The sequence below is a fragment of the Aphelocoma coerulescens genome, chromosome 1 (genome assembly GCF_041296385.1).
Source record: "Aphelocoma coerulescens isolate FSJ_1873_10779 chromosome 1, UR_Acoe_1.0, whole genome shotgun sequence".
NCBI lineage: Eukaryota > Metazoa > Chordata > Aves > Passeriformes > Corvidae > Aphelocoma > Aphelocoma coerulescens.
In genome coordinates this window covers 32,750,320-32,998,120 of record NC_091013.1, presented here as the reverse complement: position 1 = coordinate 32,998,120, position 247,801 = coordinate 32,750,320, and the positions used below count along the sequence as shown (strand labels likewise).

General features: G+C 40.4%; 2 protein-coding genes and 1 long non-coding RNA gene across 5 annotated transcripts; 2 read left to right on the top strand and 1 right to left on the bottom strand.

Annotated features, from left to right (window-relative positions):
- Positions 1-7,101: 7,101 nt before the first annotated feature.
- Positions 7,102-62,733, bottom strand: GABRA5 (gamma-aminobutyric acid type A receptor subunit alpha5). The gene is made up of 10 exons (XM_069006191.1): positions 62,658-62,733; positions 61,185-61,337; positions 53,067-53,188; positions 51,165-51,232; positions 50,833-51,053; positions 34,774-34,856; positions 15,953-16,096; positions 10,038-10,190; positions 8,570-8,781; positions 7,102-7,633 (listed from the first exon to the last, which is right to left on the bottom strand). The coding sequence occupies exons 2-10, from the start codon at positions 61,268-61,270 to the stop codon at positions 7,331-7,333; spliced, it is 1,392 nt and encodes a 463-aa protein (XP_068862292.1). The 5' UTR covers positions 61,271-61,337; positions 62,658-62,733; the 3' UTR covers positions 7,102-7,330.
- On the top strand, positions 14,423-210,535 carry GABRB3 (gamma-aminobutyric acid type A receptor subunit beta3). Of its 3 annotated transcripts, XM_069006162.1 has the most exons (10): positions 14,423-14,523; positions 89,774-89,821; positions 96,937-97,028; positions 97,178-97,245; positions 176,852-177,072; positions 183,041-183,123; positions 184,182-184,319; positions 192,415-192,567; positions 198,354-198,598; positions 210,185-210,535. In XM_069006162.1, exons 1-10 carry the CDS (start codon positions 14,423-14,425, stop codon positions 210,533-210,535), a joined length of 1,500 nt encoding a protein of 499 aa, XP_068862263.1. The 3 variants fall into 3 exon arrangements, with proteins under 3 accessions (XP_068862263.1, XP_068862269.1, XP_068862279.1); XM_069006168.1 differs by lacking the exons at positions 14,423-14,523; positions 89,774-89,821 and adding an exon at positions 96,687-96,766; XM_069006178.1 differs by lacking the exons at positions 14,423-14,523; positions 89,774-89,821; positions 96,937-97,028; positions 97,178-97,245 and adding an exon at positions 205,870-205,881.
- On the top strand, positions 170,020-176,137 carry LOC138106135 (uncharacterized). Its single transcript, XR_011148912.1, has 4 exons — positions 170,020-170,086; positions 170,169-170,266; positions 175,187-175,317; positions 176,007-176,137. It is a non-coding gene; the product is annotated as an uncharacterized lncRNA (long non-coding RNA).
- Positions 210,536-247,801: the final 37,266 nt, after the last annotated feature.

Sequence of the window (247,801 nt, the reverse complement as noted above, 5' to 3'; positions counted from 1 at the left end):
ACACACACGCACACAAGAGAGGGGGAGCAGCAAACCCGGCAGCCGCAGTCAGCCGGCAGCCGGGACTTCTCCCCGACATCACCAGCCCGATGCCCCAGAAGGGGCGGCCGGTGGAAGGATCCCCCCGCTGTTTTGCGGGATGCCCTCACGCCCAAAGCCCGCAATCACTTGCCGAAAGCCCCCCCACCGCCCGGAGCTGGAGATGCTCTCTTCAGACGGAGGGAGAGGGATCGGGCGCTGGTCTCGGGGTGATCGGAGCGACGGGCATCCCGATGTACACACAGGCGCAGATCTATGTAATCGATGCGGCTACTTACACGGACAGATAGACAAACGCAACGCAGTGTGTTTCTATATGCTTCTGTATCTAGGGGGATGTATGCAGAAGTTTGCATGCACTGTACGAATGCATGGATACACATGTATATGCACAAGGTATGCCAGAAAAATGTATACATGTAGAAGAGGTCTACACGATCCTGTAGACCAGGTTACATGGACTTCTGTGTATATTGTGAACTTTAGAGTAAATGAGGTTTTTCTGCTGTGAGAACTCGGAAATGAGACAACAGTCAAGTGTATTCAGGGCAAAAGTAGTTTGGGTTTGGATAACTTTTGTCTTTCTACTCCAGTAGGAACAGCACAGATGTGATTTTTAGGGACTTCAATTCTCTTCCGGTGTGTGGAGCATTGCACTGGGCATCAGGGTAATTGGAATATTTCCCTTTGTTTTCAAAATGGGAAATGACAAAATTTCACTTACACAGTGGTAATTTGAAAACAAAAAACTCTGCCAGAGGTACAGCGAGTCACCGCTTTCCTGTAACCAGAAATCTCGGGAATATAAATCTGTTTCCTTCTCCCTTAGACATAATTTCCATGCTTTGGGGGAGTCGTTTTTAATTGTGACATTACATTTAAAAAAATCTGCTGGAAGATGCAATCTTGCTTTTAGAATTACTCCTACATGATGCCTAGAAGAGCTGGCTGTAGGGAGTTCTGTTCCCGAAGTTAATTTTTGAAGGAACGACCCAGCTTAAGGAAAATCCGTTGTGAGCCAGGGAATTAATTCTCAGTTATTCACTTTAGGGTTTTTTTTCAACCTTTCGGGTTTTGTTGGGTTTTTTATATCCACCCTAAGCGCCTCTTTACTAGATTATACAGCAGTTCTTTCGTGTTTACTTTGGCTAATTGCAGTTACCGTGACTTGCTAATAATGAATTGTTAAAAGGCTTGTGCTCTTTTCCGCCACCTGCAGAGAAATGCGGGTGGAATCCAGGCCGCCTGCTGACCAGAGAAAATGAGGAAGGGAACGGACGGCGAAATCTCGGGGGTTGCCTGGATTTCACCAGGAATAGCTATGCTGACGGTCAAGCAGCACCCCGATGGGCTGATGTGAAGTTTGCGGGAACACAGGCGCTGTGGGGCGGGCGGGAGGGGGGATGGGGCCAACAGGGGAGCGGCCGTCTCTCAGTGACCCGATAAAGTCCCGCAGGCGCCGGTGAGTCCCGGCGGCACGGGGCTCCGGCACCGCCGCTCGGCGACAGCTTGCAGGCACTTGAAGGTTTCCTTAAGGCTGCTGCTTATGCAAACGCCATTTGGGGCTCCGAGGTCGCGGTTCCCACGTCCCAGCTCGCAGTGCCCGCGCGTTTGGAAAGCAAGGACGGGAAGCGCCCGTCACGCAAGGAGGGGTCTCCCCTGCGCTGGCCATATAGAAAAATGTGTGTATGCACACACACACTCAATTTGAATAAATAAAAGCTTAGCCCGGCCTCGGAGCCCAGCAGCGCGAACAGCTGGAGCGACGCCGCAGCATCGGGAAGGGTCCGAGCTCTCCCGGGCCGGGGGAGCTCGTTTTGCCGGCAGCGGGAGGGGGCGGCTTGGGGCTGCCGTGCCTCTGCCACCGCCCGGGTGGGCGGCACGAGTGAGCCAAACGGTAGGTGGCAGAAAGACCCGGAGGAGAGACACCCCGGCGGCGATTTACGAAGAGAAATGGCGAGCGCAGGTCCAGCTCCGCATCCCAGCTCTCGGCGGCCCTGCTCCGCGGAGACCCCCGGGCGGGAGGGGAGGGGGCCGGGGGTGGCTTCCCTGCAGCGGCGGCTCCGTCCGGCGCCGCGCCGCCCCTTCCCCGCCCGCCAGCCCCATCCCGCCCTCACCGCATCCTGCCGCGGTGGCGGGATCCTCTGGCGGCGGCGACGGGAAGCGCGAGGGATCGGGCCGGGTCCCCCACCCCGCGCTGCCTCCAGCCGGCGGCAGGGCTCTCGGTTACCCCTGCGCCGAGACCGTGCGCCGTGACCGGAGCTGTATGTGGCCATCGAGTCACTCAGACCTCGAGAAAGACCCTTACAAGTGTCCCCTCTTTCCCTGCAGAGTGACAGAAATCCCCAAGGCTCGATCGGAGCAATATGGTTCTTTGATTATTGCCCCCTTCTCCTCAGGCTGTAAGAAAAAAGAACACGTGATGTTTAAGGTTTTCTTTTTGCTGTCCTCGGTGAGCATGTGTTAATGCCAAAGGGATACTTTAGCACCACTCTTCATTACGCCTCATGCCTCGGTCATCTGCTCCTCCTCTTCATAATCACTTGCTTTTATTCTTTTAAGCACACTCTCTGCCTTTGCTGCGCCTTTTCCAACTGTGTATTCAGGTAAGGGTCATGATTATCCAGCACGTTTTAACAGAAGAACATTTTATCATGCCCTGTAATGATAGTAAAATATTGATACTCTCCAGCACAACAAAATGCATCCACATTTTAACTTACTTTTCATTGCATTTTCACAGAAGGCGACTATCTTTTCAACCTGAGGGATACCTTTGTGGTATGTCTTGTGCATACCACAAGACATATGTCTTGTGGGGAAGTATGAGTCTCTGAAAGTAGCTGTGCAGGGAGCTAGTTAGCATAAATAAGGGGGGAAATGCTGAGGAAGGGAATGGGATTCACAGATCAAATTCCTCACTTGCTAGAACTGGGAACCCTGTCTCTAGCACTGAACAGTTTGGGCACCTGAAGTTTTCTGAGATTCAGTGTTGAAGGAGAGCCCTACTGGTGATTTTCCTGGCACCCCAGTGCTACCTATATACCACGAGAAGCACAGCAGGGAACTGAGGCTGCCCTGAGACAAAAAAGGAAAGGATCTGAAACCTGTCTCTACAGCTCCTGGAGTCCTCCAGCTGAAGGCTTATTAGAGATTTCTAAGATGTTTGAGCCAACTTACTCTTACTGAAGGTCTCTGTTGCTCCTGCTGGAGCCTTGAGGTAGGAAGTTGAGCCTCAGAGGTCCCGACACTTTCTGTGTGCCCTCAGTTCTATCCTTCAGCACAGGGCTCTCTGCTCTCTGGCTCATGGGCAGGATAGGGAGAATCCCTCCTGATGCTGCTGTGCTACAGCTTTTCAGCAGCTCTGTGTAGACTTCTGGCAGAAGCATGGGCATCCAGGGCAGGCAGGGCTGCTCTTCTGGGGCCAGACCACCCCAGAGCAGTTGTCCTGAGGTCATAAAAAACACCAGCCCACAGTGAATGAAGAACTGAGCCTGGATCCACTGAGCCCAAAACTGCCTTGGGTGGCTGGTTCCAACATTTATTATATGTGGTAAGTTATATGGGGGGACTGCCCTCTGTGTAGTAATTTTCCTACCTACAAATCCAGCCTATCATTGTTGGTCCAGTCCATTCATAGTCCAATCTATCAGTATTTCTCAAAAACTCTCCAAATTCATCTAACTGAAATTAGTTGGTATCTTCAGTCAATATTCTTCCTTTTTACTTTGTTTGGCTAATTTAAGCAGCAACTTTTAAGACATTATGACTGTGACAAGTGATAATTGCTTTTGAGGATGGCACTGAAAAGGAAATAATGCATTACAGAATGGGACACTTGCACTTGAGTCTAAGTTAGGGGCAACCTAGGAAGATCCTTTAGAAGTCCTTTGTGCTTCAAAAAATCTAACTTCCAATCTCCCTATCTTCTCAAAATTGAACAAATTGAACTATAACAACAGAGTGGAAGATGCAAAATTGGTAAAGTGAGGATGTCATCTGAGAGTCACCATACTTAAGTATTTGTAGGGACATAAAAACATATAAAAGATCAGAAAGAATTCAAGCAATTTTATCATTTCAGTGTCAATTCCAATCTGAGAAGCAAGGGTATTAGGGGAAATAACATCCTTATTACAAAGAACTTTATCTCCAGATAAAAAAACCAAATAACTGTGCAAGTGCTACATTAATCTTCTCTGCATAGAATGAATAGCAAAGCAGTTTCATTCATTTTTCTTCAAAGTTTAACTTAGATGTTGGGCAAGAATTTTTGAAAGATGAGATTATTTCATAAAATCATTACTTCCTCAGTTTTGTACGAGTATGTTCAGTTATTCTACAGAGGGAATATTCCATTTAGAAAAAAAGCAGAACACAAGATAACAGAAGAGGGTTCAGCTTTAAAAAATACATTGTTGCTTCAATTCATCCTTGAAGTAAGCTGGCAGAGCTCAAATATCAGAAATTAAAAATCTCTTCCATTGTGTTTGACTTGTTCTTTTATTCCTAATGGGTGCAAGTAAGGAAATTTGGCAGCAGCCTGCACACACTTCCTCTACACTGCTGAATTGCTGTAATTCACTTCTCAACTCATTTTTCATTAGAGTATACACGAAAAACTCAGTGAGAAGTAATTCCTATTTATTACTCCCTTTGGCCATGACTAAGCTGTGAAGTAGCCGTGTCTTGCAGGGTCCCAGTTCACCCATGCTGGGGAGAGTGACACAGCTCACTCCACTCCTGAAAGCCCAAGCTACTTCCAGGGGATATCAGAAGAGGTTGGCGCACATCCAGACACCACCCCAGCCTGGGGCACAATGAGGTGTTTTGGTTCAGCCAGGACCTGGGAAATGCTTCTGTCTCCCACAGTTCAGATGCCATCTCAGTGAGCACTGATCTCCCACACAAACAGTTCCACCGACTGCGCAGAGATTTAAATTGTGAGGTAATGTGTAACGCGAGGCAATAGCATTTAAGTATTCCAGCATGGAGTCTATTGGCTTATTGAAGCATCCTCCAAACTATGGAACAACACCTAGTGTTCATGCACAAGCCCATGCTGCAGGTAGACCCATATTTGTCATGGAAGAGTCTTCCAAGTCATGGAAGATGACTTTCCATGTAAGTAAAATAGATCAGATTTAGAGGTCCTTTCACTGAGTCCCTCAATGGAGACCAGAAAATAATGCTGTCATACAGAGTAAGAGTCAGACTTGGGTGTAAGCAAATAAAACTAAATACAGAAACTGGGGCAGACTCCAGAATTGTCCTGGAGAAGATGCTACCCAAAGATGGCTCTGAGCTTCTCATTCACGCAACTCAGTCATGTAATTCTCCAAGTTTCTCACCTGAAATAGCCAAGGGACTTTATAAAGTTTTGGCTTCCAATAAGCACTGCAATTTTTCACGGATTTTGCTCCCTGAAGGGCCAAAGAGATCCCCCAAGCGGATGATGAACAAGGTGTGTGGCTGCTCAGAGACACACAGGAAGCCTACATGAAAACAAAGATCCACCTCCTCACCTTGGCTCAGGCTAGCACTGAATAGATGGGCGTGCCTCCTCCCTTGCTCCTGTTTATCAGCATCCAGTACCTGGCTCAGTCCCATGGCTTCTCCATTGCCCTCAAGAATTTGTGAATTTCTCATTCCACAGCATCAAACAAAAAGCTGCAAAAAGGAATAGATGTATGAGATTTTTTCTTGGTAATGTTTAGGAATGGAAAGGTGGAAGAGAAGACACAAAAGAAGCCAAACAACTCCCTAGTCCCAGACCAGACCCTCACCTCAAAGTGAAGCATGAACTCTCCACTCTGTCGCCAAAAGATCATGGGACTGTTGCTCCATAGTGAGATAGCACCTAATTCTGCACCAACTCGATTCACTGTCCCCACTCAAGACATGTCCCTTTCTGGGCAACAGAGAGGATATGTCACATGTGCACACATGATTGAGTGTGTGCATGTGTGCTTTCCAGTTAATTTTTCAGCTTCTGTGGTGTGATTTTTGGTCTTTCTAAAAGGATAACCAGTATAAGAATGACATTTTGCAATCAAATGTTATATGCATTTTTTATTTAAACATTAAGATTTAATTACAAAAGCTTCTGGAACAATTAAAGGATGCCAAGGAAGAAAGAGCTGAAAACTCAGACTTGCGTTTTTTCATTCATTGTGAAAGCAAAACACATTGTCAGCAGCAAGGGGTTTTATAGAAAAGTTTCAGATGGACAGTACAAAGACCTTTCTGTCAATATTGTCTCTGAAACACCTTGCTGTAGTGAAGCACATCTTTTTTTCTGATCACACTTCCTAGTGTTGGCTGATTGGTTTTTGCAGTGGGAAACAAGTAATAATTATTGCAGAATTACTGTAATTCTCTTCTGTTAATCTCTGCTAATAGAACACAGTCTTCTTCTTGGAAAAATGTCCAAACATAATTTACTTTACTCTGATTAAAATGTCTACTGCTGTTCTTAGAAGTTTTATTTGCACAAGTATGTTCCTAATCTATGTTAATTTCATGCAATATAATTCTTAAGTTTTGGAATAAATACTGAAAATCTTTAGAGAGAATTCCTTGGAATGCAAAATCCAAACAAACTTTGTATTTTCATTTAAGGGCAAGATTCCATCATCTTTATTTACACAAGTAGCATCCTGCTCCCTATGTTATTTTGCTGCAAGCTAGAGTCTCAAGCAGTGAAAATCATCATAGTGCCATTAGGATTTACTGCATTGTATTAAACTTCCAATGAAAATTGGGCTGAGCAGTTTTGTCTGTGGAATAATGCACTACCTGTAACTAGTAAAGGTTCTCAAACATAGCCCTACACTTAATAATTTGGCACATTTACAACTGGCGTTACTCAGTAACTTATCAGATGACAATAGTGGAGCTCTTCTGTAAAATATAGGTTAAGCCCATATTTGTATGACTGTACATCTGAAGTATAAAAACCACGATATGTAGTACACTTGAACAGTTAAAAAATATAACTTATTTTATTTGTAAACTATCAATGCAAGATACTCAGCAGCAAAGAAGCCATGTTCAATGTCTTCTGATCTTTTATAAAGATCCGTTGCTGTAAGTAATATAATCGTCTCCAAAACATCTGAGGTTACATGTAGAAACAATCAAGGCAATATTATTTGTACATATTATTAAACATGCAAAAAATTTCCTGAAGAATATTGCCCAAACGTAGAAAGTCATCTGGATCTCAAATTTTCCTTGGTAGCATCTGCTTTGTAAGTATGGCTCACATGTGGCTCCAGAGTACTTCAGTTTATTTTGGAGAATTGGCACCTTTAATAACAGGCTCCCTATTCAAATATGTGGCCCAGTAAACTAAGTTAAAAGTTCCAAACAGCACTGGAAAAATTATCCGGGACATTTTGTCAATCTTACTGATGCTGTTGTAAGTCTTTTTGCTTTCAGCAGGCTTTTCTTCTGCAGGCTTCACTGGAGCAGATGTAGTGTTTGAGATGACAGATGAGGCTGAGTCCTTTGGCATGTTTGGTGCAGGAGTCATCTTCCCAGTGCTGTAGGTATTAGTTGGTTTATTTCCCAGCAAGTTGCGCTCTTTTTTCTGCAGTGTAAAGAACAAAATGTTATACCACAAGAACAGAAAGTGGAAACACATTCTCAAGATACTGACTCAGAAAGCTGAACACCATAATCAAGCGTGCTAGTAAATGCCTGTTGGCTATTCTGACTGTCTATCAAACAGATGTTTCTGCCTTGATTTTGTAGCCCCTACTCAGGTGAGACCTTCCCTGATGGAGAAAGCTAAGACTCACTGGCTGGACCCACATCCCACCTGGCATGTGCATTAACAGCTTTTGTCAGTGAGATGTGGTCTTGCATCTGCACAGGTTGCTGCCCCACAGACAGCTGACAAGATGTGAACCTCATTTCCCCAGCTGCTGCAAAGAGTGTGGGGAAGGGCTCATTGCCCCTGCCAGCTTGCCCTCTTTATAAGGCTCTTTTGGGATGCCTGTGGGTACGAGCTCTCTCTAGGAGATGATTTACTAAGAGTCAGTCCTATCCCAAAAGTTCATTTCAGCATGAAACTCACAGGTTTTTGTTTTCACAGAACCAGTCTTTGGTTCCTTTTTTCACTGTGGTGGGACTCCGACTCATGGAGCTCAGTGTGAGCTTTGTCATTTATTTAGGAGAGCACACACAAATAAGGAGAAACTTATCTGCAGAGATAAGTTTCATAGCGTATGTCCGCTATTATCAGAAGTCTAATCACTGAAATCCCATGCCCCATGTACTCAATGCCCAATGTGCTTCTGTAAACAGTCCTCTTCATATGGATGATAGAGACTGGTAGTTTATCTCCGTGAAGAGAAGGCACCGTATTTCCTTACAAATGTTTCTCTACAGGAAGGTAAAAGTATGTCATGAGGTAATTAAATACCTTTCTCACAAAGAAGCTGAAAATTGACCGTTCAGTTATTTCAACTATGCTGAATACCTACTTTTTATTTTAGGTATTTAAAAAACGTAAGTTAAACACCTTGATTTTCGCAGCTTCCTGGGCTTTTTTGCCATCCCATGCCCAACTCCTCTTAGTGAAATAGTTGACTGTTGCAAATTCAATCAATGCAGAAAATACAAAGGCATAGCAAACAGCTATAAACCAGTCCATTGCAGTAGCATAGGCCACTTTTGGCAAAGAGTTACGGGCACTGATACTTAAGGTGGTCATGGTGAGGACTGTTGTTACTCCTGCAAAGAAAAAAAAATAAGAGTTTGCTAACCCTTATGAGATCCCAAATGAGTTATGAGCAGATCCCAATTCAGCAGGATACCTAAGAAGGCCACATGAAATCAATCAGTGTTTGCATACCAGTTTGACAGAGTAAGAAAAAATGAAAGCCTTCATCCTCAGATGTTTTACTCTATGAAGTTCTGGTTAGTTCTAGCTGTAGCGTATTTAAATAAGTATTTTTAGGGCAAGATAAGCTCAGGGTTTATAACTGTCGGAGTGAAGTGGGATTATATATTTTGTTTTCTTATACAGAGATTGCATGTATCAAATTGCTGACTGTTACTGGTTTCCTTGACTGTAGCTCCTCCTTTCCCGTATGACAGTAAATGACAAAACAGCCGCTGCTTTCATCTGTGGAAAGATTTCCCCAAGAGCAAAAAACTTAACTCTCAGTTACAGCTTTGTAAACCTAGTGTCAGCAAAGTCAGCAAAGTGATGCTACTACCTGTATTCTCCCCATACAGCTTGCTGAGCTGATTTTTGAACAAAGCTGCCAACTGACTTGAGGAGGCTTGTACAGAAGAGTGACTCCTTTAAAATAGCTGAAGAAAGTTTTACTTAATAAACTGTTCCCACTCCCCTTGTTTTTCATCTAGTAGAAATTTTGTATTTCATCAACCTTCACTTAAGAAAGTGCTTATTTTCTGCAATCTTCTAGTGATAAATCAAGTAATTTAATGACACCCTAAAGGTTTTTTCCGTAACAATTTCTTCAGTAAATACACATTTTCTAAATGCAAAGTCATATTAATTTGTTTTATGGTAGTAGAGATAATTGTCACTAATTAACCTCTACATGGTTTTCCCAGATAAACTTCCTACAACGAAGATAAACAAAATGTATTGAAGTGATATCTGCTTCAAATGCTTAGCTAGGGTATACATTAAATATGATAATCCGTGTATCTTTTCTAAACCATCCAGTATCCATCCAAGTGGAAAAAACCCAACACAAATCACACCAATCTGATTCTTCTTTCTTCTGTCCCTAACTTTCACATAATTGATTGACCAATTTCTGTCATAACTTTACAAAAACAGCCCAGACAGGGCTTTTAAACCTATTTTGAGTTTAAACCAGAAGAGAATGAGAAAACATTTACAACATCTCAAGCAGAAATAAACAGTAGTGAACTGTGTTTTTGTAACAGCAAATCACTTTCACAAGCCACAAAGATCCTACCTGTGTTCTAGGAGAAAGTGGGATACTCACCAAAGACAGTTCTAGCAGGGACAGATTCTCTGTTTAGCCAAAATGACACTTGCGATAAGATCACAGTCATAATGCAAGGAAGGTACGTTTGGATGACAAAATAACCAATTTTTCTTTTCAGATGAAAATGGGCTGTCATAATAGTATATTCACCTAGAAGAAGAAGAATGTGCATGTGAGTAAAATAAGGCAGGCTTATTGATTTAGAGACTGAAAGAGACCAGCTCCAACCCCCATTTGAGGATACCACTCAGCCATTCTTAATTGCATGAAAAATGTCTGGATTTTTTCACTGTGGAAAACCAAGACTTGAGACAGAGGTGCTGCTAGATCCTCATAGTCTTCACATTCAGTCTCCAAAGCAGAAGACAATGACTGCTATTTCTATTACACTGAAAAGCTGCAGTTCTCCTATGCACCTGGAATGTTGTGATGTTCACAGGCTTAAAAAATCTGGTGTGCTGGCACTGCCTCAACACTGTCTGGTTTTGACTCTTGTAGCATAGTAACAATTCAAACTCTCCGTAGCGTAGTAACAATTAAGGCCCTCGACTCTTAGAAACCTGATTTAGCAGCAGGATTTAACCTCATTAGGGAAACTGTTATGGCCAAGCCATCAGTTTTCAAGAATGAAAATGTGTCCATACACTCCTTCTGCATCACACTTCAGGGATTGGCAGTCCCAGAATCTTCTGCAAGAACTGCCACTTTGTACATGGATCCTGGGATGTCTTCCTGATCTGAGTACCCAAACTCTTCAGATTGCTGCACCAGGAAAAAAAAAAAATCCCTCTAGTGCATTCAGTGTTTCTAGAATTTGGAACACTTTAGCCCTTGGAAAGATTATCTGTTTCTGGATAGATATTGTGTCCTGTCTTTTTCACCTGTGCAATGAATATTGTACTGCCTGCATGTAGAGCTCCCTAAAACTTGCCACAGCAGTGCTAAATTCCATTTCTTTTTCATATGCCAAATTCACAGCATTGCCTTAATATGCCTTTTATCGGCTTCTCTGAATTTCAATAAAAGCCTAAAAAAATGCACTCAAAAATCGACAGACCAGCTGTCACCTTCCCTAATGTTTCAGAAAAAATCAAACTTCAACCAGTTCTTTCAGATTGTTCCTAGAAAACCATATAGTTGTTACTGAGGGCTATTCCTGGTGGTAACTGCTCCCTGGTTCTTTCAGAGTGTTTCTAGAAAATCAGGTAGTTGTTACTGAAGGCTATTCATGATGGCAACTGCTCCCAAATCCAAAATCTTGCTAGCTAAAAGCATGCTACTATTTGCCTAGGAAATATAACAATAAAAACAAAATATAAGAATAAAAAACAACCCATCCCTTCAAGCCCTAACAGTTCTTCACTGATATCAAAGTAATTTAAAAGCATGCATTCAGTTGGGTACTGATGAATCAGAGTAATGCCTGTTTTGAAATATATGTTGTCCTCCAAGAATAAAACAACTATAGCTATAATCTCTGTTGCAAGACTTGACTGTTAGTCTCTACAGAACATCTACAAAAGGAAAATACCTAACAGACTGATTCTGCCTTAAGTGAACAGCCTGAGTTGAGCTGTGGCCAGCATTACTAAGCTATTAGATTTGGCAGATTACTTCTAAGTGACAATATGGCTAATTAGCAGGGAACAGGTTTTCAGGGAATGGGGTTTTGCAGGTACAGCTGCACTGATATACTATGCTACAGGAGCTCTGCTATTCTGCATCAAGTTTACAGACCTTGCTCATGCTGAGGATATTAGACAGAAAGTGAAATAACACGGAAATACCTTAACTGACATCCTGCCCAAATCTTTATGTCTTTCTCTGGAGTCTGATTTTCTGGTGAAACGGTTCCCTGAGTGATGTGGAATGATGTGAAACTGGGGAGAAAACCCCTGCAAAGCAAAGCCTAATTCCCTTCTATTTGGTGTAATTTTGAACCAGGCCGAACATGCAGTGGTCTCAGGAGGAACCCCCCTTGCTCTTTATTTAGGAGTATTTAGTTTGTGGATTACCCATAAAATATGACAGGAGCAGCAGGGTCTGCCTGCCTGTAATCTTTTTCTCAGTTGCTACTGCACTGGGATGTGTTTGAGTCACAGTTTCCCTGCTCTCTACAGAGTGACAATGTGCATTATTGATTTTGACAGTATGCTCTGAGAGCTGGCATAAAAAAAAGAATCTACATAGCTTCAGAAGAGCAACAGGACCCTCTTTTTTTTTCATTTTTAAAATACAGAAAGTGAATGCCTACATTCTGATGACCCTCCACAGCTGATTTTTAGCTTACCATTTTCTTTAACCTATCAAAGCTCTTATCTCCACTGAAATAATCACAGCATCATGATTTTGTACTAGCTCTTCTCCCAGACAATATATTCTTTGATTTACCATGCTGTCATTTTCAAAGATGCCTATACTAGGAATACTTCCTCCAGGAGACTTAGGGCTTAAGAAAACCCCACAGCTTGGTTTTTAATGCCTTGGGACTGCTGCTTAAAGTAAAGCTAAAAGCTGCCTGAGCTGGCCTGTTGTTTATAGAACAAGATACTGGCTCTGTTGGAATGGCAAAGCTCCCTTTTACATCTGTAAGGCCTCTGTTTATCCTTAGACCATGAGCTTTCTTGAGCAAGAGCTAATTTTTGTTATAGGTTAGTGTAGCACTTAAAAGAGAATCCTGTTCCTGATGGGGTCCACTCATCACTGCAGAAAACAAATTATTGTTAGTAAACAAAACCAAACCTAGTTTCTAATGAAAAGCCCTAGAGCAGAAATGGCTGCACTTCTTCATGGAGCTGTGCTACTGTGCTGCTGCTGCTCTTAAGGGGCTTTTTATGCTTTAAAAGCTGCTACAGTATTTTTTGGTATCTAGTTGATGGAGTTCTGGACATCACGCTTACAGATTTTCCAGGATCTTACACATATTATTCCATTGCCATTATGCTGAGATTCAATTGAATACTTTAAAGAGGCTAGACCAGCCCCCAGGCTTGTTTGTTTACTGGATATACCTGGACTCAGTTCTACCAATGGCTGTTCTGGCAAGATCCTGACATTATGTCTGTGATGGCACCTCCCTAACTATGCTGACATCCAGAATATTCTGGCCCATAAAAATTGCATGTTCCCTTTTATAGTGATACTGGGGAAAGATTCATCTCAAGAAAAAATCAGAATTATTTGGTTCAAAATGAAGAACTGAATGATTCTTTTATTATTTAGGCTTTGGATATTACAGAGCTCAGGCTCCAGCTGGCAGTATATAAAAGAGTGGGTTTATGTTTTGTTTTGTGCCACTGCAGATCCTAAGTTAGCTATGAGAGATTCTGGGTATGGGGAACAGAACTGGGCAACCTGATTTGTAGAAAGCAGCAAGATCCACTTGGACTCAAATCTCATATCTGATTGTTTTCAGTACTTTTACCACCAGGACATAACAGATGTTGGTTCTGTTGGAAGCAGTGTGAGTAGACAAATGTCTTTCTTTCAGGTGAATAACACTAGGGGATGTTAGCGCAAATAAACCCAAAAACCCCAAAAAAAGGAACAGCCAAAAACCAAACAGGTGGCACATGACAGAGCTGTTTTCTGTGGCATGGCTAAAATGTTCCAAATTTCAAGATTGGCTACAGAATTAGGAATGCCAGGGTATTTTTTTCTGAGAAACCAGCCAAACAGCAGCTTGCCTACAAAATCAGCAGAGTCCCAAGGAACTGGTACAGGTCTGGCACTTCCATTTAAAAAAAAAACCTGCTAGAAAGAAGAGCATAAATCACCTATGACATACACAAACATTTCATCTATGCAACTGCAAGGGCTGCATAGTTTGACTTGTGTGTCACACAAGGCACAAAAGATCCAAGCAGTTGGATTATGCAATAGCTATTTGGTTTTTCTTTTTCACGTTCAACAATTCAATAGAAGGAAGAAATGCCTTCGATGGCCATTCCTAAGTAATGCTGATTACTGGCCTCCTACGAGCTTGATGAAGTCCAGAAAATCCATCGTTGACTGATGCTTTCCCTGTGCAAAATCGGATTTTTGTATTTTGCTAATCCCCAGTTACAATCTGTGTCCTGCTCTTTGTGATCCACCCTGCAATCAGAATCCAGCCAGCCCAGATGTAACCCAGGACATTAATATAAAATCTTGACGTTGGAAGCATAGCATTTATTAGCATAAATCTTAAATACGTGAGGGAGGTGTTTACTGTGCAGAAACTTTGGGATTTGTCTGAAGTGTTTCCTTTGGGCTGAGAAGCACAAGGAGCTTTCACAGGCAAAGCGGCAAACTGGAAGTGGCCTGGAGCTGACACACTGGAGCACTCGCTGCCTGGGCTGGATGGTTTTCTTGCTCTGAGGAGCAGGACGAAGTTGTAGGAGATGCTCCAGTACATCCTTTGGATCTTTTTCTTGGCAACAATGAAGGCGAGAGGGGAGCTGCCATTCATTGCAGAAAACAACGCGGCTATGATGGTGAACTGGTAAGGAAAAAAGTGCCTTTACTCTTTAATGGGAGATAGTGTACTCATTCTTTTTCTGCAAAAGTGACCGCTCTGTCTATATGTTTCTCTTGACTTTACAAACCTTTGCTTTTAGCATCAGCTTTATGTCTCTGAAATGGGCAAGGGAGGGGGTGAATGGATGGAGATGGCAGTCAAATTTAGCGGCTGCCCAAGGCAGGCCTTTCGTCACTTTGTGTCCTTTCTGGAGCACAAACGGCAAGCTCAGATGCCCTCTCTTTATTTTCCAGTTGGAGCACAAAGCTTTATGCATCTTCATGTTTCAATTCAACTAACTTTGTGTGCAAGTGTATGTGTACCTGTTTTCACGTCTCCTAAATTTATCCTAAAGATAGTAAGAGGTCCTTAATTTAATCTATACTTCGTCCTCTGCAACTCTGCCCATCATTTTTCACCGGGGACACAGTATATCACCAGCAGACTCTGCTGGGATATACTGCAGGAATTGCTCCCAGGCATGTTGCTGCAGGCTGCCCCTTTCCCCAGCCCAAGCCCCTGGCAACCACCAGCAGTGGAAATCCCCCTTTTCCTCATGGCAGGCTGTTTCATTTCCACCTCTCCCCCCGCCCTTCGCTGGATGCCACTAATGCTCTCCAGCCGAGTGCATTGTGTAACCTGGTTAAGCCCCCGTCCTACTGAGTGCACGTGATCCCTTGTCCTGGCCTCGACCCCCCCGGGAGTCCCCCCCCCACCAATGCACACCCAGGGCTGCCCTTGCGTGGGAGCCTTAAGAAGCAGGGGGGCATGGCTCACGTGGATGCCCGGCCTGGGATTAAAGCTTCTTTGTCTCCCTAATGCTGCCACATCTGGCGCCTCCGCTTGCAGCCCGAGAGGGAATGGGAGTCCTCGGGGTTTGCACCTCCTCTCCGGCCACGTGGTCCCCCGGACACGCTGCAGAGCCATGCCACGCCATGCCACGCCATGCCATGCCACAGTCCCGTCCTCGCCCCCCCATCCCCATCCCCTTCCCCCCGACGCGGTTTCATCAAGCAATCATTTTAAAGCGATGATTGAAACGGATCAAATGCGTGGGTGGTGTTTGCCTCCCAGCGTGGTTCCTCCCACGGGGAAATAAGCCAGCAATAGCGCTGGCAGCCTCAGCAAGGGCGATCGCCAAGAAACTGCGTGCAGCTTCTCTGGCACTCCTGTAAATAGCAGGAACTTGGATGTATCTTCAGCCACAGTCGTGCGATGTACCTTATAGCCAGCACATAACCCTCTCACAGTGTTTAAATGCCTCTACTAAGTGGCCGTGAACCTGCACAGGATCTCCCTAGCACTCCGCATCCCACAGATGCTTCCCTAGCCTTATTGCAAAATAATCAGAGCCTGTGAATCTCCCCTCCTGCTCCAGCTATCAGCAATCGTGGGATGGGAATATTCCCCCTACCTGTACTGGTACTGATGTTTTCCGTTCCCACAGTTTGTCCCATCAGGTGGTACTGGTTAAGTCGTGAGCCATCTTCGGCCACTACCACAGATGTTGTGGTGCTATTAGTCCACACATAGATCACTTCAGAATTGGGGTAAGCATCTGCCAACAAAGGGGAAAGAAGACAGTAAGGAATAAAAACCACTGTGTAATATTTTAGTGGATCCTTAAATGATAATGACAGGGAGAGAGAAGAATGGAGGAGTGAGAGTGAATGGAGAAAAACAAATAAAGATTATATAATCATGGTCCCGTATGCCCAGCTCAAAAAATATTAGGTTGAAGCCTTCCAATATAAGAGATGTGTGGGATGGTTTGTGAAAGGCTGGAACAGTGGAGGTATAAATATAATCCATCACAACCACTCAGTTTGGGAAAGAGCAACTCAGACCTATACTCACCTCACTAGTGGTTCCTAAACCCCATCAAGCTGCAAAAGGTATTTTGCTGAAGTTCCCCCTCAAAAGGACTCAGACACCTTGAATGCCAGGACAACAGGGACCTTCTGTGTCTTGTCCTGTCTCCAGGATAAAATTCTAAGTGATGCCATGTGCAAGCGCAGAGTCTGGTGTGTATGCACTGACTGGAATATGTATGTGTGGATGAGGGCACAGGCCTTGCATGTGTATAAAGGAAGCTGGAATGTGTCTGCCTGTGGCTGTGATGCTGAAGAGCAGACACAGTATGCAGGGGTGAGAATGCCTGAAGGAGAGCAGGAATGGGGCAGGGAGCTGCAAGGAGAGGGTAGGTGTTTGTGCATAGCAGAGCAAATGGGTGGTGCTGTGGAAACACCTGCAGAACTGCAGATATGTATGTGATTTCTCTCACGTTCATTTAGAAGTTCCAGGAATTAAATGTAGTCGCGGTACTGCCAACTCCTTCCTTCCTCTATAATGCTGCTGTAACTTTAATGCCCTAACACCCAGAGTGATGACAGTGTTATAACACAACCTCAGTTTTCTTTTACAGACAGCCAATGCTGGGTTTAGTTTTTAAGCCTTCTCTGCAGATGGTCTCAAAAACCCCAGGAGTCAACTCGATATTTAATTATATTTTATTTAAGTAGCTCTCACACTTTTTAGAACTCCTCTATCATTGAAAGCTTTCAGGTCACATTCCTGCAACCATGTTACAGTAGGCTAGAGTACATTGTACTAAAATCTCTGGAAAGCAGGCAAGGACTACTCTCCAAATGGAAGGTGAAAAGCAGGTAGGCTTCGAAGTGGTGTGAAGTCAAATATTAGTATCTCACCTTCTGCACTTTTTAACTTGGAAGGTGGGAGTGCAGAATGTTTCTTTCTGGAAAAAACCTGACATCCTAGTTCAGGAGACAACATATGGTGGCTTTCCAGATCAGGACTTGAGAATCAAGGACAGCAGGCTAGGTTGAAGGATATGTACTCGCTCCATCGGACTGCATGTTTTGTTTGCTACAGCAAGTGAACTGTCTTGGAAAGGTACAGCTCCATGGAGGACTTATACAAAATTCATAGGCATTGGGTCACAGGCAGTGGGTCAACATGGGCTTCTGAGGCACTGAAAGGGCAAGAAATATGCTAAGGTGATCCCTGGATCCATACAACCAGGAATGTCAAGCAGAAAATGGGAAGTGATCTCAGTTCAGGCTAAGAGCACCCGTGTAGCATGATGAACTTCACTTGAATGCTAGACCAGGTAGCAGGGAAGAAAGCAGCACCTTCTTTGCACTGTTATTAATGTTACTATGTCATATATGGGAGGCAGGACACTGGGCTAGATACACCTTTGCTCTGACTGTGTATGGCTATTCATCCACATCTGAGAAAATACACAGAAATAATGAGGACAGAGAGGGGGAGAGTTCAAAAGAAGGTTACAAGCATCTCCAGGGACTGGAAAGTAAGTCGTGATTTGACACTTTACCAGCTCAGCTTATTCAGCTCACTGACAAAAAGCTGAGACGTAGCTCAAGCTCTGAGTATAGATACTTGCATACAGGAATCTGAAACCAGGGTGAATCTCTTGGACTAATCACAAAAGTTGCCTTAAAGATGGTTCCAGGCAGGTTCAGATGGAGAACAGGGCAGAACTTCCTAACTGGGTAATTATACAATGGATAACCTTCTGAGAAAAAAAAAAAAAAAATTAACTACTGTCACTAGGAAGATAATGGTAATTTGAAATAATTTTTTTGTCACGTATCTGACAGTTGCTGCTGTATCCAGGGCTGTAGCTGGTCCTGGGTTTGGAAGCTGAGGATCTACAAATTTTTCATCCTTTGTTAGCCATGCAGGACTGCCCACATGCTTTTCTTATGCTTGTATTTGTAGCTCTGCAGTAAAATTACTGTAATTACATGTCATGATCTGCTTTGAAAGGCTAAGAAGGAATGTCTTCCCTATTTCAAAATATTTGCATCACAAAAAGTAATGGAACTTCACCTTCCCTTTCGAGCTGAGATACTTCATTATCTCTGAGATGACTACAAGTTCACAACGTGCTGTAAATAGTTTCAAAGCCAGATCTGGAGCAGATAAGTGGGAGGGGATAGGTCCATTTTAAAAAATTACACAGAAACCCCTCCTTTTTTAAATGCTTCTCTACTACATATTGTTCATGTGCTGAGATCCCCAGGGAATGTGGGATTTGTTTAGGTAGATTTGGGATGTCAGAGAATTTGATTTTTACCTATGCTACTTCCTATGCAAAAAAAACCCCTCCAAATAACAGCATTGGATTTTTTTTTTTTTTTCTGGGATGATCTAGCTGTATCCCAACTCAGAACTTTCCTGTCTCTGCAACGATCCCAAACACAAGGATAATTGGGTTTGTCCTTGTTTCCTGATGATGACACACATTAATTCATCCTGACTAGATGCTTCCCAATGAGAGTACTGTAACCAAATTCACTCAAATTGCAATCACACAGGAACTTAGGCCTGTAAGGCTTAATGAGCATTCAGATGCTTTGGTTCTCTGCTCTGCCTGGCCTGAGGGGAGGGGTGTCCAAAAATAATTCAGCACCTCTGCTGTGAATTGCAGCCTTAACTGGGTGCTAAAACACATGCACTTGAACAGGGTTGGGGGCTCCTACACTGCAGAAGTCTGGCAGCTCTTCTTGTAAAATATCTGCAATTCAGATAGAGGCCACAAGCTGCCAAAACTCCAGATCTCAGAGGTATACCTAAGCAATACTTCACGAGGCTGTTTTCTTTTGAAACCATGTCAGGGAAGGGAGCTGCCCATCCCAGGTCAGCTGGTGAGAAGAGAGACCACTCAGGCAGGCAAGAGCACAGCATGAGGCCAGTCCCTGCATGGGAGGAAGACTCTTGGCTGTAGGTCCCTTCTCACAGGATCTGTTGTGAGGCTACAATACAGAGAGCTGTGTCACTGCTTGGCCAGGAGTAGAGTATCCCTGGGAGAAGGGAGAATAGCCCACCTGAAAAAAATTCTTGTGCAAGGGCAGGATGGTTATAGCCAGGGTGTTAAGACACAAGAGGGTAACAGATGTGTTCCTGTGGAGCCCAACACAAACCATTGCAACCTGCAGTGATTTTATCTCCTCAGGAGAAGTCTGTCACCTTAGGAATAACATGAATTTACCCCAGTCTAGATATATTCTATTGTGATGGATCACATATATTATATGATCCTCATCTATCTTCCATGCAAATATAATAAAATATGGTGTTTTAAGAAGCTCTATTATAAGATTTTTTACTTTGTGCCTCCTTTCCTTACTACATATCACGTTCTGACAGGAAAAAGCCACCCCATGCACTTTGGTGTGGGAGCTGACCATCTCTTTTCTGGTCATCTAGATAAACCTCCAGAGGAATAAGCCTGTGTACTTTTAACAGGTAGCTGTCTTCCTACTGCAAACCTTGTGCCATCTCTTCACAGAAGCCTGCAACTCCAGTTATCCCGAACTTGACAACCAGAAGCTCCAGCTCTGCGGCTGATGACCCCTGCAGTGTAATTAGGCATAGTCATATTGAAAGCTGAAACTGTGGGTGTAGTCTAGAATGATGTTATTCTGCTATTGGGGTAGAAGTACTAATGGAGAGATGGTATTATCCACTGTCATACCAAATTTTGTAAAAACACTCATTCACTTAAGCGAAGCTGCCAGGAGATTGCCTACTAGCCATGCTTGCCAGAGCACTGAAGAACTTCGGGTCTTGTCTAGAGATATGAGAAACATTTACCAATAAAAGGAAATATGGAAATATATCACCTCCTTTACATGACACACAGGGTGGGGATGTCTCCCAAAGGGTGATAGAAAAAGGTAGCAGCAGGTCTGGGATAGCAAACTGAGAAAATGATGCTGGTAGTTTTGCAAAAGCAAACTCAACTTCAAAGCCACTGCAAATCCAAGTGAGACTGCTTGGTGTTTATTCTACTTTAAGCAAGTGCATTTGTTCTGGATTTATGAATCCAAATAATTAATCTTGTGCTCTTTACAATCATTTTTTTATCTTGTCAAAGAAAGGAGGAAGCCTCATTAAAGTATCCTTTCTCTTCTAAGCTCACTTCTTTGAAAAATAAAACAAAAGATAGCAGTTGAGATGAACAGCTAAAATTACAAAGTATAATGTTATTAAATGTGAGAAAATGACAACAGACATTTATTTCTCCTGGACAATTGATAATGGCTACAAGCTTATCACCTATCAGAATGATGAAAGAAATAATATCTTCTCTTATACATTTATTGATGAGCAGATCTATTTTTCTACATTCTAGCATCCAACATACACCACACAATATAAAAACAGTAAAGATGTGCCTTGCTCTTCTCCCACACTTGTCCTGCTCCTGTATGTCTGGCAAGGAAATCCTGAAACGGCCTTTATTATGCCAGTGAACAGTGGGCAGGGGAGAGACCACAACCAGAGAGGAATTACATTAAGAAAAAGTCTAGCAAAGCACAGAAGTTAGTGGGTAAGACCTGGAGGATCCCGGACATTTGCCTTGGCATTGAGGACAGCCCTGTTTTCATTTGCAAATAAAACTGTGTGAGCAGTGCAGAATCCTCCCTTCCATTCAAAAAAGCAACTCAGAAGCAGGGAGTTTTCTCCTGCCACTGCCCCCCCCCCACAGGGCAGTGGTGGCAGCTGTGGCTACTGAGAGATGCTCTCCTTCTCGCTTTTCTTTCTCCTCCATATCTGAAAGAAACTCCAGGGAACAAAAAAAGTGGTGGTGGGGAAGAGTGTTTCTTGTCACCTTAAGTCAAATAAATCTAAATGTGGATGGATAAACCCAAACTTCGAGTCTATGGGACCCAGATATATTTCTAGGACTGATTTTTTTAAGCTGTAACCCCTGAAAAATATCATCACGCATATCTGCCAGTAAGTTTTCATTCCTGCACTACAGGGCACAAAATAATTGAGAAGCAAAGAATCCCTCTCCAAAACACCCCCTAAACCTTTTGAGAGACCTCATGGGAAGCATAAAGCAGTGCCTGTGTAGTTATGTTAAGACAGCCTGTGCAGCGTGTACGGGTGCCCATCCAGCACGCTTGAGGTACTTTCCACAATTAAACAGGCCATCCACAAGCCATGGCTGGAACTTTCCTTTCAGAACTATGCTAGTTGGATGCTGAATTAACTTAAAGAGATACTGTAGAAAGATGACTTCTGGTTTGCTTTCTATTTGATCCGTTCCAATTGTGCAGTTACATTCTAAGCCTTTATTACTGTGACTTTTAGTACATGCCACAAGGATTGTCAGGCTGCCTAATCTTGGGAGTATTGCTAATCCCTGTCAAAGCCTGTTGATTGGGGAAGATGTGCATAAATTGTCAGCTTTTTTAGAAACTCTAATTACAGTCTGAATACACATACAAATATCTATCTTATCTAACCATTAATGTATTTGACTCACTTAGAGGCTGTTATATAACTCACTAGTGATCCAGATTTACAGCCTCTCAGACTCCTGCAGGCAGCAAAACAGCCCTGCTACTAAACCATCATGTACCAGTTTGAATTCTAACAGTCACGCTGGATTTCTTGTGGCTTGTGCATGAATACTTTGTAGCCCATTACAAAGCATCTGTCAACAGTTGTGCCTATGTGACTCAGGCCAGATTTGAGCTCCATAATTGGAATTTCCCATTAAAATGACTTTATAAGAATGACTTGATGTACAAATGAGATTATTCTATAGGAAGAGCAAATGAAAAAAAAATCTACCAAAAATGTACTTTTAAATATAAAAATAACAAGACATGGTACTAAATATGCATGGTCTAGGTCTTGGGGAAAATAGCTTTTTATAAAAATAACATTTTAATGTAAAATAGCAATTAAAATACTAAGAGAAATATATTCACATATTAAATGATTAAGAGCCTAAAATAAAGAGTTTGCCATAGTGTGATGAATTCTGCTGTTCTTGGGAGAATTTTAGGGTCGTGGAAATTACTTTAGGGACCTGAAATCATTAGAATTGAGACTGATCATTTAAACTGGCATGAGTTTACAGCGCATGGATAAACAGCATGCATGATTTTAAAAACACCACAGACAAGAAGTGTAATGTGTACGAATACATGGGACTATAAATTCATGTAACACAGAGTCACAGAATGGCTGGTGGATACCTCTGGTGGTCATCTGGTCCCACAGCCTGCTGAAGCAGGGACACCAAAAGCATTTTTTCCAGCACCATGTCCAGTCAGGTTTTTAATATCACCACGATCTTCAAATATCTCTAGCCAACTGTCAACCTCTCCAGCCAACCTGTTCCAGTGTTCAGCCACTCCCACAGTAAAAGCATGTTTTCCTCTGTTCAGATGGAATTTGATGTTTTTTAATGCCCACTGGCAGAATAAGGCCCTTATTCTGCCAGTGGGTACTGCTGAGCAGTGCCCAGCCCCCTCTTCTTAATGTCTCAGTCCCTAACCCCTGCTATTTATATAGATGGATTAGGACCCTCTGAGCCTTCCCTTCTCCATGCCAAACAGTTCAAGATCTCAGTCTCCCCTCATAGTAGAGATGCTCCAGCCTTTCAGTGGCCTTTCATTGTGGCCCTGCATCAGACTCTCTCCATTAAGTCTATATTTTTCTTGCACTGGGCAGCTCAGATTGGGCATGCACTCAGAATGGCTCCAGATGTGAGCAGAAGTTAAATTCTAAGAATGAAACTTTTTTGGAATGACACAGTATCATTGTCTGTGACAATAGAGGGCATCCAAGGAGGAAATTATTCATGAAAACTGATGAAACTCATGGGCATATTCATGAAAAATTATAGGACACCACTGGCTGTGAAACAGGCAGTAGAAAGTCCAGTCATACTAAAATGTTTATTTCTGTCCTCCCTGGATTTAAAATAAAAATAATATTTTGTAACCTAAGTAGTATTTTATATGTTTTCCTGATACAGTTTTATTCGATCTTCTTGTCACATTCTGCAGGGAATAGTATAAGATGTTCTGAAAAATGTGCCAGACAGGTCTCAAGAGACTTCATTACTAAGCAACACTAATATACTCTACTGATCATTGCTAAAAAAATAAAGCCGAAAGTTAGATCAAAATGATTCTGTTTCAGAATATAATTTATAAGTCACCTCAGGAAAAGGTGGGAATAGAAATGTGGCTGGGAAATGAAATGGAAGCACAGACTGTACCCACAAGGTGGTGAAACACATGGAACTGAAGATGTCTGTCAAATTCATTTTGAGACACACAGTTTTGCAAAAGCCATTTTCTTTGGCTTTTCTAAGCAAGAAATCAGGTGGAAGGTCCTGCGTAATTTTAGAAGTTCCAGTTAATGGAAGAAAAGTCTAAATATGACCTGACTTTGAGGTCAAAAATATAAAGCAAAGGAAAAAAAACCCAAACTGAAAGCAACTGTGATTTTGGAGGTGGGATTCATGATTAGCATAGGCAAGTCTGCTGACTGCTTTAATACAATAAATTGACTGTTTGCAAGTTGGTACACTAAATCACAGTCATACTGATGATGGATGTAACACAAATACTAATGAACAGTGTTGTCCTAATAATTCAGTCAGGCACAGCACAGGATGCTATTGCAGCATTTAAGAAGAGCCCTGAGCTAGGAGCTGTGCAGAGTAACACAGAATGTCTCCTAAGAATGATAACCAGTGACAGTAGCTCTTTCCTGCCCCATCATGCTCACCCATACCATGGGGGAGCAATAAGAGGGATGCATTTATTTCCCAAGCATTGGGATTGCAACTGGGAGTGACTACTTGCTGTGAAATCTGACACATAAGCATTAAAAACCAGGCATGGCACACTGAATTGAACCGTGTGTTTTGGGACTGCAGGTTCTCAAGGCTCCACTCAGAAGAAAAAAAAAAAAAAAAAAGCAGTGAAGAAAATGTTTTTCCATGGTGCAGCCTGGAGTATGCCAAACAGCAAGCAGATGTGTAGGTGTAGACAACTAAACTCTGCCACTCATGTTGTGGGATGCCTGCCATTGAGCTGACTGGAAGAGGTGTCTAAACAGGGTGTGCTGTTACTCATCCAGTGCTCCGAGGTACCAGCACATCAGGTCACCCGCCCAGGGTTCCTACTTCCATCTGAGAGTTCTTGTAAGGGAGCATTATGCCTTCCTTCTTTTTCCTCTTCCCATTTCTTCCTCTCACTGCGGTCAGTAGTTGTAATACAACCTCTTTCTTTATTTTCAGGTTTAGTGGCAGCTGTCTCAGTCTAGAACTAACCTGAGAACTGATTTTACATGAAATTTAATGGTGGCTACACAATTGCGTTTCATATGGAACTTGTCAAAAATCTGGTGTGCCAGCCTCTGATGCTTTTTTTCCCCCTTTACTGACTGGTATAAATATTCCCTGTAAGAGGACTAGAGCAACAGAACAGTAGGATGTGCTGAGATGATATTTTAAATGCTAAATATCCTAGGAACGTTTCTGACCTTATGTTGGTCTTTCTAGGCCAGGCATGTGGTAATTCCAAACCAGCCAGCCAATTTGAGTGCTGTACTAACATTTAATGAACTTTGAATTTACCATCACAATATTCAGCACGTATATTAACTGCTTCATTAGGAAAAACAGCATGGTTATGAGGATGATGTTAAGACATTTAATTTACTTTTTGTAAGGCAAACAAAAGTATCCTCCAAAGTGTGGCTGATACCATTACTCACTTTCCATAGTACCTTTACAAAGATTAAGCACCTTTGCTTAATCTTGATTGCAGTGGTCCCCTCATTTTGGAAGGTGCCATTTAGTATCAGCAAAGTTAACACAACCAGCTCCATAGGAGTGTCACTGGAGTTTGAGAAATGCAAAGTGAAATTTAGAAAATACTCCAATTGATCTTTTTGTGGAGGGTGCCTTCACAAACATGGTATTTTTGGCCACATGTAACATCATAGAATGAAACTGTTACCTCACTGTAATCTACAGACATTCTTCTCATCCACTTAAGTGGCATCAGGGACTCAGCTATCGTAGTTAATGTATCTGCTGAGCTTACCATTCAAAGCACCCTCACTTGTAAATTTGTATGGCCTGAAACCAGCTGAGAGTGATTGGAACTACCCACAGAGCTAAATATATACCTCTGTTTCTGAATCCTATCCCTTAATGAAGACATTTACAAATCTCAGAAGTACTGCTACATTAGTAACACTGTGTGAATGTGTAATCAATAGGTATGTGGAGATACCTAGGCTGAAATGTTTTTATTCAAACACTTTAATACTGCCTTGAAATTGCAATCACAAGAACTTATTCCCTATGCCAAAGGTGCAGTCATCTAAACCTCAGAAGATGGATTACAGACCTCTGTTGTGGGGCACAGTACAGCCCTGTATTTCACAGAAGGGGATAAAATCTCCCCAACCTCAGTGATGGATACGAGGAGCCTCTCTCAGGCGAGCTGTTGCTGACCAGAGGCACTGCCATTCTGCCTGCTCTCTGCTAGAGTACCCAGGCACACATCCTCTCTTTGGGAACTGTCACCTCCTAGCCCCTCTGGAGACCCAGATCCAAAGGTGCTCACAATCTCATTTTCTCTGTACACAAATAAAACATCTTATTTATAGCCATCAACTGACCTATTTTAGGGGGTGATTAACCTGAGCCTAAAAATATCTATTCCTCTCCCCTAAGATGGTGAGAGCAATCAGCTCAGCTGTATATATTTATCCTACAAAAATAAAAATGTAGGAGGGAGGAATCCCAGGTTTGCTGACATATTTAGCTCTGGGATGTTTTCAGCAAAATGGCTGGCTGCTAGCACAGGCTTGCCATAAGGAGATTTCCAGTGGCAATGATGGGGAAGGGGGAAAAAACGGAAGGCTTATTAGGCTTTCCTTCTTCCCAGTCCTCTTTGCTTCTCCTTTCTTCATGGGGGACAACATGAAACAACTGTTTCCTTTGAAGAAGCTTACTGGGACTGCAGCAGCACTAGATGACAGCTTGGACTAGCCTGGCTCTCTGTGCAGGAGAGTAGGCTAATGTGGGATCCAGCAATTTAGGTAGAGGACTTCCTGGCCCACCAGAGACTGAAGTGTCATAAAGGAGCTGCCAGACTAGAAACTGAAATCCAAGTTTGAGCAGTGTCTTGTAGATTTTTTCCTCCCCCAAAAACCGTAGGCAAGTAATTTTGTCATTAATGTACTGCAGTAGCACTGGGAAGCTCTAATTGAACCTAGGGACCCGTAACGACAGAGGCAATAAAAGCAAGTAATGAACCACTCTGTCTTTGCTCAGAAGAGACTGTAATTGCTCTTTGCTTCCTTTATGCCCACCTGCAAAATGCAGGCGGCAGAGACCTACCAACCTCACATGGGGATCATGAGAATGAGTTCAGAAATGTTTATGAAATGCTTACAAGCCATGGAAACAGCCACCTTAGAAAATAAGAGACATTAAAAACCTGGCTTGTAAAGCAGTGGAGCAGTAACTACCCATTTGTCACATTTACAAATAATATCCCATTTGCCAGTGGTATAGACCCATGATCCATGGCTGGCAACTGTAAGCCTGGCGCTGCCTTTTGGGGCATTATGAGACCAGCAATGTCTTTGCAGGTTTGCACCCAAAGGCCATTTGAAAGCTGAAGCATATTAAGCAGTCTCTGCATGTTGTTTTCTATTGCTGACAACTCAAATTGATCCCCTGTAATCAGGCAGTTGTGAAGCCTTTAAATTTAGGCTGTAATCTCCAGAGTGGGAAACGTGCTGATGCTTGTACCATCAGCAAAGCACCCCGGATCTCCATGCGGCTCCACCACAATCCTGTCTAGACCGCTTTCACGTGAGATAAAAACACCACTGCTGAGTATCTCTGCACCAACTCCTACCCCTGCCTGAACTTTTGTTTCCTTGAGCTCAAAACCACCACCAGTCAAATTTTTCTTCCCCAAAAAATGAGTATGTGAGTCACCTCATGATGAGGAGGCTGCTCCCAGGGCAGGTGGAGTGCAGGCTTTCGGTGCTGGCTGCTTAAGGGACTCTTTGCAGCTGCTCCAAAAGCTGCTGCTGGCACCCCCAGGAAGCACTCCTTACCTATCCAAAAAAAGGGGCTTCATTAAGGGTGATCCTACCTGCGTGGAGACTGCTCTGGGCTGGGAGGGACCCAAGCCCTTGGCCGCTGCACGTCAGCAGATTTTGCAGCCTCGGCTCAGCGCTGGCTGCAAGAGAGATGGGGAAGACAACAGCTTTTGTTCTTTCTGACCTCCCTTTTTCCCTCTGTTATGAAGCTAAGAGGGAAAAACTCACTGGCTTCTAAGCAGTGGGTGACCAGAAGTAGGCAGTGATTGACCCAGAGCTGGGCACTGTTCCATGGGAAAGCCATCACACAGCCAGGGGGCTGGGCTGCCGTTTTAATGTATTTTAAAAATTATCTCAGTGCAGACATACAGTAACCATGTATATATGACAAAGTCTTTGAAAAATTAGTGACAGTGACTGCAAGTGCTTGAAGGATATACCAACAGTTTCTTCAGCCCTTTCTAGGAAGTCCTGGATGTGTGTCACTGTAATGGGTGAAGAAAAACTGATCTGATCATTTCAGGGAGCCTTTTTCCCTTCTGTTAAACTAAAAGGTAGACTTCTATGGCAAACCTACCCGACAAGTGATAAGTTATGGTCATACTCATTTGCAAGTTCTGATGCAGACTGTTCTGGGGTCCGATAACAACAGCTGCTGCAGAAACCCACCACATGGTCCAGGCCCAGAAACCTGTGTTTTAATTTCTATATAGATTCCTGTTAAGAAATCTTCTTAGATCTCTGGAATGCTTGAATATTACAGTATCTTCTTTTATGCACCACTGCTGATGAATTTCCTGCCCTTTGAGTGTTCTTGGCTGCATTGCTCCAACCTGATTGTGGGCCTCAATGCAAGGACGAAGGTACTGGCAGCACTAACTGCCCAAAATGCTGGACTAAAGAAGCTATATTGCTATACATGCATATCTGAAGTGACTACAGGCTATGATGCAACACCTGTGAGAAGGCTTAAGTATCTGTTGTTATAATCCACTGTACCCAATGCAGAAGAAACCGCACAGTTCATACAAGATGCTTGAAGAAACAGTAGAGTCCTCTCTATACTGAAGAGCCCTACTGACTGTTTCATTGAGATCCTTTGAAAAATGGGACTTCCAGCAGAAATAGCTAAAATAATGACTAGGAGAGATACAAAAGCTCACCACCAATATAATGCAACACTTAACTAATCTACAGCAGTGACTGTTTCTTCAGAACAAAGAATGGGTTTGTATTTCTGAGCTAGTAATGCAGAGAAAAATGAATTTCTAAGTTGCTCTGACTGGGGTATAATACACTTACCTACATCTGAGATAGCACTGCAGAAAAATAAGAACTTCTAAAATATGATTCATCTCATCCTTAGGCAGGTATCAAAAGTAATTCTAATGAACCTCACTGCAGAAGTATGTATTTCTTTCAGTGGCCATAGAGGGACTCTAGACAACTAACTGGGCCATATTTTTCTATCTGAAATTGTCACAGATCAGTCTCATCCGTTCCCTAGAGCTTTGCTGTCAATACAAGTTTTGATATTGGCCAAATCCCTGTGCTCATTCTGCACTAAAAGATTTAATTTTTTAAACAACACGATCCCACAACAAGTCATCTGTCCATGATTCCAAGGAAAACAGAGGCAAATAACAGCAATACTATTAGGTGGTCTCCACCCCCTCCATTCATTCTAAGGGTTGTACAGAAAATTAGTTCAGGCTAGATGCCTGTGCTTTAATAGCTAGCTATACTTAAGTAGAACTACAGCAATGGTCCAAGACAGTTTTCTAGATTGCTTTTTTGATGCTGTCACAAGCATGTCTTTCATTGTGTCTGGAGATCTAGCTTCTAAACAGCTAAAAATTAGGGGAAAAGTATGCCAACTAAAGAGGTGGTTGGTAGCTGGGGTTCATATAGGGTTGAAGGAGAGAGATGAAAAATACATCAAATGTCTTAAAAGTATTTAGTATTAGTATTCACCTAACTTCACATGATTTTAGTCATTCAACATCCACTGCAATGGAGCTGTCTAAGGAAGCAGTGGTAAACCTTAGGAAAAGGTAAGAGGAGATATTACCTTAGTGAGCAGAACACCACCAAACCTATCCATTCCGTATTAGCTGACTTCTGCCTTAAACTGTAAAATCAAAACTTAAGTCTTGAACTTGGCTGCTCAGCATTTCACAGCGGACCTCCCTGGCTCTCTCTACGTGTCCTTTCAAAAGGAAGGCACTAACACATTCCAGCAGAGTCAACAAGCTATGCTGACTGTCTCTGCTCTCAGGAACAGATTCAAGGAGCCTCTTCCGTCTGGCTGTAGGGACAAGTAACAGAAAAGCTCTGCCTCTATATATGAGACTGCAGTTCCAGCTGTCCCTGAGAGCAACCTATGAAAAGCTTTGTAAGAGCCATTTCCACTTTACAAAGTCTCTTAAAATTAACATTTCTCTTTATTTATTATTCATTTAATTATAATCATATACAAGACTTTTACACACAGGTTTTGAGAGGCCAAATACATTCTTTATCACATTTTACTAACCCAGAATTAAAGCCTGTTTAGAAGGACACTGTTTTCAAGTTCTCCCTCCATACTTGCAGTTTTCCTGCAGCTGTTGCAGGTGCTAATGGGGAAAAGTACAAAATCAAGAAAAACCCTTTAGGAGCATTCACCTCAGTGCCTTCCCTGCATTGTAAGGAAATATCAGGGCAATTTTCTTAAAATAACTTTTTTTGCAGAAATTTCTCAGTGGCTACAAGTGAATGGATAGCTTGTGAACAGTGAGTGCCTTAATGTTCAGTGTTGCAATAAAATCCTGGGATATTGGTGAAGTTACTGTCTCCTCATTACTGTGACTTCACCATGCTTATTAGAGGAAAATAATTTGAGCGTATCTCCTGCTACAGAAATAGCCTGTGCACCTTCCTTCATCAAAAGTCATAATGTGACTTAGTTTGAGGTGTAAAAAGGAAGATGTACATAAGCTATGTTAGCTACTGTCTCCAGACACTACAGATTGTTTCCTTACCAACAGCTGGCAAGCTCGCTGGTTGATCAACAGTGATCACCCTTTGCCATCTTCGTGGCTGATTTAAAATTCATCAGGAATAAACACAAGACCTCTTTTTCCTGTGCTCATGTGCTTGGGGATCTCATTATTTTCAGAATATTCATTAAACTCTCTACTTACTCTAAAAATAGTATGGGGTGGTTTTTTTGCTGCTGAGTGACTAGTGGGCAGCTGCTTCATGTTTTATCCATTCCACAATACAAGATCTGGTAACTCCACGTACTCAGGTACTGTGTCTTCAAGAGACAGCTGTCATAAATAGACTCGACCTTACAGTATTTGACATTGTCAAAGTGCCAGTTAACAGCAATTAACTAATTCATCCTCAGGGCAACTCCATGAGCTAGGTAACACTGATATAATTAACACAGTAAAATGAGATTTAGGAGTTAAGTCAGTTGCCTGGGCAGAGGCCTTCATGGTCTAGTGGATTAGACATCTGCCTCTCCAACCAAAGAAGTTGAGTCTGATCCTTTTTCTGACACTGATTTTCTGCATGACCTTAGGGAAAGTCAATTAACTTCTCTGTTTCAGCTGCCCTAGAGATGATGATGCTTACCTACCTGGTGACACATGGGCATTTGGAAACTGTGCTAAATTATTAACGTATTCTTAGGGACCGTCAGTGGAAGAGGTGAAACATTAAAGCTAGGAAGCTTTAAAGTCCTTGCTATTTTATCTAATTCTTCCTCCTCAGACCAGAAATAGGCTGGGGGTAATTTCTTGGTTTAAGTGCTTGCTCCTAGTGAAACTGCTTCTGGCATCAGGAATTTTCATCACATCCTGTTTGACCAATAGAGTTATTTAGAGTACAGATCAGCACTAGAATTGCAATGGAAAGCTATTTTAAATTTGGCCATTGAATAGAACAGCACCCTTCCCATGCTACCATGAGGTAATGAACAGACTGTCACAGCCACCCTCATCAAGCACCCTGGATTCAAAGGGAGCAGAGCCTGCTGCAGAGACCCTCAAGCCTGTGCTCAGGCATCATCCCCAGTTCCCTCTAAACGAGACTTCTGCAGGATAATTTCTACAGGTGTCCTGACCCCTAGCAGGGATACAATCCCACAGGAAAAGTACCTGCATACATGTACCTCCTGGAGAAGACCCACCTGATCTTGCCATCTTGGAGCAGTGGGGAGCGGTACTTAAGAGAAGGACAACTAAAACCTGCTTTGTTCAGTTCATTAGGCGCTGTCCCCGAACTTCTGTCCTTTTCATGACGTGCCATAGAGTGTTAAAAAATACCACCTCTGTAGTGGACATTTGAACTGCCCAGCAGGTATCTAGGCTGCTGGCATGCACAGGTAACTTTATATCCCATTTTGTGTATTTGACCAGGCTTTTAATTATTTCTACAAAATATTCTGTTGCTACATATAATGCTTCCTAGCCCATAAAATCTCCCACAATTCTAATGTAGCAAGAAACCAGTCAAATGGGACGTAAGAATTCAACATTTACCTTTATTTCCGTGAGCAAGATTAATTCTTCTTCTCTTTAATAATGAAGGAAACATCAGGCACTTTTTGCCTCTTGCTTGATGAATTATAGCAAACCTAGTGAACACTCATGCAGCTAGAAAATTAATAACCTGCTCCTGCCTCTGCTGCAACACTGATCACTTCTCAGCATCCTTTCTGCTGCATCTTTTCTGCCGTGAGCCAGCTCTTTCGTTTTGCTGCCCTGCTCTCTTCACCCTCAGACTGGTTAGCACCAGTTTCTTGTCCACCCTCCCAGGTCCACTGATAATGTGTTTAACATTTACTTTGATGCTATTCCTTGAGGCTTTTCAAAAAAAACCTTTTTGGAAAGAAGACCGTTAAAAACGAAACCCTTTGGGGAAAGACAGTGAGGAAAGCTAAAGCAGAAAGAGTATGTGCTTATGCATCATATTCCCCTGTAGGCTTTGTCTTGCTGCAAGCCTGGAGATGACTCAATGCAAACCCCTACTGCTGTAAATAGGGAATAAATATTGTGCCCTCGTAAAATATACCTGGACTAATTCAATAAACCCTGATTTGCTGGCTGCTACTTGTACAAAAATATGCATATTAAATCCCAATAAATTACTAGGGAGCTGTAAGATCAGTAATACAGATATTCCCAAGGCTGAAAGATTCTCTATAGCCTGTCCCTATATATTTACTTTTTGCAGAGGCCAATGGTGTGGCTAGCATGGACCAAATGGTTCCATGTCTACACATTGTGAAAGAACTTCAAGGTGACTTGTAATACCTTGTAAAAGTATTCTCAGATTTTATTCTGAGAATGGCAAGGAGCATAAACTAAAACTCTATTCACCCCTCACAGGCCTAAAATGTAAGCCCTTAGCGCTGGCTTTGAGACAGATTACAGTTACCTGTGTGGTAAGAGGTGATTAACATGTAACACATTTGGCACTAGCAGGACATGTAATTATATTCAGACAGATTACTGGGCACTCCTTCTAAGCATTTGTAGCTTGTAATGTTACCTCATGCACTCACATGTTTGATTGGGATGCCTTTTTTTTTTTTTTTCACATGTTTGATTGGGATGCCTTTTTTTTTTTTTTTGTCATACTAGGTGGAGAGTTAGAACCTGTACTTTTCTGCATCTAATCTACTAATACATGGAAACATCCATTTAACTTTAGGGTTGAGCTTCAGATCTCTGCTGCATCAGGCTCTTCATTTAAATATGTATCTTTTAGTATTATATTACATATTTTGCAAGATTTCATAGAACTATGGAACAGTTTTGTAGTCTAGACTAGAGATCAACAGATGTAACTTCATCTATTGATAAAGGATATGTAATTCCAGGAAGGATAAATTCTTTTTCTTTTTCTTTATCTTATTAATTCTTTCCATATATATTAATATATATTAGTATATTAATTATTTAATATTTCTTTAATTATTTATATATAAAATTCTATATTAGTATATATTAATTCTTTCCCTGTATATAAACAATTACAGTTTTCTGAGAGATGTTTTTCCATTTTCAAGGTTGGAATTAAATGGGTGATTTGCATACACATTTCTTTAAGTGGAGTGTAAAGGTGTACAGATGTTCAGATTTATACTGGCTTTGCTGTAAATTAATGCTGCTGAAGTCAATGAACACACCTGAACCTGCAGTGATCTTGTAAAATACTGGTGGCTATTTGGATGAAACAGAATCTATCTGGATTGGAAGAGGGAAAGGAAATAAATTCATCATAAATTTGGTAATGTGGTAATAGTTACTGTAAACAGTGTTTTTACTTCTTAGTACGATCACTAGAAGACAATGTATAGTCAGTATTAAATCAGGGCAGATACAGACGATAAAGGCAAATCTTAATCTTGCTAGGATTAGTGACTCTAAATTGATACAGCTGAAAAACATTGCAAAATGTTGAAGTTAGGTGGCTTCAGGGGCTAGCAAAATGCCTTGCCTGGTAATTACCAAAAGTCTTCAGAGACAATGATTGCACCTGGAAACTCTGATTTGATTACCAAAGAAAAGAAAATCTACTGTAGTAGCCTCATTTGTAGTTTAATTAAGAGCTTTGTTTTTAAATATAACCATCTGATTCCCTGGGGTTATTTTTAAAGTAAGCTTCTGGCAAGGCAGCAGTGTGGTGGATTAGAGGCTTGGAATTGAGGCAAAATCATCATTCAGCATACAGTTTAGAATAATGTGTGCATATATACAAATACATGTGTATGAAATATCATGTACCAGGATACAGGACTGGATTTATTAAAGCCAAATGGAAAGATATTTACTTTTTTAATATTCTAGATCTCTTTTAATATATGTGATGCAGATATTGCACTGTAGTCTGATTCATTTAAATACCATAATAATTGCACATCAATCTGATCAGTCCACTGAAAGCTCTGTTTTACTACAAATGTAAAACCAAGTTATCAATTTAGCTGTCTGCATCTAGAATTCCATCTAACAGTGACTGTTACGCTTGATGTGGATATATAAGACATATCACCCATCAACTCACCGTTTATCATGGAGTATGCAGGCATGAGTTGAAAAGCAGTAGGTCCAGATAAAGCAGTTATGGGAAAGGAGCAGCAGGGTAGAAGCAAGGGGGGGGAGAATGGGGATGCTAAAGAACCGTGTGAAAAAGGGAGGACTGGGGAGGAGGGTGAAAGATCTGTACAAGACATGTCTGAACATAAGAAGCCAGAAAACAGTATTTTTCTAGTTCTTATTCCAGAAGAGAACTTACAGCTTCCAAATTTTAATGGGCAAGCATGTGCATCCATGGGGAAATCTTCAAGCTGCATGGGACATTCAGCAGAGATGGTCAATCTGTGGGGGAGTAAAAAGAAAACACATCATTTTTTTTTCCCCCTGCGCTTTCCCTTTAGGCCCCTCACTGCAATACATGAATGCTGACACAAGCACACCTTTCCTGACGGCTCCTTGCTCCTGTTGAAATCACAGCACCCCCCTGTTAAACTGAATGTGAGATAAGCCAGGTGGACCACTCTGTGTGCATGCCTGAGGCCTTACCTAGTAACCCTGGGACACATGAAATCATTTTATTTATGTAGGCTGTCTTCATAAGGTCATTCTTTCTTATTAGTACATGAAGAAACTCCTGTGATGGAGCTTCTGCCGTGTACCTTATACTTACCTGCTCTCATGACATACTACAACTGGGCTAGGAATTTGACTCCTGGGTATAGCACTGTTACAGACATAAAGAATCACTGACTTTATATGTAGATGTAACTATTTAAATCCATAAAATAGATATTTATAAATAAAAGTGTATATATATATATATATAAAGTATAATATAACTAATTATAGCTATATATAAAGATATATAATCAAGGACATATATGCACCACTTTATATAGCACTACAGTTAACTTCTGTGGAAATCACAGGGTATTGGGGTAGTCCATTTCAGTTCAACAGTCTGTTAACTACCTGGGCATCTTGTCAGGCAAAAACAACAGGGTCATCTTCCCCAGCATACTGCCTAGGGAAGCAATTCTATCCTGGACTCCCCAGCCACTATGTGGAAATACTTCATCTAGACTGGACATAGGGTAAGGAAGGAAAAGCCCATTAGGCAAATACAGATGTGTCCCATGGATGTTCTGCATGATTGACAGATCAAGCTGAAGACTAAGAAGTCTGAGGTAAATTTCTGAGCAGTGCAATATCAGTTATATTGATATCAAATATCTCAAGAGAGCCAAAACTTGCTTCTAGCACAAGGAGAATCTGTTTTGTTTATGCCATTTTGATATTTGCATAATACAGATAGTTTGCTTAGGATATTGAGGATGAAAATCTCATTTTACAGTATGAATATCTTTATGGCTTTCTTATTTTATGCTGTTATTCCACCTCAGAGGCAACCGACCAGAGACATCCAAAGCTTTATAGACTGCCTGGTGCTGGGGTGGCACAGGGCTCTGCTGGAGGGCAGCCTGGTTCCTAACCAAACTGTTGCTTGGGGAGTGAAAATCTCCAAAGAAATTCACAACACCCTACTACCAGCATGCAAAAGTACACTTTCCTATCACTACAGCAACATGGAGCCATATATACTAGCTATATATAGTCACCACTTCCCATCAGCAACCCAGAATGCCCCAAGAACTTCTATCCAAAGGGATCGTAAGGGGTAACAATCTGTCTCTGTACAGATGGCACAGTGTTCAGCCAGTCCAGTTCAATACAACACAGTGATGCTTTGCCAGGGCACTACAGCTACACAGACAATAAACTGGGGGAAACGCCTCCATTCTGCTAACACACAGAAATTCTGGAGCTGCACCAGTGGCTGAAAATGGCAAAAGAAGCAGAGAAAATGCAATAGTATCATTGGCTGGATATCGTATTCTGAGGATGAGATGGGAGACAGGAAGAGAAAAAGGCAAACTGCACACAGTGATAGAAAATGTAAAGATAATATGCCATAGAAATAAAAAGAAAAAAGAAATCCAGAACAGAGATAATTTACCATTTGGTAAGAACAGACAGGAGGCTGCAATATAGAAAAGAAATTGCTGAGGCCTGAGATACCTGCACTTAAACAAAACTGTTCTTGAACTTTATTTTTGTAAAAGATATTTTAAGATCACTCAGATATGGAGTCGTCTGCAGTGGAGACTGCCCCTGGGCACCAAAGCCAGCAAAGCCAAAGTTACCAAGAGTGGTGTGTAGATGAATTTAACAAGCTGGTTCCAGTAGTATCCTGTGCAGAACTTCCACCCTTTTCACAAAAATCACTCTAGTGGGAACTTGAAAGCAAGGCTGCCATCCCTCCAATACATCATTATATTTTTCATGTTAAGCACTGCAAATTTAATTTTCTTAATAAATTCAGAAACCTTGCTCCAAGAGCCCATAAGAAAGTGGCGTGTTTTGCTGCAGTCCATCTCCTGTCTCTTTGTCTACCAACAGTTTAAGCATGTCATTTCAGAGCCTGACAACATTTTAATATATACACTTGTCATCTACAAACATCAAAGGAGGGGATGCCTGTATCCATCTTACAAAGACAACAGGTGTAGAATCAGGAAGTGAAGGAATATTCAATGTGGAATTATGCATAGGACCTTCTGTTTCATCTTGCTGTCTTATGAATTGTATCCTGCTGCCTGCATCTCTGGAAATAACCCTTGTGTGTAATGAGGAAGGTCGTAGACATTCATCAACTATAAATGTGGAAGAGAAGTAAAGATGAGTTGCACAGAGACTGTGACCTAGTGGAATTTAATTAAGTCCCTCTAGAAATTATTTTTGCTTGCCTTAAATAAAAGGGTAGCAGATAAGGCTGGAGGGCATCTTGCTGCCACTACCTGACTCAGAAGCCACAAAGACTATTGTGGTGCCAGGGCTACTCCTCTGTCCCCTCTGAATTCCTCCTCCAGCAAAAGGCAGAATATCCCTTAAAAGGGTGATGCCTGCTGCAGTCTTCTGGGTCTAGCCTGGCGATAGGGACAATCAAGTTTAGGAGCTGTTAATGTGCTTGGAGACAGCCTTTCCTTTCATTATCACAAATTCTTTGGATAAAAAAGTTCCTTTTGCTCTCTATCAATGATACCTGCATGCTTCTTTTCCCGTGCCTCTATCCTAGGACCACTCCTAGTCTGGCCATCTTGAACAAATTAACTAGCTCTACTTATTTGTTACATGCTATTAAGAACTACATAGTTGAGCCTCTTTCAAAGTGCTCAGTGAACACTCTCCTAGAAACCTCTCACAAAAGTGTGCATTACCCGAGGTTTTTGAAGTGTCTTGTAATGGCCAAAGTGGCAAAAACTTGACAGAAAACTCATAAGAAAACTTGACTGTGGGTTCTGATTCACAGCACAAATGTCACCACCCTGAATTTCTGTAGGTGCTCTGTGCCCAACAGGAATTGGTTTTCATAACTATGTGAGGATCTGAAAAACAAAGCCACTCAACTGACTCCTGGTTCAAAGAGACTGGATTTTCTACTGCATACAGAAATAAAAGTAGCACAGCATACATCTACACACTGAGGGTGGAAGCATGGGTCGTTGCATACAGATTTGGTCTGAGATGCAGAGTACAAACTATATATTCAGATCATAGCTCCAGGAGTCACAAGGAAATTGATATCTGGGTCTACTCCTTCAAATATCACCTGCAGTGATATTTGCACACTTTGACTTCTAACATTGTGATAAAGCTTAGGTACCCTTTGTAAACTCTAGTTTACATAGCTGATAATTACACAGTCCTTGGTCACAGCCAGCATGGCTTCATGGCTTCATGCTTATCAAACCTGATTTCCTTTTATGACAAGATAACCCACCCAGTTGATCAAGGGAAGCCAGCTGATGTAATCTTTTTGGATTTCAGTAGAACTTTTGCTACTGTCTCTCACAATATCCTTCTGGACAGAATGTCCAGCACACAGCTGGATAAACACATCACGGGATGGGTGAGCAACTGGCTCACAGGTCAGGCACAAAGGGTTACAGTGAATGGGGTGACATGAGACTGGTGACCTGTCACTAGTGGGGTTCTGCAAGGCTCTATCTTAGGTCCTGTGCTCTTCAACATCTTCATAAAGGGCTTGGATGCAGGACTGGAAGGGATACTAAGCAGGTTCACAGACAACACAAAACTGGGAGCAGCTGTTGCCTCCCTCAAAGACAGGGAGGCCCTGCAGAGAGACTTCAACAAATCAGAGGGCTGAGCAATCACCTACAGTGTGAAGTTCAACAAGGGAAAGTGCCAGATTCTGCGCCTGGGATGGGGCAGAATGTACGGACAGACTGAGGAAGGAGACGCTGGAAAGCAGCACCATGGAAAGGGACCTGGAGGTCCTGATCAAGTTGAACATGAGCCACCAGTGTGCCCTGCCAGCCAGGAGGGCCAACCATGTCCTGGGAAGCATCAGGCATCACCAACCAGGCAAGGGAGGGGATTGCTCTGCACCGGGGTGGCCTCATCTTGAATATTGTGTGCAGTTTTGGGTGATGCAATATAAGAAAGATATTAAAATATTAGAGAGCATCCAAAGGAGAGCAACAAAGATGGTGAAGGGCCTTGAGGGGATGCCATATGAGGAGTGGCTGAGGGGAGACCTCATTGCAGCCTACAACTTCCTTGTGAGGGGAAGAAGAGGGGCAGGCACTGATCTCTTCACTGTAGTGACCAGTGACAGGACCCAAGGGAATGGCCTGAAGCTGTGTCCAGGGAGGTTCAGGTTGGATGTTAGAAAAAGGTTCTTCCCCCAGAGGGTGGTTGGGCACTGGAACAGCTCCTCAGGGAAGTGGTCATAGCACCAGCCTGACAGAGCTCAAGAAGCATTTGGACACATGGTGTGATTCTTGGGGATGGTCCCATGTAGGGACTTGGAGTTGGACTTCATGATCCTTGTGGGTCTGTTTCAACCTAGCATATTCTGTGATTACAACAAAATTACTCCCAGTTTGCATTTATTTAGAGAAAAGAAAGGAGGCCTGGGCACGCATACATGAAACAGCCTTTGCCTAATCCTTTTAATATGGTGACTCCAGAATGATCTTGCTGTGCCTAGTGCAGCACAGTTATCTGAGCTAGAGACAGTCCCCAAACCAGGATTCTTCTGTCACAGCACACACACTGCTCAAAAGGCAGATCTTTCCAACAGAAGCATTTAAAAGCTTCCCTCCTCCACCATCATTCTGTCTTAATAAAAGCCCTATGGGATTAATTTCACTCAAAAAGAGTCTATGACAAGATTATAAGCAGCTGTTAAAGGTCCTTTGCAATAGGAGGATGAAACTCTGATTTTATTGAAAATAATGGTAAAATTCTCCTTCACTTGAATGGGGCCACTATTCACCCAAAAAATGTAACAAACCCTGATTATAGTTGCCAATTTATTAATGACAGAATTTTGTTTTCATAATGCTCCAAATACTCACACTACTATCCAAGTGTTAATCAACCAACAAAATGCTATTGTGTACCTTAGCTATCTGCAAAAAAAATGTTAGGTCTACAAATTATTTAATCTGTCACCTATAATTGTACATGAAAGCTTTATCAAAGCTTCATTATGTATAGCCTTTACTTTAAGAACATAAAGTTTTACTGACATTCTGTTTCAAGACACATAAAGCAAATATCCATCTAAGAAAAGCACAATTCAAGCAGCAAGATTTGTTCACTTCAGAAAGTCACCTTCAACCATTTCCACTGGGGAATTAAGCATGACAGTGCTTTCAAGAGATTGTTCCTTTATAGCAAGCAGGAAAAGAAGGAGGTGTTAAAGTCAAGATGTGGCAAGGAAATAAATTCAGATATTAGGGAGACAGACATTTGCAGTAAGTGTGCTTCACGGTGAGGTGAGAAACGCTCAGTACAAGTCCCCGAGACCAAAGACACCTTGTTCTGCAAGACCCTGTTTTAGGGCGCTGCAGAGACCCCCCCAGCTGTTCCCGTGATCGCCTCAATGCAAGGAGCATCTGCTCCTACTTGTGGGAAAAGAGGGGGGAACTGAGTATCTTTCTCCTACCCTGTAAGTGCAGAAAACACTTTCTGATGTATTATCTGCAGCTGCCAGGCAGGAGGTGAGGGCAGTCACCTGCCCAAGGAGCCCACAGACAGCTGCAAAACTTGCTTTTACTTATCAGCTACTAACTTTAATATGAAAACAAATTAAAACAGAGAGCTCTAGAATCAGAGGGGAGCAGAAAGGCCGTCACCAGTAGCTTCTGGGAGAACTTAATTCAAGATAAATGTTGAATAATAAGAGTTACAAGTGAAAGGGACACAGGGAAACTTTTGCTGGCGCTAAGGTGCTGTGGCCAGAGAGATAAAAAGCTTTTCTGCCTATTTGCTCTAATCCCCAAACCAGCTCCATCTTCTTAGTTGCTTATTTCTGTGCACTACCCTTACCCCTGCTTAAAGGGAGCATTTAAATACTGTGCTTTGACCCCACCTGTGTTGGCAACCAATACCTCCTGTGGGGCTTAAGTGAGCCCAAGTGCCCTTCCCAGCATGAGACCAGCCCTTTTCCTTAATAAAAGGCAAAATATTTGCTTGAAACTCATCTTAAACTTACCTCAACCTATCTCCCCAACATGCCAAAAAAGAGTTAAGTGGATCCAGCCTTTAGCCAGGCTATATCCCACTCCAGTGGGTTTGTTGACTCCCTGAGAAGGAAGACTTCAGGGCTGGGCCAGATCCTTTTCAGGAGCCAACTGCAGGAGAAGCTTCCCTGGGTACCTGCTCCAGCACAACCTCGGCAGAACGATTTGAGCCCTTGTGGTACCTCCAGTATGCACGCTGACACACATGGGGCCGGAGAATAACAGAGTTGATGGTTTGGGTTGTTTTTTTCAAACTGTGAACACATGGTTAGGTTTGTGAAATTACTCATTTGACCTTGACTGATGACACAACTATTCAGCTGTTCTCCCACTGTGATGTCTTGGGAACACTTCAATAACCAAACTTTTATTTCTTTCAAAGGGCTTTAAACCAAGACTTGTTTCAGGCCTCAGCACAGTAAGTGTATAGTCCAGGGAACTGATGTCTCCCTGTGTTCCTTAAGTAAATATAACATGCCAATATAAGCATATCTAATATATTGCATATATATATATGCGCATATATAAGCATATGTATACACACACAGAGACAGACATATATGTATATGAAGACCTTTCTTGGTTCTGAAGCACTTGCTATACAGTGCTAACAAACCCTATTGGTGGTAGTGGGTTACAGAACACCATAGAGAAGTATTAGAATGGGGACAGATGTTCACCATGGTAACACAATGGCTGTAAGAGTCACCCTGAAACCTGCCCCTGGCTGGGTGATTGTCTGCAGCCTGGCTCGGGGAGAGAGAAGTAATTATTCTTAGTAACGCAAACACTTCTTTGCTCATGAATTTCCCTCACTCTGTTGAAAAAAAGGCCAAAATACAGATTCAGGGCCTTGATCTGCATGTCCACATGGGATGTGAAGACAGTTCACCACTGGTTCCTACTTATAAACACTCATTTCTTTGAAATACACCATATAAAGTGAACAGAGAGCAGAAAGTAAAGCTAAGACTAGAGTGAGGTGGTCTGCAGAAAATTCTGTCTTAGCCCATTTTTCCTTCATAACCACTCTGCCAAGAATACTACCATGTCCCAGCTTTCCTGTGATGCTGAGATGTGCTATCTTTATTGGACACTGAAATGTCCTTTAAAATGCTACACGGAAGGGCCAATGGAAGACTAAGAGCTCCAGTTGCTGATGCTTCTGGGAGCTGTGAATACATAATTCAGATGCATGGCGTACTTGACAGCAAAACTCTCATTTTAAGCAAACAAAATCCTCAGCATAGCTTCTGCTGAAGTGTGAAACAAGAGACCTTATTCGCCTAGATTAACTGTGCTGAACTAAGTTTTTGTGAGATGATCTGAGGTAGACAGAATTGATCTCAAAAGCTGTGCCACTACTGGAATGACCTCCCTGTATGTGGAGTACCTTGACATACCCAATGCATACTCTTAGACAGGGGCAGGGGAGGTGTTCCGCCTCCAGACACAGGAAAACCAGAAAAAGGCAGTGAAATAACCAGTGGGACACACAAATTATATTATTTGGATTTGGGAGGTTATAGAAAGAATCGCAAAGCAGACGTTTATAGTAGAGGTAATACCTTTCATTCTACAGTACTTATTTTAAGTGCATAAAACCAGTGGATGAAGCAGTGAGTTTATGCTTATCCAACCTTGCCATGAAAGTTATCTAATGAAGTCGATAAGCAAGATAGAACTTGCTGGAAAAAGCTCTGGTTTTTTATCAGACTAACTGGTGCAGTAAAAACCCCAACCTTTTTGACAGACAATTCATTCTTTAGGTTCTCTTCCTATAAGGTTTACTTTCCTAAAGAAACTTTGGATCAAAATGGCTATGCAGATCTGAATGCTCTAGCACTTATCACACACATCTACTGGATAGTTTCACTTAAAAAACTCTCCAAACTTTCTCTTCTTTATGGTCCCTTATCCATGATGAATTCTCTTTTGGCACCCCATAAGGAAGGCTTCCAAACTTCTCTTCTGCAGAAGCTTCCTTTTTTAGTGAATTCTAGAATTAAAACCTGAAAATCTAACTAGCTCCAGCAATGCTGAGAAGCTGATGCAGTTGTTGATGCAGGTAAAATGGGAAAAAACATCTCAACCAGCCCACACTTCATTTTGCCATGCCACACATTCCCTGAGTATGCATGTGCTAGACATTTTGACTATAATCTCCTTATCCACGTAGCTTTTTGATAGCATGTTCAGCAAAGAGCTAACTGCAGTGAGTACAGTCCTTCTTGAAGTGCTGTGTAAGACTGAACTATGAACTTCTTTTTGGCTCTCAAGAGAGGTCAGTCCCAGTTACTGGCAGAACCAGCCAGCAACAGCAATACCTGGTGCCAGTCAACTGCACATCCAATCTTTGCTTTCAGTGGAAGAAAACCTAAGGACTGTGATGGACACAGTGCAGTCATCCTCCAATTTTGGTATCACCTGCCAGGCGATTTGATCAGTGCAGATTTTCTGATTGGCCAAAAGGGCTTTTGTTTTTCCATTTCTGCCTATCGGTATGGGATGTGTTCCTCTGTGGATGAAGGCTACCTCACTGCACAGACATTCTCTTGCTTTCTCCCAGTTCATACACCCTTTATATTTCTCTGGACAGGCACAAACTACATGAAGTGTTTTCTACTGAGAAAAATTAGCCGGATTTAGAAAGTAAGGGAGGGGAGGGATGAAGAGGAGAAGCAGACACCAGATGGGCAGTACCAGCCCATTCGGGGTCTCTCACATCTAGACTGGGATGCACAGACATGGCAGGGTAGGTAGGAAGTTTTATGATCTGGCAACCCGAAATACAGACCTGAAATCTTTGGTTATTTTCCACAGTTCAGACCCAGAGCTCAAAAACACCACAGTTTCCTTTCAACCACTTGCATTTAACCCCAGCCTCCTCTTAGCCGTCTCAGATCCACCCCCAAGGTCACTTCTCATCATAATCTCCTGCCTTTTGTGTAACATTAATGCTCCCCACACTTCTGCAAAAGAGGGAAGCAGCAAGTGATTGGGATGAGAGGGTCTTTCACAAGGAAACGTGCACATCCCTATGTGTATGTACCTCATCTGTACCTGAAGAAGGTTGTTTAGCCATCCAAGCAGGACATTATTATCTGGGGGGTTTTGCCTTGCTTCTGAAATGCTACATGCTCCTGATCAATACAGCCATGAAGGGCCAGGCAAAGGGTCAGACTTTGGGTGTTTACTGCTCCAGGAACAGAGCCCTATGATTCCTGAGCTGTTTAACACCATAAATAGCCATAGAACAGGCCTCAATTTACCATCTGTTTGCTACTTATACCACCACCAGTGCTAGCATCTGTTACAGCATAATCACCTGTTTGTTACAGTTCAACCTCAGAGGAGGAAAGGCTGAATCTCCTAGTGACATTTGTTTCTTGAGCTCATCCTAGGGTGCACTATATTCCCTCTTACACCCACCTCGACAAAAGCAGAGAACTGAACCCAATTTATGTGTGTTCAGATGTGCTATGCTTGCACAACCTGGGGCTTTCTGTTACACAGAGAGAAAACTGTGCAAATCCTCCACAAAATAGTTACAGGACCAGCTTCTGGCCAGAACATCCCATAGCTTTAGGTGGCTGGCACACTACCCATTTCCAGGCTACAGGAGTCTGGAGGTGGGAAACGCCAAAGGAAATAACTAAGTAAGATGGGACTCCTGTGATTAAACAAAGATATCAGTTATGCTGTACTCCTTTGTCTGCTACTGTGAAAAAAAATAAGGACCCCCTAAAATGTGAGTGGAGAGAAATAAGCCTTTTTTCACTTCACTATTAAACTAGACATCTGAAATAATGTAGACTTCTAACTCTAAGAAATTCTCTCTCCCATATTGGGAGCAAATCAGAGCCAAGAGGCTCGGCTGCAGTCACCAACACTACAGATGAATAGAATTAGGTGAATCCCACCCACCCTGCCTGGTGCATTACACCACAGTGTATTTTAGACTACTCAGTGGCAGTTAGATGTTTCAGCACAAATATAATGTACTTCAGAGGATGCTATTTCTGATTAGGCAGATGACAATTTTAATTTCTGTGTAAGTGAAATGACCAGGGAGTCCACTGTAATGTTATCCTCCCCTGATAACAAAAAACGACAGCAGAACCCTAACAATTCTTCAGCATCTACCAGGTACTTTCAAAGCCCCCAGATTCAGAAGCAGATTGGGCAAGGACAGAGTCACCAAAGCAGCTGTGCTTTCCCTGGGTGCCTGGGGGGCACCTGTCAGAGCACGGCTTCCCTCTAGGTTCTGTTCAGTCACCACGTCCAGGCATACCCACCCTGCTGGTTCATGCCTCTAGAGCATGAACACAAAGGGAAACACAAAGGAATCTGTCAGAAAATGTGCCAGCTAACCCCAAAAGGAAGATGGGTCCGCCTCTGAGCTCAGAACAGACCTGGAACTAAAGTTGGACCTTTTGTAGCCCCTCAAAGTCCAAGCAAGCATCCCCCTCATCCAAGGACAGGCTGATTCTGGTTTGGGTTTCGCCTTTTGATCAATTTTGCCCTTGCTGTGAGAGTTCCCATCTCTGTGATGGAGATCTCTGCGGGGCTCTGCCCACTTTTATTACCAGCAGAATAGGCCATTGTCACACACTCTACATAGGGACTATATTTGGACAGGTCATAATTGCCTGTTTTGAATGTATTACACCACAGTCTCCTCTGATGCCCTTCTCTCCCCGTGGGTAATTCCTGCCCTGGATTTTTCAAAACAACAAATCTTGGTTCCTTGAAGGACAACTTTTGAGAAATGGGGCAAGGTGCAACAAAAACAGAGTGATGGTAACCAAGAAACTTTGTGTTTTAAACAAGAATCCTGCTGCTATCCTCTGGGAAGGGCCCTTCACTTCATATATCCTGATGTTTTCTTGCTCTGTCAAAATGAAAAGCAGCTGAGAGTCCTTGCCACCACGGCAGTTTTTCATCACTCTGCAAGACTCAGCCCAATGTAAAGAAATTAATTTTCTTTTTCTTCCAGCTTCAGGCAGTTTGAAGCTTGAATACAAAAGAAAATGCAGCAAACCTAACACAGGGAAAGGAAATGCGTATTTGTATGTCTTCATAGCTTCTAATTAGTTTTGTAAGATTTATACAATGCCTAAAAAGCATTGACAGATCCCTTTCTGTAAATATAAATGGATGTATAAACAAAATCTTTCCTGTGAAATAAGGAATAAAGCATTCAGATTGAACAGAAATTCTCCCATCTAGGCATCTGGCTGATGGAAAACTAAGGATTCATTTTAAATCATAGACTTGCTGGTCACTTGTTGCTCAGGAGCACACTATCAAACCTACATCTGGCAAAGCCAGAGCTTGAGAACCCACACATTTCTCATAGAATAATTTTCCCTTAAAAACCAATGAAAAAAACAAAACCTGACTTTCCCATTAGAAGTCTTGAAAGCAGCACCGTATCTTCTGGTCAACTGGTTTTATGATCAATAGCTCTACAGCATAAAATATTTTAGTTGCTAATCCAAGTCCTTCATAGAAAAGCAGACTTCGTGCTAACAGGCACCCAGGACGTGTGTTCACTTGCACATACAATTTTAACACTGAGTGCTAATGTAAGAATCAATATTTTCAGCCTAGGTGAGCCTGTGTGTGCACTACAGCAGAGCAAGCAGCGTGATTATGCTGCCATCAAGTGGACACACATTGCTGAATTGTAAGTATCTTTCTGGAGCTGTAAAGATAACAGTATCTCAGGGCTGTACTAAAAATTTTGGAGTTTTTTAACACCATGCTGAAAAATGTCTGCATTCTCCAGCTGGTAAATTATTCATATGCAAATAATATATATTTTACTGTAAACTCTCCCAGGTTCTCTGGCAACCTTCAGTCATCATAAGAATATGGGAAAAATCTGTCTGTGCACTCCTCAGATATATGACTATGCCTTTTTTAAAATCCCAGATTATATCAGATGCATGGAAGCCCCAGTGGTAAAAAAAGGAGTTTGGGGTCCTTTCAAATTAACAGTGAGAATGGGGCTCTAAGGAGTGCCCTTGTGACGGCACAAGAAAGAATTTTCACTATCTGCAAGACGATAGAAAACCATTAAAAAATGCCTAAAAGCCAGCGGTGAAAAATTAATTCATGGTCCAAAGGTTTAGCTCTAGTTAGCATGCTCTACTTCATACAATTTTTGGCTTCTTCACAGCATTTTTTTGGCACTCTACTGCAAAGTTTATCAAAGCTTCTGCCTTTACAGCCAATTCGCATGGAGAAAAAAAAAAATGCAGCTCACTGAAACATGATGGTTCTCTTCTTAGCCTGAAAATGTTGCTTAAATCACTGTTCCAATTTTTCGGAATAGCTTCATGGAAAAAAAGAATTTTATAATTTTTACAGTAATTATTTCTCAGATAAGATAAAATAAATATATTTTAAGTTTTTAAAAGGAAAGAATCCATTTTTTTCCTCCATTCACAAAGACACTTTTAATATATATTAGCGAAATATGAAGTATCTTTTCCAGCGTTTTTAATACCAGCGCTCTTACTGAAAAAAAAAAAAAAATAGTAAAAAATTTTAAAGTGCAGCTACGGACAATACTCCCCTCTAGGGGCAGAAATGGAATTTGCAGCATTTCATTCAGCAGCGCTTCATTTGTAAATCACATTAGCGAAGTAAAACTAATAGGTCCTCCCAAGTGAAAGACAACCAGAATTATTAATTCATTCCCCACAGAGAACTGCTGTCTGTGAAATCTGTCTAGGGGACATGTTGTGTTCCTATATTCACGCAGAAGGACTTTAATGCCACACATATACAGAAGCTCGTTTATCAGATTTCCCTAGCAACACACATCAACTTCTGACCCAGACAACGTATCATCAAATGCGATATGCAAGGAGTACATTTTTCTTTCTAAGTAAACACGTGTGTCATGGAAACGTATGTCCTGACAAGTGCTAAAGATGGAAGTTTGCTCAGCTGATCATACTTGGTATATTTGGAAGTGAAATAGGATGGAAGGTCAGCATCGGCTCGGCTGCTTTCCTCCCCTTCATTCAGGCAGCCAGATGCAAGGTTGCAAAAGCAATTCAGGCATCTCTGTCAATGACAGAGGGTCCAATCCTCCCCACACAGAATACTCCTACGTACAGTCTGGGAAGCTCGCAATTCCTCCTTGGAAACGAGGAGAATGCAGAGCTAACAGAGGGTTGTCTACACATCCCCAGATCCTGAGAACTGAGTAAGCCTGATGGGAGCTACAGGAACTGGGGCTCAAGCCTCAGTTGAAACTCAGTACCTTCACAACACACTACCACTGAGACAAGCAGCTCTCCCCCAGAAAAGCCCAGTGCTGTCTATCTTCTCAAGGAAAGCCACCCTAGGTAACTCTGCTGGCTGTTACTTTTGTTAGGACACTCAAGGAAGCTGAAGGGGCTGGCTGCTTGTCACAGTCACCTCTGAACAGGCTGGGATGGGATCCTCAAGCCACCTTGCAGCACAGCATGGCTTCTAAAGGAGCATAGCTCCATGCATGTTACAAAAGCAGGCTCCTGACTCATGTTTAATCAGAATAGCATAGACACTTTAAAGTTATTACTTGCAATAGTGGAAAAGCAAGCTGATTTAAAAGCTTTGCACTCTATTTCTTATCCCATATACTGTAGTAAGTAGAAATTTTATTTCCACAGACAATATTCTAACAAAAAAATAGTTAGTTGCATGTTTTTTTTCAAGTTACAAAAGCATTCTGTTTCTTTCTGTAGTCTACTAAATCATCAATCCCAAAAAATCAGGGGAAAAGGAGCTGAGTGGGATGATGAGAAAGCCTGTGTCAAATCTATATTTTTCTCCAGCTGCATATGCTGAGCTGTTCCTCAGTAGGGTACCTGTGGCACCTGTCAATACTGTGCCATTTTCACCAGAGAGGCACCAGGACAGACTAACTCAGGTTCAGTGATGAGCTCGCCTAGGTCTATTTCACCCAGGTCTCACTCTGCCAGCTGTTGTGGCTTAGCTTCTCACCTCATGAATCAGGGCTTCACTTCATTTCTTTAACACTGCAAAAACCAGTGCTTGCACAGAAATTGTGCAATCTGCCCCATGACATAATGTTTTGTTCCAGGCTGAATGTGAGTCTGATCTGGGCTTCACTTACACAAGTAATTTACACAGAAAATTGGGAATTGCCACTATGGCAATCTCTGGAGTGGTACTTAGGTAGTCCATGCAGCAGTGAGACTGATTTTAAGGCTGGCATTACTAACTTTTTTGTGAAAAGAAATTTCTCTAATAGCTATTTGGACTTTTAAGTGTGTCCATGTATCCTCACTTTTTTTGGTTTATTATTGCCATGGTCACTAATTTGGTGATCACATAAGATCACCAAAGTAAGAGTAAGAACAGCAACACACATAGTAGAAGAAAAAATTAGGATGTTTTTCTCTTCTTTTAAACATGACTTGTATCATGTCTAAGTCTTTTTAGTGCTAATGCAGTTACAACTGGGGTGGTCTAAAGCTGTAAGGAAATACGTAAGGATACCTTTTTCTTCCAGAAGAAGGGATTTAAGACTAGGGCCAAAAAAATAAAACATGTCTAAAACACCTGAAATAAAACCTGAGAAGCTTCAGGTCCCTGTGTACAGAAGCATAACTCTCCTGAGCCTCAACAAGTCTTAACCACTGGGCCTGAGAGCGAGCTTGGGACTCGCCCTCCCAGCATGCAGGACTGTGTGGCCCCACAGCAGGACGCAGCACTGGCCACAGCTCAGCTTCCCACACGTGGTTGCGGGTTGCCTGCTGAAAACCCAGTCATCTCAGTGCCCAACTTCAGGCTCCTGAGCACTTTGCTGGGGCTCGGGCACCACTGGGCTTGTGTATGGAAAACTCAGAATAACCCTTTGTTGCTCAGTAGGTTTTTCCTTTTATCTCTTCCTTAAGTTGTCCATGTGACTATGGTCTTGGAGAAAACCCTGCTGAAGATGGACAGCAGTCTTAATTATTACAGGCTAATTACCTTTAATGAGCAAATTGCGATAGACCGATGTGGAATTTGTCCTGAAAAGAATTTCAGACACCTAAAATCATCAATATTATATCTTCTATGTTATGCAATGATGATGCTTGGCAGTATACTCAAATCAGATGAGGACTACAATTCTGAAGATCCAAGACATCAATTTGCTTCTCTGTAATATAATGTCCCATCTTTGTTTGCAGGATTGTACTTGCTAAAGCAGCTTCACAATGCTGCTTGCTTATGTCATTTATCCCTATGATCATTTGCCTTTTAGCACTATTACTCAAAATAATAAAAAAATAATATAACAAAAGCTCGAAGGGTTCAAGATGTACTGCCCCAGAACAAAGTCTCGGTTTCTGATCTTGGATACTGTTCTGCAGTCTGCACTAGAGCTGCAAATACAAACAGTAATAGAGAACAGATCGTCATAAAAAAGCTGAACTGAATCATCAAATCTGTTGAGAATATGCTTTCCATTTAATCAAAAGAAATATTTAAGCACTAGCAGTATTCAGAAGCTACAAATTAATTTGTACTGGTAGGCAGCAATTATGTTTTCCATTTTTCTTGATATTCACATAAATATGTGTGAAAGACTGGTTCCCTGTCTCTACTAGGAGTGGAGAAAGTGATGCTCCCCACAAGTAATTGTAGTTATCTGGGACTCAGCAGCAAAAGAAATCAATCCTGGCTATTACCTCATGGTGTACAGGAGAGTGCCATCATCCTCCAGGCGCAGAAGTTTGTTTGGGGTTGTCATATTGTGAGCAATAGACTTCTTGCCATTGTGGAAAAACGTGTCTGGGGTCCAAATCTTGCTGGCGAGCAAGTTGTTAAGAGGGAGGCGTTGCATAGGTCCTTTGAATCGCAGCCTTTCATCTTTCCAGCTTTGTCGGAAAAAAACGTCAATGGTGTATTCCTGGCACAAAGAAACACTCAAGGTATTGCAGGATCTGAATAGAAACCATGGTTCCAAAAATGACTTTAGCAAAGTAAATACAACAGAGTTGGCAGACGCGTGCTAACTTACCATTTCAGTGTCTGACACAGGACCAAAACTGGTAACATAGATGTCTGTTTTCACCTGAGTTATTCTCTCTGTAATAAACATAGGTTCCACATTAGTAATTGCTTTAAAATGCAAATACATATTCGTGATGCATTTTTCTATTAATTCCTGAATCACTCAAAGATCCCCAAACGACTGAAATTAAGGGGATGCTTGAGGAGGCATTTTATCCCAGATCAAATGCAGTTGTTGACCTTTGGGAATCCAGGCTCCATTCTTACAATCAGAAAGAAGGTTGTCTGACTGTCTGACTGACAGGTTTTGATCATAGAAACACAGAATGGTTTGGGTTGGAAGGCACCTTAAAGGTCATCTCGTTCCAACCCACTGCCATGGGCAGGGATGCCTTCAACTAGATCAGGTTGCTCAAAGCCCCATCCAACCTGAACACTTGAACCTTGAACACTTGCCTTCAACACTTCCAGGGATGGGGTCCCCACAGCCTCTCTGAGAAACCTGTTCCAGTGCCTCACCACCCTCAAGGTAAAGAATTTCTTCCTAATACCTAATCTAAATCTACCCTCTTCCAGTTTAAAACCATTACCCCTCATCTTATCACTGCACTCCCTGATAAAGGGTCCCTCCCCTTCTTTCCTCAAAGCACTTTTAGGCAATGGAAGGTTTCTATAAGCTCTCCCCAGAGCTTTCTCTTCTCCAGGCTGAAGAACCCCAATTCTCTCATCATGTCTTCACAGGACAGGTACTCCAGCCTTCTCATTATCTTGGTAGCCTCCTGTGGACTCGCTCCAAGAGGTTCATGTCCTTCTTATGCTGGGGTTCCAGAGCTGGACACAGTACTCAAAAAAGCAGATGGGAAGAATCTCCGGCCTCAACCTGCTGGCCGCCCCTTTGATGCATCCCAGGATGCACTCGACTTTCTGGGCTGTCAGTGCACATTACCAGCACTTACACAATACCTACCACAGGATGAGATGAAGTGTATCTTGGAAGGACCTACTCCCCTCTGCTGGCTTGGGTGATCTGCCTGATTTCAGACATCTATCAGAGATGTCCAAAGCTAGGTAAAATTATTTCTACCCTCAAGTCTCTAAGTCCTTCTGGCATCTTTTCAAATCCAGGTCTAATTTAATTTAAGGGCAGAAATTTCAGAAGTTCGTTATGTAAGATAAAAGCATCAAGCCCTATTTTCAAGCATCTCTGTGTAAAGTGAGAGGAGAAGGAGAGAAAGGGATGAAAGCAATGTGTTGGTCTCACAAGAGGAAGGGGTGGGGGTAGCCAGATTAAAAAAGGCCAGGAAGAAACATAACAGATGGTTTACACATGGGTAGAAAATGAGAGAAATCTGGGGGAAAGAGAGCTGAAGGAGGGCTCAACAAGGTTAGGATGGCAACCACTATTCACATGTTACAGTTTTAAAATAGCTGCTGTAGAGGTTATCAAAAAGACGTATCAATAGAAATTTGCTGTACTTGTCTAAATATGGATGGTTTGGGGATCTGTTTTTAAAAGAGATACGCATTACCAACATAATTTTATATAGGCTGACCAGTAAGGGAACCTTGCAGGAACCTGCTAGCATAATGTCTTGCTCACCTTAGGAAGTACCAGAAAAAAGAACCCAAACTGTATCCAATTACAGAAAAAAATGTATCACAGATGCTCTCCTAACCCAACCTCAGATGACCTGAGTGACTGAAAGAACACGACTTTCAGTAATTTTTTCTTGTGCCCCATTTGCTAGGAGACAAATCTACTTTCTGGACTTAGTTTAGTTAATCAAACACAAGTCCCCTGTCAAGGCCAAGAGCATCTTGGCCCAAGATGAGAGGCCACTTGAGAGGGCATCACGTAGACGACAGTCCCGTCTAGAGGGGGAGCGGCCGAGCCAAAGCATCACCGTACCTCCCAGTCCTGGGCGCAGTCTGTTGTCGTAGCCGTCCAGCAGACCATCCAAGATCCTGGTGAATATAGTGATGTTGTCATTGGCGTCCTCTTTTACTGATGGTGTTGGCGTTTGTGAGAAGCTGTTTTATGCAAACATAAGGAAACATGTCAGAAGTCATGCTGGTTTCAAGGGGCTTCAGTCTCAAGGGAACTTTGTGGTAGAGCCTCCAAGCCTCTGTCCTCTCCTGCTGCTCCTGAATAGCACAGGGAGCTGCAGCCATTTATTTCATCATTACTGTAAACTCGTAAATAATTCTCCCTGGAGGAGAACCCAAAGAAGGACCCATGCCACGGAGGTAAAACCCTGGGATGCAGGATCAGGGGACACCTGAGCCCTTTGATCTCTGTCCATAATGTATAGGTAGATCCCTGTCCCCTGTTCTATGCCGTCCTACATCAACCCCACCACCTCCCCAGGGCTGGCAGGGCTCCATTCATGGCAGGGAGCAAGGTCAGCTCACAGCGCTCACAAAAACTGTTACTGGTTTTCCCCAGGTTAACTCTCCATCCTTTGGGAACTCTATCAGCTGGCAGGGGAGCTGCATGAGCAGCATAAGTTTGCCTGAGGATGCGCCTTCACCTCTGCCTGAAGGTGCTGTTCAATCCTTAAATGCCAAACAGCTTCTAATTTTCAAAGTTTCTGTAATTTATTGCCAGAACAAAGGATGAACTCTAACCTTATTTGAGGATAACAAACTCCCACTACATTCAAAAATCCCATTGGGATATCACTGGGGTATCTGAAAAACATACTGCTGTACAGAAAACACGGTTCTTCACTCCTCCTCTCTCTTTTGCATAATTTAGTTCTCCCTTGTAGTATGCAAATAACAGCAATGTGTAGTGGGCCTCATTCCATATCTTTTGGGCTAGATCTGTTTTTATTCTGAATTCTTTTTTATTTCATCATTTTATCCATGGCTCAGACCTAGGAAGCTGCTCACAGCACAGCTAACGACTTGCATTTTTAAATCTGTTTGATTTTCATTTAAAGATGCTTAGGAGAATCCCCTGCTTATTAATGCCTTTGCTTACCTAAAGAATAGACATGGGAGATTATCCATAAGCATGCTTCACCTGCAGCAAGCAATGAGCATCTCTTAAGACAGCTCACACTAGGTGCTTATTCAAGATTCAGCCTCTGCTGAGATCACCAGCAAATGCTCCAGCTGTGACAGGACACACCGCCCCACTAGGAACTGAACCCTGCCTCATGCACCCTGCCAGCAGGCAGGAATAGCTTATACTCAGCAACCTGAACTCCATGGGAGACAGTCATCCAGAGACAAAAAACCAAATAAGTAAAGAGAATCCATGTTTATTTACTACCAGTCCCCAGGGAAATAAATCAGTAAATAAATAGAGAAGCTCAGAGTATCTCTCCGAACAGCTTTCCTTGCAGAATGCTTGTAACATATGTGTTTGCCTCACCTAACAGAATAGGATTCATAGAAAGAAAGACAAAGGGACCTCAAACTGGTTTTATCTGCATAAGGTTTCCACTAATGAGACTTCACTGACACCCCTGTAATGCATCTGGAAGTTTTAGTGACACCAGACCTAGCCCAGAACAAGCTGCTCTCAGCCACGTATCCCCTCACAGACATGGGGACCCCCAGTCCTGTGCTCGGTCCCCTTACAGTTTGTATGCTTCTGCTGAAAGAGGAAAGGACTGCAAAGCCTCAGGACATGGGAGTAAGGCCGGGTGGAGGGAGCATGGGTCTGATTCCCTGAAACACAAAAGCCCATGAAAATGCCTGGCTGGAGAGGTTTCTTATGGCCTAAGTGCAGTTGGCACTGCTGCAACCCTCAGCAAGCTCCACACTCCAGAGCCCAAGGCCACCAAGGATCTCCCCTCGCTGCAGGTGGAGGCATAGTCACAAATCTTGCCTATTTTTCATCTCCATGGTCAAAAGACCAAATTAATTCTGTTTTCTATGCTGTGACCACAACCTCTAGTGAGCAAGAGAGGCAGACAAGGTTGCGGACATGTTTGACTATAATGAAAGACAGTTAATCCAGCAGATATAAACGGATTACAGAAACATTAGACATGTTTTCAGGCTGGACCATTCCAGAAGAAAGACTGTACTCTCTTTTGTCAATTGTAATTTAAGGGATTCACCATTTAAAAGTGAATATTCACAGGCAGCACCCTAACAAATGCAAACAGGAGACAGAGACTTACATGTAGCAACCATGACTAATGCTTTGATAAAATCCTGTATAAAGCATGAAAATCCAGTACACCTAGAATACTATTTTCAACTTTTCTCATCTATTTTATCTTCTTTTTTTCATAAAAAAGAGATATGCATCATGCTGTCTGCCTGCTACACCATATCAACGTAGGAACCCATTTTCATTTTCCACTGCATCTGACAAAGAAGCAGAGAGATCAAACTTCATTTCATTCCTACAAGTTTCATGAGAAGCTGTGACTAGACAAGGGGAGAGCAATCTAAATTAGTGCCTCATTAAGTAAAAATGTGAGGTTAGCAGTCATCTATTCCCTCTGGCTTGCTGACTGGGCCACTCAGTATGCATGTAGCTCAGAAACAGCCTCAGCAAGACCAGCCCCGCTCCTCTCTGATAATTAAGAGATATGGAGGAGACTTGCAGGGTCATTATGAAAGATCCTGGGAGAAAAGGACAGTAGAAGTAAAATGTAGGTGTTGCAATGGGAGATGGGAACAAGGGATATCAAATGTGGAGCTGGGATTATTGCAAAGATACAATGCTGGGGGCACAGGACACAAAGCTTCACTAGTTTCTCTGCTCTTGAAAAAGCTTGTTATTTTTAGTGCTTATGACTGAATTCAAAGCCAATTGAACTCTGAGGGAGGATTTCCATTGAACTATTTTTGTGGGGATGGGACAAAATATACTTACTTCTCATAACTGTTCCTCTCAATTTAACAAGAGTAATCGATGCTGCTTCCTTCTACCTCAGCTATGTACGTCTTTCACAGGAATAGTACACACACCCCATATACTGAAATACTTTTATTTCTCCACAACTAAAGCTAATTAATAGAGGAAAAAGATGGAGAAACAACTATGGTGAAGACTAGTACAGAGTCACTTCTGCAGAACCGCAATCTAATTTAGATTTGGCAGATCACTTCACCCAAAAAAGAAGGCATCTGATTCTGAATTTCAGTGAAATGCCAGTATTATGTGAAGTTGCATTTGTAAATGGATTGCTGTTTGCTCTTATGAAAGTGTTACTTTTTCTTTCTTAACAGAAAGTTAGAGTTTCATTTCTGTTACTGAGATTGCTCGTGAAATGCATGTTTTGGAGTAAGGGCTGAGGTTGTCGTGACAAAAGACATGTAAACTCTACTTGCAAAGTTACGTGCATATATTAGATACTATACAGCTCAATGAATAGAGAGAAATAGGTGCTACCTGCCCTAAACTAATTATTTCCACACTGCTAAAGATTAGGCTCTATCAACATATTAGTAGGTAAGCACATTATTGCCTCTGTGCAGTGAAAAATGTTTTTATAGCAGAAATTTTCAGTTACGGATAAAAATAAACCTAGAAAAGAATCTTAGGGAAATGCTAAGAAAATTCAGAGATAATTGCATTTAAAGCTCATTATTGAACATAAACTAAACCAACCAGGAATACTTCTCATCACATTTATTTAATATTGCAGTTTCAGGGTAAATGAAAAAAATCAGATGCCACAGAAGGGGCTCATTAGAGTAAAATATAGTAACTCTCTAAAGATGCTCAGCTACTTCTTCTGATTACTTCATCATTTACCACTTTCAACATCATTGTCTTTTTTGCTACCTAGTTAAAATCATGGCAGGTATATTCATAAGTTAGTTGTAATAAGAGGAAAATGCATGGTAGATATTTAATGGTTTTCCCAAAACTTCTTTAAAAAAAAAAAGGTAAAAATTTCTGGAAAAATAACTGAAGAGTATTTTGCTATCAAAAGATATACTTTACTCTCTCTCTTTTAAGAGAAGTGTTTCCAATAACTTGCTTTAATAGGATTGCAATTATATCTGAACTTCAGACAAATGAACAGTTTGTGGAAAAGACAGTGGAGAACACAAACTTTTGGATAAAGCCAGCTGGCCAGACATCAAAGGAAATAGATCTACATTTTCTAAGTTAGCTTCTTGCCACCCCTTCCGTATGGATTCTTGAGATCTAAAAATGTTGATTTTGTGAATTTGTGCACTGAAGACTCAATTCTTTCATATCAGTTTAGAACAGAGGACTGATTAAAATGATGAAATTTTAATACTACTTTCAGATTCTTAAAAAATAATTTAATTCATTTACTTAGCAAAAGCAGCATTTTACTACCTTCTGGAAAGGAGCAATTTGTGAGCAGTGCAGTGAAAGCCTGTTTTTCATAGGGTGACATCTTACAGTCCTCCTCCCCAGCACCCTAATGCCCTTTTCAATGTCCTGAACTGCGTTCCAGGGTCATTAAATGCCTCCCAGTACTGTCAGCTCCCCAGGTCACTGACCTGCAGCTTCACTGGGAGGCACTGCGTGCCAGGGCTTCTCCTGCACCAAGTATGAGCTGGATGGCCTGAGAGACACTCCTGCTCTTTGGCCTGCTCTTTGGCCAGCTGGCAGGCCAGAGATTCTGAAGCTGTTCGGCTGTTCAGCAGTGGGATTGGCTGATAACTGTCTGCCTCCTGCAAGCAGTTCTACGTATCAATTTAGTTTTCCAGTTATTAAAATTGTCTCATGGGTTCAAAAAGCTATCTGGAGATATGGAGAATGAAAGGAAGACAGAATAAAAAAATAAACAGACAAGCATGGCTGCATAAGGATACAATAATTCTTACAAAATTAGTCTTTAAAAATATGAGAAAGAACTCCCTAGCATCACAAGTATTTGGAATGAGGTATCCCAGCAGAAGTAACTGCTTAGGGCTGCAGAGACTAACTTGAAATAACAGCCTGAAGGAGAGGTATGTTTTGCCTAAATAGCAGGATTATGGTCTTAGTGATAACGGCTGTGAGCTGGAGAAGAAGTATGTGAAACTACGGACACGCCATGGACTGAATTCTTCAGAGTGTACCAAGCAATACGGGGTTGGCTACACATAATTGGGATCTTCTGTTCTCCGTGTTTCTGCTATTATAAATATTATTAGCAGATGGCAACTATACTGCGGGTACATGAACAACGTCCATCCCTGTTGGTTTTGGTTCTCAGGCAGATTTCTGAAATTGCACGTCCAAAATGCAAACACACCAGGACTGTGCATCACCAGTGTGACCCCATGGATGGCCTGGGACTTGCAAAGTAAGAGCTGGGCAGCTTGGAGCCACCCATGGGCTACCTCATCACAGGGAGATCTGTGTGCAAGCAGCCACACATGGCACCAACCCTCACAGAGCTGCCACTACCTGGGTGTCCCAAGGGCTCACAAAAGCAGTGTTTTATCTCACTGAAAATACTCTTCATGCTTGTATTTGACTTTTAATCATTCTCTAGCTTTATTATTAATGTTTACTTTTGAGACAATTGTGAGCTACCTTGAAATGCTTAAGTAAAATACCTTAACTTGTTAGAGTATTATACAAGTCAAGGCTGAATTTAAGCAGGCTTGAAAAAGCTTTGACTTGTGCTGGACTGTTTCTGCAGAAGTAGATTCTGAAAACTGTTAAACCAAAAACAGGGGGGGAGGGGACTTCACAACCTCTTCTCAGTTAGTCTATATCTTTGAATTTTAATTCAGTGATTTTTCTTTAGATAGCTGCTACCAATTATGTCTACAGTCCTCCTCTACTGCCTACTAATGTGGATAATTCTCGATAGTCATTACACATTTATGTTAAACATTAATCACAGTCTTTTGCTGAGATTTCTCAAGTAGCCTAGTAGATTGAAATACATAATTTCTGTTTATTTTGCCATGCATTGTGCATCAAAATCCCCCAAGGTGTCTTTGGCTATCTCAGCAAAAACCGTATTTATGATTTAATATAAATATGGAATGACTATGGAGAACTGTAGAAAAATATCTGCCTTCATCTGTAATGTCCTACAGTATTTTGTTTTTTAATTTGTGCTCCTTTGACCAATCATTTTTATCTAGCACATTGCAAAACACACTGCAATATAACAGCACAGTAGAAACATGGATGAAGCTAATAAAGAAGGACCTGGTAGCAACAGTGTTATCAGTATTAAATTCCTGCAGTTAATACAACAGCCTACATGTTAATTGTACTGCTCTGTCCTGAAGTCAGTCCCAAAGCACTTAACAAATTACACTCTGAAACTGCTTCTGCCTCTGAAGCAGAAGCGCTGGAGCATCCTCTGTCTTTTGAGCAGGGTCAAAATTCAGCCCTAAGGCAGTGTGTGAATGGTGCAGTGAATTGGAGCTGCTTATCTCTGCAGGCCTGGACTAAAATTACTAGATCAGAAATGGGGGGCGAGGGGGGTGGAGTGGGGGGAATTTATGGGATGATCTCATTTTAGTGCACAGAAGCTTTTCGACTAACTTGCAGAAAACAAGTGTCCTAGTTTCCTCTAACTCTCCTATTCTGGTTATCTGCAGGTTACAGGTCACACTGATTTCTACCTGGGACTTTGATTCAGTATTTGCTTTGCAGTTGAAAGGGAGTTAAATCTTCTCAGTTTTGGGTTGTTTGGTTCGGGTTTTTTTGCATCCTTGTCTATCTGTTAGAGGAGAAACACACTTAGAAAACCCACACACCAAGCAGGTCACACTCAACTATTGCAATATGCTGCCTTCTGCAGGAATGAGAAACTTCCAAGAAGGACTTACGGTTACAGTCACCACAATTTTCTCAATGTGGAAATACTTTGTCAAACTACAATAATGTAAAGACAAGTTTAAAGCCAGTCCCACTCTATCACTTTTTTCTTAAATTCTGTCACAAAATCCTGGGAGACTTTAGCCTTAGACCATGGTGAAAGCAGGACCAGATTTTTCCAAGGGGAATAAATGAGTGTGCAACTCCTTGCATCCTTTGTAGAGTGCAGTCCTACAACTGTTCATATAAACCTCCCAGGTCACAGGCTTCTGCCTACCTACACAGGACATGTTCTGGATACCAGGCTAAGCTTCCTTTGCTTACAGCATAGACAGTCATCACTCAAAGTTTGGTCTTTCTCCTTGTTCCAATCTGGAACAAATCAGTTTGCTTGAAATCCGAAACTGATTTGCATCTCCATTTTGTATCTTCTTATAGCAAGGAATTGATGGGTGTGCTTGTGAATCAGCATGTTGGGAGGATTCATTTTTTTCTGGTGAAATCATAAATAATTGTTCTCCTCCACAAAGAAGAATCAACCTACGTTTCCCAAGCACTTGCAAAATGCTTTTTCCAGATCCCATTGTATAGCTCATATTTGGAAAGTTCTTAAGATCTCTGGGTATAAGAAAAACATATAAACAGAGGGTTTCTGACTTTATTTTTCATTTTCTGAGAGCTACAGTCAGAGTATCTCTTTGATACAGTTTTCAGAATATCACCATCAGGAAAGCATCCAAAGCAAAAAAAGGAAACAGGATTCCTTGCTATATGCTTTGGGGAAACACGATTTCTAATTATTCTAACAAGTTTCAAACTCAGACATCCTTCTAAGCAGTCACTATCTTAGGTCACTCAGGAAGAAAGCCTGTACCAGCTAGTAACATGCATCAAGTCCCACTGTTGCAGTTTTGGGGGATTTTTTGCACTACTGCCTATAACCAACACTCATCAGGTGAGCAGGAAAGTGCAAGACCCTCACATCACAGACACAGGGGCAGAGGGCACCACAGACCCCGGCTGTGCTAAACCCCGGACAGAGCACTCAGCAGCTGTAGGCCTGGTCTGAGCTTCGTTTGCCCCACAAGCCTTTCTGCAACAGCACTGCAGACAGAAAGAACTGATACAAGAGAGCAAATATGAACAGGAGATCAAATCACTCCCTTCCCCCTGACACCAGAACCTTAAGATGAAATGCAAAGCCAGCTTGTTTTGTTCAGCTGCCCTGTACCACACGGAGCCAAGGTTTCTCATTTCCTTAAAAAACCCAGAGCAGAAATTCAAATGCAACTGGCAACTCACCCGAAGTGGCTGGCTAAACTCATGGAAACGCAGAAGAGGAAGAAGTTTTTGATCATGATAAAGTCAGAGACCATCCCATTGTCCATTCCAGAGGAGAAGAGGAACGCAGGTGGTGGCTTTGGTGAAGGTGCAGCTGTTCACTCTGTTCTTACACTGCAACAATACAAAAAATTGATAAATTATTGCATGGACAGAGAGCAGGATAGCGGAGTTCAGCTAACACCGCATCTTTTGCTATCTGCGTTTTTCACAAACTTATCTAGGCTTATGTAAACATCAGCTGTTTATGTAAAATTGTGTATTTTCAAGGACATGTTTTACCTTCTGCTGACAGCAAACTGCAAAACAGAAAAAATTCTTTGTGGCCCAGCTTTTCCCTATATTTATCTGTGGTACAAGTAACTAAAGAAATAGCCACCATTTTCCAAATGCCAATTTCAACCCTTTACCTATTTCAACAACTTCCACATGCCTGCAAACCCAGGGCTGTGTGCAGCCTCCGCATCCTTTCCTTCCATCGCAATTTTTTCCCATTAAATACCCGGCTTCCCTTTCCAAAATCCCAGTTGAAATGCCAAGAAACACCTACTGCTTCTTGGAATTCATGCTGCTGATGCACGGCTTAGCAAAAGGAGGGTGGGTTGTTGGGGGGGGGGGGGGAAAGGGTAAAAAGTGACCTTCCTCTCAAAGGCACATAAACCTCACGCTAGCACGAAGAACGACAGTAATGTAGCTGCTCCAGCGACTGCTGCTTTTTGGATACCTGCCTCAGCGACCAGATCACCAATTTCAGCATTGTGCACTAACGTTTTCCTCTGTGCCCTATTAAAAACAAACAAAAAAAAACCAAAACCACAACAAAACCCCCCAAAAGCCAGCAAAACAAAAAACAAACAAAGCACCCAGAACCCAACAAAAACCCCAAAACAGCCCCCAGAAACACACCCAGAGAGGAATTGCCTGGATTTTCCACCTGAACCCTGTGCCCCCGTGCTACATCGCTCAGCAACTTGTTTTCCCACCCCGCCGGCGCCGCAAGGCAAAACGCCCGAACCAAAAGCCGCCCCCCGGGGCTCCCCCGCCCGGCCCGCGCTGCCCCGCACCGGGTCCCGCTCGCTCCGCACCGGGCACTGCGGGGCCGCCGCTCTCTGCCCGCAGCCCCGGCCCGCCCGCACCTGTCCGGCGACCGTCGCTCACTCGCCGCCGCCGCCCGCGCACTGCGCCCGGGGCGACGCGCACCGCTCCGCTCCGCGGAGGGTGGCACCTGCCCGCCCGTGCCCGTTCCGCCGCTCCTTCCCGTCTTCCCTCCCCAGTCCCCACGGCACTCCGGGATTGCCCCCGCCCCGCCCGCCGGCCGAAGTTTCCCGCGGCCATGTGCGCGGCGCGGGGCGCGGCGGTGCCCGCCCGTGGGGCTGACCGGGGCTCCCTGCCGCCCTCCACCTGCCCGGCCGGGCGCGGCAGCCCGGCGCTTACCAGCCGCCGGCGGGGGGACGAGGACGAGGGGGCAGTGTTTGCCCGAAAGTTGCGGAGCGGCAGCAGGAGCGGAGCGGGAGCGGCGGCGCTGCCTCCCGGCCGCTGGCAGGCGCGGCCCCGCCGCAGCGCCGCGCCCGCGCCGCCCCCGCGCGGAGCCCGCGGCCGGGAGCGCGGGGCGGTGTGCGGGGCGCGCCCGACCCTCGGGCACCCCGGCGGGGACCTCCCGGCAAGGGGCCGCTCCCGGACCCTTCGCAGCCCCGGGAGGCTTCAGCGGCTCCCCGAGCTCTCCGCACTGGTCTCCCGCGAGCAGCCCCCGCCGAGCGCCCCCGGGGCAGGGTTCCGGGCGAGCCCGGCCGGCACCGACCGTCCTCGGGGAGAGGGAGCCTCTGCCACAGCCCGGGCGTGCAGGTGTGGTGTGACCGTGGGGCAGGGGCACGGCCGAGGCTTGCCGGTATATAGGCTCGTTGCACCACACGTGTATGAGCGTACTTATGTATACACACATCCCTACATATCCAGATCTTAGCTCTACTCTTCCAGTGGACCTGGCCTAAACCATTAAATGCTGAAGTGGTAGGTTTATATCCACAACATAAACTCTCTTTTTTACATCCTCATTATTAGACATCCATAGTTTATCTATCAGTATTACAAATTCCAGGAGACCTGCAATAACTTCGAGGTATCCTTGTGATTGTGCGTGGTGCTATTCCTGAAAAATGGATGCACTGTTTCACAGCTTCAATGATAGGAGCATTACACTCGCTCTATGTTCAAGTCACATATATAATGTGCTTGCAGGTGCATTTTGAACTACGTGAAAGATGAAATGAGTTTTATATAGTCCCAGTTCCTGGGGATTCCTTGAGATGAATGCAACGTTTTGCAGCATGCGCATGTTACAGCTGATAATACATGATTTCTGTATATACTGCTGTGACTGTATTTCAAAGTAACACTCCAAACTCAGTTATTAAATTATCAGATCCAGTGAGGTAGTGTATGTCTTTCAGGCAACGTTATGGATCAATGAAGCACTAGTTTTTTCCCTGTATCCATATAAAAGCTCTATGAAATTAATACCTCCACTGAAATCAATATTAGTTCTGTAGCTCATTGCCACAGAGGGTGCTGCTCTATGTGTGCCTAGTTCCCAGTCTGCACCATCTGAGTTGAAAACTGGTCCTTAGAAATTTCAGTTTACATTTTTTCCCACCTAACAAAATCAGAAATGTTGCCCCAGGGAGAATTTTCTATGTAAACAATGAATCATTTTCCTAGTATCAATCGAGTAGCATTTTCTTGGGCAGTTCTTTGTAATTCCCCTCTTCAGCATTCCCTTGAGACTTATCAGGGATTGAATTAGACGATCTTTTAAGGTCCCTTTCAACCCAAACCGGTCTATGGTTCAATGGCTCTATCTGGTGCTTAGCTGTGTTCGAGTTTTATAGCAATGATTTATGATCTTGAATGCAGAGCCAATGACATACGTTGTTCTTCGTTGTTCCTTAGTGACTTCAATAAATATGAAGTTGTGAATGAATGTTGCTATCAGAACAGCTTTCCCAGTGCTTAAAAATATCTGAGTTAAGTAGTATGAAGCGCCAGTAGTTTCTCATGATAATGTTCTTTCCTAGGAGTGTTTAAATCATATTTTTGCAATGCATTGATTTCTAGAACAAACTATTTATATCTCTATATAGGTGATGTTGTAAAAATACGCGATCTTTAAATAATTGTACAAAAGAGATATGTAGGAATATTGGCCTAGACTTTGGTGCAAGTGGGTGACAGCTGTGTGCTTCGGCCTCTCGCTCCAGCTCCTTAACGAGCAGAACTGAGTCCCCGTTCCTCCGACTCCCTAGATCTTCTCCGCGAAGCCATATGCTGCGGATCCGCTTCTCAGCACCAAAGGGAGAAAGCGTTTAGGAGCTGGGGGAGCAGAATAGCAAGAAAATGTTTAAGGAAAGCTTAAAGAAAAATGAAAGATAAACGAGAATGATGGAATCACAGAACGGTTTGAGTTGGAAAGGGGTCTTAGACATCACCTAGTTCCAACCCCTGCCACGGGCAAGGACACCACGAAAGCGCCTTACTCGGCGAAACACTGAGCTGAGAAGTGCCGGTGTCCCGCATAGCGGTGCCACCCACGCCGCGGCGAGCCCACCCGCTCCTCCCGCCGTGCCACCGTCCCCGGGTGGGCGACCTCGGCCAGGGGCCGCTGTTCGTGCCGCGGCCGCCGGAGGGCAGCACAGCCCCACGCAAGCGGCGGCCCCGGCGGCGGGGGACGGGAGCGGGGCCAGCCGGGCACCGCTCGCTCGGTGGGCACGAACCGGGCTGGTCAGACACTGACTGCACAGGTCTGCGGGCTGGATCCCGGCAGGACAGCGGCTTTGGCCTGTGATCGCAGTTACTGCCGGCAAGAGACAGGTCGCTGCTATGAAGGCGACGGTATTGCACGTCCTCCGCTGTGTGTTTCTTCAGACACTCCCTTGTGATTCACACCCTGTTTGTATCCTCAGCCTTCTTGTCACGTTTTAAAGGATACGTTGAATTTAGTATGTGAATCAAATGCTTTCTATTAGGGTCAGGGAAATGTTTTATTTGGTTGATTGTTCTCTGTGCGGGCGTGTAGCAAAATACCAACATGGCCATTCCATACAGTGATTTTCTTTCAAATTTGGGAGAAGTTTGTGTGGTCCGTCTCTGACAGTTCTCCCTGTTTCATTAAGTAATGTTGCTTATTTGCAGAGATGAATGCATTGGAGGTCGATCGTCCTTTACATGGGACTGAAACAATAGTGCAGGCAAATTGGACTGTGGTTTGAAACTATGGCACATGCTCAGGAGCTCACTGGGAAATACACGCCAGCCCCTCACTGCAACGCTCTGTTAGAAAATGGCCTGTTTTGCCAGTAGCCAGAGGTGTCTCTATAATTGATCAGGTCATTCCTTCTTCCAGGAGAGTTACAGAGAACTCATGAAATTGCACGGAGGTGTGACATGCTGTGGGAATTGCTGCAAGTAGCCTCTTCAGAGGCATTCTCTTCTACCAAAACAATTCAATTCCATCATCTAGGTGGGGGGGGGGGGGGGGGGGGGGGACTGCCTATTCTCTTGAAGTCTTTTACCTTTGGCCTCCTAGCTAAGATTCCACAAAAGGCAGCACTTGGAACAGTGACTTTGGTGATACAAATCCTTTTCCAATAGAGAGCAGTCTGAATTCATCAATCATTGAAGGAACCCCTAATCATCAGCTAATACAGACTCAGCCACTCAGTGCAGAGACTGGATCTGAGCAAAGGGTGAAAGTCTTGTTTTCACTCCCTTCCTTACTAGTGTCTGTAAAGACTGAAGTCAAGACTCTATTGAGCCCAGGTGAGACACACCAGAGTTCTCCAGTATAAGAGAGACGTGCACATGGTGGAAAAGGTTGAGCAGAAGACCAAGAAAGTTATTAAAGGACTGGGGTGTCTCCACTATGAAGGTGAGGCAGAGAGAGCTGAGATTGTCTGGACAGGAGAAGAAAAAGCTGAGGGATCTTTATCCATGGGTGTAAATACCTGAGGGCAGGTGGCTGAAAAAGAGGGAGACAGACTTTGCTTAGTGCTACTGACTGACAGTAAGTCCTATGAGGAGCGGCTGAGGGAGCTGGGGTTGTTCAGCCTGGAGAAGAGGAGGCTCAGGGGTGACCTTATCACTCTCTACGACCCCTGAAAGGAGGCTGTAGCCAGGTGGGGGTCGGCTTCTGCTCCCGAACAACCAATGACAGGATGAGAGGAAATGACTTCAAACTGCACCAGGAAAGGTTTGGGTTGGACATCAGGAAGAATTTCTTCACAGAAAGAGTAGTTAAGTATTGGGAAGAGCCGCCCAGGGAAGTGGTGGAGTCACCATCCCTGGAGGTGTTCAAGAAACGACTGGATGTGGCATTTAGTGCCATGGCCTAATTGACAAGGTGGTGACCACTCAAAGGTTCGACTTGATGATCTTGGAGGTCTTTTCCAACCTAAATGATTCTGTGACAGGAAAAGGTATAGTGGGCACAAATTAAAAAAATTACATTCCACCTGAATACAAGAAAATAGGTTTTTACTTTGAGGGTGGTCAAACATAGGAACAGGTTGCCCAGAGAAGTTGTGAAATCTCTGTCTGTGGAGACAAAACTTGAAGGTAAATGATTCTGGGAAACCCGCTGTAGCTGACCCTGTTTGAGCAGGAGGGGGGCCTTGGTAACCTCCAGAGATGCCCTCCAGCCTCAGCCATCCTGTGATCCTGTAAGCTATGAAAACTGTGCCATCCTGTGAAACTCTCTGTTCATTTCTCCAAACCATTTCACAACTGTGTCTAGTAGTGAAATGATACAAACAACCTTGCTGATGTGAGAGGTATTAGAGTCTGATAGACTTTGAAGCATTTGGTGAAATTCTGAATGATAAGGAGGGATATTGATAGCCTTTTTTTCCCTCATGTATGCCCCCTCTATAATGCCATGAACACCATAAGACATGACCAGTTTGCTGCATTTCACTTGTCTGCTGGGCCATGCCACAGACAGAGCTGCATTTAGGACCTGATGTTTTGGTGGTTTGTTCTGTGCATCCCAGTGGCAGTAGGGAACTACTTAACTGAGTTTTTTGAAGTGTGGCTGGGGGCAGAGTAACACTGGGAAGGATTGCTCAGAGATAGAGTTGGTCCCTTTTTGTGTAGCACAGAAGACATCAGTGGAGCCACTGCCCAAAAAGGCAGATGCCTGCCTGCTGTGTTCCAGCAAAATTTCAGCTGATTGTGAGAAGCAACATATTTAGCAAGGGACACTGATGCCTCTGTGTGCTGTTTGTTGTGATTCCCCAATCTGCAGGTTCAAAGGTGTTAAAAACTTCATCTAAATCTAATCCTGATGAGGGTGCTTTCTGCACGGATTCAGTTTAGAAATGAATGAAAGGCTGCATTTTCTCTTTGGCAGTTCATCCTGTCTGCTATGGGCAGCCTTCAGTCCATTTTCACATATTAGACTAACACCCGAGCAAATGTTCAGGGTGTGCCTGAATAGTGTTGTCATGGATTTATAGAATGTCCTAAGATTCACTGTTTCTGAAAACCACTCTGGGCACCTTACAGAGGTCCCTACTCCAAGACTAGAACCCCAGATGCTGGCAGCCTTACTTCTCAAAAGTGTCTGCCAAGAAATGTAATACCTTTGTATTAGAGACTTTGCCCCATTAGACCAGCAAAATGTTTCCTAGAGATACCTCCCACACCCAAAGAAGTGGAGAACATTTCCAACATTTTTTAGCCCATTTTAAGGTTTTAATGCTCTGACTCTTGGGTCGGAGCATTAAAGCAAAGATTGTTACTTAAAGTGACATCCCTGTCTTTCTGTACCCATATAAAGGGGTTCCTTTTCCTCCAAACCCACTTTGTTGTTTGACTCCTTACAGTTCCTTTGTCCCATACCCATTCTCTCCTCCCTACAGGTTAACCCAGCTGGGGGGCTGATGGTGGGGTTCATGAGGCCTGTCACTGCCCCTGCAGTGCCTTTGCAGGGAAATGTTACACATGTTTTGACCATTTGTTTATATCAGTTCAGCTTGCCACTGAGATGGACCCTTTTCGCCTCTGCCCTGGAAAAGAGAGAATTTCCTCCACACCAGTGGATAGCAATGAAAACTCAGAGTGAAGGGTCAAACCTCCTTACAAATATTTTTCCTGTGGAAGAATTGTGGTTTTATTCACATCCTTGCTAGGTTCAGATGTGAAATCTGTTCCCTGTTCCAGCAGCCTACCAAAGTCTGCCCTTGAAAGACAAATAATGGAAGCCAAAGGGATTTACAACACATCCTGGTTCATGGTCTTAGATTTGGGAGGCAGAGGGGCTAGGTAACAAAAATCTCTCCTGCATCACACAGTCCAGAAATTTCCGTAGTACTATGAACTGTGACTTTCTGTTTTGCTTTCCTCTTGTGTTGTAAGAATGCAGGCTATTTTTTCTGGGTATCCATAAACTCCATAAAACTCTTCCATGAGTTTTATATCCCATAAACAAGGGCCTGCTGTTATCTCACCTTGAATCTTCCCCTGGTTTCTTCTCTTGTTGGCACTGTGCTTTTAGCAGAGATAAGTTTGTGGACACAAGATTTTTGCACACAAGTGAGCATCAACTCAGAAAACCCATGAGCCAGAATTTTATGACCCTATCATATATAAAATACCTTAAGTTAATTTCTTCAAAATGGTTAAATTTACTGGTTAGTATTTTAGGTAGGTAGAGTAGCAGTTATACCTACAACTGAAAAATAATGGGTCATTAGGGTAGCATTTTCCATAATCTGATGGTTTGGGTGCAAATTTACTGTAAGTAAGACACTGCATGGTGCACTCCTTGTGAGGATAGAGCACACCTTTAATGATACAGTGGAGCAAATACCCATCCAATTAAGAAAGTGCTTTGTGGAGAATAACCACAACAATTCAGCTTCATGAATATGATTCCTAAAGAAATCTTAATCAGGCTTAAACTGGAGCATGAGAGCTCTGCATCAATATTCAAGGCTTTATGCATATGCTACTGTACATCTAATTCCTTCGTAAGAGGAAGGAGAGAACAAATCTTAGAAGGAGCTACACAGAAATTCATTGAACTAAGAGGAAAGGATCAATGTTGATAAATTCTTTATTAAGCATGTATTTAAATATTCATAATGGATGGAAGGTGAGTGTACTAATGGACAATGTAGGACTATAGTAAAATAATGTATTTACTGATGTTAAGAACCAAGTATTTGAAGTTCAGAAATTAGTTAAATACAGACAAGAGGTACCAAAATCTATTTGAGATTCAGAATAAATCTGTGAATTCTATTATACATACATATGCATGTATCCCTCTCTCTCATGTTTAGGTTATAAACTCTACATATTTATGCCTATTGATACATGTATGTACATATCAACTGTCAGCTGGGTTTTGGCTGTGTAAATACTTGGATGAGATTGGATTAGCATGTTTTAGGTCATTGTGATGAGCTCAGGTCTTTTTTTGGCTGCTGTAGTTTCCGTATTTACTGCATTTCCCTGTGTTGTTTATATGAGTGCTGGGCACACTGACAGAACTCATTATTTCTGTTTCTGATCAATATAGGTAACTGTCAAAGATGCCAACAAATATTAGTATCCACTTCTGTAAAATTTCACATAAGCTTTCAAGTCGCCCTGTTCATGATTCATTACAATAATTAGCTGTTGCTACAGGAAAATACATTAATGCATACCATTTGGAAAGCTGTAGACACTACTTACATTTATTTTGGGATTTGCAATGTACTGATTTTGAGACTGAATTTATTGGCAAAGGTTAGGTGGGAATAAATGTTCTCAGCAGTTCCGAATTCCATTAAATGTGACTTCTGTTGTATAGATTCAAGTACTATAATTAATAAAATTTCAAGAAAAATTAGTTTTTAAATTGTTTTGTCTAGAATTAACTTTTGAAAGTGAACAGAGCTGTTAAAAAAAAAAAAAAGGAAATGACCTGACAGTGCCTTGTTTTGGAAAAGATATTGATTTCAAAATATTTACAGGATGTTAAATATTAATGATTGAACTATAGCAACCATTATAATATACCACATGAATGCAGGTGCTGCCAGTCCTACAGCTTTGTAGGAAATTACTTTTTCAGTCCCAGTGCAGTAGAATTCAGAAACATAAAAATAGTAACATATATTATGTATATCATTCAGTAAGCCAGATTTTCATGCAGTATAAATTGGCCAAGTGAAGGGCAGCAGAACTACACCCATACATCAGCTGAGGTTATGCCTGGAGTGTGACCCAGTAATTATGACTCAGTCAATGAGAGTTTGTTTGAATCTGAAGAATGAGATTTGGCACAAATATTAAATAGAGGCTTTCTTTTTTTTTTTCATCACAAATTTATTCAATGAAAAATGCAGGTGGCTTGCTCACAAAACAACTGCAGTGCAGGCTCAAATTTGCCAATTTGTATTAGTCGATAGAAAAAAGTAGACTAAAACACCAGAGTTAATCAGCATTTTGGTTTTAATATTTCTGAAAACTCAGTGGGATGGAAGAGGAGGCTATAATTGCAGAAAGACTTAAGAACAGCTGGGAGGAGCTATCATATAACCCATGCTTTGGACATTCTCTTGCGCTGTGAGAAAGTCAAATTAACTCTTTGCTGTGGGCAGTCATTTTCTTTTTGGACTTTGGGAATTTTTTGAGGGTTTTCCTTGTTCTCTCCTCTTAGAGTGTTCCAGTTTTACAGAGGTGATTGAGTGTTGAGCATATTTAGGATGGAGCAGATTCAAGTTCATTCCTAGGTGCAGAGTGTTTTTCTTGACAGCTTGTGCTGTACTGGAGGGACAGGGATGCACATCTATTGTGTCTGGTCCTTCTTTAAAGTCCACAACAACTCTATTGGCTGCATATTTATGAGAAAGAAGACTGTTTGCTTAAGTAACATAAACTGGATTTATTGCCATGCCTTTCATCTTCAGCAGCTGAAAACTAGAGGATTAGTTTGGGGCTATATACTTGGAATGGATCACAGACTGCTGGTCAGTTTCTGTGAGAAACTTTACCTGCTTATCTCAATAGATCACTTGCAGATGCAAGGAGCTAACAGCCATGTTAATTTTAGCAGCCAAAAAGTGGGAATGGTCAATGAGCACAGCATCTCAGTTGCACAGAAGAGATCAAAAGAGTAGCTTCAAAGAGAAAACAGTGACTTAAATAAAACATGACCACTAGAATGACTGAAGTTTGATCTACTGGTGTTTTCCCAGTTTACTAAAAAGAACAAAACAAAAGCTGTCAAATGTTAATCAGATGCTTTTTGTGTCGAGTTCTGGGGCAGCATCCTGGATATGTCCAAGACAGCAGGAGGGAATGAGTTTCAGGTGAAGAATCCAAGAAGAGAAATTAGGCCTGTGTCATGTTTCTTTTAACACACTCTGGTCGGATCTGTCTTTTATCTCAGCCCTTTGTGCCTCACATTGGGTGTCCAAAAGGCCTCTCACGATTTAAGCCCCCTTCCCAAACCCAGGTCAGCCCCCCTTAGGGTAACTCCCCTAGCTTATATGCCACTCATGACATTCTATGGTGTGGAATATTCCTTTGGTCAGTTTGGGCCATCTGTCCCAGCTATGCTCCCTTGCAATTTCTTTTGTGTACCTCATCACTGGCAGAGCATGAGACAAGGAAAATGTCCCTGACTTAGGATAAAAACAACTTAGCAAAAAACCAAAACATCAGTGTGTTATCAACACCGTTCTCATTCCAAATACACAGCACAGCACTGTAACAGCTACTGAGAAGAAATTCTACCTTTGCTGAAGCCAGGAGAGCCTGTCAGTTAGTTTTTCACTCTTAACTGTGTTTCATCATAAAGTGCCATTTTTTGGAAATCAGATTATGGTGCTTTTATCACAGCTTTTTGAGTTCCAGCATTTACATCATGGAAAAATAAATTACCCACCCTGGAACCACCAGCAGCCTGGTAGCTAAGGCATTCATCCAGGTTTGGGTGAGCCCTTTCGTAAGCACTGGACTGAAGTATTAGTCTCAATGTGAAGATAACTCCGAAATTCTGGCAGCTGACCTTTAACTGTATGTCTTATTTTATGGATGACCAGCTTGGGCTGCCCAAGGCTTATAGAGCACTTGAAATGGTAGACAAAGTTGGTGAGAGCCGTGGTTTCTCAGCACCTCTGGATGCAAGGCAGTGCAATCTCCAGTAAAGTGCTCAGGGTTGCAGGCCATGAATTTTAATCCTTACTCTGCCGCTAATTCACTGTGTAGCTCCAGGCAAGTCCCTATCTCTTCAGCTGTAAAATGGGAATAATAATAATGGTTTCCTATCTTTCGGCAGCGATAAATTCGTCTGTGTTCTTGAGGCATGCAAATACTACAGTGATGAGTGGCCCAGAAAAGACGGTGAAAAAATGAATAATTCTGTATTTACAACAGGCTTTGGGTGTGCAGTAAATAAGGCACTGCTAATTGGCTGGTGAAGATTACTTTTCTAAGTAGCTGCTTATTCAGTAGGTGCTGTGTAATCAGTACCTACTTATCCTGTGTAATGAATGATAAAGGGTTCCTTGGGGGAAAAAAGGGAGGTAAAGACAGATTTCAAGAAAATCTTAATACTGATTTACAGGAAAGTACAGTTACGATTTCATCATCCATTTAGGTTCTAGTGTTCTTCAATTCCAAAGCTCTTGATTTTTGGCAGACATCATAATTTTCTTCTGAGAGAATTGTCATCTGTGCAGGCACATGTTTAGGTGTAGTGACCTGCCCCCTGCCATAAGAGAGCGAGGATGCGTTACTCAAAAAATGACATTGTGGCTATGGACATGTATCATTCTTCATGTGCAATTATTTCTGTCTGAAAAACAGGAAAAACTATCTAACGTGGTTTTTTGGTTTTTGGTTGGTTTTTTTTTTGTTTGTTTGTTTTTTAATAGCTGTTGTGGTCTCACCATTATATTCACGTTCTTATATTGCATTTTTCTGAGTTCTAAGATTAGTTTCAAGGTAGGTGACTTGTACAATACAGTGCCTTTCTCTTTGTATACAAATAAAATTCCCCATAAGGGGTCCTCTCTTAACAAATGAATTTCTGCTGTTGAAAGAAGCAAGAAAAACAATGAAGGCCACTGTACATGGTGGAACGCTAACACTTCAAACTTTGGTAATCTGAGCATGTTTATCCTACAGTTTAACTGCTTATTAGACCATTGCCATCACATCTGTTAAAAGCATGTGCAATCTGCAAAACAAGCTGCCAAACATCCCTTTTCAATTACATTGTTCAGAGGTCTCTGTGTTATCTTTCTGGCTGGGTAGATGAGGGAGAAGAAGTGCCTGTTGTCTCCCTTATCTTTAGCAAGGCTTTTGACACTGTCTCCCATAAGAACCTCACAGGTAAGCTCAGAAAGTGTGGGTTAGATGAGTGCACAGTGAGAATGAGCACACAGTGAGATGAGCACATGGATTGACAATGGGATGAAAGGCAGAGCTCAGAAGGTTGTGACCAGTGGCATTGAGTCTGTTTGTAGACCTGCACAAGCAGTGTTCCCCAGAACTCAGCACTGGGACCAGTCTTGGTCAACTGATTCATCAGTGACCTGGATGAAGGGATAGAGTGTGCCCTCAGCAAGTTTGCTAATGATACAAGACAGGGAGGGATGAGTGACACACCAGAAGGCTCTTCTGCCACTCAGTGAGACTTGGACAGGCTGGAGAGTTGGGCAGAGAGGAACCTAATGAAGTCCAACAAAGGCAAATGCAGGGTCCTGCACCAGGGGAGGAACAGCCCTGGGCAGCAGCACAGGCTGGGGCTGACCTGCTGGAAAGCAGCTCTGCAAAGAAGGGCCTGGGGGTCCTGGTGGACAACAAGCTGTCCATGAGCCAACAGTGGGGCCAAGAAGGCCAATAGTGTCCTGGGATGCATTAGGAATAGTGAGGCCAGCAGGTCAAGAGAGGTGATCCTCATCCTCTAATCAATCCCAGTGAGGCAGCATCAGTATTACTGTGTCCAGTTCTGGACTTCCACATTCAAGAAATAGAAGGAACTACTTGACACAGTCCAGTGAAGGGCTATGAAGATAATTAGGGAATAGATCATCTCTCTTATGAGGAAAGGCTGAGGGGTCTGGGACTGTTTAACCTGCAGAAAAATGAGAGGGTATCTTACTGATGAAAACAAATTGACATTTGTATTGATAATACAAGTGTCTTAAGGCTGGGTGCCAAGAGGATGGGTCCAGACACTTGTCAGTGATGTCCAGCAACAGGACAAGAGCCATTGGGCCCAAATGGAAACACAGGAAGTCCTCTCTGAGTATGAGAAAAAAGTCTTTACTTTGAGGGTGACAGAGCACTAGAACAGATTGCCTAGATTGTACAGTCTCCTTCTGAGGAGATGTTCAAACCTGCCTGAATGCAATCTTGTTCAACATGCTCTAGGTGGACCTGCTTTAGCAGGGGGCTTAAACTAGACAATTTCCAGAGGTACTTTCCAACCACAACCATTCTGCAGTTCTGCAATTCTCTATTTTGTACTTGTGTATATGATGTGTTAGTGCAGCAGTCCCCCAATGGGTCTCCTTTGAGTATAGTTTTGAGTCATACTTACTTTTCTCTATAGAAGAAAATCTATGCTCTGCCAGGACAGAGTGTGCATAGATTTGTTAGTCTGATCTGCACCCCATTTGGTGGTGCTATATTTAAAATTAGGACATATCAAATTAGAATCGTGATATTTGCAGTAGTCTTGATATAACAGGAAATCATCCACTGCATAACACTTACAGCCCTTCAGTGTATCTAATAAAGGAGCATGTTTTATTGTAATCTAGCTCTACACATTTCTAAACATTTACTTGATGTTCTTATCTGTGATATTTAAGATCTATTTGAAATAATAAGAATACACTGCATAAAACAATGTACTATATGTCCTCAAAGGATATTTAAATTTATATCTTAAAATACTTTTTCTCTTGCTGCTTATACTGAAAACCTTCACAAGCAAGTATTTTGGAGAAAATTATTTCCATAAGTGTTTCTTTATAGGCCCTGATCTTATGACCTACACACATAATTCACTCTAGGCATGTGAATTTTTGGCAACTGAACCTACATGCAAAATTACAGCAGTGATTAACTCAGTGGAAACATATTTGCAACACTTTGTCCTTTAGGTTTTTACTTTTCACTTAACGAATGGTGCTGCCAGCTATGAGCAGGATATAAACAATAGGCACAGAATTATTGTTAGGGATGGCTGTTACCTCTGGTCACTTATGAATTAAACATCTGCTCTCTCACATTGAAAACATTTTTAAAATAGTTTGCATATAAAAAGGAAGACTGTAAAAGAGATTTCAGTGAAGAAATCTTCAGCGTGTTGTGAGCATGGCAGCCTTGCTGCTCAGTAAAACTTTGCCAAAAGTACATCACTCTTTGCATTGTTGTCTGAAGGAATCTGATGGCCTAAATTTCATTTAGTATCTTTTGCTTAGTGTTTGCTGTTGGGTATGTCTACACCTTCAGAGGCGCCTAGATATTCGAAAACATGGCAAAGTAAATGGAATGTGGATTATTTGAATGTGAATTTTCATGTGGGTTCCCACATGAAAGAGAAGCCAAAAATGTCCTTTTACTTTAGCTGCTGATGAGCTCATTGGAAAAAGTCTCCTACCATGCTCTCCCATGAAAATTGTGGCCACTGAAATAATGCTACTGTTGAAAAGTACGAGATGAACACAATTGCAACAAGTAGAATTTCAGCAGGGACTGTGCTAAATGCAAAGAATTCAGTCTAGAGAATAGAGATTGTAACCTGGCTGTACTTGGAGTTAAACATAAAACTCTCATCTTCCTGGAATAGGACCCTGATGCTTGTAATCAAAACCAAATTGAAACACTGATGTCTGTTTCTTGGTGTCAGGGAAAGAGATTAAGGGGAAGGAGAGATCACTGTCATCTTTCATATCACAGAATATACTTTGAAAAGGTCAGAGTGACACCAGGGAAAAACCTGAATGAAGAAAGAACGTACCATCTACCAGTACTTCAGCACCAGATGCAATGTGGAGCTGCGAGCAGCACCACAAGCAAGGTTATAATAAAAAAGATGTCTTAACAGAATCTGTGGTGGCCAGCAGCAACTATGCAATTGTGGCTTATTTAACCAGTTATGACTGCACACAGGTTTACATTTTAAAGGCAAGAATTAAGTGTGGAAAGGAGCTTGATGCTGTAAGTTTTGCTGTGTAACTGTTTTCGTTGAGATGCATGGAGACACTTGAGTGTGTTTGGAAGGCCAGACCTAGGTGACAGCATGAAAACCTGAGCAATGCTCCATATTATATTAATAGCCTGAATCATTCAGAAGATTTCCTATCTTTAAAAAAAAAACAACCAAACAAACAAGAAAGCAGACATGACTGCTGCTACATTGCTGTTAGGCCTTCAGATGCCTACATAAATAATGACAGCCTTCCCTGTCATTCTCTCTCCTGCATGTAGGCACTCCATGGTATTGGTAACTTTACTAATGTGCGTAATTTCATTTCAGTCTTATTTTTAATTATTATCATCCTCACATTTTTTTCTTAAATGTATTTCTCCAGTGGCTAAAAGATTAATGATTACCCTCCCATTAGGGAGGAACAAAAAGACAGCTTCGGCATTATTTATTTATTATTCTTTTTCTTAGCTGGAAATTGAATTATCTACTCCCTATTTAAGATCCTTCTAGTGAAAATGTCACTTACCATGAACGAAATGCTCTTTAATAGCAGCAGTACATATGTTCTTTAATAGTAACAGGACATAGCTAGCTAGCAGAGCAGAATAAGAGAAGAGAACAAAAAGCAAGCTTGGGTGTAGAACTCTGCACATCTACACATGGAAATAGATAAGAACCTTACAAGAAGACATGGGTTAATACTCTGTGCCCAGAAATGTGGTCAAGTCTTTCTCAGTGACACTCCTAAAGGGTGGGATACCATCCAGAGGGACCTGGACAAGCTCTGGGAGTGGGTCCATGGGAACGTAATGAGCTTCAGCAAGGCCAAGTGTAAGGTGATGTACCTGGGTCAGGGCAACCCCTGGTAACAATACGGGCTGTGGGATGAAAGGATCAAGAGCAGCCTTGATTCTCCAGCCCTGCCAAGGAGGACTTGTGGATGCTGGTGGATGAGAGGCTGGACATGAGCCAGCAGTGTTCACTTCTAGTCCAGAAAACCAAATGTATCCTGGGCTGCATCAAAAGCAGCGTGGCCAGCAGGGTGAGGGAGGGGACTCTACCTCTCTATGGAGTGCTGTATCCAGTTCTCGGGTCCCCAGCACAGGAAAGGTATGGACCCATTGGAGCAGATTGAGAAGAGGTTACAAAAATGATCAGAGGGCTGGAGTCCCTCTCCTATGAAGACAAGCTGGAAGAGTTGGGACTGTTCAGCTTGAAGAAGAGAAGGCTCCAGGGAGAACTCATTGTGGCCGTTAGGAGTGTCACTGAGAAAGATGTTACCACATTGCTGAGGGTACACTGAGGATTAACCCATCTGTTCTTGTAAGGTTGTCTGTCCTAGATGTTAGATGAATTTTTTGGTAAAATCTTCTGACTTCTGTTAATCAATATATGAAATAACTGCCCTAAAATATCCCATGCCGCCCACGTTATAAAGATTTCTTCTTATCTAATTCTAGGGAAAATTATCCAGAATTATCAGAATATTCTAAGGAAAATTACTCCTGTTAGCAGATGGTACATCAAGATCCAAAGATTATTTGAGTTCCCCAGAGTGCAGGCTAACCAAATTATTTACGGTGGTTGGTAGATGCTGCTATCCAGTACCACAGTATGGTGGGTGTCTTTTCAATGAAAAAACAAAGTAAATTTGTTGATCCATTGAATTTATTAGCAAAATGACTCCTGAATTCATGCTATGCCATCATGCAGTCTCCTCCACGTTGTCTTTCCTGAAGTCTGGATTTATGCAAGTATTTTAGCTCTTTCTATCTCTCTGAGCTGCATGCATGAAACCAAGATTTGCACCGTATTTTCTTTAAATTGGGATATCACCAGCTCCCTATGTTTGCATTCCAGCTTCCTATGCAGAAACGGCCAGAGTACTCAAGCAATTCCCATCGTCCTCACCACAATTTTCTGTATCTTCATACTTTAGCATGCTTCTAATCACTGAAGTGTTAGGCAGAAATTCAGGGCTAAGTGACCACTCAGAGGCTGCATGCAGCAGAGTTGTACTCTGGCATTTAATACTTTTTGGAGAACAATACGAGAAGATTTGGGGCCTGGCATGCCCCCAGATTCAGCAATGTGTCCTATGACATTGTGTAGGCTCCAGCTTTCTGGTCTTAGGGGAGCAGTATTAAGGAGAATTCCTGGTTTAATCTGGGGTGTTCTTTGACTATCAACAGATGAAGTCACATAAGACTTAAAAACAGTTCCACTCTCATGTGGATAAAACAACAGACACTCTGGTTTTATCACAGTTTAAAGCTGGTGGAAATCTCAAGCACTTTTATTCATTCATAAGCATCCACAAGAGATATTTCCCAAGGGAAGGTTTGACCTAATGCTAGCCAGCCCTTGGGACAAGGAGGGTGACTGCAACATGTGAGGTGTGTGTGTATGTGTGGGGGCACATGCACACCTGTGTGTCTGCTCCCACACTCTTTCAAGGTGGTCCTGCATGTTACCGAGGACTGTGTCAGCATTGCACTCCCATTCCTGGCCTATCAACCATCCTTCAAGATGGGAAAATAAAACCTAGCCATCTTCCACACTGGCCAAACCCCTCGAAAAGGACATGCCTGAGAAAGGTGCAGCATCTGGCACGTCTGCCATGTCCAATGGAGCTCCAGAGCTCCCAGTGGGCTGTGCAGCTTGCCATAACCTCCAGAGGATGCATGTTTGTGTGAGGCACAATCTGGCCCATCATTTCATATAATCCCCTTAATTTAGCAGAAAAATAGTTAGTTGTTACTTAGAAAAATACTATCTTTTTCTAAGTATTACTGCTTTTTATTTATTTTTCACAGTGGATTGTGTGCATAAGTGTCAATGAAAACAGATCAGAAAGAAATTACTAAAAGGAAAAAAAAATTCTGTTACAAGAGCTAGATTCTTCTTTCCAGAAGGGCAACTGGAAAATATGCTAGAATGTACCACATGGAAATGTAGAAGCTGTCAGCTCCCTCATTTCCTCTTTCCATCTAGTATTAATTACTGTGGACTTGCAGCAATTACACTTAATATGGAAGGGATTATATTAAGGAGGGAATAAAGGCTGACAAAGTATGTGTTTTGTTCAATTTGATACTGTTTTAAAGAGTGAGGTCTTAAACTTTCTGCAAGTTGTTAGGTTGCATTAACTGAAGAAAAAGCACAGAAATTTTTTAAGCATAATATGACATTGATTTCTATAGCAAAAAGGAAATTTGGTCTGAAGTTCAGAGAACTATAGCTTACTTTCATTATGGATATTTCTACTGAGAGATTCTGTTCAGATTTAAAACTGCTGCTAAGTGTAGCCAGTGAAATGGCAAATGTCTATACAGTTATAAGGACATAAGAATTGGAACACAGGAACAGACCAAAACATCCTATTCAGTGATTCCCCCTAAACTTACAGAAAATGAGTAAGAAGAGGACAAGTACTTATACAACCACTGAAAGAGAGAGGAATCCCCTTGTGCTGAGCAGCAAAGAAGGACTGGGAAGGCTGTGAGAGGGTCCAGCCTCTCATTCCCTCCTGCTATGGTCCCATTCTGCTCTGGATCTCAATCAGAGGTCCAGCTCTGCCTGAGGTCCACGTGATAAAATTTCAAGGGGTTTAGGAAGGTAAAAGAGAAAAAAAATAAAGCCAGGCTGGTAGTTTGGGAGCAATGAGAAACTTTGTGGTGATAAAGGAATAAGTATCCCATTGGCTGAAGGGTACCCAGCATTCCAGGGAAAGTCAACTCCTCCGTAACTCTCAAATTCTAACAATGTAAAGCTTAGAGTTAAATGTTAATTGATATGTAATCGTATATAATAAACGTAGGTATAAGAGTTATGCATGCCAACTTAAGGGTATTAGGATGTCTGAAATACTGTAAAATAGATGTCTAATTGATTTATTTTTTCTAAAGCACTGTTTAATGTAGAATTGCTTTCTAAATGGGAAAATATAATTTATGTTTCCTAGAAGTTACAACAAAGTATTGGGCATAGGAGACTGATATTCTCATCCCTATCTGCCAGGGAAACCTTATAACCAGGACTCACAGCCTGACATTGATAAATGATTTAATTCTGTAGTGTTTGCCCCATATTCCTCAAGTGGGATATGTAAAAGGAGATTAATAACTACTCTTCTCTCTGAGGTTTCAGACATCCCAGTTTTACAATGTCTAATATATATGTAAACACAGCATTTGAAAACTTTGGGAGAAAAAGACTAAATATAGTTGAAAATTATGTTAGGGCCTTTTAGCCAGCTTGCATGCATGGTACAATTTATAAAGATGATGATGAACAAAGCCAGGCAATTTGGAGATTCTAGTGGATGACTAAACACAGATTGAATATGAATAAAGGGGTATGAATATGATTTTTTTATTGTTGCTTACAGGCAATAGAGAAGTATTTCAGGAATATAAAGAGTTTATAAATATAAAGAGTTTACAAAACACTTGATAATCAAAACAGAGGTGTTTAAGTGTGTGCTATGGATTTCATAAGTGTTTTTTTCAGACTCACTTCACAGTGTCTTCAAATAAAGATGGAGGGAATTTTGAAGTATCACTTTAATAAAAAGATATAAATAATTTTATCCTTAAAAAGCTTTTTGGTTTGTTTTTTTTTTATATTTAGCAATGTCAAGATGAGCTCTGAGACCATTCCAATGTCACTGGATGTTTATTTTGCATTAAAAAAAAAAAAGTTTTAGCTGCTAAAGTTCAACCAAGCCCCCTTAGAATAAAGTACTACTGCAACAGATAGGGGGATGTCCCAGTATATTCAGAACAGTTTAAGAATTCATATTCACATCTCAAAATCCTGTACAATAAAAACAGTGTTAGTTCTTCTGATTCATTTTTAAAGCAAAGAACACTTCCATATTTTCCAATTTATAGAACATTTTCAATCTTTCATAGACTCCCACGACTATTTAACTACACTTTACAGTTCTCTCACCCTCACACTTGATGTGAAGTAGGGAAAATGCAAAGATGCATAGGCTTCTTTACCAGCTTGTTTCTCTTTTAAATCAAAACTTCTGATGATTAAAGAAGAGCAGATAAAAGAAAGTACAGCTCGAGGCTATGATATAATGCACTTAGAGATCCCAAAGGCAATTTTCTTAACATCTACAACCAACCCTGAAACATAACAGAGAAATATAAATGTTAGGGCTGGGCTCTTAAATTCAAGTTTCCTGACACACTGTGGCTGACAGCCTTTGAATTTATAAAGACCTCCTATCTAAACAATCAAAAGAGCTAAAGATCACTTAAAATAATTATTTTGATCAGTACTTGCAAAGCAGTAGCAACCTATGAGAAAGTATTACCATGTACATATCCAGGGGATTATTTCATCTGGTCATATGTGGTTTCATCATCTTAAAATTGTTCTTCCAAGCATAGCTGGAGACTAGTTTTATCTGTAAAGTGTGTGTCAGGGGATTCATAACCCATTTTAAGTATTTGTGTATAACTGCATGCACTTAACATGGTTTAGAATGGATAAAGAAATTATTCTCCCTTATGATATTTTTTCAAATGACCGAAATACTCGAGTCTTTCATGGAAATGCCTTTTCTTAGTTCAGGGTTCTTTTCCATAGCATTATTACAAAAAAAATATTTTTGGTTTTCTGTGGATGCCAAAAAATCCAAGGAATGAGCCCCAGAAATTTCTTTGGAGACCAAGGGCACCTTAAATTTTAGCAGCAGAAGTACCTGAGGAGTATCTAATGGGCCCTGTCAAATAGATGTGCTCATTGGCATGGCTGTTGCACAACAGCTCTGAGTTCAGCAAAGAGCATGTTAGCAACACCTGCTTTCAGTCAAAACTGTCATGATGTTGGGCCAAGGTGACCTCTTAATTTTGTAATATGGGTCATTGAAAAACATGCACAATGTCCACTAGGATGCCTGAATGAGAACTTAGGGCTCTCTTCTGCCTCTGTGTACTTTGCATGGAAAACTCAATCCCTCTGTGGGAAGATACCCTTCACAGTCATGAGGCTTTCAAGAATGACATCAGCTATCCTTACTGAATTAATTTTTATTTTCCCCAGACTATTAACTATCATTCTGAAAATTTAAAAAAAAAACACCAAAAAAACAAACAAACAAAAAATACCAACCCCAAAACACTTATAAGGAATTGAAGAGCTTGAGAGAGTAGGCTTTGTTTAAAATCATAATTGCTTCTTGAACCAAAATTGACATGAACCCAAATATACATTAAAATTCAATATACATCACATATTTTATAATACGGATATGCTTATTGAACATATATTCTGGTCTGTGAAATGTAAAGAGGTTTACTTCTAAAGGATTTTATGAGTACTAGCTGCATCTGAAATTTTTCCTTTCTGAGAAAATGCGTGTTTTACAACAGCCCTCTAATACCTCAGGAGGGCTAGGAGGGACACTGGCAAACTTTTTATCACCCTGGGATGTGTGCAAGTGTTTCAGAGGATCAAAGTATAAAAATCAAAAATATGCAACTGAATGAATTTCTGAAGTAAAAGAAGTAAAATCAGTGGTTTATTTGTGGAGACTGTAGTAATGAAAACAACAGACATTTTAAGGTGTGAAAGTTATTTAACTGTGGGCTCACAGTAAACCAGAAACATGTATTTCTGATTGCATTGAAGATAATCATTCCCATACTGAATCAAGCCAAAGTTGTGTCAGTTTGCTGTTGTCTGACAACGGGCAGTAGTAGTACTTTGGGAAAGACATACAAAACAGGACAGATAAAACCCAACTCTTTCCCAGCTATAAACTTTCATTTTCAAGCAGTCTGAGGTTTATGGACTTCCTCAGGCAGAGGGTGCATTCACAACATTGATCTTAATATCTATTGATGGATCTTCTTCTCATGCATTTGTCTAATGGATTCTTGAGCCCATTTATATCTTTGACCTCCACAGCTTCCTCTGGCAATGAGCCCTACAATTTGATTATGCATTGTGTGATAAAGGACTTCATATTGTTTGCTTTAAACTGACCGCCTGTTCATCTGCGTCCTTCTCTGTTTGTTATAATATGCGCAATAGCAAATAATCATTTAGGCAGACTATGACTTTATATACATCCATCATCTCTCTCCTCCCTCAAATGCCTTCCAGACTTAAGTGTCTCAGCCTAAACCTTTTTCTTTCTACCAATACCATTCCATACTTCTAATCATCCCTGTAGCTCTTTCCTGTGCGTTTATTGAGCTCTCAAGCTCTTCGAGATGCAGGAGAACAGCACGAAGCTTTGAGGGTGTGGGTAGAACACAGATTTCTACAATACTGTGCTGATCCTATTTTGTTCTATTAATTCCCTCATTGTTCTTAGCACTTGTTTACCTTTTTGAGCTCTGCTGAGCATGGAGCTGGAACCTTCACTAAACTATCTGCAATGACACTGAGATCTTTAAGGATAATGGCAAATTTAGGCACTGGTCTTGTGTGTATTTTCATGGCTTTCCCTATGCCTATTATTTTTATATTTGGAAATAGAATGTGTTAAAAAGAAAAGAGCAAATAAATTCTGTGGACTAAAATAATGCTATAGAAACTGCAGAATTTGAACTAGAACTAGACAGATTCAAAAATATCAGTGATTAAATGGGAGTAAACAGAAGTCCACAACTTGACAGATTCTCGCTTCATCCTTCTTATCTTGCTCTGAAATGCTAGCAAACAGGTTTGTAGACTTGCTAATTCATTGGCATGTTTCTGAGCAGTGCTAAACTTCCCATCTCTGGCTGATGTCAAAAGGAGTCAAGACTGGCTAGCCCTCATAGAATTGGACCTGAAGCGTATTGTTCTCGTAACTGTTTATACTATGTGACATTGTCACTTCCATACTATTTGGGGAGTTTGATGCTGGGAAAATGAATTTTTAGAGAGGTTATGAAAGATCAAGGATGCTATAATGTCATCATAATTACATGTAACTTGGGCATCAGTATTACATAAAAGCATATTGAATGCTTACTTAACATAACATTTGAATAAATCATGTTTAAAATCATGTTCACTGAAACATTTATTTCATCTAGAGCTACATAGTTTAAGCTTCTCATACATAAACATTTTCGGCATTATTTATGAAAACTTGGCTTGCATCCACTTAATTTATATTTTAAAAAATAAGAGATAGCTATGTGAATCTCATATTTATACTGAAAACCTCCATCGTCTGCTGCTTACTGAAGTTTCAGCAGATCTACAATGGTAATTCAATAACTGTGTCTACAATATCCTGGGAGTTTTAAACACAGTTTCCCATTTTTGCATTTGACATTTCAGTCTGTACTTTCTTACTTTTCTTGATAGGCTTCTAGGTACTAAAAATAATTACTTAGTGCCTATCACGCTATGTGACAGTGATGCCCTTGAATACCTAACATGGTTAGCAAGGGTTGAACCTCCTAGGAAAAGTGAATTTTATTGACTCATTGGTGCAGTTGCCTCACTGCTTCTGAAGTTTCTGGAGGAAGAGTTTGCAAAGTGGGTTGAACAATCTTGAGGTAGAAGCCCAGAATCGGCTGTTCTAGAGAGGAAGATTTACAGTTGGGTTTTGCTGTTGCAACCAACAGCTACTGCACCAAAGTCAGGTAGAATGGGGTTCATTTGGCCTCTGCTGTGTGTGCTGGGTCAACCAACAACTCTATTTTCTTCATTTCACGGTGAATAATGAGGTGTACATTCCCCGAGTGGAGAGTGAGTTTAGCATCACGTTTGTTTTTCTTCCTGTTTGTAAATAGCTTATGTGAGATGTACAGAATTCTTCCCAGAGTAGAAAAAGCAAGTTGTTTTTTTTTTCTCAGTAGTGGCCCTCCATGTTCAGATGCTTTCAAATCTGAAGCTAAAATATCTCACTTCCTTACTGTTAGCATTGTCTTACAAGCTATAAAATTAGTGTTTGTATCTATATTTTCATGCTGAATCACTTTGTTAGATACATAAGGTCAAGAGTACTTGTTAAGCATCCTGTGATTCATTAGCATTGGAGTATAGAATCATAGAATTTTTTGGGTTGGAAGGGACCTTAAAGATCATCTTGTTCCAATCCCCCTGCCTTGGGCAGGGACACCTTCCCCTAAACCAGGTTGCTCAGAGCCCCACCCAGCCTGGCCTTAAACACTTCTAGGGATGGGGCATCCACAACATCCCTTGGCAACCTGTTTCAGTACCTCACCATGGTCATAGTAAGAAATTTTTTCCTAATATCTAACCTAGATGAACTCTCTTTTAGTTAGAATCCATTTCTCTTTGTCCTGTCACTAAATCCTCTTGTAAAAAGTCCCTCTCCATCTTTCTTATAGGTTCTCTTCAGGTACTGAAAGGTCGCAATTATGTCATCCCAAGGCCTTCTCTTCTCAAGACTGAACAAACCCAATTGTCTCAGTCTTTCCTCATAGGAGAAGTGCTCCATCCCTCTAATCATCTTGGTGCCCCTCCTCTGGACTCGCTCCAACAGGTCCATCTCCATCCTGTGCTGATGACCCCAGAGGTGGATGAACCACTCCAGGTGGGGTTCCACACTGCTTTGGATGCAGCCCAGGACACAATTGGCTTTCTGGGCTCCAAGTGCACATTGCTGGGTCATGTCCAGCTACTCATCCACCAGCGCTGCTTTGTATTGTGACCTTAATCCAGAAGGGATGATCGTTGTTTAAAATTTTACTTACATTTGGATAAAAGACTCCAGCAATTCCAGAAATAAGGTATTAATTTATCAGCTTTTCTGTTTCTTTGCTGCCCACTTAACATTAGCAGAGATATTCTTCATGGAGTTCCAACCTAAAAACATCTTTATCTAATGAACTTTTGTAGGGCAATATGCTCAATGTACTGAAACAGATCTTGCCTTCATTCCCATTAAATCCCATGAATGTAATATATCTTAGGCAATACTACCTACCCAAAAGTTAGATATCTTGCTAGCTATGGGCTATATGTTCATAGTTATTAGATACTTCTGGAGGGTGATTCATTTACACTATTTTAGTCTATTTCAGCCTCTTGAGTTTCTTTCAGTCTTTGGACCTGCTTTTGCTGTCCTCACTGATTATTAAAGTAGTCCCTGGTAACTGGCTCAGACTTACACATTTAATCTCTAATGCTTACATCAGCAAGCAGGAATCCCAACCAGAGGCATTCTGAGTCATGGTATCATCCAGAAACTCTGGGGTCTTTAAAAAAACACACAAAGTTCTAAGTTTGCAGTTCAGGGAAGTCCTAACATTTCAGCATAGGTTACTCATAGCATGTTTTTCTGTATATATTGAGTAGGTCTTCAAGAGAGCTGGAGAGGAAAAAAGGGGGAAAAGATAAGCTACTATTTCTGTTACTTTAATAATCCTAAATGCAAAACATTAGCTCTTTCTAGCAACAAAAACTCTACCAGCAGCAATACTGAAACCATATGCCCTCCATTTGATTTACCATCAACAACTGCCTGGCTGCACACAGAGCCTCTTTGCTTAATAGTGGCTCTAGGCAAGTGCATGTATAATATTCAAAGCAGTTTTGTTCTTTCATTAAAGTTGTGATAAGGATGCAAAGCATTTTAATGGGAATAATCAATTATATAATGATATTCATATACAACAAAGTCTTTTTAATATAAGTACTTTTAATGTGCTGCTTTTGTCACGGGGGAATTACTTTTGTAATACTTTCAGAAGCATGTCTTCTATTGGTGACAGGCAGACAGAGCCATGCTAGGGGACTCCTGAACTCCATTTGCTCCTCATTCACAAGAAAGCATTTTTCAGTGCAGAGATCACATGATTTTACTACTCTGCTGAAGAAGACAATTTCAGCATTAAGATGTGTCTACATTTTTGCGAGAGAAGAAAAAAATGGAGTGCATGATCAGTCTGAATAAAAGCTGACTGTGAAACTTCAACACGTAAAAGATTAAATCTGACTCTTTCCTGTTACATTTGCCTAATGGTTTTCCTGATCTCCCTTTGCTGTTATAATCTCTCTACCAATAAGGAAACTAGAGTCAGTTCTATCCTGCCACTGTCATTTTTGATGACAGTTGTCAAAAATTATAAACACAGGGTGGCCACACATGACATTTTGCACGGTTCTTAAAATTTTCACAAATCTACTAACTAAAGAAAGCTCTTATTATATTCAAATTTCTTTTTATCCTATGATTATGGATATATTTAGATAATGAGATAGAAACCAGATACTTATTCCATCTATACTGTAGATTTTCATTTAGAAGTAGTACCCTCTTCCACCCATAGCTAATTTGCTGTAAGTCACATGCCAGTTGTCATGGTTACAGGTTGAGCTGTGTCTGTCTCCCAGGTGTCACTGGCTGTTTGGGAGCATAGTCCTAAAGGATGATAGAGGCTGAGCATGCTCCCTGACTCTCTGTATCCAGCCTCTGCAAATGCAGAGTGGTTGCTCCAGTACCTTGCAGCAGGTTGCAAAGTGCCCTTTAGAAAAGAGCCCAACCATCTTCTTGTCTCAGCATTGACCATGTGACTCTACCAATATGAGATCCCTAACTATAATCAGGTGTTATATTTGGGTCAGTGTTCAGGCTTCAGATGCTACTTCTCTGCTCTTCCTCCCCTTCTCTTTCCTTTGCTGAGCTCAAGAAATTACCCGATGGGGGTCACAGAGGAAAAGACAGCTAAGAATTGTGGAGAATAAACGAAACTGTACTTGAGAATATCAGCCAAACCCCAACAGAGCATGCCCAGGTGTGGTTGTAGGCAGACAATACTATGATCTTTAAATCCAGAGCAACGTGGTTTGTGAATCTTGATGCCAGAACAATCAAAAGAACATAAGATATTGTGAAATTGGGAGTAGGATTAATCTGAAGACTAGACATAGGTGTCTACCCAAGACCTGGGTGTTCCCATTATGTCAACAGAGATCTAGTCAACTCTCTTAATGTAGCCTTTGTATAGAAAGCTGGGGATCCTTCTCTAGGGTGGAACCTGACCTGAGAGTTTCAGCCCAGTTCCCATACACAAGCATTCTGAGCCATTGGAATTCTCCAAGGTGTTCCCATGGAACTCCAATTAACTCTCCAGTAGAGTGTGGGTCTCGTGTAGGTCCTGTGTGGTAACTGACAACTCTATGAAGTGTCCCAGATAACTCAGGGCACCTTAAATGGACCAGATGTTGCTCATCCAAGCTGAGCCCAGCCCAGCACTACCAGTTGTGTTTTACACACTGGCTATTTCAAGGAGATCTAAGACATGAGAGAGGCCCTACATCTCCTTACCCAATGCCCAAGAGAGTTGAGTATTCACAAAATTCATCTGTTAATATCCTTTAGCCAGTGCATATTTAATGTGAAAGGCATAACCACTCCAGGAACAGGGACCAAACCCAAACTTTTCCCATGTAAGTGGAGCTTAATGCATCCAAACTCAGGGTCATTTACCCCATGCTTTTAGTTGCTTCTCTTTAACTTCTCTAAGCAGACAGGTAAAGTAATGCAGAGAGACATAAATCAGATTTTAAGATACAAATCAATACTTATTATGGAGTGCCTCTTAGATTCATCACGCTTTCTCAGAAACTACTTTGCTAAAACTTATATTTTATTGCTGATCCTAGCAAAGCCAACACATTTCAGACAACATTTCTTGCTCTACCTCAAATCAGTAGCACTATTTCCAAAGAGTACTTTTTTCCCACATGTTCAGAAACAGTCCAACAAAAAAGTTCAGAAAAAAACCATCTTTTTCCTACTTAAAGAATGCAAAATGCATTCTGCAAAGTCACATGGATTTCAGTTGAAAAAGCTTAAAAATAGAGACTCCAGCTTCAAATTTTCAATATGTCTTTTTTTTTATATGAACCTCAATGTTTAATCACAGATAAAAGTATTCAAAATATCAGAGGTAAATTATTTACTCACATTGCATACATTGCATTAGACTTCAATGCATACTTTTAGTTTTATTTATTAAAAAATAATGAAATAACTGAGTGGGATAATGTTCATCTGGATCAATTGGAAAGCATTGCTGAAAATTATTCACATAACTCTATCAAAAACATATCTTTTCATTGTGTTTTTCACAGAAGCAGTTACTATTTTTTTCTTTATTCATTTCTTGGCAACAGAGTCATGGATCTATAATTAAAAACCCACTTAAGCAATTTCCAAAGGATTATTACAATCTTGTCATGTGAGGGGTTGAACAAGTCAATTTATAGGTTATTTTATTCCCCGTTTCTAGATTCTACAGTGGTGGTCTGAAAACGTTTAGGGCCATCAACAAGAGGGTTTTTTTGCAATGGGCACATGGCATGAAACTAATATTCTCTTTTTCTCTCTTTTTAGGAATGCCGTTGAAGAAAACAAAAAATTATATGCAATTTATGACACAAGGTGAGTTACTAAAAGTACTTTAAGAGTGTGATTATTATCTGTAATAGAATGTATATCCTTCAAAATATTAAAAACTATTATTAACATTTTTTCCTGAGCCGCAAAGTAATCTTTAAGGCAAAATGAAAAATATTTTAACCCATCATACACAATTCCGTATATACCTAATAATGTTTCCCCTTTAAATATAGTGATTTCCCCTCTGTGTACAGTACATATGACAAAGACATACAGTTGCACAACCAGCCTAATTTATGAGTTATTTCACAGATGGAATATGGCCCACGATCCTGATCTGTGTATTATGAGCTTAACTGTGTCTGCTTCTGATGCCAATGTTTGGGGAATAAGAGCAAAGGGCTAGCTGGCACAGCCTTGGGAAAAGAGGATGCATTTAGAGAGACCAGCAGAGCACTGTGTCTTGGCAGGAGAAGGCTGCAGATGCAGCCTCTGTATAAACACACCTCCGCATTCTGAAGCCTTTCCTTTCCCCTCATCCTTCCTGGACTTGTTTCTGTTAAGGGCACTCCTCAGCATAAGCAAAAAAGGATTTGTTTCCTTCTCAAAGGATAAGAGTAAGACATACTTCAGATTTTCACTACCTATAGCTTTTTCTTTGTTACCTTGGAGTTTCACTTCCACAACTGTGTCTAGAAAATGAAATAATTTCCCTTCACTTCCTTCTCATTGCTTATGCTGTTTCATGTGGAAGTGTTTGCATTCCCTCCCCTTGGTGGTTTTTTTTTTTCATCTTTCCTCTTTTCCTCTGTTAAAATTCAAAGGGACATTTGTATGGAAATGCCAGGAACCAATATCTTTTGTTTTAGCTAGTCCTAATACAGATGCATCAGTTAGGACCCTGACTTGGTCTTCCTTTAAATATACATAATATTAAATATAGGCAATTCAAAGAACTCATGCTTGTCTTCTTCACTCTGTATAATCTCCTGCAAAAGGAGGCTGGGATATTAACTTGGAATTCTGGCTGTTGTTAGCAAAAAATTGCATAAACAATAATTATATCAAATGAGATTCATAAAGGTATTAATAAATATGAAGACATAAATATATGGGCTACAACCTTCTGGTTTTAATTAACCTTAAAGAAAAAAGGTAACTGCTGCATACTGGTTTTTTAAGAATAATGTGCTCCTGAAAAAGGGATTTAGATGAATCCACTCAAGTAGAAACTTAACAAAGAAGTCCTATATAAAATAGCACTTCCTCAACTACAGTTACAGTAAAAAAAAAAAAAGCTGTAACTCAGTTACTTGTCTGTTTTTCTCAAAAGACTCTATTTTCATCAAGACAGAGACTTAAAAGAATAGTACTTCTAATGCACCACAGGCTTTTCTAATGTATTTGTGTTATTTCAGTGCATAATCATTAATCTTCATGATGAAAAAATGTGAGTTATAAAGAGCCATGATTATTTCTTCCTCTGCCAAACTGTCAATGGATTTTTATTTTGATGTGTCTGACTCACTATGTGCATAATCCAGAGGTTTTGCCGCATAAGGAATGGAATGATGCAGGAATACACTTTTAAAGTCATTCAGATAATTCAAATTTTTATTCTATTTTCTTGAATATGAAGAAAAAATACCCATCTGAAATTTAAACAACAGTTCAAGACAATTTGGATCATGCCTCTTATTAAAGGCAAATTTCCCCCATTATTCATATGGATTAATAACTTATTCTTTATGTGGCCCACTGAAACATTCAGATCTCCACTACATCAGAACTGTTGACATAACACCATTAATATTTCTGTATAATTAAATGTAAACCAGAAAATTATGCAACCAAAGCAAATGGATTCATGCAATGCTGCTTTCAATCTGCCTGACAGAAATGAGGACAATGAGTATAAACTCACTGTCAGTTAAATAAACTGTTGAGTATTACCCAACATCAGCAAATGTTACATATGGTTTCTGATAAATATATATAGTAAATGAACATAATCTTGTTTTCCTCACATAGTATGTCCAACAAACACTGCTCATTATCTGAACAGGCAAAACACAGTGTAAAAAACTGCCAAAGTGCAGAGTATTCCCTAAGCCCTAATGCTTCCCAGCATCCTCCTGTCACTCTAAAGCTCTGCTCCTGCTGAGATACTGCAGGACAGAAAATAAGGAAGTTGAGCTTTCTGAAAGAAATACTGATTTCTATTGTATGGTATTTTGACAAAAATGATCCTCGACTTGTGATTTCATAAAGTGAAAAAGAAGTCAGATTTAGCAAAAAGAAAAAAACAAAAAAAAAAAGAGTTGAAAATTTTCTTGTGGATTTTTTCCCAGCCAGTTTTATTAATTACACCTTCTCAGCAGGTTAAACCAGCAGGCTAATAAAATTGCTGTAAGGCAGAGTAGGTAAGCAGCAGCATGGGTCTCAGCCTAGTAAGATTAATGTCCTGTGCTCCTCAGAAGGCAACATTTCAGCTGTAGCAACAATTCTGCCCACTTTCTTTTAGTTTCAGTCTCTCTTTTGTATCTCTGAACCCTTTGTGATTGCAGTTTGCTTCAGGATAAGACTGGATCTTTGTCAGAATCAGTTAAGGACAGACAAGACAGAAAGGAAAATGAAAAAGAAAATATTTGATAAGTGATTCTGACCTCAATGTGTAAGTGGAGTTAAGTTCACTTTGTCAGGTAAACCCCCAGTACCACTTTCCAGCACAGGAGATCAGTGATGTATTGCATGGTGTGATCAAATACTTCTTCCCTGATTCCCAAGCCAGGCATTCTCCTACAATCTGGTGACTGATAGTGGTAGTACTGCAAATGCATCAGTTGTGAGCAGTTCTCTCCTCTTCTCTAGCCTTCCTGTCATTGCCTCCTCTTCTGTATCTCCATTAGTACTGAAAATGATGAAGGAAACTGGAATTTGTTCCAAAATTTTGAGTTGCTTCTCATTCTAATCCCACTGCCTTCAACCATTTCTGTCCTTTGACAGGGGCTGAGTGTGCTCTGTTCCAGCTCCTTCTGAAATAAGATGATGGATGCATCTACATAGCATTTTACAGCAGACCAGGATTGTGCTTGCAACATGAATCATTTGATCATTCCCACTTACTGTGCTTTGGTTCATGTCTCAGAGCAGTCTCAGAATACATGAACACGACTCCTCTCAAACTAAGTTGAAAAATGCACCCCAGCAGCACATTGCTTTAGCTGCTAATGAGCATTTACTTTAGTGGACCAGATTTCTCAACTTTTCCTAATGGGATTAAAAAAAAAATCAAACACAAAACAAATGGGTATGGCATGGATATCAGATCCTCAGCAAGAGTTTTGCTCTAGAGATCAGGCCCTGTGTCTGCTAACCCAGAGTTTGTTGATGAATCCATTATAATCCAATTTACCCCAAGGACTTTTTTCACATGTAGTCTTGGCAGTTGTATTCTTCCACACATATTTGCATTGGACCAAGGACAGTCCTTTTGCTCCTTCACACATAACGCTTGCCTTTGCAGTTTAGACTTACCAATTGTTCAAGTGGCCTTTACAATATTGGCAGTGCTGAGGAAGTAAAGAACATACACTGTGCTCACCTTATTGAACAAAATTTGATCAGGAGCATAGATCTTAACTTTCCAGTGGCCCAGAGGCTGTGACATTCACCAAAGTTGTAGAAAATGTGATGAATTTTAGTCCCTGAACTACAATGTTTAAAGCCTCTTATTTTACAGGGATAGTTTTACTGGGACAGAAGGACTGTACATCGAAAAAAGAGAAAGAGTGAGAATGAGCAATTATGAAGACACCCAAAAGGAGGAGAGAATTGGGTTCTGTTCCTTATACCACTGAACATTGATTTATTTTATCCAATAATTAATGAATCACTAGATTATTTACGAAATAACAGTACTTCCCAGGCAACAGCCAAACCACTAGGCCACAGAGTTAACTCCTTCCCTCTCCCTTACTTAACTATTTGCTGAAAAGTGCAACATTGCAAAAAACAAAGGTTTACCCTGAGGTCCTGCAGTCTGGGCTTATCTCAGGAGATACATCCTTGGGATTTTCTTGGATGGACAATCTACAAGTTGTGATTGGATGCTTTTTTTTGCTTTAGTGAATAAAAGTGCCCAGACTCCTTCCAGGCATTCCTTGAGATAACCTGCTTGCCTTTTGAAAGGAGATGTTTCGGAGTCTAATTCCAGAAGCAAAGTCAGGCCGGTGAATTTTGAGGGAGGACAAGGAGTCTAATTCTGTGCCCATTTTTTCCTTATTGGCCACATTAAATAGATTCCCAAAAGTCTGGGCTTCCACTATGTCCTTGAATACTCTGCCTGGTGCAGGTCTTGGGTGGGTCTTATCCCCAGTCCATTGCCACAGAAGTTTTGTTCTGAGCCTTTTCTCCAGACAAAACCCACAGTGCTACTTTCACTGCAAATGCCATGTCACAGAGAAGTCAAGATGATTTTTACCTTTCATGAAATTCATTGATTGGTTATAATTTTTAGCATCCTTTGGTTATTACTAAGCCTAATTGAATCCAGAGTCCCAAGGAACAAATGCTCCATAACCCACTAAATATTTCCTTGTTCCATCAGTTCCATCCTAGATTATCTTTATGCTGCTCCCAAGTAAGTGGAAATGGCTGCTCTGTAAGATCAAGAAGACAAATACTTAAATGAAGTGTGATAAAATATGACAGACTCTACAGCACTGTTGATTCATTCCTACCTCAGATATGTTTCCAAAGTACCAGGATAGCACATTAATCAGAAATATTGTTCTCTAACTTTTTTAATTTCTGTTATAAAACTGACAATCTATTTAAGAAAAGTTATTAGTGCTTAAATGTGCTTTTAAACCATGTTAAATTCTTCATGAGAAATATTTTCTTTGGTGTTAATACTTTCTTTCAGAATTTAGGGGGACAGAATTGAATTAGTACCCTTCCTTAAATTCACTTCCTCTGAAGTCTTTGAAAGAACTGGTCTTCAATACTGCCCATTCATAGCATTAAAAAAACATTAGGACCCAGGGCCTTAAAATTACTTACATAGTTACTTATTATTTGAATTTTCATTTTTGAGCCCTTGAGTCATGTATGCTTCGTGCCACAATTCTCAGGCTTTCATCATAAGCCTAATAAGGTTTCTAAATGAAAGCTAAGATTTTTACTTACTTTATAATCATAGTAATTATGGTACTATTAAAAACCCAAATATTAACATGAAATCACAAGATTTGGCAACACTCAGTTTCTCTACATTTTTTTGCATTGCCTATAGAGTTTAATATTATTTTTAAAACTGAGCCTGCTCCTTCTTTTATTTGAATCTTTATTAATAACTGCAAAAGCAACAAGGTCAGAACAATGGATTGCATTTGTCTTTCTTTTCAAGAATTTGTTGAGGAGAGCGAAAAAGCCACCCATGTTTTCTCACCTGTACATAACACCACAACATTACTCAACGTCCACCCTTTTCATTGCAGTTTCTCAAAGGGAAGAAAATATGTGGAAGGAAAAACAGGTGGTAAGAGAAAAAGTGCAAAAGAAAGACATAGCTGTTCTCCCTTGGCTACTGAAATGTTACGCTTTGTCATGGACCAGTGGCCGCTGATAGCAATGCAATGAGAATCAGAAGCTGGCCAAGGGCATGTTAGTATGTTCATAGAGCATGGTGAAGAGCTCCAGTGGTGAGGAGCTGCCTCTGGAACCAAAACCAATATAGCTAAGTCAGCATTCTGTTTCCACGCCAACTAGTCCTGCTGAAAAAACTAATTAACCTGGAAGAAGATTAAAAATAATAACAACTGTGCTGCCTTCACCCAACCAATGCTTTATACAAAGTTAACAACATCCAGAAGCTGAAAGGGGACAACTCTCGCCTTACATCTCTTTGATACCAGTGCCGTTTCCCTTCATTACTGTCCCGTATGACAAGCGTGCCTACACGTGTTTTGAACCCAGTGGAGATTTGCCTGGCAAAGCATGTCCATATTGGTCAATGCTGGTGGCACCCTCGCAGGCACGGCTGAAGGGACCCTCAGGCCTGTCAGCTGTACATGCACATCCCTGGCCATGGCAGGGACGCATTCAGGCCCTTGCAGGTCACGTCAGGGCTCCCAGGCCAGCTCCTTCTCCCGCCCCAGCGGCTCACTCCGGGCATCGCTCCCAGGATGGGCCACGGGGTAGGTGGGCAGAGTACCCCAAAACAGAGAGGCAGGCCGAGGGGCAGGGGAGGACAGAAGCACGGCGTCGGGCAGCCGCCTCTCATCCGGCTCCGGGGGGGACCCTGCGGGCTGCCCTGCCCCCGCAGTCCTGCTCCTACCTCGGGGAGATGGAGCCGGCTGCGGGGAGAGCCCGCGGGGGCTGCCGGCGAGCATCGCCGCCTTCAGGCAGGTACCGCGGGGCCGGTGCCGTGCCAAGGTCGGGCGTGCTGCGAGGCGGTGCCCGGGGAGCCACCGCCCCTCGCTGCCGGCCCCGACCCCGCCAGCCCCGCTCCCCCGGCGCCCCACCTCGGGCTCTCCGCCCGGGGGACGGCGGCGCCCTCCCTCCGTCCCCTCCCCTCCCCTCCCGGCTGGCGGGAAGGCGGCGGGGCGGCGGCGGGCGGAGGGGAGGCGGCTGGCCGGGCTCCGGCGGAGGGCAGCTTCCTCCGGGGCTCGGCGGCGTCCGGCCGCGGGGCGGGCGCAGCCGGGTGCGCGGGCGGCTCCCGCGGGCCGGGTGGTGGTGCTGGGGCAGGGAGTGGGGGATTTTTTTTTTTGGGGGGGGGGAGGGCGAGGTGGGGGAAGAACGGGGACTGTCGCCTCCGCCTCTTCCTCAGCGGCAGCCGGGGCAGCCGGATCGCGGCGGCGGCTGCTGCTGCTGCTGCTGCGCGAAGGGAGCGTGGAGCGGAGGGATGTGGGGCTTTGGGGGAGTCAGGATCTTTGGGATCTTCTCTGCTCCCGTCCTGGTGGCCGTGGTCTGCTGCGCCCAGAGGTAGGTGCCAGTGTGCCCCGGCGGCGGCGCGGGATGCGTTTTCCAGGGGAACAAGCTGATGCGCTCCCCCCGCCCTCCCCCTCTGGTCCCGCTCCCGCTGTCGCCCCTGGCCCTTCGCACCCCGGCTTCTGCTCCTCCCGCCCGACACCCCCGTCTCTCTCTCCCCACAGTGTGAACGATCCCGGCAACATGTCCTTCGTGAAAGAAACTGTGGATAAATTGTTGAAGGGCTATGACATCCGCCTCCGGCCGGATTTCGGAGGTGAGTCGCCCTACCCGGGCTTGCCGCCTGGAGATTCCCCCCCCAGCTGGCCCCGGCGCTGCCGCCTCTCCCGCACGGCGGGTCCGGCCACCGCGCCCCCGCTGCTGCGGCACCTCTCGCTGCCTGGTAAAGGTCTGGTCTGCTCGCAGGTCCGCCCGTCTGCGTGGGGATGAACATCGACATCGCCAGCATCGACATGGTTTCCGAAGTCAACATGGTGAGTAGCGGGCGAGCCCGGCCGGCGCCGGGGCTGTGGCCCGGGTCACGGCCGCCCGTTCCCCATCCCTCCTTTCTCACGAAGTCGCTGCTGCCTCGGCGGACGGCGGCGGGGGCTGCGCGGGGCTCCGAGCGCTGCCCTCTTCGCTTGAAAACTTTATTTCCCTGGAGACGCGCTTTCCTCCTTCCCCCCTTTTTCCCTCTCACTGCCGGCGGCCGTCTCCGCGAGTGTGCCGGGCCCCCGGTTTGCGCCAGCCCTCCCTTCTCCTCCCCCTGTCCCCCCGGGCGGCCGGAGCTCGCTGGGGCTCCGCCGGCGGCCTCGCAGCCGACGAGATGCGGGGCGGGCTGGCGGCGGCCGGCGGGCTTCCCGGGCCGGCGATGGAGGGCCGCGGCTGTCGGCATCTCCCTGCTTCTTGCTCGATTCAGGGGAAGAAAACCGAACAGCCCAGCTTGTCTGTGGGTAAACTCTGACATGTGCGAGTGCTTTAAGGCTTGTTGAGCACCCAGAGCCCGCGCGGTTGTGAATGGACTTGGGAGGAATTGTAGTCTAGTCTTGCCTCGGAAAGTGATGCTGTGCGGGGCTGTCGGGTTCACCGATGGACAGGGAGGTGTTTAGTGCCTTTCTGCGTTTTGGTCCTCTCGTCTGTATACTTTGATGATTCGAGGTTAGAAGCTATAATTTCTGTTTCTTGGCCTAATCCTAAATCTGAGGTGGATTTTTCATGATCCTGAGCAATTTACTCCTTTTCTCTGCGTCTCAGCTTTTTTTTCCTTGTATTCTTCCTTTCGCAAACCACGTGTAGAAAGACCAGCCCACTCTGCAATGCTGTAGTTACATTTGTAGCATTAAAAGTAATATTTACACATTTGGAATCTGAGCTCTCTTGTAGTACCTATAACGCTCACACTGCGCTACCTCTCCTTCAATGAACTGTTGCAAGCTGGTGTATCTAGGCTTGATACGTGATCCCTGTATTTTTATTAATCCTGCCACTACTTTCACACCCTCTACTTGAAATTCTGAGAGAGAAACTTCTCATCTTTTAAAAAATGCTTTTGACAGAGATAGAGTTACCTGTTTGCAGTTAAAAGTGTCACCAATGCCAGCCTTTCTACTCATTCAGGCGGGAAAAAAATGAGATAGTTCTTACTTACAAGAGTTTGTCTTAGGCTTCATGCAGATTCAGGCAACTGCAGAGATGCCTCATGTATTTGACAGGCTTTTCTGTACCTGTAGGATTGCTTCTCAATTAAAAAAATGGGAGCTAAATGAAAGCTTCTCTCTGAAGAGCAATTGAAAAGTCTGACTTCAGTATCCCCACTGCCACCTTCCCCACCTCTGGATATGTTCCAGTCTTAGGGAAGCATTACATGACTCATTAAATTAATATATAACACTGTGTATGTGAAGTGCCAGAGAGGCAATAAATACCAGAGAAAGGCATACTGAGATTGGAAAGAAAATGAGGGGATGTATGCTGCTTTTTGTGCTTTTTCTTTTTTCTTCCCAGCTGCAGGAAAGCCTGTTAGGTTTAAATAACAACTTGTCCAGCCCACTATAGCAGGGGTATAAGGAAAAATAAGTAATTACACTGCGTCTTGTGCTAGGCTGGGTAATCACATCCTCAGTGATACGGGAGCTCCTCAAGAAGATGGGTGCCATCCTCTTCCCCCAAACAGTGTGTCAGTGTACTACCAGTTGCTTAAGTTTCTAGCTGCCCCAGGAGTCGGTGCTCACTCTTGCCCATTAGCTGCCAGAGCAGCTGTAGAGAAGTGTTTTTTTCTGTGCCCCGTTGTGGGGCAATGCAAAGTCTTAAAAAATCAATACAGATCTTGCAACAGAAACAAATAATGTGTTTCTGAAGAAAGTTGCTAAAGTACTTTTGTTACGAAAACTGTTCTAGTTTACTTCAGCAAAAATGAGCAGGAAGGGTTTCTGGTTGGTGAACACCTTACTACAACCAGAGTTTCTCCTGAGTTTGTCTCACCTCCCTGGAAAAGAAGTCATTGACTAAGCACAGCTATATTCACGTACTGCCTGAGTTGGTTACTTCTACTTGTTTTAAGTAACTATACTGGTCTGCAAGGATTCTTGAGTATGTATCAATGAACAGTGAATAAGGATGAACAGAAGGAGCTTTTCAAGATTACTCAAGTATTTATTTTAAGTAGTAATTTGGATGGGAAAAAAAGGACACTGTTAGTCTGAAGACCTGAGGCATAGCTGTTGAACTTCATGCTGGCTGCCAACTAAACTTTTAAACTTTGACATATTCTTTCATTTAATTCCCAGCAGTTTTTGGGAGTGTTGACCTTTAGCCTCATCAATTATTGAAATATCTTACAAGAACTTCTCTGTATGAACTGTGGTAGTATGGACATTAATTCCTTCGAGTTAAATCTAGACATTGGTATAACATTGTATAAATTAGCTTGTTAAAATTTACCTCTGTATTAAAAATAAAATATCCAGAGATTTAACATTCTTCAATTTTATGGACATAAATAAAATGTCATTACAGCAAGTTTTATTATGCTACCTTATAGGCAGCCTGTAAGGTAGCTGTCAGTGAAATGATAACAATTCTTTGTAACAGGAATTACAGCTTGTATCATGCTCTTTTCTATTCATAACCAAACTGTAGGTTTATATATAATATATTCCTCTATGAATCTTTATTTGCTAGTTATTTATTAAGCTTTCCATAATTTAAAAAAATTGTGTGGTTTTAGTCTTTGTGTTGAAAATCACTAAAAGTCCTTTGCCCTATACATTGACTACCTGTAGCTATATTTTAGAATAGATTTACTGAATAGCCATGCACATCTTGGATTACATGGAATGATTAACATTTTTCTTTATTTTTGATGCTGAAATGCTAATCTGGAACAGGAGGACAGATGCAAGTATCAGGATTGCAGACCATCAAATTGTTTTACTGAAAAGTTATAAATAAACAGTTTCTATTTGATTTCATAACATCTTGAAAATATTGATTAGCATTATTGAAATTGTAAACATGTATGATATAAAAATCACATGCTTTGATATTTACACTTAAAGTTACATAGATATGGTAGCAAGGGGGAATTAATGAAGTTGCATATGAGAAGTGCATTGCTCAGGGAAGGGCTGCAGTCTTTTAATGACCTGCACATATAGCTGTATCTATATCTCAGTGTGCTTTACTCCTCTGCTTAACCTGTACATTCTTTCCCATAATTATTTGCCTATTTCACAAATTATGTGTGTAAATGGATACTTAAGCACCTACCTATTTTTGTGCCTACCTCCAATCATTTCATTTAAAGTCACTGTAAATTGTACCGAAATATAAATCTCTAAACAAAATACTGATCAATAATAACAACAGATGTAATACTGAGAATATACAGTAAGTCATCTTACAAATAAAGAGTATGGAAGATTAATGATGTCAGATTTCAATAATTTAGCCATAAATTTTATTATTTTTTATGGTTCAGGTTGATTCTGTGTTGTTCTTGCTGTGTTTTGCTTAGATGATGTGAATTGAAAAAGAAATAGTTCTTGTGCTTTTACTAGTTTGTCAGCCTATTTCCAATCAGACAGTGTCCACAATTTGCAATGTTTTTTGTAGTCTGATTCTTCTTCAATGTTTGATCTGTGAATAAAATGCGGTAGTTCCAGGCACTCAATTTTCAAGCACCTAAATACTTCTGTATTTAGGAAGTTAAATAATCAATGCCTTGAATCTCCAAATAACCCCTCTTTAAAGTCATTATTATAGCTGGAAGACTAAAGTACTGTGCTTTCATTTTACTATAATTTTAGAATGTGTTTCATAGTTTATGGGAAGTAATGCTATAGAGTGGAGAAAACAAGGGGATCAGTGCAAAAATGAACATTTCTTCTTAGAGATAATGTTTTGCAGACAACAGGAAACATGCTACTACTCTCTGAAGGGCTGTCTGCATTCTCTTTGTTTATAGAGAGGACTTCAGAGCTGTTCATCAAGGGTTTCTCAAAGGCTCTAATTTTGATAAAATTAAACGAGGAAAACCCAGGAGGCATCATTTGCTATATAGTTGTCCTGCTGTTTTGAGAATACTGTAGTCACAAAATTAGTTTGACTTAAAGTCAGATCTTAAAACAGATGAGTTGTTGTTTCTGAAAAAGATGTCATCTATTCTATGGGGTCACTCTAAAAAAGATGTAATCTGTTCTATGCTAACACTGTAACTTTTATTTTTACGTATGTGCCTTTATAAAACTGCAAGTATGCATACAGACTTCATTGGGTGCCTGCTGATTTTCAAAGCAATTTTGACATATTTCTGACAAACTGTTTTAGTTGCTGCCCTAAGGTCGACTGAAGTTACTACTCATTGAGACTAAATAGTGTCTATTTTCCTTGAGAGTGATACACAAATAATTATTTTTAGGTGAATTAATTCATGCTTCACCTGAAGTACTGAGGGTGCAGAACATCATGCTTCGGTTAATGAGATCTGTCACATCTTGCTTTAGATATTAAAGAATTTGCTGGATGTGGTTTATGTAAATTGAGATTTACAGCATTAGATGTCTAAGTGAGAGCTGGATTGCTAAACCCCACAAGTGCAGTTAATGGAGATCTAGAACAGAACGTGGATGATTGGGCAAAGGTGTCTACTGTCATTTTGGTTTCACAGTATCATACTTGCCCTCCAGTTTCCAGTCCAGGTTGGTGCAGGTCTCCTGTGAGTCCTCTGCCCAGGTATTAGCTCCTGAAATTTAAACAACTGAGTCTTGTTCTTGTCAATACAGGTGATGGAGTCAAGAGAGCTGAAAATAAAGAAGGCAATGTAATAGTGCTTCTTAGATATCTTAGGTGCCTCAAGGTATCTTGTTTGGACTCCAGCTGCCTCTCTAGAACTGAAGTGAACATGATCCTTTATCCTTTAAACGAGCATAGATCCTTTGCTGTACCTGCCAGCTGTATGCAGGGGTCCTGCATAATCCAGGCAATCCAAATGGCACCAGACACCTCTGCTTAGGTAAGTTAATTGTTCCTTAGATGTACAGCCAAAGCTTCTCCTCCAGATTCCCTCTGGAATCAGAAGAAGGTGACAGTCACTAATTTGTAACAGGTATCTTAGGTGTCTGTGTGGTTGTTATTTTTAAAATGGAAGGATTAATCTTTCTGGGAGGTGTCCTTGTTTCCTGAATGGCTATGCAGAGAGCCAAGGCAGCTTGGATAGTTTTTGAGTAGGCACAGTGAAATGTAACCTATGTTTTCTACTGTAAATGGAGCTTATATTTCCTGCCATAAACAGATACTTTCTAAACACTTTGCAAACACAACCTTAATGTTACCTCCTGCAGGAAATCATAACCAAGTTGTGACATACTTAACTTTGAAGATTCAGATGGAGAAATTAAAGGAGTTTTTCTGATACAATGGTTACATGATCATATTGCAAACACAAGTTTTCTAGCTAGAAGATTCCCGTGTGTAGTGCTTATTACTAGTTCACAAATCACAGGAGTATAAAATAGAATATATAACTTTGTATTCTGATTTTGCTTTTATATATTTTATAATTTAATGTATTTAAGGAGAATAGTAGATCATACTATGGCAGAAAGATCACATACGTAATTTTGCATGCATGTATATAGACACGTGTATGTATTTGATAGATAATATAGGGGGGGGGAAAAAAGGAAGAAGAAAGAAGTAGTGCCCAAGCAGGGAAGGATCTCCTGTGGCCAGCATAGCCCTGCAAAGAGTGCTGTCACTGTGCTGATGACAAGCCAGTATCCATCCACTATGAGAGGGGCATGGCAACAGGCACTGATTCTGGAGGATAGTCTGTCTCTCAGGTTACCTGCTCTCTAGTTGCCAGCTGGCCATGGGATCATCCAGCCTTGTTTCCTCCATTTTTCTTCCTCAGGACAGTACCCATGAACTCCCCCAGCCTGCCTCACTCTCTCTCTCTCTCTCTCTCTCCATCTCTGTCATGTTTCATAGTTCGTATTGACAGAGAGAGAGAAGAGTGCTTGTAGCAGATGGCATGATAGGCAAATGACTCCTGTTTGTCCAAGGGAATTGATGACAGGCTTCTGCTTATCTGCAATGGAAAGCAGCTACTCTGAAGGGGAAGGAATACCTGCTTATGCAGAGACAGGGAGGTAGTTAATGTTGCTGGGAGGTGCCAATAAACTATTTAAAAGCCAACTCCAACTGCCAACATTGAATCATCCAGACTTGGATGATGAAATAGATATGATCTGTGATGACATCAATCTGGAATAATTGCAAATAGTCTGTGGACAAAAAATTATGTGTACAAACTAGAGGAATGGCCCTGTAAAAAGAAGGAGCAAACACGAAATGCTGCATTATATAAGGAACGATGAATCCCTTATTTAAAATGATAAAGATTTGGCTAAGCAGTAGGACACTAAAAAAGGCCTTACTGGACCAGAATCTAAAGCAAGCAAAAAAGTCACAGGTGCAGTATAAGTGAAAAAAGACACATCTTACCTTGGGGTACATAAATAGAAGTGTCATTCACAAGACACAGGGTTTGCTTTGTCATTAGTTAAGCCTGAGCAAGAATGCTGTGTCCAGTGTTTCCTCACTTGCTTTTAGGGAGATGGAAAGAAACAGAAGGTGTAAGGAATGGAAAAAAGGTTTCTAATTAATATAATTACAACACAGGGCGTATGTGGTGATGTTGAAGTAAATGGGTTTGTTTAGCAGTGAAAAATAGTATGGGGAGAAGAAATAAAGTTCCCAATATATAGGATGCTGGTGGTGAAAGAATGATGATCAGTTTCTCTGTAGAACCAATTGAATTAAGACCTGAAGAACTTAAGTAAATGAAGGAATTGATTTCAAATTGGTTTTCATCTTGCTACATTTTTTGTAGCTTTGTTTCAGGTTGTCAAGAAGAGATTAGATAAATACCTCTTCCAAAGGTGTGGCTCTTGCCTTTGGAGAGGCTGGGCTAGCTGATGCTTTGAGATGTTCTCCAGCACTCTGTTTCTGTGGATCTCTGCTCTCATTTAATTATTATTTCTTCAGCACTCACAAACATGTTTTGGTGTGGTTTCGGATGTTCCTTCTGGTATCATGCTGATGCCACCAAAGATGAGAAGTTTCCCATAGGTCATTTGTAACAAATGCCAATGCCATAAGTATATGCCTTGCCATCTGAGATGTCATTAGTCACCAACACTGTGTATGTCTTCATAGTATCTCCATAGTACCTTTGCATCGATTGCACCAGGTGTCACATGTATGTCATTTCAAATATACATAGTAGTCATAGAAAAGTTACTAAACTACAAGGTTGGGACTTCTGTGCATGTGACCATGATATATTTTTACTTCTGCCGAAAGACCTTTATAATGCCCAGGTAATGAAGAAGTGCACTAATTTAAGTTAACAGGAGTTGAAAATTCACAGAAGCTTTATGGATTTATACCTACTTTATACCTAGCAATTTTTTTACATTCCCTTGAGGACAGAAAAAAAAAGAGATAAAGGAAAGAGAGATATTTATATGAAGATCTTTATTAGTGCACTGAATTCTTATTCAGATAATTTAATGTCTGTAGTGATACAGAAAGCTTAGCAATTTGATAAAGGCATGGCAGGCAATGTCATGCTTGGCAGAAGACAACATACAAACATAGAAACTTCCATGACACATCTGACACAGAGGTTCACGGAGCCAAATGTCCTGACTCTGCTACTGGCTGGTGGTGGATGCTAGGGGAGGAAACAAATGAACACGTTACTACTTCTCTGGGGTACTTTTACAATCTCCAGTGATTTGTAACTTGAGGAGAGTATCTTTCTTTAGGTGTCACCAGAGCATTGGGATGATTTAGTAACAATTCACTTTTCCCTACAGTTTTCCTTTTAATAAAGATGTGATTATATAAAGGATTTAAACTTGTGTAGTATCAAGTGCAATCCATCAATACTGAAGTATAATAAAAACTTTCAGTGGAAGAGGTTGATAGTACTTAGCTACCATTAGGGGTTTTAGCTTATCCAGGACAAACTTTCTTCTTTTCTCCCCTGTGACACAGAGTCATAAAAAATAGCTGGAAGAAGAATCATCTCAAAGCGACAGTTTATTTAATATTTGTAATTGAATGTCACAGTTCCTCGTAGCTACAGATATTGCAAGGAAAAAAATCCCCAAGTCTGGGCATGTCTAATTCATTATTCACTATTACGGATTTGAACCAATAATTTTGGCAAAATAATTTGTTCTCTCAGCAGTTAGGAACTGGTTACAGGTCGCTGTGATAATGTAATCTGCAATATGAATGTAATATTGCATGCAGCAGAGAGGGAAGGTAAAACAGCTGTGCTGGGAGGTCTGCAGTTACACTGGATAATTGGCAGTTCAGTAGCAGTTAATGACTTTTTTCTTTATACTAATATGAATGTTGAATTTTCATTAGTTCATGAGTATGTCTCCATGGCACAATACAGCACTCTGCAGAGATGCCAGAGATACCTCTGGTGCAGCTAGAATTTCTGGATGCTGCAAAGTTATGCCAACACAGAGCTCTGTACAGGATGGTTGCACTAGTGGGAGTTAAGTCCTTGAATAAGACTTGTCTCACAAGCTTTAAATAGGTTATCTGGTGTACAACCAGCATCCAGCCAGAGCTGATCATCAGAGTGCCCTTCAACAGAGAGAAGCACTTCCCTAAGAGAGTATTTTTTCTTCTAAAACAGGTATTTAAGACAACAAGGATGACTGGCCCTCCTGAAGTGCCTGTCTGGTGGTACTAATAGGGTAATGGGATGGAGAAGACAATGAGAGGAGTTGACTGACTTAGGATGGATGCTCAGTTTTCAGTTAATGTTGGAATGATTTCCACCTATTGCTCCTTCTTTACCTGCCTTTTTGAAGATCATTAGAAGACAGCCCTAAACTGGTACACAGCTGAGCTTTAGTTGACTAAGTGGTATTAGCCAGCAGGTTAATGCACTGCATGTAAATTCTGTATATGATGCGAACTGCAGAGGGTTTTTCATGTAGATTTTGTGTGAGTCCTGAATCAAAATACATGTAGGACAGAGAAGATAGCCTTTAAATCAAGCTCAAATCCATGTGATTAAAAGTAGGTCATCCCTTTTTCTTTGAACTGAGATACAAGATAGCCCCACTTTCTTACTCTGCTGGCCTGTTAACCCTAAAGTTACTTGAAAGGAAGAGCTTCATTCCCATAACTATGTCCTGTTCACATGAGGGATATTTTAAGGTTTCCCATTCTGGTTGTTACTTACCCATCACAGCTTTAGCATGTGAGCTCATTGCTTAGTTGCAATGTCAAATGTTGAGCTTTAATCCAATTCAGGTGCACCTGAGCTCGGCTGGGCAGGACCCTTCATGCTTTTGGACTGGGCTGAAGTACAACCAGAAAGCTGAGGGCTTTGCCTTCCAGGAGCTGTGCTTGGCTATGTGGGGAATCTGAGACCCTGTCACATTTTTCAGTGGGGAGATAAGTCAGGAAGAGTAAGAAATTGAATCTTCCAGATTTAGAAGGCTAAGATGTAAAGTAATTTTTCTACTTAATCAAATGTTATTTTGCAAGCTGATGACCATTTTTCTTGGTGTTTTCCAGTGACCATTTTTCTTGGTGGCTTTTATGCTACTGTACATTTTAGAATGCACTGAAAATCTGAAGTTGAAAATAATAGATGATACAAAATTGCATTTAAATTATCAATATTACTGGGTAAGCCAGTAAGTCTTGTTAGTTGTTAAAGATACAAAAGATTAATTTAGGCCTTATTTTCATAATATAACACATTGACATTGTCTTTTTTCTCTGCATTAGCAGTGATTTGCTTTAGCTTCTGACCTCCTGGGATATTCAGGTAGGAATCCTATGCTATTCACTTGGACTTTCTAAGAATTTTCCAGTCATGTACAGTAGGTTTCTATTTGGATTACAAAAATATCTCCCTAACCAACTGGAACTTTATGTAGGAAGATGTCTTCCGGACTTGCAGAACAATATATATATAACCCTTAGTTTTGGTTTTGAGCCACGGACTATGGCTCTGCTAAATTTAAGAGTTGTCGTGCTTCTGATGATCTGTAGAATGTTAAGACTTAATGTGCTTGAGCACAGCACCTGTGCTCCGACATGCACTTGTATGTCAGCCATTAGCATGGATTTGTCCCAGCAGTTTCCAGGTTTGGTACTCTCTGGAGGGCAGCACATGCCAGCTCCACTGCCAATTGGCACCTTGGATGCAGCTACTTGTGCTGTGAAATAACTTAATCTAGATAGAAACAAATTGTGCCATGCAACAACACTTGTCCTTCAGACAAGAAAACTCCCTGGCTCACTTCATTTGTTTGGTTAGATCTATCCAGAAAGTGCAGTTCGTTGCATCCATGTGAGGTTATGTGGCCATCCTTTCTAGTGGGAGAGCTGTGACTCTCCAGAGAGTGATACAGCTGATCTGACTGGCAGATCTGGATTAGAAGATAGCTCATGTAGAGCTCAATGAGCTTGTAGATAGTTCATTGTGCCTTGTTTCTTTCCATTCTCTGCACAGTGAGTGTGGCTTGAGCCAAATACCCATCTGTTACCCTTCTGGCAGTAAGTGAAGTGGATGCCACCTGCATGACCTCTTGACTCTACCCAGCTGTCAGAGCTCTTTTCTTTTCTTTGAGAGAATAGGTGGACAGATACACCCTTCATGATGGGAAACTGCTGTTGCAGACTTGTTTGTGAGGGGTGAACTCTGTCTCTTGGTCTTGCTTGGCTTCATGCCCCTTGACAGCAACTCCACACAGTTCAAATGCATTGTGTGTTGACCTGCATGACTGAGCAGAAAGCTGTGGCAGGTGAGCGACAGCCACCGACAAAAAGGAGCTTGAGGTTGAACACAGGGCAGCTACACTGGGCAGTTTACATGCACTTAAATTCAGTGGAGATGTTGTTCACTTCAGTTTAGATAGATAAGTGTCTATAGGGGAAGGATTTCCAGAGTACTTACTTTGTGAAAACAAACTAAAGAAAGTACCAGAGTCCCATAAGCAGCCTTTGTTAGATACCTAGAGTGTAGGTGCAAATTAATTGCATGGAAGAGGTGAACACTTTACCTGTGGGACAGAGAAAGCCAGGTTGTCCTTGGGCAGTAAGGGCTTATGGAATGTGTAAGAAGTAGTTAGCAGTACCTGTGTGTGTTTGTGTGATGAACAAGAGGTGATTAAGAGAAATCAATTTTAAGGAGGAAATATCTATTTCCTTTTAATCAAAAATGGTGTCTTCTTTGGCATTTTTTCCTTTTTTTTTCCCCCAGAAAAATGGTTGAGGTAGCTTGGGAATAACTTAGCTATTTTAAAAATGCTGATTATCTGCCTACAATTCTTTTTATAAACCATCCCCCTTAAATGGACAGGGGAAAAAAAGAGGAATAAAAAGATGGGCAGCGAATTAGCAAATGCATTTGAGGTATTTGATCAGCTTATCTTTCCAGTAGACCCACTTTAGTCACATGCTCATATATTATTAACCTGACTGCATCAAGGCTGATACCATATGTCTTTCCCAGCATACCCATTTATGTGGTGTTGGGTGCCTCTTGAATTGGATGCTGGTGCTGTAATTTGGAAAGGGAAGCCCAAAGTTTACATAATGTAATCTTGTTATCCATTAGTATAATATTCTTCATTGGTATTATAAATATCTGTTTAATATCATCATGAGTGATCTGTAAGGTGGGATACCTTCCAACCTGGTATTCTATGATTTCATGATCTTTACATTAAAAAGAAAAGCTTCTAACCTCCAAAGAAGATCCCTTTTGCATAGCCTTCCTCAATAAATCATCTAGCCCTAACACTTGTGGTGTTAGGCTTTTCTTTCATTAGTCACATCTTTAAGGTTCTCATTTACATTCACACATCTATTCCTCTAGTTTACTTAGAGGGACACATGTATAGTGTCATTTAGTAACCTGCTGGCATAAAGGTTTCTGTATGTGCAAGGTGGTTTAACTGAAAAAAGAATTATTCTACTGAGATGTAAGTATATCCATTAATTTGACTTCTGGTGCTCACTGAGAAGCTGTCTTTAAGACAGAAGTCACAGTCATTTACTGCTACTTTTCCCTAAAAGTCCCTGAATGATTTCTGTTAATAGCTCGAGCAAGTGACCAAATCTCATGAGACTCCTGTATGACTCTTTTGCAATTTTTCTTTTTCATCCCTCTTGACTCCTGATTATTCACATCTTTTGTGCTGTAAAGCAGGAGGTAGCCTTCTTTTCATCATTATTTTTATAGTCCTTTTCCTAAGATATGAGGTCTACCAAAAAAAAAAAAAAAAAAAAAAGAAATCTGTTGTGGGGAAAGCCAGAGCCATCCTTCTCCCTGAAAACACTGCTGAATTACAATTCAAACAATACAAACATAGCTTGCTACTTTCTGGCACACAATTAGCTAGCCCTTCTGAGCTTGACTGTAGCTGAGCTTGATACTGGAAAATGTGGTAATAAATAAGTTCTAAAATTCTTGGCACCTCTATATGCTGTTTGTTTTTAACATTTACAGAGCAATATTGAATGTCATCTGTACCCTAATATGTGTGGCACTGTTGAATCCTATGTCTCTTTATATATTCATGTTATTGTGGTGTCCTTCATGATCATAAAACAAAAGCAAACCTGAAACAAAATGTTATGATGAATCTATACTTAATGGCAGATCACTTTGGAGGAATTCGATTAAAACATGGCAATAATGCAGTAACAGTGCTGAAGATTACGAAGATGGATTTAGTTAATTGCTTCTAGAGGACACGAAATTAAACACTACCTTTCAAAAATGAGTGATAAATCTTCAGATACATGGAAATAATGGGTGTGAAGAATTGACTAGATGTAATGTTGATGGAGGCAATCAAAGGATGAAAGTGTCAGGGTTACTTTTCAATCTGTCATTGATTTATGGTCATCTATCACTGCAACCAGATTTTGTCCTAGCTCTTACTGTGGCAACTAGTATATTTCCATCTTCTTCTCCCTGTTGTCCCTTGCCAAGTCTTCATGTCTATTACTCTCTGGTCATCTTTTGTTGTCAGAAGTGTGATATTTTTTCATGAGTTTGTGCAGCATAACCAACCCCCTGGCAGTTAGGCTGTTTCATATTCTTCAAGATGCCCTTGCCTACAGCCAGCGCCGCAGCCTCAGCGCTCAATGCTCAGCTTCAAGTCCTTTTGATGCCTTAAGAGGCCTCCTAGAAACAGAGACTAGACAGGAGTAAGGGAACAAAAGTAGGTATTTATTTGAAAGGCCTTCAGAGGTACCCCTGGGGAGCCAGAGGCTGTTGCCAAGATGGACGCCAAGGTGGATGACAGGTCATGAGTTCTTCACACTTTTACAGGTTTGGTTCATTTGCATAGCAGGGTTAATTCTCCAATTAAAGCTTCAGTTTAATGATGTATTTCCCCTATGCTTGCCCCCCTTTAGAGGCCTTTGGATTATACTTTTTGGGCCTAGGACAGTCTTGGTGTCCTTGAAGAGCAGGCCTGGAGAAGCTTTGTTATGTCTACCTAGCATGAGAGAGCAGAAATTAACAGGCTACAAGAAACTTCAGTTACACACTAGGCAGTACAGTTTGAAAAATATAAAAGTTAAAACCTTTGACATGTTTCCTTTTCTGCTGGTGTGGCAGAGCTGTCAGTATTTTTTTTTTATGGCATGTTAATGTCTTTGTAAACAGAAAGTGGTTTTTTTTAATGATACCATTACACAATGTCTTACTTGTTTATTTATTTTGACTTGAATAGCAGACATTTGTGCTGTATAAATACATATAAGAAGTGTTAAATTTTTAAAAAGCTTGAGGTACCAGACCTTTGCAAAAAAAATCCTCCAGGTTACTCCTACCTGTGCTTTTGTTAGATTGAGCCATACCATAACCGTGACTGGTGTTAGAGAATGCAAGGAAGGAAGGTGGGAGGGAATTGTTCAGTTTTTAGATTACTGTATGATCAGAGTGGAGTGAAAGTTCAATTTTATTTGGTTATCATCGCTCAGCGGGGATTGAGTATGTTGATTGTTTTACACAAAACCCAGCGATAAACAGGCACTCATTCAGAAGGAGTTGTAGTCTCCATGCCATCAAAATCACGTATTCAATAATACTCCAAGACAGTTACTTTATTGGTTGACTGAAAAAACTCCAGAGGAGACTAGTTCAGCATATTATGTCATATCAGGCTTCTGAGGAACACATTGTCCTTTCGTTTCCAGGGAAAATACAGTGTCAAGTTTGGCTGTTATATGCAGTGGTGCAATTCCAGTGGTCAAAGAGAAGAGGTTTTGGCCCATCTTCTGTTGTCTGTCATACAGAATGGCAGAAGCAAATCGATCCAGCACAACTGCTGATATACTGACCATCAGTTATGCCATTGTCTAATCATAGGATGGCACTAAAGCTACAGGCTTGCAGATCTTCACACCAAGAGTAGAATTTTTAAGTAGTTAGGTATCATCACCTGAATTTTTAGGTACTTTGAAGGGCAAGAAATGTCCATGTTTTCCATTCTGTGTATATTCCCTGAAAAACTAGGACTCCAGCATTGTGAGTATTGGTGTGTGTGTGTGTGAAAAGCAGCAGCAGAATTGAATGTAATTACAAAACTGAATTCCAAAAATACTTCAAATCCTCATTTCTTTGAAAAACTGTTTTTCAGACATTACCTGTATTGATCATCCCTTGATATATACAAATTTCATGTCTCATTCTGCCTACTCAGTTTTTTTTTCCAAGCAGCAGAATATGTAACAGAACTGGGGCTGGTGTTCGGTTCAACATCTTCATACAGACGTGAACAGTGTCACTTCTCAGGTTTGCAAGAATATTGGCTGGAGCTCTCAAATGCTGATGTGTTTCTGAAATCCACCCTTTTGCATCAGTTACTTTCCAGCTTGTCTTTGCTGTTGTTAATACAGGGTTCTCTTTAGTGGCCAAAGACAATAATGCCAGTTGGGATTCCTGCTGATACATTGTCTAGCATTGTTCTGTAAGTTTTATGTGTGAAAAGGAACTTTTTAAATCTAGAGGTCTGGGAAACAGCCAGATCCTTTTCTGGGGTCTAGATGTTGGTTGTTGTCTCAGTACGAGAGACTAAATAAGAAACTGAGGATTCTGTTTGGGCATGCTGTTGGAAATACCTCCCTCGAGCTAATACTCTCTTTCTGTCTGGGTGAGATACAGAGAGGAGCTTGTCAGGCTGAGCAGAGTACAGAATTTGTGTGCAATGGGTTCTGTTTGACACTTAGATGACTTGTCTGTATCTTATTTCTGTAGTTGTGCTGCAGTTCATGCTGAGAGCCGGCTCAGCCTGGCTTGTTTGGGATCAGAGGAAGAAGAAGAAGGTGTTTTGAGACAACTTTTCCCATTTCTCCCTTCAGCTGTTCTGTTCTATCTGATGGAAATCAAAATGTTTTCTTAATTCTTTTCAAGCTAAACTCCCAGTGAAAAATATGGAAACTGAATAAAAAGTTTTGTTATATCCACCAATAGGTCCAACTCCATTTTTTCTCTTTGTTTTCCCTTCATGGGAATAAAACAAACCAGAGTATTAAACAATGATAAAAGGGGAGGCAAAAAAATTTTTTTTTTAATTATTCAATAATCTTCAGAGGCTTGGTGTAATTTAGAATTAGTGTACATCCTAAAGAAATTATTAAAGACTCTACAGTTCAACAGTTTCTGCTGGACCATGAAGAAGTATCCCCAAGAACTGAATTTCCCTGACCTGCTTTTATGTTTGTGTGTTTCTGTTTCTTCTGCTGTCCCACTGTGACTCTCAACTTCCAGGAAAAGGTAGTGGGGGGGACATGAGCAGATAATGCTGCTATTAGGTTGTTTCACAACAGTGTTTGGAAAACATTCCTGAGTACTCTAACTCCAACCAACACTACCAGTAAATTCTTGGAGCATTGACATGTGGTTTTGGCCCCTGCCAGCTGTTACTCTCTTTCCAGGCTTTCCAGGCACTGCTCAGGAGTCTGCAAGTGCCAGAGTTGCTTCCAGAGAGACATCCAGCTATCATATGGACACCCCATTTTGGAGAGTGAGATAGTCCAATAGTGAGGACTTGAGATGCTCATGCCAGCATATATGTTTAATATTCTACTCATGTTTAATCCACTAGTAGAGAGATAGTTATAGAGTCTCTTGAGAAATTTATCTACTGATCTGCAGGCCTAATAAATTCAGCTTTTTTTTTTTTTGGTACCAGAAGTACTGGCTGTACTGCATTTAACCTTATTAAGCATCCTCACTAAGCTATACGTGTTGAACTTTTAAATGGAGGTGAATTCTCAGCAGGAATTCAGAGCTGGTAAAAATTCCCCATAGTTTTGTGTGACAAAAGGCTCCAGTGATGTTTGCAGTTTAGCTTTTCCCAAATAATTTTCTTCTGGACAAAGTGCATGGCTCTAGACTCCACAAGCCTCAGACCTATAGCTGATGCTGCAGTGGCGGGTTGTCTCTGCTGGGTGCCATGGCCAGTTACATGATGCCATCACCTTATGCTTTTCATCCTTGGCACTATTAGAGCCTTTTTGTGATGCAAACTTAGCTTCCACTTTCCTTTATAACACTCCAAAGAAATATTTCATATTCAGTATGTATAAGAGATGAGGGAAAAAATGTCAATGAAGTTAACATGGATAAAAATTTGTTTGATGTATACTGATCAAATGAGGTAATTTTTTTTTTTTTTTAATTCCATGTAGAATTACTGTGGAGACTTAATGTTAACGAAAGTGGGAAATTGTCTGTGTTAGAATCAAATCAGTGGAAAATTAAGCTGACTGACATTGCCATTCATAGCAGCAATCTGTGGTAGGATTTCCATTAAAAAATGCCTTCTCAGCACTGAGCTACCTTTGTGCTCTGCAGGAGGACCTCACAGAGTCCAGAGAGTCTGTTTCTGCCCAAATGTGTCTTAGCTCTAGTGAAGAGTCTGACAAGTGAGTTGTGGTTGAAGAATAGGTAGTTTATAAATCCAAGGTACAACACAGTCAGTAAAGGGGATGGATTACCAGAATGTCATGTTAACTACGTGTTTGAAATAATTGCGGAAATCACTTTTCATTGATAGGTCTCAAAGTTCCATCTAAAGGAGTTTAAATAGTCTTGTGCTGGGGAACCACAGACAAGAGAGGAAGCGTGTCCTATGTCCTTCAGCTGACCAGTGACAGAGCCTGTCTTCCTAAGCTCTGGTCCAGTTTTTAGTGCCAGAGGCTGGTACTGTTCAGCCCAGTAGGTGCAGATCTGCGGAATGCAGCTGGGTGGCCAATGCCCATATTAAATTCTGAGAGTTTGCTTTGTAGAAGTAGTTCTGGTTTGGTTCAGTGGACATAATTCATACTTGGACCTCTAGGTGTGCTTATGGAGAGCACCTCTGGCTGTACAACCATCCCAGTTGTACAGAAAAGTTGTAGATCCCCCATCCCTGAAAGTGCTGAAGGTCACGTTGGATGGGGCTTGGAGCAATCTGGGATAGTGGAAGGTGTCGCTGCCCATGGCTGCAGGGTGGAACTCAATGGTCCTTAAGGTCTCTTCCAACCCAGAACATTCTATTATTCTATGATTCTTTGACATGCTCCAGAACAGGTTTGCAGCATGCACCAAGGTGTAGAAAGGGAGACAAGTTGGCAGATGCACTTCAAAAGCATATTCCCAATTAGAACCACAGTGCTATTATAGATAGCTCAAAGCCATACTGACTCCTGTTTTTAGAATGAATTGTCATTTCATTTTGGGACACTGAAGCACATCTCCATCTGATGTGTTATTTATTCATGACTTAATTAGCAACTAGTTGTGAAGTGATACCTTCCTCTTTATATTCATTTTTCAACTGTTTGTGAGTGGCAGTGGTAAACAGGTGTAAGAATTGCTGTATCAGCTCATAGCAAATGTGTCTTAGCCCAATATCATAGCTCTGACTGGGGCTAATGTCAGATGCTTAATGAATAGGACAGAAAAAGTGGTATTTCGCTGGAAAAATCTCCCAGCCTCCATGATTTTTGCTTCAGGAATATCTGTGGTTACAATTGGTTTCTTAATGGTTTATCTAAAGGATATTAAAATAAATTTTTCTGCTTATGTGCACCTACATAAAGGACATATCTATATATAGGTTTTGTCCACATTTTTTCTTGTACATCATACTTTTCTACAACATATTGTTGTTGTTAGCTGCGCTCGTTAAATCCGCAGAGCTGCCCAGTGTTAATCACTGACACTGCCATGAAATATGCCTCTGTGCACACGTGCAGATTTTGGAAGTTGCTTACTTTCACCAGCTGTTTCCTCTGATTGTCAGAAAACTTCCAGATGCAAACAGGATAAAGCAGTGTGTGTCTGTCTGTGGCTGTAAAGGGGAAGATCTGTACACTCTCCCTTAAATTTCTGGACTTTCTAGTCCAGAAGTTTTAAAGCAGCAGCTCTTTTGCTTTAAATTGCACTAGTCCTCAAAAATCTTCCTGAAGTAATATTTGAATTATGCTATTGGGAATTCAAGAAGAGAAAATCCAAATGTCTTTGAATATTCAGTCATGGATTAATAGAGACTACTTTTCCTCAAGCTCCTTTTGCTCACAATAATGAGTTCCATGGTATAAGGTAGGGTGTAATTCCTGAAATGAGAGTTTTTGATGACTTCAATGAACTTTAAAAAAAGAAACTGTAATACATTTTGAAAGTTAAAATCTGTATTTTTTAATGCAGAATAGGAGTTGAGAGCAGATGAGGTATTCTTTCCTGAACTCGTGACTCCTCCCTTTCTGAAAAGATAAAGCTTCAGAACTAAGTCATTGTGAAATCTGGGACAGAAAATCCAATAGAGCTCAGGTTTAAGCATTGCATCTCTGGGAATGGACAATGTGATTTGTATTGCTTCATAAAAAAGTGGAAAACAGGATTATTTTCCTGTATTCAGGGCATGCCTGAGCTATGGCACCTGAAGACAAACACCCTTAATCAGGAGTAGGTGATGAATCCCCAAGTGTCTCAGATTACACATAATTTGTGGTTCCCACTACACACACAGGCTTTTCACTGAAACAGTCTTGATGTTTCAGTATGTACTTTCACAGGTTCTTCACCTCAGCATCTTCTTTGCTGTTATCTACCCTGGAACTGTGTAGAGTTTTCTGGATAAATCCATTGCTGTAGCCTCAGGTATGCTGAAGAGCAGGAGGTGAACAGAAACTGGGCAGACAAAGGGAGAAGCTAATCCTTGCTGCAGACTGCTCAAAATTTTCCTACAGTGGTTTGTTTCAAGTGATTTATTTCTGTTCAAAGACTTTTTTGGCTGAATGACCAGATGGTGCAAGAGAATTCACAAGTGCCTATACATTCTTCACCCCTCCTTAAAGACAGCTATGAGTTTTTAGACTACGGTGTGGATTTCTGCTGTGATCAGATAGGCAGGCAGACATACTCAAGGTGCCTTTTGAGGAATTAAACCCCTTAGTTTGGCAGGGTATGAAGAAACCCTGTAGAAGCCTTCTGAAAGAATTCTGGAGTGTAGGGGAGGAGCACACCAAGTAGTAGACTTAGTATTATTATCATAATGCTGATTATTTTCCTATGTACTGCTAATTTAATATGAAACTGGATACTGAATAATATAATACTGAAACATTTACAGAGATGTTGCAACAAAACATTGATTTTCTTCAATTACTTTTTTTTCTAAATTACGTTTTCTCAAAATCAATATATTTTGGCAGAAAAATTTTGATAGCACGTTTTATCATCGTGGAAACAATTACAGTGCTATTGGAATCTACTCATTATGGTGCTAAGCACTCCTAGCAAAGTAAAAGTATGTGTGTGTAACAAAACCGCTATCTCTGTACCTGCTGAATCTCTTTAACACAAGTGGGAAAATAAAGATGTAAAATGGCTTTTATTTACTTAGTAGCATGTAGGAGCAATGGCACAGCTAACTCCAGGAATGCAGAAGTGTATTAAAGCCCAAACTTTAAAGTTCTTTTGTCACTGTTATTTTAGGCAGCACAGGTAACACCAGTGCTTTAGCATGTAATGACTACTCCTGTGTTTTGTGACTATATTCCATGTCATGTTCTAGGAAGTCTCTATTTGAAATCAGTTTATTGCATAGATGTGATTGGTCATTTATTTGTTTGTTTATTTATTTGATTATTTAATTTTTAGCTTTTTTTTTTTCCAAAAAAGCTCGCCTGAAAAAATTTAATCCTTCACAGTGGGATCCAGTTGCATCAGACTCTTTCAGAGATGTAAGCATCACATACCTATTAACTATTTCTCTGAGGGTTTATAGTTGCAATCAATTCTGACTGACTAGTCTCAAAAGATAGCATGTGAATACAGCCTATCAGGCAGATCTTTATGAACCACTGTAAAGTTCCATCCACTCAACAAAGGTCTCTGCTCTTTGAGTATTGTTTCCTCTGTGAAGTTAGCTGGATGACTGCAGGAAGAGTATGGCTGTCACTGTGGACAGGGCAGATATGAAGGGCTGTTAAGCCATTTTGTCTCATGAAGCTTAGGATGAAAACTGTAGCATTAGGACTGGTTGCAGCAGCCAGCAGTGTGTGTACAGATATAACTGCATATCCTTAAACACTCTGTAAGCAGGTTGAACTGAAGCAGAGCCTAAGTGTGTTGTTCTACACCAGGACTGTAAAAGTCATTAACTGATGCATGCATTGATTAGATTTTTAATTCCTAGGTAAGACCACAGGTATCACAAAAACACAGAAAGCCCTCAGCTCTCAGCATAGACTTAGTGCTGGGGCCATACTGGGATAATTATGTGCTCCTTGAGAACCTGCTGTTCTGCTTACAGTCCAAGCTCAGGAAAGTAGGTCCAGGTGTGTGAAGCAATGTGGCATTTTAAAAGCCATGTCATTGAATTAGAGTGATTGCTGCTGGAGGAGAAAGACCACTTTACAAATTGCTTTAAAATAGAGACTGAATCTCCTTGAATCTTATGCTTGATGCATAATTTTTCCATTTACTTTCACAATATAATTATTTAATATGATTTTTTACACTTTAACCGCCACAAAAAGTACATATTTTATATCCTCAGAACATGTGTAGCTACATATATATTAGTGAATTATGGTGAAGAGGAAAGGAAATACCCCAGATGAAATTGAAGGACCTTTCTTGAAGTTGCAGTATTTTCAGTGGTGTCTTCCAGTGAGACTGCTAGTAGCAAGCAACAGGCTGCTTTCTTGACAGAAACTTCTGAATTTCTGCAGAAAGCTTTTTTGCTGTTTTTGGTGCTGACACATGATATGCATCTCCGATGGTGGCCTGTGACCACTGTCATGCACCCGATTCAGATGACAAACTTGTTTCTTCACTGAGATCATCCCATGACTCAAGACACGTGACAGTATCTGCAATATCTCACTTCTGAAATTACTGCAGAAAACTGACATTTCGTATCGAGAATTTTTTTTTAAAGGTACTTTATATCATCTCTTGTCTGAAAATAAGATGGTATTCAACTATGCTACATTTCACTAGTTTAGTCTAGATTTGGTGCCCTAGAATAAAGTTATGGGTGTAGTTGATCACTCTTTACAAAATGCCCAGGTTTCGCTCAGGTTCTTTTTGGAGGGAAAACATTGCATTTTCTTCCTTTGCTTGCAAAATAATTCAGTGTGAGGGTGGCATTGCTTAACCTTTATTAGTTATATCTATGCATAAAACAATCTGTTTAAATTAATTCGAATGATGATTGCAAAACACGTCTTAGGACCAATATTCCAGAAACATGCTGATTTTGGAAACATTTCACAGAGGAATACAATAAAACAGGCAGGCAAAAATCCCAGCTTCAAAAATGTCTCTGTACTGGTTAGTAAGAACACATTGACATAAAAAATTATTTCTTAAAATTTTGGGTATATCTTACTGATGCATTAGACTCCTACTGCTATGTACGTGTAAGGATACTAATAAATGCAAAAAATATTCATTTAATAGTGCATAGAAAAACATGTAATTATTTATAACTTGCTGATTGCTTAATAGAACATTACTCCTCTGAATTTTTGTTTTATTTTCCTTTAAGATATCTCATAATATTAGAAAGGAACACAGGTAAACTTTGGACATTTTACATAAATGTGTCCTGGCCTGTTGTCATTTAATTTTTCAAAATGACATTTTACTTCTTGTACAGATTATGTTTCAGCTTGAACAGTTCATACGCATTTTTGTAGTGTCTGAACTGCTTCTCCTTGTAAGGTAGGCATTTGCCTCCAAGGTAGAGTCCTGCGTTTTGCATTCTGCAAATCCAGTTAACATTTTAGAAAGGTAAAATCATGGATAATTCTATATTCTCAAAGAGGAGGAAGTAGGATGAACCAACACTAAATGTTGTATTGTTTCACTCAACACTGTTTTTTTGTTCCTGTGCATTAAAAAATAGTGCTTTAAAGAGTATCCTTTCAGTCCTATAGTGCTAGCAAAAATAATTCCTGTTTCCATTACCACCTTGAGCATTTTTTTTCCCTAGTACTTACCTGGATAAAATTAGAGGATTAAAAATATTGTTTATTTTGAAATTTATTTTCTTTTGCTGGAGTTGCCAAGTATTTTTTAATAAAAAAATTGGATGACTGCAAGCAAAATGTAGAGAAACAGTACAAATAATGGCTTCTTCTTTTCTTTCTGCAATTTTATTATTATATTTAAAGTTTTCAAAACCAGGTGTTGACCTATACTTATTAACATGTTACTGTTAAAACTCTAAGATACACTTTTTCATTGGTTTTACTGCAGGGACTGATAAAAGCAGTAGCAGTTCTAACATTCTCCCTTCTGGCAGTTATTTTAAATGGTTTTTTATACTTGGAGAGTTCATCATAAATTTCTAATGCTAGTGCAAATGAAGTTTGTTACAAGTTCTTGTACTGCAGTGACACACAGTACATTTCATAATGCAGTAGAATGGGCACTGGAGGAAAAACCCTCTGAATAAGCTGTAAGTGACTTCCAAACTCCCAGAGCAACCCAAAGAATCTCTGGAGGCTCTGGGTAGGTTTTCTGCTATGTTAATTAAAACCAATTTCTTTAATGAAGAGACCCTGCCTTGATTATAGTCATAAATTTCCAATCCCTTTTTTGTCATCTGTTAGAAGCATGGATGATTTCTGACAAGAATTATTCATTTTGGCTTAAATGTTTTTATCATGTTCTTGAGTGGAAATATGAGCAAATGCAGCTTCACCTTTTGGGAATAGAAGTGGTTTTAAAAGATAAAGATGTCTTGCTATTTTTTATTATTTTTTATATCACAAAGAAACAGAGAAATGAAGAGTCAGGGATAAAAAATAAATTATTCTTCCCACACTTCTAAATTTACTGCTCCACCAGAAACCAGATAGAACTTGTAATACTTACTGTCCCCTCAGAGCCACTAGATTTAGTCAAATTGAGGATATTTAACTCTCATTCATTTGAGAAATCTCAGAAGGAGCCGATTGCTCCAGTGTGTGAGTGACACAGGTGAGGTGAGGCAGTGAGGGGCCGCTCCCTTCTGGGAGCCTTCCCTGAGGAATCGCCATTGGAAGACCAGTGCTGCTCACCCCAGGCGATTGAATGTTGCAGCAGCTATGGTCTTTTAATTCTTTTCCCTCCTGCTGACAGCACAAACCTCTGTACCCTCTTCAAAGAGAGATTGCCAACTGCAAAGGGAAGGAAAAAATAAACATCATGTACGCTCTGGGTCAGCTTTGTCAGTGTTCTTTGCTCTGCTGAAACATGCTCAGCCTCTGAAAGAGTGCAGCCCCAAGGCCCATGGTTTCCTGGCTGCAGGAATTTCCTTTCAGTTCATCTGTTCAAAACCACCTTGGAAGTGACAGCTTTCTGGCCGTTCCAATCGGGCTTTCTCCCCAGTCGCTTCAACTTGGTTTATGGTGGCATTGTGGCAGAGTAATGCAGAAAAGATAGAGAACAAGGGGGAAGCCTTGCCAGGGTTGTTCAGACTGGCAATGATGTTTTAAGGCCTGGCTTCAGCATCACTGTGAATGTCAGAGTGTGAGTTACAGGCAGTCCTGATGTGAAGGGTTTTGCTAAATAAAAGTGAATAAAGGTGCTTTCCTGACTTGGTGTTGTAACTGGGGAAAAAATGATTTTTAAATGATTTTTTATGGAAAATTTTAAAAGATACAGTTTTAAGATTTATGGTCCATTTTAAAACACAATTTGATAAATGACTTGATACTCCAAGAGTAAATTACTTTACTCATAAAGCCTTATTTTTCCTATACATTGTTCTCATGCTTGGCTAGTTCAAGTGCAACATCATGTACAGTATTAACTGGCACTTTGTTTTATGCTTCATGATCTTTTTTGCATTTTAAATTTTGAAACCAGAATGCACATTCTGTAGGAAGATCAGGAAAGAAAGTCCAAATAATTGTTAACTATTAATTAGAAATTGTTCACATCTTAATGAAGGAATGGCAATTTGGCTTAAGATTTAAGTGGCATCAGGTCAAACACAAGAATAGTTTCTCTAACCACCTGACACACTCTAAATTAACACCCTAATCCTGAGATAATCTCTGTTTATAGTGCGCAGATATTGAAAAGATTAAGAACAATCCAGAGTCATTAGAGGAAACATAACATACACATACCCATGAATAATCTGCATGGTGTTTGTTTAGAACAACTGTGAGGAAGAGGTGGTCAGTGGGATTTGTTGAGCTGTGGAGGAGATTTACAGTTAACTAGTGGAAATCTCCATTTATAAACTGCATACCTACATGCTTAGGAAGAAGCAATTTCAAATCATCAAGTGACAAGATGACTCACTCATAAAATCTGAATAATATAGTTTTGGGTATACATACCTCATTTGTAAAACAAATTTCTTCCATACCATTGTGATCCTTAGCAAAGACAAATGACTGAGAATGAGTATTAAGCCTCTAATACTTGCCTTTGAAGAACTCATTGAACACTTGTTGTCTTCAGTACATTTTTTAATTGAGGTTTCAGTCATATTCATGGCATAATCTTAACCTCCAAGAAGAGTATGGAACTGGAGCAATGTGAAATCTATATTCCCTGTTAAGTGAGAGAGCCAGCACTGGAGCAGAGGGATGGGCTGGGATCATCTAGCAGAAGGAAGGCACAGTGCTGAGCGGGAAGGTGGCAGTGCTCTGTTTCATGGCCAGGTGTTGGATGTGAAGTCTAATGATGTCTGTCACATCTTGAAACTTATCATGAAGTGAAATTCTATTAGTGCTTCTCAGATACAAAACCAATTTGTAAGGCATTTTGTTGTTTTCTGGGTTTTGATCAGTGAGAATTCACTTTTTAAAGTTTTTTAATGCAGCTAAGGGCTAGAAACCTCTAAAAACATGGAACTATATGTCTCCAAAACCAGAGTTGGTTTTCTGTACCTTTCTTTTTTTCATGCGGAGCTCCTTTGTAAAGGGATGCACCTCTGAACAGAACCTCTCTAGTCCAGAAGACTATATGCCCATAAGCATATAGATGGGGTAAGAAATCAGAAGGAGGTAGTCAGGATTTAGAAGCAAAATTGAAGGGGGGATCTTGGAACATTTTGTCCTGCATCAAAAAAGAAAGAAAGAAAAAAAAGCACAGGAATTTGGTAGGATTTATTTTTCCTTGAATTTTTAGTGAAGCAGACATAATTTTTGATTCTTCTCTCATGAGGTTGATCCTTCAAAAAGTCTTTATGCAGGGCCCTACACAGTCCTTCTTGATGTGAATTTGGAGTACTGTGAGTAAATCATAAGTGATTGAAAGAAGCATGTTACATTACAGACTAATGTAAAATAAATAGTAGCTAAGTTTCTTCAGTCTTCCATTAGGCTTCTGATAGGGGGTGGAAAGATTTGATTATAGAAGTGGATAGTCCTTAATTTTGTAGCTGTTTTACTTGCCAGCTATGTGCCCAGATGTATTTCTAGCTGTATATCTACAATAAGCATTTCTGAAAATGCTGGAGAAGGAAGGAGTCCAAATTATCTGAAAGACACCATGATTCATTATTCCTCCTCCAAGTGAGATTTCTCTGGCTTGACAGCTCTGAACCTCAGCCATTTTATTTAAATTTTCAGACACTTCATAGAGAACATCAAAAAGGTTTCATTGAAATCCCTTGATCCATATATTATTGAGAAAACACAATAAATAATTCTTAAACCATTTTAGCATTTTTATAGGGAGTTGTAATGTTTACATGTATCAAGAGCATAGACAGCATAATTTATTGTTATTATTACCTGAAATCTGTTGACAACATGGCATACTTCAGTTTTGTTATATTTGAGAATTTTATTAGGGTATGTGTAATAGGCTCCATTTTTTTCAGACAGTGAAACCAGATTAAGAATTGATAAATGACTGTGCTATGCATAGCTAAGAGTCAACGTTTAGCTTCAATGTTTGTCCACTGAGTGAACTGCTAGTCATTTAATTAACTAAATATGTATTTATTGAACAGATTTGAAATGATACAGTGTGCAGTGAAAGTGGGTTGTAGTCCTAGTATATTTGTTTATCATCAAAATCTCTCAATTTATGTTATTTGGATAAGAGCTAAGGCATAATTAAATTGAATCAGGATTTCAAGGCATGTATAGGAGAAATTTTATTCTCTAATGAAAATCTTAAGAGGAGGAAGAACTAATTTGGTCTGGGTTGTTTACAGCTTTGAACTTGCATATAATTTTACCAGGACTATTTCAAACCATTTATTTGATATCCATCTCTATTTCTTTGAAAAATAAGGGAGAGAATGAAAAAAGCTGGTGGAAATTTGGAAAAGACTGTGCTTTGTGTTTGCAGCATATTTCAGTCTATATGGAAAGCTACTGCCAAATCACTTCACAGCCTGATAGGTCCTGGTGTATTAAATTAATTGGTTGTATTTGGGACAAATGGTTTGATTTGGAGAATATTGAAAAATCTATCTTAAACTTTGGGAGGTTCTACACATTAAGTTGATCAAACTGCTGAAATTTCTCTCAGTGATTGGAGTACAGGACTAAGGCTGCTTTTGTAGTTTACGGAAGGGAATTTGAACGTAGACCTCAACTACAGGTGCTCCACTACTACTACTTGCATGGTTGCAAGGGCTGGGTCACAAATCCCACTTCAGGTTTTCATATGCCAATATGAAAAAAAAACCATTTTAGCAAACATCAGCCTGAATTATTTGTGCTTACAACTGTGAAACACTGATGTTCTGTAACAGCAGTATCTTGAAGAGAAGCTGCCGGTAAACAAACACATGTAAGTCAACATTTAATACAGAAATATACTGGAAATACAAAGTGAATTGTTTGCTTTGGTGATAGTGAATATTTTAGGTAAAGGAAGAAAAATTATATCAATGTGTACAAAGTTCAAGAACAGTTAATACAGCTAAAAATACTATTTTATTGCTATGAATACCGTATTGATAATACCTGTCACAAATTATTACCTCAAAAACTTGTAGTTGGACTAAATGTGGCAGATATTACACCTGGATCTTAAGTACAAAACTCCTTCTTCTGCCCTCCATTATCCTACTGGGATGTATCATAGGCTCTTCTTGAATGGCTACATGGACATCACGCTTTGACTTACTCTGCTTATGCCAGGCTGGAGTTTTGATTAGTTAAGACAAAAATATCTTCTTTGCCTACTTCACCTTTGTAATAGATGATGTAAAATAAATATTGAGTGCTTTCAGTTGTACAGATGATTTGATAATGTTTGTACTCCTTTTAGTAATGTTGGGATATGGTGTCACCATTTATGTCCTTATAAAATGTAATTAGGTATTGAATGTTTGCCTTCAAAAATGTTCAGCTGGTTTTTTTCAAGCAGTGTGGCAGTAGACCATGAAGTGGAGCATAATCAGGTCTCCTGATGCATCACATCCCACAATATTTTCTTCAATAAATATTTAGTAATGTTTTAATGTTTATTTAACAGATCTTATTTACTTTGCTGCAAACTGCAGCTGAGAGGCATCAAACCAACTATCTATGTGCTTAAAAGTATATTTAAGTGTGGAGGTCTGTGAGCCCTTGGCACAAGAGCCCTCTGCACTCCCTTGGAGGAGAGAGGCCTGAGGCCAAAAAGACTTTCCCCAGAGATAAACCACCTTCCTCAGGGTCATGGTGACAAAGTGAACCACGCCTAGCATGCCTTGCTTCTTTATGGTAATAGCTTGCATCCTGTTGGCTAATTGGTTTCTACCCGACCCCCTGCCTTCCCCATATAACCTCTGTCACCAAGCCCAGATGTCAGGGAGCCTTTGTCCCTGGCCTTCCCTTCATAGGGGCTGCTGGTCAATAAAAGCTGCCTCTGTAGAAGTGCCAAATGAGGCTCCTGTCTCTCTGTCCCCACGTTCACCTTGGGCAATTTCATAAAGAGCTGAATCACAAGAGCTGATATCACTTGTAGCAGACAAGTTCCTACACTTGCTGAAATCACCTGCTGCCCAGGGAGGCCTGCCACCGCCCCTGGAAGAGTTGTTCCTTGCAGGATGCTCTCTCTAGGAAGGTCGTGGCACACCAGGTTGTCCACTCCCGGCTCTCTGATAGCAATATTTAAGTGCCTAGCTCTGTTCAGTTTAGGAAGATGTTAGCTAAAGTGATACACTTGCTGAAAAGGAGCGAGTTTATCACTTACCATGATAAAACTCAGAAGTTCTTTGCTGTCCATACTATGTGCAAACCACTATCCTCCAGTACTAGAAATCTCAATTTTAAACTTAATTTATAAAAAGGTCCAGTAATTTCCTCCATAGCTGTAATATGGCTGCCTACCTCCATAGAATGTCATTTCTTGTTTTGCACTTGTAATAGCTTTTAGCTTAGAGGACACCCGAAATGAACACTGCAGTAGTAGTATAGATATGGAAGATAAGTTTCAAGAGAAATCACCTCTACTGCTGCAATGAACAAAATCTGGGTTTAAAAAATGATCCTAGGACCCCTTGCCCATTTTCTTCATCTTTGTCTTCTGTGCCAGTTCTGCCTTCTTGTATCATCCACATTCTTTCACTGGAATATTTCTCTGACATTACTGGAGTCAGATTCTTTCTGCTTTTGTTTGTTTCTTCAGTTCCCTCCCTATTGGTAAAATACCAGAGTGCTTTTCTACTAGAAATTTTTAGACTTCACTGTTCTGAACCATGACCATGATAGGACAGCGTTAATGTCCCTTTTCTGGAAATGCCCCTGCTACATTTGCAGTCATCAACATCAATACAGGGAATTTCGTCAAGTCATCCAAACCAAAACTGGCTGGAGCAGGCTGTATCCCTCCACAGTGTTGTGTCTCAGTGGGACTGGGCATATCAAGGGCATATCAAAACACACAATGGCTGTGCCTGTTGGAGCAATGGTGTCATGGTCCTCACACAGATGATGTGTTTGGAGGACTTGGTTAGTACTGCTGTGCTATGGTGCCATCCTATTGCTGTGCTGTGGGCATGAGAGCATGAGTGGGGTGTTTTACTTCTGTTTCCGTTTGTACAGTGTATTTGCTGGATTTACTCAATCCTCCTCTGTGTCACTTACCACGCAGAAAAACCTGTCACATCAAAACAATTTCTGTCTTGCAGTCCATCAGATTACTTTGGGAAGCAGACCTACTCCAACATCGCTGATAATGTCAACGTGTAGGAATGCAGTACTTTGCGTATAGACACTGAAATACCTAATGAAGCAGATATTGATTTGCCAGATCTTATCTGTCAGTGTTCACTCTTTGGCTACCTGGATGTTAAAGACACAGCCCTGGCACACAATCAGGAGATGAACCTGGGATCATTTTAGTCCTGAAGCTGATCAGGAGCTGTCTACCCAAAATATGCCAGAAGAGTTTGCATTGTGTCCAAGAACTTTGATTCTGAAATGACAGTAGAGTTTTGTCCATTGGCACTCTCAAAGGCTGGTCATTCCATCCCTTGGTAAAAAAAATCAGAAGTGAGGTTCCTGAGATTTTGGAGAAGACACTGTTTACTGTGCTGCACTATTTACCTATATCTGTACTCTTGCTGTGTGTGACTTCTGCAAGCACTGAAGCAGTTTAAGTTTTGCCCATAGAAATTCTCTGGGCATATGAACATTAAGCTTGCAGACTGGAAGTCTCACCTTTTACATAATGATTAATAATACAGTAGCAAAACATTGTCCACTAGTCTTCATCTTATCAACCTAATTTAAGAGTCTGCCTCTGCCCTTCTGAGGCTACTGTTTAGTAACTTACTCCTGGTTCTCATATGAATGGAATGCTGACTCCATCAAATCCTGCCATTGCGAGGGATGGCATTCTGTAATTTTTATGGTACTTCCTGTTCTTTTAGAAATCTGTAGTCGGTTTATTTAAATGCAGACAGTATTTCCAGAGTAAAGGACTCTACCATGCTCTGTGTGCAACATGATTAAAGTTGTGAAGATGTGGTCAATAAGGAGTTAAACAATAATTTTAACATTCAGGGCTAGGATTGCTTAAACCAGTGTGCAGACGGAAATTATTGGAATATTTCCCAATCTTGCTTGATGGAAAGGTGTCCTTTTCATCCATGAGACTCAGAACTCCAAAATGCTGAAAATATCTTCATAGCAAAATGTCAGCAGGCTAAATCAGCCTGGACAGACAGTCCAGTAACTGCAGATACAGCCTTGAAGTAATCTTATAATAAGCAGGCTAGGCTGTCTTTGGTGATTATCTGTATATTGTTTAACCTCACACATTATGTTGTGCCACAGAGAGGACCCCCAGGTTTTTTAAGGTACTTCTCTTATACAAATCATCATTTTCCTTTCCGGAAACATTTCTAAGCTTGTTTGGCTTATCAAGCTGATATGTACAGCTTGGAAAACAAATCTTTAGTAGCAAATACTTCCCATGAGTTGTTCTTGAGCAGTCCACAGATGAACACTGGGTGAACTGTAAGCAACGATGCTTGTGTTGCTGTTAAGAGGGCCCATGTGGCAGTAAATGAGTCAAGCTGATGAGATGCACAGGCAAATGTACAGGTTTCTGTGTCATTAACAGTTTTTGCAGAATATTTCATAGTTTATGAGCTGCTGCATCCTTCACCTTGCACACCTTTCCTGCTCAAAAACATGCTTTTAGCTGGGGAGCTTCTCTGGTTATCCAGCAAATTGGTAAAATCTGTAAATAGTACTCTTCTGTGATTCAGGCATCCCATCCATTCCAGCTGGACTAGTGAGGTTAATACCAGCACAGCAGTTGTACAAATGAAGATGGATTTTCAATTTAGAAACACAAGTTTTGACAAGATTGCCTTTCTGTGAGGGTGCTAGAATTTGTGTCGGGTATTTTGCTCTTTAGTACTTGTGATGTTGAGGGATTGCTCTAACCCATCTTTTTGTTGTTTCTCTTTTTGTTGTACCTCAGTGTTATCACTTTGTAGTTTTGGTATTTACGGTGGCTCAAGTTCTAGATGGACTTCTGGTGTATACATCAGGCAGCAAAACTGTTGTGTCAGAGATTTTGCTTCTCTTAAGTTTTATTATGCTGTGGAAATCCCAGTTCTCTTATGTCATCTGGTGCATGTTTAAGGAAATCAGGAGTGTGATTAGACATACCCTTGCTATCACCTTCACTCTGCACTGGCTGGGGTACCTATTACAACTTTTCTCTCTTTTCTTGTTTCCCTTTCCCTAACTCTGCTTATCAGTGTTAAAATGGTCTGTGTTCTGACATCAACTCATCAACTATCTACTGTAGCTCTCTTTGCAACCAAACCTGCACTTGTTAGCGACCAAGGAATCAGACTAGTAGTGAGTAAATTATAATGTAGGGCTTCTCTCTGGGCTCCTCTCTCTGTTACTTAACAGGATGTTTTGCCAAAACAAAACCAAAAAAACCAACTCCCAACCAAAAAAAAGTAACCAACCAAAAAAATCCAAAAGCAACCCCTAAAAAACCAACCCAACCCCCCCCCCCAAAAAACCCATCCCCCCAAAAAACCAAGAATATTCAAACAAACAAGCTAACAAAAAGCCAACAGAAAACCAAACAAAAAAAAAAAAAAAAACCAAACACCCAAAACCCTGAAGAAAAAAACTGAAGAGAATTGTTAGCTAGCACCTAAATAATTGCAAGTAGCTTGGGGACGTGTTTTTCAAAACACAAATTCTTTGGGACTTCCTTATATTTTGTTTGAATTTTTTTCAAGTCAAATCTGTGTTTTAGTAAAACCATCAGATTTCACTTTGAGAAAAGAGAGAGTAGGATCTGATTCTGATAGTCCTACCCTTATTGATCAGTTCTTTTACGTTTTGGGGTCAAGTGGCTTGCTGCAGCAAAATGAAGGCTAGAGTCCAGCCTTCCCTGTAGTTTTCTTACTTAATATTAGCAAGTTTGTGCAAAATAATATAATCCTTATGTGATAAAATTTGCATTGAAAGACTCCCTCCACCCATTCACACTCACAAACGTTCCTTTGCTTTCTTTTCCTGTTCAGAATATAAAGGGTGCCCTGACTGTCATTCTCTATGAAGAGTTTTTCCAAATTCCCTTAGGAAACTTATTTTTATATATAAAACAAGATAATTTTTTCTCAGATACTTTCATTCCTGCTGAAGAAGACTTCCTTTTCTTTCAGATATTTACCTAAAACTACAGTTAGATAAGTATTACTGAAGTGCTGTTTTCTTTGTATTCAGCTCTTAATGATCCAGAAAGTACCAATCACTGAAACAGTTATTAAAATTCTTAGTAAGTAGATGTAATTTAAAAGATCCAGACTGTCCAGAGGGCAGTAGACATAGATCTCTATTAAAAATGCAAGACGTGTAAACTAATTTTTGCCAGCAGTTAATCAATAGCATGAAAAGTAGAAAACTTCTGACACAGTAATAAGTTTAATTATTTTCCAGTTCACTCTGGTAGAGGAAAGTTTTTCTAACTCTGAGCTGAAAGCATCAGAGTTTCACATGATACTGTGAAATTTTTTGGGCCTGTCAGAACATGGGTGATCAGATTTTTTGGTTTTGGGCTCTTCCCCTCTTTCAGAACTGGAATGTTTTCATTATATATGATGCTGTTTAATGCTATAAATGCACAGTGTCTAATTTTCCTTTTCCTTTAAAACATCCTTTTGGTTGCTTAATACACAGAATAGTATATATTAAATACCTTAGGAAGCATTCTGCAATATTCATGAATTTTTCTTCTACTTGTTGTAACGTTCATAAAGTCATAGAATCAGTTATGTTGGAAGAAACCTCTAAGGTCATTGAGTCCAACAGTTAACTGTATCCCCAAGTGCCACATCTAAATGTCTTTTGAATACCTCCAGGGATGGTGACTCAACCACTTCCCTGGGCCATCTATTCCAATGCTTGACAACCCTTTCAGTGAAGAATTTTTTCCTCCCCTGGAGCAACTTGAGCCCATTTCCTCTTATACCACCAAAACCAAGCATGTGTGTGTATTTGACTAATCATTTTCTTATTTTGGTGGGGGTTTTTTAAAGGGTAGATTGGGATTTTCTACATGTGTGAGCAAGGGAATTAAGGGGATTGTAAAAACATCCTTTTGGCTTTGGCTACAATATCTGAGTGTCTTGTTGAATTGTGGGTTGCAAGGAAGCCAATAGGTTTCCAGTACCCCCAACCTTAAAAATGGGAGACAAGGAGGCAACATTGACCCTAGAAGATTTGACAGCAAAAATGACTGCTGTCATGATTACTGTGACGGGGGAATTTGTAAGTGCTCTAACTTTTCTCAGTATTGAATAGAAATATGTAGTCCAGCTAGGTAGTTACACGGAGACTAATTTGCTTTAAGACTGAAATAGGGAATCCAAAACAGAGCAAACAGCAACTGGCAAAGTTTTTACATCACAATAGATTAGCAATGTTTTAGAACATAGAAGTCTTCAAAATCAGGGAGGAGAACAAGCAGAAAGCCCCACAGGTTGCCTTTATAGAATCATAGAATGTCCTGAGTTGGAAGGGGCCCACAAAGGTGTAGTTTATGAAGAAAATATATTAGAAAATCCTGCATTATGATCTTTCTATGACAGTTAAAGATTGACTTGGAGCCTCAAGAAACATCTCAGGTAATTGCAATTTCTGCTGCATACAGATTCTTTGCTTATTTTGTGCTGCTTCAGCATTTTTCAGAATAAAATCATGGTACCTTAAGTGAACATATGTAATACAAGATATTTAGCTGATGAATTGCTCCAAAGTCTTCCTCATGTACATTTACTGGAATTGCGCCACAGGTGAAATTGGTTCTTTTTTTTTTTTTCCTCTACCACTGAATTATATTCTGAGTTATTATTTTGCATCAAAAGGCAAATGCTAGTAATAGCAATCAGCTTGCTTAGCCCAACATCCTAACTGTGTCAGTGGCATAATTATTTCAGCTAATGTGCTTTATCAGCAGCATGCTTGGGTCTGTGCCAGCTAAAGAGTATATAGTATAAAATAACACCACTGACATACCAACATTAAGAATTTTTATTATTCCTTAAAAGTACAATGTTTTAAAAACTATTAAACATAAGATTGTTCTCATTCAGTCTCTGACTTGCTTTACTAACACTAACTATAAGATTTGCTTGGAGAATTGGCAGTAGACAGATTTGCTTTCTCACTGCTGCACTAATCTAAGATTCTACACATGGCTTAAATTATACGTGATGGAAAAGAGAAGAGTAGAGAATTTAATTAAATTAAATGACCAAGTTGTCTCAGTCCAAACACATTTGGTCAAAAATTGTGCCAGCAATTTTTGTAGCAATGTTCAGGCTGACCCCAACTGAAATAACAGCTATAGTGTACTGTTTAAATTTAAAAAAAAAAAAAAAAAATATATATATATATATATATATAGAAACAAACAGAAATCCTTTAAATAAAGACCTGCTGCATAATATTAGCAATAAGAAAACAATTTACAGCTACTAACTGAAGTTTTGTTTGTGTATGTCACAAGGACACACACTTCTTGATGGAGTGTCTTACTCTGAATACTGCAAAACACTTGAAGGCAAATATCCACAAAGATGCATCGTATTTTTCCATGTTGCCTGGTGACTAGCACATTACCATCTACTAGTTCCCCTTCTACACATTCAAGAACTAAAAGGGTTTGTCTGAATGCCCTCTCGCTCATAAAAACTGGTTTTCCCATACGTGCACAAAATGGTTTTTCAGAGTTTTCTGGCTCTTGCTGTCTCAGGTGACAGTCAAACTCCTCTGTGTTCCAGAGCTACGCAGCCCTTGTCGAGCTCATCCTTCATCCCAGACCGATGCCTAAAAACAAGGCTCTGGCAGCAATACATTTCAAATGTGATAATGTATGTGTTTTACATATTTCATCTGTATCTTATGTATTCTTCTAAACACTAGTTTGTTAAATGGAAAAAAAATCTACCAAAAGCAACTACCAACACCTTAGGCTTTATTCTTCTCTACTTATTCATAAATACGTTTATATATTTGTTCATTCATTTATTCTTACTTTCTCTTCAAAGTCTTAATATTTTAAGATATTTCTTAGATATTTTGTTGTGTTGCTATTATACAAGGTGATGTGATGCTTTGGTGCATCAATGTTTTCTTTGGTAGGAATTCTTATTATTAAGCACACATGAAGCAGCGCAATGATAAAAAAAAAGTCTTCCATTGTATGTTTAATATCAACACCATTGAAAATAGTATCTTAGTAATTCATTCAATAGAAGCCAAAGCCTGATTGCTTAACATGGACCACCCTTCTGAATTTAGTATTAGTGAAGCAATACCAGAATTCACAAAAGATTTAAAAATTAAGGGCAGAGCATTAACACCTTTTTTCAGGGAAAAGGGACTTACTGCTACAGGAACTAAGGATGCCATATTTTCTCCACTGGCACAGGTGGCTTTGCTGATTTCTCCCTCCTGTGGCCCCAAGTGCTTCTTTTGCCTTTGCCACAGCTGTGCCAGGCTCATGTGGTCATGGCAGTGCAGTGCTCAGTCCACCGATGTCAATTATTTTTTCAGCTAACATGCTTCAAAAAAACACTCTATAACCGTGGCATTGGCACAATTGCAAAACAGCATGCAATGATACAGAAATTTGAAAGAAGTTTTTATAGGTGTACAACTTCAGTTACTGTTTTTGACATGTTTTCGGCTTTCCTTCTAGAAATAGTAACTGCTTTGATTTATGTTTTCCCTCAGATTTTCCCTTAAAGGTATTGCCATCTTTAAATCCCATCCTAATTACAGTGTTATGAGTGCAATAGATATAATTTGTTTGTTCATTACTGTGTTGTCCTTGTTTGAGGGAGTTTTCCTTTGTCAGATAAATATGCTTCAGGCATATGTCAGCTGGCCAGCTAGCATTGGTTTTGAGTTTGGGCTGTAAACAAAGTGTTTATGCTAAATAACTGTTCCTTTTCCCAGGAGATGAAGTTGGTAGTGCTGAATTGCTTTATTACCTCTGAATATATATGAACGAAGTCCACGATTTTCCTAACATAAACATGCAGAACTCATCACCATGGAAAAACATAAATCTGAACAATCATGCCAGCCATCACTATCTCTTGGTACAGGTAAACACAAGCGTACATGAAGAAGCCTGTGGTGATTCTGCCCTCAGCTCAGACAACCAACAACTGCTCTTGCTGAGGACACAGAGCTGCTCTCACTAAATGAGCAGCTGGATGGTACCTCAGCATCCAGTGACTGTACTCACAGTCCTGCATTCCTGCTCCTGAAGTACACGTCACTGGTTAAAGTCACTTGCCTGGGTTCTAGGTGGTTTTACTTCACTAGCAGGTTGGGCTGCGGGCAGTCACTCTCGAGTTGCAGAGTTACAGCTGGAATCACAGGCCTTTAGTCACCTGTGATCATTTGTGTGATCATCTGTCTATCCACCAACTCTCAGCCTAAACTTTTAATATGTAAATTTTTTTCTACCATTCCCTCTTCTGTTGAGCTCCCTCTCCTCTGACGTTTTTGCCTTCCCACTTCTTTTGTCATGTTGCCTGTATTTATATGTAGAAAGCATGGTGCTCTCTCTCTGTGACACTAACATGACTTCTTTTGCTGTCATGCTCTCCTCTCTGCTTTTTTATTCTTTAACTTTTCTTGGTGTAGTGAGTACTTTGTTTTAGGTACTAGCTCAGAGACTTCTGGTTTGGGATCCTGTTTTACATTAATCCCATAGTGCAGTCTCTATACAAAACAGTGACAAAATTAACAGCATCTTCTGAATTCTGCTTGTGATAAGCAGTGTGTATAAGTATCATGCATACAGGAGAAAGAATTTTTAAATGGGCAAAGAGTAAGCTGGGGGAAAAAATCTGTATTATACTATTGTACAGTACTGTTGTTAGAAACTGGTTTACAAGGAAATTACATCAGTGTCTTTAAAAATTACAACTAATATCATGGAAATATAATTGACTTCTATTTACAAAACATAACAATGAAGTTGGCTTCAAGAAAAACCTTGTATTTATTCATTTTAATAAACAGAATCTACTGGAATGAAATATTCTACTAAATTATATGTAGTTTAATAGAACTTAACATGTAGGCTATGTATCAGGTAAAGTATCAAATCTGTGCAAAACATGTAAATAGATGGCACACCTTATACTTATGACTGACGAGAAGTAATTTTTGAGTATAGTGGAAGTGATGCTTTCATCTGAAGATGTCATTTTTCTTGAAAACTAAAAATAGCTTCTTATTCAGATAGATTATCAGGCTATGTTGCGTGGAAACCATTTTTCTCTATTACTGGTGCTTATGTAACACTGGCTTCAGGCTGAAAAGCACAATTGTATTTTTGTTAAATTAACAGTTTAAGGTCAGGTTCTTTCTCCCTCTGCTGCTTTATATATATGTGCAAGTCTTATTTCACGTAACCTCTGTGTCTTTTTCTGACATACTGAACTGCTGTAGCATAATATAAGGGTTCACAGTAAAACATTGTGGAAGGTGGACTTGTGTCTTTTGCCCTTAGTCAAGCTGATGGGAGTTACAGTGCTAAGTTACAGTTTCTTTCTTGAGCTCTCTGTTGATCCCAGAGGATGGTATTAGTATAAAAATTTAAACGTTGAATTTAAATAATTCTGTTTTGCTGTATTGCTGATGAAAATTAAGCCTCTTTTTCTTTTTTCCTTCGGTGAAAAAGAGTATCTCAGAGTTACTGAACTGGGTTTTTTTGTTGTTGTTTGTTTTTGCATTGAATATCTTTTGGGCAGACCCAAGGGTATTTGGATAACACATTTTTCAGTGCTTTTGAATCTTTCAGTTTTTGTTGTATTTAACACTCAATTTCCTCCTTTTTAATGATTATTTCACTACAGGTGAAATACTTTTGTATTACCATTAGTTATTAAAGTTTGTTCTGAACTATAATTTTAGCTTAATACAGACTTTTTCCTCTACAAATATATTTTCTGTATATTTTCTCTGCAAGACATGGGGACAAAATATTTGAAGAGGAGTTTTCATGGGTCTGTGGGTTCTCTATTTTACTTCATGATTTTCCATTTTCCTTGCCTCTCCTCCAGCTTATGGAGAGCTGTGTCTGTCCACCTTGGCAGTTACTCAGTATTCTTGCCTTCTGCACATATTGATTTCTGCTTTCCTCCTTGCAGACCTTCAGAGATACAAAGCTGTAACAAATGAGGCTGTGGTCCTGGGTGTTTATTGACATAGTGTCTGTGTCTGTAACTACTGTGATATGCCTTTATTATAGATGAAGAGATACTTCAGACTCAGGGTTTGGGTTGGTAGGAGCATGTGCCCTCTTAAGAAGGGAAAAATGAAGTCTTTGTGATAGCCATTCAGAAGCAAACCATTTGACTAAGACAGAGTCACATGAAATGGTGCTTCTAACTATGAAGCTCCTCTGGGCTGGAAGGTAAGAAGAAGGCAGTTGTATAAAGAAGTGACTGCACAGAGACTCTCAGAGAGCCTAGGTTTGTTCAGAGATCATAAATGGGTTCTAACCCTTTATTTCAAGGGGAATTCTAATGTGCAAATTTTGCGATTGTAAATTTCTGTTAGCTGTCGTTTGAAATCCTTTTTTCCACTCTGTAAATGTCTGGTTCCAGCATCCCTATAAACATACATTAGAAAGCTGTCTGCTACTGACTGTATTTTGTCAAAAAGGAACAACCCTCACAGGTGCTGCAAGCTCAATTAGATGTGCCAGTTATCAGCCATTTTTTCCAACTACGGCTGACCCTTATCACAGCCTGTGAGCAGAAGCACTGCAATACTTCACCCTCAGAGAGAAGACTCCAAGACATGTCTTAAATACTGGACCTCAGTGCCCAGTTCAGGAGCCTGGCTGATAAACACTGTAATCATTTTCTGGTCTTCATAGCATCATGTGGAAGAGCTCTTGGGTCCATTTCTTTAGACATAAGATGCAAAGGTCCAGATGTGCGATACCCTGAATGCCATAGCATGTAAGCCTCAACATGGTAAATCTTCCAGTTCAGTGGGATTATGTTTTTGCACTGCAAACCTGAAGGCAGCTTCTCTAATTCAGGTACTAATGTCATCCTGAAAATTTCATCTGAAGGCACTGCTGGATGTAAAACTTTCTTGCTTGTTGCTGTGAAAAATGAATGTCACTCAACAACATGGTAGACAGGTCAGTTCCACCATTTTAGCAGTCTTGTTACTCTGTTTCCTCCAAAACTGTGTTTGCCTGTAGTTAAGCATAATGATTAGGACTCCAAATTGTATTTAGTCATTTTTCATTCTTTAAAAATCTTCAAAACTCCTAGGATTCTTCTTATTTTCATGATTACCAACAAATAATGTCCCAGAATGCTTTCATGTCTCTTCTAATGACTCTTTTCAGCTACATCTCACTTCAGATGAGCTTTATTTGAAATTTTCAGAACAGACAATTTTTGGATATGCAATATGTCAAAAAGTGCTAAGAGACTCTTCAAAACATAATTAGCACCTATTTATCCCAAGTATTGTCTCTTACGAGTGGCTGTACCCAAGCACAGTCAAATTTGGGCCAATGGCTAATGAGAAATATCTGCAATATCTGAAAAATAAATGAGCATTTTGTTATGTTAGGAGTTTCTTTTGGTTTTGTGTTTCAGGGTTGTGGAATTTGGTTTTGGTTTTTGGGGGGGGAGAGTTTGGTTTTGTGTTTGGTTTTTGTTTTTGTTTTTTTCTGGGTTTTTCTTTTTTTTTAGATTTTTGCTTGGTTGTTGGTGTGGGGGTTTTTTTCAAGGATCTAAAGGCTAGAGGCAGAGTTGAGAATTCTGGAAGGAAAGCAGAGAGCCAAATTGTGAATTATTAGATCTTCCTCTTATTTTTTCATTTTTTTAATCTATAAAAGGACAGGAGCTAAGAAATTAAAAATCACTTTATTTCTAATTCTTGGAAGGAATATGGTATAGGATCAATGGACCAAATCTCACTGAAATGTTTTCCCTTTAATTAGAAGAAAATCTCAAATGCATGGCTTCTCTCTCCTATAAAAACAGATTACAAATACCAAATCAGAAAAGCATCTTAATTGTGCAATTTCCTTTAGCTACAGAGCTTTTAGTCCCACTGCATTTTCCATTCACCTATGGAGAGACAGCCTGACAGAACTGCTGTGCACAGCTATTAGGTTTAATTGCCATGGCTTTACTTTGCTTTTCTTTACCCAGAACATGTTTGTGGCTAAAAATAGAACCATTCTTTTCTGATGTAGATATAACATCTCTAGAAGCTTAACAGGTTGCATACTATTCACTAGCAAAATAGTGATTTATAAAATACTTACAAGGGAGCAATTCTGTAGAAAGCTAACATTTCTCAGCTGAGGGATTGTTTTAGATGGTCAAGCCATATTTGTGCTCTTTTAATATTTAATCTGTAGTCCTTCTCTTCATCTCTTGTTTCGTGCTTCTCTATTCCATGTAAGAATTTTTATATATTTTTTTCAAATTACACATTTTGATGTACAGGATGGATCAATATGGGCCTTATTGAACATAAATGGTCAGACAAAATTAGAGGATTACGGTTCAGTATTTTATATGCCGTGTGTAAATCATAGAGTAGAGCCCATAGAGTCTCTACTCTAAGATAACTATGAGCAGCCAGCATGATTTTAGGAAGGACTGGTCCTGCCTGATCAATCTGATCTCCTTTTATGATCAGGTGACCTGCCTGGTGGATGTGGGGAAGGCCATGGATGTTGTCTACCTGGACTTCAGCAAAGCCTTTGACGCCATCTCCCATAACACGCTCCTGGAAAAGCTGGCAGCCCACAGCTTGGGCAGGTGCACCCTTTGCTGGATAAGGACTGTCTGGATGGCTGGGCCCAGAGAGTGGTGGTGAATGATTTTGCATCCAGTTGATATCCAGTCACCAGTAGCATCCCCCATGGATCAGTGTTGAGCCTAGTTTTTTATTGATGGTCTGGATGAGGGGATTGAGTCCACCATTAGCATATTTGCAGATGACTCCAAGTTGGGTGCTAGGATCTAGGAGGGCTCTGCAGAGGGATCTCAACATGCTGGATAGATGAGCTGAGACCACTGGCATGAATTTCAACAAGACTAATGAAGTACACCTTGGCCTCAGTGCAGCACTACAGGCTGGGGCAGAGAGGCCAGAAAGCTGCCCAGTGGGAAAGGACCTGGAGGTGCTGGTCCACAGCAGCTGAACCTGAACCAGCATGTGCCCAGGTGGCCAAGAAGGCCAGTGGCATCCTGGCCTGTATCTGAAATACTGTGGCCATCAGGACTAGGGAAGTGATTCTTCCCCTGTCCTCATCACTGGTGAGGTCACACCTCAAATCCTGTGTCCAGGATTGTCCAGGTCTGGGCCACTCAATTCAGGAAAAACACTGAGGTTCTAGAATGTGTCCAGAGAAGGGCAGCGTATATGCTGAAGGGTCTGGAGCAAGTCCTATGAGGAGCAGCTGAGGGAGCTGGGGTTGTTCAGCCTGGAGAAAAGGAGATTCAGGGGTGACCTTATCACTCTCTACAACCACCTGAAAAGAGGCTGTACCCAGGGAGGGGTTGGTCTCCCAGGCAGCCAGTGACAGGACAAGAAGACCAGGAGAGCTGCACCAGGAGAGGTTTAGGCAGGACATTAGAAAGAAATTCTTCACAGAAAGGGTAATTAAATATTGGAATGGGTGGCCCAAGGAGGTGGTGGTGTCACCATCCCTGGAAGTGTTTAAGGAAAGACTGGACATGGCACTCAGTGCCATGGTTAGTTGACAGGGTGGTGTTGGGTTATACGTTGGACTCAATGATCCCAGGGGTCTTCTCCAACCTAATTAATTCTGTGTTTCTGTGAATGGTGGTTCCTGTGCCCCAAATGGAAGACAGGCCTTGTACACTCACCACGTTGAAACTGAGTACTCTAGACCAGCTCCCTAGAGCCAGTTACATCTATTGCAGTTGACAGGCTGTTTCTCCACTGATTTTGGCAAAGTGAATGCAGAGTTACTATGCAGTGAACATGCTCTTACTGAAAGTAAACTAAAATTTGCTAGCAGCAATGCTAAGTCAATCACCACCTGCCAAATGTTTTTTCTTTCTATTTTTTATGGTAAATTAATTCCCATTTCAAACAGCTAGACTATTTTTTTTTCCCTCTGAGTTCTTGTTCACATAATGTGCTTGATCTCCTCTTGCAAGCTGGAGTATGCTAGAAAAAGAATAACTTTCTTTTTCTACTAGAGTAGAAATCCAGTAGCATAGTGTAGAGAAAATAATGTGAAAACTCCTTGGGGGAGCTGTGTTGCCTGGTTCTAAAAGATAATAGAAATACTAATATTTTCATCTTAGATATCAAAGATGTGGGCTGACTTATGGGCTACTCATCAGTAGCATAAAAACTCTTTTTTTCTTTGGGTATATTGGTATGTAATCATGTATTTTTAAAATACAATCTGATTGCTGGTGAAGGGAGCAGAACCAGACTGGTAGCCCTGAGGGCTCTTGTTGATACCCAGGACAGGTGACAGCAGTCAGTCCTGTGCCAGAAAAAGGAGGCAGCTGAAGTGAGCCCTGTTCATAGGCACAGCAACAGTTGTTTGTTGATTACCCTACCATTTGAATAAGTACACCACAACAAACAGCTAGATTGGAAACGGTATTCAGTAGAGTGACACTCCTGTCTCAAGGCACAATTCAGTCATTTCTGCTTGAGAATTATATCCTTAGCTCTTATGTACACTGCTGAATAGTATGTGCTTTCCAAACATCTTACTAACAGAGGTTATCCTGCTCTTCTGAGAGAGTTTTTATCCTCCTACATTACTCGACTGCCAGCTAACAACCCTTCAAATCCAGAATAAAATTCACATTCAGGATTTTGTCTGTGGATTTTCAGGTTTTAATCGGAGAGCATGATGTTAGCATCCTGAAAAGCAGCCTGATTACACAGAAGGTGGAGAGCCAGGCTGAGATCTGCTCAGGAGCTCATTTCAGAAGCCCAGGTCCCCTGGAGGCCTAGCAGGGGTATTGGAGGGGGTTGCTGTATTATTGCTCTCCCTAGTCTGGATAGAAAATCATACCTATATGTCACCAAAGCAAAATTCTTCCCAGCCCCCTGGGGAGAACATAATTCTGTTTGTGTCTGGAGGAATAAGTATCTGAGGGCAAAGTGGTAATTTGCTGTCTGTGGCTTTGGCCTCCCAGCTGGGAGGCTTCTTCACAAAGGTGTAATTTAGGTCTTACGCAGCAGCTCACTTTGGTGTGTCTTCAACCTGGAGCATGTGTGTTGGGCCCCCTCGTTCTGTGTGAGCTCTGCCCAAGTATAAAGTGAGGAGTGTTCTGGACAATGTGAATTTATTTAGTTAAGCTTTAAAAAAAACCCAACAACTTCTTAATCAGTTCTCAGCATTTAATTGTGTTTGTTATGTGCTCTTTAAGACTTCATTAAGGGGAATGAAATATTTTGTTTAAGCTGTAAACCACATTTGATATGGAAGTGAATGTCTAGCTCTTGTACCCTGTGCTGGATTTAGCCTCACTAGAGCTGCTCAAGAACTGTCTGGACACAATCCTGTGCAATGTGCTCTAGGATGACCTTGCTTGAGCAGGTAGGTTGGACCAGATGACCCCACAGGTGTTCCCTGCCAACCTTATCCATTCTGTGATCTTGTGATTCTGGGAGTTTTCATGCTCTGTAAAACTAAATACGTTTAAAAGTTTCTAGAAGGGAGCTCTTCAGCCAGTTAGCATATTATATCAATAGGAATGGTAATTATTATTAGTTACTTCATGTTTTCTAGGGTGTGTCTACAGATTTTCATTTTGCAGCTATTACAATTAAACTAATTATACAGATAAATACACCCTACACTAGTATACAGATTTCTCTTTGTTTGAAGAATGCACATACTAATGAGATCTTTTCAGTACAAATTAAGCCATTTTGAACTATTCAAGTTAATTTACGTAATAGACCTTGCCTATGAAGCTTAGCATTTTGGTCTTGATTGAAGAAGGATAAACAAGGATATCTGGAAGTGCACTCATTACTCCTGTGAAGCCTCCCTACTGTGAAGAGGAAGTGAAGTTTTGTTTGTTTGGATTCTTTTAAAACTTGCAATTAGATTTAAGCAAAAAAAAAAATGTGTAGACATATTTGGATAGAAATGCAGTTCAGATCCCCATTCTTCTTCTCTTAGATATAAGAGACACTGAAGAGCAAATATTTCTAAAGTTTGTTGCACTGATACCCTTTTCTACAAACAGGTAAGGAGAATGGGCACAAGTTCAAGTGGCTCCCTCGCTCTCTGCTACCTTTCAGGATCAGGGGAGCATACCCCAAGTTGCGAGTAGAGAAATCTGCTGAGGATGGGGAGAAAGAGGGACCTCAAAGTTGTCTCCTCTTGCTTCCCTTCATGTTTGGCCTTCAAAATGTCCATCTCTCTGTCAAGAATGGAAGGAGGGGAACAGCAAAAGGAGTGTGCAAAGACCACCGAGAGGGACTAGACTAGACTGAGGCTGTAAATAAGAAGGATGAACAAACGATTAACAGTCGGCTGCAATTCCAGCAGCTGGTCAGCTGAAACAGGCTGGCATTTCTCTCCACAGAGCCATGCACTGAATAATTAATAATTGTGTTACAGACCCAGCAGTTAAAAAAACAAAACCACAAACAAAAACAAACAGCCCCCTCTTCAAGTTCTAAATGTGCTGAATATGATTAGAAAGGTTTCTTCAGCACTGGCTGTATTAAGATAAGCTACCATGCTTGAATTTCTTTCTTTTTCTAATTGTTACCACAGTATTTCCTTTGCACGTATGTGATAGTTAAACCCTTTCATGAATTCTCTATCCTGGGTCTGAATGAGAACTAACTATCGTCAATATATTTTTATTTGATCATTGTTGCCATTGGGATCCAAAGGTTTTGGTTTCCTTGATCAAGATTCAACAATACATAAATAATTAAGTAGCCCCAGCCTTGCTTTTCCATTCATATTCTACATTTGTTTAAGGTTACAACTAATTTTATTTTTTCTCTTTCTGCTTGTAATTGCTAATGCATATCTACAGTCATTTTCTTAAATATGTCCTGGTGTGATCCAAGCTTACTTCCATGTCCTTTAGTGACACTGCCTTTCCTTTTCTGTTTCATCTCACATATTTCTCCTTTTTTCTTCTTCTTTTGAGCACAGACACTCAAAGCAGGTTTTTTTTTGCCGGTAGTCTTGGATTCAGAACTCTCACACTGGGAATCCCTGCACTGCCTCATCTTCTTCCATCACATTCACTTTGTGCTTTTCATCTTCTGGAAGACACTATATCTTTCCTGTCTGGTTCATTTTTGTATTTTATCAAATTGCTCTATACTCCTCTGCAAAGGTAGCTATCCTCAAATTCCCCACCCTTTTTTTATGCAGTTCTCCATCACAGGTGAGGTTTCAGGCTGCCCATGACCCCTTTCTGCTGGAATGGCTGTGATGAAGCTCTAAATTTTAGTGCTTTTCCGTACATTGAGAGATTGATGGGATATGAAAAACAGACTATTATTTTAGTATGCAAAGAGGTCAGTATATAAGTAGAATTGGTTGTATTTCTGCCCAAACATCCTTTTACATCTCCATATCTTAGAGAGCATAAACTGTACAGAATGAAGACTGTATTCATGTCTGTTCTCTGCAGTAGCTACCAAATATAGCCCAATCTAAACCAATGTGTTCAAGTGTTGTGTTAATGGCACTATTTAATTATAAAAGGAAACTTTCTGTAGCACTAAATACAATTTCAGTTCATCATTACTCATTGCAGTTGTTCTGCCTCCCTGTTCTTTTGGGTTTTTTTCCCGTTGCCATTTAAAACAAGGAACACACAGACTGTAGGGACGGATGTTAACACATGAATTCAAAGGGAAAGTCACTTGCTCTGTTTAACATTATGAATTGATGCTTTAGAAATTATCTGCTTCAGTGCTAATTTTACCTTGTGATGAAAGTTAGACTTTAAATATGTAAAATGCAATGAGAGGGCAGCAGACACTATCAGTAGCCTGGAAAAGTTGTCTTGTTTTCCTCAGAATAATTGCATGACCTTCTTCTCAAAGCTGGGTCTGTTTAGTTGCCAAACAACTTAGAAACACAGGAAGGTGTTTCAGAAGCTGTCCGCTGGTTTAGCTGAGGAGGAGGTCCAGGAACTCCTGAAGCTTGGAGGGAACTTGAAGGAAAGGTAGTGACCTTTTAGTTCATGAATGTTTTTAGGGATGTAGACATCGAGGAGCAGAGAGCTATTGTTCCAAGGTTCTGCTGAAATATGACAGCTGAGTTCAAAAGACTTGGAAGACCAAATTGCTATCTGGTGAATAGTGTGTAGCATAATAGGGAACAGTCTGTGGAGGACTTTACAAGGTGTGTGGTAACAGTAGTAACATTTCTCATGCCCCCCAACATGTATTAATCAATACATGTTCAATATTGATTAATAAGAGAAAGACAATGTCTAAATTCTGCAGAGCTAGGGCAGGAGAATATTGACTTGTAGAAAGCCAAACAGGCCCTTCATCCTCCTCACCCTCCAGTAGTATTTATGCATAATGGTTCTCTTTAAACAGTCCAAATGTCTTGATTTGGACAATAAAGCCTCCATGGACAGTGCCACTACTGCAAGATAGAGAGCTCAGTATCTATTCAGATAAAGCTGTGGACTTTAGCAAAAAGGCCCATATTTAAGTAAATAAACAGCAGTTGTAGCCCATGCTAATTACATTGTGCACACTCCAACAACTGATAGCCATTGACCTGTATGGAACATGTCCAGTTACAAACTGATTAAAACTGCTTCAGGCGATTGTTCTGCTCTACGGGGAAGCACTGATGCCTGATGTAATGACCTGACCAATGCTAAGCAAATGCAAAGCCCTCTAAGCAGAGTGGTACAAATATAGACAGCCAAAAGGCCGTGCACTGTATGCTTATCGGCTGTGAACGCTAAGAGCAGGTTTCACAGCCATGAATAATCCTCAGCCAGCTAGTCATCCTCAGCACATCCCCATGGAGCTGAATGTACAGTGGCTAATTCATTCCTGGGCTGAACTGGATGTGTTTTCGAAAATATCTTCATTCCCTCTATAGTGCATGAAGTTACATTTGTGTCTTACGTGAATTTGATAAGTGGGTGAAAAGCATCACTGAAAAGTCATTCTCTGCTCATGCCTGTTCAAGCACTTTACCTCTTCCTCCAGCTCTGTGCCAGTCCTAGGTTAAAAAGAGCTGAAACATTGGGGACCCCACTTCCTGGTGTGTTTTTGTGTATACAAAAGGTGTGTCCCCTTGCCTGCCAGTAGTCCTTGAGGAGTTTTATGTAAAACGTAGGTATTTACATAATTAGGATACACATTTAAGGGCCACTAACCATGAGAATGTAACTATGTTTGACATACTGTAGAGCCCTGAAGGCTTTAGAAACTTAGATTTGCTGTATCTGAATAGTGCAGTTGTCATAATTTGATGCTACCCTTCCTGTATCTACATTTGACAATATAAACCAAAAACTACAATATGCTACATGCCATACAGCAAGATGTAAACATTTGTCCAGGTTGCTTCAGTTCCTTTATAGTCAGTCTTCTGTACTACATCAAGGTGATGTGTGACTTTTCCCACACCAATGCTGATATGAATGGTTAGAATTAATGCATTTCTGAAATACCCTGTTAATTCTCTCTATTGTTTTCAAGATGATGAAGATACTAAAATTCAGATTTTTCAATTTTTTTTTTCCTGTGATGCATTGCTAAATAAATTTTTGCGCGATTTTCTTACCAAAAAAAAATAGTAAGGATAACACATCTGCATAGTTTTAATATTCAGAATTGGCCTAGAATGATGAATTATTCCTTATTAGTGTTTTATATTAATAAAGTGAAAAAAGTTTGCTTGAAATTTCCAGACACTAACTATTATTCTTGAGAAAGGGAAAATTGTTAGGAATGGTCAGGTTTTGGTGAGTATTTCAAAATCCAGCAAAGGTAAGGGAGAAGGAGGCAGAAAAGCATAGCAGTAAACAATGATGAAGAGCCTGACATTGTGTGCAGTTCAGTAGTTTCCATGCTTCCAAGTTCAGTCTAAGTCAGGTCAACTCCCTTACCTCACTAATCCTTTCAAACCACTTACATTACAAGTTGCTGCTTTTGTTGATCACAAAAGCAGGAAAGTGAGGTGAAGGCATGAGTGGCAGGAGAAAAAAAGTTAAGGAATTTCAGAGCTTTTATGAAACATTCAGTATGGTAGGTTGACTGTGGCTGGATGTCAGGTGCCCACCAAGCAGCTCTATCACTCCCCTTCCTAGTGGGACGGGGGGGAGAGAGAATAAGAAAACAACTCATAGGTTGAGAAAGAGCAGTTTATTAAAGAGAAAAAAAAAAGAAAGCAAAAGTTGGCACATGCATAAGCAGAGGGGAAAAAAAAAATTAATCTCTACTTCCCATCAGCAAGCGATGTTCAGCCACTTCCCGGGAAGCAGGGCTTCAGCACACGTAGCAGTTCCTCCAGAAGGCAAACACCGTGACATAACAAATGCCCCCTGTTCCTCCTGTCTCCCTTAGCTTTTATATCTGAGTTTATGTCATACGGTATGGAATATCCCTTTGGTTAATTTGGGTCAGCTGGCCCGGCTGTGTTCCCTCCCAGGATCTTGCCCAACCCCATCCTACTGGTGGGGTGCAGAATGCTGAGGAGACAGCTCTGACGCTGTGTCAGCACTTCCCAGCAGTAGGCAAAACACTGGGGTGTTGTCAGCACCTTACCAATGCAAAGCATTGCTGCTAAGGGAGAATAAACTCCAGCTCAACCAGACCCAATACAGCCAGGAAAAAAGTTACTTTATCTGTTTTTTGTAATATCCTCATATGTTTTGCTCTACTTGACCAGACCAGCTAGGGTTTTCTTTAGGTTAAAGGGGGGATGTGCACATTTGATTGTAGAGTCTAATGGATCATAAAGTCCCAAGAGAAACAAATGGAGAAATTTGAGCCTGTACATGGGTTATTGGAATGGGGCAGTGTCCATTCCCCATGTCTGTTCAATCAGAACAGATGCACAGTGACCTACATGTCACATAAACTCTTTCAGTTTGGGGTTTTTTTTTCTTCTTTTTTAATCCCCAAGAGGGTTCTAGCCTGTTGCTATAACAACTCTGTAGCATCATCAAAGTACCAAACACAAATGACTAAGTCAGACCACAAAGCCTCAGTTCATTCTTTTTCCCTGTGCCCTGTGCATTCTTTCAACACTCATTTTACATAACATGCACCAAGCATTCATGGGGACCTCCATGCAAATTAAAGTTTCTGGCAGAGAGTACTCAGCATAACTGTAGGCCCTTCACATCTTTTCTGTCTTGCTAGTTGATGGTTGTTAGAGGAAGGTGTTTGGCATATGTTTTTAAACAAATGAAATAAACAGCATGCATTTACACTGGGAAATATAATTACTTTATTGAGTAACTTGCTGTAAATATTTTTGTCCTATATTTAAAGTTATCTGGGCCATACCTTATCCATCTCTAATTAAATCTACAAACGGGGGGGGAATGAGCTGCAGGATTATGCAAGACTCTTGCTTAGGATTTACTGTGACTGTCATTGAAAAACAACAAATAAAATAGCATTTCCATGGCTGGCATGAAAGTGGTACATCTTTTTCCTTGGAGAATCTATTTCAGGTTCCATAAGTGCTATATTTTACTGCAGTAGCTGGGAGATGAAGGGGACTTAGCTTTTCAGAATTACAGAAAATGATGAAGCAATCCCTATTTGCTTGCTTGCTTTCTTGTACTGAGTAGTTCAAAGTCCGTCTTTCTGCTTTTGTTACTGTGATTGTATTTAAAATGTTTGACAATGATTGTGATATTAACTAATGTCTCATTAGCCTGTTTTCTAATGGTCAGTTTATAGCTGATGTGATTAATTCTAGTTGGAAATTGAAAAAGTGTAACTCATTGGTATAGATGCTACCGTAGGCTGTCTTCCATATATTTGGGTACGGGAACAGAGAAGAAGACAGAGCAAGGCCTGTGTGGCTCTTGCTCTCCCACACAAGTATGAGTGGGGAAAAGATTGTGGATGGAAGTTCAGTTCCAGTCTTCCCAGGCATTGTGCTCACAGAGCACAGCAAGAAGCAGTTGTCTACAAGCAAGAAACAGATTCCTTGATGCTGAGAGTCACCATTCTCATCACTTGGAGGTGACATGCAGGGATGTTTTCTGAGACTGAAACAACTACCTTATACGTAGACCATGGAAAAAGGCAAAGGATGGCTCTAAAGTACCATCTTGGCATTTCCAAAATGTTGGTACTTCCTGGTTCTGTTGCTAAATTATTAGTAAGAATGGTTAATTCTGCTGTTGTCTTTTTTTTCACAAGTGACCTACATCTTCTCACTTTTGTCTGAACTAAGAGGGACTGTGTTAAGCACTGAGTTGTGAAGAAAAAAGAAATAGGAAGAAAGGGCAAAACTATCTCCCATTTAGCATGGCTAATCCAAGCAGAAAAATGGTCATTTAGAATTTTGCAGTGTTCTGATCATGTCTATAAAGCATTTCTGTGCAAACAAATTAAAGTTTTTACTTAAAAGCATATTGTTTCTGATCATATGCTTTGGACACTTCTATCAAAATTGGTCTAAGTTCTGCATAGCTGTACTTATTTTGCCTCATGTCTCTGCTGGACTAGCTGACCACAAAGGAATTATAACATTACACTTCTCAGTTAATGCCTAAAACGTATAAAGTTCTGCCTCCAGGTTTGTTTGCATTTGCTTATTTGGTTGGTTTAGTTTTCCCTGATACTGTTTATGAGTGGGTCATGGACACTGACATGTATTTGTCTCTGATTTGCCTGAAGACTTCAGTTTGATCTACAGATGCTTGAAAAAGTCCATCTGGCATCAGTACAGCAAGCCTACTGATATTAACCTCTTTTCCCAGGGAGGCAAAATTGCATCCTTGCTCCTAATGTTATCTGCTGGTATTTAGGCTGGTGTTGGTTTTCCTTGTGTGTTTGAAAACAAAGGAATAATTTAGATTTAGTCTCTCTGGTTGCTGTCGCTGTCTCTGATGCAACCCATGCACCGGTGTGTTTTAGAGCAATGTTCCAGGTTTGTGTTTGTCTGCCAGCCCTTTCTGTGCTCCACAGACAGCCTGGGAAACCTGTGCAAGGGGGCAGAAGCATGGGAGCAGTCAGGCGGATGTATGGCTTACCTTTGGGGGCTCTTTTAGGACTGTCCTGTACTCTGACATATACATCCAGTGCTTAATCATTCACAATTCCTTTTCATCTGAAGCAACTTGCTCTAAGTCCTTGGCTTCTCCAGAGAGCCAGTAAAAGCTCCCCTTACCTGTGTCAAACATAGGTAGTGTTGTGCAGCAGCAGCTCAACTGTGGCTGCACCAAACTGGGCAGCATTATTTTCAGCTTGACACCCAAATCAGCCTACATCCACAGGACTTGAACTACTTGCAGGCTTTTAAGATTTCCCACTGGAATTTCTGATTTCTTTGGCTACAATGCCTTGAATCAAACTGAAAGCTCCTGCCTTCCCTTGGTCCTTCCCTCTTTCTGTCTCTCTATCTTTTGTCAGCCATCAGCAGATGTCAGCTCATGGCTGCACCTGTTTCAAGCCAGTCTCTTGGAAGATCCGTACTGCAACTTTGCCTGGGGCCTCTTTCCTGTTTGTCTACCTCTACACAGAGGTATCCTTCCAGTACTTTTATCTTGATCAAATTTCCCCAGAAGACATGCTCAGAAATGGCAGGAATGTCTTCTCCCAGTTTCTAAGGGACACTCCCGTAGGATGGGCTTATTTTTATTTCTCCTCACTAGATTTCTTCAAGAGAATGCACACAAATGATACAGAATTGGTCCTACTTTGTCCCAAAACTAAATCATATTGCCTTTTTGAAATCCCAAAAGCTTGTTCAACAGCTCTTTAATAATTATTGTAAAAAAATTTAAAATATGGGAAATTGCCTTAGTTGAACAACAATTTGCATGGAGTATGGTTTTGCCCTTCTGTTTAAAGCCTTGTATCATACAGCTCTTCTACTCTCCATCCAATACTTCTTACTTGAGTTTTAAAGACTGTAAAACTAGTGATGTCTGACAGATATATTTCTGCTATTAATTTTCTTAATTAATTCGATGTAGAATTAATGAGAATGACTGAATCTTTCCCTGCTTTTCTTATTGACTCAAAACAGAGTCTCACAAAACAGTGAGTTTTCAAAGATTACTTCCAAACACAGGAGATGAGTAAAGTATAAACAGTCTTTAATTCTCCAGATACACATATACTTGAATGCTCAAACTAATACCTTTTATCATTTTAGGTCATAAAATAGTTAGGAACTGTAATATTAGTGTAATTAAGTTATATTTTTATTCCTCTTTGTACATGGGAAAACGGGAGTGCTTGAACAAGATGCAAAGGTGCCAGGCATGTAATTCTAAAGGACAAATTCTATACCAGCAGGATTAATTCCTTGAAGATACTTTCTGTAGGGTTATTTCCTGTACATATATAGACATTAAGAACTGATATGTCGCTTACTCAAGGTACAAATCCTGCTCTCTTTGAAGACTTTGGCAATGAGCTGTTCAGGAAAGTGATTGTTTACACTATCAGTGCATATATTGTCAAACGTTGTTTGTCTGGAGATTTTTGCGGCTTTGAGTTTGCTATTCAGGTAACCTACTCTGAGGGTGTCTGGGTGGAAAAGTTGGAAATGAACATCACAGATGGGCTGAAAAGGAATTGAATCAGTTAAGTATTTCTTGTCATCATTTATCTCTTTTTTTTTTTTACTCATTTATAAAGAAAAAATGAAGCAGCATTGGGCTTCTTCTATGACTAAGTTAGCAAAATAGAACAGAAAGTGGGAGATTTTAAATAGGATACATGAAATTTGTTTAGCATCAGATTTGTGGGCCATACTTTTGCCTGTTACTTCTGACTCAGTTAGCTATTTCAGTCCAATATCTTTGCAACTTCTGGTCATCTATTTTTTATTTTCTTTCTTCCTTTTTTTTTTTTTTTTTCCTTTAAATCTGTGTTAATTTTGTAGTTGGGAGTTCTAGAGTCCTTGGCTCAATCACAGGTGTCCAGTGTCCCTTGTCGGTGTCCCTTTGGGTGTTTTAATTATTCCATCTGGCATCCAGGTACAGTTCCAGGAAGAGAGTGGCTCTTCTGATAGTCATGAGTCCCATCTGCAGCCCTGTGGAGAAGTTTTAGCTATCCAAGAGGAGTAGGTTTGCATGTCTTGGTAACCAAACCCTGTTCACAGGTACCAAAGGGATGGGCGAATCAGCTCCCAGGCCCACCGAAGGAATTACTACAGGGTGTTGTGAAGCACAGAACTAGATAACACCAAGATCTTCCAGAGCAGAGTGCAAAAATGCAGTATGCTCCACAAGGATGAATTTTAATGTCAGAGATCCAGTCACCTCTCTATATTTACACACATTGTAATAAATTGCTTGGCAGAAAGGTTTTTTCCCCATGTTATGCTTCTAATATGGAAATACTTGCTTGGCTTTATGATTAATAATTTCTCTGGACCAAGACTAAATTTCTCTGTGGAAATGAGAATAAGGCTAGGTTGAGCTTAGGGTCTGATTATGAGTCAAAATTTGTTTTGTAATGTTAATCATTTCATGGCTGGAAAATGGCTCAGCAGAAAAAGTCCTGGGGGAGCTGGTCCACAGCAGCTGAACATGAGCCAGTGTGTGCCCAGGTGGCCAAGAAGCCCAGTGGCATCCTGGCCTGTATCAGCAATAGTGTGATCAGCAGGACCAGGGCAGTGACTGTCCCCGTGTACTCAGCACTGGTGAGGCCACACCTTGAATCCCATATTCAGTTCTGGGCTCCTCAGTTAAAGAAGAACATTGAGGTGCTGGAAGTGTTTCCAGAGAAGGGCAGTGGAGCTGGTGAGGGGTTGAAGGGTCTAGAGGGTAAATCCTATGAAGAGTGGCTGAGGGAGCTTGGGTTGTTTAGCCTGGAGAAAAGGGAGCTCACTTCTACAACTCACTGAAAGGAGGTCATAGCTGGGGAGCGTCAGGCTCTTCTTCCAGGCAACCAGGGAAAGGATGAGATGATGTAAACTCAAGCTGCACCAAGAGAGATTTAGATTGGACATCAGGAAGAATTTCTTTATGGAAAGAGTGGTCAGGCATTGGAACGGGCTGCCCAGGGAAGAGGTAAAGTCACTGTCCCTGGAGGTGTTCGAGAAACAATGTGGGACTTGATGCCATGGTTTAGTTGACAAGGTGGTGATTGGTCAAAGGTTGAACTCAAGGATCTTGGAGGTCTTTACCACCCTAAATGATTCTGTGGTCCTTCTTTGTTCACTTACCATCTTTTTCCTTCCAGTAAATGAAAAAACCAAACAAAAAAGCTTTTCTAATAAATATTAAATTACAGCTTTAGATAGCCTAACAAAATTAAGCTAGGGCTTGTAAATGCAAATTATTATTTATTTATAACTTTGGGATTAGAATTTAAAGTGTATTCGTAAGATGACAGCCGCACACCAATGCTTGTCCGGTAGTCTTTGAGTCTGTCTGGCAAGTGTAAGTGCCAGAATTAATTCTAGCGGAAGTGGGTGTGTTATTTCTTGCTTTATTTCTACAACAAAATGTGTGGTGAAATATTTATAGAGACATATGCTGTACTTGAAGAGGTTAGTTATCTGTTTACTTTCTTGAATGGTAAGTAGACAATTCTTCCTGTTACAGAACATTTAGAGGCAGCAGGAAAGTGAAATGTAAAGCTTTTTTCTAAGCCTGTTACAAACAAATATCAACTCTTGAGCTCTAGAAATGTAAGGAGGAGCTGAAACGGGCAATAGTTGCTTGGTGGTGCAAATTGGAATAGCAAATCTAAAACTACATTTGCAGTAGATGTTTGATTCAGATTCTGCAGTATTTAGTTCAGAGATGGCTTTGTTTCAATCCTAATTAGTCCAGGTTGATTAACTTGCCTATGAAATCTGTTTTGGGGTTCATATGAGACATCTAAATTATGAGTGCATTTGTCCTAGGTTGCATATGCAGCCAATGGAAAGCGACGTGCCCCTCCAGAGGCTTTGGCTTGTCTAAGATCTAAATATTCTTCTCCACTGGCCTGGGGCAATTACGTATCTCATTCATGTAAGTGCTTAAAATACAGCAGCCTGACCCTGGGCCTCAGGACTTGATGGTCTCTGAGGAATTAATAGCAGTTTTCTTTTTCTTGATCCTGTCATTCATGAAAAAGAAAATGTGGTTGTCATATAGCCTGTACCTAGAATCACTGTTCATAAAACAAAGTACAAGACTGGCTTCATTTCAGATGTTTATTATAGCATGTAGTATTTCTTTCCTTAGAAGCTTTTGCCTCTTTAATGTCCAGCAATGTGTGGTATTATTGGCAGTGAAGGAGTTTTTCAGTGATCACAAGTGTTCAGAATATGGAAGCTGTAACTGAAATATGCAGTCACATCTTCCTGCTGAGAAATGGTTGTGTGCATCTCTGCTCAGGAGGAAACCAGGGCTGGAAAATTAAGAATGTGATAGACTAGCACTAAAATACAGCAAGAGTATCCTGGGTGAGCTCAAGGGGTACCATTCCTATTGTTATCCAACATTCACTTGAGTTTCTTTTCATTGCCTTTGCTGCATAGTGATTCAAATAATGAATGTTGCTATTTTTGATAAGAAAAAAGAAAAAACAAAGAGAAGGGAAGAGCTGGAATGAAAAAAGCAGCAGGAAGGGGAGGGAAGGGGAGGGAAAGGAAGGAGAAGGGGAAGGGGAAACTGTTCTTTTTCATAAAAGATGTGAGATGTGTTACTGTATTACAAGGTCACAAACGAGTGTTTGGGTGCCACATTCTGAGCTCTCTGAAAAAGCAAAACCTTGAGCACTAAATGAGCTATAAGAAATACACTGAAGGACACTATATTGTGGACTGGAATATTTTTTTAAAGAAACACTGAAAAAAATCTTACAAGATCCTAAAATAAGTACTGTTTGGGGAAAAAACCCTAACTTTTTAAGTTAATTTATCTCATAATCAATGTTTACAGACTTAGATTTGAATAGTCTTTCTCGTATTTGTAATAGTTGTATTTCAGAACAAATGTGTTTCCATGACTACTTTACAGATTTCAGGAAAAAAATATAATGTTTTTATGTATATATTCTTTCAAGGAATGTGTACACCCAAACATCAAAGCAAAACTGGAAGGATTATAGATCTGGCTAAACTTATGTTAAATTCTTACACAGTATAAGTTAACGGTGTCTGTTGGATAGAATTTTCTTCTTATTTTCATTTATAATTTTTTGTGCTGTCCCTTCATTAAGAGTAAAAAAGGGAATAAAATCTCCTCTAGTCATTGCCACTGATTTTCCATCCTGTTTATATATTATGTCATTTGTTTTGTAAAAAACAAAGGAAGGGCTTGTACTGGTATCAGTAGGAAGTGGTTTACATAATTTACTACTAGCCTCACTGTTCTTATCTGTTGTCACATCAGCATTATGTACCAGGAAAATACATATTGGTTTCACCATGGTGTTTACAGATGACCCCAGTTTACCCAAGTTATTTGACATTTAGATACTTTTTTAGTCCTTGTCCTGCTTTTTATGAGCTTGTGGTCTTTATGTACTGCCATTGAGAGCAACATCAGCAAACCAACTGCAGTGGACAGTATGAATATTAACACATTTTCTAAGACAATAAAAACATTCTGAATTATTTTTTCTGCAGCTAAACCAGTTTATTTTCTGCAAAGTTTCTTGAGTGTTTGCTAAGGCCTGGCAGTCCACAGGCTATCAAAGATGGATGTAAACATGTGTGGGAGTACAGAAGGAGAAGTAGGAAGCATCTTTGTCATAGGGAAAACTATTTGGCAGGAACAAACTCTTTGAATTAGTGCCAGCCAGATTATATTGGTAGAGAGAGGTCACATAATAGTCCAAAGCTACCAAAAGAGGACAGATGTAAGAAAGAAATGTGTTTTTCTCATGTTTATGGGGATGCAAATGATGTGCACTTGGGTAAGTCAAATATCCTCAGAAGCATCAGAGTGGCTGCCTGTGGAGTTCAGGATTGCTTCTTCACTAAAACTGACATAATGGAAATTTGGCAGATGCTCTAGTTTGATTAATGCAATTATTTTGTTTATCAAAGTAAATAAGTTTACTTTTTGATCAAGTTTGCTTTAACACTTGTATTGACCTGATTTAATTGAACAAGTGTAAAAGGAGATATCAGTTAGTGAAGTCATTACATCCTGTTGCATACCTTTATTCTGTGGCTGCTAATACTGCAAATTTATGTCGGTGACAAAGTAAAAGTGCTGATAGAAAGGTGAGCACTAACAAATGCAAAGATGTTGTATCTGTAGTGCACAATATAAATGATGTTACTTTTTTTAATGAGAAATACAATAAAGTCTGCATAGCAGGCTGACAGCTCTACTGCCCTCAGCTATCACATACATCTCCCTAACTTTAGCCAAGTTGCATCATTGCTTTTATACAGATATTTGTTGTGTCAGCTGACATTTTACTGCTTTCTATTTTTTGGCAGCCTGAAATGGCAGTCACTGATTTTGAAAAAAAGAGGTGTTTTCACCTGCTACCCCCAGCAAAGGCATTAAGCTGAAGATGTTTGCTATTTCTTAAGCAGACAACTTGTTTTTTAAATTAATTCTGTTTAGTTAGATAACAAATTTTCTATGAGCAGGAAATGAACAGATCTTGGATTTTAACCACATACTCTAGTTGTTGTGGATTGATGTTTTACTGAATTGGAAGCACTGAAATGGTAGCATAGCTCTAGAAATGAACTGATTCAGCCCTTGAGTTCAATATGCAGGTAGTTAGGAATTCCTTTGTTTATCTTTTTATTATATTGCATCTATAAAGTAAAACTGTCTGTCTTTGTTCTGCATCCACAGGGTGTCAGTTATCTCTACTTCAACAGTAGTTTAAATCTCAACATTTGAAGTAAAAAGTGTTTCTGAAAAATTATTTCAAGCATATTAAAATACATTAATATATGAATAGCCTTTGAGCATGTTGTCTTTCATCTTTTCCCTTCATCTGATGCTTCATAATGTGTATTCCAGACAGAATCAATTTTGTAAATGCTAAATAATGAAATTTGGGTTGTGAATATTAGTTAATTAATCATTACAACTGTAACAGCACATTTGGATATTACTGTGTTGAGATTCATGCAGAGTGATAGCATACTGGATTTTGTTACCTTTTTGGTGAGAAAGGGAAATGAATGTGTTTGGTGTTGTTTGGTCTAGCAATGGTGTTTACTTACAAGGGAAACACATAAAAGCAAGAGTATTTGAAAACTCTTGTTTTCCTGGTCATGCTGTGTGGATACAAGAGAAATCTGCCTTGTGTTCAGAAATAAGTGGGTCATAAGTGCTCCACCCAAAACCCCATCTGTGGGTCTTGGCTTTTCCCAGGACTGCACATGCAGAGGTCCCCTCACTGATAGTGCAAGTGATGGTACAAGTCTGGAAAAGCATTTGATTTTGTCCCATATGCTCCTCATCTCTAAACTGGTAAGACATGGATTTGATGGGCGGACCACTCAGTGGATGAGGAATTGTCTGGACGGTCTCACTCAACTGCCCAATGTCCAAGTGACGTTCCTCAGGGGTCAGTATTGGGACCAGCACATCATATCCTGGGCTCCATCAAAAGCAGCATGAGCAGCAGCTCAAGGGAGGTGATTTTCCCCCTCTACTCTGCCCCCGTGAGACCCCACCGGGAGGGCTGCATCCAGCTCTGAGGTCACCAGTACAAGAAAGACTCTGTTGGAAGGAGGTCAGAGGAAGGCCACAAAAAATGGTCAGAGGAATGGAGCACCTCTCCTATGGAGTAAAGCTGAGAGAATTGGGACAGTTTAGCCTGGAGAAGAGAAGGTTTCAGGGAGATCTTATGGCACCTTCCATTACCTCAAGAGGCCTGCAAGAGTGCTGGAGAGGGACTTTGTACAAGGGTGGTAGTAGGACCAGGGGTAGTGGCTTCAAACTGAAAGAGGGTAGATTTATATTAGATATAAGGAAGAAATTCTTTACTCTGAGGGTGGTGAGGCACCGAAACAGGTTGCCTAGAGAAGCTGTGGATGCCACATCCCTGGAAGTGTTGAAGGCTAGGCTGGATGGGGCTTTTAGCAGCCTGATCTAGTGGAAGGTGTCTCATGGTCAGGGGGTGGAATTAGATGGTGTTTAAGATTCCTTCCAACCCAAACAATTGGGTGATTCTGTGCTTGTGTGATTTTTACTTTGGTCCTTTTTGCTTTTTGTATGTGTATTTATGAAGATAATAAATCTCCAGCATTTTCAAATTGTTTCGGGCACTGGTATGACACATAACTTTTCTTGCCTAACTGAATCATGCAAAAGGTACTTCCCTCCTAGTGTTTCAACTATTTCTATTCTTTCATCAGAAGTCTGTGTTCTCTAGTGAAAAGCATAACTGCAGAAATACTGGATCTCCATGTGACTGAAATACTTGCCAGCCTTCTTAAGGAAAGTGCACTAGAGTTTGGGTTTTCCAGCTTCAGTGAAAATATATGACATAAATATTTTTAGGGTCAATGTCTATTGCATATGGGTGTCATTCTGTGTTCCTTTCATTTATACTGGTGTAAAATCTACCATCTAGTGACAGGGTGTCATGTGACAGCAATAGATAATCAAAGTATTTGTGTCTTGCATTGCCAAACGAGAGAGCACAACCCCTCAAGCCAGCCTGTCTGACTTCATTGCAACGAACATTTGTATTTCCAAACAGTTTCCATCTCTGCTGCATGGATTATTTCTAGACTGTAACTAAATTGTACTCATGCAAACGGGTACAAATCAGTTGTGCTGTTTTCTGCAAAGCTGTTTCTTCTTGTGGAATGACAGCTACACAAAATGAATAGGATTTCATCATTATGGTTAGAGGCCCTAGTAAAAACTGCACTGCATGTTTCAACACACTAGAGCTGAATTTTTATGGTCTTAACAATTGTTCCAGTTTTCTTCTGAGACAGAAAACAGCAAAGACTATTGGAAGTTACTTTGTAGTTTAGAGCTTGCTGGACCAAGATTGCTGAAGAATTTCTGATTAAAACTTTCTGGTTACAACATCACAGTTAAAGTGATCAGTGAAGGGAAAGTGTGTACACTCCAGAATATTTTAGTATGTTTTGAGTAAAAAGTGTCAACTTCCTCCCTGCGTTTGAAGAGTAAAAGAATAAAATGTTCAGTAAGGGTGCTATATTCAGAATAGAATTACTTATTTTTAGAATGGATTTTTAAAAATTGCTTAGAAATAGTTTGGCTAATCCATCTGCATGAAGTTTCAGCACCCTGGGAAAGTTGTGATATATGTTGTTTATGAAGGAAATGAATAAGGAAATGCAGTGACTACATCAGATTAATTTGGTTGCAAGCTACTGTGATTCATTTCTTGCTAATGAATGTTTTAATTATTCTCAACAGTTATCCTGAGGTCCTTTGGAGGGACTGATTTGAAATCAATATAATTCAAAGAAAAGTCTCCAAATTACTAAGTGCCATTTCCTTAATGCTGGATGCATAAATATCCAGGTGGTGAGACCTGAGTGAACCAGAGAATACTCCTCCTCCTCCCCTTCTAATGCAACATTAAAACACACAGTGGTATCAGCTCATGGAAGCTGCCAGAAAGAGTGGGATCAGTCCCCATTTACCTTTTTTACCTGTGTGTAAATCTTACAGCAAAATGCAGAATGATTCTGGTTGAACTTCAGAAGTCTTTTAGCTTTCCTCTTCCTTCTGTCTGTTGAATTTATGGGCCTGATAAACCTGAGTCTGGGTAGCTTAGATAATATGGAAAAACCTGAACATATTGATTAAATGGTTAGTTTTTAGATGGCTTCAATGATCTGTATTTTTTTCCATGGCAGGGAGTTATATTTACTACCTATGTGTTTTAGAGAGGCTTAGATTAGTGAGATTTAACCTGGTTGCATCTAACAGTGCATAAACATAGTTCATGGAGAGAAGAATGGCAAAAGCCAGCAAACAGCAAAGTTCCTAAAACCGCCCCTGCAGAATTCCATGACTGCTTGTTATTCACAGCACTTGTAGAAGGAAGAGAAATATTTATTAAAACACATTCACATAAATACAAGTACTGGCTTGTGGAAAAAGATTGATCCCAACACCTTAAAATGTTCTATTTCAGTTTCTGCACTGTTACATCTGTGTGAATTCAGACTAAATCCACAACAGAGAAATAAGGAGGAATCTATTGCTCTGGTCTGATAATACTGTAACAAAGGTAATCTAAAAAACAGAAACAAGTGGCAGAAACAAGTAGGGGGGGATACATTTAGAGGAAGAAACATGATTTCCACAGAAGAAGAAATGCATTTAAAAGCACAGATCAAATTAGATATACACATAAACAAATATGGCAAAAAGGATAAAGCTCCAGTGACGTAGACCATCTAATAGATGACTATAGGTTGAATACTAAAAAGAAAAGAATCAATAAATGAAGAATTTGCCTGAGCAGAAACACAGTTTATAGAAGGAGGAAGTAGTATCTAGCAGGCAGAGAAAATAGAAAAAGCCAGTGTTCACCCTGAAAGGAGGGAAGCATACATGTTTAATTCTGAGCACAATTCTTTGTATTTAGTCTTGCATCATGGCATTCTACATGAATCATTATTTTATTGTTTACTGGGAGGAATGAGCATCTCCTTTACAGGAGTACAACCCCATCAGAACCTGTAGAGTTCTAATAGCATCACATTAGCTGAATCTGGTCCATTATCTGTAAATTGTCTGTCCAAGCTCAGTCCAGAATCTGAATCACATGGTAGAAATATTTTAAAATTAGATGCTCTTCTGCTGTGGCTGTGTTCTAGAGAATGTTTATCTGGGCATGGACATGCCATAGGTCTCCATTAAAGCTATGAATATACTTTCATCCTATCTAAGTACAGGACTAACTCTATTTGAGTGCAAACTGCACACTATCACTGTTGTACCAGGTTTTTGTCAATACTTTCTCCATGTAATGCTTCCTTTCAGTCAAAAGTGACCATAACCCTTGAATGCCAGAATGAGCATATTTAAAATAAAACATCATCCTAACATGATTGATGTAGAAACAGTCTGAAAGCAGAAACTGCTTATACCTGTGTTGTAACTTACACGCTGGTTTTGCAAGGTGTTGGGGTGCCAAAGAAGAGTGTTAGTCCTGCTTTGTGTCTTCTTTCTTCATCAGCCTCTCATGAGCTCTTCCCTGTCTATCAGTTACACTTGGATCCTTGCTCTGGGGCATCAGACCACTCCTAGGAACCTCCACAGTTCAAATCACAAGAGCACAAAGTGCTGCAGGTCCTGTTTCCTGACTCATCAGGCTACTCAAACTGCACCTTCAAAGGAGGGTCTTGTCTCCCTTTTTCATACTCCTGAGCCTTTATGTCACTTTTTGGTCAGGCAGCCCATCAGCCCAATGGCATCAGGCATCTCCACAGCCTGCGTAGGTGCAACTTTCTGCTATCATCCCTCCAATATCAGTAGACTTTGTGCACAAGGTTTCACTGCTCTTGAGGTCCATGTCTTGGTTTCCAAATGCATATGTGTGTGCAGTGTGAAGTACACACTTGAACAGGATTGCTATATGCAAGTGGCTTTAGCCCAAAGTGAGCTTGGACAAGTCCCACAACTTCTGGTTTAGTTCAGATTTTCTGGTTTTAACACTATACATCATCTAAAATAAACAACTTGAATCTCTCATTAGTGGCAATCAATGACAACAACTAACAAATCAGATCAACATTAATTAGGCAACTGACGCCTCTAAATATAATTAACGTTTTTTTCCTAATAAATAAGAAAAAATTGATTAATTTATTCTAATGAATTCCCATTAAAAGTTGTACAATTTGTTGGTAGAGGGCTTTGGTAAGGAGTTCAAGATCATAGGTAGTTTAGGAGCCTACATCCTAACTGCACCTAAACACCTTTGAAAAAAAAAAAGCCCAGTTGGTTATTTTTTTATAAAAGTTGGAGTTTTTTAGGACTTTCTGTGAAAGGTTAATGCTAAATCATGAAGAACTGTGTCTGGGTGGTTCTTAAGGCTGTACACTGTCTTAGATTACACGTCAACATGGAGTATTTCCTTCCTTAGGATCAAAGTAAACAAAGCAGATGCATCCTGACAGTGTGTTTTGCTAGGATGTAGATGCGTATGATCTCTCCATCTCCTGCTACTCACTTTGAAAGAAAACCGTGTATGTAGTGCAGGGATAGAGTCACCATACACTCCAATTTTCATGTCACTGAGCTAAACAAGACAGTATTTTATTCAGAAGACAGGTTCTCTTTTCCCTTGGGCTTTCATTAGCCCTTCGCTGCACCTCTCCCAGTTGAAGTTTTTGAAGAAAGGTGACCAGAACTTTTCAGCGTATTTTAGAGGAAATTTTAACTGATACCTTGTGCACTGGCACTTTAACTTCCATCACCTGCTGCTTGCTAGGATTACAGTAGCATCTTTCACATATGCGTTTCACTGACAGCTCCTAGTGCTCTTGCAACTGCCCAAAATACCCAAAATACTTCATCATCTATGATTTCTGCAGACTGATCAGCTATTGCTGTTGTTTTCAGTCCCTGGGTGCATAACTTTCCTCTTCTGTGTTCCCCAGTTTCAAATCATTTCATTCCCTGTGACTGAAAGAAGAGCTTAACTTAGTGGAGTAACTGAAGTGTGCCCCAATGTATGACAGTCAAAGAAATTCTAGTCCTATGAAAGGCACAAGCTAATTTTCCACAGTTTTCAATATAATTTGTTACTGTCTTTAATGCAAACATCCAAATGACATTACATTTTGTAGACTTTTGAAGAATATTCCTGCAAAGAAAGGTCAATCGATTTTGAAACCTTGAAGTATGTAAAATAAATACTTTGTCTCCAAAAAAGCAATATTACCTAGTGATATTTTAAAAATCATTTCTAATTAAATTATCCTTCTAGAATTCATAGCCACAGGTAAAAGTTTTGAAACAATAGCTTCAACCCTCAATGTATTTCAGATGGCTTGTGAATGATCACAAGTTAGTTTTTTTGAAATGGTAATGTTGACTATAACCCAGTACCTTTTTAAAGCCTAGGTAGAAGAGCTGTGTTACTGGAAAGATGAGTTAGTGTGACAGAAAGACACTGCGTGTCTCTGCCATATACAGTAGCATGGAACCAGGATTTAAAGATTGCATGCCTGCATGTACAAATGCACATATAATCTGTGTTCCTGGTAGGAAAGATAAATTCTTTATATTTGTATTTAGTCATTATATAATCAGGGACCCACTTTGTGAATCCATTTGCAATATGTCTACCATGTCATGCTATTGTGATAATAATGCATATATCAATAACTCAAGCAAAGGCCTTCTTCTAAGCATAGAATAAATCACTTAGCTGGGGAACAGAGTCTGAGTTCAAAGAAAGTCAGTTCTTTTTTTAATGTAAACACATTTGTTACAGTTAGTTGTAAAAGAAAATCAGTCAACCATGTTTTTCAAATGCATCCATTTCTGTCATTACAGCCAAATTTCTGAGATCTCTTTTCCCAGTGTAGCATCAGATGTTTTAATGTGCTCAGCATCCAGCAGCTTCTACTCTGAAGGGAAGCTGCTGGATTTGGGACCATGTAGAACAGCTGGCCATATAGGAATGAATTCTTTGTGAGATGAACCTGGATGAACATGAAAGAGATAATGTAAAACTAGGTTATATCACATGTAGATTTACATTTAATTTCTGAGTTTGAGATACGGTCTATTTTATGTTCTTGTTTTATACAGTTAATAGTTTGATAATTCTGTTTCTGCTTGTAGCTGATAATTGCAAGTCTAATTAGAAAAAGATAAACACTCTAGTAGTTAAAAAAATAGGCCATAGTGGAGAAAAAGTATTTGTTTGCATAAATAGAAACAGAATCAAAATTTAATATAATACACAAATTTAATATAATATGGTGGAGGAACAGTTATGTGTACTTCTCCACTGATCTATATTGGCATGCATATGGTTTTAGGTACATCTTTCTCATCTAGCAGAATTTGAACTATTTACAAGTTTTGTACCATGTAGAAAGTTTGATACGTGGTCACAAGCAGAATCATTTTGTCGGCATACTGTGGATAAAACCAGATGACATAATAGTGAAACAGACATTCTTAAAATTTAAACTGCTAAAAGAATTTTTCTGTGGTTTTAATAGATATTTCCTCCTTTACTGGCATGATCTGTGTGTATGAGAGGTTGGTAACGTAACCAGCTTTGCATTTGGTGTGAATAGTGCGACCTCTTGATTTGAGATTATGCTGTTCTCGGAACACTTGTCAGGTTTCAGCTTTTCCTGATCATATCACCCTAGAAACCCACCACACTCCCTTTCTGACACACGTTTTATAATCCCAAAAACTCCAGAGACTCTCTAGCATGCTGCCATGGAGAGCAGCAACCTCACTAGGGACCGGGTAGACAGCAGTCTGCCAGAAACACGGACGTAAAGCTGGCATCGACTCCCTTGCACAGCAGCGAGCAGCATTGCCTGCCTGCAGGCTTGCAAAGCAGCAGCCAGCTGGGTGGCAGCAATTTGTCCCTGGACACAGCAGCAAGTCCAAGAGCTGTGCAGCCAACAAGTGGCCCAAAATCCAAGACTATAGATGTATGTGAGGGTGGTGGAGAAGCTGCGCAAGCAGTTGTGGGGTTAGAGGTTCTGCAGGGGATTTAGGATTAAACTTCTGTCTCATGACATAGACCAGAAATCTATGTAATTGTTGTGTTGTGTTAAAAAGGGTAAACGCACTATTTAAACCAGTTCTTTAACCAATTTAACATCTTTCAATAGGCAGAACCCACTCAAAATGTGAATGGTGTTAGAGTTAAAAATAAGATCAAGGATATTACCCCTATCAATCAACTCATCAGGAGTTGGACTTCGATGAGTCTAGGTCCCTTTTGACTCAGGGTATTCTATGATTCTGTGATTCTGTGAGCTTAAATTGGAAAGAACACAGTTCTGATGTTGAGCTCCAACCTAATTTAAATTTACATATAAATCTATCGCCTTCAAATGTTTTTACTTGGAATAATGTATTGCTTGTGTTTATTTGCTAACTTCCCAACTATAAAATAGATATTTTAGCTATCTGATTCATTGCGATGTCATTTGCTTCAAAGGCATTTTGCCTCCTCTTCACAAAAGTCTGTTTTCCTCATGATCTTACTCATGCTATGCATATACAAGTATCAAAAGGTAATAATTAGACACATCTGCTTACATTTGCCAGAAGCAGATGCTAGACAAATTAAAGTGAACATGAGTATCACTCAAAATCAATAAAGAAGTGACTCTATAATAATTTCTGGACTTTGACAGGCAGTAAAATATTCTACATTGACATATTTGTGCTATTTGTGAAAATCTCATGTTCAAAATCATTTTCATATGCAGTTTAATCAAAAATGAATTGTGTAAGTGTTTCAGGTCACAACTTCTACTTCCTTTCCCCTGGGAAAGATAAGTTGTCAGCCCCAGCAGCGATGCTTATTAACACCACAGGACAGTCACATCAGCTGCTGAACAACACTGCAGAGTCCTAAATGACTTCATAGCATGCTCCAAGAAGATAAAGACATGAGAATGGCTTTATGAAGTTAGACCAGAAATACACCTTTCTTGGTATTCAGTTTCCTGCTGTGGCCAATGAGGAATGCTCTAGTATAGTATAAAAGTAGGATGAGACTAAGTTACGTTATTTCTCTGACATTTTCCCAGCATGAAACTATGAAACTGCTCAGGGGCTTCCTGGGACTTCTGTGTATTTTTGGTGTCAAGCAGTGGGTAAGAACTACCTGGTTTAAACATGCACATCCATATATATATGTGTGTGAATACTTCCTTTCATTTGTTTAGAGCCCAGCGTCTGGTAATTTCTTTTGCTGGTCTCTGTTTCTTACAAGTGAGGAGGAGTGAATAGCTTTTGGCCTCCTCCACAACATTATTACAAATATCTGCAATTTATCTCTTAGTTGCTTCTTTTGTAGGCAGAAAAGCCTTTGTCTTTATGTGTTTAGTCTGGTTCTATATGGAGTTTTGTGCCTTTCATTCCCCTTGCTGCAGTTCCTTGTCCCTTGTTATGCTCTGCCCAGGTGGGGACAGAGGCTTCAACTGTACTCAGTATTCAATGTGTAAGTGGACTAAAATGATGCAGTGCAGTAAGTTTTCCTTTTTTCTCAAACACTTTCAGAAACCATTGAATGGTTTGGGTTGGAAGGGACCATAAAGGTCTGGTTCCAGCCCTGCCACCTTGTGCAGGGATGCCACTCACTAGATCAGGTTGCTTGGACCCCCATTCAAACTGGCCTTTCTACCTCTTTTCCAACTAGTAGTAATGTTTGCTTATTTTAACTTTACAGAATACTGAACTGATTTAGTCATAAAAATGCTGGTTAATACCACAATGTTTTTTCCTGAGTGGCTATACTTAGCTCAGAACCTGCCAATTAGTCCATAGCTAGGACTGTTTCTTGTTTCTTCCCCAAGTGCATTACTTTGCATCAGCTCTGATTTTTTTTGTTTTATCACTCAGGCATACAGAATGCTGATGTCCTTCTGCACCTCCTCACACTCACAGATCTCACTTTTACTATTCAAAGAAATGTTGTAGCAAATCTAGGTGCTTCAGTGTTCATCCCCTGTCTGTCACATTTATGAGGATGATGGAGGCCTGCACAAATGCACATTCAGGTCTGCAACTGACCTCCCACTGGTGTGAAAACTGTCTGCTGGTCTCTGTTTCTCGTCTTATGCCTACCTGATCATTAAACTATATCAGGAGCTACATTCTTGTTTTACAAGACTTTCTTTTAGTATCATTTGATGATTTATAATAAGTGTTTATCCCTTTAAAAAATTAATGCTTAGGCAGTTTTGTCTTGCTTTTCTGTCTTGCTTTTGTTGTATGTCTTCTTAGCTATCTTCTCCTTTGGATGTGACTTCTTATTTTTTAAGTAATCTTTTTAGTTCTAATAAAGTAAACATTCTGGGGTTTGTTTGTTTGTTACTCAACAGTTGCTTTTGATATTCAAAAGTTCATATTATGATGACTATAAACAATCTTTTCTCCAACTCTGAAGCAAGCAGCTGCATTTTTATACAACTTATTTTCTGAAATGAAATACTATTTTTATGTTAATTTTGTATTTTCTCCATTTTAAAAGAGAATTTCCCATTCCTTCAGGGTTATTGAGCAGTATTTCTGGCACAGCATTTTGCCCCATGACTTTCACATTGCTCAGAACCCAGTTAAGGGTATCTTGGCTAGTTTCAGCTTTTAGCAAAAGCTCCTCCATGAATCAGTCCTTTGTGGTGTCATTTAGTCTCTGCATCACACCCCAACCTGACATTTACTCAGTCTATATGGGGATGATTGAAGTTTCTGATTACTAATTTGTTTTCTTGTCTTTTAAATCTCTCTTGGTATCTCGCTCACACCACTGTCATCCTGATTAAGGAGTGACAGCTTTTTCTAATACTTATGTAGTCCTGGTGTCTTAATCCATAATGTGCAACATTCAGAACAATGATCTGATGCAAAGCATTCATACACTGTAAAAAACATACACTGTATCCTTTTTTCTCTTGCCTGTGTAGCTAGTTTGTGGTTTCCACTGACTGCCTTCCTTCCATCAAGTCTGATGCTCCTGTTAGGTCAATATTCTCTCTTAAAACTAAGTGCCCTAGTTCCTTTATCTAATTTAAAAATTGTTGCATTTCAATAGTAGCATGTATGTATTTGACCTGGTTGCTAATTTTTCTATGCTGTCTTTAAATGGTATTTTTGGGCACAGAATGAGCTTAACTTGTGTCCCACATGAGTTTTATGTACTTCTGTCCTGTGTTTCTTCTCAGGGAAATAAAGCTTTTTATAATTTCACCCCTCTATGATATATCACCGAGCCAGATTTTCTTCTGCACCTGTTTAGGTTTCCTCCAGCCTTTAATTCAATCTCCTTCTTCGGTGACTTTCCTGGTTTTTACTTACAGCATCTTCATCTGAATCCCATTTTTGTTGTAAAGACTTTGTACAAAGTTTATCCCATTCCTGATGAATCTAAACCCTCCATTCCTACACTATTGTCTGAAGCCAGCACGAAAGACACTGCCAGAGCAAGAGCAGAGGTAGCTAGATGGTCAAGGATATAATTTTCGTATTTGAGGAGATCACCTGATCATCCTAACTGAGGGACTCTGCAGAATACTAATCTCTATCTGAAAGCAATCGTATATAATGTACCTTGCTCATGCTGATTTACTCAGACACATTTTGTCCACCCAAAGGCCTCATGGGGATAGTGATTTCTTGCCTCATAAATGCACTTCCTGCTTCTGAGATATTTGACAAAAGTAGATGAACTGAGTAACTAATTGAGCAGTGGTTATAGGCTGTACCTGTGGGAAAGACAATTCCATTTCTTTAAATAACTTGTCTCTACCTGTGCTTCAGAATTTGAGGAGTGCCTTTGAAATCAGTGTGTCCACCTAGCACAGATGCATATGAGGAATTTTGCTGTGAGTGCACATTGCTGGATCATGTCCTGCTTCTCAGCCACAAGCATCCCCCAATACTCCTTGGGACTGCTCTCAATCCATTCTCCATCCAGCCTATGTTTGTGCTTGGGCTTGCCTTGATGCAGGTGCAGGACCTTGCACTTGGCTTTATTGAACTCCATCAGGTTCACACAAAGGGGAAAGTAAGAATTATCCACTACAGGATCATATATCCTGTAGATAAATATCCTAAGTAGACACAGACCCTTGGACAAGCCTGCCTTTATAGACCATCCTGTTTGCGGCTTAAGGAGTTCAGCAGCATTGTAGTTTGAAACTCTTCTTTTTTTGTGCAACTGCACAGTTTGATTCCCTTCCAAAAGCATTAGAAGATCTTTGCAGGGTGTTCAGATCACATGCAAGAGGAGAGATGCTCCTTCAGCAGGATATTTCTCTAGAAAATCACTCACAGCCTGATCTTTAAAGGGCACTGTCAGAAGGACACGCTCTCTTCCACTTCTTCTGCAGGTCTTGGTACAGCAAGAAATTTGTGTGGATATTGAATATCACGTATGCTTGTAATATTTATTCTTGGGTGCAACATTTGGGGGCTTTTGTCCATTCATTTATTCTGTGTTTTGCTGAGTTTTGTGAGCATTGCTGTGTCACAGGATGAGTTTATCCTCCCCGCAGTAATGAGTTGTTAATAAAATGCATGTTTTCCTTTTGGCTTAGCACAATCCTAATTTTGTTACTGCAAGATGTAGAGTTGGACTTAGCATTACTGATGGAGTGAAAGGAAGATGTGAGGGAAGCTGGCAGTGTGAGTGACATGTCTGGAGGGAAGGGAGGAGGCAGCAGAGGATAGTTCAGGCATCACCTTTGCAGTCCTCAGCTACTGTGGATAAATCTCTTCCAGTTCATTTCCTTACTCTGAAATGAATAGATAAAAGCCTGGTACAAATGAACTACCCTCTTACATATAAAGAGCCACAGTGGCCAAGGTGTCTGTAGTGGCAGAGGATCCTCATGGAGGGCAGAGAGGCTGCAGGCCGGCAGGGCCCATCCCACCCCTGACCCAGAGCAGGGCAGCTGGAGGGCACCAGGACAGCCCCAGCCCTGGGTATGGGAACCTTCCTGGGGTTGGGGACGAGTCATGAGCCCACAGGTGGGCTGAGCTTGGGTGGGCCCAAGGCTGGCTGGGGCAGAGCTGTGTGAACTGGAGACTGGCCCTGCTGTGGCATCGGTGGGGCAGGAGCTGATGGACCCAGGGGGCTGACCTGGAGTCCTGGGCCCTGGGCAGGGCAAGGGAGCCTCAAGATCCAGCAGGGCCCCTGAGGTGCGGGGATGCCCTCCAGGCCTGGTACACCCAATTGGGGTGTGCCATGGTACTGAAAATGCAGGGATTGTGTTTCAAGTTTAGCATAGCTAAAGCATTTGATGGCAGTTGTGCTATCTTTCTCTTTCTCCAAAGGCGTTTTGTTCACTGTGTCTGTCTTGAATAGGTTTTCCTTCAAGAATATCTATTGTTTCAGATAATCACAGACAGCAAGTAGAACTTTGGATGTCAGCCTTGCTGCTGCAGTGCCAGTGAGATTGGCTGGCTCTCAGAGTCAGCAAATGGATAGGTTGGGAGGTGAGAAAATTTAAGAAGTTCTTCCCACAGTGGAGTAAAAACGCCTTTTTTTAACCACAAAATGTGGATGTGAACAGATACTATTTTCATTCAAGTGCATATATCCCTCAGGTCTTTGTTCCTAAATATAGTTTTGATTTTTTTGTGGACTCTGGAGTGATTTAAAAAAATATATCTGCAAGTTCTGGAGTGCCTTTATAAAGGTCTTTTTACAGTTCTGTGGTGGCGAAAAGATTGTAGACTTTTCAGTGTGAAACACTGTTTACTGAGAGTGTTTTTGAATGTTTTTCACATTTAATCACAGCAAATAAGAGGGGCATGGATCTATGTATTTATGATCATGGTATTTAAAACCCATCTGTGTATGCCCAACTTTAGAGTCTGTGCTGGAACACCTTGCAGACACTAAAACAGTTCATGCATTCAATAGTCTAGGAAGTAGGAAGGCCTGAATAAATATGACAAATAATATCATCTTATAGGGCGTTCTTTGAGTTTTGGTTTTCCTTCCAGATACTTATTGATAATTCAAGAAATGCAAAGGAAAGATATAAGATTATGTATTTACGGAAAGAACAAAGTAGAAGTGTGAGAAGTCCTTCATTCTCTAAAATGGGTACCTGGTAGATCCCAAATTTTTACCTCTTTTCATATCTCCAAACTGAAAAAAGTAATCCTACAGCTTTAAGATTTTAGGGCAGTAGCTCATTTCTCCAACTCACTGGTGGCACATCCTGCTACTGTGTAGGAGGCACAATCCATTAGTTGTCAGTTCCCATCTCTCTAAGGTCAGCTGCCTCAGTCGTGGGAACCAGCTGACAGCTGATAGAGGTTGATTTTTTTCTTCCCTGTATGTTGTTAGCAGGATTTCAATTAGTGCAATTAAATGTACCTGTTTTCTCGAGGCCTTGTTGGCTCTAAAATGTGCTTCTTGAAACAAGTTCAGTGAATCACTTGGCCTAGCAATATTTTTCTTTTGTATAAGTTTCTTGGGGTTTTTTTTGGATATTTGATGGTATTTTTTCTGACTTGATCTCTTTTGGAGTTTTCAAGAGTGCAGCATCTATACATTTGACGTTTTTATTCCTCTTTTTTAGGAGGGACCTATCAGATACTGAATTTTTTGTTCTGTCTATCAGCAAGTGGATTTTGATTGTAATTTACCACAAATTGTTTGGACAGCTCTTCAGAGATGGTAGTGTAAGACCATACTTTTTTTTGCTAGCTTTCTGCTCTGGGGCAGAGAGTATTGTACCCGTGATAAGTAAAGATGTGTGTTAGTTTTCCTTTCATTACTCCTTTGGGAATAGAAATTCCTGCTTACTGGGAAGCCTGTGGTATTGTAATACCTGTGGTACTGTGAATCAGAAAAGATATATTTAAGTATTCTGCCCCCAGCCTCATCTGTCAGGGATTAAATAGCCCAGACTGTCTTTCCATTGTCTTATGTCCCTGAACTTAAATATTTGCAGGAACTTGCTGTTTCTTTGTATTTGCTTTCCAAAGCTCAGCCCAAGCAATTGCTTTTTTGTCAGATGGTGTCCTCTGATGTTGGGATGAGATAACACCCCAAGAGTAGGAAAACATCCCCATCAGTTTGGGGAGGGCAGAGGAACAGAAAGGCCAATACCCAGATTTTGAAGAGCGAGCTCCACTGGCCATGGCAGGAAACTGCCATGGGGCAGTACCCCTGAGGGTGCTTGGTTGCCCCCTTCATTCCTGCTGAGAAGCTTCAATTCCACTGCAGTGACCACGACCTGTGCCCGAAAAGGAGCAGAGAAGCTGCTTTGGCCGGTTGCTATGTCAACTGTGCTCCTTTTGCCTGCAGAAAGCCAAGCACTGGTTGGTATGGCAACCCTCCTCACAGCACCCAAGGATGCTCGATGAGAAACAGGCTCTTTGGAGAAGGCACTGGGGTATCAGTGGAGGTGGAAACTCTTGTGCCAAAGAGTATGAGGGGCAGGAAAGACCCATGCAATCACACATTTATTTGGAAAATTGTTTTGTAAAATCAAGTGTGTTCTTGGAGGCTAAGTAATTCGTGCTTATAACACCATCCTTTTGTGTTTCAGTAGGAGAGGGAAACAATAATGGTAATTTTGTACAAAAGATACCAAGAGAACATGGATGTATGGAGGGTCACTCTGAAATCAGTGTGATGATTGAGCTGCTTTAGCATTTTCTTAATGGAAGAGTATCGTAGCCACATGCTTGGGAAAATGTTTTCATTTGCTATGTGCTATGTTTTCAACCTGCCATTATTGTAGAGGTTTTGCATAGTGTCAGAGAAAAGCCTAAGTCAGGATCTTATAGGTGAGAAGAAACTTTACTGTAACAGCAGGTAGACCAAGAAACATTGGAAAAAGATGCTTTGGTGGACTATAGTGGATGTGTGTGTGTGTCTGTGTGCATGCTCAGGTCTCCTTCACTCAGGCTCCCCAGGAGCTACATCTGTTGCCAGAGACATTTTGATCAGGCAGTTTTCTTGTAAAAGACTTTGCAGAACAATAGACTTTGGTGGCTTTCTCCATTTTCTGGCAATTAATGAACTTTATTGTTTAGATATTGGACAAACCAAAATGTCCACAAATAAAACATAATGTAAAAATATAGGTTTCAGACATTAGAACAGGCTGTCCAGGGAAGTAGTGGAATCACCATTCCTGGAAGTGTTCAAAAGGCCTGTAAATGTGGCATGTGGGGATAAGGTTTGGTGTTGAACACAGTGGTTAGTGTTTGGACTCAATGATCTTCGAGGTCTTTTCCAACATTAATGATTCTGTGATTCTAAATTCTTCCTTTAATAAAATTTTTCTTTAATATGAAAGCTGCTGAAGCTATTAGAAAATTTTGAATGCTGAGAAAAAGATTTATGTGATCATCTCACAAAATTGAATAACATCGCTGGTAAATTCTGATTTCCTGTGGTTAGCCTTTCTGAATACATCTTTATTAAACTCATATTTAGTTATGTGAATTAATGCGTGCATTAATCTATTTGTCAGGTCTCTTCTGCGTATGGTAGGGGGACAGATTTACAGATATTTTGTCAAAGTGTAGGTTTCATGAGTTTGGCTTTGCAAATCACTTTGGGCTAATTGGGAAGAATATAACTCAATCATCAATGGTGCAGAAACAGCTCCTTATACTACAGCAGCCATATCTAATTTCTGAAATTTTTAGAAGGTGAGGGAAGAGACTTTGAAGTTCTAAAAGAGGCTAAGACATGGATTTTCAATACATCTTTTCATCCACTGAATGAGTACTTACTTTATTAACTCATCAAAATTAAATAATGCAAAACCTGATGGTAATAATCATATTTGTCTTTTGTTCAAGAAAACAAGGATGTGAATTTACATCCAAATGCAAATTTAAACCAGGTAAACACAAGGCAGCCTTCTCAAGCAGTGAAATAATTATTTTTTGCATAATTTTTTTCTGGTATTTCCAGTAATTTTCAATATAGTCTTTCATTTTGCATGAATAATTAATTTTGCTTAGTTGCCATATTAACAGTATTCCATCATAATTGTTAATTGCAGTGTTTATCTAGCAGTCATTTTGAAGGAACATTTTTACAGCTAATAGAAAACTTGTGACATCCCTGATACATAATATAGTGAGAGTCAAATTTAGAGCATTATTGTTGCTATAATTATGTTAATTTTATTTTGATGATCAAACTATATTTTAGAATTTTGATTTCACTGTTATTGAGTGCAGGAGAGAAAAGCTAGAGATAACAAGCCCTGTAATAGAAAACAAGTAATTGTTTCCTTTACTATTACAGCATATTAGTATTTTTCATTCATTAGTCTTATCAGTAGTGCATTAGGCACTGTATATTATTTGTCTGAAGTGACTGTAGGAGTGGGTTAGTTGTATTTCCTGCCTGGTATGCTCAGTCCAGGAGAGACAAGTATCATGTAGAAAATGCTTAAAAATTTCTTTGTATATGGTTAGCACATACAATACTTGTTAGTCTCTATAATTCTTGCTTAAGATGTATTAAAGTCACAAGCAATACACACGAAGAACACAGATGTATTATACACTATTTAAGTTGTGATAGCAGCCTCTTTATTGTTGTATCTAAATGTCTTCCAAAGTGTTACCTACTATTTGAGGTATTTCAATTCTATTTTCCACTCCCCTTGCCCAGGGAAAACTAGATTGGAAGAACAGCCATCACATTTTTTTGTGTGCCTTTCCTTACATTAGTAGCACTGTTGCCATGCTAGAAATTCAAGGATGCCCAGCACTGTCCTTTATCCTTGTAGGATGTTCCATGGTTTTTCAATGCACAAAAAGATCATCTTGCCTGTGCAGTCCAGCTTTTCCCATTTTGAGGACATTTCACATGTACTTGAGAAGCAGTGTGTTTGTCGACTGTCAGGGCTTTGAGTGCTTTTGTTACCATGCTTGACCTGAAGCGTCTTATTACTGTGAGGATCTGGAGAGGTGAATGTTGAATGTTGCATTGTATTGTTTGGGGGAATAAACACGTTTTATGGAGGTCTTTGCTGCTGAGAAAATTGTCCACTGCTCTGTGCAGTAGTTAGAATTTCCTAAAGCTGGCAGCTCTGTGTCCTCTTTGACATACGGTAGCACGCTAATACAGTAGCTGTAGTGGGATGAATCTCTTCTAGCTTTAGACATCTATCCTCTTGACCTCTATATCAGAACTAGTCATCATAAGCTCATAAGGAGCTTAGTCATCATAAGGAGGGAGGTGACCCTTAATAAACTTTGTAGGCTACTTACTGAGAGTTAAAAGTTCATTTTCTCATTTACCTGAAATACCTAGTGTATCTTTTCAGTCTACACTCAAAATGTTTTTGCATTTTCCTCTAAGGTCTAGACTAGGGAAAAACTTTCTTTATAGATACAAAGTCTTGAAAATTAGCTAACCAAAGAATGAGAACTGATATCCATATGGGTTTTAATAAGTATAATTTCTAATTTCTGCAGGTAATGACTGACTTAGGTGGAGCCACCCTTAGGAACTGGCCTTTCCTGCTCGTTTGTTGCTCCTTGCACAGCCAAGCAGTTTCAGTGCACTTCTAATGCAAACTTGCTGCTGCTTGGTTTTTTTTTTTTTTTTGTTTGTTTTTTTTTTTTTGAGATCTGGCAGAGCTCAAATGTACAATGATCCTTCAAGGTGTGGGGTAGCACACATGCTTGGTTGGGCACTCTACTTCTGTCATGTCCCTGGTTCAAACTTCGGAGCATGGGGTTGGGCAGACGGGTCAGTGCGTCTGGGGGGTACATTACTGTTGCAGAAGATGCTGCCTGAGCAATTTCCTGAGTAGATACCAAATGAAGAGCTCAGAATGAGCTGATATTTCACGTGGAATAATGTAGTCTTTTTTTTCAAAAAGTAACTTATGGGGGTTTCGTTGCTTTCAGTATATGCGAATATAGTCATATACATTGATAGACATAAAGTGTTGAGGGTTATTTAAATTTAAAATTAAGACGGTATAAGAAGGTAGGAGGGTTAATAGAGAAAGCACTAGTGAAATTTGTGCCTTAGAGAATGTGTTTTGGAAGGTTTTTTTCATTCAAGATAGTAAATTTTGGATGTTTAATGGTTGTTGTGTTTCTGTGCATAATTTGTAAAGTTGTTCCCTGACATAGTATATATTTTTAAAAAAATGCCAGATTCTTTGTGCTCGTATTGTTACATATGTTTTATTTAGCTAATTAATTACTCCATTCATTAGATGTTAACATATATTTTATCTTAAACCAAAGGAAAAAGAAAGCTAGCCTAAATTTTTTTTCTTTTTCAAGTGTACTTCTTCTCTTATATGAAGCTGGCCACTTGACGTCTTTCAACGCTGTGCACTGCCACCTCTTTTCTTTATTTCATTTTTTAACATTATTCTGTGCATATACTGTGGGTTTACACACAGTGAGCTTTTGGTGTACTGTTCTTGTGCCCACAACTTTTATAATCCCGAATTTCTTGACGTTGCTGTGCAAACCATTAGAGAAGCCAGGCAAATACAAGTTTTGAATGTTAATAGAAACAAGCTTTAATTAAGGCGAAACAAAGCTGGTAGGGGATATTTGTTCTAATGCATCAGTGTTACAAAACTGATTGCAGAGAACGGGAGGAGAGAGGTGGTCTTTGTGACATGGTAATGGGAGCGAGGCAGGTGCACCCAGTGTCTCATGCACCTCATTCACTGCTGAGCAGGACCATTAGTCCCACTGAAGAAAGCTGCTGACAAAAAGGTTAGAGCTCATTCTCTTGAGCGGTCATGTCAGATTTGAGGTTTGAGGGATGAGATTCCTTCCAGGCTGTTCCATGTGGGCTCCCCTCTCCCATCACTGGCCCCTTTTGTTTTCAAAGGTTTCCTATTAGTTTCTTAAAATGGGAACAGATTTTCCTTGATATCTATAATGATTTATTTTTCTAAGCAATTAAATTTGATTTCTTTAAACCGTAGCAGCTCCCTCATTAAAGAGAATGAATCACTGAATCAAAAATGCAAAGGCTCTGACTGTGAAAGGCAGGCTCAAGTTTCATATGATTTCAAGGAAAGACCATAGGGCTTGAGGGAAACAGGGCAGGAGCAGTGCCTGAAATTGGATTGTCTCCACATGAAACCCATTACAAGAATGGACCATTCCCAACAGCCATGCTTAGAAAACTTGAGCATCCTTTTCCCAAACAAGCAGCAAGCCTGAGGGGTTTTGCATGACCAGGTTGTAGAACCAGATGCAAATGCAGGTATCCTGTGGCTTGCACACCTGCTGCTAAATATTTAAATGTGTTTGGAGATCACATAAATTTCTCAGTGTTTTGTGAAGAATCTCATGAAGAGTTTTATTGTTTAGATCGCTTCTGTAATTTGAAAGTCAAGAGTTTTAATGGCCTGTGCTTATGGTCTCTTTTTTTTGATGTGATTTTTTTTTTTCAGTTTTGCTGGTACATAACTTTAAAATGTTCCCAGGCATTTTTTTAATGTCTTATAATATCATGAACCTAATGAATGAGGCCTACCATGTCAGACTTTCAAAGCATTTCAAGATAGTGTTGTTACAACATGAAGAAGTCAGGTTAGCAAATTCTGAAATGAAATAAAGAATTTTAAAACGGATTTTTCAAAATTCTGTATCCATGTTTAGGCTTTTATGTTAGTGAGCACAGCTCGTGGTAGACACCGTAAACCTTAAAACTGACAAAATTATGAAAACCAAATACTGACATTAGTGGGAGTTTTATACAATTTACTGTTCTTCTAAGTACCAGTGTAGCCTGTTGATGAGAAAATACTTATGTCACTGCAAAATGCAGTCTCTCACAAAGGTACATGTGTAATCAACATATTTGCAGACAGAAATTATTTTTCAGACAAATTTGCATACTGCTTCAAAATACTTCAAATGTTTTTCAATTTATCTATCATTTTTTAAAATGGGGAGGATGGCAGTATTTACCCATTATGTCATTTATCATTCCACAAATATAATAATTTTGGGCAGTTGCCAGAAGAACTACATGACAGAGAAGGAGGAGCAGGACAAAAGATACCCATACCCGCTGAATTTCATAAGAGTTGAAATGCCCCCTTAGTCTAGAGTGATACTTGAATTATATGAACTATTTATTAAGTGATACAAATATTTAATTTTTATTAAACATTTAAAAATACTCAATTTAAATTGAATCAACAGTAAAATAAGCTATCAATAGGGAAATTATTCTCCTAGTTACACAAAGTATGGTTGACTGTTCTACTTCTCTTTTTTTTTTCCTCACCAGGATTACACGTTGACTATGTATTTTCAACAGTACTGGAGAGATAAGAGGCTGGCTTACGCTGGCATACCTCTCAACCTCACACTTGATAACCGAGTGGCAGATCAGCTTTGGGTGCCTGACACTTACTTCTTAAATGACAAGAAATCATTTGTGCACGGCGTTACTGTGAAGAATCGAATGATTCGCCTTCACCCGGATGGAACGGTGCTTTACGGCCTCAGGTCTGTGCTTCCATGATGAAGATTTCATCACTGCTGTTATGTGGTGTTGATGTTTGCTTCCTGGTACAAGGTTATTACAAACATTGGATACTGAATTATGTAACCTTCCCTGTAACTCTGAGAGATGCCTGTAGAAAACAAATGACACACTCGATGTTTCTTAATTTTGCCAGAAGCGCCTTCAGTCAGGTTTTATCTGTTTCTGTAGAGTCACAATATCTGGAAAGCCCACTGGCTATAGGAAGCAGAAAGGCATGTATTAATTGTAAACCTGAAAATTCTGTCCAAAATACAGGCAGTAAGATTGAATGTGGGTGCTTATATTGTCTCTTGATGTATTCATAGTCTAAAACAAAAAAGCCAGAAGTAGCCCTGGTTGAGGGGAGTTAGCCACAGCTAAGATCATGACCTGGTACTTTCAGTGATTTCTTCAATCACCACTGTAATTGTTATATTTCAAACCAGAGATACAAAGTGACCTTACATTCTCTTACCTTCTACCTATTTTAGGTTTGACTTGTGTTTTCTTTCTTCTGTCATAGCTTTTATGGTTGAAAATGCTGAAATATCATTCCCTTAATAAACTTAACTACACCAGCAAAAATCCTAATTGAAGACACAGTAGTATCAAAATATTGCTTTCTTTGAACAGCTTATTTAATTTGCTCCAGTGGTTTAAGCCAGCAAAACAAGTCTTTGCCAATGGAAGTTCCATTTCCATAATTGGAAGTTTCTTGTATATTTATTGGAGATAGTACTCAAGATGGGTGCACATAGGTAGCAAAGGATAAAAAGTCCCTAATATAAAAATGAATGAGGTCTGAAAAGTTGTGCAGATGGATTATATATCCAGTATCATTATTCTACCTGCTTCTCTTTTTTATCAGGAGTTGAACTTTGTACTTGACTTGGGTTTTGGCCCTCACCTCTTTAATTCCTATTACATGTTATGTATGGGGTAGAATTGGATGAATCTTTCTAGACAAAATAAAAATAGACTCAGCCTAATATGAAACTTCAAAGAAGTTTAAAATATTTTCTCTGTAATTAACCAGCTTTAGCAAAAAGAGGCTTTTGTTTTGCATGGTGTTTACCCAGTATGGAACACTACAGGTTTAGAATTCTTTCCACAAGTGGTTAAATGTAAGAAAAAATTGCCAGAGATATACTTGTTTTCTTCATGTCAAGAAATATCCCCACAAGCAACAGAACAAAAAAGTAAAGGAGATTAGAACTCTTGTGATCCTAGTAATGTGTAGAAGTCTTTCTTTCACACTCTATAAACATTTGGAGCCATTCAGATGAGGATTATCTATCATAGAACAGTGTATTTGAATAAATTGGCTTCCTCTTCTACAAAATCTAAGTGTCCACAGGCAGATTGCATTTCACATAATAGGATTTGCTTAGCAGGGTTTTCACCAGTGGCTCATGTCTAGCACACTTCTTCCCATTCATTTTCCCTGGAAGCATGTAACATCCAGGGTGAGATGTCCATGATGTGAAGCAGCTAAGTGACATAGTGAAGAATGACTGTCTTAAATTAAATTGTGGCAAAATATAGGACATTGTGATCAAAAGGAAGAAAATATCTGAGCCTTATCTCTGCTGATTTAAAGCCCTGTGCTTTGTGTTGTTCCATCACTACCCTGCTTCCTCTGTTATGGCTTCAGAGCATCCCAGTGGCATTGGGCTCAATCTGCAGTCCAGAAGCAGTGTGGGTGGAGGCCAGGACTTGGAGTTTTATGTGCCACAAAGCACAGAGTCACTCAGAATAATAGGTGAAATTTTGGAGGGTTACAACCAATTACAGAACATGCACAGAGCAAAGCAGTTCCTCAACACATATATAATTGAAAGTGATCCCAAGGCCACTCTGGATGTGTGTTCTCTTCTGAACAATGTAGGATTTATCACAGTTTTAAAGACTTCACCTTCAGTCATCCAAGGTTCCTCTCTACTTTAGAGAAAGCACTTTGCTACTGCAGCAGAAGTCTGTGATAGTGGGGGAATGGAACAGTAGCTTTTTGAAGTTCAGCCTATTTCTGGGGAATTTTTTTTTTGGGTGACACTGAATTTGTTCCACCTTCTTCAGAACAATCTACAAGGCAAATGATGATAAAACAGCTCTTTTTTTTTTTTCACAAGAGACTAAGGAGGAAATAACTACTTTATAGTCTGGGGATCAAAAATAAAGTCTGACTGCTTGTGTGTTTGTCATGCATAAACCTCTTTGTTTTAGGCAGTACAGTGTCAAATGTTAAAAGTAAATGGAATGGAGGAATATATGTATTTTATCTGAAAGGTCTTGCATAATTATTATTTATATATGAAACATGAGGAATATTTGCAGGGTGAAAAGGATAGTTGTGATCAGTCAGACAAGGCAACCACGCTTCTATTCTTTTTTGGATGATGAATGTATTTCTGTATCAAGGAAGTAAGCTGTCAGGACTGTGACCTGGTCACATATGAAGTATCTGTATTGCCTAGACTGATGCATACTGCAAAATTTGGGGGGACATAAAATATCCTTCTGTCAGTTATGCATGCAGCACCTCACAGCACATCACAAGTGGGGTTCCTATACAATATAGCAGTATAATCAAAGGCGATGAGCCCAAGAGTACAGTACCAGAGAAGTATAAGAGAATCTATATCCAGAGGAAAGAAAACCAGAGTAGGAAAATATAAACAATTAAAAACACTTCCTTTATGTATTGCTTTCAGCCAGACTGTATGTGTGTCTGTGTCCATGTCCGCTTCATCTTTGTCTGGCTCATAATCATTTCTCTGTCACTGCCATGATGATTTCTTGAAACCCTGTTTCTTGTGTCAGGTGCCATCCCATCCCATAAAAAGCAAACCTGCTCCTCTTGGGAGCATGCACAGGCCTGAGCAATTCATATTTGCTTTTGGTGTGCATTTGTGCAAGTTAAATTTGGTTGTTTGAATGCTCATTCAGGAGGGACCTCTGAGTACTAAACTTGCTTTGAGAAAATGAGGTAAATCTGTTTCTGTCTATTTCTACCTGTATCTTCTTTTCTAGTGGATATTTGCTAAATTAAAAACATACATTTTTCTGTAGTGTAAAAAAGTTTTTTGAGCAAGAATGTGCAGTTTCTGGTACTGGAACTTATGACACAAAACCACTACTGTATGTGAACAGACCAAAACAAAAATACATTCCTTGAAAATTCGTTAACACAATTATTAAGTTGAATATAAGTTTGCCAGCTGTATAATTTTTTACAATTTTTGTAAAATTAATCATCTGTGTTCTGTGCAGCTGGCATTTAAAGCTAGTTATACAGCATAATAGTTAAGAGTCTGGTAGCACATTCCCTTTTGTATCAACTTAGCTCATGTGGATTCTGCTGCAGGATCCCACATGAGACCTAGGTCAGTGTAGGTGAATCTACTAAAGCATGGGAGAGAACCTTCATATCAACAATTCCCAAGCATGCCTACTTGTTTTACTTTGAACACAGTTATTATTTGACTCAGGAGCAAGACCCTTTCATTGCACAATCAGTATGGCTTTGTAAGGATGATCACTGCTTGTTTATCAATAATCACAGATTTAAGAGTAAGTTTTCTCCTCTAAGACCATATGCTAATCCTAGTTTTATATGCTTAGCTAGACCTGCTCTTAGGCATCGTATTGAGGAGACATTCAAAGAATCGTAGAAAGGTTTGGATTGGAAAGGACCTTAAAAATCATTTCATTCCAGCCCTCCTGACATGGGCAGGGACACCTTTGATTAGATCAGATTGCTCTAAGCCCTGTCCAGGGCTCCAAAGTCCTTGCTTTCAACACTTCCAGGGATGGGTCATCCACAACTTCTCTGGGGAACCTGTTCCAGTGCCTCACCACCCTCAAAGTCAAAATTTTAACCTAAAATCTGATCTAAATCTACTGCCTTTCAGTTTAAAGCCATTCCTCCTTGTCCTATCACTACACATCCTTCTAAAAAGTCCAACTCCAGCTCTCTTGTAGCCTGTCTTTTGGTACTGGAAAGCTGCTATAAGATCCCCCTGGAGCCTTCTCTTCTCCAGGCTAAACAATCCAGATGATTAATCATCTCCATAGTTAATAGCCCTGTATCTTAGCAGCCTGCCTGAGGTTCCAGAAGGGCATTTCCAAGTGTTAGTTGCAGAGAAGACGTTTCCCTAAACTTCAGAGCAACTGAGGAACAGCTGTTTGTCCCACTGCTCCAGACCACTGGAATTTGTTTTAACAGAGGAACCAGAGTAATTCCCAGATGCAGCTTGGAGGAAGGCTGACCTAAGTATCCCATTGTGATACTTGGTACCTGAAATCTTGTGGGACTGTCCTTCAGAGGACAGTCACAAGGAATCAGCAGTGACAGACATGATCATGCTGTAGGTAAGGCTGGAAAGCACAAAGATCAGGTGTGTGCCTTTCTCACTGGCTACTGCTAAGAACACAAGTGGGAAGATGTGCTGAATAACAGATCCTTGAGCTTTTCCCTCTGCTAGCTCATTCATTGCCTTTGTCTCTCCCTGTGCAAAGAAATTACAATATTTTCTTGCAAAAGCATCTTCTCAGTCAGAGAAGGGTGGTCTTTGTTGTCCTGTGAGATAACAATAATGGTCTTAATCCCTTTCTTTACATATTATGTAGTTATTCATCTAATAGGATTCTATATACTAAGGATAAGTGTTCTTCCTTTTCTTTGAGATTGGATAGAACATTCATAATAACAACATGGGGTTTTTTTACTGTGAAAGAGGTGAAGAAAGGCACCTAACTACTTTTCTTCTTTTGAAACATTGCCCTGGAATTTTATAGTTTACAAGATTAGAAGACTGTAGTTTGAGAAGGTTAATGGGTAGAAGAAAGAACTTCAGAGAAAACACATGAAGAAAACATTAACGTTGAGGGTTCCAGCTTTTAGAGGTACATTTAAGGCATTTTCCCCCCCCTTGTATTTATTAGCATAAATTATCACTAGAATATTATTTGTTTAGGAACAAACTGTGTGCAAGGTCCTTGTCTTTTTTATATCAGAAAAGGATCAGCAAGGAATGGAGCTATTCAGATTCAGAAGATAATTTAAATGTGAAATTTATATGAAGCCATTATAAAAACAATGATGCATAATAATGTACATACCCTTGGTGAAGGCTGTGATTCACAAAAACATCAAAGTATGCTGCAGATTAATTAGGAGCATATGGTTATATCTGTCTAAAGTTAGTACGAATATATAAATCCATTAATTAATAAAGTGACAGTGCTGTTTTGAAGCTGTTAAGACAGTTGTTCTGGTTGCACATGTATATTGTTGACTCTCATGATATACAAGAGGTTGATGAATAATGTTGGTTCAGAAATAGTGAAATGTTTTGCAAAACCATCCTTAGGGTGCTAAATGGATAAATAGACAGAGAAACAAAAATGTATTGTTATATAAGGAGAAAACTTAAAATTCAACATGGAGCTTCATAACAAAATCCTCTTTACATTTGAAAACTAGGGAAGTATACTTAACTTTGAAACAAAGCATTTTGCTGGACTTAAAACTTTCTTTCAGCATTTCAGGGTTTCATTTCTAGACTGCCACAAAACCAAAAAATCAGTTATTCATGCAGCTGTGATGATTTTGACATTTGTAGCAGACTGTTTTCACTTCAGGGTTTCTGTTATAAAGTCATATCTTTTAATCTCAGCAAATGTTTGTGTAATATTTGCATATGAGGATAGGTCCATTGAACCCCAAAGGGACTGGTAGCATAAGGGTAATTCACAGCGAGTTGTTCCACTGAAAGTCAATGTAATTGCTGCTCTATTAGGCTGCTGTTCAATGTAAAAATACGGATCAGATTCTCAGGTATTGTAAGCTATTCTTCAGAGGGCCTTCACTTTGGAAGATGAACAACCCCATGACCCAAACCTGGATTACTGGCAATACAGTAAAACTATTTGATGCTTGTATTTCAGAATCACAACCACTGCAGCTTGTATGATGGACTTGAGAAGATACCCATTAGATGAACAAAACTGTACTCTGGAAATAGAAAGCTGTACGTACCTAAGAAAATGCATGTGAAATCTAGTTTGGATCTAGGTTTTTTTTTTCCTTTTATAGAACTGTGTGATATTTACACGTGTGTCTATAAACACCATTTGAATCAGGTAATTATCAGCGTTTGTATTTTTTGTTTGTTTACTTGACTTATTAAAAGATATAAGGAATCATCCATTTCTAGATAGATGAATACATCCTAGAAAAATGAGGTTAGGACAGAATGAAATCATTCAGTATTCCTGCCTGACTTGGCAGAGGTAGTGACTGGATGCTTATCTTCAACACAAGAGATGAATATTTGTATTTTTATCAGATTTATTTTCAAGACAGCAAACACTGTGATATAATTTTCTTTCAGTATGCTTTATTATGGATGCTTTAGTATGGATCATCTTGCTGCAGGACCTACCCTGGGCTTTCAGATTGACCCCATTTATGATTTGAAATTGTGTTACCAAAATAACAATATTCTCTTTTTCACCTATTCATGTCCTAGTATTGCAATATTCAGATGTATATTTGCACTTCAGAAGTACCTGGTCCATTTTGGCTACTGCCTGTAAATTGTGGGCCATATACAGAAAATACTTGTGTATGTTCTCTATTCAGCTGTAGTCCTCCGCTAGTGGAAGCTAGTGGAAATGGTGCAATTCAGTTTACTGTGAGTGAAAAGGTCTGCCCCAATTACATTTCTCTGTGTTCATTGAATAATCAACCTTCTTCTGGTGATTATCAGTGTAAATATACACTTGGTTTCATAAATGCATATGGTGTCCTAAATCTTGAATAGTGTTTTCTTCTCACTGTGACCACTAGTGAATACCATATGACTGATAAAAAAAGATAAAATACAAAGAAAGCAGAGTATTTTGCCTAAAATTCCCAGGCAGACTGTAATGGTGTAGCTATTTGGAAGACCTTCCCACAGGCAAAATACCACACAGCTCTCCAGCTGTTCCAATTCTTTTTGTTGTCTCAAATGACAAGCTGCATGTTTGAAGCTACGTTTGATTTTGTTGTTATTTCTGACTTACTCTCCTGCTTTGCCTGCAGATGGCTACACAACTGATGACATAGAGTTCTACTGGAGAGGTGGAGATAACGCAGTCACTGGCGTGGAGAGGATTGAACTTCCTCAGTTCTCTATCGTGGAATACAGACTGGTGTCAAAGAATGTTGTCTTTGCCACAGGCAAGTATTGTCATCTGCCCATTTAGTGTTTCATTTTCTTGTGCATGAAAATTACTGTTTTATTAGTAATAATTAATTATTATTACCAGTCATGACATGTAGCCTGTGTTGCATGTTTGGATAAAGAAATTACTCGACAAAGCCTGGAAGTAAGAGCCCATGAAGTCTCATCCGGACCTGCATTCAGTACTGCATTCAGCTCTGGGACCTCCAACACAAGGACATGGACCTGTTGGATTGAGTCCAGAGGAGGGCCACAAAGATGATCAGGGGTCTGGAACACCTCTCTGATGAAAACAGGCTGAGAGTGTTGAGGTTAAGCCTGGAGAAGAGAACCCTCTAGCAGCCTTCCAGTATTTCATGGGGCCAACAAGAGAGCTAGGGAGGGACTTTTGACAAAAATGTGTAGTGATATCACAAGGGGAAATGGCTTCATACTGAAAGAGGGTAGATTTAAATTAGATATAGGAAGAAATTCTTTACTGTAAGAGTGGTGAGACAGTAAGCTGCCCAGAGAAGTTGTAGATGCTCCATGCCTGGAAGTGTTCAAGGCCAGGTTGGATGGGGCTTTAAGCAGCCTGGTCTAGTTAAAGATGTACCTACCTACAGCAGTGGGGTTGGAACTATAGAGTCTTTAAGGTCCCTTCCAACCCAAACCATTTTGTGATTCTTTGATTCCTTGTTTATTTTTCTTTTTCTTGTGTGTATGTGATACTTAACTAGACACCCAAATATCTAGGATCTAAATAATTAAGTCATTCACCTCTGAATCATGAGTTTAAATGTAGCCTACAGGGTAACTGATCATACATAAATGTGTTTTGGCATGCCTAGGTCAAAAAGCCACCAATTTTATAAACTATTTTATAAAATATTTTATAAACACCTCCCTGCAACTTTTCAGTGCATGTTTGTTTTGTTGTTATATAGTGAATGTAATGTCTTTTATATCTTTATTTGCACTGATATATAGTACTTTATACATAGCCAGCCAGTGGATTTGTTGTCATTGTTAAGGTGCTAAAATTAAATCCCTGCTTGTTTCCTTGAAGATGTAATAGAAGTTACTATTAACTCACTGCACTGGATGTCTTTAAATCACAAAGTGCAGTGTTGATTTACATATTTGGTGTTAGACACAAATATAGGAATATGTATGACAAAACCAAAGCAACACGGAAAGCCATCAGCACATGTGGGGCCATTATTTGGCTCATTATTGGGGGCCTTTGGATTTTCAGTGCTCTTCAGACCACAGGAGTGTGCTGTTCCATCTGTCTCAGCACACTAGAACAAATGAAGCACAGCTCAATCATGTTTGTAAGCATCACTACACCCACTCTTTGGGCACAGCATCTGTTTCAAAGCACACAGAAACACAAGTTGTATTTCAGAACAAAATGTAAATATTGCTGGGATTGAAATTAGTATGAGGGGGTTTGCCAGCTGCTGTTGTTCTTGTTTACCATTGTGAATGGAAGATTTTTTTCTGTAGAGAATCAGTTGCTCTCATCCTATATCCTTTTGTCCTGCAGCTAGTGTCACCTTTGGCAGCCAGGGCTTACCTACACCTCCACAGGACTGGATATGCTTTTGTAGGAAGGCTCTTTTAGACAACAATGAGAATACAGTGAACTTATTTGTGGAGTGACTTTTATGGTGATCCAAGGCCACATTTTAGTTCAATATGAAATATTTCATTAAAGGCATGACTTAGAAATGTAGAGATGAGAGATTTGTAAAAATCAGGAAAACGAGAAATCCAAAGAGGTATGTGACAAGTACGAGAGTAAAAAATAGGAGCACATAGTTCTGTGACTGACTAAATGTTCAGAATATTAATGGTCTTTTAAAAAAAACAGTGAAAGGAATAAAAAAGTCTCATGCTTCAGGGTTTAAGATAGCTTGACATTAGGGAGTTTCAGAGAACAGCATGTTTCTTGTACCATTTTCTGAAACATTTAATTTTTGTCACTGATGAAGACACAATACTGAATTTACTATTGCTTTGATACAGGACATTATAAAAATGCTTGATCAATTATGACATTTTATGACAAGAATTTCCATGCAGGGGAAACATCACATTTGTTTCTCAAAACCACAAGTTTAAATCTAAATCTGAAGCATGCCAGCAGATCTGATACATAAAGTCAGCAGACTCTTTTCAAGTTTCTTCTCAAGAGTTTCTTACAGTCCTAGTAATTAGGGCCAGTTTCTACATTCTTTTGGAAAATAAGTTAGGCATGTTTTTGTCTTTGAGGTTATTGAAGTCTCAGGGGGAGATATTAGTTCTTTGAGCACAGTATCTCAGTGAACATTTCACAGATTTCAGTCCTAATGTGCTTTGATTGAATAAAACTAAAAGCAGACTTCAGAGTCATGCCATAGACAGCTTTTGGATTAGTTATTTCTCCTATCCTCCAAGAGAAACTGTGCTGTATAATCTTGTGTAACTTAGGCAAAGGGAAAAATCTGTTCCCATAGTTACTGCTGAGAAGCAATGAAAAGCATGGGAAAAACCCCATAAATAACGACAGAGATCTGGGTGGAGCTGCAAGAATACTGGAGGAACTGCATGCCTGTTGAAGTATAGAATGGAAGTTAAAATTTATCTTGCCAAATTAGCAAAATGTGTCTGAAAAAGTATAAAATTCAGTATGGACAAGTGCAAAATACAGCATCTGTGTAACTAATTATTCCTATCCAAATTAAGGATAGAGAATGCCAGGTTATGCCAGGGTTCTGTGTGTAGAAATATAGGGGCTGCTGTTGATGTCAGACTGAACATGAGCCAATAACATCTTTTTTGGGAAAAAGAAACAAAGAAACCCACAAATCTCATCATAAAAAGGAGTCTGATTTACATTGATAATACTTGAGCTTTGTATTTGTCATCAAGGGTAGCACTCTTGAAGGCAGTAATGGAGCAATAGGAGAGGGTTTATGGAAAACAAGCAAATGTGAGCAAAAATCTAGAAAATGGGATACCTGAAATTAGTGGAGAAACAAGTATGGTCACGTAGTTTAAAAAATGAGAGTACTTTATTGGGAGTTAAATAAAATCTTCAAGTGTCTAGAAGGCATGTGCAAAGCCACACACAATAGCCTGTTCCCGTTATTCATGATTTTTAAATTGATATGAAGAAGAAATACCTGGTTTGACTATCCTTCTAACACCAGCTGAAGGCCATATAGGATACCATAAGACATTTAAATGGCACTGGATGCCCATGTGTCAGTAACTGAATTAAGCCCATAGTCAAATGCTGTCAAATCAGTGCTGTCGGTGAAGCCTAAAGAGCTCTCCAGCTCTTGAATACCTTGTTTTCTCAAATGAATATTTTAAGACATTATTCAGTTGCCTGCTGAAGTGTCTGCTGCTTCTTGAGCTGCTGTAGAAGATCTTGGTTAGCAGTTTGGCTGCTATTCTGGCAGCTTACAGCCTTGTGTCCCATGTTCACCATCTAGTGCTTCAGTATTGATTACTTCACTAGTGTTCTGTGCTACTGTTCTTTAGCCTATCACATCTCAAATGGCCTTACACACCTCTGTAGAGGCAATTAAATCACACCCTTAGAATCAGCTGGCTCTAAGTCTAGATCTCCATGGTTTCCAATGACAGCTCATGCTCCATCCATGTGCAAGTATCTGCATTCAAACACCTGAAATGTAGTGCTAAATCTGTTACCTGAATCTGCCTCCTACATGTTTGTTATCCTGAAATGCTGAGATATTGAACAGGAACGGGGATGTGTAAAACACCACTTAAAAGCTTCAAGTCACATAGCAGTCAAAGCCATATTAGCAACCTGTTGGTAAGAGGAGGGTAGTCTTAAAAGATCTGAAAATTAAATATTTGCTGTATTCCAAAAGATCAGTACATAAAGTACATTTCCAATTACCCAGAAGAACATATTAAAATAAATATTCTGTAACTGACCAACTCTGCTATCTTGTTTCATACTTGGATAAAACAGCAAGAGACTAATTTAGCCTTGAAGCCAGATATTTCAGCTTGCTGGCTTTTAATGAATTTGGAACAGAAGCAAGTAATCTCTTTTTACCAAGTGCCCAAATATGTGAAAAAGGAATATTTGGGGCTCAGTTATTGATTAAGTATTTTTTTTCATACCTTCATTCTCAATACTGTTAGATTTAAATACTTGTTGGCAAAATTCTGTTATTCCTATAGTGTTTAAACTGGCCCGTACACATCAACATGTCATGTGAGATGGGAGGAAGGATAACAAGGCAAAACAAGGTAACAAGGAAGAAACCACAACATTTTTATGGAAACTTCACAACTAGAATTTCCTGGTAATTAATCTCTAAATGTTCTGAGGCTTAATTGACAAATCATGATGCGATCATAATCAGACAAGTAACAGTGTAATTGTTGAGTTCACCCAGAAATCAACTTCTATTAAATAAGTTACACAGAATTGGTCCTTCTTAGATAAATAAGGATCTGGACTTACAATCCTTTCTCCATGAAGGTTAGGACCCATCCTTTTCACTGAGCTTTAGCCATTCAGACAAAGAGGGGGAATTAACCATGGAAAATAGTAGTTCTTCCTTGTTTTTTTCCACAGACTCCTGTGACCTGTTTGCTGGAGGTGAGATATGGTAGCAGAGATGGCAGGCTGGAGACGGGGTCAATAGATAATTTTTGAAGATATATAAGCAATACAGTTGAATGTAATATAAACTCTCACAGTCTCAGGGAGAGGTACCTAAAGGAGAACCTGGGCTGCATAGTATGATAAAAACCACAGCTACCAGTTCATGTTTCAATTTCAACCTGACTCTAACAAAGACTATACTATACTATATAAGATCATATAGCAAAAAATTATACTGTACTATACAACCTGCAGTAAACACAGCTTCCCTACCCATGGCAGGGCTGGGAGTTATATGGTCTTTAAGGTCCCTTTCAACCCTATTGTATGATGCTATGATATGTTTCTATAAGACCATATTATTCTGAAATTTTCTGAGATAAAGACATGTCAATAAAATTCGATCTTGTAAAATCACCACAGGATGTCACTCCTCTTACCATGGTGAAACTGAGCAATGTGTCAACTGCAGTAAGCAGCTGTAATGCCAGCAAGACTTTTGTTTAGATTGCCCAGGAGCCTCACACCATCAAAATCTACTCTGAGACTTGCAGGGCTTGGATTCATCTTGCTCGGATTTATGGTGAATATGATTTCAGTGTCTACATTTGAACTAGGTGTATGAGTTGGTCAGAATCTAGTCCATATTAGTTGGTGGAGACAAATTCAGTACATCTATAGGAGTGCATTTTAGGAGATGATGAATAATTCTCTAGGTTTCATTTGCTAGATTGACTGGATGAAGTGGAGCTTAGACACCAAGCCCATGTGTAAGCAGTTTACGTGAGTTGCTTAATCAACTGCATTTGAGAGGGCACAAGGCAGCCTTTGTAGTCTCCACCCACTGATCAAAAAGGTGTAGGGGGTATCATGTCCATCAACTGTGTGCTGGTGTCTGAGATGTCACAGGGCATCTCAAAAGGATCAGGGCACTATCAGATTAGCAACTGAATCTCTCTTTCACAATCTCTCTTACTCCAACTCTAGTACAAGAAGACAGAAAGCACTGACAGCCCTGGCCCTCAACATGGTCCTTAGGGTTCTAATTTCAGGACAAAGAACCTGGTGCTTGAAGCATATTTAGGTTGATGTCTCTGGCCTTGAGGTCAGCTGGGGAGTCAACCTTTAAGGCCAGGTCTCACCAGTTTCAGTAATTACCTTACCTAATTAGATAGAAATGGTGATAAGGTAATGGATGAATGTCACAGGTGAAGCATTCCACATGAATGTCTAAAGTTCACTCTGTTATACTGTTCCTCAGTTTGTGAGTTCATACTGAAAATTACTAACATATGTGACACGTTATTCTCTCCCCTGTTGACACACCCCTTTTTCACCCACACCATTTTCTGTGCTTTATCAATGGCAAAGTTCTCTTTTCTTTCTCTCAATTTCCAGTGCATCCAGGGTCCCTGGCTCTAGAGCAACCCAAGAATGGACTCTGATTCAGTGATTGAGTTCTACTGAACTTTCTTGAATTAATCCTTCATACTATTTAATTAAAGAATCAGTATTTTATGGGAGATTTTTCCGTTGTCACCTCTATCAATTATATTCCACAGATATCCAGACCTGGACAGGACTTTTGGAAAGTTTTTTACAGATTTATAGAGAATCCTTTGAGTGGGCAATGTATTATATGAAATAATTTTTCTCAACAGAGCTTTATAAAGATTTCTGTCTGATGTTCTACTCTTACTGCAGAAAGGTGATCAGGTCTGCTGCATTTTTAATGTATTTCACAATGGCAGTGTTTATTTATTTTTTTGTGGTCTCCTGTTTTATTTATATAGTCTGCAGACACAAGGCCACAGAAACATTTTCCTAAGAAGTCAAATGAAAAAGTTAAGCTTTGTAGGCAAAAAAAAAGCAGGCCTGGTTTCAATGAGAGAATTTGTCTTTTGAAATGAAACATTGTTCATTGGAATGTGTTGACTGCTTCAGACAGCAGAAAACCTTGGTATTTCAGGATGAAATACATTATTCTGACTCCACCAATATACCTCTATTGGTGAAACTAAAAGGCATTTCATTCTGGAAAACAATGCTACTGATTGAAATAATCACAGCAACCAGATACACCTACCGGATATGTCTTTCCCTGGTGATAGTTGTTCTGAGATTGTTTGATACAACAGTTATATTATGTGCAAACTTATATTTGCACAAGTTTGATAGTACCTTGATGCTTCTGCTGCCTGGAAACAGTGTGGCATTTTTCCGTTGTATGACTCAAAGTGTAACAAACTATCAGGAATGTGATGAAGAGAAATCTTCAGTTTTCTATTCCTTCTTTCCCCTTCTCTCTTAGGAAATCATTCATGTGTATATGGGCAAATGTAATTTCTTAAGCTCATATGCAAACATATGAATATAATTTAAAGGGAAGGTTGTAATTTTTCATTTTTTCTCTAGATGTAATCTTTCATATTTTCTACATATTTGCACTAGAATGGGTGGGAAGTGTTCTAATATCTGGTTGGGTCCTTGGTATGTGCTGAAATGTTTTCTAGGATGTTGGCTAACTAGAGCTTATAGATGAGCTGTTAGAAGTATCATATCTAAGACTGGTAGTGCGAACACTGAAATCATGAAGCTAATGTGTGAATGACTGCCTTTTTCTTATACAGCTGTACTCAGATTTAATCATCCTTGCATTTGGTGAAAAACATCACAATTTTTTTAACAATTTGAGATTTCTAAATATATTGGTCTAAATATATATATATGTGTGTATATATAGATATATATATGTCTAAAATGTATTCAGTAAGATTAACACCAATTCAGTAAGATATACAGCAGTTTGAAGTTAAGTTGATATTGAGGTAATTATTTTTTTTCATTGTTAATTTTTTCTGTTTGTAACAGTTCATGAATCACATATAGATATATGTATATACACAAAATTCAACTTTTTCTTTGTTTAAAATATGTTTGGAAGAAAAATTCTGGCTGGCTGTTGTTGATGTTAGAGGAGCTAGTCTGAAGGCTTTTCTTCAATGGAATTCATTACAATTTATTTTTGACACCACATGGTCGCATGTTTCTTATAGTTCAGATGTAATTAAGAAGTCTCATCTCTTGAACAACTCTTCATTGTAAATGAAAAACTATGCACATTACCTACTCTCTCAATATAAATTCTATACAGAAAACTGTGTACTTGGATAAGCATTTTACTTGAACACCTAAGCATTTGTTTTTAAAAACTAACTGGTGCTCACCTATCTGTTCAACAGTCCAAAGTAATTTACTGTCTCTTTTCTTCCCAAATACAAATTACTTGGCTATTACTATATTCACTGCAAGGTTTCTTTTAAAAGAAAGGTGTCTTCCCTACTGTTCTGCAGATGTCATACTACCCTACAAAACGTGCATGCTTTAGTTTCTGCAGAAACTGAAGGCAACCTTCCACAAGTGTTTTTCCTTCAGTATAAATAACGCCATTTTCCTCTCTCTTTTCTCAGGTGCCTATCCAAGACTCTCACTGAGCTTCAGGTTGAAGAGAAACATTGGCTACTTTATTCTTCAAACCTACATGCCCTCCATACTCATTACCATTTTATCATGGGTGTCATTCTGGATCAATTATGATGCATCAGCAGCAAGAGTTGCCCTTGGTATGTGCTAAGAATGAGTGGGTCACTAAAATGTCAGACTCAATGTAGTCTTCAGAGGTTGTTAAAAACTACAGTGTGATGTCAGTGTTTTGATATTCCAAAATAATTTGTGTCAAAATCATGTCATCCAGTATTGCCTCAAAAGTGATAAGTTTTCCCCTGCATGCAAGAGTATAGTTATCACTAAATCATGAGCTGCTCATACAGGTCCCATACTTGTTCTCCTCAAAGTTAACGTTGTTGTCAGTTCATCTAGGAGATCAGCTTCACAATCATATTTGAGCGTGGGCTTTAGTCCAACTCAGTTTGGGAGGACAAATGTGGCTTCAGGCCTCCTCCTGAGGTCCTGGCTGCTTTAAGTGACACTGGCAGGAGCAGACTTCAAGAACCATTGCTAGTTCAGTGCACAGGGGCACATCTGCTATGGACCATAACATGCCACCTAACCCTCAGAGTACATGGTATGTTAAGTGCACGTGTATGACAGCCTAAAGTGTCATTAACCTCATGACAGAAAAACATGGATTTGGCACAGGTTTGTGATTCCTGTGCAGGAACTTTTCAGATCAAGGTATCCGTCTAATAAGGGAAGGTGACTAGAAAATTTTGTAGCTGACACACTGGAGGGAAGGCATGCCATCCAGAAGGACCTTGACAAGCTTGAGAGGTGAACCCACATGAACGTCATGCAGTTCAACAAGGCCAAGTGCAAAATCCTGCACGTGGGTCAGGCAATCCCAAGCACAAGTACAGGCTGGCCAAAGAATGGATTGAGAAACAGCCCTGAGGAGAAGGACTTGGGGTGTTGGTTGACAAGGAGCTCAACATGACCCAGCAATGTGTGCTTGCAGTCCAGAACGACAACTGTGTCCTGGGCTGCACCAAAATCAGTGTGGCCAGCAGGGTGAGGGAGGTGATTGTTCTCAACTCTGCTCTCATGACACCCCAGCTGGAATACTGGATCCGGGTTTGGGGTCCCCAACATAGGAAGGTCATGGACCTGTTGGAGCGAGTCCAGAAAAGGGCCACAAAGATGTCTGGGGGCTGGAGCACCTCTCCTTTCAAGGCAGGCCGAGAGACTTGGGTTTGTTCAGCCTGAAGAAGAGAAGGCTCTGGGATAACCTTACAGCACATTCCAGTAACCAAAGGGGGCCTACAAAAGAGCTGGAAAGGGACTTCATACAAGAACATGAAGTGAGTGACAGGATAAGGAGGAACTGGCTTCAAAATGACAGTGTAGATTTGGATTAGGAAGAGATTCTTGATTGTAAGGGTGGTGAGGAACAGGAACACTGGAACAGGTTGCCCGTAGAAGTTGTGGATGCCCCATCCCTTGAAGTGTTGAGGGCCAGGTTAGATGTGTCTTTGAGCAACTTGATCTAGTGAAAGGTGTCCCTGGGCATGGCAGCGAACTCAGACGGTGTTTAAGGTCCCTTCCAAGCCAAACCATTTTGTGATTCTGTCAGAGTTTAGGGGTATTCTCCAATTTAGTGCTCCCAATAAAACCACACTGCTGCTTGCTTCCCCCCTCTCCCCCTTCCCCCTGCGGGTGGCTGGAGAGAATTTGAGGCACAAAAGGCAAAGATCCCAGGTTGAGGTAAGAACAATTTGCTGGAAACAACAATGAGATGAGAAAATGAGTTGTAGCAGCAACATACTAATAACAAAACTGTACAAAAGAGATAGTGATTCACAAGCAAAAATGCTCATTGTGGAACTCGCGACCCGACAGTGGCCACACTGCCCCAACCTGAAGAGAAGCCTTCCTCGCAGAAAAAGACTCCCTTCCCACAACCTCCAGCAATGACATGAGGTGATACAGAATAACCTTTGGGTCCTAGCCATGCCAGCTCCTCATTACTGCCAAAATTAACCCTGTCCTGGCCAGAACCAGGACAGATTCTATGACAATATCTCACAGCAAATATTTCATCTTTTACCAAAGCATACTCAGGGATAGCTATGGCTAAGGAAGATGAAATGGATCTATAAATCCTTACAAAAACTTCTGCCTCTCATCTCGTCCCAAATTTTGTCTTCAACCCTGTGCTTCCCAATTACACATACCTTCCTACCCAAAACTTGTCACTAAGTCTGTGCCATATTCTCTTATTTTCTTAAAACAGGAACATATTCCCTGGTTCCCTTATTTTTCTGTAATGTACCACAGCAAATCCAGACTCCCACCCATGTCCCTATGATTCCCTCTTTCCTCACCCCGTACCTCCCAAGGTCCCATATACCAAAGCAGCAGTGTAGCCACCTTTGTGCAACATTATGTCCCAGCTTCTGAATTTGGGTAGCTGGAGATGTTGTAGATTAACTGCAGTTACTGTGCAGTAATTCTGCAGATACTGTGGATTAGCTGGTGCATATGGGCATGACACAGTATGGTGCTACCACTCAGCAGCCAGTGTTTGTTTAGCAGCTTGAAAGCTAAGTAGTAGCTTAATAGGAAGTGGGGCATAGAGTCCAAACATCTCTGATGTGTTCATAAATGAACTAATGGATACCAGAGATCCACCCAGGTGGCCAAATGAGGGGAGCACTTCAAGCACATCAGTCAGCATCTAGATACATAATGGCCAGGACTGCAGAGAGCAACAGATGGGTAGACAGAAGTTACCATACCCAGTGACATTCCATGCCCTTCTATTACAGGTTCATGAGAGTTTTCCTTGTTTAAGGAACAAGACTGTCTCATGTGGCCTATATCTTTGTAGCACAAGTTCATCAAGTACTGTAAGACAAATATTAGAACAAAAATCAGAGAGTACAAGGCAAGCTCAGGAGACCAGATGTTCTATTTCAAATTGATAGAAAGTCCTTTGGAGAGGACAAAATTCCATCTAATAGTTTCTTCTCAGAAAACAATTAGTGCCCTGGTGATGATGTCTGTGATGTTTGTATAATAAAGGTCAGTATCATGGGTCTAATCCTATGTTCCTTTGTATAGCCCCTCTATGAACCTTAAGCTGGTATCACAGAATCACAGAAAATGGTGAGTTGGAAGGTCCCACAAGGGACCCGCAGAAGTAACTCCTCACCCTGCACAGGACCATCTCCAAGAGTCACACAATGGGCCTGAGAGGATTGTCCAAATGCTTGAACTCTGTTAGGCTTGGTGCTGTGACCACTGTTCTAGGGAGGCTGTTCCAGTGCCCAACCACCATTTGGGTGAGCAGCCTTTTTCTAATATCCAACCTAAACCTCCCCTGACACAACTTCAGGCCATTCCCTTGGGTCCTGTCACCACAGAGAAGAGATCATGGCCTGTCCCTTCTCTTCCCCTCATGAAGAAGTTGTAGACTCCAATGAGGCCTCCTCTCAATCTTCCCCAGGCTGAACAGACCAAGTAACTTAAGTTGCTTGTCATAACAGCTTCTCCTCACGGCCTTTCACCATCCTCATTGCCTTCCATTGGACACCTTCTGATAGTTCAGTATCTTTTCTATATTGCAGTGGCCAAAGCTGCACACAATATTCAAGGTGAGGCTGCCCCAGTGCAGAGCAGAGCAGGACAATCTCCTCCCTTGCCCGGCTGGCCATGCTGTGCCTGGTGCACCCCAGGACATGGCCGGCCTCCTGGCTGCCGGGGCACTGCTGACTCATCTTCAGCTCACCATCGACCAGGACCCCAAGCCCTTTCTTCAGCACTGCTCTCCAGCCTTTTATTCCCCAGTCTGTCTGTACATTGAGGTTTGTCCCATCCCAGGTGCAGAATCTGGCACTTCACCTTAATGAACTTCATATGGTTGGTGGTTGCCCACCCAGTCCTCTTAATTTGTCAAGGTTTCTCTGCAGGGCCTTCCTGCCTCCAGGGGAGGCAACAGCTGCTCCCAGTAAAGTATCGTCTGTGAACTTACGTGGTACCCTAATATGAAGTGGTACAAAAGTTTAAAGGCAACATAGCACCTTTGGACATATATAATTGGCTCTGAAAAGTATAGTACGGAGAAGGTATACATGATTTCCTAGGTATTTGTTCGAGGAAGCATTGCCTGTGTAATTCTTGGGACACAGAGACAAACTTTTACTCAACCCCTGCAAGAAGACTGTATTCTCTGTAAGAGCCGGATTATATTGATTCACTTCCATATTTTGCCCGTGCCTGATCCCTTGCTGCACTGAACCAAATAGTTGCCTCCAGAGTGAACCCAAGCTACAAAGCAAAGGCCAGCTCATTCCAGAGACTATGTGCTATGGACACTGCAGATAGAGGGGGATATAGGGCTGATCTCAAGACAAATATGCAAATCTATCAATTCTGCTCTCTTGACTTTTTGCTAGTTAGCCCTAGAAGTTCCTAAATTCAGTCCTTTGAGTGAGGAGAAAAATAATCTCTAGAGTCCTCCCTTGTGGGAAGGACTATAATCACAAGATTATCTTATTTTTTTCTCTTAGGGGACTGTCAGCTTCTTCTCCTCCAGCTGTGCTTTAAAACAAATTATTGATCTTCAGAAGGACATTTGGCCGCAGGGTTTCAGGCTATCCCAGGGAATGTATTTCCCTTTGGTTAGTGATAGCCACCTTTCTATTCAGTGTGCTTAATCTTCCAGATCACCAGACATCTGACATCAATGCACACTCGTTTCACAGTTTAGAGGAAAAGCACTGAAAACTGCATGACACTGACCTACTAAATATACAAAATATCTGTTACACAATCTCCTAGGGTATTACTTCAGTTCCCTGGAGTGACACTGCTTACACTGACAGCTTGGTTTGGAGTTATGTTGTCTTTATTTCTGTCTCTTCAGGTAAAAGAAGCTGTGCTTTATTATATGGCAGCAATATTATTTTGTCCTTTATTCTGCCTGTATTTTAGTGACTACTTAGAAACTGATGGTATAATTATGGAATCAAAGAAAATAGTAATGGAGGAGACCTAATAGAATTACTTGCCTTGAAATGTAGACTTATTCCACAAATCAGTGTTTTCAGCAACCTGTGATTTGCAATTCCCATAAAATTTCCAGCAGAGATACAGATCCTGCAGTTTATTGTGAATTCAGGCAGACTGACAATAAATTTGCTTTTCTTTCCAGATTCTCAAAATAGTGCTCTGTAATATATTTTCAGGTGCTATGTCCACAAATAACTTGACATAAGGTTGATGTAGATATTTTGTAGATATTTTATTAGTGTCCAGTTTGTTGCTAAAAAAATGCTGCTCTCCCTCCTTCTTCCTTCCAAAAATTCACATACCTATCTGTCCGTCATTGCTCACCTCACTTCTTTCTATGTAACTAGCCTACTGCTCCAAATTAGTCATCTCAAATTCCACTTATATATTGTCCTTTCCTGAAGTAGGTAGCTAAAATAGACAGGATAAAACTGCTCTAGAAAGGTGCCTGTCTCTCCCCATCTACTACAGGGAGGCCCAACAGGACTAACATCAACCAACTGCCTAACTCTTAGAAATTTAAAACTGTGGGAGATGTCTTTCACCTTTTGTATGAACACTGTTCCTGTTGCACGTCCGTTTGGTCTTCATGGAAGAGATGTTCAGTACAGCTACCCTGGCTTCCATGAAGCTACATTAACTCATGGTAGTGGTGCCAGACCCCCTTGTTAGCTGTTCCCCCACTCTTATGAAGGAAATAATTGTAACAGAATAATAATGCATCGTTTTAATTTTGCTTTCTTTTGCAGCGATGTCACCTGCAAGACATCTTTTACAAATTTTTAAGCTTCTTCCCATTGATAAGGCACATTTGCCTAATCAGGAAAATAAAATATAATGTTTGGAGTTGTAAGATATGTGATCTCTTTTCTTTGTGTAGGAATTACGACTGTGCTGACTATGACAACAATCAACACTCACCTGCGAGAGACTTTGCCTAAAATTCCATATGTTAAAGCCATTGACATGTATCTCATGGGCTGCTTTGTGTTTGTCTTCTTGGCCTTACTAGAATACGCCTTTGTCAACTACATTTTCTTTGGAAAAGGCCCTCAAAGGCAGAAGAAACTTGCAGAAAAAACAGCAAAGGCAAACAATGATCGCTCAAGGTTTGAAGGCAATCGGGTAGGTTTCTTTAATCTATATATATTCTCTCTATTTTTACATTGCAAGGACTATGGGTATGAAAAAAACCAAAAAGGCTTGCCTAAAAACATCACCATCTGGTGACACCCAACCACATCTTTTTGTGGACAAACTTGGGCATTTTCATTTTCAGGAACCGACATAGAAGAATATATGTAGGCATACAGACATGGAAGTGAGTATGATCTGTATGACAAGTAAGGGTAAGAGGAAGACAGTGGGAGGGCAGCTAGCTTGAAGACAAAGGCTCAGATCTACAAAGGCATTTATTTGCCTATCAAATACAATCTAACTGTGATTTTAAGTGCCTTTGTACACTGCCTATATAAGCAAATCCAGAATGTGTGCACACTTTTCCTCACTACACTTAGAGCAGATGCATTTACTAGAGAGAACAGATAAAGGATTTGTTCTGCCCTGTTAATTAACTGGCCAGCATAGTATGCTATGTGTGACATTGTCATCTGCTGCTGTTTAAGACCAGCAGAAAACCATAAGTCCTAGAGAAACTTTCAGATTGATTTCTAAAGTATGGTATTGGCAAGGTCTGTGCTGGTTATGCTCCAGCTATTTCCTTGCCTGAAGTACTACTTTATCCAGTGAATACCTCCTTTTTTAATCTTTGGAAGAAAAATTCAAGGTATTCAGCAGTATCTGACATTAACTGTCAGTTTGAATATAACATCTTTCTTTTTTTTACTAAAATGCTCCCAGTGAGGGTTTTTCATTCAGTTCTGTTGAGTAAGACTGCTTTTTTTCTATCAGCTATAAATTAGAAGAGTTCACAGTGACAAAACTACTACCTGTTCATCAAAACAGTATCATAAAAGTAATTTCAAGCTATATTTGTTTATCCTAATGATTCTGTCTGCTATAGTAAATGTAATGCAGAACTATACCTAATTATCAGCACTCATATATGTGAAACAATTCTGAACCAATAAAAACATTTTTGCCCAGTATATTATGAAACCAGATTTTCATCACAGTTGGCAGCACTACTTAGAACTAAGATATCAAGACAAAGGAATTCTCTTTACTGGAAAAATAAATAGTCATAGTAATAAAAAAATACAGATGGAGAAATAAAAGAGTATCTGAATTGAAAGCCATGGAGAAGATTTTAACTGCAAGCAGGTAATGCAGATGTACGCACTAAGGTTTAGTTCTCCTGCTGGAAGCCATCTGGTGAATCTCATCCATTTAAATGATTTACATAACTCGGTACAAGACTTGTTAATGGGTCCAATACTACCCCATATCTGACAGTTCTTCTATCTTGAGATCAATTTGTCTACACTGTCAAAATAATCATTAGTACCTCAACTAATGAAAATGTATATTTTCATACCCAGTTCATGCCATTTCTCTATCCTGGATCTGCTCATACCATATAGCAATCTTTGTTCTGGCTTTTGACATAAAACGTTTTCTTTTGTTTCTGAAGCATCCTAAACAAATACCATGAATGGTTCTGATTCTTCTGCTGGTTTAATATCAACCATGCATGAATGAAAAATTTTTTCACAGAAAGGGTTGTCAAACATCGGAACAGGATGCCCAGGGAAGTGGTTGAATCCCTGTCCCTGGAGATACTTAAAAGACATGCAGATGTGGCACTTAGAGATGTGGTTGTAGTGTGGTGGGGGTTGGTCTCTTCTCCCATGTAGAAAGAGACAGGATGAGAGGAAGTGGCCTCAAGTTGCACTAGGGGAGGATTAGATTCTATATTAGGAAACATTTATTCACAGGAAAGGAAGTCAGGCATTGGAACAGGCTGCCCAGGGAAGTGGTGGAATCACCATCACTGGAAGTGTTCAAAAGTCATGTGGATGCAGCATGTGGGGACATGCTTGAGTGGTGAACATGGTGCTGGGTTAACAGCTGGACTCGATGACCTTAGGGGACTTCTTAACCTAAGAGATTCTATGATTCTCTCAAATAAGGGTATAAATTCAGCATACCAGAGTTTAAAGAAGAGTGTTTTACCTTGTCCCTTGGAGTCCCAGGTGTGAAAGGGAACTCTGTATGCTTTGTAGAATCATATATATTCATATTGACTGTGAATATTAGCTGTTCAAATGACACAGGATAAATAATATGGTATGGTCCCTTTCTGTGCAGAAAACATGTTGTCCCCAGGCCTCAGCTGGAGAATTCAGCAGATCTTTGTAGCAGTTTCTGGATTCAATGCCTTCAGAGAAGCAGTGCCAACATGCAACAGAAACAGACAGAAACATTAGGTAGAGCTAATTGGAAATCTTTCTTTGAAACAAAACATAGATGGAAGATTCAGGGGATGTAGGATGTTGAATTTTAATTTCTCATTTGATAAACACTGGCAAATGCAAAGCATAGGGAATTGATCAGAACAGGAAGAGGTCCCATGGATTTCAAGATTCACATCTCAGGGAAAATACATCTAACAGATGTACTTTGGGCAAAGTTTACCATGGCTTTGAGACAGCACAGCCTTGAACCAGGAAAATGAAAACAGTTTCTATGTTCTGGGTCATGTCCACTATTTACCATGCTGGGCAGATATCCATGGATGCAGCAGGATTGGGGTCATGCTAGAGTTTTTATCATACTTTCTATGGAAGACAGTACCTGAAAGCTCTGCAACCTTGGTTCTGACCTCTTCAGGGATAGTAAAGAGTAATTAACTTCCAATCTCTTCTTTGGTGGCTCTTGAAAATCATTGAATCTGATGGAAATAACAGTTGTTTGCTTCTTGCTTTAGAGTTGGGACTCAGGTGCTGGATGCTTTGGGAGAGGCTCACACAGTGTACACCAATACTGCACAGTAAAGGAGGCTTAGAGACATACATGGAGACTACTTTGTGCAAGTTCAATGAAATTATTGGTTTTGTGGTTTTGCTGAGGCTTCAGTCTTCCATGGAGTGTAATTCCATTCAGAAAGGGAAGGTTTCTAATCCTGGGAACAACTTCCAATCTCATGTGATTTGGGGCTGAATGACATTTTTAAAGAAAGGAAGAATGGCAAAAGCAGGCAGCTCACTTTGCACTTATCACCACTATTTAATGACTGTCAAATGTATGCTGTGCAGGAAAGGAGATTGAAAAATGTTCACATATAAAACTGGAAGAAGGCATTATTATTAGTTTATTTCTGACTACTATTTTGGGTTGCTCTGTTGCTGTTTTGTTTTAGTAATTGAATTTGCTTGTTTATGAAGCGTGTGCATGAGCTCCCTGTCACTGATTAAAAATACTAGCTCAGGGCGCTAGAAAAACAAAACAAAATGAAACATAAACCAAACTGAACCAAATAAAAAAGTAGACATTATTGAATTTATTGCCAACATTAGATACTGTAACATGTGGGTGTAGTGACAGAACAACTCAGTGCCGTATCAGGTCCAGCCAGAGTCAGGAGGGACTGTGGTGCTGTGGAAATCTCTTGTGTTGGGAGGCAGCACTAGCAGACAAGGGGCAGCTCAACACACTGCCTGGTACTCAGACCCTGAGTTCAAGCCTTGCTTTTATGGTTCCCAAGACTGGCAGTGCTGCTGAGACAGTGTCTTTCTCTCAGGCAAAGGGAACAAGAGAAGGCAGTGGGAAAATGGCATGTTATTTTCACTCAGAAGTGTTTTAGCCCATGGAAACCGGTAGAAACATAATGGATACTACTATAGTAGTCTATTTTTTACACATCAGAGAACTGAAGTCTGGAGTGCAAGCTAGCAGGCTTGGTTATAAACACTCCTCTTATAGTAACAAAAGGGCTTTTCATGCTTTCTTAGTCTTATTGGACTGTAGAGCAGGGGAGTTTTAATAAAAAAAATGTTCTAGACCACAAAATCCACAGATGTGGGTATGTGTGTGTTTTATTTGATAATTGCTTTGCAAAGCAGTTACTCTTCATGCTCAGTAACTCTTCTTCATAATGAATGCATTTGCATTGTTCTGCCTCAGAGGTTATGGGTTTGAAAAGCCAAAACTGGCACAGCCACCCCCCTTTTGGTGCTGCTGCTATGGATGTGCCTCTCCAGTGCCAGGCTTTTAGGTGCTTGTCTCTGAGTTAATCCTGGTACGATACCACTAGGGCTTGCTGTCCAGCTCTGTCCATGTGTTGAAACCAATGAGCCAAATAGCTCCAGGTGTAAGGGAAAGAAGAGCTTTTGCAGCATGGAATTGGCCCAGCCAGTGTCCTCACGTTGCAGAGGTGACAAAGAAAAGCAGGGGGGAGAGAAAAACTCTGCACTGTATTCTCCTGTGTAGCACTGCTGAAGGTGGCATGATGGCTGAAGCATGTCTGACTAAATTGAATCTCTGGAAAAGGTTTCAGAAGATTCAGAGCTGGTGATGAGATGAAACCTGAGTGAGCCTTTATGAGTGACTCATCTGTGGATCAGCAGCTGACTACAAAGAAAATTTCACACTTAGCTGTCTCTTCTTTTGACTGCTTTTGCATCACATTTTAATTCAGAAAATGCACTGTAAATAGTATTCCTCACTGAACTGTTCCAGCCTATCACAGTAAACCGTAGTTACTGAGACCAAATAGAATGCTGCTTTTTTGTGTGTATAACTGATCTTCATACACATTCCAGTTTGGGATTGAAAACTCTTTTGAAAACCTTGACATTCTGCTTCATATATGAGGGCAAGCTCTAGGATAAAGGAAGAAATTAATTTTGATTTTTCATAAAATATGGCTTCGTATATGGTATTGATACCTAAATTAAAGTTCTCTGATTGTGGACAAACTCAGAAAAGAATAGGTGGTCTCTAAAAATGTTTCCTTTGAAAATTGATCCCCATTGTTACGAATCAAATCCATTTCTCCTGTTTGTGTTGGCAAATCCAGGCTTCATTTGTAGCTCTCAGCTTTCAGGTTTCCTACATAAATTGTTTCTTTTTAATAAGGCTCAGATACAGCCTAATTTACAGCTAAATCAGCATGAGAGAGCTTTAAGGCAATCCTGTTCTCACTTGTTGTTCACTCTTGTGCTAGAGGCTACTTGTATAATCAGATGGTTAGCATGTGTTTTGGACATTGCTCCTTCTGGGCCAATCCACAGAGGTTATGTGATATGTTACATTCCCCTGCTAAAAACATTGCTTTTTGGTTCAGACTGGCAATTTATGTTTTCAGTTCGGTCAGACCAAAAGTTCAGTCCTAGAGTATAAATCAGGAGGGTAACTATCACACAAGCTCATTAAAGCTTCAAACCCCTAATGGCTGTCAGACATGTGGGAAGAGCTTTCTCTGACAAGAATAATGCATAACCCTTTATAAAAGGGCCCTTCTCATCAGGCAGTGTCTGCATGTATTTTTAGCTCTGGAGATTCCTGGCTCAAACCCCCGCTGTTGGCCAAGGCAGCAGTTACCCACCAGGCATTGCTGAGAATAGAGGCTCAGGCCACTTAGATCTACTTAGCAGTTTTGTTAATTGCAGCAACCCTTCTCATAAGTGGAATTTTATTCTGAAAATTAATATCTTGGCTTCCGTGGCAAAATTATCACTCAGTTTAAATTGGGAAGTACGAGAATAGCAAAACTGGCAGTATTCTCCTGTGCATCTTCATCTTTCCTAGGTACTTTTTTCAGTGCTGTTTTGAACAGTGGGATATTTTTGAAATATGAATGTGATGAGTAGGTACCAAATTTTGAAATATATCTGTCAAGGGTGATAAGCACAGCTCTCGTGGGAAGAACTGTCATCCTGTAGCTCATGGTGGGGACATTCATTGTGCACTGGGAAACTCATACATGTACTAATTTTGTTTTGCAGCCACTTTGGACAAGTATGAATCATGCAAATCCTGAGACAGTAAGAAGGATTTTATGTGCAATTCACAGTACAGCTCAGAGACTGTAATAATCCAGACAATGTGAAATACAGGGCAAAGGGACACTATGCATTTGTTTCCTTTTCTTCCCCCATTGATATACATCAAGGTTAATTGTCAAATTTCATTATTACTTGATAGACAGTGATAATAATATGGAAATTCCTAATTAGTTTGCTTCTTCATACTTTCCTTGTTTTTCAAGGACTTTCCATCTTCCCAGTTCTGCTGTGTATCCTGGGCTCATCTACTAAGCTGATATAACATAATTATCTCTTTCTTTTTTTTTTTTTTTGGTGATTATTAATTAATATAAACATATTTAGAAGGCAGTGAGAGAAGTATCAACTTTTAGACTCAGGGAGAACACTCAATACTATAATTTTTGTTTTGCATTTTTAAATATTTTTTTAAATATTCAAAGCCTAATGGGGTCAATGACTTTAGCTTCAAGCCCAGATAAAACGTAAGGCCTGATTGCATATTGTTCTACATGTTGGAAAGCCATTTATGCATAAGTGAAGAAGGTGAAAGAGGCAGACACTGATCTCTCTGGTGACCAGTGACAGGACCCAAGGGAATGGCCTGCAGCTGTGTCAGGGAGGGCTTAGGGTGGCTATTAGAAAAAGGTTCTTCACCCAGTGGGTGGTTGAGCAGGGACAGGCTCCCCAGCAAAGTGATCACAGCCCCAAGCCTGACTGAGCTCAAGAAGGGTTTGGACAATGCACTTGGGCACATGGTGTGACACTTGGGGATGGTCCTGTGCAGGGCAGGAGTCAGACAAGATGATCCTTGTGGGTCCCTTCCAACTCAGAATATTCTTTGACTCTGTATGTACCTGAATACTAATTTTGATGCAAAATAATGCAAGACTAACTACAGAGTCAGAGCTTTTCATTATGTTATTTAAACCCCCTATTTGCATTTATATTGCTTCACATGATGGGAAGTGTTTACACGGTATTTAAAAATTTGGGCTTGATGAACAACTAAACATACCTATGGGGTTTGAGCAAAATGCTTCCTCTTTTTGAGCAAAATGCTCCCTCTTTTTCTTTTTGTGTAGTAGAGTATAAGACTCACTCCTTAAAATTTATGGAATATTAAGCAGAGAACTGAATGAGCTTGAAACAATTCCGACTCTACTTAATAATAAATCAAGCCTTATCATTGTTTCCTGGCCCTAGTAAAGTGCTTTCAAACTGGTATTAAAGTTGAAGTTTTCAAAAAAATATTGGGGAAAGATATTCAGTAGCAGTTGCTATATCTTGTTTCTTAAAAATAGAATAGCTAGCATCTAAATGAGCCTGGATTCTGAGTAGAATTAAGAAGCAGACTCAGGACTTCCCAGATACAATAGAACGTTGAAGTTTTGGGCCTAGAACATACAGTACAAGTTGAGTCCACTGGTAACATGGTGTTCCTCCGAGAGCAAGGAGCAGGTTCTTTGTGAACATTATCTTAGTTCTCCTGCTTCTGGCTTCAGTTAGGTGAGTGACAGTCATTTCTGTGTAATGACATTAGGCTGCTGGAGTATTTAAAATTTTCACTTGTACTGTAATACGTATCGTTCAGAAATGACATGTAATATGTATCGTTATTCATTTTGAAGGTGAACCTTCAAAAGTGAATCTGCTTCTCAAAATGGACTTATGTGAGCCTCAGTCGCTTCACCTTGGTGCAGGAGCTGTAGTTACTCAGAGGTGGGAGGGATGGAGTTTAATAAAAATTGATTCTGAAATAAGAGCACTAGTTTTGCATATTTGTATCCATGCTGATTCAGCAGGGAATTCATGATTTGGGACTCAGCTGTTTTCATCTGTTTTGATGAGTTCACTGGGAAACACTCCAAAGAAACAACCAACCCTTGCTTGTATTGGGAAGGAGATATGAGAACCAACCATGAAGACCACAGTGAAGAAATGGGAAGGAATAGCTTCAGGTGGAGCCACAGGAGGCAAATAGAAGGCCTCAAAGAGAATGGAAGCACAGGGTTGGCAGAGAACTAAAAAAAGATAAATATTTTGGTTAAAGAAGGATGGTAAGAAGTGAGGGGAAATTGGCCAAATCCACAGTGTCATCTCTGATTTATAACAGCATTTGAGTGTAAAGCCCGGTATTAGCATTTTGGGGAGAATTTCCAGTGCACAGAATGGCATTTTTGAGCCAGGTGATAGAATTCTATTCTAATGGTTTTAAGGCTTAAAACTAAAGTTGCATCAAAGACTTTGGCCTTGTTTGTCATATGTAGCCATGACTGTCTGTCATCCAGTCAGCTACTTTTTTAAATCTATATTTTTACATGTTACTTGGGGTAACATTTTCCCTGGAGCCACTGAACAACACTCATGTTCATTCATGGAGGATTTTGCCTTCCCTGTATATTCAGGCAAACATGAGGTGACTTGCACAGGATACCCTGCCATTATTGGTTTGCTTCTTTATTCGTTGAGAGAGCGTGTGTAACCTTGTCAAAGTAATTTAAATCATTGCTTAAATGGTTCCAAAGTCATGTTTATGTGCAAGTACTTTTTAACATGCTGCATGCATTAAGTATTCATACTTTAAGACACCACCTTAAGATTGTCACAAAGTATTAGCATATAGTGCTCTAATGTTGTCGAGGGCTTAGGTGGTTTATTCAAAACCTCTGAAGGAATCAATTTGAGAGAATAAATCTCAAGAGTATCTGTGGACCAGAGGCTTATTTAGCTTCTGCAGACCCCCTTCTTCTCTCCATCTGCTCCTTCCTCATATTTGACATGCGAGCCTGTTGCTCCATTAACAAAGAGATGCATTTCAAAAGTATCTTTCCAAATACATTTCATTTGACATTTTGAGAAAAATGCATAGTGTCATGCAGCTTCATAGGACATAATGGTATCTTCAGAAAAAGAATTTACACAGAAGTTGCAACTTTCTTGACCACCTTTCTGGTTTGATTTTCAGATGCAGTGACAAACAGTGAAAAGTTAGCACATCAAAGGCAGAAGCCATGTTAAGGTGGCACGTGAAGTTGGCAGATAAGGTGAAGAAGGCTATGCCATGCAAGGAAAAAATAAGAGTAAAATTAATTCCTTGATCAGGAGAAGGCTGAATGAGTAGGTGTACCCTCCATAATACAAGCTTTCAACTGACAGCTCACAACAGTCCAGGCTCAGTACAGAAGGAAAAAGTACTCAGAATGGGCTGATGTCTGTGTATATGTAGGTGGCAGACAGAATCAGGAGAGATCAGGAAGTCCTGAGAGAAAGAGTGGTTGGCATCTGTGGTAGTGGAAGGAAAAGGGGTTGGGATGGCAGGGTTCTCAGGGTGAAGCCCACCAAAATGGTCACTGCTGTGACATTTTTAATAAGCTGAAGGATATTTCTCAAAGCCTAGGAGGAGATGGGAAAGGAGATGACATTTGATGCCATGGAGGTCTGGATGAGAGATTTAGTTTTAAGCTTCGTAAGGAAAAACCTGGTTGTTGAGATACTTTAGTATTACATAAAAAAAATATCCTGAACATAATTTGTACTCTTAGAAAAAAAAAAATAGAAGAAAGTGAATCAGTTCTTTTCAGAGACCACCATAAGTAGTGATGATATCCATGACTGTATTTTACACTTGCGTTACAGAGACTGCTCAGCAGCACAAACTCCTTTCTACAAAGCTCAAGATCTTACTTTTGTACCCAAAGGGTTTCTGCCATGGAGAAAATAAATTCTTAATCCCCACTGAGGCTTCTCCATGCCATTATTTTTGTTCATGTTGTTTATTTTTATTTATAGGCATTCATCAGCATATTGTGCCATTGCCTACAGCAGCAGGATTTGTTAGACACCTTAGGATTTTTTTTCCTACTTGCCTGTATATCATTCATAGTATTTTATATCCTTTTTTTGTATCTGCAAGCAGCTTGGCAGAGTGTTACTGATATACTATCATAATGGCCTTCCCTGAGAAGAGAGAAGCTGAAGCATCAATAATTGATGAAAGAAATATCCATTTCATAACATTTCAATACGAATGAAAAAAGTTAAATGCATATGGATAGACACATAGCTGTGCATACTTTTAATCCATCACACAGAGCTTACAAAGGGCATGGTATCAGATGACTGTGCAAACTTCAGATGGCTATGACAATAGTCTGTTTTTACAGCCACTTTTAAACTGATGCTTCTGGAATGAGATATTCAACTGCTACATGGTTCACACAGCTAGATCATGTGGCAGGTTAGAAAAATGTATTAATTGTGTGATGAATTATGGATGAATAAATTGCATGTATAAAACTGGAAATTATCCTGTATTCCATGATTCACTATTTCTGACATGGAGAACTAAATTCTCTTGAACAGAGTCACACGTGTGTTAACTGTCTGAAAATACCCAGCATGAAGCATTTATTTGATCTTCAGCCATCTTTTTTCTTGCCCCAAAACTGGCAGAAAATTGGGAGCTGATCCCTGCATTACCTGTATTGACTGCATATCCTCCAGCATGTAGGGCCTGGGGCATGGGGGATGTGCTGCCCCCCCAAAAAACTACCAAATACTGACTCAGACAGCATTGCTTGGAACTTCTCATCAGTGCCACTCATGGGAACTCTTTAAGTGTTTCTGAACTGAAGGAGCCATACACAACTCTGTGCTGCTCCTCTTTTGCCACTCAGGACTGGAGAGTCTGGCCCAGATTTTAAGACTCTAAATGATCAGGACCTATTTCTCTATTACTGAAAATGGCATTGCATTGCTCTGTACTTGTAAATTTATATGGGGTTTTGATGATTTTTGTATGGAAGGTCTCTGTCATATGGCTGACCAGGGACCTGTATTTTGTCTATCAGGGTGATGCCCAGTGTTTGACTTAGTACAGTTTACTGTTAACACAGACTTTGACCTTGCTGTAGTTGCAGTTGCTATTAAATTAGCAAAGTATTATTAATCCTAAACCAAAATATCTACATAGAAATCACTGTCAAGTTTCTCTCAACAAAAGTATTGACTTTGTTAGCATGATAAATATAGTTTGTGCTAAACACTGGTTACTGCCTCTGGAATAGGGAGGTGGAAGGGAAGAGTGCCACCTATTTCCTCAGTTCAGCAGCTTTTTTTCTATGCCTTAAGTTCCTTGGTTTTCAAGATCAATCACTCAGACAGAAAATCCCTGCAGTTAAGTATTGCCATGATTGGAAAACTGTGCAAATGACTTTGGAAGGAAAGCTTTAGGAGGTAAGTTGTAAATAAGCTCTGGGATTGTAAAATGCAGAGTTCAGCACACCAGAACTGTTCTTGTGATTTTAGCAGACTTCACAGGCACTTTTTTTACCTGGTTTTAGATCTCAGATAGGAAATAAAAAAGCTAATCCAGTTTAATTTAATTTTCTGCTGTAGCAGAGAGAGGACTCATCCCTTACCCTCTCTCCCTCTATTGTCAGCAATGCAGAGGTTTCACTGAACTACACCACCCTTTAAAATGTGGCTGGTTTAGAGGGAGAAGAAAATGGTAGAGTTTGCTGAGTACAGTTTTGTACTGGATGTTTGGTAGTATGATGATAACGCTGTTTGTGAAAGTATTTAAGTACATGCCTAATTTTAGGCAGCTGAATAGTGCCATTTCTAAGATTATCACATGCTTAAAATTAATACATTATTTTTTTTTAGATATGTATGGGTTTGGAGATTTACATACACCCACATTCTGCTCATTGATGTCAAGTCTTTTGAAAGAATTTATGTTTCTATTTTTGCCCCCTAGGTGGACACCCATGGAAACATCCTGCTAACATCGCTTGAAATTCACAACGAGATGGCAAGCAACGAGGTCACCACCAGCGTTACGGAAGCCCGAAATTCAACTATATCGTTTGACAACTCAGGAATCCAGTACAGAAAACAAAGCTCACATCGTGAAAGCCTTGGAAGGCGCTCGTCAGAAAGAACAGGCCCCCATAGCAAGAGGGGCCATTTACGAAGAAGGTCTTCACAACTGAAAATAAAAATCCCCAATCTAACGGATGTGAATGCCATCGACAGATGGTCAAGAATGGTGTTTCCATTCACATTTTCTCTTTTCAACCTAATTTACTGGCTATACTATGTTAACTGAGTGACTGAGTTTTTTTTAAAGGACTTCAATTATAACAAGTGAAGTTACTTGCCTGCAGAGTTTATATATATATATATTTATATATATATTTATATATAAAAAAATATATATATGAACTTTTCCTATGTAGACCATACTCATGTATGTGTGAATACATGTAGCAAAGAATTGTGTGTACTTTAAAGCACATACTGCAAAGCAAAAGTATATGTATGCACACACACATGAACACATTCATTCTGAGGTTATGGACACTTTAACATAGAATTCACTTCAGAGGAACCTTTTAAATTGAAAAGCAGGTGTCATCAAAGCAGCAAGCCTTGAGAAAGTAAGTGTTGTGTATTATCACTACAAAACTTTGATTGTCATAGAAATTTTCAAACAGCTGTAATCATGTATAAAGTCAGTATTTAGTAACATCCTTTGTAAATGCTGCCATACACACTAATCATAAAGCAGTAGAGTTACACTGGTAAGTTTAAAATAAGTTATTTATATTGCAGATCCATCAACTACAATTTCATCAAGCTGAATTTATTTTTCTCTGCTAAAATTTCTTGGGCTTATAATGTCATAATACATCTTTTCCCAGTCCTGAATGGGCATAGTTTTCAATGGTCTCTTGCTTTCTCTTGTGCAGTCAGCAACCTGATCATGGGAGTGTTGTAGGTCTTTGGAGACACATACAGGTTCATAACATTTCAAACAAGCATTTTAAGTGTCCATCAACAGTGAAATGAATCTTTTGTAAGTACTGTAAATGTACAGCACATTTTCCTTCCCTTGGACTGGTTCCAGCTGCCATGTCATTTTGAAAGAGAACAGCACATTTCTAGTATAATTTAGCTGAGAATTCAACTACTGTCAATGTGTTCTACATCTGCTGTAGATTTAAAGATTGTTATTCCAGTGAAAGCATAGAAGATGTCTCAGGTTATTTGTTACTTCAACATGAAATCACCTAGCTGTAGCCTTTTTTAAACATGCATTCATATTATTTAACATTCTTATAACATTGTATGTTAATGTAAAATATATTTGCATAATATGCATATAAGTATATTTTCTCAATATTTTTCTTCCCTATGCTTGCTATCGTGACCGCATGTTATGTCATATTTTTGTTTCTGTGATGTTATAACTTTTTATTCTCTAGAGTTGAGCAAATAGAGCACTTCTGATACTTTGATTCAGTAATGGAACATTTTCATATTTTATTTATATACTGAAAGTATATATGCCTACACTTACCAAGGTAGTGTGCTGCCATTACAGATCACAAGAGTATGTTTTGTTTCAGCATTAACTGTGTTCTAACATACCCTTCCTGCAAATGTGACCATTTTGGTTTTCATCCCAGTTCATTCCCTCACTGGGATTCCAACTTTTTTGAGTCTAGTAGATTGTAGTCATCAAAGTATGCCAATTTCAGATCTGTAAACTTAATTTGTTATTTATCAGAACTAAATCTTTCTAAAGAAAAGAAGATATATTTTTTGTAAACAGTGTTTCTATCATGTACATTCTCAAATAACAACAAATACAGTAGCATAAATAGATCTAAAAAAAAACAGAATTCAGAACCCTGACAGTTCTCTGCATGTGAAATTCCTCTGGACATCGATGGGATTTTTTGACAGATAGAGAGCTTTGGATGATAGTTGGAGACTTCTATGGGGGAAAATATGTGTGGATATTCATCTAGCAAAACCACCAAATATGAATGAAACAGAAAAGGCTGCCTTGGCTCTGTAATAACTGCCCCCTGTTCTCCCTAGTACTTGATTTACCTGTGAGTAGAGCACTGATTCTTGGGTTGCTACCGTGTATGGCCCATTACTGTTCCTACCCCTATTTGCAGCTGAACTGTGAAACTTTGCTGAAATTCCAGCATAGATGAGCCTGGGTTGCAAATGTGTTTCAGTTCCATCCTCGGGGCTGCTCCTTGGGCATGAACGGGCTCGCACGGTTGCCTTGCAGCGGCGCTGCAGTGCGATCCTCAGCTGGGAATGTTCACCAGAACCCCGGCTGCTGGCATGGGCAGGGTCAGCGCCGCAGTCCTGCTGCATTGTTGGCAGTGGTGCAAAATGGCTGGAACTGCAGTTTTTAAGCACTGTATCTGCAGACAACTACACAACATGAAGAGCCTCAGAGGAACCCGTATAGCTGGAGCAGAAAAACTTGGTGTTTAAAAGCTCCTCAGTATTAAGGACCATTGGTAAAGTGCAACGTATTGTGAGCTCTCTAATAGCTCTTCAAACTGTGAAGGGATTATAAAGCACATTGTCATCTTTATAATCAAAGTAACTAACAATTAACACCCTCCCAAAGTACATATTAGATAGAATTGTTGAAAATCTCTCCCAAGTTTTTAACTTAATAGCAAAATATGTTTAAAAAAAAAATCTGATTTTAATAAAAATTATAAATGGTAGGGTTTGCTTTAGAAAAATTTTCCTACTGAAATGATCTCCAAGCGAGTCTTCCAGTAAGTGCCCTAAAGAACTACCCTAAAAAGTGGGATTTGAGAGTGGTCCTGCCCTCCTGATTTAATCACCGCACTCTGTTTTCTTCAAACCCCACCTCCTAGAAATCATGTGGTCAGGCAGAAACCTTCAATTAGAACTGTCTTTTTAGTTGTGATAGAAATGTATATTCCAAATCCCTCTGAAATCAGTTCTTCAGTACAGTTTCCAAGGCAGAAAATTACTCTCTGTACAGAGCAAAGAGGCAATGTGGATTTTTCAGGGCCCTGCATGTGCAAGAAGACTGAGTCTCTGAGGACTCTCTCCCTCTCTTACCATTTGGGCAGCTGGAGGGCAGCAGGTTACTGCAGCCCCGTTCAGGGAGCTGTACTCCCCATCTTGCCTGTCATGGCAAAAGTAGGCAGTTGCATGTTTCAGCTTTTTCACAAGATTTCACATTCACTGGTCTAGTCACAAACAGCTTTAACCTTGAACAGATCCAAGTCTTGGTTTGACTTGAAAAAAGCCAGGAAAATCTCACTTAAGGTTACCACTTCATCTTACACACACATTTTTTGTGCCTTTTTTTGCCAATTCCGTTCCTACAGTCCCAGCACGACTTCTTACACACAAAACCACACACATGCAACCATGAGTTAAGAACAGTGTTTACCTTGACCTCCCATTTTCTGGCTTTTGTCCCTGTGCACTAGCTGCAGTATATTATTTTAACCATAGATGGCTTTAAGACTAAAAATGGTGATTTTGATTAAATCACACCGGAGTAATGTATTTCATAGCTAATTAACTCCTTTGCAACTCAACACTACTATAAATAACATTTACACATAATTTGTTTGTAAAAGGCATTTAAAAAAGGAAAACTGGAACTATCTTCTGTTATAGCCCAAAGGGTCAATAAACAGTAGAAATATTATGATGGTTTAAGTTGATTTCATCCCACCGTAATGATAAACTAAAACCCAGTTCTTTTTGCTTAAGGCACATCTATGTATTTTTGGTATTCTTCAGCAGTGGAAAAAAAAAAGAATAGTAAAATGGAATGATGAAGAGATGCTTTTTGAAAATATTGATGAATGAATATTAATTTATTAAAAAGGATTTAAAAATTAATCGGTTTGCTTTTTTTTTCTGGGGATGGAGGGAGCACGATGACTCTTTAGATAAATTTAATCTTAAATATCATATAATGATTAGTCTTACACATTTTATAGAAAAAGACCAAATGTGAAATCATTTTTTAATCAACACACAAATAGAAGAAGAGATTCTTAAGCATTAAACAACTGTATTTCCTAGTGTTTTATATAGTAGATCAAGGAAGAGGGAAAAACTACATCCACTAACCTAGCAAGATTCTTAATAGCAAAGCAATCTGTCTTCAAGCTATGGCATTGCCAGTTAAGAGCAAAAAGTTTGTTCTGTGCTTTATATAAAAAAGGCCTTCTTTTGCTTGCTTCTTCCCAGGACACAAAAGTTTTTAAATATCAAAACAAGACAGTGTTTATTTATTTGTTTCAATAATCAAGTACTGTGTTCATTAAACTTTGTATTGCTAAATATTAGTAAGTTATTTTAGAACAGTCGGGATACAGAGAATTTTGCAAAAGGGGGTTTTAAAGACACCTTGACATTAGTGCTACAACCCCTCCCCCAAAAAATAAAAAAAAACTCCTTGAAAATTTTGAAAGCAGGAACAAGCTGTCATACACTTGCTTAAATCTCATAGTAGCTAGTGATATATGTCACAATTTTTAGAAGTAGATAAAATATTCAGCACCATAGTTGTAGTGGCCTTTTAAATCAACAGAAAGTCTCCCTCTTATTTCAGCATGTTTCTGCTCACTTTTAGCAATGCTTCCCAGATTGTAAGTAACATCTGTGATCTACTTTTTCTAGTCCAGCCTGCATTGTAAAGTAGGAAAGATTAATCATGTATCAAGCTTTGTTTTGTGACTGAGAATATTTGCTATGAGATGCATTTCTTTTTGTATTTTGGAGATGATATAGGGTAGTGATAAATATTATTTAATTGCTTAAGAAGTACTAATTATATCAAGGGAGTTCAGGTTCTAGTAGAAACTATGGGTTCTTTTCCCCAAATAGTTATGGTCCTGTTAGCATCAAGACTATTTCCACAGATGTTGGTTTTATAGTCACAACTGTCACAACGGCAAGTGCCACCTGCTAGAAGAGGTACAGCAGCAGCTGAAAACTGAACTAAAAACAGTGGGAATCCCAAGGCTTCTCTGAACTGGTTTTGAACAAAAGAAATCTCTCACAAGTGCCTTCAAATTCCTCCAAATACGTGGTCTGAGCTTTACAAAAAATATTTCAGAATTTGGGTGTTTAATTAATGTGGTTCTTATAGCTTGTGAAAGGTTTGTGGACTCTGATGTACACGCTCAGAAAATCAAACCCTTTGGCAGTTTACCCAACACACAGCATCACTTGTACTTGAAAACTAAAGCCACATGGATAGGATATGTAATAATACAAAAAGAAAAAACAACTGCCCCTAAAATCAGCCAGAGTTTAAATCACTAATTAACTGAACTTCAGGTAAGGCTTAAGCAAGCACAGCATTTGTTTGGACAACGTCCCTTACCTTTGCAACATTCAATGTGGTATGTCTTTGTCCCAACACTGCAGCCTAATTTAGGTTAGCAGGTTTTCTTCTGCCCTGGTAACAAGGGAAAACCCAGAAAGTGGCCCCTGCGCTGGCATACCTCCAGCAAAGGGAAGGGAGAGCACCTCTGTGGGTTTTCCCTTACACTGAGCTTTCCAGAACAATGCTGATCCCAGCTCTGAATCCTTCCTTGGAGGCACTGATCTCTCTCCTTTAACTCCAGAGGGAGCCTTAGGCTAACTCTGAATTATCCCCCAGCTTGCCACCAGCAGTTAGGTTATTTCACCTGTAATTGCTCCTGCTGCAAAAACCTGGAGATAAAGTAGCTGTTACCCCAGCTGTCACAAGGTACATGGGCAAACAGCACGTGGACTCGGGGCTATGATACCTCACGGTAATCTTTAGGTTATTCATTCTAATGTTGTATTTAAATATATTTCAAGTTATGTTCTAGCCTTCAAGGGTTAGCACACTTGTCTCCACATGCCAGTGCTTTTTATATGAATGTGCTTGGGACAGAGCATGAGAAGTTTTTCTAAACACTTTAAATCTGCCCAGCAGTACTCTCCTGGCCATTTCCTCCATCCTTCATCCATATCACAGGCCAGAGTTTGCATTACCCCTGCAGTAGGTTAACCACCCACCTACCGAGAGCCCAAACCTGCAGGCGTGTGCTGCCAAGTGCTCAGCTGTATCATTAGATCTTCTGCTTGTTAGAAAGTCTCTCACAGATCAGATGCTATAATTAGTCTAACAACGAGCTGCTGCTTCACACCTCCTCCTAAAATGCCAGCATTGCCACTAGGGACCCTGTTTTCCCATCCTTTGAAAACTACTAGAAAAAGAGGAATTTGCAGGCTGTCAGACAATTAAGAACCTCTCTCCGTTCACCCTGCCTCACATTTTGCTTCAAGTTATACATTTAATCTACAGGGACAGAGGTAATTTAGTACAAAATTTCCTACCTAGGGCTACTCTTCAGAGTTTGCAGTCCAAAACACAAGTAATGTAGGTATATGCTGAAGTATTTAAAATTTCTAGCAACAGTCTTTAAGTCTTTTTTCCTTTGGAGATATTTAATGTGGAAGGCACAAACAACTGCAGGAGCAGGAACCAGCACACAGGAAATCTCCCTATGCAAGCTGGCCGAGACCTAGGCTGGAGTCAGGCATGTGTGCTCCTCTTGCTTTCAAAGGCCTGTCTTCTTGTCTGAGCAGCTGGAGAGTTTTGATGGAAACTCCAGCTCAGCTGAGAACGATCCTGGAGCATGACCCAGAGCACTCTTTGGGCAAGTGCTCTAGGCATCTGCCTCTGATGTAAAGAGCTGAGAAAAGCGCTACATCTAACTTTATCTTAGATGAAGGGGAGTCTCCTGTCATGAAAAGGCTTTGGGTGCCAGGCATGTCTCTGTAAGTGCCCTCAGGCATGGATTCTCCCTACACTCTGTATTTCTTGCCTCTGCTCCTGGACAGTTGCACACTGGACGTGCTGCTTTGCCCTGCAGAGCTGTACAATTCTCCTGCCACAGCAGAGGACGTATGGACTGAACTCACTCCATCTCCCATGGCACATTTATCTGAGGTATCCAGTTAGTCCTGCCGTCATTGCAGACCCTATTTTTAACAAATGAAAATACATACTATCATCCTGACAGCTATTTAAAGCACACATTTGGAGTTCCAAGCAAACATTTTTAGCTTCATTTCTTTGACTAGCTGCAAAACTATCTCCAAAGAAAGATTTGAGCAGAGGAAACTTGTGCACAGAAGTGCTGTTGCATGCTGCTCTACACCTGGAGTTGCTGTGCTTGAATTTTGTGTGTGATAGGGAGCATGAGAGTGAAATAATGCCAGAGAAATGGAAATAATTCCTACACTTGCCTATATTTATAGTGTTTTGGATGAAACGGTTTCAGTGCACATGACATAAGACATCCTGTGATGTGAGTGATCCCATATCGTGATGAACAGTGTCCCACTCGCCTCCCTTTGATATCAGTGGGAGCTGAGTGTGGCTTTACAGCTTTGGCTGAAAACTCAGAACCACACTGGTTATTGGAAAATAACTTGTGATTGTTTGGGGATTGGAAAACTGTGACATGACTTCATTTGCAAATGAAGACGTGTTTTCCCATTAACTTAGCTGTCCTGACTCTGCCTTATTCTAAGCTGGAAGCTACTGCATCATTAATTAATTTTTGAATTACTGTTTAATTTTCCATTATTTAATGTGAAGCATAGAGGTTTTTTGTTGGTTTCTCTAAAAATACAACGCCCATTTGCAGCAGGAAAGTAATTAATTAGTGTTATAAATGCATATACAACTGCACATAATGCAAGATATTAGAAGTGAAACACTCTAAAGGATACCCATTACCTGCAACTACTGCTTGGGCATTATTTAAAATACTGCTGACAGTTCTATTTGAAGAATATGCTTAGTCTATAACAACACTGATTAGGTATTCTATATGGGCAGTTAATATATCATGCTTCCATGTATCTCATTTGCTTTGACAAGGTAGTTTTTGGTGAAGCCAATGCTGGAACAATTTCCTAATGACCTCAGTGATGTTAAATTTCTCTTGATCATGATTTCTTGCAGGCCTGTAACATCCTGAATGCAGATGACAGTTTTGACATTCACAAAGATGTAGGTTTAATTATTGTCTTGATTACTTGAGCTGGAAAGCCAGATGCCTAAATATCATGAAAGGTCGAGTAGAACAAATCCTGATAGTCGGTGTTTTTAACATCTTTCAGTGTTAGAATTATTGCTTGTATTGGAAGGTGACTTGGAGAATAACAAGTAATTCCTTTGCATTACTCTCTTCCGGCACAAAAGAACAATTGTTTAACAATGTTTAAACAAGGATTTGGTCCTAAAAAAAGAGGAAATTTGAGCTGAAATACCAAAGACATGTAAATCACCTCAAATAAAAGAGAACAGAAAGGAGAGGCACCCGAGACACCAAGACAGATAAAGATCTGATAGTTTTTCCCAGTGCCCCATGGTGGGTAATACTTTATTGTTGAGAGACTCACATAAAGCACAGCAAGCCACCTCTTTAATAGCAGAGAATTTGTCAATATCCTTTGCCTTTATGTGCATGATTTATAAATCTATTTTCTAAAGCAATTTGAGGGTTGTAAAATCACACCATTATTTAGTACACAGCTCCTCATGGATTCTGGTTTATCAAGTGTTAGGTAAAGAGGAGGAAAAGCATTTGCTAATCAGTCATTAGCTAGAATAGATTCAAGCAAATTACTGCCATTATGAGTTCTGATACAAAGCCCATTACAGTTGAAAAAAAAGCTCTCAGAGGTTTCCACAGGCTTTGCATACCACCTGAAATTAACCAAACTGCTGGAAAATTTACATCTTAATTGACTATATGAAGATCAAGATGCAAAAATTGCCAGACTATAAGACATCTATACAACAGATGAAAATGCAGTAGTGGACTGAAATCAGAAATTGCAATAGACACAAGGGATAGGAATTTTTGCAATTTTAGTTTAATCAACTACGTTGTTGCTGTTGAGGTGAAAAACAACTAGGTTGAGATTTTGTTGTCCATGGCTGTCCACAGAACTCAGGCTTGCCCCTTAGCAGCAAAACACTAAAGCAAATGAAAAAAACCCTCCAAACCACCACCAAAAAATGGAAGCAGAGCACATCTGGCAGGTCAGAAAACTCTCCCCACCTCCAGAGTCCACCTGACATCCTACTGCAACATATAGGTTTTTAATTATTCTTTATTAACAAAAACACTGATATAATATTTAAAGTATTACTGATGTTTAATCTGACATATTACATGCTTTGTTGCAAAGGAAACCTTATTGAGACCTGACCATGTTGAACCACATTGAAGTTATGGGACAGTTCTGATTTAGGAAGTGAAGAATTTTTGGCCAGAAACTTTTCCATATGCATGAGTAAAAACATTGCCTGACTCTCATGCTGCTTCCCGCCCATTGACACCAGTCCAGCAGTCTGAGGGTGAGTTTCTACAGGTTTAAATAAGGACAGAGAAATCATGACAACCAACAAACCATGGAGGGGCTACTGTCATACTGCCGATAGTTTAGCAGTTTTGGAAGAACTTCTGTCTAGTATTTAGGTGCCTTATTTGGAGTTCAGTGCAGGCTGGCATGTCAAAAGATTTTGAAAAGCATATTTAGTAGCTTCAGCTGTAATAAGAAAAATGCTGGTAACCTCTGAAGCACTATCTTCACAGATATACATCCTTTTCCTTTGTAAAGTGATTGTAAAATATGAAGGTAAGAGCTTCAGGGGACTGGCTAGGTGAAGGTCTGACAGCCAACTGCGGAAATTTTCTGTACACTCAGTCTTACTGATAACTGCTAGCTAAAAAAATGGCTGAAGCAAATCCTCCATCCATTTCCATTTTCACTGGCTTTTCTCAAAGACCTGAACATTAGGAGCATCCTAGTTTGTCAAAGCCAGGAAGTCCTGTCACTGATTCTTTTCCACGCAATGATCAGGCTCTACTTTTAAATCCCAGAGATCGCCTCAGTGGCTCCTGTTGAGAGGACAGGGCACACCCTTGCTGCTCAGATGGGTAGAAATCTCTCCAGGCTGAAAGTATTTATGGCTGATTTTCCCCCTTTTGTTCTTTTGCCAAAATTTCCCTCTAGCTCAAATAGCCTTTCTCCATCTGGCATTTACTTTTGATATATTTCTAGAGAGAAATCACATCCTTCTCAACCTTCCTTTTGCTAAGCTGAAACAGTTCAGCTATTTTAAGTCACATTGTGCTCTTTTCTCCCCTGACCACCATTTTAGTCTTTCTCTCACATCTTGCAGAAAAGAAAATAATAGCGCTTTTTATGGATCATCAATGACAAAATTATTATATAGTGTTCCTACTGTTTTTATTCCTCCTTATCATGTCCTCTTGTGTCATTTCAACACAGATTCCCAATAACAATCATCAGTCTCTTCCCCTGCCCAGTCCTTATCTCGTCATTTACTTTCATTCACCTTTTGTGTCTGTAGTTCACTTTTCCCTGCGGTGCCCACTTGCCTTCTGATGTAGGCAATGGATATTTTCCAAGATGCCACGTTTCCTCCACGAGGTCTTGGGGCTCAAACCTAACACACCTCTGTTACAACATCAGCTTAATGCTGGCAGGAAGAGGCTTTAAATACTGGATTATCGTGGGGTTTAAAACGGAAGTCATTGTCCATATGTGAAGCGAGGTGCTCAGGACAGAGCCATGTCAAACCTCAGCACCTACTTTTGCCATCTCAGCTAAGCATAAAAAATGCTCAGAAATGTCACCCTTAATGAACACCAGGAAAAACCACTGGCAATGGCAACAACCAGCCAAAGTGCAGAGCAGTGCACTGCACACCTAACAAATTGCTCATGTCTTTGACAGCCCCGTGTGTGTCACACTCTACTTCCTGGGAGGATATGTACTCCTAGCTCCAGGGGAGCTGATGGATGTCTACCCCTAGAAGCCTCCATCTCCCCTTCATCTGAATAATGATGGAGCTGATGGAATGCCATATCACCCTGCGTGCCAGGAAAAGCCTCTCTGTGGCTCTGGGGATGTTCCACAGCTCATCCTAAAAGCCTGAGAAGATACTCTGTAAACAGTCATGTGCAATACCAAGAGGAATTTGTAGAATTAAATACGTATCTTGTTTGGACGCCAGTTCTTTTAGGTTTACCATTCATATGGTATCAAGCATGAAAACAACCTTGAAGAGGCAATTGGTGAGCTCTATGCTAAAATTCGTTCTCATCAGAGCTGTTACTAGAGGACAAGAGGATTACTTCTGTGGGCTTTTTTCACATAACAGAGTACTTGTCACAGCTGCAGTTGTGGGCTTTTTTAAATCTAATTGCAGACTTGAAATGCAAATGACTGTAAAATTTCACAGACATATTTTAAAACTACAGATTTTAACATACTACTTTCCATTGCTTTTGAGAAGCATTTTTTTTTGTTGTCTGGGGGTATTTATTTTGAAACTTCCCAGGCAGTCAAAATGTCAAGCTTACACTATAGAGATGCATCCTTGTAGTGACAAATACAAATGCATGTAATATTAGGGACATACTTTGCACATACTGAAGTAAAAGTACATTACAGACAAGCATGCTCTCTGCAACCTTAATTCCCATTACTGTGTATTAATTAATGCCATCAATTGCAAGTTCTTATCTGCATGTTGTTTTCCTGCAGTATTTACATGCCAGGGTGGGCCAAAATTTCAACAGTTGTCTGGCTAAAAAGTCTGAATATTTGAAGCTGGCAGGGAGGCTTGGATGTTCAAAATCCTCAGTCAGAAGTCTGCAGATGTAAATTTGCCCTCAGGAGCAGTGGTCTGTGATGGCGGGGTCAGGTATGGATCTGCAGTTTGGACCAGGCAGCTACTCCATGGATCCTGCAGCTGTTGGCATGGATGCAGTGATGCTGGTGGTGCTTGTTTTTCTATTTTTAAAGATCTTGGCCTTTAATATTTGTACTAGAGTGTAGCTGTGTACTCGCTAAAAAAAGCAGGATGAATCCCAGTTGTTGAAACAAATTGCTTTCCCTGAGAAAAAAACCAATTGGTTATTAAAATAACATGCCAGCAGGAGCCTTGCCAGCATTGACTTAGGCCTCTGGGCAATAATGCTGTGCAAATAACACTAGACTGCAACTAAAAGCCTGAAACTGAGGAACAGAAGAGTTTCAGAGCAGGTGTGTAACAAGCAGAAAACTAATAGAAGAGGAAGACATAAGAAAGATCTCTAACAACACAGAAAGTTTTGGCTTCTCTGAAAAAATACCCTGAAAATTGAGCTGGCATGCATGTCAGTGCCACAATCATTTTATGCACATCCATAGAATCATAAAATTATAAAATTATTAAGGTTGTAAAAGACTCCAAGATCATCAAGTTCAACCATTACCCTAAGTCTGCCAGGTCCACCACTAAACCTCATCTCTAAGCACCACATCGACAAATTTTTTTAATACTTCTGGGGACAGTGATCACTTCCATGGGCAGCCTGTTCCAAGGCTTGACCACCCTTTCAGAGAAGAAACTTTTCCTAATACCTAATCTAAACCTCCCCTTACACAACTTGAGGCCATTTCCTTTTGTCTTATTGCTTGCTACTTTCAAGAAGAGGCCAACCCCCACCTTGTTACAAGATCCTTTAAGGTGGTTGTAGAGAGTGGTAAGTTCTCACCGGAGCCTCCTTTTCTCCAGGCTAAACAGCTGCTCCTTGTAAGACTTGTGCTCCAAATACTTTACCAGCTCCATTGCCCTCCCTGGACATGTTCAAGCACCTCAATGTCCTTCTTGAATTGAGGACCCCAGAACTGAACACAGGATCTGAGGTGCAGCCTCACCAGTGCTGAATACAGGGGGACAATCCCTGCCCTGGTCCTGCTGGCCACACTATTGCTGACACAGGCCACGGTGCCATTGGCCTTCTTGGCCACCTGGGAACACGCTGGTTCACGTTTAAATCCTGTCAACCAGCACGCCCAAGTCCTTTCTGCTGGATATCTTTCCAGCCACTCTTACACAAGCTTGTAGCACTACATGGTGTTGTGGTGACCCAAGTGCAGGACAGTTACTTTGCCTTGTTGAACCTCACACCACCAGCCTTGGCTCATTGGTCCAGCTTGTCCAGATCCCTCTGCAGAGCCTTCCTGCCCTCCAGCAGAGCAACACTCCCACCCAGCGTGGTGTTATCTGTAAAGTGACTGAGGGTGCCCTCAATCCCCTCATCCAGACCTTTGATAAAGATATTAAATAGGACTGGCCCCAACACTGAGCCCTGGGGAACCCCACTAATGACCTGTCACCATCTGGATGTAACTCCATTTACCAACATTCTCTGGGCCCAGCCACCCAGCCAGTTTTTTACTCAATGAAGTGTGCAATGAAGTGTGACTCTCCAAGCCATCCACATCTAGTGCACCTGAGGGACTAACTAATTTTCAGAGATAACTGCTCTGCAATTTCTCCAAAAATCAATTTAGTGATGTCTGTCTCAGGTTGGGATATCCAATAACTGGCACCTAAAACTGCTTGCTACCTTAGCTATAATCATCAAAGGAAAATCAGAAATCATTTGATGACAAATGTAAACTCAAGGTGGATCAAGCTACAGTCTTGTTACAGGCAAGTTATCATGGATAATTCAAAATTTCTGTTCCTCCTGATGATGGGAGCTGCAGAGACATTTTGGGGGGGTTTTGCTTAGTAGATTCTTTAATGCACATCAGTGCTTAGTGCATATAGGTAATTTTAAAGATATGTTTAGGAGTCTTAAGGAGTTAGCAGAAATCTAATATCTGATATTTATACAGGCATCACATACAGGGAGGAACTCTCACAGGGATTTCCTGAGAAACACCTGCACTAAGCTGCCTGTAATTTTTTCACCAACTGGAAACAGCATGAGCTTAACTGAAAGCAGAAAAACAGTGATTCCACAGCTCTTCATAGAGTGTAGCAAATCCTTCTGAGGCAGAGCTTATGAGCTTGACGTGGCTTCCTTGTAGCTCTGAGATGAGACTTTCTAGTGCCATACATCTCTGTGCTGTGCCAGCACACAGCTTGAGTCACCACTAGTCCAGACAAATCTCCACAATGCTCCATTGGATCATGTAAACTCGCCCTTCGTGTCCCTTCTGGTACTCTCTGAATGGTGCAAACGTACAGCATAATCAGTTCCATGAAGGCAGAGATATAAATAACAATAAGTGATTAGGAGAACATTGCAATTAATCACAAGAATGCAGGCTCAATGAACTCTTGTTGTCATTTTTAATGAACAATACAGTAAAATTAGAGTCACCCAAGGGGAATTGTAAGCACTTGCCAGTGCAGAGATGTCAACTACGAGAGTACCTCGTCAAGGGCTTGTTCTCACTGTTTGTCAGGCTGTTTTGAGATTTCTTCATGAACCATGTGTCTCAGTGGTGGCTAGAAAACATGGAAGAAAGTGAAAAAGAAAGGAAGAAAATTAGATCCAAACTATTCCTTTTTATTTCTTTAGAACTGCATGTTGTTCCATAGGGTCTGCAAGAACTGTGAAAGTAATGTATAAGGAATCCATCTGTGACATGCAAATTACAGACATGTCTCATTGGAGGGATACCAGATCAAACACCTGCAATAGAAATTTATTTCCCTTTAAAATTACTAATCTAATACAGATGTACCAAAGTTTATAGTAGAGAATATCAGAGTGCACAATTCTGTACTCCCAGCTTGGACGAAAAGCAGTGTCTGCACAATTTGTCTCTGTGTGGAGTCTGATACACACAACCTAAGACATTAGTTATGGTCAACTTTAACGATTTTTTGTGTGATTAATTTATGTGACCCACATACAAGGTTAACACGTTTTCCCACAGCTGTTTCCTGTTTTCATTAATTTGATAAGCCATCCATTCTGTATAGCATCCATCAATGTATAGTTTTTCAGACAATTTATTCTTCTGTGAATAATTTTCCCCAATAATTTGCTTGTCTGTGGACTATCCACCAACTTTTATTGTACTTCAGGTGTAGATTAACAATATTTTAAGACATAGAAACTTGCTGTTATTTTTCCAAATATGATATAGGATGGATTTAATATATTCTTGTTCACACACAGATTTTCCCTTTAGAGTTCCCAGATTTCTCAGGGTTCCTAGACTTGCAGAACTGTAGGAAACCTGGCACAGTCAAAATGGGTTCACAAAGGGAAAGTCTTCTTTAACTTATTTGATATCCTTCTTTGATAAGCTCATCTGTCTTGTGGAAGAAGGAAAGGCAGTGAATGTAGTTTTTCTGGATTTTAGTAAGGCTTGTGATTTTGTTCCTCACAGCATTTTGCTGGACATTATTAGTGCACTTTAGCTTTTGGTCAGCCCTCAAGTGGTCAGGCAGTTGGATTAAATGATCTTTGTAAGTCCCTTCCTACAGAAATAGTGTATTCTGACAATATATGTGCTATTGTGTTACATTGCTATAGTATTTGTATACATATTTACCATGTACACAACATTAAAATACAGTTGTGTATCTATTATTTTGCAAATTTATATTTTTACCTTTCTACGTTCTTATTACTAAACTACAGATAATTAGGACAAAGTTAGCAAACTTGTTTCCCTAGATTTGTGTTTGTTTTCAAGCTACAACACCTTGGATGGCATTTCTAGCAGACTTTCAATAATATTTAAAAGACATCCTGACATTTTGAACAGCAGGGAAGCAGAGCTACCTCCGGAGTTTCTGTGAGATAGCTGGTGATTTGATTTGTTTAGTCAGACAATATCTATAAGTCTCATACATACACACTAGTGTTCGGAGGAAGGAGAAAATTGTTGAGAGCCTGAAGTAAGAGCTTGACAGCATGCTTAAGTGCTTTTTTCCCTTGGAGATTCAACTTGCATGAAATGTGACACAAAATACTCTAATCTAGGAGAAAAATCCAAGAAGGCTGGAGAATAGAAAAACAACACTTTCAAGGGCCTTCCTGAATATTTATCTTGTTTGGGATGTATCTGAGATCATCCTCAGGGTCAAAGACTCCTGAGCATCTAATTCAAAAAGTTAAGTGTGGTTAAGTGCTTTTTTCCTCAGAGGTTCCCTTTCTTCAATTATGTGTCTGAGAAGAGCCATCAGGCATTGCCCAAAGAGTTTTGTAAGCAGATGTAAGGGACAGGAACAACACAGTAGTGAATTTTTGTTTGGGATTGAAAAGCAAATAAAGATCATAGATGCACATAGCACTGCTTGAGAAGCATGATAGAGGTGACCACCCACCATTAATCACCCTCTCTGAATTTTAAGAACCTCAGGCACATTAATTTTGAATTTTTTGAACAGCCCAAACTTTTTTTAAGCAGTAGGGTTACAAAGGTTTTCCCTTTACTTGCTGGCATCCAGAAATATTCCAACTTGTAATTAGAGAGAAAACAAATCTAAAAGAGAGGAAGGAGGAAGATGGGATGTGCTATGAAAAGAAAAGTTGGATACAAGTAGTCCTTTTGATAATAGGTAGCCATCATGATTGTCCACATAGAGTCAGCAGGCCCTGTCAGGCTATACTGAGCTCAAAAAAGATTTTGGAGTGGGCTTCCAATGCAGGTACAGTTCATGCTAATGAGACAGAGCCAGTAGCAGTATCACTGAATGAATAATGAAAACCAGGATTTTTACAGAAAAAGAAAGATGTTGCTTAAAATTGTTGCCAAGATTCCAGTTTCAGATAAATTTTGGACTCCTAAATACCTACTTTTAGACCTTTTTTTAAAGGGAAAAGAAAACTTTTGATACCATTGAGGCAAAATAGCATTTTTTTGTGATTTCCAGGTAATGTATTTTCTTACTAAGGCATTGAACAGAATTTTCCCTCTGTGTATGTCTCTTTTCCTTTTGCACACACGCACTTATATAATCTGACAATCATAAACATCCCAACAAATAGAAGATCCCAACAATACCATGGGAATGTTATGAAATCTGTGCCCACCCAGCTGAAGTGAGTGTTGCTGTTGCTATTGTTTTCTGTCCCCAAAGTGCTCTTTGTCTGTGGTGTTCCTCGGGAGGAAACAGGCAAATATATACAGACCCTTAGGACCAAGACACAAATGGCCATATGGCTACATTTTGTAACTAGATACTAAAATTGCTGGTTCAGAAAATCACTAACTTCCATAGCTCCTGCATGGTTGCAGAGGAGTGTGTGACAATATTAGGAAGCGATGTCCTAAGACTTTTTCACTGAGAAAATACTGTCTCCATGTCAGCACAGCACCACTAACTTCATTACACTCGTCAATTTACACCCCTTGAGCTCAAAGAAAAGTTAGACTTAGTGAGGCAAGAATTTGGTAGCAAAAAAATGAAAACAGCAAACAGAAAAACAGATGACAAATCACAGAGGAGAACAAAATGTTCATGATGTAATAGAAACATCTGTTGTCCAGGTTATCCTTAAAGTACAGATGGTCTGAGCTTCCCCTTCATCTGAATTTGGAAAACTACAGAAAAAAAATTAGTCCAGTGCAAATACAGCACACTGAATTCTTTGTGCCCTTTTCCAACATTTCAAAAATTGCCCTACTGTGTTATGCCTTTTCACACTGTTTAAAAGAAAGCAATGATTCTTTTTTTGGGATCGGAGTGGTCAGACGGAGCATTTGATGCCCTCATTCACAATGACATCAAAGGAAACTCTTGACTGAAGTTGGGTTAGAGTGGAAGTTGGGCCATTGATGATGCAAGTCTCAATGCAGAAAATTTGTGCTTTCGGTCATTTGTCCCTCTGGAATAAATAGTTTCACTTCACAGCAAAACCAGTGCCCAAATGAGAGGCTGCACAAGACATCCCTCACAAGGGTCTTCTGCTCTCTGAGGAGTGGGGCTTTGTAACCAATCATCTCCACCTTTTATTTTCATGCTATTGCTGTTATTGCCAGGGAGGAAGGTAATTATTTATTATTTTTATGCTCTTCAATGGTCTGGAGAATAAATACTTGACAGCAACAGGTTAACCAAGAGATTTGTAAAATATAATGTGGTCCTTCTCAGTTCATATAGGGTTGTTTAGCCTGGAGAAGAAGAGACTCAGAGGTGACCTTATAACTCTACAACTTCCTGAAGGGTGGCTGTAGTCAGGTGGAGGTTGGTCTCTTTCTCCAGGCAGCAACTGACAGAAGGAGAGGACTCAGTCTTAAGCTGCGCCAGGGGAAATATAGGTTGGATATTAGGAAAAAGTTTTTTATAGAAAGAGTGGTTAAATACTGGAGTTGTCTGCTCGGGGAGGTGGTGGACTCACCATCCCTGGATGTGTTTAAAAAGACTGGACGTGGCACTCGGTGCCATGGTTTAGTTGAGGCATTAGGGCATTGGTTGGACTCGATGATCTTGAAGGTCTCTTCCAACCTGGTGATTCTGTGGTATGCGTTGTCTCACCAAAGTGTCTCAAAGTCTGAGTCAGAGGGTGTCCTAGGTCACAGTGTAAGATGTAACCAAAGGCATGTATTCTATTATCATCTTCACAAGCTGTTAAAGCAGATAGGGCAGTGTTTGTTATCTCCTACCATGGCTCATCCCTGATAACTCCCTCCAGGGTGGCTATCTCTGTTTAATGGACAATCAAGGACCCATCGCATGACTCACAGAATTGCATCATCCCATTGTGAAATGCTCTGCCTGGGGGGGGAGGAGCCAAGCATTCCCACCAGATATAATCTGGGGCTTGGAACAGCACAAACAGCCCTTACCTATGGGACTCCCAGAGGACAAGAGCTACAGCACTGGACCCTCAGGTGAAGACCAGACCCTTTTCTACAGGATCACTGCTTCAACAGGACCACTTCATCCTGACTGCTACCGCCACCCTGCCTAACAGGGTGTCAGGTTGTATCCTGACTCTGTCAGTGTTCTTGTACTATTACATTTATTTTATTTTCCTATTAAATTAAAATTCTGATTTGTGATCTCCCACTGGTTTGTTTTCAAACTAGTACGGGGGAAGGAATCACTTCTCTGCCTTCACTGACTCACAGAGGAGCTTAGGTGGACATCTTTGAGCAGATCACTAACATAACTGGAAAGGTGACCTCACTTTCCTCATATCCCAGTGCTTGGCACAGATTGGGAAAATGGCTGGTAAACAGCCTGGCTCTGCCTCATCTTCAGGCACGAGGATCTTCCTGTAAATAGATTTGAAAAGTCTGCTAAAAAATGGATTTCTAGTTAAACCATAGAACCAGCAGGTAATACACTATCTCTGAGATCAAAAGAGGCTGAACATGTGCTTGTGGCCTTCTCATCTAACTCAGCTGGAGGAGATACGCAGGTTCCCCCTGGGACTCAAGATATTTTCTAACCCAAGTACTTGCCAAGATTCTCTCTCTCCTCTCCAAGATTCTCTGTCCTCTGATAGGTGCTACTCTCCTTGGAAAAACAAGCGGAGGGTTCAACCAGGGACTATATTTTTATTGTAACCCTATTAATGTGCTCATGCTGATTTCCTAGGCACTGTACTTAATCTTCAGAGGTAGACTTCCTCTCAAAGAACAATTTAAAGCACCTTAGTGACTCTTCTCCTTTCTTTTTGCCCTCTGGACATTCCTTAGCTACTCTGTTCTCTTCATAGAAACCGAGGCTTCCGACCTGGATACCTGATGGTAGCTATTTATGTATCTGAAGGTCACTTTAGGAACCCACTGATTAAAGATGATCTATCAGTTTCATAAATACACTCCAGTCCCATCTGTATCCATTGCTGCCTGCAGTCATAGATAGAAATCCAGTAATTATTTATCTAATAAGTTGTGGGGCCATAAAGGCTAGAATATATCTTACTGCAGAGGAGACAAAAGCTTTTCTTGAATAAAAGCAATTGCACCAAGATTTGACTCTGTGCAATATAAAAAACATAAAGAAGCCATCTGTTTTCCTTTCATGGAGAATGATTTTGTGTGCTATGCAGTCATTAATGATGCATACTGGAAGAGTTTTCTATATTTATTTGAAGTGAAGCTAGCACTGTGCCTAATGGAACACCAATTATGGTTCCTAGAAGTCAAAATGCTGTGGAAATAGATAAATGAGTTACCTAGCTATAAAAAAAAAGTTACCATATTAATGCATTCCCAATATAGAGAAACACAGACAGCAGGATGTGAAAGCCATATTTTTTGAGAAGATCTTCTATGGCCTCTCTCTTCATGTGTCTGTTTTTAGCATAGGTACACAGATGCCAGTCACATATGTTCTATACAAACCAGTAAACAGCGTTCCATTTATAGTTTACTTGAGGAAGCTGATTAAACAATGTTTTGTTATACCTATCTACATGAGCTTACTTACATGCATGCAAAACTCTGTATATAGACTTTGTAGAGGTTGAATTCAAACATGTGAAAGACTGAGCTATAAACACCCAGCTAAAGCAAAATCTATAAACTGTTTAAAGGGCATTAGTGCTCCAAAGTTATACAGTAAAAATAGATGGCATTATGTAGCTCTGTATATACTGCCTCTCATTAACTTCAGTACTGGCTTACATGGAACTCATGAAGCTAAAATAACACTACTATCGTTGGCAAAAAAAGCACTCTTGAGCTGGGAAAACTCAAATTTTGCTTGCATAATCAAATGTAGCACCTCTCCTCTACTGTGTATGCCATATGAGAGCATCTTTACATGTTCTGACACTACTTTTCCATATGACACTGGCAGCATTTAGTATATTTGTCATCAAGGACTGATTCACTCCTGATTCTGACACTGCTTATCTTTGAAATCATTGCATCTCCAAACAGCATTATTTCAAAATTTTTTTACAGCAGTTTCATGTGAAGTCTTCATAGCTTAAAAAAAATTTTAAAACCCACAAACAAACAAAACCAAACCACAAAGAGAAGAGAAACCCAAGGCTACTTTACTCACCATCCTCTTTGACACAGGTTTGTGACCCCTCAGCAACAGAGGTGCCATGTCCCCACCTGATGTGGCCCCCACCAGACACGGTAAGTCATGCACTCTGCTGAAACATTCATTTCACAGCTCAATGTTGATAACTGAGTAAGACCAACACTCAGAGTTTGGGGATATAATTCTCCATCTCCTCCTATATGTCAGCCCAGAATCGAAAACTATCAAGTATGTTTTTGCCTCAAGCATGCTCTCTACTAACTGACCTCTTTACCTCCTCTTCCTCATCCCTACCTCCTATTTCCCACCCCTACAGCTAACACAGTTCATTCAGCAACCAAATCACTGAACTGGTCTCCATTTTTGTGAGCTCCCCATCCCCCTTCCCACCTCCTTACTCCTGTCTCCTGCTCTGGGCAGTTGGCCTTCTCTGCCCCAGACCTTCTTCCCAGCTCTGAGAACTCTTAGGCTTCAGACCTCAGCCTTCTTATCAGTCTTAATATCCTTGACCAATTTTAACTGAGTTTATATATGCACCTGGAGGGCTCTAAGGCTTGATAGTTCTGGAGAAAGGTTAAGAAAACCAGGGTGTAAAATTTTTCTTCATAAAACAACCTTACAAATTATGTAATAAAGTCATGAGAGTCCCATGAGATCATGAAATACTATACATCACTGAAGGCCTCTGAAAGTCACTGATACTCAGTAAAACAGACCACAGTGAAGAGTTTTGTGAGCTAGCAAATACACTCCCTCTCCATCAGAGGAAATAACTCACCTTGCAGACAGGACAGCACAATCTTCCCCCATACCTCACTTGCCCCTTGGACTGAGTTCTGGAGACCATATAATCATCCAGCTGAGGCAAAGAAGAAGAAAGGAATTGCTTGAAGAAGAAAAGATCTACAATAACTCTAGAGGACTCAGTGTGAGGTGAGGAAGGACTAACATCTGATTTCTTGTTTCTAGTGGCACCTGCAAAGCCTAAGCAGAGTCTATGGTGTCACCAGCAGTTATTCGTCCCGGTGATGAAGACCTGGGCTCTTGTTCTTTTGAAGGACATGAAGTCTTCAAAAATAGCGTTATAACTCCTTAATCTGTTGCTTGTTTCTTCATTGCTTTCTGAGGAAGAAAAGGGTTTCCAGGTTAATTCATGATGGGGGTGAAAGAAAACAAAAAAAGGAAGATAATAATAGGGAATAATGTCCCCTCATTTCAGAAGGAGCTGTGGACTAAATGGAAAATATTTTATGAAATTTCCTTGCTTCTTTCTTTAAAAAATCTATTCTGATGCCCTGATGATGTACACCTTTTCAATTACTACTTTGTCATTGGTGGGGTTGAGAGCAGGAATTTGAAACAGGAGATCAGGACAGGAGAACAGGAATTTGAAATAAGAGAAGGCAAAGACTGAGTAAGTGAGGCTGACACCAGCAGGGGCTCAGAGAAGAGCTGAGCCATAGGATCACAACTCTTGGTCCTAACTAATAAGCGAGGAAGAAGTAGTAGCCCAGAAATGGGCCTAGCTTCTTTTGTTTGCCTCAAAATTTTGGAAGCATGACAAAAATTATGTCTTTCAGACATAAAGAGAGACAGGTTTCAAATTTCAGGGCTGACAGGGTATGTGTTCAGTGCTAAACTAATTACAGCCAGACTCCATGAATGAGACGAGAGTCCTGAGACTGAATAGAGAGAGGCAGCAAGGGAGGTGGTATCTCTCACCACTGATAGCTGAGATGGAAGCTATCCTTGGGTTTTTAACCTCTTTAACCCACAAAAGTTGGAGGTCAGCTCTTTTTCTTGCATATTCCATCAGGTTTTTCCAAGAAAAATACAATCTCCTCCTTAACCTGGAGAAATAAACCTTGAGTGGCATATATATCCAAATTCAGTGGTTTTGTCTAGAAGCTGTTTCTTGTGAATGGTGCAACACTGAACTTCATGCTTATCAGCTTATCAGCTCTCCAGTGTGGATGTGTCCCTCTGTCCAGTGCCATCATTTATTTGAGAGTATCCAGACACACTGCACTTGTTACCTACAATACCAGAGCAAGAATGGCTTGAAGGTCACACTAAATCTCAATGAATGTACTGGAAACTGCCACCTCAGGCTGTCACTCTCTGGCCCAAGAAGGAGTAGTGTGGTAAAGGCAGAACTGTTTGAAGGACCTCATGGGGAAGACATAGAGGAGAAACCTGGACTCCTGAGCGTGCGTCCCTCTGGCTGTGATGTGCAATGCTTTGGGAATTAGTTTTGTCTTTTTCTCAAATATTTGCATTCGCCTCATCCATGATAGAGCTTTTCTTTCTTTCTCTCTCTCTTTCTCTCTCTATTTCTTTTTCTTTTTTTTTTTGTCTTCTCTTTTTTTTTTTTGCTTCTTTTCTCATGTCATTGAGACCATGGTAGTCATTTCAGCTCTGAGTCACAACAAGAGTAGCCTTCAACTTCTGTCACTTTGATGTATGGCTTTTTCAGGGAGATTCAATTTAAGATTTTCCAAGGACTTTGAAGAAATTAATGCTCAAATCCTATAGATGCAGCAGAAGCTATTAAGCAGAAGCTTAATGCATCTCCTTATTACAGTCTCCCTGGTCCTAACTTGTGGTCATTGAAAGAGTATATTTCAAGATTTTCATCTTTTGTGCTACATCTTTCAGTGTGCTTCTACTTCAGTTCAAAACGCTTTCTGTTAATATGAAATACAGCTAATTTTTTTCAGCTTGTGGTGTACCTCATTTGGTGAAACCTTATCAGCATAACTGCAGATGAGTTTCCACTGAATGCCCAGAAATAGATGATCAATCTAAAGTATCAGACCCAGTCCTCAGCATAAAACACCTGACAGTCCTGGGACCCAGACTATATAATGTGGTCTCATCTGAAATCTGATTAATAAGCTTGATGTCCCTATGAGCTGGAGGCTTGCACTTAACAATGACTGGGAGAGGCAGCTAGAAGTGAAGTGAAGCAAAGCATGGTCTGATCCTGAAGGGCAATATTAAGTATTTTGGTTTGCTCCATGAACATCTGAATGACAGGATGAAATATTTTAATTAACCTAGCTTTTGGCTTTACGAGCTTGGTCCAAACTTTTTCTCTCTTTAGAAGCAGACTTGCTCTCCATCCATGCTCTTCCACAAGATGCCTCTCCCCTGGCCTTTCCCAGGCTGAAGTAACTTTAGCAAAGGTACAAAAATCTACCCTGGCAAACAACTTGCACTGCTATAAATAATCTCCCCTATGCACTTAGGAGACAGGCAAAGTCTATACAGAATGTGTACATATTGATCCTATCATTCACATGCCAGAAGTAATTGCTCCCTCTGAGCACGTTTATAGATCTATACTAATTCCTGGTTTCCTCATAGCATGTCAGGACTGAACAAAATCTTCCATAAATCCGTGTGCTTTCTGGAGCACATGGAGAACCACAGGAGTTCCTGTGGCAGGTCTGGCAGAAGCTGATCACATGGGACAGAATGTTTGGATAATCAGTGTTGACACAAAGCTTCACAAGCAGCTGGAGGGGCAGGAGACACCCTGTGCATGTGTTTCTCTGGGCTATCACAGGACTGCTGACATGCTAATCAGAGCAGTTTGTTTCAACCAAGTTTTCACACTCTGTACTGTTTTCTTCAGAGGACCATGAGCCTAGCCTCTCTTCCTCAGTTATGCTCCAGGTTCAACTACAGTTTCTATGGAGTTGAGAAATACCTGGAAATCGATTTTTTTTTTCAGATTCTGTTGAGACTTGATGAACTTTAGTCTCATCCTGGCTGACTCATGTGAAAGACAAAAAATCACCTGGTTTCTCCATTCCCCACATTAGGCAGAACCACATTTTTCTGATGTCCCTCTCTCACTGTGGCTGACAGGACCAGTCCATAGCTTGTTGCAATTCACTAGTGGTGTTATAGTGCATAAGGGGTCAGCTCTCATCAGTGCAACGTGGGGTGCTGTTTCCCAGCCATTATAGCTGTGAAACCTCTTCCATTTCTTCTCCAATGTCTCCAGAAGTCAGAGCCAGCCAGGCCTGTTACTGGTGGAAATATGCAGCAATTAGTATCAAAGTCCAGCTCACTCTGGCTATGTCTGCAGAGCTAGATAAAAGTTGGACAAAGGCTGACTGCTGGTACCATAGGAAAATGGGAGGTTTATAGTGCCCTTACGGGAAACTTGTATTCCAAGACAGACAGTTTGAGGACATCAGAACAGCGTTAGGGAATGAGGTTATATTAAACAAAAAGATTTAGAAAATATTATTTTAAATTGATCCCTCCTCCTAGTATCCATGTCCTCAGGTTCAAGAACCTGTGACCAAAAGAATCATGTTCTGCAGCTCTGGCAAAACACCTAGTTCTCCTGGGTAATGCAAGACTCTCCTCACCCTCCCCACAACTGCCTAAAGCCAGAGTAACAAAACCTCTTTTGAATTAATTGAAAACTTGTCTCTTGACATGTTTGTGCTAACCCACTGAATCAGCCCTTCTCGTGGGACATGGTCCCTGACACCTTGATGTGACAAGCAGCAATTAAACACCAGCACAACTGCCAAAATTGCTGCCTACAGCTGTGTGGCCACTGAGGATCCACATTGTTTGATCAGCAATCACAAAGCAGGAGCACCTTGAACATTTGAAATCTTCATAGGTGTCTCTTTACTACCAGAAATGCTTGTCTGCCATGATCTAACTTCAAGCCTCAACTGAGCTTCTGGGAGAGGTTTGGCTGCAGCTTACAAGGTAGGATTGAGAATAAAGAATTTATTTGGTTTTTAAATATAAAACATTTACTGTTGAATTCTTAGCTGCCATGGCTGATTGAGAGCACTGACAAGTGAGGAACCACAGGGCAAGAGGAGGGGACAGGTGACACTTTGGTTCAGTAGCAGCCCATTCACTTTCATGGAAGTGTTGGAGTTGGAAGGGACTTCTGGAGATCTGGTCCAACCCCTGTGCCAAGGCAGGATCACATAGAACTGGTCACACAGGAACTCATCCAGGTGGGACTTTCTGCGATTGCTTTTAAGAAGCTGTCTGTAGGAAAGCCACAGAGCCAGGAAGACACAAAATAAAAATCAAGAGAGAGCAAGAGACCCAGGTTCAGGGGCAGGTAACTCAAGAAATTACTTCTGGCTGGGTCTGTTGAAGAACTAATTAACCTTAAGCAATTCTAGTCAGAGTGAGGGAACAGGGAGGGTTTTGCACTTTAGTCTATGCCTGAGGCTCTGTAAATATAAAATAAATGTAAGTGAAAAGGTCAAAGTATTAACTGGCATTTAGATGGAAGAGATTTAGAGGGGTTTCCACCATTGCTGTTCCAAGAGCAAAAAAGATCATTTGTCTAAAACCAAAAACTTGCTGACCCCAAACCCTGCAAACTTCCCCTTTATCCAAAAGATCAGTAATAAAAAATTCCTCCCTCAAAAATGCAGCACTGGTGTGATTAATTAGCATCAAAATACTTCTTAAGCATCTTGCAGTAAGGAAGGGTTTTTTGATAAAATTTTGTATGAAGAATTATATCAAATTATATCAAATTATATCAAATTATATCAAAGCCAAACATAGAAGAAAAATGAAAGAACCAAAAGATCTCATACTTCTATACATGTATTAAATTACCTTCCTCTCTTTTCTTGGGGGTTTGGTATGTTAACAGCATGATAAGGATGAAGGTGGCTCTTTGACAGAAGGCTTAAAGAGAGGCCAGAGTATGTAGTAATTCAGGTACGCCTGTAATCACTGAAGGTGTTCAGGTATCCCTCAATCATGGTGTTCCTTCAAGCCAGAACAGCTCCTAACATGGCAAGGATGTCCATGTGAGGTATGTGGTCAAGAGACAAACTGGTGAGCATATGTGTGTGCCAAGTACATAACTGTGCTTTGAAGCTACTTAGCAAGAGTGTAAATCAGGGGCAGAGTATGTATTTTATGTGAAGGACACAGGGCTGGGAGGGCTGGGAGCCTGGCGTCTGCCTGCCTGGTTGTAATGGTAATTGCTCGGGCAGCCATCTGCCAAATGTGCTGTCTTGCTGCTCCCTACAATTCCCAGACAAAGTGTATATGACCAACAGTTATGGTGTTGTTTTTGTGGCAGGGCAACTTAGGCAGACACAGAAGGAGATGAGAAAGTTTTGGCCTAGAAAACCACTGAAGTGCAGAATGGATGCCCATGTACAGCAGCACGTGCTGTCCTGAGGAGGAGACAGCATGGGGACTGAAAATGGTTCATTCAAAAACATCAACGAAAACCCAGTTCAAGTATAGAAGGAACAGTAGCCATCAAGGCTCAGACTGAAGTCCAACAAGCCCAGGAATTTTGTTCTGCAGGTACTGGAGCGCAAAAGGACAAGGAATGCAGATGGGTATTTTCCAGAAGTGTCTCCCAGTTCCAACAATATGACACAGGTTGAAACCACCCTGAACAAGAAGGTGCCTGTATGTGCAGGAGACTTTAAGGACTTTTATAGCACTTTTTCTTCCCAACTGCTTTTAGGGTCAAAGTAATATTCAAGGATTTATCATAAAATCATAAAATAATTTGCACTGGAAGGGGCTTTTAAAAGTCATTTACTCCAGCCTCCCCTTAGTGATGAGGGACACCTTCAAATAGATCAGGTTACTCAGAGCCCATACCAATCCAAGCTTGAATGTTTCCAGGGATGGGGCATCTCCCACCCCTCTGAGCAACCCCTCTGGTGTGTGTTTTGCCACCCTTATTGTAAAAAATTTCTTCACTATATCTAATCTGAATCTACCCTCTTTTAGTTTAAAAGTATCACTCCTTGTCCTATCACTACAGGCCCTCCTAAAAAGTCTGTTCCCATCTTTTTTATAAGCCCACTATAAGTGTGGAAAAGGTTGCAGTAAGGTGTCCCTGGAGCCTTCTCTTCTCCAGGCCAAACAACCTCAACTCTCTGTCTTCATTGATGAGCTGTTCCAGCCCTCTGATCATCTTTCTGGCCCTCCTCTGGACTTGCTCAACAGATCTGCATCCCTCTCATCTTGGGGACCCCAGAGCCAGATGCAGCACTGCAGGTGGAGTCTCATGAGAGCAGAGTGGAAGGGCAGAATCACCTTCCTGAACTTGCAGGCCACACTGCTTTGAATGCAGCTCATGATATGATTGGCTTTCTGGGCTGCAAGCGCACATTGCCAGGTCTTTACCAGCTTGTCATCCACTGGGTACTATGTCCTTCTCTGCAGGGCTGGTCTCAACCCATCTCCCAGCCTGTACTGCTCCTGCGGATTGCCCAGATGCAGGTGCAAGACCTTACACTCAGATTTAGGGATGTTTTCAGTCTGCCCAGCATTTGTTTTTTCAGGATGTTTGTACTTCACCTGCTTGCAGCACAAGAGGAAGAGCTAACTGAAATTCCATGGTGTGCCATAGAGCCTTTATGACTTTTTTAGGCCATATTAAAACTGTTACCACATCAGAACATCCTGAAGCACTGCATGCTTGGATTTATTTATAACTTCTGCAAATTGGTACTGTGATAAATGTATGACTGCTGGAAAAGAGCTGAGGTAGGCAGAGGTATTTTCTATATCTGTCTCCCAAAGAAAGTTTTGTATATCTCTTTGTACATGATTAATTGTTATTGCCTGAATTCTTATAGAAGACCTTTAGCTGAAGAACTGTCAGGTTATTGTATATCCATTTAATTCTACCTCAAAACCCTACACTTCCACATAAAGTAGCACATAACTCTGAAGCTCCACAAGTTTAGATTTCTTTTGGTTTGCTTACTCTCTGATGAGTATAAATTTGAAACTTTACCAAAAATAAGTGTGTTTGAGCAGTTTGGGAGACTAGAGAAACAGAAATAAATGAAGAATGGTATTTATGTCGTTACAGACTACAGAAAGAGTCGCTTTGTTTTATAGTTCACATATAAGCTTGTTCTGCCTCAATTCTGCTGAGGACCAGCAGGCTAATTAGTGAATCAATTGTGTCTTTATTACACTGATAAGTGCTATCTTCCAAGGGCAGCAAATGCACCAAATGTTCACACAAATTGTCTAGAGTAACTGCAAGTCCTTTTCTAGAGTCATCTGGCCACAAGATAATATTCAATATTTATGTTCACAAGGTAGGCCTGGTGGTTTTCTGTTGTCTGTCCTCTACATTTTTACTGGTCAGACCAACCCTGCTCATTCATCTCAGGGAACCACTTTTTTTGTGCTGTTACAGAATCACAGAATCATCAAGATCGAAAGAGACCTTCAAGATCATCTAGTCCAACAATTATATATTGGTGACATATAGTTGATACAATTGATTCCAGGCATTTTCCACTTCCTCTGCCCTTTTTCAATCTCTTACTAGGAGCTAGAAACTCGTTTTTCTTAACTTCTTAGTAATATGCTCCAACCTTTCCTCAGACAGAAAGCAGTATCTTAAACATGACAGGCAGGAACAGAGGTGTTGTGGAAGCAGGTGCTGTGAAAAATACAGAGGCTGACAATGAGCAGCTACTTTGCTGAAAATTTAGATTGATGTGCTCTGACTCAAGACCAGAAAAAGACCCTTCCTACACATGGTATGAAGATCCCCATCCCTGCATCCCACCCGAAGGAGGGGTTACTGGGTTGTGAAATGTGCTTTTAATTAGTTTTGGCCCACAGGTTTCATCATGTCCCAGCATTTCAGTCAGCTAAAAGAAAGCAGAAATTTACTTACTAATTTACTTACAGACATGATCATGTTGATACAACAGTCCTGAGTCTTTCTCTGTACCTCCATAAAATTTGTCAACCAACTCACACTGTGGTAAAATTGAGATCTGCAGTGGTAAATGGTAAAAAGTGGTAAAAAAACCTCTTGGGCAAATGCACATCTGTGTGTCTAATCATTTAAACTCTTCTCCCTTTCTGCAGTCATGAGACAGTTTCCCTTTGTTAAGAGAAATACAAACACCAAATAGCATTGGCACTTGTCTTGCGTGGTGGAGGGATTTTTACACATCCCTTTTGGTTTGGGGAGTAGGAAAGAAGGAGATCCTTTTGGCTGGTTGTGACTGTTTTATTTTTAGTTGCCATGGATTTAAGAGTGAAATAAATGCTGAGATGTGCTATTATGATTTTTTAGATCAGATGCTTGAGCTAGATATTTAAAAGGAACTGCCTGTATGGGGAAGGAACACAGATTCAGTAACTGGTATTCTGGTAGAGCTTATGCTGTCCATACTCCACAGTGTTTTGGTCCTGCAAGGTTTATTTCTGGAATTCAATGCCCACTTGAAATAGTAATTTATTTTTTCTGGGTTTTGATTTTTGAGTTCTGTCGTGTTATTTTTAATGCAGATTTACTTCCAGAAAGCATACAATATTCAAATGCCCAAAGCAAGAATCACTCAGACTGGGACCAGTAACAGGTCTGTGACTAGGCTTTCTAGGGTATAGAGTGAAGAATCCCAGATTCCTCCTATAACACAACTCAAATCTCATTCTGCAAGGCCTGGAGACACCTCATGTTTACACTTAGGAAAAGTGTTTCAAGTCGTTGGTGAATGTCTTTATGTAAGGTTGTGCTTATAACTGTCACATTTTCATTTAGAAAAGAAAAAGGCTGGAAGAAGTTTTTGTAAACATTTTCAGTTTTGTAAAAGTTTTGAAAACGGCTCAAGATTACCTTAAACCTGAAGTTCCAGTGAAGATGCAACATTATGGATAAATGCTAAATTTCTTTACAGTCACAGTTGATTAATTTTCCTGTTAATAATGAAGTACAACTAAATCCAGTATCTGATAACATTTTTTGCCCATGGATGAAGTAGTTTTGTGATTTAGACACAGGAAAATATTCAAAATGTATTTACTAACCACCTTTGAAGATAAAAATAATTTAAAATAAACTAAGAGTAATTTAAAGAGAATGCAAAAGCAGATGTCATCACCTTCTCCTTCTGGGAAATTAAAAACAGGTGTTTTACCTACTTTTAAAATATTTCACACAGGCCTCAACTACAGCACATGATAATAAACCCCATACTTAGTGTTGGCTGGCTTAAGAGAATCAAGTTTGTTAAAATGGCATGATTATATTAGGAAAAATATTTTTAGACGAGTTACTAGTTTATTCAGATGTTGTATAAAAATGCACATATCCTGAAGGTCAGACTGTATTGCATGTGTTCCAAACAGGCTGAATCCACCCTGGCACTATCACGATCCAGGGAGTTCACTGAATTAAGCTCGTAGATACCACTAGATTCCAAATTTAAATTAGGAAAAGTTACTACAGAAATAAAAACCCAAACTTTTTGGAATTGAAGCCACTTGTGAAACATTTTTTTTGCATCTAACAGAGCAAGTTAAAAGTCACCGTGATAAATAGAATATGTAGTCCTTACAAAATCCAAATGGTCCTTATTACCTCTACATCATTAACATTTCTTTCTCACAGTCTATTTCTTAAGCACTGTGGGCTCTCATCTTCTATCAGCAAAGCTGGCTACATTCAGTGAAATACCATCATGCTCACACTTGGGATAAATTCTCCTCAGGCCACGAATAAAATGTATTAGGCTGCTGCTGTACTGATTCCCCAGAGAACGCTCATGGCAAAGCCAGCATCTAATACTCCACTCTAAACTTCTTACTGCAGCTTGTAGGGTTTTTTTCTAGTCAGGTTTTAACTTTCATTTTTCAGTTGTTTGGGGTGAGATGCTGCCCCCAAATTATTCACACAAGAGATGATTCAAATAGGGATGGGACCCTTGTCATCCCAGCTTTTGATACCATCCCTCCAGCATCACTGTGCCCCTTAACACAGTCCTACAGGATGATCCAGCCACCTGCATGTAGACATCAATCCATTTAGAGTGATGGTTGTAATAAGGCAGGGGTGGGAAAAGGGATTTAGTGTCACATACATTTGAATTTATGTTTCTGCTAAGACTGATGGCAGGATCTTTATTTTCCCCCAAAGTCCACTCACTAGTCAGAATTTATTTATAGAAATACAGTATTGCAGGCACAAGTATAGTAATGTCCTATATAACCAGGGGAACTCTCTAAGTTTGACTGGATAGAATGTGATTGACATGACCTCAGAAAACCTGCTTAACTCACATGGCAGTTAATTCTTGACACTGAAAGCAACCTAAAGCAATCAACCAACCTGCTGGCTTGGTAAGTGTTGAAAGATGAGCTTGCCCACACAGTCTTTTCTGATTTCCTACAGAGAAACCAGTTAAGCTATTGGGAGGTGGAAAAGACTACAGCCAGCATTTTATTTCATTCAGCTCTCACTCCTTTTGGATAGTTGCAAACAGTCTCTAATCCTTCTTAATTTTTGGTCTCACCAATAAAGCCAGAACCACACTCTATTCTAGCTATTAGCTGCAAAGGCAGGGTTGAAGTAATCTTGCTGATATGTACAGATCCCTCTTCCATTCAGCACAACCCCAGGCTCACAGAAGATGGTGCAGCAGTTTCTTGGAGCTCCAATTCGATTGGAAGAGCTTTGGATAGTGTTGGAGGAGACAAGAGGGAGTGATGGCATCAAACAGGGATGCAAAAGTGGTGGCAAATTCATTTTTGGGTGTCCTTGGGCTGATGCAAATTGCAGGCTTTTTCTAACAGAAGCTGTTTCCCATGTTACAGTGCCCTAAATGCCACTATATTGAAAATGCAATATTTCACAGCTCTACAAATATTGTCTCAGAAGGACAGAAGCAGCTTGTGAATCATCAAACTTTATTTGCAATCTGACCACGGTTTTAATGTAGATGGCATTCTCTTAGCATTTATCAGTTTGGTTAAAGCTGAGAGAAAGTTTTCTTGCCAAGCTTTCTCAGCATGCCCTCTCCCCACTTACCTCACTTGTCTGCCTCATGCACTCCTTTATCATAGTGCCTGATTCATTGTGCAAACTGGACGGAAAATGACAGAGCTTCAGTCACAAGCTTGCTTGGCTGAAGTGACATTTCTTGTGAATAACCATAATGCAAGTGGCATTTTGAAAAGGCAACAAATGATGTAGTGCTGTCAAACAACTATTTTTTCCTTCATTAAAGAAGGATGGACAGTTGCCATTCACTTCATGACTATCAAAATACTTCTATTTAGAGTTAAAACATCTGCTGCTTTTATATTGCTTGATTTTGTGATCTACTTAGCCCTGTCTGATTAAGTGCTTGTCGGAAACTGATGTTGAAAGTGGTGTGTTTTTATCACATCATTCCCCACCCCGAGATTCACAGAGACAGTTTTCTTATTTCTTATTACAGGGAGAGGGAATGAAGCATGTTGATCTGAGCTCCTTTCAGAATTGTACCCAACCCAGATGCATTTGGTGTCTTGGTCTCATAGACCAGTCAAGAAGTTTGCTACGGCTCCTGTGGCTCAGACCACAGACCAAGCAAATACATGCTGCCTGTACTTTTCCATTCAGAGGGATGGCTATATTAATGAGCTAGAGAAAAACATGAATTCTTGCTGAAATTGTGCATTTTAGCAGGGTCCTGGATTCACCACAGGTGTGACTCGGCCTACATCAACCCTTGTGCTCAACTTCTTGTCAACCATTGATGGAAAAGAAATCCAAAAGCTCACTTAGGCTGGGGAAAAAAAAAAAAAAGAAAGGGAAAAAAAGAAAAAAGCAGCCATTCTCAAAACCATATCTTGATGTAAAGATTTTGGATTGAGTCTGCCTCAGGCCATGTGTATCTGGGAGAAAAAAATGGCATTCTAGTATGTAACTAATATCTGGATCCACCTCTGTAGGCTTAATTCTTTGTCCTGTGATTTAGCCAAGTTTTATACAAACATGTCACTATTAGACCTGAAGTAATTAGAGGGCTTTGAGCTGCTGCTGTAAATAGAATTTTATGCCAGTCGTTGTTCCCCATTACAATAACCCCTGTAAAAGGTTTTATCAATCATTTCCCATGACAGTCTCTAATTCTCACTTCCTTGACCACTGCTGTATGTCATTTCTTGTCACGTAACTCATCAAGACATGACATGAGCAAGCCAGATGCCTATAACTTGAACACATGTTTAGCAGAACAGAGTATTTGCTCAATTAGGGCCTTAGCTTCTTGATTGCTTTATGTAATCCAGAGGGAGTATTGTCCCAACTGTATTTCTAGGGGGGGATGTGTGGTGGGACTTCTCCCTGTGAAAACAAAGACTCTCAAGTTCAGCCACACCTGAACTGTTTCTAAATTTTATTGCTGCCTCAGTTCAGTTCCCCAGGATGACATCTGGTAAAGGGGTTTATACATCAAGTCTTCACTCTTTACAGTTAAAATATTTAGAAGAGATCAAAAACCTCCTACTGCTAACTTGCTAGTTGCAGCCCTTAATCCAGCTTTTAAAACAGATTTGACTGTCTGGGTTACGCCATTTTATTAAACTTAAGGGATGGGCATATGATCAAACATACTTAGTTCATGGCACGCTAAACCTACTGCAACTCTGAGAAAAAAGGCCTTAGCATTTCATTGTCATGGCAAAGAAGATGTGAGAGCCTGTAATGTTGCTTTAAGGAATTGATGTCTGGAATGCTTCTTTGGAAAAAAATCCAATGGGACAGGGAAGTGGTGTAGAACAGTTAGAAGCCTGAATAATAGTTAAAACATAAAAGAAAACAAGGTTATATCTTTATTTTTTTGCAATAAGTACAATTCTCTGCAGGTACCAATCCATACCTGTGCTAGGGAACTGGGTAGAAGGATTTGATACAAATAGCAACTGACAAAGATGAATGATGATGTGGTCTCTAAAGATCTTGTCACCCCCCCTGAAAAACATTCTTAGTCCTGTCAGGTGATTTGAAATCTGTGTTTCTTGTATAATCTTGTATACCAAATATCTACTTAAGTATCTTCTAGCCCTTGTTGTCATAATATTGATGCCCCTCACAGCAGTATATTCCCATCTCCACCCTTAGAGTGTCTCATTGTTGTCAGGGAGACATATTTTCTAAATAAGGATGTTTTGCAGCTTTGACTACGTAACTGAAATACAAGATTCAATTGCAGCTGTCTCAAGTACTTATCCCAGCATTGCTTATACCATTCAAGAAAATATACCAGTAGGGTTGTATTCTCAATCAGGCTTATATCAGCATCTATATGTTGATTCAAAGAGTCCCACAGCTGTCTGGCAGTAATCCACAGTTGTTAGGAAATCCAGTCAGGGAAGAAGCCCATGTCTACCAGGACTGGGAAATATAAGCACAAACCAAAAAATTTAATCCTTTCCCCAGACAGTTTTCACACTTCATGCAGAAAAAAAGCAAACACATCAGGTAAACGAGAGAGCTGTACTGCAAAGGCACTGGACATATTGGTTCTAACACATCAGCAGCTAGATATTGCCAAGGTCTTTGCTATCTTCACAGAGAAAGAGGAGGGACTGAAGGACAATCTTGACATAACTTTGCAAAGGTTTAGAGAACTTTGTAAAAAGTGAAGCTGATGCCATAGACTGAAAAGAGTTGCAAGAAATCATTTTGATAGTGAACAGAACTGAAATGAAAAGTCAAAGATGTTAAGATCCTTGAATTAGATCACAAGTGGCCTGTGTCTGACAGAACAGAACAGAAAAAACGACAGCGAAAAGTTTCCAAACCAAGAATATTATGATCAAAATTAATGACTCATAGAACAGAACTTTGCAGCAGCAGTCTGAATGGATGCAAAGAGAGGGATCTGTTAAAGCAGAAGAAAATAATTTTGTACTTTTGAAGATGTAAGATAGTGAAAGCCTGGATGAGTCATACTGTGTAAAGGAACTTCAGCAGAAGGAATCAACAATATTGCACCATGGTCAGAATGTGAAAAACTAGAAACTGAAAACACAACTGAACAATGAGCTGGCAAGATAGTAGGGATAGCCACAATAAGTCAGAGGAACATCATTGTGGAGGAAAGAGGTGTGGATCCACAAACTGGTTTTCACTCTAATAAACAGCCTAATGGCTGGAGTTTCCAGATACAAGCTTCAGTCTGCAAATAATGTGCTAACCACATGCAATCACACAGCTCCCTCCACAGAGGAAGAGGCCAGCTGGGCACTTGTGGATGAGCTGTGAAGGCATTTATGCTGGGTGTTGCGTAAGAGACAGCAGCACAAGAAAGATCACATTTTGATAAAATATATTCATATTCCTATTACTGTGTTTGTGCCTGGGATATCATCAGGATGTGGACATAGTCTATTTGACCTTATTCACTAAGAAGCAGGCTGAGATATCAAATTATCCCAACATCTGGCAAAGGGTAGATTTATACTTCCCTGTGCAGAGATACAGCAAACAGGCCAACTTCAGAAATTAAAGGAAAATTGAAAGCAGAATAATTGTCTCAGATGGAGTTCATACTATTGCTATAACAGTAGTGTGGATGGAGCGAGGGAGAAGAAGGGTATTTAGTAGAGCAAGAAGTAATTCAGCATATGGTAGAGTCACTGCAGAGTACTGGCCTCAGCTGAGGCACACACATTGTTCACCCATGGAAATTTTACTGCGGGGAGAAAACTGTCCAGCTGGTGCTGGACTGGGGAATGTGTTAGTAAGCAAGAATGGACAAAGAGCAAAGTGAGTGCAACAGCTATCAAGGGGAAGAGGACATGGGGAACTTGGGTACACCTGCCTGCTCTGAACAGCAGGCAGCTGAACCATCCAGAGCATGATCTAAGGAGCAGCCTGAAACATGTAGCTGGGAAAACTAGCAACTCATGGGCAGGAGCTGCAGCAAAGTCTTTTTCTCTAACACTGCTATTGGTGGTTACTGGTACAATTACCACTGTCAGCAAACTGAGCAGTTAAAAAATCCCTCTTCTGGGAGAATAGGTGTTGCTAAGAGTTGAAGGCCTTTTGATCAAATCTCTGCCTCAACAGTTAAAATTGATGAGCAATGCATATAAATGATATTTATTAGCTTTTGTGCCTCCTCTTCCTCCTCAGACAGAATTTTAAGTCTCAACATGTCATGCTCACCAGATATGTTAGTGGAAGGAAAGTCTGCAAATTTATGTAATCTTTTTCTTTAGGGTTGAACCCAAACGTCCTGGTCTCCCTTAGTACCTAGACAATTACTCAATTTATTGAGACATGAATAATCATATGTGACACAGGCTTGTGCTTAGGTTTGGACCTTAAATCAGATCACATTCCTACAGGCACCGGTGACTCAAATCCATACTGAACTGTGGCTAACAGAGACCATACAGATATAATTATGGTACCCTTGCTTGCTCCTGAAAAAGGACTGCAGTATCTCCTGTTAAATGGCAGTGATATATCTAAAGAGATCATGGGGTCACCATGACAGTCTCTGCCACCAAAATGGCCTCAGGCATGCAGCTCTGCTCTTCAGCCGTGAAACTTTTCTAACTCCTCCAAGGAGGTAAACAGCAGGTGGAGAGACAAAATTCACATTTACAGATTACATCTGTAGATGAGAACAAGAACTGCTATGCTCAGATGAGTATGAATTGATGAGATTCTCTGTTCTGCTATCACTCCAAAGAAGTGGAAATAGGTATTTTCATTCAATTTTACCTTTATTTTGATAGAACAGCCTTTTCAATAGATTGCATTGAGCCTTCAAAATCTTTTCTGAGGGATGATGCTGAATTCAGTGGCCAGGCTTTTCCTTATGGTTTAGCTCTAAGGTATTTCTATAAACAAGCAAACAAAAAGCAAAAGCAAAAGTCTAAAAGTATTTATTAAACACTGATGGGAATCAA

Bases quoted from the DNA above. Each gene is read 5' to 3' on its own strand.
- GABRB3 (XM_069006162.1), top strand. From the start codon at position 14,423: ATGCTCCAGTACATCCTTTGGATCTTTTTCTTGGCAACAATGAAGGCG. The intron at 89,822-96,936 runs GTGAGTTACTAA...CTCTCCCCACAG, and splicing joins TATGCAATTTATGACACAAG to TGTGAACGATCCCGGCAACA. The intron at 198,599-210,184 runs GTAGGTTTCTTT...TTTGCCCCCTAG, and splicing joins CAAGGTTTGAAGGCAATCGG to GTGGACACCCATGGAAACAT.
- GABRA5 (XM_069006191.1), bottom strand. From the start codon at position 61,270: ATGGACAATGGGATGGTCTCTGACTTTATCATGATCAAAAACTTCTTC. The intron at 51,054-51,164 runs GTAAGTTAGCAC...TCTTTGTGCCAG, and splicing joins CTGTGTCAGACACTGAAATG to GAATACACCATTGACGTTTT. The intron at 8,782-10,037 runs GTGAGTATCCCA...TTTTCTTTGCAG, and splicing joins CCCTGCTAGAACTGTCTTTG to GAGTAACAACAGTCCTCACC.